At 54.5% G+C, this 233318-nt stretch overlaps 5 protein-coding genes, 3 long non-coding RNA genes and 1 other non-coding gene across 17 annotated transcripts; 4 read left to right on the plus strand and 5 right to left on the minus strand.

Moving 5' to 3' along the window:
* Window positions 1-25876: 25876 nt before the first annotated feature.
* Window positions 25877-103615, minus strand: EIPR1 (EARP complex and GARP complex interacting protein 1). Of its 2 annotated transcripts, XM_032496949.1 has the most exons (9): window positions 103434-103613; window positions 96976-97059; window positions 87110-87242; window positions 55271-55427; window positions 41891-41990; window positions 33040-33176; window positions 30491-30658; window positions 28970-29137; window positions 25877-26875 (listed from the first exon to the last, which is right to left on the minus strand). In XM_032496949.1, the coding sequence occupies exons 1-9, from the start codon at window positions 103473-103475 to the stop codon at window positions 26701-26703; spliced, it is 1164 nt and encodes a 387-aa protein (XP_032352840.1). In that variant the 5' UTR covers window positions 103476-103613; the 3' UTR covers window positions 25877-26700. The 2 variants fall into 2 exon arrangements, with proteins under 2 accessions (XP_032352840.1, XP_032352841.1); XM_032496950.1 differs by lacking the exon at window positions 30491-30658 and having other exon boundaries at window positions 103434-103615.
* Window positions 103616-104452: 837 nt separating this feature from the next.
* TRAPPC12 (trafficking protein particle complex 12) lies at window positions 104453-158931 on the plus strand. Of its 3 annotated transcripts, none has more exons than XR_004326084.1 (12): window positions 104453-104474; window positions 112399-113631; window positions 122774-122890; window positions 128913-129026; window positions 129370-129508; window positions 136944-137056; window positions 146214-146286; window positions 147321-147423; window positions 148383-148456; window positions 151262-151360; window positions 154731-154831; window positions 157804-157891. XR_004326084.1 is itself a non-coding variant. In XM_032496951.1 (12 exons), the coding sequence occupies exons 1-12, from the start codon at window positions 104472-104474 to the stop codon at window positions 158324-158326; spliced, it is 2397 nt and encodes a 798-aa protein (XP_032352842.1). In that variant the 5' UTR covers window positions 104454-104471; the 3' UTR covers window positions 158327-158931. The 3 variants fall into 3 exon arrangements, 2 of the variants coding, with proteins under 2 accessions (XP_032352842.1, XP_032352844.1); XM_032496951.1 differs by lacking the exon at window positions 147321-147423 and adding an exon at window positions 158084-158931 and having other exon boundaries at window positions 104454-104474; XM_032496953.1 differs by lacking the exons at window positions 104453-104474; window positions 147321-147423 and adding exons at window positions 105509-105639; window positions 158084-158326.
* A 1240-nt stretch (window positions 158932-160171) lies between these two features.
* Window positions 160172-182711, plus strand: LOC116668866. Its single transcript, XR_004326085.1, has 3 exons — window positions 160172-160182; window positions 165700-165705; window positions 182415-182711. It is a non-coding gene; the product is annotated as an uncharacterized LOC116668866 (long non-coding RNA).
* Window positions 168281-180556, minus strand: ADI1 (acireductone dioxygenase 1). 4 transcript variants are annotated; one of them, XM_032496954.1, is made up of 4 exons: window positions 180326-180556; window positions 178438-178557; window positions 170813-170992; window positions 168281-169599 (listed from the first exon to the last, which is right to left on the minus strand). In XM_032496954.1, the coding sequence occupies exons 1-4, from the start codon at window positions 180443-180445 to the stop codon at window positions 169480-169482; spliced, it is 540 nt and encodes a 179-aa protein (XP_032352845.1). In that variant the 5' UTR covers window positions 180446-180556; the 3' UTR covers window positions 168281-169479. The 4 variants fall into 4 exon arrangements, with proteins under 4 accessions (XP_032352845.1, XP_032352847.1, XP_032352846.1 ...); XM_032496956.1 differs by lacking the exon at window positions 180326-180556 and adding an exon at window positions 179977-180087; XM_032496955.1 differs by lacking the exon at window positions 180326-180556 and adding an exon at window positions 179956-180087.
* A 3785-nt stretch (window positions 182712-186496) lies between the features above and the next one.
* On the minus strand, window positions 186497-194119 carry LOC116668867. Its single transcript, XR_004326089.1, has 2 exons — window positions 191482-194119; window positions 186497-190110 (listed from the first exon to the last, which is right to left on the minus strand). It is a non-coding gene; the product is annotated as an uncharacterized LOC116668867 (long non-coding RNA).
* A 2069-nt stretch (window positions 194120-196188) lies between these two features.
* RNASEH1 (ribonuclease H1) lies at window positions 196189-208981 on the minus strand. Its single transcript, XM_032496959.1, has 8 exons — window positions 208771-208981; window positions 207769-207884; window positions 205146-205307; window positions 203385-203484; window positions 202544-202598; window positions 202111-202195; window positions 201487-201611; window positions 196189-200569 (listed from the first exon to the last, which is right to left on the minus strand). The coding sequence occupies exons 1-8, from the start codon at window positions 208899-208901 to the stop codon at window positions 200483-200485; spliced, it is 861 nt and encodes a 286-aa protein (XP_032352850.1). The 5' UTR covers window positions 208902-208981; the 3' UTR covers window positions 196189-200482.
* Window positions 208982-209069: 88 nt separating this feature from the next.
* LOC106729950 lies at window positions 209070-212654 on the plus strand. 3 transcript variants are annotated; one of them, XR_004326088.1, is made up of 4 exons: window positions 209070-209208; window positions 209862-210009; window positions 211994-212211; window positions 212374-212654. It is a non-coding gene; the product is annotated as an uncharacterized LOC106729950 (long non-coding RNA). The 3 variants fall into 3 exon arrangements; XR_004326087.1 differs by having other exon boundaries at window positions 211994-212130; XR_004326086.1 differs by having other exon boundaries at window positions 211994-212654.
* A 3637-nt stretch (window positions 212655-216291) lies between these two features.
* Window positions 216292-216398, minus strand: LOC116669081. Its single transcript, XR_004326469.1, has one exon. It is a non-coding gene; the product is annotated as a U6 spliceosomal RNA (small nuclear RNA).
* A 2160-nt stretch (window positions 216399-218558) lies between these two features.
* On the plus strand, window positions 218559-223309 carry RPS7 (ribosomal protein S7). The gene is made up of 7 exons (XM_032496958.1): window positions 218559-218635; window positions 218861-218944; window positions 219108-219179; window positions 219346-219489; window positions 220106-220170; window positions 222476-222626; window positions 223198-223309. Exons 2-7 carry the CDS (start codon window positions 218870-218872, stop codon window positions 223273-223275), a joined length of 585 nt encoding a protein of 194 aa, XP_032352849.1. The 5' UTR covers window positions 218559-218635; window positions 218861-218869; the 3' UTR covers window positions 223276-223309.
* The last annotated feature ends 10009 nt before the right edge of the window (window positions 223310-233318 follow it).

A 233318-nucleotide genomic window follows, 5' to 3' on the forward strand; every position in this document is an offset into this window, starting at 1 on the left:
CCAGGCCCGCGGAGCCGGGGAGAAGGGCCCCGGCTGCGGCTCTGCCTGTCTGGGCCTCCAGGACAACAGGGCCGGCACCTGTGCCTGCTCCCGTCAGACAGCCAACGTGTGGGCCCAGCCGGAGCCGGACACCCCGGGGATTTGTCAAGACGGTGGCGTGGGAAATGGAGAGAAAACAGTCAGATGAAAGCACACACTTGCCTCTTTGAGCCTTGCCCTGTCCGTGCAGTCGGTACAGACTTCACACACACACACACACACACACACACACACACCCCACACACATACACACACAAACGTGTATAGACACACATACACACATGCACACACAAACACATACATACAAACACGCATGCAAACATACACACACCCGTAGACACATACACACACGACACATAAAACACACGTACATATATATACATACACAAGCATGCACACGCGCACACACACACATACACGGCTGTTTGACCCTGGAATGACTCCAGTTCCCTCAGAGGTGCCTGCCCCCCAGCCCCACCGGCCCCACCTCGTCTGGAGAGAACAATAAAACTCGCATCCTCGGTGCACCCGGGCGGCTGGCCCGCCCGCACGGCTACAGGCCCCTTTGCGTGACTAGTGCAAAAGGATTAGGAGTCACCGAAGACTCAGTAGTTAGCACTTTTCAGCAAAAAACTATTTTCAAATTAAGGTCTGCACATTGTTCTTTTGGACATAAACATGGCCACAGCTACAGGGGTGAACCTGAAAACGGTGTGTGACATGAAGCCAGACACAGAAGAAGACACATTGTGGGATTTCATTCATACAAAATGTCAAAAAAAAAAAAAAAGGCAAATATACAGAGAAAAGAGCAGGTTAATAACCGCCCAGGGCTGAGTCGCAGGGGAGCAAGGACAAATGGGCCGATGTTACTTTTCAGGAAGACGGCAAAGCTCCGTGCACCCCCCTCTGACTGCCACGCCCCCCACCCCCGCCATCGGCACCGCAGCACAGAGACAGAACCCACAGCCAGAGACCCGCGCGTTCCGGACGAGCGTGAGGGGCTCTCAGGGAAATGCTGAGGTCCACAGGCCCTCAGCGTCCAACATCTCCCTTCTTCACTGACTGTTTCCTTTCCTTCCTTTTTGGCTGTCATGTGAAATGCATCCTTTGTGAGGGAAAGGACAAAAGTTATAGCCCAAATCACACCTCCGGTCCAGACGAGGGAGGTGGTGAGGTCTGGGTCCTCATGGATCCGCCCATGAAAACGCCAGGGGACGTGGGCTCAGCAGCTTTCTTCCTTCCCCTTCATCTCCTGCAGGACGAATTTCCTCGGACGAGGCCAGCGCTGTGGGATTTAGATCCCGGAGCCCCTCGGCAGCAACGGCAGACCGACCACGTGAGCAAGAGCAACAGGAAAGACAGGTATTCACGGAGGAGTCGCCGCCGTCAGCCGTGGCATCAGGGCTTACCGAGGACTCGAGTCACACCTCGAAGCAGCCGAGGTTGTGGTTATCACCACCCCATTTTACAGATGAGGAAACGGAAGGTTAATTATGCGGCTCAAGGTCATGACGCTGCAGTCAAGGTCAAATGTGAGCGGCTGGGAGCCTGGTCTCCCGGGAGCTCCCCTGGTGCTCAGGAAGAGATGCTGACATGGCATCGAGGAATTTGTGCCTCCCGGTGGGGGGTGGGCAGGTGAATTCCCGGGAGACAGATCACGGAAGGAGTTGGAACCTGCACCAAACAGCCCCCGCCCCAGCGGGCAGATGGCAGAGCACTTTTTAGATGATTGTAAACTAGCTTCTTAAGAGAAAACAACATGAAATGCCCGGAAGCCCTAACCCAGGATTTCTTCACCAGCGTGTTGCTAGTTGGAGAGCCCTGAGGTCCGTGTGCAGTTTCACCTTCAAGGCCTCCCTTCTCAGTGATGGGCAGGGAGAGCCCCGAGCCCACCCAGGCCCACTGGGAGGCTGAGCTGCCCCCAGCCTCGCTCCTGGGGACCTCGGTCTCACAGAGCCTGACCACCGCCAGCCTTGGCGCCGGGCCTGAGCCCTGCATGTGGCCCGGGACACACAATGTCACCAGGGGGCCGACTCGAACAGCACAGAGGCCTGGGTTGACAGCACCTGTGCCCTGGCGGGGAGGGGCAGGCCTGGAGCCAGTGGTGAGTCCGAGGCCCAGCCGGGAGGGCTGGGGGACTGCGCAGGTCGGGGAAGGCCCAGAGGACCCACGGTCAGAGGGACTGAGGGTTCCGCCCTCTGCTCAGGGGCACGGGGACAGTCAGCGTCCGCGGACCGCGAGGTCTGGTGAAGGCCAGAGCCCCCGTGGCCAGCACGGCACCTCTGAGAGGAGCGTGCCCGCCGCGCTGGCCCCGCGTCCGTCTAGCCCCCAACCGCCTCACCTAACCAGAGCACTCTCCCAGACTCCTTCCTGCCTCTTCAATTTTTAAAGACTAAATACATGTTCTTCTATTCCATTAAAACCACAGGCAAGTAACCTTCAAACACAGCCTCTGTGCGCTTTTCTGAGCTCGGGGCCAGGCCACGGGCTGCCGGCTGAAACAGGAGGAGAAAGGCTTTATGAAAATGCGTCCTGTAATGATTTTCCTCTCCGCCCACAGCAGCTCCTTGCATGTCCCTACCCTGAGTTTTCTCAGTTAAAATCACAAACACACACTTACATTTCCAGCCTCCTGAAAACTCCTTTTCTTCCTCAAATCTCGTCTGACTCGGTGCCAACAGCCCCTCCCGTCTCTCCCAGATGGGTCAGCCCGCAGAGGCTGAGGACCACTGCTCAGGGGTCCACAGTCCTTCCAGGCAGCATGTCCCTGGGGACTCCAGCCTGTTCTGCAGGTGACGATCTTGGCTATCACCTCTCCTCTGAAGACTTCTCTGTTGAGTTCAGTCCTGGAGCCCTTCCTCGCTGCCCCGAAGGCCACGTTCTATCCTGAGTGACAGGGACCCGCAGCAAGCAGGCATGTCTAGGCTTAGGGCTCCGTGCCTTGGTGTGGCCTTGGCCTGCTCTGGCAGGCTGCTAGCTTAGCCACACCCCTCCAGGCCCTGTCCAGCCACCAGAGGGCTCCGAGGGGACCCTCCACCGCCACGTCACCCCACGGCGAACGTCAGCTGGCTGGGAAGGACTTGCACGGCCAGGCCAAGGAGCCCGGGGTGGGGAGGGGGGTGCAGAGAGGGACAGCAGGGCAGGGCTGCAGCTCCTGTGTGTGGGCACCGGCCCCAGAGGCTGCGCCCACGGCACATGTGTGCGGAGAGATGCCTGTCTCACAGGAGGCTGGAGTCTCATGCTGTGAGGACTGTCATCGTCCTGCAGAGGACATGATGCCCCACGGCTGGAGAAACCGCTGTGAGAACCGGGTGCTCGAGCCAGCCCTGGGGGAGGTGGGGGGTGGCAGGAGCAGGTGGCCTGGAGGGGATGGGAGAGGAGACCTGGTGCCAACTGGGGAGGCAGATGGCTGGCCCGGGCTGCAGGTGGGCGTGCCTGAGGCCTGGGCTCTTCCCGGGGAGCAGAGGCAGGGTGCACGTGCCATCGCCCCCAGAAAACATCTGCCTTGGCGCATAGGGTCACAGGTGCACAAGGGTATCTATGAGCACAGCAATGCTTATTGAGTAAAAGGTTAGCTGTGAAAGGAACTTCATGGCTCATCCTAAAGATGATGTAATTTTTTCTAAACTGGAATAAGTGCTGACACTCCTGCCTTGAAGGGTTATAAAAGCCGCTCCCAGGATGCACCACACCCTGCGGCTGAAACAGCTCACGTCCATCCACCAGTTCTGGGGCAGGGAGACCGAGACCACGGCCTGACCGACTCAGAGCCTGCTGAGGGCCTGCCTCCTGGGTCGCGGACGGCGTCCCCTCGCTGTGTCCTCACCGGCAGGACGGGGAGGACTGGGCGGGCGCTCTCTGGGCCCCTGACATGAGGACACTGATCCAATCCTGAGGTCTGCTCTCACGGCCCCATCGCTGCCCGAAGCCCCCACTCCAGACAGCACCACGTGGGAGGCAGGCTCCAGCCTGAGGCCTTGTACAGGCGCAGCCCACGGCGCCCGCCCACATTTCCAGTGTCACTCCCACCAGTCTGTCCCCGAGAGGCTGGCTTCCCTCCTCGAGCTGGTGAGTCAGTCAAGGAAAGGGGGGACGGCGGTGCAGAGCCACTGCCGCCCAGAGGCACGTTGGGAGGGGCCGGATGGGGCCCCCTCTGCCTCTGCCAGGAAACAATTTCCCCAGGAGACCCACTGGGGCAGGGGTCAGAGGGAGAGGCGCCCAGTGTTTGGGCTGAGGTGGGCACCCTGGCTCGTGTCTGGTCCTTAGGGCGTCACCCATTGCCAACATGGTCTCCCCAGGGACTTCTGCCGGGGATCCCCGTGCCCACGGAGGCTTCTCTGCAACAGGACCCCAGGGGCGTGCGCAACGGGACCCTCAGTGCCTATAGGTGCAGACGGCCCGAGCAGCTGGCGGAAACCAAGCTGCAGCATGGCTTGGGGACATTGCCTGGCTTCCAAACAGGCCCGGCCACCGACGTCCCAGGGACCGCAGGCATCCCGGACCCCCTCCGAGAGCCGCTTCGCACTCAAATGTCAGGTTGTCCCAGTAGAGTGATTCTGCGTTGTCTTTCTCCAGGGGACCCAGTGAGGCTGTTTCATCTTGGATTTTCTGGACGGGATCTTTAAACATGACTGTTACTGATTCAGCTCTCCTGCTGAGAATCCCTGCTCACCACTTCCCACACCAGGAACGCCCTAGACCAGTCAGGAGGGGACCCGCTGTGACGAGCAGACAAGGAGGGTGTGCGAGGTGCTCAGAGCTGAGAGCTCCCAGGGACTCAAAACAAACAAAACTCTCTTGTTCTCTTGAGTAACCTAATTTCTAAGGTTTACTTAGCAAAACTTTAAATATTTAACATTTTAATTTGTACATGTTTAACATAGAAAATAGTACAGGAAGGCTGCTGAGAGAGGAGGGTGGAGGGAGGGAGGGGGCCGGAGGGCGGGAGCGGGCACCAGGCCCCCAACCCCCTCCCCACCCAGCCTGCTCCCGGGAGGCGCCCGCGGCCCTGGCTCTGGTCCAGTCCTCTGCTCAGCTCCACACCTTCCAATGAGGTTAAAGCCCCGTCTCGATCGCCTTCAGGTGGTGTTGCTGCCCCTCCTGGGATGGACAAGGACAAGGCTCCTGACTGCTGCTGCCCCTCCCAACGCGGCTGCACCTACACTTCCTGCTGCGTTTCCACTGCGCCTCCCGGCGGGGATCTCAGGGCACTCATGGGTCTCCCTAAGACGGGTGTCCCACTGTCACCTCCTCTCCGCTCCCTCACTGCCTCCAGTGTTGACAGCGACGCTTCACCTGCTAAGGCTGGTAACACCCACATTCTATTTTTACTCATAATTAAGTCTCCTGTGCTTTGTCTACAGAGTCTAAAAAGCTGAAAGCCAATGAACCTGAATTCGTTAGCATAGCTAATCACCGTCACAGACGAACCCCAAAATGGGAAGCGGCACAAACACGGCCATTGTCTCCTGCGTCCTGAGAGGACTCCAGCCACGGAGCAGCCACCACCGGGACCCAGGCTGGGCGCAGCCACCCTGGCCGCGTGACTCCCCGTCACCCCACATCAGCCCGCGGCACTGCCCAGAGGACCCCGCGCGGGCACCCCCACGGCCAGGCCAGGCCGGATGCTGCAGGCGTCACTTCTACCCCGTCTCGGGGTCCCTCCCGCCCACACAGATGTGAGGGAGACCCTCTGGCCCCCACTGTGCCGGCTCTGCCCACAGGCCTGCCTCCCTGGACGGCATGAGCTTCGGAGCCGTGGAGCCAGGACTGCCTGCGGGTCAGACGTCCCCCAATCAGAGGCTGCGGCTCCTGGTGCCAGACTCGAGGGGATTTTCCCTTTTCACATGTTGCCAAGGCTTCAGGACCAACCCTGGTTTCTACTGAAATGCATCTGGGGCGTGCACTTATTTCAGAGTTTTTCCCTTAGAAGTTTCAGTTCCTTTTCCTCATTGAGGCAGAAGAAATATCAGCCACCCTCACCACCATCCCAGCTGCATGTGAAATTCCTGTATCTCGGGCAGCGCCGGAACGCCGTCCGTCGGCAGCTGCGCTGACAACCACGACCTCTGGCTCCACTTGGGACCAGCCGTTCCGTATTTGGGCTGTAACTTCTGATTTCTGTCAGAGGAGAGGCAGAAATTTGCTGAACTGTCCCAACTGTACACCGAGCACTGTGCTGGCATTTTCATAAATTCCCTCATCCCAGACTCCTCGGGGAAAAGGAGCATCGTTAAAAACGCACAAAAAGGACACTGACGCACAAAATGCCGAGCCCGGGGTGAGAGGGGCGAGCAGGGCCTGCGCCGTCTGCTCGGCTCCAGAGTCAGGGCCTTCTGAGCACATCGGAGCTGTGTCCAAACACCATGCTGCCACCACGCAGCCGCCAGGCTGCTGTCCCACCACCGTGCTGCTGCGGCACCCGGCGCCCAGCCAGTCACAGAAGACACGGAGCCCCTGCCGTGAAAGCGCTCTGAGCGCGCCTAGGACGCGGAGGTCTGTGCTCGGTCTCTGTCTCTGCAGGGCCCAAGTTCAAGTTGTTCGGCGCAAACCAGCGTAAGGCCCGTGTGACTGAACAAAACTCTCACACGTGCCCCTCTTCCCGGTGTGTGGTAACTGGAGACTGAATCCTAGAGTCCCCAGTACGTCTCCCCAGGACCAGGAGACCACGTCAGCCGGTGGCCCCGCACTTCAGCAAGAGCAGCCGAGGCTCCACGTGGGGATTGGGCACCTGAGGACGCTTTGAAGATTTTTAAAATTCAACAAATCGATGTCAGCCCTGCCTACCCCTGCTTCACCTTGCACAGGACACCCCCATGGTCACACCCTGCTCACCACACGCTTTCACACTGTGTGGCCTGGTTTGATTTCTCCGGGGTCTCGCACACTTTGACAGGCGCTCCCTACGGCTCTGACTCGGCCGGGAGCCACAGTCCTCACCAGCGGGCGCTGAACAGTTCACTCAGCAAAGACTTCGGGAGACTTCACTGCGTCCCTGGTGCTCTGGGTGCTGGGGATGGTGACGGAAACATCCCATGCCTGGGCGGTGGGGGTGGGCGCACATGGCACCAGGTACACGCAAGCTGGGATGCGCACAGATGAAACCAGGGAGATGGGAACAAGACTGCGGGTTCACATCCATGCCGGTACCCCAGGCATGTGGCTGTGCCAAGATGCTGTTACTGGGGGAAACTGGGTAAAGAGTATGTGGGTTCTCTCCACGTCACTTCTTACAATCAATGAATCTACAACTATATCAAAATAAACAGTTAAAAATAATAAAAGGGCGGGGAGGGCACAGCCCAGGGGCAGAGCGCGTGCCTAGCATGCCCAAGGTCCCGGTTCAATCCCCGGCACCTCCACTAAGAAATAAATAAATCAAATAAACGAGCCTAACTACACCACCACCAGCCAAAGAAACAGAGTAACACCTACGAGTTCTCATCGCACACAAAACGTTTTTAAAAAAATAATAATAAAAGAGAGGGAAACCCAGATTTCTTTGTCTTATCCCCAGAGACTCTGACCCAGTGGTAGGCTGGGCCTGGAGACGGACACACGAACTCCCCAGGGACCCGGCGGCCACTGGGAGGAGGGCCACCCCCCAGGGTGAGGGCGAGGGCGGCGGCAGCTTGGCCCCTCTCCTCCCATCACGGGGGCAGAGGCAGCCGGTTCCCAGGAGTGTGCGCCGGGGCTGCTGCTGTAACCACGCAGGTGCGCGCCTCCCTCCACTTCCACCACCTGGTTTCTTAAAGGAGCTTCCAAACATTTTAACCATCCCACAAATCAAATCGTGGGCAGCGCGCACTCCCCCACGGCGCCCTCCTTGCTTAATTAAACCACATCTACCAAGCGGCAGGGACAGGCCGTGTGTGCTGTTTCCTGGAACACTGTGCCAGGAAGTCCTGTCGCCAGAGCGAGCTCCCCCAAGCAGAGTCCCTTCTCAGGCTCCTCGCTGGCCCCCGACGGCTGTCCAGGCACAATGCCCGGGGACCATGCTGTTCAAGGACACCACGGTCATCGGGGGGAGGGGGCTGCCGGTCGGCAGAGCCCTACGCTGTGTCGTTACCTGCAGACCTCACGTCCTGTCAAAGTTAAGGGGTGATTAACCACTTTTCTCTGTGTACTTGGAGTGATGCTCAAAAGTATATAATAATAACACCTTGTCTTTATGGACTCTTCCCTCCAAAAGTTTCAAAATCTTCCAGTGACTGCCTCGATTTCTCTCTCAGCATTGCTGTGAGAGGAAAAAAGTAATCCTATTGGGTCAGATTAAATTATAATCTACCCCACTGGGTAGGGGTTAAACTGAGACCAGAGAGGGAAAGTCACTCATCAGAAGTCCGGCATTTTCCTTGGGGCTCAGTCCAGGGAGAGGCTCCAGTGGCCGTTAAGACTGCACCTGGGGGGGGACAGTGGCTGCTTTGTAACAGACAGGCCAGCGTCTCAGCCCAGTGACACCCGCTGGCCGCTCACGGCGCAGGCGGACGAAGGCCAGGCAGCTGTGGTGGCACGTCCTCTCCACCCAGGGACTCGGGGCTCCCCCAGTGCATCGCCCCACAGCGGCCGCAGAGGCCTCGCTGACCGTCCACGCTCAGCCAGCGGCCAGGGCAGCCCGCCGGCGGGAGGGCCGGCGCGGGGGTCCAGGCCGGGCTGGGAGGCACGCACGCAGGGCCACATGTGCCTCGGGCCCCGGCGACGTGACCACAACCAACCATGAGAGGCGCTGAGGTGCGGGCGTGCGCGAGCGCGAGCGCGAGCCCCAGTGTCCCGAGCCGGGACAGCCCATCCGCCGTCCGGTCTCCGCAGCCATGCTGCCAGCATCATCCGCCTTCTTCGGGAAGAAATCGAAGGAGAAGAAGGAAATGCGGAAAAACCCATGCCGACCAGCCCGGCACTTCAGCGTCCCGAGAAAATCCCGAGAAAAGAAACCGCGGTCCACCTGCTTCTCAGGAGGATCTGCTCGCCCCCAGACGCACCTTCTTCCTTCCCTTTCTCCTTCTTGGAAAAGGCGAGTCGCCTCTGGCGCCGGCCAAGACGGAGCAGGGCCACCGAGGCCGCGCCTCCCTGCCCACAGCCTGGAGTGGCCCCAGCAGGCGGGCTGGGAGGGGTCGGGCTGGCGCGGCCAGCACGGTGCGGGGCCTCTCGCTCGTCTCCTCCCTTGTCTCCGCTTCGTGCTAAGTGCAGCCTGTGTCTCGGGACGCCCAGTGAGCAGGACGGGGGGCTGAGGGAGAGCCGCTTTCGGCCAGAGGACAGGGAAAGGGGCTCTGGGGGGCAGGGAGGGCTGGGGGAGCACCAGGGGTCCCCTCCCTCTTCTTTCTCTCCTGGCCCCACTCCAAGGCCGGCTCCAACCGTGAAGTCCGGCCGCAGCCTTGGTAGATGCTCCTAAAATGCCAGGAAAACCCACCCCTCTGTGGGGAATTGGGAAAATGGGCCCCTGTGTCCCAGAGGATTTGGGGGAGTCCCAATTTTTTCTCTGTTTTTCTCTCTTGCCATGTTGCCCTGGAAACCACCCCAATTCTGTGAAACTGCACTATGGTGCATGGAGTTGGGGGGGGCGGGGGGGTGTGAGTCTAAGACACAGAGGAACTAGAACTTTGTAGCCAAAGGACTCGGACACCGAGACCCCGGGGCACCCTGAGGGGAGAGGGCTCAGACGGCGGCGTGCTGATTCTGTGTGGGCCATGGCACGAGTCCCTGGCACTTCCAGCTGCTCACATGGAGCATGTCCACGGGGACACAGCGGGGCTTTGAGGCCGAGCCCACACTGAGGTCGCTTCCCGCAGATGGTGAGAGAGAACTTGTGGTCTGAACCCAATGTTCTCCACAAGACTTAAGCACGAGTTTCTCAACCTCTGCACTGTTGGTATCTCAGACTGAATAACTCTTTTGGGGGGGGGGGGCTGTTCATGCCTTGGAGGACGTTTAGCAGCCTCCCTGACTTCTCCCCACCCAACACTCCACAGTCAGGACAACCACAGCTGTCTCCAGACATCACCAAACGTCCCCTGGGGGCAGCCCCCCTCCTCGAGGGCCACCGATTTAAACAGAGCTCAGCACTTCACAACACGCCATCCAGCATACCCAGAATATAGCCCAGAATTGCTCACCATACTAATCCAGGAAAACCTGACCGATTCTCAAGGGTGAAGATCTTCAACCCATGTCAACCGTGAGATGGCCCAGATGTTTGAATCCTGAGACTTCAGAGCGGCAGTTATGACCATGCTCTATGGAATCAAGGTGAACGCTCTTAAAACAGAGGGAAAAACAGACGTCTCAGCAGAGAAGGAGAAACTATGGAAAAAAACCCAACGGGCATTTTAGAGCTGCAAAATAAAATGTTAGAAGTAAAATTTAAAAATCGCAAGGATGCTTCAGTAGAAGAATGCAGACAACAAAAAAGAGTCAGAGAACTTGAAGACAGAGGTGAATCAACTACTCTGTCTCAAGAACTGAGAGGAAGAGTGAGGGGGAAAAAGGCCCAGCCTCAGGAAGCCGTGGGACAGGTTCAGCCTCTGACAAGGAGACTCCGAGTCAAGATCCCCTGGAAGATTCCACCGAACATTGAAGGGAGGAGATGGACGCCTTTCACACACCTGCTTCCTGAAAAGAGGAGAGCGAGCATTTCATGAGGCTGGTGCTGCTCCGGGGCCGACACAGGCCAAGACATTGCAGTGAAGCAAACAGCAGACCGACATCCCTCAGGGACATAGATGCAAAATCCGCAACCAAATACTAGCCAACGAAACCAGCCATATTTTTAAAAGATAACAGATCACAACCAAGAAGCTAGAAAGTTAGGCTGGTCAGCCTTTGAAAATCAATCCAAGTGATTCACCGCGTGAACAGACCACGAAGAAAACCTGTAGGAGCACGTCTCTCGGCACAGGAAAAGGACTCAGCAAAGCTCAACATCCACTCGTGACGAAAGACTAACTCAGGAAAAAGAATATGAAAAGGAATGTATGCATGTGCATGTCTGACTGAAACACGGTGCTGTGCACCAGGAATTAACATAACGCTGTAAACTGACTCTACTTCAATTTAAAAATGCAAAACAAAACAAAAAAAAAACCTCTCAGATTCATAGGACTAGAAGGGAGCTTCCTCCATCAGCTACGGGGCTTCTGCAAAGTCCCACTCACCGGTCCAAGGCTGAGGTCAGGAACAGAGCGAGCATGTCCCCTCCGCACAAGACAAGATACAGAAATAAAGGGCGTGCAGAGTGGAAGCGAAGACATCAAACTGTCTGTTTCACACGGAACATGACTGTCCACCTGGAAAATCCCAAGTATTTTTTTAAAAAAAGATCCTAGAGCTAGTAAGTGAGTTTGGCACGTGAGGTGCTAGTAAGGGGCAGACACACAGGCCGGTGGAACAGGACACAGCCCAGCGGCCCCACACAAATATCATGACGTGACTTTCAACCAAGTCGCAAAAGCAACGCAAAGGAGCATCTCTGCAGCGAGAGGTGCTTGGTAACTGTGATGCGGCAGAACGAGGCTCGTCGGCCCTTATCTAGTACGTGGACGTTAACCCAGACGGGGCACAGGCCCGAATGAACACGGAGGCTTGTAAGGATTTTAAATGCAAACGGGGAGAAGACCTTTCAGAGTACGGGTTAGGCAATCAGGTTTTAGACATGACACCAAAAGCATGATCCATAAAAGGAAAATAATGACTAAATTAGATTTTTTTAAACTGTTGCTCTGTGGAAGAAACTGTTAAAAAGAATTTTAAAAGCAAGCAAACAAACGAACAAACAAGCCAGTAGCAGCCCAAATGGCCTCACACTAGAAGGAAAATACTGTCAGTCCTCGTAAATGTGTCTTTCCCTCAGTTCAGCTCTCACAGACTGGGTCTTAGTCTGGAAAGTGTTCATGTTATTTCAAAACAGGCAGCTCCCGTATCCCCACCCCCGTCAGACGGCCAGAGAACAGTGCGGGTCACCGCCACGGGCAAGGCCTGAAGGTCAGACGCGACAAACTTCAAGGAAGCGGGGGACCAGCCCCCGTGCTCAGGACGGGCAGCAGGCGCAGCGGACTGAGCGCTTCGCTGGAGCAGACCCCTCCACCCCGCCCAACACCTGTCCAAATGTCCTTGAACGCACGAGAGCCTGATTTATTGTCGCTGGCGGTTTAAGAGGACCGCCGCTGCATTTTCGGCATGAGGCCGGCCGGCCTCGCCCTCTAATCTCGGGAGTTTGCTCCGAATACAGAGGTTCTGTTCTCCAGCCTGTTCCAAGGCTGCAAGTTGGAATTCTCTTCATTTTATAACAAGAAAAAGAAAGTTTACCCACAGAAGGAGAGAGAGAGAAATTAGATTTCTCTGTCTTCCTTACGGAAGAGATGAGGAGGAGAGACTTACTGATTCATGTATGAGAATTGTTCACATCAGGCAGGGGATTGGCTTTGTGGTTCTAATTTTAAAAGTGAGTTAGTAAACTCTCTGCTGACTGAGGTGGCTTGGTTGACTGCATAATCTCAAAAGAGTTAACGTAGTGGCCTTGGGTGAATCCCCGATTTCAATAAATCAGCAGGTGAACATGGGTAACGCTGACATTTCATTGAAACTAATTTATTTGCTTCTTCCGAGTCTTGGCCACAGTCACCAGCATCAATTATCGACGTTACCCAGATGGAGGGAGCCGGGCTGGGAGGAGATTCTGACTAACGGAGATGGAATTCTGCCGCACCTTTGTAAGCACAAGGGCAGCCGGGGCGAGCATCTTCGTGGGAGAGAAGGTCCCGGGGTTGGTTGGATGCGTCTTTCAGAGTCACCCCGGGACCTCGCGCATCACCCCTCACCTCACCTTCCGCTCCATCCCAGGACGGACGCGTCCCTTCCTCTCTGACTACAAATCTATCTATGTAGACGCAACTTTACCCACCATTATGACAGCAGCCCCTGGCTAGTCCGTCTTCCAGGCAACCCTCGGGGAGGCTTCTCAAATTCACATCCCAGCAGGGCGTGCACACACGCAGCCCCGCCCACTCCCTCGGCCCAGCGGATACACCTCAACCCGCCCGCCCGCCCGCCACCGCCCCCACACCCCGCACCTCGCGGTGCCGCCCAGTGGCCGGGCACAGCCTTAGGTGTTCGTCGCCCCGCACCTGCCCCAGGCCGCCTCACGCGGCGGCATCTGCCTCTTCGCCGATCTTTCACCTCGTTTGAAACCTTCGATGTTTTACCTCTGTTCTAATTCTGCCTGGGATTAGGTGGCACGTTCACCCGTCTGTCAGTCTCATCTGGTGTCAACGAAAAACCAGAGCTGGGCCGTAGTCATAGAGACAAAAACAGACTTTATTCGGGAGAAAATAGGAGAAAAAGGCATATGTGCAGAACCAGGCTCAACCCCAAGTACCGCAGAAGCAAAGGGGAGTTCCCAGCCGAGGAGCAGGTGGGGTCGGCGGACGGAAAGCTACTCGGAGGAAACACTGAGGGGTCGGGGGGAGTTTGGCTGAACTGACCCAGCGGCAGTCTTGCTGAAGGCAGACAGGGGACTGTCACCTGGGGGGGACCTGATTAGAGTGCAGATGGGGAGCTCCAGCTAAACCAGCTTAGCAGGACGCTTGCTAAAACTGGACGATGCGGAGATGGATACAGAAGCCCAGGAGTCGAGCCCCAGTGGAAGAGCTCAGGGGAGCCTGCGCAGTTCGGTCAAGGAGGGAGTCTTGGTCACTAGACTGTGGGCCCTGAGGACGAGGGCTCTGGTACTGCCTCCCGCACCCCCCACCTCCCCAAGCCTAACCCCGTGCCCCCGTGTCTGTGAGGCCTGGGTCCGCGCGGCAGAGACGCTGAGCAGCACCGAGGGTGGCGACAGGCTAGCTGTCTGCCTTTGTCCCTGGCTCCATGGCTCTGGGTTCCGGGTCCCCCCGAGCGGGAACCTGTGCACCCCACTCTCCCCACACAGGGGCCAGGGCTGCTGGGCTGCGGACCATGGGTAAACGCAGGTGGCAGGGAAGGGACTCCCGCACGCACCCACAACCCCCTGGGTGAAGGCCTGAGGCCAAGACAAGGGTGGAAAGTGAACCGGCCGTCAGGAGAAGCAGCAGGTGTCCCTGGGGCAGCTGCAGGGGGGAGGCCGTCCAACAGCGCCTGCAGACCAGCCGGGCAGCTCTCACACGCAGTGTACAGGCCAGTGTGTGTCGCCACAACATACGAACCAAAGCTACCCTCCACAGGGGGGATCAGCGGTGGGGGGTCCCGGTCGTTTCCACCTGGAAAGGAATTCTGCTCCTGTGACAGGGGAGCCGGCACCCCGATCGGGGAGGGTTTTCCAGCATACCACATACAAAGCTCCTGGTGGCTGCTCCCCGCACAGGGCTCCTCCCCGCACTGGTGAACGGAGCAGAGCGTGCGTCCCGGGGACAGTGCTGTCGTGGAGACAGCCTATGAGGCGGCCGCCACTCCTGAGGCTCAGCACCTGGCCGGGCTGCTATCTCCTCATAAACTACAACCGGAGCCAGGGAGCGCTGTCACAGAAGTGGGTACCACTCTCCCACCACGGATGGAGAAACCGAGGTGAGCCGTGCGCCGGCAGGAAGCGGCGGATCCGAGTCCCACAGCTAGTGGGCAGGGCACGTGCTGCCCTCCCGAGGCGGTGACGCAGCCTCTCGGACCGCTGCGTGGTGAGGAAACCGGCCACGACGCCTCTCTCCTGATCCAGCCCCTTCCTCCTCTGGGGCGGGGCCGGGGCCGGGGAGCCGCATCCTTCTGCTCTGGCTGCATCTGATGCGTGAGGAAGAGTGTGAGGATGAAGGCAAGGACCTGGCCGGGTGCGGACGGCTAGGAAATGGAGCATCTGCACTTTAGAGGCCGGTCCGTCGGGCACTCTGGCCACTGGCTGGGACACAGTCTGATGGAGGAAAGGTTCTGGGAGCTGGACAGAAAGGGGGGCCCAGCAGCACCTGGACGAGGCCCTGATGCCTCAGGCGCCAGCCACACCCTCTCACCCGGGCCTCTGGGGCACCGGGAGTGCGCCGCCATCTTCAGGAGGAACCCTCATCGGCCCAGCTCCCGCCCGGGTCCCAACAGAAGGACGGCTTCGTGGCACCCGGGACAGGTCCCCTCCGACGCTGCAACACATCATTGGTCAAGCCACAACATGCCCTTCGTCCTGCAGGGTTTTTAAGCACTTTCAGTCCCCTCCCTCAATAAGACGACCCCAACCCACTGGAACTGCAACAAAGCAGGAACTCACCCTAATCCTTCCTCAGTTTAATGTCACCCCACATACTGAATATTTTAAAAGGCGCGCACGTTAACAGTCTCTAAACAAGGACGCACGAAGGTCACACGGATTCATCCCTCAGCAGGATGGCAGGCTCGGCCCGCGGTGGTGAGAAATCTCTGCGGGGCGGGCACCCGAGAGGCTCCGTCCCCCGGAGGCCACACGATCCCCCTGGTGCGGGGTCTGTGCTGACGTTGGGGGCGTAGATGCCCACCAGCCCCACTGCTCTGGGGCGCTTGCACAGCAGTGAGTCTTAGCTGCCTCACCCGGCACAGGTGCTCTGAGCACCAGCCCGGGAGCCCTCCTGGTGTGGCAGGTAATAGCCCGAGGCAGCTGGCCTCCGCCTCCTCGCACGTCCCCGCGAGGACCGTGGCTGCAGGGATACGGGCCCGCGTGCAGATTCTGTACCCTGGATGTGAACGCCCTGGACTGACGCCCCCCTAACCCCCACTGTGTTGTGTGAACACCCAGTCTGTGAGCTCTTCCGAGGCAGGGCGGTGCCTTACTGTCTTTATGTCCCCAGCCCTCAGCGCAGCGCCTGCAGGCCGGTGTACCACTGCAGGGGGACCGGCCCGAACACTGCTCTGCCCTGAGCTGGGTGACAGATCTCGTGCTCGGCCCCGAACACCTGCTACAGACCACGCTTTGAGAGTAAGCCTGGACTGAACCATGATGCTGTACACCAGAAACTGATGACATTGTAAACAGGCTATTCTTCAATAAAATTTTTTTTAAAGAAAATAAAAATAAAAAAATAAGCCTAGTTGTTGTCATTCCACCATTTAACAGTATTCTCTTAACATTTTTATAGTTTCGTATAAGGTGCAGATCATTTTTGGAACTAAATCTACTCACTCAGTAACAGCATTTATTAGAGGCCTGTGCCCCCAGCCCTGTGCTAGGTACAGACAGTTCAAAGAAAAAGATAAAATAATTACACTGAGAAAAAACAAAGAGCTGACACACACAACCTAACTTTGCTCCTCAAGGAACTAGAAGAACAACCCAAGCTCCAAGTTAGGAGGAGAGGAAATAATAAAGATCAGAGCAGAAATAAATGCAACAGAAACCAGAAAAACTCTAGGAAAGGTCGATAAGACTAAGCTGTTCTTTGAAAAGTTCAACAAAATTGACAAACCTTTAGCCAGACTCCCCAAGAAGAAAAGAGAGACGGCTTTACAATAAACAAAACAAGAAACGAAAAGGAGACGTTACAGCTGATGCCACCAAAATGCAAAGGATCGAAAGAGATCCCTATTGACAGTTAAACACCAGCAAACTGGGTAACCTGGAAGGAATGGGTAAGTTCCTAGAAACATACAACCTACCAAGAAGAAACAGGAAATCTGAGCAGACCAATGATGAATAAGGAAACTGAATCTAATCAAAACCCTCCAGCAAAGAAAGGCAGGATGGCTTCACCGGTGAATCCTACCAAACACTTAAAAAAGAATTAACACCGAGCTTTCTACACGCTTCCAAAAAGTTGAAGAGGAGAGAACACGTCCAAACTCGCCTTACCAGGCCAGCATCCCCCGGACAGCACAGACAGATACGGGCACTGCAAGAACAGGAAACCTTCGACCAATGTCCCTGGTGAATATAGATGCAAAAATTCTCAACAAAACATTAACAAGTCAAATTCCGCAACACATTCAAAGGACGCTGCAGCATAATCTAGTGGCATTTACCCCCGGGGTGCAAGGGTGGTTCGACATACACAAGCCAGCAACTGTGATGCGCGTTAACAGAATGAAAGATAAAAAGCTGTGAGCACCTCCACAGATACAGAAAAAGCACTTGACAAAATTCAACGTCTTTTCATGATAAAACTCAGCAGATTAGGTGCAAAATTCAACGTGATAAAGGCCACACATGACAGGCCCCCAGCAGCACCAGGCTCCCCAGGGAGAGACTGAAAGCCTCCCCCGAGATCAGGAGCAGACGAGGTCGCCGCTCTCACCAATGCTGCTCCGCATGAGGAGCTGGTCGGCTGGCGGGCGGGTCTGCGTCTGCGTCTGCCTGTGGTCGCCGTGCTCGGAGCGGACGCCGCCAAGGAGAAGCTGGAGGCTAACGCCCGGTCGGCAGCCGGAGCCCAGAGAGATGCTGGCCCCAGTTCTTGTGGAAACAGGAAGGGAACTGACAGTTCATGGGACACCTGCTCGTGCCGGGACCTTGTGGTCATCAAACAATTTAACCTGCACCTTCAGGATGAGGGCGTGGTTCTCTTTTTACAGATGAGCAAACTATTGCCCAGAACAAGGGATCGCCCTAGTGCCCCAGTTAGTAATGGGGCTGTGATCCCAACCCAGGCCCCCTGACTGCAGATCCCATGACCCCATCCCTGCCACAGGCTGCTGGGGGCGAGGAGTAAAGGTGACAGAGGCAGCAAGGCCCACGCCCCCGCAGGCATGCGACGTGCTCCGAGGTCATTGCTGGGGCCTGGCCTGGCCTAGGTGAGCTGCATGGGCAGGCGGGTGTGGGCCCGGCCTCTCTGTCCACAAGCAGCGTCAGGGACCCACGGGCATGACTGTCCTCTGCCCTCGGATGTGCCGGGACGGCTCTGCAGCTCTCCATCTGGCTGATTAAAATCAAACAAAATCGGAGAGGGAGGGTGTAGCTCAGTGGTAGACCACGTGCTTAGCATGCATGAGGTTCTGGGTTCAATCCCTGGTACCTCCATCAAAAAACAGATAAATAAACTTAATTACCTTCCCCACCAAAGCAAAACAAACACACACATGCGCGCGCACACACACACACACCAAACAAGATGAGTGTCCCCCCGTGGCCAGCTGCTCCTCCGACATAAACATGCATCTGTCCAAAGGCCTGGCTTCAGGAGGGCCCTGTGGGGCAGCTGTGTGGCCGCCACTGCCCAGGGACGATTCAGAGTCCTCGGTCAGGTCAGCGCCGGAGACTGCCCTGTGGCCTGAGAGCGCGGCCGCGGGGGCAGCTGGCCACGCCGTGACCAGCACCAGCGTTAACTCTGACACTCGGAGGGCAGGGCGGGGAGTGTCCGGCCGTGATCCCGGACCCAGTGTCAGAGCTGGCAGAGCCGTGAGGTCACAGATCGGCTTCCCCGTGTTGTGCCTGGAGGCCGGAGGGAAGGAGGGACCCCACCCATGTCGCCCGGCCAGGAAGTGGCCCGGACGGAGGGCCACTGGCTACCTGGTGACCTCACAATGGCAAAGCCACTGCATGCTGGCCGTGCACTCGTCCACCCCTCTGGGTCTGGGGACGTCGGGGACCACGCGCCCCTGTGCTGGCGGACCCTCGGCTGCCTTGTTCACGCACCACGTGGTGCCCACTCAGTGCCCGCGTGCGCACCAGGCCAGGCACTGTGCCAGGGCCCCCGGGCCCCCACCGGGGAGGGAGGGAGCAGGCCCCGAGGCAAGGGTGCAGGGACTGGTTCCAGGAACGAGGACCACGGGGACCTCGGAGAAGGGGTGCTTCCAGTGCCCCGAGCCCGACCCAGGACCTCGCACAGCACTGGGCTGAGGTGGCAGCAGTCGAGCCAGTGGGCGTGGCCGTGTTCACCCAAGACACGGGGTCGACTCTGACCAAGTCTGACGGGTGCTGAGATTCTGAGAACAGGGAAGGAGGCTGCAGGTCCTCCCAGGACCCCCCCACCGCTGGCGGGAGAAGTTTGTGCCGAGGCGGCTGCTCATCTCTGGCCTCTGGTGCTGGGGCCTGTGACCGGTCCTGGGGGGCGCCCGACGGCTCCGTCCGCCAGGGCCGCTCTCCCCGCCGCCACCATGCAGGCACCGTTTAAACGGCACCAGATGACAAGGGAAAGGCAGTTCTCACATACCCATTTCCCACACACTTACTGAGCAGGAAGACACAGCAGGGCATGAATTATTGTGCAACAGATCCTGCCTGGAAGCAGTTTTAGGCACAAAAGTCGGACGATTCATCATTATCATCTATTCAGTTCTATTTTTCTTTCTCACACTGTAAAAAAATCATGTCTACATCTAAACCCATCACAGCGACATCACAGAGTGGATGGGCCACCAGCCTCGACGGTTTAGAAAAAACCAGTGGCTGAGCGGGAGCAGCTCCAGTGAGCTCCCCACTCCCGTCGGCCTGCCGCCTGTTACTGGGGATGAAGATGAGCACCGGTTTTTACTGGGCCTAAAATACAAGGCCAAAGAAGGAAATCAGCTAAAAGGCCCCTGGGGCCGGGCACACCCAGCAGGGCCTCCTGGGGATGTGGCGGGCCCTGGGCGCACGAGGCCAGACGCTCCCACATCTGATGGTGCAGCGGGCCCTGCGCCCCCACCCCGCCCCTACCCTGGGACCACCCAGTGCCCGCCCCTCCCCGCCCCAACATCCCCCCACCACCACCAGTGCCTGCCTTGGAAAGGGGCTCGATCACCTGCAGAGTTTATGGCGGCGTCACGAGGTCAGACCTGCAGGTCGGCAAGAGCGCTCAGATCAGGACAGAAGAGGGTCAGCGGAGGGTGCGCAGAGGTGACGGAGACGGGGCAGTGCGGGACTGTGCAGTCCCCGGGGCGTGGGGGAAGAGTCTCGGTGACCCGAGTGCCTCCGTGAGCACCTGGGCACGTCTGCTGAGGTTGGAAATGAGAGGGGAGCCCACTAGGGGAGGTGTCAATAATGGGGAGATTTGGGGAGCAGGTATGAGAACTGTCTACTTTCTGTTCAGTTTTTCTGTGAACCCAAAACTGCCTTAAAAGCTTTAAATTTTTAGTTAGTAAACTTTTTTGGAATGTCTATTAACTTTTTAAAAAGCCAGACACGCCCACAAAACCTTGTCCAAGAGTTAAAAGGGTCCAGCCTTGGTTTCCGCCCAGGGAGTGGCGGGGCTCACAGGCCCCTGGCTGCCCTCACTTGCCCTCCCATGTTGGCGGCAAGGCCGCAGCGAGTCTCCCTCCATTAAGGACACAGTTCCTGGGGGGCCCTGCCCACGGCACGGGGTCTGAAGACGCCAGGTTGGAGGGTGAGGCCCATTTGTGGGCCCCATGGATGGGAGGAGTGGGGCGGTCGGTGCCCCCAGACCCCAGGCTCACCCCGCCTGCAGGCCCCCGGGTCCCGATGCCTCTCCTCATGCAGCCACTGCGTTGGCCCGGTGTAGGGCCTTGTGACGTCCCGGCAGGAGTGGGCCCTGTTCCCAGAGCCACGTCTGCTTCCAAAGCAGGGTCCCGGGGAGCTGGGGGCGGGGACTGCCCCTCAGACTCGCCCAGATGCTTCAAGAGGCCTTAAGGAAGACACTGCTGTGGGCACACCCAGCACCCAGGAGGCCCCAGGCTCCCGGGGATGCTTGTCCCAAGCACCAGCTTGCCACCAGGGGTCGAGCCCCCGAAATAGAAAGGATGTGGCCCCTGGGCTTAGGCAGGGCTGACCCCGTGCTGCCCTCCTCATGTGGAAACCTCGTCCACAGTGGGATATGCAGCTAAAAATGGGCCAGCTTCACCAGGAGAGCTGCTGCTGCAAGAGTTAGTCACTGACCACACACGCCATCCCTGGGCAGCACCCAGGGGGTCTGGAGGCCCTGGTCACCGGAGAGCCTCGAAGACGGTCAGGCACCCAGCCCACCCTAAACCGGGTGGGCCTGTTACACCTCCAGCCAAGGCACTGCGACAGACGGGTCCCTGCGACGTCCAGGCTGGGCAACCCCTCCTAAAGCCCCAAGGACCCAGGAGAGAAGCCAGGCACACACGAGGGGCCACATGGGTGCCCAGCAGACAGCGCAGCGGAGCCCAGCCGGGACGGGGCCAGCCGTCCCCTGCCCCAGTCCTGCCCCGAGGTTACCCCAGCAGGGTCAGCTGGCTGCTGCTTCCACCACTAGGGTTGGGGTTGCTTTGTTCTGAGCCTGGGGTGACCGGACATGTCCGTTACCCATTATTATAATTTATAGAGGAAGAAACTGAAGCTCAGAGACTAAGGGTCGTGTCCAAGATGCCACGGCTCCCAGAGCCTCCAGGCTCAATTCACACCAGGTTTTTTAAAAGAGCACGTGCCCTGTTCACAGGCACACAGGTTCACAGCCCGCATGCTGACCTCCAGCATCCCCAGCCCGCCTCTCCCCGATGCCCCGAGTGCCCAGAACTGGGGGGACTCGGCTGCAGGCCCCCACTCACGAGGGGCAGGAGGTGGGGCGACTCTGCCCAAGTCCCCCACTGCCTCCCGCCTTCCCCAGGTAACTGGCTCTGAACACCTTCAGCAACAGCTGGTGGCCACAAGCCTCAAAGTGGCCTGACGTTTCCAAATTAAACATCCATCAGCCGCAAAGCCAGGCCCTCCTTCCCTGGGATTCGCCGGGGGTCCTGACACCCTCTGCTGACATTTACAAATGACTGCACCGTGTCGGGAGGGACAGACCCAGGAGGGCCCAGAACCCACCATTCCAACAGCCTGGGTCACAGACGCCCACCCCAGCCTAGGGGAGTCCGGGCACGTCTCTCACCAGGGTCGGCGAGGAGGAGCTGCCAGCGTGTGAGGGACCAGCAGAGGCCACTTCCTGGTGGGACCTGGTCCTCAGTCACGTGTGCGTGCATGATGTGCAGGGAGGGCCAGCTCAGCCGTGGGGGGGGGCCTGCCTCACCCCACCGTCCTCCCCGCTTCCCTCCGTCTCAGGACCCAGAGGCCCAGTGATGCCTCCACGTGGCCTCGTGTGCTGCCTGGATCCAGAGAGACGTGGACAGATGCCCTGTCCACCTGCACGAGACTTCAGGCCTCTCTCCCAGGAAGAAGCCCTAAGCCCAAGCAGTCCAGCGGGGCGGCCGAGCAGACCTTGTCCCCAGAGGCCTCTCGGGTGACGGCGCCCCACCCAGGCCTGAGTGTCAGGTGGTGTTGGAGAGCCAGTCCCCACCTGCCCGAGGGCCCCACCTAGGAACCTGGGAACTGGGCGCTTGGGGGACAGAGCCTCCCCCTGCACGGGCTGGGAGCCTGCACCCGCTCCAGGTGCTCCCTCTTGTGAGTCCTCCCTGTGAGCTGTGCGGGGCCGAGATGTCACTTCCCAGACAAGGAGACAGGGCTCTCCTAAGACACACCTGGGCTGCTGACGCCGGTTCTGGCCTCCATTCCGGCCTCCATCAAGGAGAATGGGGTACCCTGTCCTGGATGCCGTGGATGAACTGTGTCCCCCAGATTCATGTGTTGAAGCCCGAGCCCCCCAGAAGGGGCCTTTGGGAGGCGGTGGGGTCAGGAGGGCGGAGCCTCGTGGGGATCAGTGCCCTGATCAAAGGGAGCCCAGAGAGCGAGATGCCCCCTCTTTCCCCCCATGAGGACGCAACACGAGGAGGGGCCATCTGTAGGCCTGGAAGCTGGTCCTCATCAGACCCGGACCACACCAGCACCCCAACCTTGATTGTCTGGCCCCCAGGGCTGTGAGACGTGTCTGCGGGGTGTGGTGTCCTGTCACAGCTGCCAACGGGGCTGAGGCACCAGGGAAGGGTGGCCCCCGGCCACCTGGGTGCTGGTGAGAGTGCGGGGTCTCCTGGCCCTCCCTCTGCGCCCGACTCCCAGTCCACTGCCCACTGGCCATCCTTGCCCCCACCCCACAGGCCGCACCCAGCATCTCAAACTCACTGTGCCTGAAACGGGATGACCAATTTCCCCCTCAGGCCACAACAGCCACAAATAAAGATTCTTGTCTCCTCCAGCTCAGCCTGGGGAAGACTCCTCAGGCCCCTGAGTTACAGGAGAAATTGCGCATGAAGCCCGGAGGCACTGTCGCTCCCCCATCACCCCCACCCCTGCCCGTGGGTCATGTTTCCAAGACGACTCCTGCATCCTGCGAGCAGTCCAGGCTTTCTCAGTGCCTCCTGCTGCGTTCTCTCCCATCCGTCCTCGCTGGTTCACAGGGCGGTGAGACAGAGCTTCTGAACCACGAGTGGTCAGGGCACGCATCCCACCTGACACCCACCACGGGCACCCGGCACTCTGATCCTGGGTCTGCTCTGCCCAGGCTGTGCCTTCTCCTGGGGGGCCTTCGCCGTCCGGGCCTGCCCTCAGAGACGATGCCGGGGCCTCAGAGGACAGGACGGTCACCCAGCTCACTGGGGCCTGTCCCTGTGGGGAGAGTGAAGAGCCCAGTAAGCTCCCGCGGTCGCTCTCCGTGGAGCCCGGTGAAGGCCCTCAGTTTACAGCCGCACATGAGCCAGGGGCCGTGAGTCTGCTGACCCCCTCCCGGAAATCCTTCCCTCCTGGTAGCGACGTCCAGATCATGCGAGCTCGGCTTCCCGCTGCCCGCTGCTCCAGCACCAGCTGTCCCCTCGGCCCTTCCTCCTGCTGACCTGGGGCGGGGGGTCACGCTGAGTTCTGGGCACACGGGCTCAGGATGGAGCGTGTCCCAAGTGCAGCGAGAGCCAGGGGAAGTTTTTGGTTTCTTTTGAAACCTGCAAAACGGTCATTCCACCCTCCTCGCCATCTAAGAATTGCAGCTAGAAGGAGCCTCCAACTGTAAAGCTGCCAGCAGGAGAGCCTCACGCCCCTCCTTCCCCCGGGGCAGGTGGCCACCTTGTGGCCCCAACGCAGCCCAAATCAGTCTGTGATGAGACTCCCTCAAGGGCCTCCCACCTGCAGGGCCCTCCCCCCACCCGTCCTCATCCTTCAGGGCGTGCAGTTCCAGGGGAACCGAGACTCTTCCTGCCTCCTCCCTGCTTCTGTTCAGGGCCCCCAGGGTGCCTGGCCCCCACCTCCAGGCATGTGATCACGCTGTGGTCACACGCGTGTTACACGTAGTATCTTCTCTCCTGTCTCCATTCTCAGCCTGGGGAGCCAGAGTGACCTATCCACCCATCCTTCCACCCATCCCTCCATCTCTCCCCATCCCCCACCCCTCCCCATCTCCCATTCCTCCCCCATCCCTCCCCATCCCCCATCCCTCCCCATCACTCCACTCAACCCTCCATCCCCACATCCCCCCATCCCTCTGTCCACCCATCCACCCATCAGCCTTGGAGTACCCGTGCACCAGGCCCTGAACCATGTGCTAAGGGACAGCAGTGAATAGAGAACAGGTTTCGGGCCCCCATGGTGGGGACACACTTCAGTGTGAGAGAGGGGTTGGGAGAGGGAGGGAGAGAGAAAGAGAAAGAGAGAAAGAGAGAGAGAGAGAGAGGGAGAGTGGGAGAGAGGGAGAGAGGGAGAGGGGGAGAGAGGGAGAGAGGGAGAGGGGGAGAGGGGGAGAGGGGGAGAGAGAGAGAGAGAGAGAGAGAGAGAGAGAGAGAGAGCGCGAGCGGGAGCAGGAGAGCACACTGCACCATTAGCATTCACTCCCAAGGGCAGGTGCCGTGGGGAGGGAGTCGTGTGAGAGGAGTCAGGGAGCCACTCTGGGAAGTTCAGCGCAGTTAACTAAGCAAACACAAAGGGCGCCCTCTGCGTGCCTTGGTGATGGTGGCAGGGATTTGGCACGTGGCCCACAGGTATAGGAGGCCAACCTCTGCCCTAGAAAATGAACATTTCTGTTTACACAAATACCGACACACGAAGATTTACAGCAGCTCTGTTCATAATCACCCAAAACTGGAAACAACACACTGGCCTTTTACGGTGGACAGATAAGCAAACCGTGGTCGGTGTGCCCAGAGGACTCCAACAGCGTACAATACAAAGGAACAAAGACCATACACACAGCAGCCTGGAGAGCTGACAGGTGCTGCGCTGAGTGAAAGCCAGTCTCAGAGAATCAGGCACCACCCGAGTCATTTGTAGGACACCCTCAGAAAGACAGACGGACTGAGGGCTCCCGGGGCTGCGGCTGGGGGAGGCGGAGGCCCCCAGGGCAGCAGAGGCAGTTTTGGGTCATGAACAGCTGCTCTGCCTGTAGACTGCGCTGGTGGTTATGTGACTTGGTACATGTGTTAAAATTCACCGACTTCACACAGAAACACACAGAGCAAAAGCAGAGGCACCAGGCATCCACCGTGATTTCCAGCCCCCTGCCCCGGCCCCAGCCCCTGTCCCGGCCCCAGCCCCGCTCAGCGGCTTCATCACAGGAAGGGCAGGTCCTCAGGGCCAAGCCCTGCGGTCCCACCAGCCTGCTGCGTCCTGGCCGGGCCGGGCCACCCCACCTCAGGGCCTGCGCACACCGTCCCCTTGCTGGGCCCTCCCGCGGTGCGCCCACATGGTGAGCCCCACCCCCAAACCTGGGTGTCTGCACCACATCGCTGCCCTGCGAGGCCCCCGCTCCTGCTCCCCACGGCTCCCCGCAGCCCTGTTCTGCACTTGACCGGGCATCCAGCCTGTGTTCAGACAACAGACCACAAGCCCCTGGCCGGCAGGGTGGCCGGCAGGGTGGCAGACCCCACGTAAGCGCAGATCTTTGCCTCATTCCCCGCGGCACCTGCAGCTCTCCCAGCGCCTGCCACACAGGAGGCCTCAACTAACTCCTGTTAACAGTCTTCTCCCAAGTGACACGAACTGGGGTGGGGGGGGCTTCCTCAGAGCGGCTGCCCATTCCTCACGGGCAGGTCGCACCTGGAACAGGACCCCTGTCCGCCCACCCCCACAGCCCCCACCTGCCCTACAAACTCTCACCCAAAAGAGAAGAAACAAAACCCAGACGTGCCCCTCCGGGCTCACAGCAGAGTCAGGAAACACCGCACAGACAGGGTGGGGCCAGCCGGCTTCCGCACTTAGAACGAGTCCATTTTTAGATTGAAGCCTGTCGTGAACAAGGCCCAAGCCTGACAGCCGCCTGGGGACAGTCTTTCCCTCTCAGAACAGGTGGGACGCCCGGGAGGCCGCGGCCAGAACACACCCTGGACTCACAGGAGGAGGAGCCGGCAAGGGTCCTGGGCTCAGAGTTTTGGGGTCACCTGGGGGTGGGGCTGACCCGGCAATTCGGGGTTTCAACAGGTAAGCTGGGGGTGGCCCCGGAGCATGTGCGTGACGTCGGGGTGACAAGGATGCCATCAGTGAGACCCTGTGGGGAACGGCGCAGGGGACCCCTGGTCACAAACAGTGTCAGGACTCCCCCAGGCCACAGTCTGAGCTCAGGCTGGTCAGCGCCGGGACGCAGCGTGGGAGGCCCCTCTGCCTTCTTCTGGGCCTGGACGGAGGGTATGAACAGGCCCCAGGCGATGAGGCCACACCAGGGGCAGAGCTCCAGAGAGGACGAGCCGGGGCCCAGGCAGCACGGCCTGCTCGCTTCATTCATGTTTATTCTTGGGAGACCGGCCAACGGTGCAGAAACAAACTAAAGTGAGGCTCGCAACGTCCTCAGAGAACAGAAAGCGGGCGGCGAGCCAGCGGTGGCCGGGGGGGCACCAGGCCACGCAGCGCGGGGTCGGGTCCCCGCTCGGGTTGGGGCATCTCTGTCCTCAGTGAGGGGAGACTCCGGGTGCCGCTGGCAGCAGGCAGGAGCCCCCTCACTGTTTACAAGCACCCGCACCGTCCAAGGGAGGCGAGGCGGGCTCTCCCGCCGGGGGGGGGGGGGGTGGCGCGTGCGGTCAGAGCAGGATGTGGTATTTCAGGGCCCGGGGCACCCTGTTGATGACCAGCCGCCCGTCGTAGCTCAGGGAGGCGAACAGCCAGGGGTCGGCTGAGGACCAGTCCACGGCGTACACGCTGTCCTCGTGCTCCTCGTATGTGGTGATGACGCTGTCCTGCGGGGGCTCCTGGCTCCTGCAAGGCACCAGAGACACGTGAGCCAGGCGGGCATCCTGCTCTGGGGTGGCCGGGGCCTGGTCTTCGCACCTGCGAGACGGGACGGGTCCCAGGAGCCGCCCCTGCAGGAGCTCGAGCCATCCCGGCCGAGGGCCCTCGGGGACCCTGGAGAGACCTGGGCTGCCTGACACACCTGGCTCCTGGGCTCTGGAGCGGGCCGTCTGGGGGCCAGGACAGTGTCTGGAATGTTCACGGGGTTGAGTGGGGAGCAGCCCGACGCTCCCATGATGTCTGGCAGGTGGACCTGGGGGCTGGCTGGTGCAGCCCCGGGGGACACGAGAAGCCCCGCCCAGGAACGGGTGCAGAGCTGGCCAGGGCAAGGATGCCCCGCGAGCCGGTGGGAAGGGCCAGCAGGTCCCGGCCTGGGCTGTGACTTTCCCCATCACCCCCTTCAAACAGGAGTCTTGGGGCCCCTCCCTAGACACCTGGCCTCACCTGCCTGGGCTGCCCAGAGACCACAGGCTTTCTGTGAGCAGGGCCACTGCTCAGCCCGGCAGGGACCTCCTAGGCACGTTCCTTCCCATTTCACAGACAGCTCTGCTCAGGGTGCTCTCGGCACACTTGGGCTCTTCCAGGAAGGTGATCTTCTCCCTGAGACGTGCCACCCACGGGCCTGGCTGGCCTTCAGCTCTGAGCGCCCACCCACATGCAGCCCATGGCCTGGCCCTCCCGGGAAGACGACCTGCCAATGGCCAGTGGGGCTCTGGTGCCAACACCTCAAGCAAGTCCTCTTGCAGAAGCCCAGTCTCCTGAATTTATGAACAAACCACCGGAGCAGCAGGAAGCTGTGCAGGCACCATGTGCCGGTGCCACCGCCCGGCACGCTGCCAGCCACCCGTTCCTTCCTTCCTAACGAGCTTCTCTGAAGCCCTGCGTGGAGGCAGGATGCCTGAGTCACACGGGGCTGACGAAGGGGCCACCAGCTCTGTCCCCAGTACAGACGGGATGCGGCCCCTGCTTGGCCACGCGCACAGTGCAGCTGGCCACACGCGCCAGGTCGCTGGACTGAAACCACTGCCACTGTGTCTCAATAGCTCGTTTCCAAGTGTCTGAGCAGAAAAAGAACTGTGTCAAGAGAGGGGGGTAGACTGTCACCGTGCGGAAGGCCCCAAACCGGGTCCTCACGCAGGAATTTCAGGCTAAGCTCGGGGAGGCAGAGGAGGACTCAGACAACGGGACCGCGTGAAGAGTCTCGGAACAGACGACAAGCCCCTCCTGCGCCTCCTCCGGGCTCACACTGCTCAGCTCAGCGGGGTCTTACTCCGCAACCTCCTCCCCTGACGGAGCGTCTGAGTCCCGCGCATTCACCATGGAGGACGCAGCCCAACCACGAACATGCGTCAACCCGAGAAACGAGAGGTGCCCCGTCACCCCCGCACTGCCGACAGGGACATGGGCCCCTGCGCTGCCCTGCTCGGCCCCAGCCGGGAGCCCAGCCAGAGCCCCGGGGCCAGGGCGGCCTGCTCTGCACTGGCCAGGAGTGCACCTCGTAAGCCCCGAAGCCCGGGACCCCCGTGTCTCGGGGGCACGAGCCTGAATTTGAAGTGAGAGCCCCTGAGCAGGTGCAATTAGGACTGGAAAACAGCGCGTAGGAAAGTTTTTGGAAAATACAGCAAGAGGGTGCGGCTGTGAGAACAGGCAGTTTTGGTTCCCTGCGCTGTCGGGTGACTGGGGGACAAGACGGGGACAGGAGGGGCATGGACCGGGTTCGGCCTGTGGGGCAGACGGTCCACACCCAGACCCAGGATGCGAGGAGGGCGCCCTCAGCAGCTGCTGCTGCAGGGCATGGGGGTCACGGGGTGGCACCTGTCACATCGAGGGTCAGAGGCCAGGCAGGTCTTCACGGCCCCCGGGTGCCGTTTCAGAAGTGGACAGATGTCGCACGGACACGCACTTCAGAGACCATGCCAGCCGACGCTGCTGGCCCAGCCCCGCTCCAGCCCTGCGTCTCGGGTGCGAGCCCGCTGACCCACGTCCCTCCTGCCGCGCGGACACGGGTGGCCCCTGAGAAGATGAGGCAGCGCCGCCCTGCCCCTGCCCGGGAGCTCTTACTTCTCCTCTGGCCGGCGCTCCTCCTGGTCACTCAGGTCGTCGTCGTCCGCCAGTTGGCCGAAGGGCTCGGAGGAGATGGACACCATGTTGGAGAGGACGACCCTGCTGTCACTGCTGCCCGTGAGGACCAGCTGGTCGTGCGAGTGGTTGTAGCGGACGCTCCACACCCTGGGGCGGGAGAGGGAACTAGCGCCAGCAGCCCTGCTGGACGGCGAGGCCGGGGTCCCGACCGCGCGGTCCAACACCGGCCCGTGTCCAGCGGGGACAGGCTCGTGCATGTCCCTAAAACATTTTAAGTCTCAGCTAACAGAGATGAGGCCAAACGGCAGCAGGTGCCCTGGGGGAGGGAGGCTTACTGCTCAGTATTCCACACTTCTGTACGTGGAAACTGCCCACGAAGCAAATGCGGGTTAGGGAAAACCTGTGACACTAAGCCAAGCCCAGGGCAGCTTCCCACAGCAGCCGCCTCAGGCGCAGGGCTGTTCTCTGGGTCGGGCCACTAGGCCCAGCGTCCTTCTGACCCACAGGCCCGGGCTCGGGGAGCTGGGCCGCCTGCCGGGCCACGTGCTGCGGGCCCGGGGCCGGGGGCGGGAGCTTTTCCTTGGATGGCAGCCGCTACGGGATTTGTCCCAGCTGTCCGCGAACATTCTGGTTTTTAAACACACATGCAAGCACGCACGCACGTGCACACACACACAAGCATGCACACGCCCGCACAAGCACACACATATGCACACAAAAGTACACACACACAAATGCACACATATACAAGCAAACACAAGCACACACACGTACACCAGCATGGACACAAGCACACACATGCAACACATACACACACACAGAAGCACACAGACAAGTGAACATACACAAGCACGCACAAACAAGCATGGGTGCACACAGATGTACACACACCAGCACACACACACACACACACACACACACAAGCGTGCACGCGCTCATGCTTCATCTAAATGAAACCACCCCCACTGCGTACTCTTCTACTGGGTCTCTGTCACCTACGTAGCAAAAATGACCCAGCTGATGGTATAAACAGGAGAAGAATGTTCTGCAGAGAAGGACAGCTCCTGGACACTCTCCGTGTCCGTGAACATAGCAGTCGTCGCTCTGCCAGCAGCACCATCCCCCCACTCCACCCCCGTGCGTGGACGTCGCCGCGCTGACAGCCAATCCCTACTGATGGGCACCTGGGCGGTTTCCAGCCTCCCTGCGCGGCAAACAATACCACGTGAACATCTGGGCATGGTGATTTTTGCATATTTGAACCGGCACTATTTTAAGAGGAAACAAAATCTAATATTTTTCTTCTTTTCCTACATTTCCAAATCACAAACATTCCAGTTTGGAGTTAGTGTTTCTTTAGGAAAAATAAAACTGGGTTGATTAAATGATTCACAGCCGCACAAACTGAGCTGGTTTGGGCCTTTCCCAGCGGTAAGGCAATTACACAAAATAAACTGCATTCTCCCCCCTGCCGCCCGCCAGCCCACGAGGAGCCCGCACCAGTGGGAGTGCTCCTCCAGCATCTTCACGGGCTCGGAGACGTTGCGGGTGTCCCAGAATTTCACCCTGCAGTCGTCCCCGCAGCTGGCCAGGTAGTACTGCTTATTGGGGTTGAAGTCCAGGTCCCGCACCAGCTGGCCATGCGCGTTCTCGATGCAGTAGATCTGGCTGCAGCAGGAGGGGCGCAGGTGAGAAGCAGGCCAGGAACAGCCACCGACTGCCCCGCACCTGTTGCCCGGACCCCGTCCAGCACCAGCCCCCCGCCTGTGCCCGAGTGTAGGCGCCAGGCTGGGGGCTCCAGCTTGACGAGGCTGCAGGTACCAGGGGTCTGGCGCCCCCTCGACACCCCCTCAGAGGGGGGGGCTGCAGAAAGGAGTCTGGATTGCGGCTCCCAAAGGTGTGAGCTGGTGCCTTGAAGGTGAGAGTGAACAGAAGGAAGCAGTGCCACAGAGAGGCAGGCGGACTTTCAGACAGGCCACCTGACCCTGTGTGGGAGGAGCCGTGAGATGAGAGAAGGGAAGAGGAGGGTGTGGAAAGCGGAATACAGTGGTGCTGGTGGTGGGAGACAGACAGAAAAGGAAGGAAAAGCTGGAAAAACTACGGAACACTGAAGGAGACAGCGCTGCTACAGCGAGGCCAGGCCCTCAACACTCACATCACCCTGGGCGCCAAGCCTGGAGGCACCTGCTCCGCGGTCCAGGGCAACACGGGAGGGGCAGGGGGCACACGGCTGTTCAGGGTGTGCTGTGCACACCCATCTGCGTGCATGCGTGCATGCATGTGTACACCCACACAGGTGTGCACTGGGGCGCACGCACACAAGCACAAAGGCACACGGGCACACACGCACGCACAGACCTAGCTGAAGCCCCACACCCACCCCTCCAGGCTGCTCCTCACAGGGCGTGAAGTCAGAACATTCCGCCTGGTACGATGGCCCCTTCTGACGTCACCAACCCAAACCAGAGGAGCAGGGCATCCTGAGGTGGGACAGGGGCTTGGGACAAAAGGCCTGCATCCCAGGCAGGACGGGATGAGGGCCCCCACTGGGTGGGGCCATGGTCCGGCCCCGTGTGACGCCCCGTCTGCTCGGGCCCTCCATGTACCCCCTCGCGTGTGACTTCACCTCTCCCGCCGTCACTGCATCTCCACTCCTCGTGGCCCCGAGGGGACGGTGGACGAAGGCAGCAGCTCACCTCCCACGCCCACCCCGAGGCCCCGCTCCCCACTCTCTCAGCAGATGCCCTCAGTCCTTTTCATCTTTCCTCCCACGCTGGCTTTTCTGACCCAAAACCACTTTGAAATCTTGAACCGGTTTTTATACCCTGCACTTTTCCAATATCCTAATATTTTTTCCTAAAATAATATACCCAAAACTAGAACTCTTCCAAGTGAAACAGAGAAATAAATAAAATCAAGCCTGGCAAGGTCCTGGGGGCTGGGGGCCAGTCGCACGTGCAGGGAGCATGACGGGGGTTGGCCGCGGGCTCTGGGGCAGCAGTCTGAACACACGAGCACGCAGCTCAGGAGCGGCCTGGACAGCATCCAGCCACGTGGAGACCTGAGCGTGCTGAGGAGAGCCAGGCTGCGCCCATCACCCCGGGGAGGTGGGCAAGAGCCCCGTTGGGCCCCTGGGTTTTGGGGTCTGTGCCATCAGTCTTCAAGGTCCTTGGCCAGACATTGAAATCTTCACATCCTTCAAAGGACGATGAAAACAGGACAAGGTGGCCGCAGCCCTGGAGGAATGGACGCAGCCCAGACACTCCTCGGGTCTAAGCCCGGGGCTTTCAGCTTCCGACACGCTGCTGAACAAACCCGCACACGCGCCAGCTACCGATCACCCCTGCGTTCTCAAAGGGCTGCAGGCCGAGATTTAGCGCCATCCCCGCCCTGGAAGGTAACACGAGTTATTTCACGACATCCCTCTTTGCAGCTTAGTGATAAATTACGGTGTGCTGAGGGGATAAGCTGTATCTTAAAAAAGATTGCTGGCCCCTGTTGCCATGACAACACTGTGCACACCGCCACCCCGTTGCTTGTCAACGCCATACCTGGCAGAGAAAACCTGCTCTTACGTGTCCCATTAGGAGTGCTGGCTGTTGTGTATAATGGCTTAAGTGACAGACTATGATTACCCCACGGCGTGTGTCTGGAAGGCAGAGAGGTGGCCAAAGACAGCGCCACATGCTTAACAGGGACGGCAGCCCTCATCTGGCGGTCACTAGCCACAGGGCGCGAGAGACCAAGGTCACATCTCAGTCCTGAGCTGCCAGGCTGGCCTGACCTTGACTCCCACTGCAGAGGGCTGCCGGGGTTGGGGGGGCGGTGCTCCCAGAGGAATGAGACCCCAGGGAGGGGGGACGGACCCATAGCTGGGTCCAGCTGGGGAGCAGAAATAAGACAAAGTGCATGACTTGCCAGAGATAAGACCTGCACAGACGGGCCACGTGGCCCCAGATACGTCAGACTCAGAACCGCGCCCTTGTAGACCAAGGGGAGGCAGGAAGGTGGGAGGCGTCGGGCGTGTCCTGGTTGGGCCTGGCACTGACCTCATGGTCCGCGTGTCCCACCCTCGGACGGCTGTGTCATTCGCCGTGGCCACCTGCGTGCAGTTGTGATGCGGGCTCCACCGTCCCGTCGTGAATTTCAGCTGTCCCTTCCCTTCCAGGGATGCTGAACTGGCCAGCTGCGAATTTGGCAATGGTTTCAAAGGAAGAAGAAAAGAAAAGTAATTTGAATTCTATTCAGGAAATTTCAGAGGATGTCCTCCAGCACAGGGTGTCATTGAAATAATTATTGAAAATAATTAGGAAGCTCTGACTGTTTCCTTCCCTTAAAAGGCAAGAATGTTTGAAACTTATTTGGAAAAACCTATAAAACTGAACGCAGCAAAAAATAGAAAGCATATTAATATTCCCTCTATCAAACGAGACTTTCAAGTGTGTGATTAGCAATAATCTGCTCACATGTGGAAAACCTCGAACCCTGGCTTCCCCCAAAGACACAGGCGGGGCGGGCAGGGCCGCACGGTCACTCCAGCTGGAGGAGGGTACATACACAGCCGCAGCCCAGACAGACAGCCGCTCGGGCATGCCCTCCCCCGTGCCCGAGCACCCTGAGCCCTGAACTCGGGGTTGACCAGACCTCGGCAGGTAGTGATGGAGACCTCGGGCCCCTGGCACAGGGCCCCGGCCTCGTCTCCACACTGCCCTCCCTGCCCTCCCACCTGCCACCTGGGGTCTGCACAAAATCACACTGGCTACGTCATTGCTTCCATTTGGAGGCTGGATATCTATCCACATGGTGACTTTTGAAGGTTGGAGAGCTCCGGGCTGCATCTGTGGCCCAAGGTCACACAGGCCACCATCACTCACTCCACGTCACCCTAAACCCCAGCCTCGCTCTGCAGACCCTCCGAGAGGGGTCTGGGGGCCAGCTCTAGACAGAGGCCCGAGGGAGTCACCAGGGCGGGAGTGTCTGGAGGCCCCACTGCAGTGCTTCTTTGGGGCCCCGCAGAGCGAGGGCAAGGCAGGCGCCCAGACTCCAGACTGATGGGCCAGGTGGTCCCAGGGAACCGGCAGTCAGTGCACAGGGCTTCGATTGGAAACGTGGGGAAAACATGGGCTCCCTCTCCAGGGAGGCTGGCCCAGCTAAGAAGGATGATGGCGGGGACATTTTTAGACACGACTTCCGAGCATGAGCCCCATTTATTCTAGTGACCACTGCAGCAGAGGCCACCCAGCCAGGACACACTGACCAGCCCCACAGAAGCATTTCACCTCTTCTCTGGACAGTTTCGTGTCTCCACTTGGCCCAGAAAATTTTTCTCTCAAAAAAATCCATGTTCCCACCTGAGTGACTCTGCACATCTCGTAGGTGCCAGGCCTCATGTCAGCACCTCACGGCCCGGCCGAGCTCCTGGCTGACTGCATGTGTCCCTCCCAGGAGGACCAAAGGCCTGGAGCCAGTGAGAGGGAGGATGGCAGGGTGTCTGTGCAGGTGAGCGCTGCGCAGAGGACAGCAGCGCCCCGCGCCGCAGAGTCAGGAGAACGTCGCCATCTCTGAGGAGACATGCGGACCAGGCTCCCCGGCGGGATGCCGAGGCTGGTACCATGCGCCTCCCTGGGCGATGGGGAGCCCTCCGGGTGCCCCCGCCCAGCTCCAGTGGGCTAGCCCCTGCCCACGCCGCCCACCCCGCCCTCTCCACCCCACCAGGCGGCAGGAAGACAGAGCACGTCTCCCTGGGAGAGCGGGGCCCCTGCTTTGTAAGACCCCAGTTAGCGCGCCTGCCCTGCCATTACACAGACCAAGTGCCACTGACTAGCCTCTGACCACACAAAGTCAAAGGGTTATTTCTGTCCCTGGTGGGAAGTACATGTTATGTTCCTAGCTGTGGGGGACACTGCCAGGCACGGCGGTGACAGAAGGAGACAGGTGACCACGCGCACACAAAGTGGGAAGAAAGGCAAAGGCCCCGGGCGTGCCTGGGTCAGGGGGCGGGGGCGAGGGCAGAGGTGGAACTGGAACACGGGGAGCACATCTGGAGAAGGAGCCCCCCCCCCAGGAACCGAGCACAGCCGCGGGGGGCAGGGCCTGCACCAGGCAGACACGTCCGCTGGGAGCTCCCGGTGGCCACGGAGAGCCCACGGGGCAGGGGGCCAGCAGCGCCCTGCCCGTGGAGGATGCCGGGAGGGGACATGTGCCGCCTGGAACCCAGGCGAGGCCAGAGCCACGGTGGCAGAAGAGGCAGAGGCCAGATGAAATGTCAGGATGGGCAGCGTGGCCGTGGGACAGAAAGTGGGCTTCCTGGCGGCCAGGCCTGGGCACTCCTGCCAGGACTGGAGGACACTCGGACCCCTGGGTAGAACTGGGCCTGAACCAGCTCAGCAGAGAGGGTGACCCTGGGGGCTCACACACCTTCCCCCGCCTCACTCTGTCCCCACCTCTCCCCACTCTGGACCAGCACCCTCACGGCCACTCACAGAACGCGAGCTTGGCACCCCACCAAAGACCAGGCTGACCCTCAGACTCACCCCCGAGGGGGACAAGCGTAAGGGATGTGAAGCATCCACACAGGCTAGTCCTCCTGCGTGCCCGGGCCTGAGCTGCCGGGACACAGAGGTCTGCTTGCACAGCAGCCGCAACCACCGCCTAAGCCCCGGGTCCCCCTCAGACCCTGCATAGCCCCATGCTCTGCACCAGAAGCCCTTCCCGCCCAAGGGACTGAGAGACCACCCAGAGTGAAGCCTGACAGACGTGATCCCCTCGCCAATGACTGGTTTAGGCCTGGACATATGGTCATGCCTGGAAAGGGGACAGAAGGACTTCTAGGAAAGGCTTTCCTTACAAAGCAAGGGAGACGCAGGGAAGAAATCTGCTCTCTCTGTGCTGATGTGGGAACCTGGATGTGATGGCTGGAACCACTGCAGTCACCTTGCTGTCATGAAGGGAGATAGCAATGACATGTGGACATGGCAGAGCGGAGCATGCAGAGTTGCTGGGTCCTCCATGCTGCAGAGTCACTGAGTTAACCAACCCCCGAATGGCTCTCTTGCCACATTTCTCATTACCTCAGATAATAAAACCTCCTCACTCTGTAAGTCACTTCCTGTGTCCTGCAGCCAAACTGACACGCCCGTGATGTCCCTTTGAGGCTTCCTACAGGTGTGGGAATGCCCCTGGCCTCTCCCAAGCCGGAATCCCAGCCCCACCTTTGAACAGGGGCTGGGGCCCCGCCCTGCTTCCCCACGAGCCACCTGACAGGCCCCTTCCCCTCTTTGCAGTCTGGCTTTCTCTCCTGTGTCTCACTGATAAGATAAAGAAGATCTGCCCCCTAAGGCTATGAGGAGTAAACACTCCTAAAAACCCAAGACAATGCCTGGTGCTCTGCTCCACCTTCAGGGACAAGGGCGGAAGGGACAGGATGTGCTGTCTTCTGGGGCACAGGTGGGTCCGTCAGAACTGACACAGTGGTGGTGGGACTCAGCAGGCCCCCTCAAGGCCCATCACTGCCTTCAGGATGTGGAAGGAAGGGTCTGGTCACCCCCGCCCCATGAAGTCAGGGTCATGGTGGCAGGCGGCCCACAACGACCCACACCGACCCACAGACCCAGCACAGCTGGCAGGCTCCCACATCCCGTCAAGGACTCTGCCCCCGAGAAGTGTTCCAGGATTCACAGAGATGACGCAGGGTGGTTCTGAGAGCTGTCTCCTAGAAACCTGAGTCCGCCTGTGTTTAGAAAATGCCACGAGGCATTAGGTGCCAGCATTGGTGAGGAACTTGAGGTCATCTGCAAATTATTTTTAGTTTATTTCAAACAGGACTCTATTTGTAGGAAGAGCAGAATTAAAAGGGTTTTTCCCCTTGGCTGCACTGAAGCCTAGCCTCTCCCTGTGGAGACCTCCACAGCTGTGGGCTTGACCTTCGCTCCAGACTGGAACAGGAAAGGCGGTGAGGGCAGACGCAAGGCTTCTGACCAAGATGGATGAGAATGCAGCAGTATTTCCGTCACAGCAATGAGACACCAGTAATGCACGGGGGAGAGATCTCATTACAGCTGCTTCGTTGGAGAGGGAGGAAATCTTTTATGAAGAATAATGAAGGCTTGGAGCACCGGAAGCCCTGCAGCAATCAGCTCACTGCGCCCTTCCTGTGTGAGCCGTGATCATCACTTGCCGACTGCAGGGAGAGTAACCTAATTATCAAGCAAACACAGATCGCTCTTCAGTGCCTCAGTTTCTCCCCTTTGTACCTCCTGCCTTTACACTAGGATCCGACCCTCGTTCATAATCCGCTTTTAGAGATCATGTATTCCAGCTGCTCCATCTGTCCACATGTCCATCCTTCTACGCATCTTTCTAACCATCCATCCATCCATCATCCATCCCTTCACCCGTCTATCCATGCATCACCATCCATCAGGCACGTGCCGACCACCTGCCACGCACCAGGCACCACAGGGGAAGCTGTCTTCATGTAATGTCACTGTTAGAGTGTCCTCCTTTACAGATGTGGGCACTGAGGCGTGGACGGGCCAAGCACCTTGCCCAAGGTCACACTGCGGGTGGGACCGGACTCAGCCTTCAGCGTCTCCTCCGTGTGCCCATGACCCTGATCCCCCACGGCCCCTTAGCCTCTGGCCCATGCCTGCCCCAGCCGATTCCAGGGAAACCTAAAAGTGTAAACTAGAGGCACCATCCATACACTGTAACTGACGGAAACTACCAAAGAGCGGAGGCTGCGTCTCTGCTCAGTCACAGGCTGGACAGCCCGGGGCCCCGCAGGGATCCAGACCCGACGCTGATGGCAAGCACGCAGCCCTGCCGGGTTAGCACCTGCTTTCTCTCTCACACACACACAGCTTTTAAATGCACGCTTCCTCTTTCTCGTAGAAAGAAGCCTTTTGAGAGCTCAGGAAATACTCGCTTGCTAAACACCTCCCCTCAGTCCACTTTGCATCTAATAGGTTTTTTCCAAGATCCACCTGGAAAATTTAAAAGTACTAGTTGTCCCCAATATTTAGAAAACCAAAAGGCATGAGCAGTTATTATGCTATGATATCAAGATATGGAACCTAGTAAGTTACTATACTCCATGTTTTCTTAGAGATCACGGCTTCTTTTTTAAAAACAAATACCCTGAAACGTGAATTCAGACGCCTGCTGTCTCTGCGCCGTGGGTTTAGGGGTATTATTGTGGTAACAATGCAGACACTGCTCGAAATATTCCAGAATGCCTCTTTAGGAGTCTCACAAGAAAACCAGTTTTCAGAGTTTTAACATGTTTTCCACTAACCAGCTTTACATTATAAAGCTTGGTTAACTATCTAATTTACTAGATTTTGCTCCAAAGAACTTTGGACTGTTTCCTAAAATCAAATCCACCCTCACAGGACAAAATCTCCCTGGAGATGAGGAGGCCAAGGGAAGGAGGAGTCCCAGCGCAGGGAAGTGGGGAGCTGGGCCGCTGGTCCCCAGGGCTCACCCCTGCCTGCGTGTCCCCACACAGCAGACAGGCCCTGTGCTCCCAGGCACAGTGGGCAACATGCGGCATTTAATGATCTCCAGTCACTGCCAGTTCCATCCGCCAATGTGTCCCCGTTCCTCCGTGGTTCCTTCTAAAGCTGGGATCAGAAACCCTGACCAACACCCACGGCTTCCTCCAAACAAATGCTCCCTGGGTAAACACCCTCAGGCCCTGTGCCCAAGCAGGTGACACCAGCTTCATCTTCCAGGGGCTCCTGCACGGACAGGCAGCAGCGGGGGCAGTCAGTTCCCACGGCCACCTCTCCCATCTTCCGTTGGCTCTGCCGCCCCCGCACCTCGAGGGAAGCTGCTTATTTCTGCAGCCAGCGAAAGCTGCCAGGACCCAGAGATGCGCGAGTGCACACCCAAATGGGGAGGCCCTGCTCTGCCTTCACTGGGGTCCGGGACCCCACGGAGCTCCCCCAACAGGCCTCCCTTGGGCTCTGCTAATGATTATAAATGGCAAAGAGCCTCCAATTTAATTGCAAAAGGTAATGATGCAGTGAGCATAAGATTAGATTCACCACAGAAGGCAATATCCTCAAACAATAAAAAAAAAAAATCGTGGAGCCGGGCGTGAAGACGGCCGAAATCGATAGGAAGGGAGGGTGTGAGACACGGCGGCCAGAACCACAGAGAGGTATCGACAGAACTGCTGACAGCAGATAAAAAGGGGGAGAGAAAACCAAATTGGTCTCTGCAGAAAATAAGTTACAGATTAATCACCCTACCGTAAAATCATTTTGAGATGACTGAGGGTCTGAAGACGCCCTCACAGTCTGATTACAGGACGGGACGGCGGAGTCGGGGCACCAAGCGCCTGCTGAATCCTAATGCAGTCGGAGCCGCCGTTTCCTCCCGGGGTTGCCTGCCGGGTGGGGCAGCAGGTGCTCAGAGGCTCCAAGCACCCTCTGGACCAGGGCCGAGCCGCCCGCCCCACGCCTGCTGCGAGGCCTGGCACTGTACAGGAAAGCGCTGTTCCCTCTGTCTTCAGTGCGCAGTTTCCAGGAACACCTCCTGAGGGAGGGGGCAGGAGAGGGCCCCCTGGACTCCGGCCAGATGCCCCAGCAGGTCCCCTGGGAGGGGGGTGCTGTACAAGTGTCCAGCCCAGACCTGCAGGGGCTGCAGGGACAATCCGAGGCACTCAGTTTCCTTCCAGTTTTCTGCTTCAGCCTGAAAGTTCAGGTGAAATCTGCATTCTACTCCAGGATACAGAGCTGTGTCCTACTTTTTAGGATTTTAATAAAAATAGTGATCTTTTTTCTGAAATATTATTAATGTGCTAGGAAAACAGGCCAACTCAACTCCACACTGAGGCCTGTGAGACACCCTTCTGACCATGCAGCTTTAAGACCCTGACAGGTCACTTCAGACTTTGAAAGCCCGAATTCTCTGCCACATGCTGATAATGATAAACCATTACTCACGCATCTCCTTGACCAGAGGGCGACGAAGGGGTTGTCAGCGCTGCAGGTGCCACGGGGGAGAAGAGCTAAAGGCGCCCCAGGCACACACGGACAGAGGCGAGATTCACATACCCCAACGAAGCCCAAGCCACAGACACCCCCAGCCCCTCCCGACCACGTGCCACAGTCTGGCCCCGAGGGGTGCGTGGCATTACAAGCTTTATCATTTCAAATTTCTTGATTTTCTCTCTAAAGTTGTCGCTCTGACATTCAAATGCAATGAAATTACGAATGCATGTAAACAAACTCATTTTATGAGCAGAAATGTTAAGGAATCAGATATGAAAAAATATATACCAATTGGTAGGATATTTATTCCAGGAAAGACAAAGTATTTAAAGTGATGAATGTCTGAAAGCCAAACTGGTTCCCACGAAAGTTGGTGCCAAGCATTAAACAGGCCTGGAGATGAAAAGGCCCATCAAGAGGGGCGTCACCTTCTGGTCGGGGACCTGCAGACAGAGCTACTCTCCAACCTTGGGGACGGGGCTCCGAAGGTGACTGACAGGGCAGGACAGGAGACAGCCTCCGTGCGGGTCAGTGACCCAGGGACCACATGTACAGAACAGCTGACACGTCTGATGGCTAAACCTCAGGACCTTGCCTGCCAGTGAGTGAAGGAGGGGAGGGGCAAGGGGAAAGGTCCCCACGTCACAGTCAACGTACTTCCACGAGCTAGTCAACACCAGGAAATCTGCATTTGACAACTGCTCCTACCTAAAAGGTGATCTTAACCAAAGAGATATTGAAAATCCATTCATTAAAAAGACATATACTTGACAGAATGGCCATCATTCAAAAATCCACAAATGATAAATGCTGGAGAGGGTGTGGAAAAAAGGGAACCCTCCAACACTGCTGGTGGGAATGCAGTTTGGTGCAGCCACTGTGGAAAATAGTGTGGAGATTCTTCAAAAGACTAGGAATAGACTTACCGTATGACCCAGGAATCCCGCTCCTGGGCATATATCCAGAAGGAACCCTACTTCAGGATGACACCTGCACCCCAATGTTCATAGCAGCATTGTTTACAATAGCCAAGACATGGAGATGGCCTAAATGTCCATCAACAGGTGACTGGATAAAGAAGTTGTGGTATATATACACCGTGGGATACCACTCAGCCATTAAAAATAAAATATTGCCATTTGCGGCAACACAGATGGACCCAGGGATGATCATACTAAGTGAAGTAAGTCAGGCAGAGAAAAACAAATACCAAATGATATCAAACTCACATGTGGAATCTAAAACACAAACAAACAAAAACCCACAAATGAACTCATTTACAAAGCAGAAACAGACTCATAGACATAGAAGACACACCTATGGCTGCCAGGGAGGAGAGGGTGGGAAGGGATAAGCTGGGAGTCTGCGATTTGCAGATACTAACTGCTGTATATAAAACAGATAAACAACAAGTTTATACTGCACAGCACAAGGGACGACATTCAGCACCTTGTAATAGCCTGTAAGGGAAAACAATATGAAAACGAGCATGTGTATTATGTATGACTGAAACACGGTGCTGTACACCAGGGATGGACACAGCATTGTAAACTGACTGTGCTTCAATTTAAAAAAAAAAAGACATAACCCTTGACACAGAAGCATATACTTTTGGCTATCTCACTAACTCTTTTGGATAAATTAATGGCCAAAGGGGGTAGTTTTGTCAACTTCCAGATTCTGTGTCGTATTTGTGCACAGCCTTGAGGCCTAAATCCCAAACAGCTTTTGCCTGAAAGAGACAATCACTCAGTTCTCTGACTGATGATTCAGTGCGTTCATTAATTAGCCCGCAATCAATGCCAAAATCCTAAACCTGCATGAATCAGGCCGTGTACTCGGTGACCAGCCGAAGCCCAAGGGACAGCGCACGAGGCCGAGCTGGCGGCCTGTCACTCACCGCCGCCCGGCTGCCGCTCTCCTGCAGATCCCAGAGCAGGACGTGGTTGTCGGCCAGCGAGATGACTCTCCCCCCGGCCCCTGCCGGCTCCCATACGACGCTGCGGGAGGAGAAAGGAGAGCTCGTTAGGCGGGTGCCCGCACCCCACCCTCCAGGCTGGGGCTTTCACACACACCCTCCCCCGGCCAGCAGGGCCCCTCCGGCCTCGTCACCACCCGGGTGGCAGTGGCGCTCTCCCTGACGCTGCGCGGCGCTAACGCCCTGCTGGGGACAGGCACCCAGCCCTCCTCTCAGTCACCTGGTGTGTGCATGGGGGGTGGGGGGGTCTGGGAAGCGATTATGGCTCCACGAGGGCCGGAGGGCGGGCCGCGTGGTGGGATCAGTGCCCACACACGGCCAGACACCAGACTCTCCGAGCTCTAGGTCCCCAGTCGTGCATATCAGTCTCTGTCTCTCCCTGTGATCTCTGTCTCTCTCCCTGTGATCTCTGTCTCTCTCGCTGTGATCTCTGTCTCTCTACCTGTGATCTGTCTCTATATTTCTATACCCACCTTCCCTGCCATGTGAACGCACAGTGCGAGGTGGCATCTGTAAGTCAGGAAGAGAGCTCTTCCCAGCACCCTGATCTCAGACATCCAGCCTCCAGAGCTGTAAGAAGTCAGCATTTCTGCTGCTTAAGCCCCAGCTGTGGGCTTTCATTATGACACCCGAGCTGACAAGACACTGCAGACAGGGTCTCCCGGCCCCTGGGGAAGGGACAGCTGACTGACTCTGGCCAGAGATGTGAAGGGGCCCGATAGGGGCTGGGTCTGAGGGACATAGACAGACGGCGTGACTGGGGAAAGGAGGCCCGGGTCTCTCGCAGCATCTCCTGGGAGGCAGAGCTGAGAGCGGCGGAGAGGGGGCATCAGCCCTGAGGTGCCCATCAGCTCTGCGTGCCCTGCCTGAGCTGCCAAGCACTGTCCAATGTCTCAGTAGCGCGAGCCAGTTTCCTGTTACCTGCAGCCAAAACCATCCTAACGGTGCAAGCACATTCGAACAACTAACTAAAGACACACAACACACCACCGTGGTAAAGGACAAAGGGGGCAAGACTTTCTCAGTTTGATCACAAGTAGGAATTTCTGCCTTCCCGGCTGCAACTCCCGAGTGCTCATAAACAGGAGAGTCCCACTCCGCGTCCCCTGACACCTGAGGAACTGAAGATGCCAACAAAGACCCTCGCTGTTTCCTTCCCAAACAGAACACAACGCTGACTGACGGAGCGCACCTCCCCGACACCATCTTGCAAGACAGTCAGTGAGCCGTTACTACTTTTATCACAACGTCAGTGTAATTCAGGACCACAATTTCTTTCTCATTCATAGTTTAAGACACACAGAGTTCATAGCTCTGTGACCACAGGTACATGACTCCTCTGTCAGCCCAAGAGCTCTTCTAATAACAGTGAACAATGCACAATATCCAGTAAGCAGAATTGAAACACCACGTGGCCAGAAGAGACGCCAAGAAACCTGCTTCTAAAATCTGTTGTGCCTATTTGGTGAAGACACTGGCAGTTCTGATCTGAAGACACTTTTCTGGAGCAAGATGACTGAAATTCTCTTGGCAGCCTGTTCACACAGGGACACTTATGTAGAGTTCAGACAGCCGAGAATGGATGCCAAGGAAAATGCAAAACAGGGAAGAGGGTGCAGGGCACCGCAGCCCCGTCCTGGCGGAGGGTAGGCACTTGTCTGTGCTGGACACGTCCTGTCTCGGCCCCTCGGGCCGCTGAGACAGAACACCTCAGAATGGGGACTTAACCCCCAGAGGCTGATCTCTCACACTCTGGAGGCTAGAAGTCGGAGACCAGGGTGCCAGCGTGGTGGGACTCTGGTGAGGACCCTCCACACGGCCTGCCCTGCAGACAGTCGCCTTCTCCCTGTCCTCACAGCAGAGAGAGCAGAGGGGAAGCTCCGAGTCTCTCTCCTGAGGGCACTAACCATCTGAGAGAGAGCTCCACCCTCCGGACCGCGTCGCCTCCCAAAGGCCCCACAAAGGCCAACACACTGGAGACGAGGGTTTCAACACATGAACTCGGGAGAACAGCAAATGCAGCTCCTAACACCCTACAACAGGGACAGGAAATTCAGATCCATCTACAGGCTCCTCACCAGCTCTCACTTGTAACTCCTGCCCCCTAGTGCGCACACGCACACACACAGTCACACAGACACACACGCACACACAGTCACACAGACAGACACACACAGTCACACAGACAGACACGCACACAGTCACACAGAGACAGATGCACATACACACACGCGCACACACACAGAAGAGCCAGGACGAGGAGGAACTCCCCAGCACTGTCAGCACAATGACAACCTGAGAGCCGTCACACAGACGAGGGATTTTCAGCGGAAGTCCCAGAAAGCCAGAGATGCCCAGGGCACTGACGTCACAGCGTAAGAATTAGCCGGTGCAATGCCAGATACTGGCCGCCCCCCCCCCACGTGCAGGCCCTCCCTGTCCTCCCCAAAGGCCGTCGTTAGCGACACACCAGCCTTGGACACCACCTCTGGGCCGTGAGCATCTGACTTTGGTTCCGCAGCCAGATGAAAGGCTCCTGGAGAGAAGACCCCGTTTATTAAAAACCTATTCCATTCTCCAGTGACCAGCAATATTCAGGGCCCACGGCACTGAATTCATACTTGCTCATGAATTCCAGGTAAGAGAAAAGAATTCCAGTAAGAGTGGAGACACCACATTCCAAAAAATGAGACCACTTTAAAGTGCATTTAGTTAACCATTAGCACACTAGGGTTTGGGGGACAGCCAGCAACCCTGAAACGAGAGCAAGAAGGAAAAGCATTAGGCTCCACGCCGGCAAGACCCCTCCTACTGCCGCCCGCCCACGGCCCCGACTCACTGCCCAGCCGGCCTCCGGGTCCTCGGGAGAAGGGGACCGTGGCTGTGAGGGCCGGGGCGCTGGTGAGGAGGGGCGGGGTACCAGGGCAAGCCGTCAAGGCGATGACACGACAGCCATCGGGGGGGCGGGGGGAGACCCGGGCCCCCGGGCCCTTGGCGTGGCCGAGCCGGCACAGCGCACCCGCCGGCGCGAGGACGGTCCTGACCGTGGCCAGCGAGCCCCGCGGCGGAGCGGAGTGAGTGCGCCTTAAAAACGGTAAAGGTCAAAATCGGTTTTAGAAAATTTTCCATCTAATACGGGTTCTTTTAAAGCCTTGATGTTTTAACTTTGATGAACCTCAGTGATCAGGAAAACTCAAGTTATTCAAAAGTGCCGCGCTTAAGGTTTCAGGCGGCTAAGTTTTAAATCAGAAATTCAAACAGCAAAACTGAGTTAGCTTCATGAGGAAATACAGTGCCCGTGAACCTGCATTACATCCTCCCACAGATAAAAGCTGATCCTAGCAACCTCCCGTGTGAGACATCGCAGGTGGGGACACCGTGGGTTAAAGGCATTTCATAGTGGACAGTCGGATAGCGTCACAGAAGGGCTCAGAGGCCAAGCCCGCACACGCCCCACCCACCACGCACACCCCCAGGTCCACTGCTGCCAGGACACTCTGCCCAGGGGGCTCCACCCCAGCTGAGAAATGCCTTCCCTGCGCCCCCCCCCACCTCCCTGAACAATGCCAGACACTCAGGGGTCAGGTGCACATGTGTATGGCAGGCCTGGTATGTTCCAGAGCATCTACAGAGGGTCAGATCCATGGACACATGGGGGGCCGGATATCCTGGGGCACCTAGAGTCAGGAGCATGCACACAAGGCGCGTTCGGAGCATCGGTGATGTGGACCAGGGGGCTCCAGCCAACATCAGGCATCCCCGAGAACTGGCTCCGAGTCCTCTCGTTTCCTTCTGCTCAGGGGGCGCACGCGCACACACCTACACAGGCATCAGCCCAAGCTGCAGACCCCAAACTGCTCGCACGCTCATTCTAGAGCCAAATCCAACAGCAGGAGGGCGTCGGGAGGAGGCCGCCTGCTTCAGAGAATATTCTCCCTCCGGACGCAGCCCGGGCAGGGCCCCTTCCCACCCCTGACTTACAGACAGGGGTCCCCCGGTCCAGCTCTGCCCCGGGAGTGGAAGTGAAGGCGTGATGGCTTGCAGTCCCCCTCATCACCCCCAGCACGGTTCCGTTTGCCTCTGTGTGGCCGCGTCTCCCTGGGACAAGGCTTGTGTTTCACAGCCACATTGTCAGAGGAAACAATCAAATGAATTTCAAATGTTTATAGAACTAACTTTTTATATTGGAGAAGGAAAATATATATGTAATTCAAAAAGAAGAAAACAAAGAGATTAAAGAACACAAGAGGCAATGCTGATTTGCTTCAGGAGAAATCCTGGCTTCACGTGCTCACTGGTGACAGTTTTAAGGGATGCTTTATCAGGGGAACAGTCTCCTGCCACCTCTGAAGGTCACAGTGAATGACACACGGTTGCCACTGCAAAGACACAGGAAAACAGAAAACACTGGGGTTGTGAGGAGGCCTTCCTCCGCAATTCTGACAGCCTGCGGCCGGGACCCACACAGGCGCCGGCCCCAGGTGACCAAGCCCGAAAGCCTGGGGCCCGGGCAGCGGGGTGCACGGTGGTGTCGCGGGGAGACCGGTCTATGAGACCAGCTGCCCAACTGCTGAGTTCCCAGAAGAAGTCTCAGTGGCTGTGTGTTCTGAGAGTAGTCACGACCGCGGCCTGCAGCGCCGCGATCCTCAGTGGAGATAAACGTCCGGGAAGGGGAGGGGGGGTCCTGAGAGGAAATGCACGCGGCCCTTGCCTCACCCCGGGCTTCCCGCTCTTCGTGCCCCTCGCCTCGCTCCTGTCACACACCGGCCTCTTGTCCCACAACTTCCGTCCACGGGACGCTTCACAAATCAAGGCCCTCCGACCTTCCCGGCGGGGGGGGGGGGGCAGCCTGGACAGTCCACACCAGCACCGCGGCTTCGCTGACGGCAAGAGCCCCTCAGGCGCCGAACTGCCTGCAGACGAGATGCTGCGCGTCACGCGGCCCGACTGCTGAGGGAGGCTTGTCTGTTGTCCACCCTGGGCGGCACGTCCGAAAACACGTGCAGCTTGTTCACAGGCAGCGACCCCTCCGGTCTCAGTGCTGGGACCGGCAGAGGATGCAGAGTGCGACGAAGGGGGAAGCCCTCTCGCCTCGTGGACCGTCACCACAAGCCCAGGGCCACAAATGTGAGGAAGAACCCAGAGTTCCTGCCGCCCTTGCTGCTCCGAACTAGGAAGTTTACTTCTCTGCGTGTGAACATCGTCCACGGTTCTGCTTCATCACGCTCGACAGTGAGTGTGAGCGGACGTGGAACTGCGCTCACAAGTTGGGACCAAGGCAGCACAGACCTCACGTACACGCACGTTGCCCCCCTCACAGTCACTGAAAGAAAAACACAGAGAAGGCCTGCTTCTGTGAATAAACCCAAGCAGAAAACTTGAACTTCTTTGAGGCAGTTCACAAGGACCACGCCAGCAGGAATCTTCAGGTAAGGGATTCCAGAACAAACGGCTCAGACTCTGGATCTTGGCACCTGCGGTGAGGACGCTCAAGGGACACTGAGAAACTCCTAAAACCACCTCAATATACGACTAACTTAAATTCCCATCATTTGCGTATCCTCCCATTCCCTGCAGTCCCCGCGGGAGGGAGGTGGGGGGCCAGGCAGTCTGCCCTCGGGCCGTGCTAACTCCTAAAGACGGAAACCACCCCTCTCTGCGGAAACCAAGCCTCAGCACACGAGGGGTGCTGGGCTGAGACCACCTGTTGGATGGCATTCCAAAACTCGCCACATTTATTACTTCACTGAAAAAGGGAAAACCTTAAGAAACTTACCTATTAAACCATCAGCGATGAAGTCAGAGATTATCAGTCAAATTTTGAAATTCTTTACAAAAAGAACCTAAGAAATTATTTCCCCAGTTTATACCTCTCTCTCTTAAAACACACAGATTTGGCAATCTGGTTAATTTCTTCCTGCTCAAAAATTCACAGCAGAACTCGAGACGGCTTTCCACAACTGCTACAAGCGTGAAAAAAGCGCGCTCTAAGAGGCGCACCATTAAGTCGAGAAGCACACTGTGATCAGATCCGAGGATGTGAGGTTTCCTGGTGGCCAAGACACACAGAGATACCTGAAGTGACAGGACCTCCCGTAGGCACCACCTGGGACCCCTTTCTGACGGACACGCGTGTAACTCTGGGCGCTGGTAACTTAGTTATTGGAAGTCTGCGTTTACTCCATCTCCACCAGCCACGCACGTGTCTCAACAAGATCGTGCACTCGCACTCACAGCTCAGCGCTGGGAAGTGTGTGGGCTGGAGACCTGCCTCCTCAAAAGCCTCCCTCGGGAGGGGCACGTCCGAGGCCCAGGATCTACCACAACATCGGGTGGACATGGGAGCCGGCGGACACCACCGCACCGTGCTCCCGGGGAGGCTCCTGGCTGGTCCTCCCGCCCCAGAGAGAGCCAGGCCCACGACACTGAGATGATTGACTCCCGCGCCCCGAAGCCCCGAGCTCACAGGCCTGCCTGCTGGGTGCTCACTGCAGACTCCCCAAGACGGTGCAGAGGGGGTGGGTGCCACGCGGTCAGTGGCCAGTCCAAGAAGTTCAAGGCTTCTGCTCCTGTGTCTGACGAGCAAGTTCAGAGCTAGCCTGGAAGCCCAACCCGCTCTGAAAGAAAGAGCACCGTCCGAATTCCGATCAGCAGGCTGGGCTCCCCTCCCCCTCCCCCTCCCACACCCTATTTTTCAAACAGTAGAAGAAAAACCAACGATAGTTGAAAACTCTCACGGCCGAGTCAATGGCCCTTCAGATTTAAATTTTTAATGATTAAAATTATTTAAACCTCAAGTGTAAATAATCACAAACAGAACTTCAAAAAAGGCACCCTTGTGAACTCTCCCCTGGGCACAGTGGTGCGTGTCTGCCCAGCACGTTCTGGGGAAGACCCTCTGGGTTCCTGAGGGGACCAACTGAGACACTTCGAACCCTGCTGTCTAATGGAAACTTAAACTGGAATCTCAGAAAGGATACGAATTTATCCTGCACTGTAAATACTTACACCCTCTGTACCGTGTGTTCAGATTCCGCAGTCTGGCTCCTCCCGGACAAGCTGTACCTACACGCTGCGTCTTGCTATTTCCTCCTCACCACCCCTGTCGTAGTTAGTTACCCTCACGAGGGACAAGGGCGGCTCAGACAGCCACCTCGTTTGACAACAGAGACTTTAACCAAAGTGAATGAGGAAGACATCTTTACGCTGTCCTGTGATACCACAGACTGTCCTTTTCCTACACAAAATTAGGGATTTGGGCATCATTCCGGCTTCTTTTAAAGCTAGCGGGCGTCTTCAGTAATGAACCAGTAACCAGGGAAGCAACTTCCGGGCTCCCGTTTAAAAATCGCACGCCTCAGTGCATCTAGGTCAGGTGAAGCCAGAAAGCACGAACGTGGATCTTGTAAAATCTGACAAACACTCAGTGAGGACACTGTCGCACTCACAGCGGATTTTCCGCCGTCACTGACAGGAGAGTCATACCACAGGATCTTTACAAATTTCAAACTTCTTTTTTGACTTAACCTCTAAGACAACTTCTGTAAGATACTAAGGGTAACTTTGAATTTACTCTTCGTAACATTCACCTGAGCCAGCTCACACGGTTCTGTCACACCGAACTAAAAAGAGGAAACACAAAATCAGAGATGAGGCACATTCTTTCTCTGGCCAAACCACCTCAAGCATCTGGGGGACCCACACAAGTCTCTTTTCTTGTGCTTCTTCTCCAAGCCCAACACCAATGCTTATGCCTTTTTCCTTTTTCTAGCAATACTGGTAATGTGTGCACCCACTTCCGGGATTCCCAGCGACTCTCAGCCTGGCATTTCAGAGCGACATTTACCTCCATCAACACTGAAGAGGTACCTTTCCCCCAAAGTTCACTCAGAAAGCAAAAGTCGGTGGTCACTGCGTCCAAGTGCCAAGGGCATCTGCAGCGACATGAGAGCAACACCCGGGTGCCCGCTGCGCTGACTCCTTGCGCCCCGCCACGCCCCGGGTGGGGAAAGTGTGTGGAGGAGCCTGTGGCTGAGTGTCGGTAATTTCACTTCCATCCCCCATAGCTGCTGGTCTCTGATTTTAGTCACTTCTCCTTTAAGGAGACGTCCCATCCAGGAAACACCGCAGTCTGTGTGACTGCTCCTGAGCCACCACCTGGGAACCGGCGCGCTGTTCCCATGAATTGACTTTGCTTCCACTCTCCAGCAGGGAGCATTAATCTACGGCCACGGTGCGTCACTCCTCCACGCTGGAGAGCCTCTTCACCACCAAAAGGAGGTGGAGAGCTGTGAAATCACGCTGTTGTGGCTGATCAGCCCTCGGCCGATTACGACAGATGCACCGCTGAGACTCGCCCAACCTCTCCGTGAGCCGGCGTGGAGGACAGCTACCTCCCGCCTGCTCTTACCTGCTGCGTTCCCGAAAACCTGCCCCTCACCGGGGCTCCAGAATGCACTGCAGTGAACAGAGATGGGGGTGTGGTGCCAGGAGGCCCTAGAGAATTCGGGGGGTCTGCAGCCCCCACTCCCACGGCGCAGCTCACCATCGGTGCAGACACTGCGTATGCTGGTAAACGCACACCCACCAGTCACTGACCCGAGGAGAGCCTGACTCCAGAGAAGGATGACCCGCAGCACACAGAAGGGAACTGTGGAGAGCCCCTCCTGTCCACCCCCCAAAAGTGAGTGTCCGCTACACATGTGACACTGGGGTGAACTCTGACCTCAGTGTCCTTAACATAATGAGGAAGAATTTTATTAATTCCACTTATCCAGATTACTAATCTTGATTCCATCCTGTTACAAAAGGCTTTAGGCAGCTCACACATCACCTGGAGGATGACAGGATGAGATACACTGAAAACAGCTAAAATACCACAATTTGGTAAAAGTGTCCCCACTGGTTCAACCCAACCCCTGCAGGCAGCCAGCCACCAGCTGAACTGACTTCACCCCAGGAGGACCTCACGTGGATGGCATGGCCATGGCCGTGGCAGAGCAGCGGGCACCCCGACCTCAGTGTGAGAGGTGGACTGGAAGGAGGGTCCTGAGCTACTATTAGAGAAGAAGCATGCGGCACTGAGGACGTGTGACAGCGAGCCCACTGCGCCTGCTGAACTTAGAGCCAGAAGAGCGTCAGAGACACCCTCCACCCCAGTCAACGTGTTTTGCACGAGGGAGCGGGGCCCATGCAGGGATGGCATGAATAGCTACAGATCCTCAGGCAGAGCCCTGGGCCACCGACCCCAGGCCCTCAGTTTCTTACACAACCATCCACAGTGACCACAGGAGCAAACCAAGAGGGCAAGGAGAAAGCACATTAGAAAAGACGGTGACTGTAACACGCAGGAAATGAGGAGCCCCTGCAGCAGGGCCCCTCCCGCCAACCATCCAGGAAGGACTAGCAGGGATATGTGGGAAGATCTGCAAAGCCTACTCCGCTGAAGACGTGCTTCTGTTCCCTGCAGCTAACTCCACTCCGGAATCAGCCTGCAGACCAAACGGCCCCGCCCCTCATTCAGCAGGGACGCGACTCTGGGGTGACGTGTAGGGTCCTGAGGTCAGGCTGCCCGGCTGTAAATCCAGTTGCTCCACTGAGGACTGAGTGACCGTGGATGCTGCCTCCGCCTCTCTCTGGCCCAGTCAGCTGACCTGCAGCGGTCCCAACTGCACAGGGTCACTGTGGGAAATGGACACGGGGCTGCGGCAAACCCTCAGGCCCGGTTCACAGCCACAACTCAACATCAACATCGTTACCATGGCTCCAGCTCCCTCCTTTCCGCAAACGCCGGGTACCAGAGTGCGCCAGGCACTGTCCGTGGTGCTGAGGGTGCCCCTGGACAGCCCCTGCCTGGGGAAGCGCCATCTACAGAGAAACACATGGGAGCACAAACTCAGACGGTGGGTGTCAGGTGGTGGCAACTGCTACCACGAAAGATGAAACTGGGCAAAATGACAGAGAGACGTGAGTGGGGGCGGAGCAGTGGTCGTTTCGGATAGAATGGTTAAGAAAGACCTCTCCCAACACAGGGAATCCAGCCAATATTTTATAACAACTATAAACGGAGCACAGCCTTTAAGAACCGTGAATCACTGTGCTGCACACCTGTAACGTAATTCTGTACAGCAACTATACTTCAATGAAAATTAATTGATTAATTAGATAAAATACTTCTCCTTTGCAATCAAAAAAAGGGCCTCTCTGAAGAGGGACACTGAGCCGAGAGGAGCTGCATGCTGCGGGTCAGAGGCACCCCCCGCCCCCAACCCAGGTCAGATCAGGACCTGCATCCCCACAGTGTAGAACCGGGGAATCAGTCTGGGGGGGGGTCTGAGGGGCATGTTACCCCAACCCCTTCACAGCCTTATTTACAGACCTGGAAGGTACATTTCCACAGGGACCCTGCCACGGAGCCATCAGCACAGCTATGAAACATCACCTCCTTTTCCGGAACGGAGAGCTAATCTAGAGAAACGGTGACTTTCCAGTGCTCGTCTGGCCACCTCAGGGCAGGTGAGCACAGGAGACCCTGGACACTGCCTGACCCTGCTTGCTGAGGTGCAGATGTGGGGCCGTGCACACCACGCCCTGTGCTGCCCCAGAGTGAGGGAGGCCAAGTGGCCCAAGGACAGGAGCCCCACAGCTCACCCCTGCCCATCGGGGCAGCAACAGCTCGTGCGCTGGGCACCATGTGGCACCCTGGATGCCCCCCACCCCCAGCAGCAGCCAGCAGTCAGGACGGCTGGGGGCTCCTCTCATGGAACTGCTCTCTGCCCAAATAATACACCAAAAAGGAAAGCAAGCAAGCAAAGAAAAACCACCGTTGTCTCCCACTTGACCACAAACAGCACCCTTCACATCCACGTGTTCACCGGACTTAAATTTCCCGAACTCGAACTCCCTGTCTACTAATGAGACTTCGACACCACTGACGACGCATAAAAGAACACACACGACAACCCAAATGCCAGTGAGGATGCGGCGACTGGACCCTCGGGCACGGCTGGCAGGGGGGTCATCGGCAGCTGCTCCGGAGCAGAGTGCGGCCACTTCCGCAAAACAAGACGTGCCCCACCCGGCCGGCAGCTCGCGGCCTCGGCCAGGAGAGAGTAGACGCAGAGCCAGGGGCACCGGCGTGCTGAGGCTCAGGGGACCTTCACTCACAGCAGCCCAGTGCCGGGGCCAGGCGTGCGTCCACAGCCAAGCGCCTACACGGACAGCGGCCCAGCGACCAGGAGTCTGATGCAGAACAAGCAGGAAGGAGCGACGCCAGGCCAAGCCTCCAGGGCGGGACGACAAGGGCAATGTGCAGAACACGCTGGAAGTGACCTGTTATGGGGAGAGGGAGGCACAGACCCGACACTGCCAGGACGAAGCACGGGGCGCGGGGAGAGGGCGGTAGACATAAAAAGGCGTCATGACTGAGCACACATGGGACACGTGGGCCGTCCCCTCACCTCGTTCCTGGTGAGGACCCTGACTGGCAGCCAGGCCGGGTACCCGCTGGGGAGCGGGCGGGGGCACAAGGGTCCCCAGTGCTGCTCCTGCACCTGCACTGCAGGGAAAAGGCTGGACACACATAACAAGAAAGAATTCAAGAAATACTCTGAACAATGAGGTAGCTTCGGAATACCAGCATCCCGGTGAACCTGAGGAAGATGTGCTGAAATGTCCACAAGTGTCCCTTTCGCAGGTGTGAGAGCACAAGTGTGCAATGCGGATTCACTCCCCGACGACACTGGTGGACGGGCTTGGCCTGTGGCTCGACAGCACTTGTGATGGGGAGTGTGGACCCAGCTGCGGGGTGGGAGGCAGACAGACAGTCTCTCCCTCAGCTCCTTGTCCACGCCCCACATGGGAAAGTTCCTTCCTCCGAGCACACCCCCTTGCTGCACCCCTCAAAGGCATGGACCTCCCACAGTGACTGCAGGCCTGTGCTGTGTCTCAGCCACTCCCCCGGTGCCGGCGCAGCTCCTGGGACAGACACACATAGACGCACACATGGGCACACACACGTGCACAAGCTCCCACACTCACACAGGCATGCACACACATGCACGCATACATGCACACGCTCTCACTCACACACACACACACGTGCAAATGTTTGCTAGGAAAACAGGGCTGTCATCTGAGACATGGGCTCTGAACAGCTCTGTGCGGTGGCAGCTGAGGCAGCTCCCCAGGGGGGCAGTACACCCCCTGCACCCCTCCTTCTCTGCGGACGGTGAGATGCCTTGGGGAGAAGAGACCCCGCAGACAGACAAAGGCCTCCCAGGGCCCCTGGCCACAGGGCCCGCAGCTCTGCAACCCCCCTGCCTCCAGACGTGGGTGACGCTGGGGACTGGGATTGGTCCCAGCTCCAAGTGTCACCACCAATTCCTCTAGTCAAAATTAATGACTTTCTCCCCGGAGGGCCCATAGCACCCAGCTCATCACGACTCCAGGGCTGACCCTGCCGGCCCGGGGTCTCGCTTTGCTGTTCACACCATGGTCTCCCCGAGAGATGTGAGTCCTTGAGGCCTGTCCCCGACCCATCACCCTGGGTCCCTGGAGCCTGGCAGCATGTGCAGCAGGTGTTTAATAACATCTGGATTAAGTTGGCTTAATTGGCTCTCATGCACACATACGCACGCGGGGGTGCTCCGGAGTTAGTAAAGCACGATGACTGCAGCGCAGACACCGTAGCCGGCCCCTTCTAGGAAGCACGGCTCTGTGAGTGGGCCGAGGCCCAGCGCCCGGAGAGGGGCTGCGAGTGTCCTGCGGAGGGTCCGAGGGCCGCCCTGGGGCACAGCACTCCTGCCACCACAGCGGGGCAGCCGGGGGCACTGAGGGATGGTGGTGGCATCTCTCCGTTCTGAGACGGCAAAGGACAGGACACTTGGGGGAAATGAATGTGGGCCGAAGCTACGGAGAGGGGCATGTGGGGCCTCCACGCTATGTCCACAGAGGAAGAAACCATAAGCCTTGAGCCTGAAGCCACAAATCAGTTACCTTACGCACAGGGTTGCTAAGTAAAAGTGTATTTCTGAGGTAAAGGCACCATAAGGCTGCACAGTACCTGACTGCCAGCCCCCCCCGGGCAGGTGCCAAAAAAACCTGACTTCAGAAGACCGGGGACTGGATGCAGCCTCTCTCAGTACGTGTGCAGTGGGGCTTCCACCCACGTGTCTAATCAGGAGAACAACTGGCACTAAAAAGACAGAAGCAGGCAGTGGGTGTCACCTTCTTCGCAGACCAGAGAGGCCTCTGCGGCGTGGGCCTGACCTCCAGGCCTGCCAGGTGCAGGGCTGAACCTACCAGGCAGTGCTGCCGCGGGCCGCGTGGTCCAGGTGGCAGAGCAGCTCCAGGGCGTGTGCGGGGCTCGCTGCGTCCTCGGGGGACTCGTGGCCGCCGGGCTCCAGCTCTGCAGGCATCCTCCACACCGCAGCGCACGTCAGCACCTTGCTGTCTGCAGCTGAGCAACAAGCGACAGGTCAGCAGGGCGTGGGGACCCCCCTGCCCAGCCATCAGCGCCCCGCCCAGACCCCTGCCCCGCGCTGACCAGGCAGGCAGCGCCCCGCCCCTGCTCCCCTGTTCCAGAACATCATCCTGTTTCACAAGAAAATTTAATTTCCTCAAAATCAATCTCCTGTTCTTCTTCAAAAGTTCTTCAAAACAGGGAGTGTAATGGGGGTGGAGGCCCTACAGATATAATCACTGTGGGGCAGCTGGGTGCTAAGATGGACATGAGACAGCTCTTCCCTCCGACCTCTGTGAGAGAACCTTGCACAGGGACCAGTGCCCTGCGTGTGCTCCCCCAACACGTACGCACTAGACGGTGTCTGTGGTGCTCCCGGCCCCATCTACTGAGCGGGGCCCGGGGCACCGCAGGCTCAGCCCTGGCGGAGAGCAGCCGGGGACCCCACTGTGACATCCTCCGCTGCCCCGCCAGCCACTTGGGCACAGCATCGCCCACAAACGAGGGCGTCCTTGCAGGCTCCGGCCGGTGGCTGCCCAGCACCCCCTCAGGCCTGACACCCCTGATTTAGAAGATGCATCTGTGGAACCCCTTGAAAAGCCGCTTTGTGGATGGAGAGACTAAGCACAGACAAGAGAGACGGGTCACCTCTTCTCAGGGAACGTGCCCAGGTCTTGGGCTCTGCCCTCCAGATAATCTTTCAATAAGACTGAAAACAAGACAAAAAGACAAAGGAAACAAGAAGGAACAGATTTAACATTAGGTGACAAACACTGAATCATACATTCCCCAGTATAAGTCCCTTCAAAATCTGCTTCCCGTTTAGTTCTAAACAGCATACATGCCAAACGCCTTCTCCTTTTAAAGGCGGTCTTTAATAAGCGATGATGAAACAATGGACAGGCTTCAACATTAAATCATCACTTGGTATCAAGAGAAAAACATAGAAGAATTGTAGAAAAAGAACACCCATGAGTAGTGATTCCCACACATGAAATAAGGAAAAAAACAAAAGGCCTTACGGTACTTTCAAAAATGTCCCACTTCTGACTGGGACGGTTTCTGTCTACACGAGAAATTAATTTTCCCTGAGATTTCCAGCCCTGCACTCTCTCTGTAGAGCCCATGAGATTGGCAGTGGACTCCTGAAAACAGGAGGGTAACTCATGAAGGGAGAGTTGGCAACCCTCAGCTGCAAAGTGAACGCCCGAAACATTCACCCAGCGGAGGCACCGGCTATCTGAATCCTCCCAAATGACACAAAAAGACACGTCTAATCTGCAAAGTGAGGGAACTAATAATGTGAGAACTACGCCGTGGCTGCACTGCATCAAGAGCAAGCTACACAGAATGACACAAGGTACTGGACAGCGAAAACAGCTGCGGTACAGAGGCAGGCCTAGCGGCAGGTCCCCCGCTGAACAAGCCCTTCTTTGGAGAATTTTGTTCAAGTGTCAGGAAAGTAACTCTTCCTGTGCTGTCTGCCCACCCAGCAAACATAACAGCTGGGGGTGACATAGTAAATGCTTTCCCCTTGGAAAGAGGAACGAGATGAGAATGCTGTGTGATGCCACCTCTAGTGAACAGTCTAGTCTACTAGGAGTCCTAACTACTTACTACGGCCAGAAAAAAAGTTAAGGTATAAGAATAGGAAAAGGATAAAAATACTATTACTTGCTCACGCTTACCTGTGCAGAAAACTTAAGAGGATCTACAGGTACACATACAGATACCAGAAATAAAACAGGGACTTCAGCAAAATTGCTAAACATAAAGGCGACACATAAAAATCAACTGACATCTATAGATTAGCAACAAAAGTTCAGCAAACAAAAGTTGAAGAAGAATCAATGATCAAATTAAAGAATGAAACATCCAGTAACATCTCAAACTACAGATAGGGAAGTGAAGAACACAGCTGAGAGGCAGCAGAGGCCCAGTGGATGGAGGGGCGAGCCATGCTCATGGATGGAAGCTTCCCGACTGCAGTCCGTGAGCTCCAAAGTTCTAGCGGTTTTTCTGGGGGTTTTTTGTTTGTTTTTTGATAGAAATCAAAAACCTACCTCTGAAGTCCTAAAACTTACATACAAATATGAACTGCCCAGACAGCCAATACAGTGATCCAGAAGAACAAACTGGATGCTTTACAATCTGGTATCAGTTTCCTGTTGATACACAGATAAATAGCCCAGAGAAAGACTATGGATCCAGAAACGGACCTTACAAAGATGGACACCTAGTTTACAACATAATGCCATTTTTGGAGTGGACAAACGATGGTCTTTTCAATAAAAGAAGCTGGATCCATTGTACATCCATATGAAAAAGTGAATTGCATTTCTACCTCACAACACACCCCAAAACTAAGTCCAGATAAGTCAAAATAGGAAAGATGAAATAATAAAAATCTTCTCTAGAATACATAGTAGAATATCCTTACAACCTTGGAATAAGCAGAGGTTTATTAATCAGGGCAGAAAAACCACTAATCAATCACGAAGGAAAAGACTGGCGACAGACCAAATTAAAATTAAGAACTTCCATTCACCAGCAGACGTTGAACATCATCAAACTTTAAGACTTCTGCTCTTAGCGACTGTTTAAAAAATTGGAGAAACCTGGAGAAAATACTCAGAATACATGTCTAGAAAGGGCTTGTATCCAGAATATATAAAGAATTCTTACAACTCAGTAATAGGAAAAATAACCCAATTTTTTTAAATGCGCAAAAGACTGAATCAGACATTTCACAGAAGAAAACATATGAATGGTCAATGAGCACCAGAAAAGACGCTCAACACTGACAGTAATTGAGGAAACACAAAATAAAACCAAAATGAGACACATGACATAGCTGCCAGGACAGATCAAGTTTAACGTGAAGATCAACACCACTAAGTATTGGCAAAGACGGCGGTGGAGACGTGCCCCTACTTTGAGGACCAAGGAAGTGAAGGACTGGGCCCTGTCTAATCCCCTCTCTGGCCTCTGCAGAAAGTCTGGCAGATGACCATGGGCCACCAGGAGCCCAGCAAAGGGGGTGCCCCACTCACGGCTATGCTGTTGGACGTGGGTCTTTTTCAGAGCTGTTTCCTCAACCTCAAGTCCAGGACCTGTGGACGCTGCCCTCCAGACCCAACCTTTCCTACCCCAGGGAAGAGAGGGCCAGGGAATAGTCTGTGTCTCTCTGGAGAGGAAACTATGGATGGTTTTGCCCCATTTGCTATCATGATACAGTCCAAACACACCCTCTCCGTGGGCAGGAGAAGCACACACACTCGAGGCCAGAGGACAATGGCCTGGCTGGCTGGTCAGAAGCACAGGAGTCCCAGAGAAAGACTGAAAGACAATAAGGTATGAAGCTGAGTCAGACACAGATGTTGCCCACAAGGATGCAAAACCTAGTCCAATGGTTAAATAACACAAGGTCAAGAGTGGCGATAGCTTTGAGAGAGATCCAGGGGAAGTGTGAAAGGAAAGAGGCCCTTCGCTCCGGGACAGGGTTACAGGGAAAGAGTGCCGGGAATGCAGCTGTTTAACCTAAGCCCCGAGGAAGGTTTGGGCACACGGAAAGAAATGCAAAGGTGTTCAAAAGTAGGATTAAGGACCCAGGGGACTCGGAAGACGGAGAATGGCCAACGGCTCAATCTGGGCTACAGCAAGGTGACTTAAAGCTGAGAGAAGTGAGGTATGAAGCCCTCTGAGGACCAGACAAGAAGTATGGAGGGTCTGCTCCAGATAATGGGCAGAGGCTGGTGGTTCTGAGTCAGGACACAAGTGCCTGGCAGGAAAAAGAACTCAAATCAACACAAAAGGAGGGCTGAGAGCACCACACTTCAGGATGGATGGCCCAGCATCAGCACGAAAGATGGACAAATCAGAAAACAGGCTGGGACATGAGTCAGGAAGTAATGGTAATGCCCGTGAATCCACGAGGTGCACAGCTGGAGAGGACAGCCTTTATTCCACACTTGAAGCCCATGTGCACACACCTCCATGTGGTCCTGTGACACACGGCTGGCTCCTGTGTACGCCAGGAGGGGGCACGGCCTCCATAACTTTCACAGCCTACCACCAGGGAAACCCAGTGTGTGGACACTGTGGATGTGATAACATGCAAACCTTCCTCCACTGGGCTCATCTTAGATCTGAACAAGGGGGCCAGGGCACGGCTGGGGGCATGCCACAGGGTGAAGAGTCCCACGGGAGTTCCCACGGGAGTTCCCACGGGGCAGGTGGGATCGGGACACGTAATGGATGGGCTCACATAAGACAAAAAGAAAACCACTAGATACTGGGACAGGCTGGACCTGCACCCTCTACCCAAGGGCTTGTACCTGGACAGACATCTCAAGCAACAGAACTCAAGGAAACCATAAGGGGCCAAAAATAACTGCACACATGTGCAGTCAGTCAGGGCAACTATGAACAGTAAGATTCAAAAAGGCCACAAACCAACTGCTACTTCCGAGGGGCCGGGAGCAAAAGCAGGTTCTGTGCACAATCCCGGCACACAGTACCACCAAGGGGGTGAGCAGACCCCGCCCAAGCCTCCCTCCACCCGACCCACCCATGCGCCCCACCCGCACCTCATTTAAGGACCTAAGGGCACCTGCTTCTTGTTCTCCCCCGGCGCTGCAGCATGAGCCCCAGTAAAGCCTGAAACAGCCCAAGACCCAGGTCAGCAACAAGACTTTCGCAAAATGTGCTGAACCAATACATTTTTCTAAAAATTCGTAAGAAGTACAAGGCTTAAGAGAATTTCTAGCATATAGAAAATCTGGATTTTCTGAAAGATTATAAATTTTTCTTTCCAGAACTTACTCTGAAAATTTGATGGGTACAAGGTAAGTGCGAAGTCCCTTACTGAAACATGTAAACACTAGAAATTATCCCAAGGAGGATCAGAAAGTTAGACTTCGGTGCCCATAAGATGCACCTGTCAACATCACCCCCACTCCACCCTCGAAATGTGCAAAGCTGCAAAATTTGCTGAATCACGAGTGTGCTTTAGATCCAAGAAATATGGTACGCATTATCAGAAACTCTCCAAATCCTCAGAAGCAGATGAAATTGAAGGTAAACAGTGCTAGATGAGAAACGCTGGAGGTGTACCCATCGAGACATGCAAATTGGCTCTGGAACTCTGAGGATTTCCATATCTGCAGGAATATCGGTAGAGCATTCAACACACATCCACCAGTTATCAAAGAAACCAAGGTGCTTTTAGGAAGGAAAACCCGATCTTTAGAAGGAAAATGCTGTAATAACCAGTAAGGCATTCTTTTTTATCTCTGCTTTCAAAGCTCGCCTAAAGACGGTCCCGTGCTGAATTAGGACTACAGTGACTGGAGCCCCCAGAGGGCAGGCTGGCGTCTGTACAAGCCAAGCTGCTTCACTCAGCAGATTCAGACCCAAGGTCATCCCAGCTGAGGGAACCCCTGCACCACGCCCCCATTCTACAATTGAGGAAATGAGCCACCCTCCCCTGAATCACGCGGTTCACTAGCCCCACAGTTAGAAACAAAATGAAGTCTCCTGGCTCTGGGAGGGCCCATCGCTCTGAAAGGGAAAATACCGATTTGTGTCTTGAAGGCTTATTTGAAAAGCCAGTCTAGCTTTTCCATGTAACACGTGAGCCAAAGGCACTTAATGAGATAAAAAGATAATCAGGCAAATGAATGGAAAATGCATCCTTGAGGCTGCCAACTGTCCCCACACGGTGTGTGGAGGGCTGCAGGGATTATGAGTCCCAGCTTAGGGGACTCAAAGGAGATTAGGGCCTTTGTAAGCCTGAATAGCCGCTCCGGTCGGCTCAGCTAAAGGGCTAGCGGTGCCCAGCTGGGGACATAATCTGATTCAGCTGGAGGGGAGGAGGTGTCCGCAGGGCACTGCAAGTCGGAATCTGAGGCTATTCTTAGAGATTTCAGCTGTCTCTGAGTCTGACACAGGCTGAGCAGGATGAATGAGGCGGGGTGCGGCTCCACTGAGCACCCACCTGACCAGGTGTAACTCTCGTGTCTGCCCGTGAGCCCAAGGGAGGTGCCCAAAATGCCCTCCCACAGAGTCAGGGCCCTTTCAGTGGTCCACAGAGCGTCCTGCGTGAACCAGGCCTCCTGGGGCCTGTGGGCAGGAAGCAGCCTGCAGGCAGGAACAAAGGAGAAAGAGGCTTCTCACCCCCCAGCACCAGAAGCCGGAGGGTGGGGGCAGGGGAGATGCCATCTGTGGAAATGGCTCCCGACTGCAGTGGCCAGGGTTAGGGGGTGGCTGGCTGTGGCTTGAGACAGGTGGGCACAGAGGGGAAGTGCCCTAGAGCACACCAGGCAGGTGGGGTGGCTGGCGGTGGAGAAGAGAGAGAAGAGATCTGGGCAGGCCCTGGAGCATCCCTGATCCGTGCAACCAGTAGGACCAAGTCTGGGGGAAACCTGCCCTGAGTCCCCACAGGGAAGTCACCCGTTGAGCCCCTCAGCACGCATCCTCCCCCATATGGTTTTGTGCCTTTATCCCCAGGTCTGAGGACAAGGCAACCAGACCTCATGGTCAGACATCCCCACACCCGCCCCGCCGGCTCACCCAGAGCCGGACCCCGGCCTCCCAACTGCAGGTGCCCTTCTCCCTCCTGCGCTGCTCCTCGCGGTTGGGTAGCAGCGGGGGCCGTGGACAGACAGACGGGCATTCAGAGGGCAGAATCTGAGCCCAGGGAGGTAGGGCCGTGGAGGACTCACTGCCCCGCGTGCCTCGTGGGTGGTGAGAACTCAGAGCATGTCTGTTGAATAAATGAGCAAGTATCCCACCTGGTTTTAATACTAGTGAGCAAGCCCTTCTGCAGAAGGAGGGGCGCTCAGGTCTATTCCCACGAAAGCCCCAGCCCCACCAGCGTGGCTCCAGGAATGAGCCTGCGCTCAGCGGGATGCGCAGGCACAGCTCCGTGACCAGGGCCAGTGCGAGGATACGGGCGCCCTGCTCAGCCCGCAGGAACTCGCTCCACGGTCCCGGTCACTGCAGCCCTGGGTCCCTTCTGAGAGCTGCCTGCACGGCGGCCCCGCCCTCTCCTTGGCCCTTCCTCCTGGTTCCGCACCTCCTGTCACTTCTCTCCTGCTCGGGGTGGTGTGCACACCTGTTCACACCTCCTAAGACGGGGCTGGGCCAGGGGCCGGGTGGTGTCCACATGCAGCGCCCCGCACAGCGACCTGGTCTACCAGCTCCTCCCATCTGCGGGCGAGGCTCACTCCTGCACTTCCTCCTGCGGCCGCGCCAGCAGCGGGCTGCGCTCATTAACGCAAAACTCCACTCAACTTAGAAACATGGAAACTCGATCTCTCTATTTGCCCAAAAGTGCCCTGGGTTTGCAGTGGGTTTGCCCCGGCTGCTGGCATCCCTCACCGGACCTGGAGGAGGGAGGAGGGTGGGGAAGGGCAGCTCCACCCCGTCACCAGGAACGTTTATATCTTTCTTGTTAGAAGGAAAAGCAGAACAAAACAAAATGATGAGAAAAGGCAAATGGAAGGGAGCAGTTCCAGTGACAAGATGAAAACACGAGGACAGGGTCAGGATTTACTCAGCTGCTCCAAAGCCACGGTCCTCAGACGCGGCGTGTGAGTGTCTGCTGTGTGCAGAGACCTCGGCCTCCCACCAAGGGTCCCGCAGAAGCTCTCAGATGGCCAATTCAAAATGCACCTTAAGTCACTAAGTTGTAACATTCCCTGTTGAATAGAGCTCATTTCTACCCGTCCAATCACCTCAAACTAAAACCCTGTGCTGAAACCTGATTCTAAAATAAATTATTTGAATTTTCTTCTCTTTTCAAAAGTAATTGTGATTATTTCAAATTCCTAAATTCCCACAGATGAGTCAGAAAAAGAGACAAAATACAAATGACATGTACTTTTCACAGAAATGAGAGACTGAAACCACAGATTCCACGGGACAGTGCAGGCCCCTTTCTCGTACTGGTTAAGTTGAGTGAGGTTCAGACGGAAAGGCCAAATTCAAATACCAGAAGCGCTGGAAAATGGGAATTTTACATTCAACACCACAAAAAAGAGCCAGTGAGAGCTCGTAAGTGCAGCATCTATGAGATCCCAGCTGACTCAACTAAGTGAGGACGAACCCCCACAAACACACAGGTCCGCCGCCCCCCAGCCGGACGGGTGTGAGCAGTGTCCCCACGGCCCGCTGGCCTGTCCTCTGTGCCCGAGCTGGGGAGACCCCCCCCACTCCACATGGCACTTGTAGGGTGGCGGGCCAGGCCTGCCCTGCAACCACCCCGCAGCTCACACAGCCCTGGACGTGGCCAGGCAGAGTGGGGCTGTCAGTCCCTCCACCTTTTGTCTGGAACACTCGAAGCCCTAGCAGCTGACTGGTGGAGCATCGCCTTCTCCCCTCCCTGCGCACAGGCCTGTGCATAGCCAAGCCTCCCCTAAACCGTGGCCCCTGTTCGGGCCTCTCGTGCCTTCCCTCGTGTTTAACCTTGAAAGCCATCTGCCAACAGTCTGCCCTCAGAGCCTACAGACAGTCCTGGTTGAGGCTGCGGCGCTGGCTCCCAGCAGACGTGCGCTCTGACGGCCTGGGGACCAAGCCAGCTGGCGGCGCCACACCACTGACCGGAACGGCCACTGAAGTGTGGGCGGGCCCTCTGCAGTGCCGTGTTCTCTGAGATGTCTTGTGTTTTCCTCTCAGTGCCGTGGGAAGCATTTCCATCAGTGCACAGAGAGCAGTGTGCTCTGGGGATGGGGGGCAGGGGTGCCCTGCATTCCCTTGTGCCCCGCTGGGCACCTCGCAGGGCACAGGCTCTGGTGTCCCCTGGGTATCACCGCATCCATCTGCCCGGGGCCCTCCACCTCACGTGCAGACAGGAAACCACAGCTCAGGGAGAGGCAGCCAACCCAAGGACACGTCCAAGGACAGGTCGGCAGGGAGGAGCAGAGCAGCCTCAGACCCAACTCCAAAACCAAGGTCCTCACACCAGGCTCGACAGCCTTGGCGCTGAGCCGAGGAGAGGAACATGGACCTGATTCCATGAGGGCAGGGGCCAGAAAACACCTGCCTTCCCAACATCCAGAGACTTGCCCAGCATTCAGCACACACATAATGGCGTTTAATGGCGTTTGCTGGGAAGATGGACAGACGGATGGACACGTGCCTGGTACCCATCCAGCGTGAGATCCACCCCCTCACTCACTGGGTGCCCGACATCAGCCAGGTTCTCTGGTTTCCTAAGAGGAAAAGAAACCCAGGGAGGCCCTTCCCGCGGGGACCGGAGCTGGGACGTGGGTCTCTTCCCGGGCTCTGCTCACCCGCCTGTCTCACCCGGCCCTTCCTTGATGCTCCATCCACCACGTTCCCTGCATCCTCACGGCTACTCCTGAGACTTACTCTCCTTTTCCCCAGGAATCATTCCTATGAAACCCCCGGCACGCGGCTGTGAGGCCTAAGAGCAGGACTGCGCTGACTCCCAGACGGCTCGGCCACGTGCTTCCCCGGGCTAACGAGCGGGGGCTCTCCTTGCATCACTTCTGACGGGGCTAGAGGCTCTCGGGAGCCGGTGCCGGGGTGGAAGCAGCTGGCGGGAGGAGCGGGCCACTCCTGACCCCGACTCCTCACTTCCCGTGCAACCACTTCTACTTCTACTGAGGGACGTGGAGGGCCTCTAGCACACAGAGCCCTCTCATCCCCCAACAAGGCGTTCAGGCTGGATGTGCAGCGTTTCAGAGATTTTCATCAGTTATCCAACCCCTTTGAACGTTACCGTGGGGTAGACAAGCACGTGACTGTGAACGCCAAATGCTACAGCTGAAAACAGGTCTTCCGCCGTCGGTCTGCTCGGGAGTTGGAAGGGCAGTATCACGCAAATCAGTCATTAATGACACAGGAACACCAACACAACCACAGAAGGCACTTCCGCTTACAAAGCCCGTCGCCGCGGTCCTCGCCATGGTCATCGCCGTGGTCCGGGGAAGAGCAGATGCTGACTGGGGTCGCTGCCGGGCAGCAGGGCCCACCTCCCCCACCCCCGCCCCTCCCCAGCCCCTCCATCCCTCCCTCGGGCTCCTCGGGTGTCACTCCTGGACCTGCCAGCCAGTGTGGGCGTGGCAGGCACTTGGCTCGAGTCCAGATGTGCAGATCTCAGTGGACGACACCGACCCTTCAGCATCTCAGAGAAAAGCATCCACTGAAAACAGGGTCAAACGCTACAGGAAGGCAGAGGCACACGCCCACCTCGGGAGCTCAGCCTCCAAAACCAGACACATCTCACTCCAAACGCGTAGCGCAGGGCCCTGCACGTGCGGAGAGAAACCAGAAGCGGGGCTTCTCCAACAAGGGTCCGTGTCCTTCAGTTGGCCACCCTCCACAGGACGCGTGGAGGGGCTCTCGCCAAAATTCAGAGCATGGTGTCGGCACAGCCCCACCCTCCTTGCAGCCTGGACATCCCTTCTAGGCCACCACGTCCCTGCGCAGGACGGCAGCCACTCTGCTGTGGCCGCAGGCGCTTTCCCGGGAGCCTCCACACCCACCATCTCCCCTGATTAAAGGCAGTCTTCCAGCCCTATGGTTTTCATGCACTGCTCAGCTTTCTGGAGTTTGAATTGCCCGTTTCGCTTTCCTCCTAAAAGAGAACTGCTCTGTTAGTGTCTCCCCACAGGCTGGGGTGAGGCAGACGGGAAATTCTGCCTTTATCCTGGCCTCACGGTGCCCACAGCTCTGCTCCGTCCCCAGCCACCCCACTGGCACTCCCGTCTTCTCTCTGGGTCATCTCCCTGGACAGAGTTTTAAAACAAAGGATGCCAGCCTGAGAATGTCCTTTCCCTCTGTGCAGAGAGTGGGGGGTGACGTGACCCAGAGACTCAGGAACTGGGGGAGGGGGTGGAGGACCGGGAAGCTGGCGAGTCCCAAAAGCGGCCCCGAGTCCTCGCTTCACTCAGCCTGGCGCCAGCCCTTGGGGGCGGGACACGGGCATCAGCCGTCCTCACTGGTCAGGCTCCCCACACCCTGCAGGTGGGGGCTGCATGCCCAGGGCCAGATCCCTGACCCAAGGCAAGGGCCGCCCGAGCCTCCCTGGCGTCCCAACCCCATGAACAGCACCGAGGTCACTTCTCCAAGGCAAGGGCTCTTGTCACACCAGATGTCACACACATCCAGAACCTCCAGCCGGTACCGCAAGGGCCACTACCAGCTCTCGCAGGACGGCCCCCGAGTTCTCCCTCGGCCTCCGTGCTCTGCCCTCTGCTCTGCCCCCCCACATGCACCGCTGGCTCCCTGGCCCCACAGCACTGATCACTGCTGGCCTGGGCCCCGTCCCCATCCCCGAGGGGACAGGATGCAGGGGTCTGTGCTCCCTTAAGCCCTGGACGCTCAGTGCCTCGCCAAGAAGTAACTAAATAAATAGCCATGAAGCAGATGGATGGTTGAACGGTCTCTCCCCATCCTTGGCCACATTTTCCACCGTCCTTAGAGCCAGGGCTGCGGGCTCTCTGGGACCCAGGCCCCGCCAACCTCCCGCCTCACACACCAGCCCAGCTGCTCTCCAATCACGGGCACCACCAGCCTGGCCTCCCTGCCGTCCACAGCCGACCACGCTAACACCGCCGGGGCCAGGCCCGCAGCAGCCCCTGCTGGAGTGGAATTCTCCCGGACCTCTGCACAGTGCACACGCACTGACCCCCCCGCTCCAGCAGGAGCGCAAACCACCTCCTCATCACACCTTCCCTGCCCTCTCAGTGTTCCTGCCTTCCACTTGCTTCAGTTCCTCCTCATAACACTCTTCTCTGCGAGCAACTACCCTGACCCTCACGTGTGGCGTCTTCTGCACGCGCAGGCCTGGAACAGTGCGGGCGGGTGCAGACACTCCGCGTAAACACCCCAGGGCAGAGCCCAGTGGTACTTGGGACACGTCGTGCAAAACAGTCCAAAGACTGTAAGAGATGCAAAACCCTTTCTAAACACAGAAGGACCCAAAATGATGACCCGTATATTGAAGATGCTGCTTTGCCACTAACGCGTGGTGTGCAATTGGGCAGGAGGGCTGCGATCTGCAGCCAGAAGCTCCCGGGAGCCGAGAACACAGCGAGGGGAACGTCTCCTCCCCTCGGACTCAGCCCCTGCAACCACCTCGGTGACGCCCCTGCAGGAGCGTCTCCTGCAGGTTCCAACTCGGGCTTTACAGCAGCTCTTGCTCCGGACCTGTGCTCTGAATTTAAGGCGCCCCAGGGCTTTCCGAGGAGGAGAGTGATGAGGGCGGGGGTGACACGGGACACAGGGAAGGGGATGGAAAGAGGACAAAACGCAGCAGCAGGACGCGTAGGACACAGAGCAGACGTCCCAGTCAGTGACCGGAGGCAGCCTGGTGGACAAGGGTCAGACCACCCGGGGTCCTTCTGTAACTGACCAGGCTAATGGCCCCTGGGCCACGTGTGTCAGCAGGTTAGACGTGCCCCTGTTCCTGCCTGCACTAACAAGCAAGGCGGACCCAGAGAAAGCCCGTCCATCTGCTGGTGCTCCAGGCCAGGCCAGAGAGCGAGGGAGGGGCCGGGGCTGGTGAAGCTCCCCACAGACCGGAGCCAGCCCTCTGCTCTCTGATCAGGAGGTAAAACAGGCTTGAACTCCGGCTTTGGCTCAAGATCCCGAGATCCCCCTGCTCGGCACCGATGAGGACTCTTGGTGGCCCTAAAACCCGGTCTCCGCACTGAGGGGCACGGCCCCCACCAGCCTGAGCGCCAGCGCCCCGGCAGTGGAGGTGGCTCGGGGAGGGGAGACCGCTCTGAGAGGAACCACAGTCACGCCCAGCACGACTGCACAGACACTTGGAGGTCAAGAATTCAATTTTTTAGTAATTAGGATTCACATCAAGGCAAAATGGGATGCTGGCTTCTGTGAACGGCACACAGTTCATTACATACCTGAATGCCTTCTCTGTATCAGGTTCTGCTCGGCACTGAATATTTATCATTTATAACCTATGTGCTTTCAAAAGGGATCTAGGAAAGAGGGCCACTTGCTAAATGCATTACAATGTAGATCAAAATAATATTACCAAAACAAGACATATTTTAAAAATAGTTTTATGTAAATACATATCTCCGTTAAGACAATAGCTTTAAAAATAACCAGCATGAATGCGTATCCGGTAGACAGCGTACTTCCAATGTGCATGGGGTGACACGTGGGGGGCGTGGGGACTGGGTGGGCAGCAGGCCCCTCAACACAGTGTCATGTGTGATCCATACAACAGATCAGCCGGGGAGTGTCTTTTTGTATTGCGGTATTATTATCATTTCACAAACAGCAAACCCAAGTTCTTCAACAGCAACCACTTCCGCACTTTTGTGGAGACAGTATGATTGGCTGTTACCACGGGGGGTGCTTGGCGCGACCACCCACCCACAGCCAAGGGCGTGCTGCCAGTGAGGGGCACGGTCAGGTTCAGATGGCCCCCGCCAACTCCAGAGCTGTCTGTGCCCTTGTCTGGAGACCTCCCCAGGGGCCCCGCCCGGGCTCCCACGGGACAACGCGGGGTCCTGCTCTCTGAACGAGCTCTCGGGTCGACAGGTTCAGTGCTGGCTACCTGCCAAGCCCCCTCAGGGACGGCTTAAACTCCTGATGCTGGCCTGCGGCAGGACACCCTGGCTCCGGGTGAGGTCGGGGACCGAGACCTGCACAGGGGGCTCAGGTGACCCTGACATGCGCCCGGCTGAGGACCTGTCACCTAAGTGAATGGCTGTCATCTGTGATCTAGCTACTGCTCACGCCCCCGCGCCCGTGATGAAAGGGGCCGGGCTCTTCTCCGCAGCGGGCCTCCTGTGTGAACCCACCGCCAACCCCTCTAGTCACCACGACGATCCTGACAAGTAGCTGCTGCTGTCATGCCTCCTCTACAGACAGTGACTCCCCAGGGTCACAGAGCCTCGTGAAGGGCTGGGGCTCAAACCCGGGTCCGTCTGATCCCACCCTCCACGCTTCCTCCGACACCCTCAGGCTCCTGTGATGAACAGTAACCATCTCCAGAACAGCCCTCAGCCGCGTCATGGCAACTTTTGCCAAGATGATGACAGTAGTAGGGGAGGGGTTAAAATAGTGCCTATTGCTTTATAATGCGTTGCTGTAGACTAAACGTTTGTGTCCCCCCCAAATCCACACGATGAAGTCCTAACCCCCCAAGGGATGGTGTCAGGAGGGGATCAGGGCATGAGCGGAGCCTCGTGATGGGGTGGGTGTCCTTTGGAAAGAGCTCCCTGGCCCCTCACCATCTGAGGAGTCTCTCTGAACGGGGAGGCAGGTGCTCACCGACGCCGAAAGTGCCTTGACCTCGGACATCCAGCCTCCAGGACTGTGGGAAATAAAGGTCTGCTGTTTATAACCCGCTCAGTCTGTAGGACTGAGTTAGAGCAGCCCCAGGGGGTTAAGACAAGGATTCAACTCTTACCAAGTATAATAAAATTTGAGGCAGAGATGGGAGGGGAGATGTTTTGCGAAAAAAACTAGAACTAAATAATAAACCGTAGTGGCTTGATCTAGAAAAAAATAGCCATTAATGGGGGGGGGGAAGCTAGAGCCATTTTCACATTAAACAAGATAAGCCATTCTAAACCAGTTACATAAAAACCTTTCAGCTCAAATGCAGGCTTCCAGGCAAATAAAAAATGTCCTCTTCTCCGACCATGTGAGTTTCCCTGAGTCCCTGCCATCCGGCCTTCTTTTGTTTCCTTTCATTCCAGCACAGAACAATCTTTCACATCAGGAATCTACAGACTGATGGCGTGATCTGCTGAGTGGCTGTAGCCCAGAACATTCTGGTGTACCCAGAGCCTGGCCACCAGCCCCCATCGCCTCAGGAGTTCCCAGGCCACCTGCAGACACCCGGTAAAGGGCATCACGACCTGGGCCAGGGCTTCCTCCCCGGGACAGCCCTAGGACGGCCTTCGAAGGAGCCTGACGGGGATAAAGTCACCCTGCAGCCTATGCAGAGCCCAGGAGGGGGGCTGGCTCGTGACAGACGTCTCCTGCTCGTCACCTCGCGGCAAGGCCAGCGCCGCCTCCCGGGGGCCCTGCCATCCGGACACCCATGTGGGCCCCAAGAAGAGCAGCCTGGCCCACGGGCACCTGCGGGACTGGTTACCACGTGCACCTCAGCCCCACGACTTCTGCGGACCCTCCCACACCCCAGACGCTCGCTGCCTCCCTCCTGGGCTGCCAGGAGCACAGTCCTCGCAGGTGTGAGAGCAGGAGTCTCCCGCCAGCGGGCAGGCCTCCTCAGAGGCTCCAGGGAAGACCCGCCCACGCGATAAGAAGTTAGCTGTTATTTTAAGGGGTGGTCAGGTCACCTTCAACTTTATTACAGGCAAGCGTGGCTTCTCCCAGGACTCATCGTTCTGATGTCTCAGGGCTCCTGTGATGTGGTGTGAAGTTAGCAGAAACCACAGACTGCCCAGTAAGATGCGTCTTCTCTGAATTTAATCAGATGAAACAGTGGCTATTGGAACATCACAGACTCCAAACGCTTGAACAAATACCAGCTTTAACAAGCCTTTGTTGGGACCCCAAACGCAAGCGACATTCACACTTCCACTTAGAACAATCGATAAACAAGTAATTTCGTGCAATAAACATTTAGTAAATATTTTTTAAAGCATGAATAAAAATGAATTCTACTGTGTAATAGTGACTGTTTTCCTGAGTCTAGTGCCAACCACAAGACGGACCATTACAACCATGTGGTTGCTTTCAACCAGCTCAGCTGACCGCGCTGGCCTGGGTTTGGCTGAGACCATGATGTGCTCTGTGACCTTTTCCTCTGCACACCCTGCACCCACCCAGCCCTCACCTCTGCACCCTCATCCCCACCCAGCCCCCTCCTCTGCACCGACCCCCAACCAGCCCCCACCTCTGCACCCTCACCCCCACCCAATAAAACTTTACTGACAACCCAGGCAGCTGACCCTGCTGGTTGTGATTGCTGCTGAGACCATGAAAAAGCTCTGTTTGTTCTGTTTTGAAGAAGACCCAGGGCAAACTTCATCCCCCTGCTCATTTACTGCATTTAACAAACAATTTTCCTACTACGTGCCACCTACTACGTGCCAGGCACAGCTGTGTGCAATGTTGAGTCAGCTGCAGTGACTCGGTTTCCTATTTCCAGGCCCTTCCCCTTGTCCTCGAGCAGATGCCGTCAGCAGGAGAGGCTACGTGGTGAAAGAGGCCACATGGCCCGCCCTTCCAACCAGATCAGGGGCTGGGTCTTAGCCATCCCATACATATTTTCACAAACATGAAAAGTGGGTTTTGGGGTTTCAGGAGAGAAGGCCTGGAAATCACTGGTCAGGACTGGACATCACCGTGGTTCTGATGGCTGGCATGTGGGACAGAGCCCAGGCCTGCTAACGTCAGCTGGCGTCTGCTTCCTTCCCCTGGATCAGCCATCAGGCCTACCCAGGTTCTGGGAGATGACATTAATTCGAAGGGGTGATGGTATCCAAAGATGCCGATACACGTGGGACCTTACTGTCTTGACGGTGTCTGCAGACTGGTTCTGTGATAAGGATGCTCCCAGCTGCTGTTTGCGTTCAGAGCCATGGCACGTATGCTCCGTGTCCCCCATGTGTCTGGGTCCCTCCATCCGCTCTGTGGGGGGCTCACTCAGGTGGGCAGGCCGCTTCTCACATCACTAGCGATGGACACCGGGCTGAAGCCCCAGGATGTGCTGGCCCTGCTGGCAAGGGGAAGAGGACCCCACAAACACCCCCCCCCCCCCGCCAGGGGAGCTAGCACCGGCCCTGAGGCCCTGGGTCATCTCTGACCACCAGGATGCCTCCCGGGGCAACACGGCTGTGGGGATACCAGGTAGAATGTGTCCTCCCCGCCCAACTATGAGCTCCAAGCAGTGTGGGTCTCCTCCAGACACAAGCGCAGTGAGAGGCGCACAGACAGGTGGCAGGCCCATAGGACCAGGCGTGAGCTCTGTGGGGGTAGGGGGAGCCAGGATGGGAACTGGGCTGGGTCCATGTCCTCACCTGTGGACCCGGGGTCGTCTCTGGAGATGAGCCACCTCTGCTCGAGAAAGGGGTCAGCACCACTCAGAGGCACACGGGGTCACCATCACCACGACGTTACGTCAGGACCCCTGGTGCGGGGCCTTCTAGGGCCCAACATGGTGTATAACCCCCAGACTTCAGTGACCACCCACCAAAGCCGACTCCACTGACTAAAAGGAGAGACCATTCTAGGACACACGGGACGAGAGGGCGCATCAGTCGTGACGAGGACCGTGGCCGAGGCTAGGCGTCCAAGGCAGAGGTGGAAACCACACAGAGGCCCCGTTCTGGCAGGAGCCTCCCCAGTCCCCCGGTCAATGCTCCACGCAGAGCTCCACTAACGTTCCTTAACTTGTCCCAAGGCAACTAACTCCTGGTGACATCACATACTCTTTTTGTCATTAAAAATTGGGCTTCCCTTTTGAAATCACCTCAGTTAGAAAGAAGGAGGACCCTCTATGTTTCCTGCATTTGTTTTCAGGATTTGTAAGTTTGGGGGTTGGACTTCCTTATCCCTTGACACCAGAAACAGGAGGCGAGGAACACAATGCCAGGCATCCAAGCCCCAGAGGCCGTCTCCCAGCCCCACTGCGGCCCCGGCCCCAGCCCCCCAGAGCAGGGGGCAGCACCACTCAGAGGCACAAAGGGCTGAAGGCAGGTGACCCCCCCACACACACCCCTGGGCAGCCGCACAGGCCGCCCTGGGCACGGGGTGGGAAGTGCGATCAGCACCTCCACACCAGAACAGCCCCCCCCCCCCCCGTGGCGGTTAGCAGGAGCCCCAGGGACACCAGAGCGTCACTGTGAGGGCCCAACACTAACTGTCACAGAGCCACAGCCCATGGAAGCAGGCCAAGGTCTACTCACTGAGCCCGAGCAGGGGGCGTGTCGCTAAATCGGATCCAGACCTTCCCAGGAACCATGAAATCATCATTTGCAGGGAAACAGACAGTCAGTAGCTGCCGACACCAAGACAGATCGACGCTGGGATCGTCTGTCAGGGTCTAAAGCAGCCGTCACACAAATGCTTCAGGGGGCAACTACAAACACTCCTGAAACTAAAGAAGAAAAAAAGATGTAGAAGATACAAAAAAAAAAAAAAAGATACAAAAAGAAATCAAATGGGAATCACATAACGAAAACTAAAATCACCTGAATTAAAACTCAGGGAATGGGTTCAATAGCAGAATGAGTATTATAGAAGAAAGAACCAATGAATTTGAAAACAGAACAACAGAAAATACCCAACTGGAACACCTGAGAGAAACAAACTAAAAAATAAAATGAAGGGGAGGATATAGCTCAGTGGTAAAGCGCATGCTTGGCATGCACGAGGTCTTGGGTTCAATCCCCAGTACCTCCATTAAAAAAATAATAATAATAAATAAACCTAATTACCCTCCCCACCCCAAAAGATAAAATAACAAAAAAGAAATAAATGTCTTCCTTTCAAAAAGAGTAAGTAAGTAAAAAGAAATAAGAAAATGAACAGAGTCTCGGGAACTCGCAGGACTGCGGCAAATAAGCGAAGTCATGTCAGTGATGTCTCAGGACAAGAGGAGAGTGGGGCTGAAAAACTATTAGACGAAACCGTGGCTGGAAACTTCCCAAATTTGGTGAAAGACACAACCGCAGATTCAAGAAGCCAAGAAAACCCCAAACAGAATGACCCCAAAGAACTCCATTCTGGATGCATCATCAGTAGACTGGGGAAACGAAAGACAACAGTGATGCAGTGGCAGAAACGAGGCGGGACCTACAGGGCCACCAGCTCCAGTGACGGCCCATTTCCTGCCCCAAACCCCGAGGCCAGACAGGCGGGGCTCCATGCTTTTCAAATACTGAAAGAGATGAGCTGCCAATTGTGAATTCTTTATTTAGTGAAAATACCTTTGAGGAACGAAGGGAAAGACATCCTCAGAAGGAAAACTACGAGAATTTGCCACCAGCAGACCTGCCCTTAAAAAATGGGAGAGAACGGGTTCCAAACAGAAAGAAGAGAAGAGAAAGAAGGAGGCCTGGAACTTCAGAAAGGAAAGGAGAACAGGAGATGGGCAGAAATCAGAGTACAGTGGGCTTCCTCCTTACGGTCCTTAAATCACATCTGACGGTTGAGGGGAAAACCGCCACGTTGCAAAGACAGGCCACGTGAGGAGGTAAATTTTTATTTTTTAAGCAAAAATAAGAAAAACAAAAACAAAACAAAAATATATACACATATAGAAAACAACACACCTCATGTCATCGTATGTAGAGAAAAACTTAACTATATTTTAAAAGTGAGGAGGGCGACAGGCTCACACCGCACAGCGCAGGGGCCGTATTCAGCATCTTGTAGTGACTTGTGGTGGAAAAGAACGTGAAAACGAACATACGCGTGTTCATGCATGACTGGAGCACTGTGCTGCGCACCAGAAGCTGACACACCACTATAAACTGACTAGACTTCAATAAAAATACATATACATACAAGAAAAAAGAAGTGGGGAGGGAAAGGACGTACATGGGAGGGTTCTGGCCACCCCTCAGAGCAGGCTCGGTAAGTTACGGACGTGGAGTGTATCTGGAGCAAACACCAGGAAAATGATACAAAGCAGTACGCTCGGAAACACCATAAATAAATCAAGATGGAATTTTACAGAATGTTCAAGTAACCACAGGGAGGCAAGAAAGAGACAGAGCAACAAGAAACAAAGAGAAGAAACAAAAAGCAGGTAATAAAACAGCCTGCTTCAGCTCCAACACACTAATCATTTCAGTGTAAATGGTCTACACTGTGTAGCACAGGGAACTATATTCAGTTTCTTATAATAATACATAACGCAAAATAATTTGGAATTAAAATATATATGTATGCATGTAGAATTGAATCACTTTGCTGTACACCTGAAACTAGCGTTGTAAATCAACCACACTTCGATAAAAATTTTTAAAAACTGTAAATGGCCTAAACACATCAATTAAAAGACAGACATCAGTAGAATGAATCAAAAAAACAGGCACACACATACAACCCAACTCCACACTGCCTTCAAACAGCCCTACCTCCAGAAGTGCGAGGTATCCCAAGGGAGACAGGCAGGAGGGGGCTTCCCCACGGCCAGCGCCTCCCGGGCCCGGACGGACCCCTCCCGGCGGGGAGAGGCGTAGGCGTGCTGGTTCACACCTTTCTCTGCTAGTGACACCCACACCACTGTGTCACAGGAGGGGAGCGGGGCGGAGATGGTGGAAGCAAACCGGGAGAAGAGCAGGAAAGACACCACCACGTGGGTAAGAGCACCCGCCCACACACATGCCTTTGGCAGTTTGCTCCCTTGACCCGGACTTAAGACGTGTGGCCGCACTGGGCAGTCGGGAGCTCCAGCACACTCTGTCTCAGCACAGCTCCCAGCCCCCACCCTGCGTGCACGAGTAACTGTGTCCACAGAGGGCAGGTGGCCACCAGCGGGCCACCACATTCTGGCAGGGAGCAGAGGCGACGAGCCGCTTAGGTCTTAGGAGTCCGCTGCCAGTTCAGAGCTAAGGTCACAGCCGTGGCTCAGGGGTCGCTGGAGAGTCACCCCATGGAGCAAACAGGCGTCTGCTGCGTCCTCTCCCCAGAGCCTGAAGGCCGCACACAGCTGCCAAACAGGGTGTTGAGGGCACTGTAGAAACCTCCCCCTTTGGACGCTTTTGTGAGAAAGAAGAGAAACACCAGCAAGCCCTCAAAGGGGTTTAAGGGCCTTGGTAATTTAAAAATAAAAAAATTAATCTGAACTTTGGGTAAGTTTGCACAATATTACACAGAACACAAAAAAATTGTAGGGTACACTTGCACTTGGCTATAACTCTCGTAAGTATATAAATAATTAGAATTTATTTTCATCTATTAAACTTTGGGACACTACTAAATTTTTTTATGATTCTTTCCCCACAAAGCATCATTTGTTTTTTGCCTGCGATGAAAGGCATCAGATTTTTTTTTCAAATAAACAAAGCAGCCTAGTTTTCCACACATTAGGGGAAATAATCACTGGAGGCAAAGGGGAAACAGATTTCTCTTAGAAAGTTGTCCCTGTTACGTTATCTACAAGACCCTGAGCAAATGAGTTCCTCTGAACCTCTGCTATCCAGTTTGTGACACAGGGTCTATGAAGACGCCCACACTCAGGAGACTGCCAGAAGCATCAGCGGAAATAGCCCAAGGAGCGCTTTCGGATCCGCGCGGCCCCGGGCAGACGCGCGGTGGCCGCCTGTGCCCGGGGGAGGCCGTCTGTCTTCTGTGCTTTAATCGCTGACGGACCAGGAGAAACAAAGGGTTTTATTCTCCTTGGTCTTGTGTTACGTACTCACAGACTGATCTGATTTTCAAAAACCAATACACAACTTCCCAAAACACACCAATTACTAATTCTGTATCTTTTAGTAACTTCCTAACACACAGTTCACTGATTCTTTGGACAAATAATCTGGGATCTTTAATTTATATAGATTTTTACAGAAAATTTATAAAGAGTTTGGAAACCTGTAAAGATCTTATCCTGGGCCATTCCATCCAGGGTCAGGTCCTGTGTAACAGTCAAGGAGTCTGTTATAAATAAGATGATAAACCCAGATTCTTTATTGATTCTCCTTTCAAAACCAAATGGAAAATTCATGCACAGACCCTAAATCTTCAGTGCCACAAATTTCGTATGGAAGCGACTTGGCAATCCTGACACAGGTCAGTCACCAGGGCCGTGAGTCACTGAATGTGGCCAACTCAGCACACTTTCAACAGTTTGGGGATCTGGAAACGAACTGTCTTGGCATTTAAAAAAAGATTTTTAGAAATTAATGACACACACCACTTTGTTTTGCTGGGGAGGTGGTGACGATAAACAACAACCCCAGGAGGCTGAGGCCTTGGTCTTGTTCACACAGGGGGCAGTCAAGTAACTGAAACCTGGAAACCTGACGCTCCCTAAGTGTCCCCTCTTTCTTTCTTTCACTCACTCAACTCAGAGACACCAAGACTCAGGACAGGGCAGACACGCGTCCCAAAGCCCTCACCTCCGTCACATCTGGAGGCTGGCATCACATGGAACTTGCAGAAACGCAGGGCTGGACAGGAACTGAGGGTCCACGAGGTCCGGTCGCCCTGCAGCATGGGTGTGAGTCCTTATGAGTGTCCACGGGACACCTCCAGGGACAGACACGCGGCTTCCTCAGGGTGGTCCACGTGGTCTCAGGTCCAGCTGTGACTCCTCGCCCCACAGCTTCCACCGGCTGACCCGAGAGGGCCTCAAGACACACCCACTCCCTCTTCTGAACCTGAAGACAAGTTCCAGGTCCCTCCTGGGTTCTCTCAGAGCTGATCGACCACCCCTCCGAGAAACGAGCTGGGCCACCTCAGTGTCCTCCCGTCTGCCCTGCGGCCCAGGTGTGCTCTGACCCACAGCCAGGTGAGCAGGTCCCCCCCGCCAGGCCCTCCAGGCAACCACGTACCGTGTGACAGAGGCTAAGGTGGTACCAACATTTAAGTTGTTGTGGTGCAAAGCTGGTCTGAGGAAGAGGAGCCGCTAGTCAGGCCATGTCCCCGCAGAGGGTGGCGGCTCATGTCCAGGGTGCAGTTCATCTGCAGGGCCGGGTTACAGGCCCTTGAAGGACCCCCGACGTGCTGTCAAATCCCACCTCCAGCTTCCCACGAGCCTCCCCAACGCAGACTTCTGCCACCCGGTGCGTGCTCACCTTCTTCAGTGCCTATTTTTAACACACTTTAAATCTGCAGCTTTCTCCCCAGTTTACAGGGGAAGCCCCGGGTGAGGGTGTGGGACCCCAGGATCTAGTGCTGACACCACAGGGGGGAGCCGGACCCGGCGGGCACAGCCGCACAGCGGCCTCACGTTGGGGGCAGGAAGCGCCGCTCAGAGAACTGGGGATCCCCAAGGCACAAGACCTGCAGTGGGCCAGACACCCGAGGTAACAGATGAGGTAGGGGCAGAGCATCCCTCGGTCCGCCCAGCCCGCCACGCAGGGTCCCCCGGGAGGTCCAGCCTCCAGGACCCTGACTCCGCCACAGGCCCTGACATGAGGGAGAAGGACCCGCGGGTCACCCCCAGGGGAGCCCCCACCCATCAAACTCTCGTCCACCACCTTCTCCCCACATTCCGGCCGGTGGGCCGAGTCCTCTCCTTCACTGACTAATCCCCTCAAAGGCCAGATCTACGCCAGTCCCCCTTCACGTCCTTAATGGCCAGAAGTGGGTTTAAAACTGGGGGCCTAGGAAACACGTGTGGAAGGAGCAGAGGGATGAGGGCCTGGACAGGCTGAGGGCCAGGCAGGACCCACGGAGCCCAGCGGGGACCTTCCTGGCGGCCCCTCTCCCCACCTTCTCCCCCCCACCTCCCGAAAGGACCCGCTGGGGATGAACTGACAGCCGACCCTCCAGGGCGCCCCCGACAGCAGCTCCAGGCTGGCCCGATTAGGGACTTGCATCCATTCCCAGGATGACTCCTTACCAGGACACTTGCCTCAACACTCCAAGGAAAGCTTCCTAATGATGGTGACAGGTTGAGTTTTCAGGACAGACGGTGGAAGAGCCCTGAGGGCCATGGGATGCCCCCGCACCTCGAGTCTCCCACCTCCAGCCTCCCCTGCCCAACCCCCTGCCCTGTCTCACCACAGCCCGGGGGCTATCGGGAAGATGCGGAGTCTTGTGGGGTCTGTTTCTGCTACATACTGACACCCAGCGCGCACCCCCCTCCTTAAATCGCCAGTAGAATAAGGGTGGTTTCACTCTGGAACCAAGGACGTTTCGTTCACTTGCATAACCATTTTCAGAAGGAATAAAAAAGCATGCTTATTTTAAAATAACGTGCACACCCTCATGCCCTGTTCCGGGCCCTCTCCTCAGCACTGCCACACCCCCAGCCTTGCTACCTTTCCGATAAATTCTCATCTGTCACTGTGATTTACTGAAATCCCTGGGGTGAGAGTGGCTGCCCCTGATGCGGGAGCCAAGGGCTCAGGGGTTAGGGCTGGAGGGAGACAGTTCTCACTACAACCTTGTATGCAGCTAGAATTCTTAAACAGGCACATGATCACTTTCACAGCAGCATGTTTTTAGGTAAAACAAAAATGAAATAAAACCTAGACATCACAGTCCCCGAAGAGCCCTGCCAAAGTGGGTGCCCGGGGAGCCCCGTCCAAAAGGGCTCCGCAGTCTCCAGCCGAGACAGGGGCCGTCCGCCAGCCTGCCCTGTGTGCGGGGAGGCAGGGTCCCCCTGCCCCGGGACTGGGGGACAGGCTGGCTGACCACCCACGGCAGAGTGACAGGCGGTAAGAGGCTCGCACTAAGTGTGGACTGAGGCGCAGCTTTCCAGGGCGGGGGTGGGGGGTGCCCAGCCCTCCTGTGCTGGGACCTGTGTGGGCAGAACTGCCCTGGCTATTTCAGCTAAATCTCCGCTGCCCCTGGGCTTCAGGAAGCCCTGGGCGGTTGGGCTGCTGTGCCTGCCCGACAGTCCAGCAGGCAGGCACTGTGGGCGGATCAGTGTCTGGGGCAGGCCAGCCCTCGCACCTGGGCCTCCGGACTGGAAAGCAGAAGTGTTCTGCACAGGATGCTCGAACCCTAAGAACTGCCCCTTGTGCATCTCAAGTTCCAGTTCGACAGGGTGTCCTGTGTTTTCTCCGGCAACCCCACCTCTGATGTACATGCTGATCTTAGCTTCACCACAAACGGGTAAGAAGGTGGACGTGTTACCTCCTTGCCCGTGGGGACCCTGGGGGACGGCGTCTCATTCACAGAGTCACCGGGGCCAAAGCCCGCGTGAGGGCCCCACCCACGGGGGCCCCACCGCGGCCCATGCCCACACAGAGTCTGGTACAGGGCGGGGAGGGGGGAGGAGAGGAGCTGCGGAGGACGAGCTGGCCTGAGGTGACACAGATTGTGACAGGCAGAGATTTGGAGGAAGAATGCTTGAGGCAGAGAGATTATTAGCATGAAAATCAGCCAGAGAATCAGGAAAGCACAAGGGAAGGGGTGTGAGAGGAGCCCCCCCACCGCCCCGGGAAGGCGGGTGAGGTGCAGCGGGAGGCCGGGGAAGGAGGGCAGGCAGGGGGCAGCTCCCAGAAGACCTGGGACTCGGGGCCCTTCACCCGGCCCCCAGACCCCACAGGCACGCCCAGCTTCACAGACACCAGGGAGGCTCACAGAGGGCCCCAGCTGCTCCAGGTCGAGGGGAGAGAGGTGGGCTGGGCACTCGGCTCCCAGGGAAGCGCTGCCAGCCTCTGAGAAGCAGAGGTGAGGTCCTGCATCCGTGTTCTAGAAAAATTCCTTGTAGGAGTCAAACTGTCAGGGTCAAGGTGAGAACTGAAGGCCCAAGCTGGGCTCCTGGGGGGAGCGGAGGGAGGGGCAAGGTCCTCGCGTGCACCTGACCTTCACCCTCACCCAGCGCCATGGGACCCCTCAGGCTGCCTCCCACACCGACCACCAATTACCCCCACCCCACCCCCACACACACGCGGTCAGAGCAACAGCCTGGCCCGGCCCAAGCTGCAGGCCTGGTCGATGGCCGAAGGTCGATGGGCCCTGGCCCGCCCGCGGCTCTCTCAGCGGAGCGCAGGGAACACGCCCCATATTTCTCCACGCTGCCCTGTCAGCCCTTCTGCAGCGCTCTGATTCCCCGAGGCCCCCGCGCCGGCGTGATCTACAGTCTTCCTGACACTTCACCTTCCTCTGCTGAAAAATTCATCCCAGTCCTAATGGGGGATGCTCTCCCGAGTGCGGGGGCGCGAGATTGACTCCGCCGCGTGACACGGCTGCCATTCACCCACCCTCCCCAGCGCGGGCCGAGGGGCGCCAGCCGCCAATCACCAGAAGGCTGCTGGAAGCCTCGCCAACCCTGGCGGCCTCCTGCCTGTACTCTCCATCCGGGCTTCACCTTTACTGCTTCTCTTTGTTTTTAAAGGGCCTCTTTTGGTCTTCCTGAAATTTCACCAGCATAATGAGAAGGTTTTTCTCATTTTCAGAGTACTTACACCTTTTTTTAAAGACTATTTTCACAGTTTTATGTCTGGCGAGTCACAGGACCACCGTGACTGACTGACCCTGACAGAGGAGGAGGAGCAGGGCCGCCGGGGCCCTCAGTGTCATGGCCCCCTCCTCCCAGGGTCTTGTGAAAATGCAGATCTGGACCCAACACTCCCCCAGCCCTTCAGTGGCTGCTCCCCATGCCCAGCCTCAGCCTTAAATGCCCTCCATCCGGGAAGTCCTGCTTGTCCTGGGACCTGGTGCAAAGGCGGGTAGTCACCGCCCCGGCCCAGCTGTCCACAGACGCCCGCACCACGCCCAGCCCCGCGCTGCACTGGCCCCCACTGCCCCCTCCTGCGTTATGTGTTCATCCTGGAGCCCTCCACCTGCCAGCTCCTCCAGCAGAGCAGGCCAGAGAGCAGGGAACCCTCACATGCAGAGGTTAGGCCGCCTCCATCCGCAGCCACGCGCCTATCAGTCCCTCAAGGCCACACCTCCCTGGCCACACCCCCGTCAGTCCCTCAAGGCCACACCCTCCCTGGCCACGACCCCTCCCAACCATGTCCCAAATAGCCTCAACCGTGAGCAACCCGGAGAAGATGCCTTATTAATAGATCGCAGAATGTCAAGGTCTCACCTCTAGTCAAAAACACAAAGGCAAGTCATGCGCCGGCAGAGGGCCTGCTGTGCGGCACACAGAGTGAGGGAGGCCAGAAACCTAAACAAGACAGAACCCCCAGCCCTCCTGCACTGCTGGTGGGAATGTAGTTTGGTGTAGCCGTTATGGAAAACAGTATGGAAATTTCTTAAAAAAACTGAAAATAGACATCATATAATCCAGCCATCCCACTCACTCCTGGGCATATATCCAGAAAAAGAGAAAACTCTAATTTGAAAAGGTACATGCACCCCAGTGTTCATAGCAGCACTGTTTACATTAGCCAAGACACAGAAGCAACCTAAATGTTCATCAACAGAGGACTGGATAAAGAAGTTGTGATACACACACACACACACACACACACACACACATACACACAATGGAACACTATTCAGCCATAAAAAAGAATAAAATAATGCCGTTTGCAGCAACATGGATGGACCTACAGATTATCATATTAAGTGTAGTAAATCAGAAGAAGAAAAGTATCATATGGTATCACTTACATGTGGAATCTAAAAAAAAAAAAAAGACACAAACGAACTTATTTATAAAACAGAAACAGACCCACAGACCTAGAAAACAAACTATGGTTACCAGGGGAAGGGGTGGGAAGGGATAAATTGGGAGTTCGGGATTAGCAGATACTAACTACTGTGTATAAAACCAAAAAACAACAAGGTCCTACTGTACAGCACAGGGAACTATATTCAAAACCTTATAATAACCTATAATGAAAAACATGTGAAAAGGAATATATATGCATATAAACGAGCCTCTATGCTGTACACCAGAAACTAACAACATTGTAAGTTGACTGTACTTCAATGAAAAAAGGAACCCCCACCCCAAACCTCTCACATAAACAAAGGCTCAAAGAATCCACAGCTCTGTCCCCCAGAGTCACACGCTTAAGCCCTAACCCAGCACCTCAGAGTGGGACCGTGCCGGCAGACAGTGCCTCTACAGAGGTGATTAAGGCAGCCGAGGCCATCAGGGTGGGGCCCTGATTCAGGAGGACCAGTGTCCTCAGGACACACCGGCACACAGGGACGACCACATGAGGACCTGGGAGAAGCCACGGAGAGAGGCCTGGAAGGAACTGGCCCTGTGACTCCTGGCTCTGGCTGGAGCCCCGGAGCTATGAGGGACACACTTCTACTGTTCACGCTGCCATCCACGGTGTTTGTCACGGGGACCAGAACAGCCTAAGATGGCGCCAGGTGCCTCGCACGGCACGGGTCCAGGCCCCTCCCTGCGTCTCCAAGGAGGGCTGGGCTTGGGAGACGCCAAGGGCCAAGGGCACAGAGGCACCAGGCCGCGGAAGATCACAGCAGACGGCACATCTGGGGCTGAGGGAGGGTCTGCACAGTGTTTTTTAGTCTGACTGGGAAAATTAATTCAAATTGGGCTGTGTCAAGCACCCCCCGGTGGCCTGAAACCTGGAGAAAGGACCATAAACAAAGTGCACTGATAAATGACAGGGTATTAAGCTGTGAGGAGGTGTCCAGCGGGGAGCCCAGGGGACCAGGTCTTATTTAACATCTTCATTAGTGATCTGGAAGGAGCAGTAAACAGCACATTAATTAAATTTCCAGATGATACTAAATTTGGAGGTGCTACAGAAAGTCAGATGAGGACAGAGAAATGCTACAGATGGGACCCAGAAAGGTTGGTCGGGAGCGTAAGAAACAATCCAGGATTCAGCTTCCAAAAAAAAGAAGCTAATTAAAATTAAAACCTCGCCCTGCATTCTGGAACTCCACAGAAGCCCTGAACGTGCATTAACAGCAGGATTAAACTGCAACACCCCCGCCTCACAGCAGCACGACTCCCAACGGCCAAGGCGTGGAAGCAGCCCCGGTGCCGCCAATGGTGAGTGGGTGAGAAGGGCTGGTGTACACGTGTACACACATGGCGGTTGTTGCCCAGCCAGAGAGGGAGGGCATCCTGCCACGAGCGACAAGGATGGACCTTGAGCGAGCTGTGCGAAGTGAAATGAGTCAGACGGAGAAAGACAGGTCCCGTGTGGCCTCACTTACAGGGGGTCTGAAGAGGACGAGCCCCCAGACACAGAGAACAGGACGGTGGTGGCCAGAGGCACGGGTCGGGGGAGGACTGGGTGAAGGGGGTCAAGAGATCCAAACCTCCAGCTATAAGGTAAGTGGGTCCCGGGATGCGGTGCACAGCACAGCGACTGTCGTTAACAATACCTCTCGTGTATTTGAAAGTCGCTGAGAGAGTTTCCATCACAAGAAAAATGTTTAACTGCAGGAGGAGATGGATGTTAACTGACTGTGGTGACCGCTTCATGAAATACACATCTGAAACCAACACAGTGTTACACATCAATTACATCTCAGTAAGCTGAAAACGATCTTAATGAACGAAAAACTGGACACTCACCTAAAGCACTGGGCACATGAGCATCAAACGGTGGATGGCACTGTCGCCAGCATCACCACATTTCTTGTATGTAGACAGGGTGACGGTGACGGCGCTGGGAGCCGTCAACACGCGACTGGTCCGAGGATCCGCCACGAGCCCTGGGGTGGGGGCCTTGACCCAAGTCCTCTGCGGGGGACCTCCTGGCCCACATCCCTGTCCACGCTGCCGCGCCGGCCTCCACCCAGGCCTCGTCGCCCAGGCCAGGACCTCCAATGGACCACACCACACCCCCGCACCCCTCGGGCCAGGCCATCCAGAAACTCTGCTTCCTCTTGGGCAGGACGGCAAGGGACAAGCACGCTGGGGTGGGCGTTGGGGGGGTGTTTCTTCTTCCTAGGCCGCCTTACACTGATCAGAGGGGACTGTTCACCGGAGCAGGTGGCAACAAAATGCACACTTTCTGGCCAATGAAGTTAATCATATCCACACCCTAAAGGCATCAGTATTGAAACAAAAACAATAACTTGATCCCCAAAATCACAACCAACAGACCTCTCTGATCAGTATTTTATGTGACTGGTTTCCTATCTCCCACCAGGCAAAGTGCCCCCAGTGAAGTACTTCCACTGAACCCAAACCAAAGAGGACTTGACAAATACGCACCTCAGGCTCACGCGGCTCACGTGGCTCACACGACTCACGGAGCACACGCGGCTCACAGAGCACACGCGGCACATGCGGCACATGCAGCACACGCGGCACACACGGCACACGCAGCTCATGGAGCACACGCACCTCGTGGAGCACACGCGGCACACGCAGCTCAAGCGCCACCGCAGGCCCACCTGGCCCCGCCCTGGGGACACCACCCTTGGCCGACACCGTGGCTAGTACACAGCTATTCCAGTGAAGAGAGGTCCGTCCACTCTACTTTTGAAAGCCACAAACGTGAGACTCTAAGTGTTAAAATAAAAGACGAAACACTGTCGTCTCCACCCCATCTCGCTCTGTTCGGTGCGAAGAGGAAAGGCCAGCCTGTGCCAGGCCTAACGCCCCCTCCGGGGCAGGAGCCCGCACAGCGTGGGAGGGAGCTGCCCACCTGTACGTACACACATGAGCGGGGAGCCACTCCAGTTCCCCGGTTATTTACAAGGCTGGGTGGGTGGGTGTGCGGCCCCTGCGCTTATCATGGTGCAGACGTCTACTAGTTTGCATGTTGCCATAACGGATGTAAGTTAAACCCTGTTATTTATAACACGTATCAATTCCAAGATTACTCCAGAGCAGGCTGTTTCTAGACACCGTGTAGAAGCCACATTGCTGTGGTTCCTGTCTCCTTCCTCCCAGTAAGGCCCACAGAGAAGAGTCCAGGATTACACGTGAAGGGGGACACAGCCACAGCTTTAGGAGAGGACCGTTCCCACCTATGTGGGAAATCAACATGTATTCTTAGTTGTTGGAAAAAAATAGCTGTTTATACAAAAATACAAAAGTAGGTTACCCTCCCAAACATGCTCCAGGAAGACTGACGGTGGGACCACCAGCCACCGTAGCCTCTGGGTGGTAGCCGAGTTCACCGGAGACAAGGCAACAAAGGAGAAACAAACAGCTCCGACCCCGACGCGGGAGAGAAGGGGGGGGCCCACGGGGGCTGCTCTCCGCAAGGGCAATGGCGTGCTCAGAGGCTGAGAGGTGAAGAACACAGAGAGGAAAAGACCTTTCAGGAGACAATTATTTTTCTCCAAAGAAAAGGTGTGTTAAAGGTGGGTGGGGGTGAAGTTAAAGTGGAAAGAAAATGCAGAATTCTATGAAAGCAGAGTCTGAGCACAGGGTCCCAGACACGGGCTTCCTGGTAACCACGCTGCTACCCTGTGAGACGGCCCTGAAGCTCGAGGGCGAAAGGGAGGAGGACACAGAACCTGTCACAACGAAGTGTCTAGAAACTACGGGCACTACCCCGCGGGGGGTCAGCGAGGGAAGCATTTCAGAAACTACACAGCAAAACACACACAGAGATCTTATTCTGGCTTATTTAACAGAAAAAGACTGAGTTTTTCCCCTAAAGCCAGGATGTGAACACTGACAACGACAGAGGAAGGAGAATCAGAGCGGGGGTGTGGCCAGTTCAGGGCCACAGGCTCTGGATGGACACCACGTTCAGAGGTCCCAGGACCGGAGTGCAGGCAGCAGGAGGCAGGGGGAGGCTGTCAGGACACACAGCACGCGTGTGCCAGGAAGCCCGACAGTCACAGGCCGTTACCTCCACGCTGCTACCACGCGCACCGACAGGCAAGGCAGCCACCCCCCGAGGGCGCAGCTAGTCACCACAGGGCCGCCACGTCCCCCGGGAGGCCTCAGGCCATCAATGGTGGCCTCCGGCATCACCCCCTGCCCCAGGTTCGGTGCTCCCGGAGCAGCTGTGATTCCAGCTCCGGTGCCGGGGCTGCGGCTTCACCGCGTATTGTCACTCTGTGTACCATGGTGGCCCGCTTCCCGGTGAACGCAGCGCGCACCCCAACAGCACACTCAGCGCTCCCGTGCCGCTGCCGGCCGGCAGTGCCAGACCAGCCCGGGCTGGCCCCCCACCCCCGGCGGCGCCCGGGCCCCGGGTACTCACTCCTGTTGTAGCAGGTGGCCAGCACGCCTCTGTCGGCCGGGCTGGCGCTGATGTGCCAGATTTCGCCCACCTGGTGGAGGAGCACGTTTTTGCTGATAATGTTATTCTCGTCGTCAAAGTCTATGATGTGGATCTGCAAACACAAGGAAGGGGCAGGTCAGAGTCGCACCCTCTCCCCGGGCCTCCGTGGATCACGGGACGACCCAGAAGCCTCGGATGCACTTTTCAGCTCTCCAGTCAACTTCTGTTCTTCCTACACAGACAGGATACCTTCTTTAAGCTCATCTGACTCTACTCCTCTCAAAAGACGGGTACGAAACCCTATATAGCATTAAGCTTGTAAGGTGTGGGGGGTGTGGCTCACAGGCAGAGCACGTGCCTAGCAGGCACGAGGTCCGGGTTCAGTCCCCAGCACCTCTGTTAAAACATAAGTAAATAAACCTCATTACCTGCCCCAACCCCCAAAAAAAGACTTGAAAAAAGATTGCAAACTACAGAACACCACCCCCAGCCACATCCACTGCTGAAGAAATGACACACCAAAAACTCTGTCCCCGACTGGCTTGGCTGGGCCATGGCTGGGGCAGGGCCAGAGTTGGCCAGGACCATGCAAAGCAGCCAAGGACGCCCAGACCGGCTGTCGGGGGAGAACCGGGCTGCCTGATGAGGCCAGGCCTGGCCCCACCCCGCCCACCCTGTCCCCAGTGGACAGAACTCAAATCACATCGGGAGCAACCAAGGTGGGGAAGAGGTGAAGGGGCTGCACGTCAGCACATCTCAAACCTCGTCTCCAAAACGAGGCCAGCAACCATCAGCACTTACACAGCATCAATCATGGCGGCGAGACATTCGGCCTCCACGCGAAGAGTCACGGCGAGCTGCCACCGCACTTTTCTGGGTAACTTCCAGAGGGACGAAAATGATGTTCACAACTTCTCATACATACCCAAGTCACCGGGAAACACACAGATTAAACGTTCAAAACCTAAATGTGTACTAAGAAAACCATCGTGGATGTGCACAAAGATTTGTATCCAAGAATGTTGACTGTGGCGCTGATTATCGTAATGCAAGTTAGAAGCCACCTGAGCGTCCGGCAACAGGAGACTGTTCAAACAGACCGTGGCGTCTGACTGTAACGTGGAACCGTGAAGCCATTCAGTGTCTCGCAAACACGGCCCGGTGCGCGGGAAGGGCCACCGCAGACGCTTCCAGGGCACCGACCAGCAGGTGAGCTGCACGCCCTCGCGGGTTACAGGCAGGCCGGCCTGCCCGGGAGAGCCAGGGAGTGAGCTGGGCGGGGGCGGTTACAGCTGCTTTTTCTTTACTTCTCGGTGGCTTCTCTTTATGTTTGACATGGTTTCATGATTAATATGCACAACTTTGCAATCAGAACAAACATTAATGCTACTTTGAGGCCGTTTCCATGACACTCCATTCTGTGGGTGCGAAGGTGGCTGTCGCGTCCTCCTGTGCGGGTCCTCATGTGAAAATAGCCCAGCCCCTGAGGGGTCGCTTTGGACTCAGCGTAGAATTCAAATCCCGCCACTGCCGCCTACATCCTGAGCCTCAGTGTCCCGAGAGCTCCTGGGATCCCTGGGGGCCGTGCGCATCCCACGTGGTGCAGCCCCACCGCCAGCCCCCTCCCTTCTCTTGGGCAGAGTGGGGAGATTAAAACCCTTACTAATGTTTTTATCCATAAAACTGTTTTCAGTCAGCTTCTCCCCACACTCATGGCCCAATGCAATTTTCACAGTGGGTTTGGAAATGTTCCTGGTGGACAACTTCTAAATTATAAAAGTCACATGTGAACACAGACTAAAAAGCAATATACAAATCAGGAAAAACTTTTATGTTGTTGAGGGAACAGGAAATTATTTTCTTAAGCATCTGGTATTTCCTACTTACCAGAAAATTCAGTGACACTTACAAAAGGATGCACTTAAATGTACCATTTGTCCTTTCCCCAAATCCCTCCCTCTGCGACGCCCAGCAGCACCAGGACCACCACACGGGGGAGCACTCGAGCTCCGGCTCAGAAGTCCTCGTGGGCGGGCTCTGAGGACCAGGTGAGCCACATCAGGGGGTGCCAGGTGAGGGCGCCATCCTCCCCAGTCCTCCCTGCACACGGGCTCTGACTCCTGGCTGGAGGGCCAGCCTTTGGGCCTGACATCTGACCTCCTCTCTGCCGCCCAGCACTCCTCCAGAGCCCTGCTCCCGCCCGGGGACGGGTTCCCACAGCCTCATCAGAAAGCCCTTCTTTGTCATGAAGACACGAAGCACTGCTGTCCAACCAGGCTCTGGTACCTGAACCAAACAGGCCTTCCCTTGTGTTCACTTCTTACACTCTCAGGCACACTGACATCGGCCCCTACCCAGACGGCCAGGGGCGGGGTTTGGGGGCTGGGGGTCAAGATCCTGCCAAGACCATCTCTCCTAATCTGACACTGATAACAGTCCTCAACCTTCTTCATTAAGCTTGAGAGCCCTGAGACTTTTCCACAGTCCTCATTTACACAGGCTCACAGACAGGTCCAAGGAATACACCGTGGTGAGATGATTCAAGCTAGGCACGTTCAGAAAGCATGGCGAGACGTCACCACTGCAAACAAACAGAGATCAAAGGAATGACGGCTAATACGCAAAATGCAACAGGCACCGGGCAACTCCACGCACACGGCTTCCTCTCATCCTTAAAAGAGCCCCGTGTAACACTTCATTATCAGCCACGATCACGGCGAAGAGACCGAGTTACAGAGTTGGAGGTCTGTTCCGTTGGAAACAGGATTCCAGAGCACATGCTATGAATCCCACACCATCGGGGTGCACAGGGGGCCCCACGCCAGCCTGGGGGGCCCACTCCCTGCAAGGCCAGGCTCTGCACTGCAGCCGGTCAGCGGAAGATGGGACAGTTCCTGATTCCGAAAGAAGAGACTGTACTTAACTGTCTCCTCACAGGGCCCACGCTGCCCCTGGCTCACACACAGCACAAAGAAACGTCCTTGCTGCATAAATGTATGCGGTTCCAGGCCAGCTCCTGAAACGAGCGACATAATGGAGAAAACACTGCGATCACGGTGAGGGCAGGAGAGAGTGGGGCGCGACAGGCAGCGCAGCCCGCGTCCACTTGGGGGGCGGGAAGACGCGCGCTCACCTGGGCGCGTGCAAAGGCTGCTTTCAACTCTTCACACCGTTGCGAGTTCTGAAAATGCTTCTAACGGCTCATGATGAGGCTCAAACTCATGTATTTTGACATTATCAAAATTTTAAAGTTGGATTTGCCAGTGCAGGGCTGAGGGCATAGATGACACGCTATAAAAATTTAGGAGCTGCAGTTATAAAACTTACTAGGAAGCCTGTGAAGATGAGCTTGACCAAGTCTCCCCCATCCTGGAGAATCAGGGCTCAGAGAAAGCTGCCCAGGTGTGCCTGGACGGCAGGTGGGGACGCCTGGCCGCAAGCCCCGCCTTCGGTCTCACATCCCCAGTTTGCTCTGCTCCCGGTTCACGGCAGCAGTCCTGTGAAGCCCGTTTCCTCTGCCGTGCGTCTGCCTCGGCAGGATGTGCTGAGTGATGAGCGGAATCCGAGAGCTGGGTTCCAGGGAGGACTGGCCACTTCCCGGCTGTGTTGCCCCGGGCGGTCACTGACTCCTTCTGGGCTCTTGCTTCAGTGTTACCTCTGAAGGTGAACTGAGGGAACTGCGTTTCTAAGATCTCTTTGATCTAATGGAAACACACACTGATCCTCCAGCTAAAGCCAAAGTAACGAGAGTTATCAAATATGCTACACATTTCCCAATGCTTACGATGCCCACAGCGTGACTGCCATTTACCCATCCCTATTAACACTCTTTCCTGGAGCAAATAAGCCCCAGTGTGCTAACAGTCCCATCTGTGACGCCCAAAGTAGGCTTGGAGTCCAGGAGAAAACGACCCCACGCTCCACGACCTCCCGGGGCCCAGCAAGGGCATGTCTCCGTCTGTAAGCAGGAAATCCAAGACCAGGGTGCCCACGTGGCCGGATTTTGGTAAGGACCCTCTTCCTGGACCACGGACGTGCATCTTCCCACTGTGGCCCCACATGGGGAGGGTAACGGGCTCTGTGGGTCCCTTATATGAGGCACTAACCCCACATGAGGTTCCACCCTCAGGGCCCCAGCACCTCCCAAAGGCCCCACCTTCTAACACCATCACCTGGGGTTAGGTCCCAACACGCAAGTTTGGGGGGAACACAAGCGTTCACCCCACAGCGAGTGACAAGATGGTCAGGGGCTGGAGGAAGTTGGGACCTGAATGGGTCACTGGGGCGTAATCAGCAGGGGAGGCCAGAGCCTCAGACAACATGGGGTGAGCAGTCCCTGAAGTGAGAGGGGAGGGAAGACGGGCGGAAGGGGCCCTGGACGCCCCAGGCCCTCAGGCACACACACCAGGGCTCCAGGCACAGCCAGGAAAGGCCCATAGACACCCCCATTCACCGGCCCAGCGTGTTCAGTCAGAAGCAAAGACGGACCCTCCGCAACTCCCACGGCACAGTGCAAACCCATCTGGGCCGCCGGGGCTCCAGGGCAGCTTCGGGGACCTACCCCTCACAACCCCCACGGGCCACGCCACCAGGGGTCTGAGCCGATTCTCCCCGACACCTAGACCAATGACTCGGATGGAATTTACTGGATGCCCAGGCCAAGGGTTCTTGGATAACATAACTTCTTGGGTTTTCTCTTTTAATTCTTTTTTTTTTTCTTTCATGGAGGTGCTGGGGATTGAACCCAGGACCCCGTGCATGCTTAGCACACGCTCTACCCGAGCTACGCCATCCTGCAATGTAACTTCTCCAGACGGAGGAAAAACTACACCAGAAAGAAACCTGGTTCATTTGTCTGAGGATGTATAACAGGACACCAAAAACACCACGGGGCATCAGAGGACTTCCATGTGAAAACTGTGTGCATTTGCCAAACAGGCCTAATTACTGCAATTTTCGTGACTTTCCTTAAAATGCATCCATCCGATGACAACCGGCTCCGAGCCAGGCAGCAAGAGGGCCCTGGGCCCGCGGCTCTGTCCTCAGAACACCCACAAGACACACCAGGACTGGACAGGAGGGGCAGCAACTCGGAGAAACACAGCTACAGGGCGAAAACAAGCAGACACGGCACCAGAGGCCGGTGACGTTAGAGGGGCGCCTGGACAGAACCACCCTCGGCCGAAGCGCACACACAGAACAATGGCACTAACACACTTACGGACAAGTAAGCAAACCACAAAGGCACACAGCCGCCTGAGAAAGCGCCAGCGTGCGGCCCCCGCCTCCAGGGGCACCGCCTCCTCACTGGCTGTGCAGAGAGGGCGGGCCTCTCTGTCCCCCTGGCACCCACCCCGTCTACCCAAGACGCGGGGGAAGCAGAGAAAATCCTCGGGGAAGGCACAGCACAGGAGCAAGCAGAGCCCTGCAGCCCGGGCCCGGGTCCCAGGGGCTCCTGGCTTCTCTCCCTGAGCTTCCCCACGATGGGAGGAACACCCGCCCTCCTCCCGGAGGAGGGCCCGGAGACAGGAAAGACTCGTCCTGCTCCCAGCACAGCGGGCCCGGGGCAGAATTCAAGGCACAGAAAAGAAAGCAGTCTGCCAGACAAAGAAAGGCTAGCCACCACGACAGCCCCTAAACTCAGAAAAATAGCAGAGCTGAATTAAGTAGTCGTGATTCAGGTGCCGGGCACTTTCTGGGGAACGAATAGTTGCCTGGAAGGAGCTGACGGCCTGAGGCCAAGCCAGGGGCCAGACGTCCGAGCAGCCAGCCCCTAGGCCCCAGGAAGGGCCGAGCTCCTGCTCTCAGACAGAGGCGGTGGGGGGAGGCCAGGCTGGCGGTCACGCGATGCCACTGTCACAGCTCCCATGGTGTGGCAGGTGCTGCGGGCAGGGGCGTTGGCCTGTGGGAGTCCCACATGCACAGCAAGTCCCTAGGACACACACATGCACACACACAAGCAGAGCACATGCTTTATAATTAAAGGACATGTTTATGCCAGGGGAGGAGGTGGAGAGCAGAGTAGATGTTTCTTCCACAGGGTCGCCTTGGAAACCAGGTGACTGCTGAAGGCGACTCCCTCTGTTTGGGAATGGGGCCAACAGCACCTGCTCTTTCCAGGACACAGGTGTGGGAACCCCAACCCCAAGAAGGGCCTCACCTGCCTGGGTACCTTTTGGGCCCTCAGTCCTCTGGGGGCTCCCGGACCAGGACCCACTGTCACTGTGGTTCTCTTTATCTCTTGTGGCATTGCAGATGGGGACACGACACTGCAGATGGGGACACACACATGACACTGCAGACGGGGACACACAGACGACACTGCAGACAGAACACACACACGACACTGCAGACGGGGACACACAGACGACACTGCAGACAGGGACACACAACAAACACTGTGGACGGGGACAGGACACAGGGGGAATTGACAAAGAAGCCCAGGGCTCTGAGTGGGGATGGGATGGGGCAAGGAGGCGGGACGTTAGTGAGATGGTCTTCGTCACCTTAAGGCACACTTGGCAGTCATCTTTTAAGAACACTGTTGGAAAGCAGAGGGACACTACACCTGTCCTCTTGGAGACGCAGGACCCACCAGTGCTGTGCTCAGCCCTTCCCCAGGGCCCCTCTCTTGGGCGCAGGCATCACCTGAGATGTTCCTGTCGCATGTGGGAGGAAGCACGTGCGTCACGTGTGGAAGCGTGTCACGCACATATGCAGGGACCCAGGCGCATCGCATGTGAGAGGCCACGTGTCGTGTATGAGGGGAAACGCGCGTGTCCCGCGTGCAAAGGGACAGGTGTGCCACGTGTGTCTCCAGCAAACGTGTCCCCACACGGTCCGGCCCGCCTGCTCCTCTCAGCCTCCCCTCACCCCAGCTTCCTCCCAGGGAAGGCGCCAAAGTTCCCTGAAAGCACAGGGCCCCCACTCCCTGCAAGTGACGAGCTCACCAGAGCCCGCGGCCTTGCTCAGGCGGCCGTGCCTCTCCATGATGCGGGCTCCGGAGCCCGCGGCAGGAGATGGGCGCCCCCTCCCGCCCCTCTCCTAAGTGTCGCTGCAGTTACCGCCCCCTGGATCCCCGTGTCATCGGAAGCTCAGCTCGAGCGCGAATGTGCCTCTGTGTGCCCCGCACAGGACAGTGGCAGGACTCGGAGCCCGGTCACTGCACTAAGCAAGTCCTGCTGAGGGAATGAAAGAATGGATGAATGGAAGGACGTGGGTCCTGGCCACACTCGCATCTTCCCCGGAAACCAGCACGATGCCAGCATCTCCTGTCCCCCGCACCGGCACTCACAGACAAAAGACACTGCAGCTCAAGTGTGGAGACGGGAAGTTAGAAGCCTCGTCTTCCCCCCTTTAATTCAGCTGTGGCCAGCAGACGTCCCCAGAGCCGGAGGCTGCAGGCCTGAGTGCGCAGTGGGAGAGCAGCGGGGCGACAGGGCACGCAGCAGGCCCGCGCGGAGCACTCGGGGCCGCTGCACTGCGGAGGACACAGGAAGGGCTTCCAAACAGCTGCGAATCTGTCCCTGTTAAAGTCAACTACTCTGCTCTCCCAGACCTTACCACTGGGCAGTCGCGTTGCTAAGACCGGGAATGAAGGAGGCCCAAAGCCTCTCACTTACAATGGAAACGTCCCTCTCCCCAGGTCCGAGGTCTGAGGTCCGAGGACCGTGTCCTAGAAGCCAGGACCGTTCGCAGAAACGACGCCCGCTCCACGGCACGCGGAGCCGTGAACGACGCCTGTCGGAGGAGGCCGATCTCACCCCCCGGACGATCACGGCTCCCATGGCAGGGCCACAACCCAGGGGCCCCTGCAGCCTGGGCCCAGCCTGGGCTGATCTCACGCCACAAAGGATTTCAGGAAGAGCAGAGCACTTCCCGCCACGTGGGGCTGATCCTCTCTCAGTGTCAGAGCCATGCAGGAGAGTTTTGGCTGAGAAAACCAGGTACAGAGTCCCTTATTAATTAATGCCTTACATCGCCTCATCTTGGTTTTAACCCATGAGTTTCTCTTAGCTTTTAATATTTTCTAGGAAAATCTTATAAGCGTCCCTTATTAAGTAATAACAATAATTTCTTCCTTATTCTCAAGAATGTTCTACCAAAAAAGGGCAATGGTGCAGCCTCGGAATTGAGAGGAACTGAAAAGGAAGTGGCCGAGAAAGAGGCAGTTAGGGCCTGCGGGCAGGGCCAGGTGGAGGAGTAGCACCTGCCCCTCACAAGGTCTGCCTGGCCCAGCCCTGGACAAAAGCTCTGGGCTGACTGACACCCGCCCACCCGCTCAGCGGGCAGGGGGCTGCGCCAGAGGAAGGAGCTGGGCCTCCAGCACCAGCTCCCTGTCCGTCATTTGGCGAGTCTTCCTCCCCCTCCCCTCAGGCAGCGTCCCCCGGACTCATGGAGCCTCCCTGGGTCTCCTCTTTCCCTGTGAGACAGCCGCTCACTCCCATCTGATGTTTTCCAGGAGAAAAGTGACAGCACATCCATCCACGTTCAGAAAACTGGGAATCACAAAGAAAGGACTTCTGTCACAAACACCCGCATCCCCTGAAGACGACCACAGCTCGAACTTGGAGCCCTTTGGACCTGTTTCTTCCCAGTCTTTATTCTACGCAGAGATTCATTCTGTCCTTTATCTACTGCTTTAGTGGAGGTATGATTGACACAATGCGGTGTTAGTTTCAGGAGCACAATGCAATGAGTCGCTGTTTGTACACACTGCAGTATAATCCACTCTCTTCTCAGCGATGACACAGCACATGCGGTCTTCACATCTCACTGAGTCAACTAAGAATTTTCAGGCTGGGACGCTTGTGAGTGACCAGGTTCAACCAGGCTGGACCATATGAGTCTGCCATTATAAATGGGAATTTCATATCATCCAAATGTTTGCACAATGTGATTGCTTCTAATTTTTTCGCCATCACACGTACCATTACAATAATATGCCTTGTATAGAAAGCTTTTTCTATGTTTTGGGTGTAAGAACTGCAGGTTAAATAATTTGAGCACTTACTTGTGAAGCTTTAGGTATACACATCATCAAATTAGTTGTCAAAAAGACAACGCTAATACACACCCCCTCATCAACTCGGGAGAGTGAGGACGTCACCACGCCCTCCCCGGCACCGAGTATTCTCAGGCAGCGAGTTTAACGCCATTTCCCCGCAAGCGGCCGTGGTAACTGGCCGGGGGCCTACATCACGCGACACGACCTCCTGTGCATTTCCCAGGATCAAAGGCAGGTGCACCTTCACAGCGCCCCCAGCACCGGTACATGGCTCCACCTATCTGTCAGCCAGGAGGAAAATGAAGGCCAGCGAGGTTAATCCATTCGCACAAGGGCGCACGTCTGTGTCCAGCCGTGGCCTGAACCTCAATCGTGTGGGTACCTAACATCCGTTCCACCATGGTGGCCGGATCAGCACATGGGCCACACTGGTACTCTCTGTGGATGACCAGCAGTGACAGCTTGCAGTGCTACGCTGAGGTGGGCCATGGCCTCACACAGGCCCAGCTAGATAGAGTGCTGTGAGCAATCAAAGCGGCCACCCCTGGCCGGGGTCGAAGGGGCGATGCTGACCACATAGCCCAATTGCTCTCCAGTCACTTGCACAGTAAATCCTATGTAACCACAAACCCGCAGCAGTAATGTTACACAGAATAAGATTAAACTATTTAATTTAATCATTACGTACAGTTGGATATGTAAATCCCAGTGAAAGTTTTATTTCGCGTGTGTGGCATTAATTTTCTCAAACGTTGCTTGAAAAATCAAGAACAAAATGGTTATAAAACTAAGAACAGGCTTAGTGCTGAACATGTATACATTTGTCAGAAATAGTTACCTGATTATCATATTTTAGAGACTGCGTCCCAACCAAAAACCGGATGGCATCTGTCTCTGCAGTTTGAGGTGTCAGAGCACGTGCCTGCGGGGGGAAGGAAAAGGCACACACATGTATGAAGTCAGATTTAACAGACAGACTGAAAAGGCACTCCCCTCCTCTGCTGCCGCCGGAGGAGCAGCTGGCGCCAGGCATCCGCAAGGCGCTCGGAACGTGCACGAGCGGCCCTCAGCTCCCGTCCACTCAATGACCCGACAATCCCACTTCAGAGCTGTGTCTGGAAATGGCAGTAAGAGGGCACAAGAACTAAGCAATGACGATGTACACTGTGCTTTTAACAAAACCAGTATTTACTTTCCAAAGGTCCCAGATTGGTTGAACAAATGAGTCCTCAACAACAGGAGCAGAAAGTGGCTCCCGGTGATGACAGAGCGGGTGGTGTACGCCAAGTCCCCGCAGAGCCAAGAACCCTGAGTCTGTTTCAGGGCTACAGGGAGCTGCCACAGTTGGGAAAAGCAAGATCCCGGGAAGGCAGGGAAGCACAGAGAGAGAGGCCTGACCGACGGGCCATTTTCACCCAGAGGCGCGTGTCAGTCTGGAAAGCGTGGCCAAGCGGTGACGCCGAGCAGGCCTTCTGACAGGCTTGGGGGCTCAGTGCACAACGTGCGGGACCCACCCCGGAGGAGGGGCCAGCCAAGACCAGGCCGTGGTCACAGGCCAGGCCTGAGGGTGTACAGAGTCAGACACAGCTGCACTGGGACCAGCTCCTCGGGCTCACGCGCTCAGAGCCGGCTCCCTCAGAGCCGCCACGGCTGTGACCATGCAGGTCCCCGCAGCCCACGCTCTGACGCCTGCGGGAAGCAGAAGCCCCCCCCGCCATGTGCACATCCTTGCCCCAAGCCCCATGCATGTGCTAATGTACACGGCAAAGGGGCTGTGATTAGGGTGTGATTGGGTTAGGATCTTGAGAAGAGATTATACGGAATTATCTAGTCACGTGGGTCCTTAAAATCAGAAAACCTTTCCTGGCCATAGTCACTCACAGATAATTGTGGTAGTTAACACCAGGCCTCTGCGGTCCCAGAGGCTGGACATCCATGATCACCTATGATTTCCCCTCCCCTTCGCCGCCAGACTTCACACTGGCTCAGGCACAGAAAGCGGTTCTCCCACGGCACTGGCTTCCCCACAGCCCCAGGGTCACGGCGTCACACCCACAGCCGGCCCACAGCCCGTGCTCGAGCTCCCAGACCCCCGATAAGGAGCCCTTTGTGTCCCATCACCCCCGCCCCTGCCGTCCTCCCTGACCCCCTTCTCCTTCCTGACTCTCCCCTCTTCCCCATGGGTATCACTGTGGTCACTCAGTGGTGGGTGGCTTCCAAATGTCAATCCATGCCCCGCTCGCCAGCTCCATGACAGGGCCCCCGGGCATCTCTGTCCCTCAGCCACACTGAGCCCAGTGCCCCCAGACCTGCTCCCCAAGTTCACTCAGTGCCCTGGCCCCCCTCTCCTGACCGATCACACTCAGTGCCCACGTGGCCCGGCCCTTCCCCCTCCTCTCCATCCCCACCGTCACCCACACCATTTCTCGCTGAAATCCTATTTTTATGACCTACTGTGATAGGAAAGAACAAACCTGACCCCATATGGATCTGTTTCTTTAACTTTTGTATTCTATTGCTTTGACTACAAGTTAGTCAGTAAAGGGATGTTGCCTATAAGCTTACATTATACATAATGGCCCAACTCTGGGAACCCTGCCTCCCAGGTGATGAGCGTTAAGCTAAAATACCTGTGTTTAGCTCACAGGAAACTTCCTGACCAGACCCACCTGGGAATGACCACAGGAAGGACGAAATTAACGCCTCCCTCTGGAGGCTGAGCGCAAGCAGGAAACGTTCGCCTTTACTCCCTCTCCCTTTAGTATAAAAGCAGCATGAATTCTAACTCAGGCAAGATGGTTCTTTGGGACATTAGCCCACCATCTTTTTGGTCTGCTGGCTTTCCAAACAGAGTCGCTATTCCTTGCCCCGACAACTCATCCTTCAATTAGCTGGCCTGTGGCGCCACAAACAGTCCAAGCTTGGACTCGGTAACACTCTCAACCAGCTTTCCTGACACAAGTCCCTATATTCCAGCTCCTCCTCCACTCGCCACCTCACAGAGCCAAATCGGGACCCCAGGTTTTCAGACGGTGGGCTAAAGGATTCACGTCTCTTCTCAAACTCAAGGAAATCATACAAAAGCAGGAAGGAGAATGAAAAGCAGAAACACAAACTCCATATTCACTGAAACTTGGGAACATCTCTAACCCAGAAGCACCCTGAGAAGAAAGCCTCCAAGCGGAGAGGGTAGGACCCAGAGAAGATGCTGAGCGGGTGGGGAGAGCAGGCAGCAGGAACGAGTGCTCCCACACACGCTTCAACAAGAATGCGAGCAAGGTTGGGGCACCAGTGGGCATCTCCCCAGGAAGCAGCCTGGGGCTCCGGGGAGGCTGCACTGTGGCCAGCTGGGCTCTGCCAAACTCCTCCGTCTTGGGGTAAGTCACAGCTCAAGAATTTACTCAACAAAACTCTGTGCCGCAGGAGCTCCTGGCAGCCTGGCGTGGGCCTGGGCACCCCCACCCAGGTACACGCACACAGATCGGGCTGCAAGCGGCTCAGGAAGGCACGTCACGGGACTGTGACCTAGGGAGGCAGCCGGAGCCCAGCAACAGCACCACCGGGAGGGACAGGAGGCCAGAACAGCAGGAAAAGACCTCAGAAGATGAAAACATAGGGCAGACGCCACCACAGGAGGGCCAGAACCTGTGACTGCACAGGGGATGCACACGAGACTCAGTGGAGCAACGAGCCCTTCCAAGACCGGAGGAGATAAAGTAAGGCAACCCGGACGACTGACCTGGAGCTGACCCAGTGGCGGAGACGGAAAACAGAGCCGCTGCTGGAGGGACACAAAGACAGACACCCTAACGGACAGCGTGTGCAGTACGTGAAGGCGCAGCGAATCTGTAAAGGAGGCTGCAGTGTGGCTTTGTGCTCAAGCCTGTCAGCTCAGGTGCAGGCTCTTCGTGCACTGGTTTGGAAGCAGCGTTTCCTATTTGATCCCTGGGACTGTAAGTCCTGTAACATAATTGCCCTTCCTGTAAGAGAAAGGGTCCTGGGACTTGCCCAGGATTGACAGTATTACTCGTCTAACTAGTGGGGATTTTCAGACATCGCCTTGCGAAGTAAGTGTGACAGGAACAGCACACCCTCGCCCGCCCAGGCTGCGGTAATAGAAACACAAGAACTTAGGCACCCGGCTCGAAAGGATACAAGACAAGGAAGTGGAAACTCCAGGAAGAGAAACCAGCGCTGGCGGGCACACAGCATTAACCAGGCAATACAGGCCATGCGCACAGAAATAAGGTGAGACACTGAACTTTACATTCAGATTGTTTCTGAGCAAACATCCTGAAAAGCTGGCTGCACTAGTCACAGAACACTACTCGAATCAGCAGTCGACAATAGTACGTAACTAGAAAAACCAGAACCCTGGATATGGATTTGGCAACAGATTGCACTTAACTACACTGGGAGTCTGAGGGAAGGCAAGAGAGCGTAGAAAAAGCCAAAACCCTCACGCGACATGGGCCCCGTCACCAGATCATATCCAAGATATAAAAGCAGCCAAGTAAAGACTAGAAGAAATCGCTGTAAAACATTGAAAGTGGTTGTCCCAGGGTATCAGATAAGATGCAAAGGGAGTGTTTAGGGCCTGCTGATTTTAATCAGATTTTCAGCAATTAACTTCTTTTTTTAGTTTCAGACTTTTTATTTGTAAAAGGGAGATAACAAAACCTACCTCAGAGGGCACCGTGGAAGTAAAATGAAACGAAATATGTAAAAACATGGAGCACGCAACCTGGCAAACATTGACTTGATGTTATTAGGAAAGGCGGTTATTTATTTTTTACTATTATTGAGAGAAATACTGCTTGCATTCACAGCAACTAACTTCTTAAACGACTCATAAGAATTACTTGATTTAAAATTTTTAAATATACAAAAGGGAGAAGAACTAAAATTGTGAACACAATTCAAAATGTTGCAAAAACAGGAATGTGCTCAGGAAACAGGAATGTGTCTCTTGTTTGCACAACGTACCTCATCTCAGCCTCCGAGCCTCACCACCTTCAATAATTAGATCCTTATCTTCTACGTAAACTGTTCTCCAAAGTGATTTTAACATCACTGACAACCAAACCTCCACTATAACTTCTAGCTCTTTTGTGTTTACTGCAGTAATGGTGCTTCAGATTCAAGAAAGTCACGGCCCACAGAGCTGTCCAAAGTAAATAAGTGCAAAAATCAGTTACTTCTTTTAAGACAAAGAAGAAATTCAGATAAAATATTTGATGTCGAAGGTAAGGATCCACTCCACTGATCTGTCAGAATGCCAGGGAACGACATTTTGTTTCCTTAAAGATCCGACACTGAAGATCAAAACCTCCAGGTTATTTAGGAGATTTCTTAAGGAGATCAAAAAGTTATGAAGTAGCAACAGAGGAAGATGCACAAGGTCAGGGAAGCTTCTATCTCCCCCACGCGCCCTGTGTGCACACCCCCACGTGCACCTTGTTAAGGAGACAGCAGTGTAACTTTGTGGTTAAGAGGCTTAAAACAAACAAACCAAAAAAAAAAAAAAAAAAAAACAGAAGACAAATGAACTTAAATATAAAACAGAAACAGACTCAGAGACATAGAATACAAACTTGTGGTTGCCGGGGGGAGGGGGATAGGGAGGGACAGACTAGGAGTTCAAGCTTTATAGATACTGACAAGTATATATAGAATAGATAAACAAGTTTATACTGTACAGCACAGGGAAATATAGTCAAGATCTTGTAGTAGCTTATGGTGAAAAAGAATATGAAAATGAATATATATGTATATTCATGTATGACTGAAAAACTGCTGTACACCAGAAGTTGACACAATATTGCAAACTGACTATAACTCAATTAAAAAAAAAAAAGAAAAGAGGCTTTGAAGTCGGTTTGGGTTTAAAGCCTGCCTAGGTTAGAATCTCTATCATTTGCCAGTGAGGCAGCCTCTTACCATAGGAAAAATAACACCTCCCTATATGACTGCTGTGAGAATTAAACAAAATATCTGTGCACTGTTAGGCAGAGTGCCTGAAACACAGGTATGTTCTCAACAACTGGAAGTTAAGGCACCAGTCCTATGGGACAGAGCCAGCGGTCAAACCCCACAGTAGTTCATGGCTCCTAGGACACTTAGATACCGCCTTGTATGGAGTTTATGTGTAAGAACTTTGCCTCACAATAACCAGAACAACATTTATTGAATGCTTCTTAGGTGCTAGGGTCTGTTCTAGGTGCCTGAATTAAATGTATTAACTCATTTAATTTCACAACAGCCACAGTGGGTAGCGGCTCATTTTCCCATTTTATTCACAAGGAAATTGAGACCCAAGGTCACAGAGTAAGTGCTGGAGCTGGGATTGAAACCTCGGGAGCTGCAGTGGCATACAGGCTTTCAGTAACTAACACTGCTGCTTCTCCCACTGTAAGCTTCTTGAAAGCAGAAATCATGCATATTGTTAAGACACATCTGCCGCACACAATTATGTAACAGGCACTTCATGTGGCGATGAACTGTTTTTATTTCTCTGTAACTGTCCCTCAGTGCCTCAAGCATATATAACAGGTCCTCTGAAGCCACTTGGAAAGACGGAAGCCAGTATAGGGCTGTAACAGGTCCCACTCAATGCGACCTACCTGCCCTTGGAGCTCATCCCTTACCCCACTCTCCCTCTCCTTCAGCCACACAGGCTCTCTTGCTTTCCCTGCATCCTTACTCCACTGCTTACACTACAGGGTCCACTCATGTCACCGTCACTCGCTGTGCACCTTCCCTGCCATGGTCACGGTTAAAAGCACTGGAGAACACAGGACGAGAAGGAAACAGGACGGACAGTGGTGGGAAAACAGGTGAAATCCGAAGAGTCTGGTTCGGTTAACCAGACTGTACCAATGCTAACTCCAAAGTTTTGGTCAGTGTGCACTGGCCCTGGAAGATGACAACACTCAGGGAAACTGGGTGAAGGGTACACAACTTTCCGTGTATCTTTGCAACTCTTAATGTAGATTTAATGTTGTGTCAAAATTAAAACAAAAAACAGGCAGCGCCTGGCTCCAGGAAGCCCGACGGCGGAGGAAAGGTGCACAAGTAAACAGGCCGGCTGCGTAGTGAGAGTCAGGCCACAGGGAGCGGCCGGGCTGCGGGAGGCGGCGCGGGGCTCCAGGCCCGGGGGCGGCGGGCAGAACCGCGGCGCCCCCACCCCGCCCCGCGTCACGCAGGCCCCTGGCCCGTCCGGCAGGACCACGGCCTACTGCCCCAGGCCACACAGGGGCGCCGCTCCGGCCGCCGCGGAGCCCTCCTGAGACCCACCTGGAACTCCAGGCCGTAGATCACCGGCGCGTCGTCCTCCATGCTGCGGCGGCCCGCAGACCTGAGGAAGGTCTCCAGAACCGGCTCGCCCCCAGCTCAGCGCCCATTCATTCCCTCCCGCCCAGGCGGCGCCGAACCAGAACTCGTTGTGACCAGCCCGGCTCCCGTAGGGTCACTTCCTGTGTTTTCCTGATACGTCATCAACGCGCTCCCAGCCGGCGACCAATCGCGGCAGCGCCGGGCTCGTGCGCATGCCCACTTGGCTCCCATCCGGGCTCTCAGGTGCGCAGGTCCCGGGGAGTAGGCCCGGGAGAGGAGGACCTGGCCAGGACCCGCCGGGACGGGGCGGGAAGCCCGTGGCTGGGAGGCCTCCCTGCTCCATCGCCCCCGGAAGCCTCGCTCGCCTGCGGCTGTGACACCGTGGTTGGATAGCATTAGCACTCTCCCGGCGCCACTGCAAACTTAAGTGACAGTTGCGGGCACGAAAGTAGTAAATTGGGAGCTAGGGTATGTTCCTGGTCTGTCAGTCGCAGGTTGGCCCGGCCCAGACCCCTAAGGTCAAGGGCCAGGCTGCTGCGTGTCCGCAGGCGCCCAGCGCAGTGTGTGCAATGACAAAAGGATCCCCTGCCGATGCCAGGGTGATGCGTGATGCCTGGCGCCGAACCACTGGCGCTGTTTGGCAGCGTTTGCCTCCAAAGGGAGGCTGGTGGGAAGACCCTGGGGTCCCTGGGCCTCGAAGGACTGTCATGCTGAGAGTTTCCCCTCACAGGCAATACTGCCAAAGTGCCTGCCTTGACGTTAGGCAGTGCCCTTGGCAGACAGGAATGACATCACGTGGAATCCCAAAATGCCACGACTGACCCTCCCTCACTGACTCGGGTTCCGTAGGTTTCCAGGACCCTGCACCTCTCCATCATCTGTGTGACCATTAACTTTTTTCTCTTCCCTTAATCTTTGTGACAAATAACTAGGCCTGGAACAGGTATGTGAAAAGATGCTGGATACCACTGGTCATCAGGGAAATGCAACTCAACCACAATGGTATGTTATTCAGCCCTTAAGTCCTGTCACTTGTGACAACGTGGATGAACCTAGAGGACACTGCTAAGTGAAATAAGAAAGGGAGATACAGCATGATTCCACCTACATATGGAATGTAAAAAAGAAAGTTGAACTCTTTGTAACAGAGAGTAGAATGATGCTTATCAGGGCCTGGGGAGATGTTTGTCAAATAGTACAAACTCAAGATAAACAGGTTCTGGAGACATAATTAATAATGTATCCTATACTTCAAGTTTGCCACAAGGAGATTGCAAATGTTCTTACCACAAACGCAGAAAATGGGAAATACATGAGGTGATTGTTAAGTTCATTAGTCCCATTATGCCATCATTTCACAATGTATACATATATCAAAACGTCACATTGTACACGTAAATACATACTTTTATTTGTCAGAAATAAAGTATCTTAAATCATTTTTTTAAAAAAAGGAGAGAAATGTTAGGTCTTGTTTGGCTCATTGGTACCCCAGCGCCTAGCGCTGTGCTTGGCACTTAGGCTGGATGAGCATCCGTCGGACAAACAGGAGATCTGTGTGGTTACGGTAGAAATCAAGGAAGCAAAAGCACAGACACGGGCATCCTACTAGCCGGCTCCGTTTGCCTAAGATGAAGTAGCAGCGCTAAGAGAACGCAGGACCTTGATACTGCTGGATTAAATCCACCTACTATCGGTATCATTACCATTTTTACCGTTGTTATTACGCAAGTACTACAGATGCATGGCAGGAAAAGGTGAAAATACAGAAAGGCGCAAAGACAAATCCCTGAAAATAAGTATTTCCAGGGTGCTTTGGCCAGGAGTAAAAAGAGAGTAACCATCTCCCTTCCAGCTGCCCCTCTGCCACAGGTTTGTCTATCCCTGTGTGTCAGAACAATTTCCCTCCGCATTCCCAGGAATGGGGTAGGCTAGCTCCTCCCATGCCCCGCCTCCGGACCCAGGCCCCGCCCGCTGCGGCGCGAACCGGAAACGCGCTGGGAGGCCGGCTCCTGCATTGGGCATGCGCGGGAGCAGGCGCGCGCAAGCGCAGAAGCCGCCGGAAGCGCGGATTCGAGTCTTTCCTTCCCGGCTTTCTCCATCTTCTCCCCGGACCCTGGTCACAGCCGCAAGTGACCCTTTCCCCACCCCAGGGGGGCGGTGGCAGGTGAGGACAGGGCCCGGGCTGTAGGGAGGGGGTCGTGCCGTCCCTAACTGCAGCCTTGCCGGCCCTCAGGCCCAGTCGCTTAGGGGTCTCCTCCCCAGGTCTTCCGCCCGAAGTCCTCCTCCCCGGATCCTCCTCCCAGGGGTCTCCTCCTGGGGGCGGTCTCCTCCCCAGATCCTCCTCCCAGGGTTCTTCTCCTAGGGGGGGTCTGCTCCTGGGGGTCTCCTGCCCGGATCCTCCTCACGGGGTCTTCTCCTGGGAGTCTCCTCCCAGGGGTCTCCTCCCCGGGGTCTCCTCTCTCCCTCCTGCCGCACCGCCTCCTGGCAGGCCTGGCCAAGCCCCGCGCCCGTGTCCTGCCGGGTCTGCAGCAAGGCCTTCCGTGTGTGCCCTTCTCGGGGGCGGCCCCCGGTGCTGGGCACGGACAGCTCAGGAGGGGTCTGCGGCCCAGGTCCCAGCTGTGGCGCTCAGTGACTTATTTCTCTTAGTTTACTCCTCTGTAGCTAGAAGTTCACCGTAACCCACCGGACCAGACTCAGTATTGTTAGGGCAAAATGCGATGGTTTGTGTAAAAGCATGTCAGTGTTGGCTAATCCGTTCCAGAGTAACATCCAGGACGGAAGTGATTGATAGAGCATAGACACTGTGAAGACTGGAAACATTTCTTACTTAAAAATAAGCATCAGGCTCAAAGATGTGCTCTGTGCCTGTTTTTCTCACCCTCTACCACAAGAGTTTAACCCCAGTGACACACTTCCTTGGACCTGCAGTTCATAGCTTTTTATGGCTACTGGAAGACACCGTATCTTTTGGATGTAAATGCTTTACTCCTTGTTTCTTTTTACAAGTTTAGAAGAGTGCAGTGGGTGGCAGGCAGTGCGTTAGGCCCTCTGTGTGATGGGTGGGTTGGGAGAAGGGATAGAGGACTGCAGGTAGGATGATACAGCCCTCACACTACTCATCCAACCCTGACATCCTGTGACTTCTAACAGGATGGTCCCTGGTCGGAGGCAGTGTTACCACTCTGCGTCATCATGAAGGCTGTAATGGCTGTGTTTGTGTATGTGCAGCTCATCACAGTTTAAAACCTCCTTGTGCATCAGCTGCTGTTTAATCCTCATTATCCCAGTTTACAGATGGGGAAGCCAGGACTAAGCCGAGACTAATCATTTTTAAAGGTCACTTTACTGAGTAGTGAAGCCAGGACTCCGACAGTTATTCAGAGCTGTGTTCACTGCTCTTTCTGCCTCATCCGCAGCTCTGAATCAGAATGAATCCCGGCAACCTTACAAGGAGAGCCGAAGCAGGAACACCTGTCACATAAGTACTGGTGCTGTGACTTTGGGCAAGTCACTTGGTTTTCTCTGCTGTGTGATCAAGCTGATACTTAATAAGTTGATCCTGAGGATTAAGTGAGAAAACATGTAAAATGCTTGATCTGTTCTGGGTGTTCTTTACATGAGGGCTTTTCTAAATATATGCTTAAATCCCTACTACATGCATAGTTCTTTCATGGAAACAGGTCGAAGATTTGTAATTCCGGAGTCTTATGTCCAGAAAGGGAGCTGGAACAGCAACAGTTTTCATTGTTCTTAGTGAATTTAAGCCACTTAAAGTTAGTACTTAAAAGATGTTTTAAGGCTAGTTAAGCTCATTGTGCAAAGCACTCAACTGGACAAAGAGAAAGTCGGATTTCTTTGCAAGCATTTTGATGCTGACATAATAAGCTTAAAATCATGTCCATTATATCATGTCTATTAATAATTTTTATTAAGCCAATAGTAGAAGAAGCAAAGATTTTATATCACACAGAAATCAAGGACGGATACACATGCTTTTCCATTTTGAGATTATGAAATATAAAGCTTGGATGTAATACACATGGAAGACATGATGGTCAAGTGTGACCCCGACCCAGTGTTCTACCGTCAGCATTGCCAATGGCTTGGACGCCCCATGTCCCTCCCCAGTCAGACCTTCCCTTGCCATCACCTCCACCCCCTCCCCAACTGAACTGGGTAGTATCATCACCGTGGTTTTGTTTTTGTATTCCTAAAATAGTATATAGTTTAATTGACATGTTTTGAAATTTGTGTAGAAAATCAGACTGTTTATATTTCTCCCCATTCCTTCTGCCAAATTAGGTTTGTGGGATTTAGACATTGATGCCTTCAATATGGGATGGCTTGTTCGTTTTCACTGCTGTATAATATTCCATTTTAATATACTACCATTTCTTCATTTATTATGCTGTGTTTGGGCAGTGGTTGTTCCAGATTTTTATTTTGGGGACTTTGGAAAGGGGGCAGTATTTTGTTTGGATTTGCTGTTTGTAACATTCACAGTCAGTGCTTATGGTGCCCATGTGTAGAACTTCCTCTATGACACATAGATAAGGGGACCCCTTTTGTCTCAACCAGGACTCGTGAGAGTGAAAAGAGGTGCTTAATTTTACAGAAACCATGGGTATAAAGTGGAATCATCCTAGAAAAATCAATTTGTATGGCTGAGGAAGTCACTGGACATGTGTTTGTGAAATGTGGGTCTCTTTCACTCTGGATCTTTGTTTCAAATATTTTTCTGTTGGATCATTTACTGTCCTATTGATCTGAAAGAATTTTAATATATTCTTGATATTAAGTCTAAAAATATCAGGAGAAGGGTAGAGTTCAGTGGTAGAGTGCATGCTTAGCACACACAAGGTCCTGGCTTCAGTCCTTAGTCCTTCCATAAAAAAAAAAAATCTAAGTCTAACAATGTCAAGTGTAGTGAATATGTTGAACAAGAATATTTACGTACCACTACTAAGTGTGTGGATTGGTACAAGCAGTTAGGGAAGAGTTTGGTGTTATCTGATAAAGGGATGGATTCTCTGTGATCCATTGCACAGACATACAGAGGGAGGCGTGTACAAGAGTATTCATAGCAGCACTAGATTCAAAAACCTGACACCTCAAACATCCGTCAACAGAAGAGTGAGGTTGTGACACCGTCACACAGCAGAGCATCAGCAGCACAGACGAGTGAGTCACAGCCCCACGCCACTTCCCAGGATGAACCTCAAGGCTCAAAGTGGGGAGGGCAAATTAAGTCAAAAACTGAAAAAAGTCAGTAACACATTGTTTGAGGAAATAAATGCGGAAAATTAAAGAAAAATGTGTACGACAAATCTCAGAATATTAGCTCTGGAAGGAGAGGGAAGTGGGTATTAGGGTGTATTGTCTTAGCTACAGGTTTCAAACATTGTTTTGTAGCCACTCAATAATTAGTAAGAATTGTTTGTAGAAAATGTACCTTTAGAAGAGTCAGGGAGGCCAGCAAGAACCTTCTGAGGTTTCTAATGAAAGAAGCAAGAAACCCAAGATGCGTTTCCACCTCTGTCCCTTCCCATCTGACGCCTCCCGGGGCGTGGAGGCCACAGTTGCTCAGTTTCCTCTCGGTCATCTCCGGGCTTGGCCCCTTGAGAGCAGGGCTGTGCTGCCTTACATCTGAGTCTCTGTGGCCCTCCTACTTTGCCAGTGGTTTTTAAGAAATGTGTAGTTTCTATTGAGAAACTAAGGTAAACAGTTTAATTTTTACTCTGGGTTGGGCAACATCTGTGTTAACAGTGTCCCTAGGAAACGGAAGCTGATTTTCTAAATGAGACTGGATTAGTAACAAGGTTACTGAAGAGAATGAAAACATAGTTACAAACTTAAGCATTGACTTGAAAGACTTCCTTTTTGGTCGGCTTTCTTCCTTTCAGAAGTGATTTCTTTAAAAACATATTTTGGGTGAGTTGGTAAAGACAGAATTGCTTGTCCGAGTGTTTTATTCTTTGCCTACCTGTTCTTCAGAAAGGGTCGTTCCCCTTGCCAGCAAGTAACGTTTCCCTAACATTCCCCAGCAACTGTCCCTTCTGAAAATCTTTGTCCATTTCACAGGTCAGATTGTTTAGAATCATAGATTTATTCTGGGTTTCTTTACTTACTGCTGAAGCAGTTCCTGTGGTCGTGGTCCAGTCCCCGTAGTGAGTGGGTCTTGACAGTGACAAGCCTTCTCTTACTGCATCGTCTGGTGGAAAGCAGTTCAGGGTCACCTGTGGGCAGTCTTTCCCAAGTACCCCTGTTTTACTCTGTCTCTCTGTGTCTTGTAATACACCCAAGTTAACCTTGACTGGCGGCGATTTCTGCTCACGAGTAGAATTGTCTCAAGTTTCCCTACATGGAAAGAAAAGCTTCTGTGTGATTTTGTGAGTTCTGATGTTCTTTACCTTTTCCTGTAATTGTACGCATTGTACCTTTTCTTACATCCTGCGTTATTCCACAAGTGTCCACTAATGTAGTCACGGAGGAGCTGGCATTACGATCTGAGCTGTTTTCATTCTGAGATGGGCTCAGTCCAGCAGCCTGGGTGCCGAGCACTGGGAATACCTCCGTCCTCAGGGGCTCATGTGGAGGGGCCAGGCTCGTTCCTGGCTGTGTCGCCTTCTAACAGTGAGTGCAGACGAGTCCCGTCTCTCCCCTGGTTCTCGGTGTCCCTGTCTGTGTGTTAGGGCGGCTGATACCTGTCTCTCGTCCGGTGGTTGTGGAGGTTAAACCAAGGTGTTGCGTTTCCACGGTCTTCGTGCTCAGCCTCCGTGTCCTGCTTGGGGAGGACCAGGGAATAGCCTTCCTCGTGGGGGCGCATGCACTCATGTCCCTGAGCAGCCACCAGTCCGCGCTCCCTGGGAAACGTTACAGGGTCAGGGGCTTTTGCTCCTTTTCTTGGTCATTTTGACTTGTTTATAGCTAATAGTTACTAAGTGAACATGTAATAAATGGGGAGATTAGTAACTGACTATGCTGGATGAGAAACTTCTCCAGAATATGTAACTTTGACTCTAAAATAATCTTGCTTTTGGATCTCAGAGTGGTCCAGCTGTAAAAGGGAAGGACAGCGAATTTGGAAGACTGATGAAAGTGTTGACAGAGAGAAGAAAAGGAATCCTACCCAGAGATCAGCTGAAAGTCACTAGTGTTTTTTTCTGGAAAAACACACATCTTGCATCATAGTCCTTGTCTCCTTACTTGAGTTTGTTCACTACGAGGAGAACTATGCACGCAACTTTTGCTCCTGGAAGCTCCTCACGGAAAGGAACAAATACTGCTTTAGGGTTCAAAGTCCTTGTTTCACTCTGTGGCCTCCACCCGCCAGCGTCGACCCAGCATTTCAGCTTCGACTGGTCCTGGTTTCTCAGCTCACCTGCGGTGTGGTCGGGGGCAGGCGTCACTCCTGTCTGAGCCGCAGGCTCCTCGCTGCACCGTGAAGCACGTGGCAGCAGCCGTTCCACGGGGCTGTCGGAGGGTCGGGTAGGAAGAGCAGTTAGCCCAGCGTCAGGACGTAGCAAGCGCTGCAAACGCCCTCCCATTTTGGTGCCTCAGCTTCAGCCGCAGGGAGCTTGGCTTGTCCTTGCTGTTTCTCTTGCTCATGCCGTCTCATTGTCTCAAATTCCCGGAGCTAAGCAAACAGCGTTACGAGCTCAGGAGGATGGAAGGGCAATTGTAGGCTGCAGTGTCTCGGGAAGGCTTCAGGCGGAGTGCGGACTGCAGCTGTGTCTTTAGGAGTAAGTAGGGTTTGAAAGGCTGAGACCTCACACCCATCGGGATGGCTACTATCAAAAAGACAGAAAATTAGTGGTGCTGGAAAGGATGTGGAGAAATTGGAACCCCTGTACCCTCTTGGAATGGGAAATGGTACAACCAATGGAAAATAGTTTGGGTGGTTCTTCACAAAATTGAAAACAGAACTGCCATATGAATGATCCAGCAATCCCACTCCTGGGTGTCTGCCCAAAAGAGCTGAGAGCAGGGTCTCGAAGAGATACTTGTACACCCATGTTCTTATCAGCCATATTCATAGCGGCCAAAAGATGGAAGTAACCTGTGACCATCAACAGATAAACTGATAAACAAATGTGTACGTACACACAATGGGGTATTTCTCAGCCTTATGAACGAGGAGATTCTGACATGCTGTGACGTGGGTGAGCCTCGAGGGCATGCTAAGCGAAATAACCCGAGCCCCAAAGAACAAGCACCCTGTGATTCCACGTACATGAGGTCCCTGGAGTAGCCAGATTCAGAGAGGTGGACACAGAACGGTGGTTGCCAGGTGCTGGGAAGGGGAGGAAATTGGGAGTTAGTGTTTGCTGGGTGCAGAGTTCCAGTTTTGCAGGTTGAGAAGAGTTCTGGAGATGGATGGAGATGATGGTTTCACAACAAAGTGAACGTAATTAATGCCGCTGAACTGTACATTTGAAAATGACGAAGATGATAGATGTGCGATGTGTCTTTTACCAAAAAACAAATAAACGGCTGGAGAAATGGAGGCTATCGAATTTTCAACCATTGAATATATAGCCGGTACACTGATAAACATTTTTTATAGACTTTTATTTTTTAGAGCAGTTTCAGATTCACTGCAAAATGGAGCAGAGGGTACAGAGGTTTCCCGTGACGCCCTTGCCCTCACATGGTGCAGTCTCCCCCGCTGGCCACTTCCCCCCCGTGTTGCAGCTGGTGAGCCTGCATTGGCACGTCATCACCCAGAGTCCATAGCTTACACCAGGGTGCAGTCTTGGTGTCGTGCAGTCTGTGGATTTGAACAAATAATGACACGTTGCACCGTTATAATGACATGATTTCATTTTTATAAATAAAAAACAATGTTAATAAGATAAAACCAGCTTAACAGTAGCTGAGATGGAAAGCTGAGGAGACTGACGGCTGCTTGTCTTTGTTTCAGGAGACCATGGAGAACGCTGAGGGTGCCGACCCGAGCACCCCGGAGCGGAGCAGTCCAGCCCAGGGGCCAGCCGAGAGCGCCCCTCCGCAGGTGCCTGGGGCGGGGCAGGGGCAGCTCCTGTACCACGAGGAGACCATTGACCTCGGTGGAGATGAGTTTGGGTCTGAAGAGAACGAGCCCGTGTCAGAAGACTCTAGCCACTTCGGGGACAAGCTGAATGAGCACTTGATGGAGAGCGTCCTCATCTCCGACTCTCCCAGCAACAGTGAGGACGATGCGGGGGACCCGGGCTGTTTGCAGGACGTCATGGAGCCCGCCGGAGGGACCGCAGGCCCCACGCTGGAGGACGTCATAGACAAGGGAGCACTGGACACTCCAAGTGATGACGTTGGAAGCGATGGAGAGGACACGCCCAGAGACGTCTCGGACGTGACCCCCGATAGCAGAGCGTCGCTGAAGGAAGACCCAGAGCAAGAAGAAGCGGAAGACCTGCCCACTTTGGAGAACGGAGGTGTGGGGGCCTCGGGCCCGGGGGCAGGAGAGGCGCCCCCGGGGGGTGCGGCGTCGGGTGTGTGCCCCCGGCAGCCCCCCCCCAGGGACGAGCCCGTGCCCGTGTGCACCATCTTCAGCCAGCCGCAGCCCGCCGGCTCCCAGCCCCCGTCCCTGCGCGATGGCTTCGAGTCCCAGATGGTGAAATCTCCTAGTTTCAGCGGCGCGAGCGAGGCAGCGCCCAGGACCCCTCCACAGGTGGTCCAGCCAAGCCCCAGCCTGAGTAAGTTTTTTGGAGATACGGCCGGCGCTAACTCCTTGGCCTCTGACTTCTTTGACTCCTTCACAACGTCCACGTTCATCTCCGTCAGTAATCCCAACGCCGGCTCTTCGGTTCCGGAAAACTTGTCTTCACTCGCTGCCACTCCGGGGGCAGAAAACTCCCCGGGCTCTGCTTCCTACTCCCCAGGGATGGAAAGATCAGAGTCTGGCATTTCCTCGGCTTCTCTAGAAATTCCCCAGTCTCCAAAACCGTTTTCGCAGATCCAGGCTGTGTTTGCAGGGAGCGAGGACCCCTTTGCCACCGCCCTGAGCATGAGCGAGATGGACCGCAGAAACGACGCCTGGCTTCCCGGGGAGGCGACCAGGAAGGTCCTGATTTCGGTGGCAACCCAGCAGTACAGCACGGTGTTCGTGGACAAGGAGGACCTCACCATGCCAGGCCTCAAGTTTGACAACATCCAGGTGATTGCGGAGGGACTCAGAGCAGGTGTGGGCTGGTGGGACCCTTCCCGGTGAGTGGGTGAGCCCGTGTCCGCAGCCCGCTCCTTTCCATCTGTATCTGTGCTGTATGTGTATATGTGTAAAACCTTTCAAGGATCGAAAACCCCTTATTTTTCAGCAATTCCTAAGATTCTGACGTGAGAATGTATGTAATGGTGTCACCAGGTAATTCGGAGCTCTGTGGTTTCTCTGAGGCAACCCATGCAAGGTACTAGAGCTTAGGAATACGTACCAGCAAGGCAGTCACCTCACAGCTCTCTGAGGGAGCTCTGAACTTCGTGTGGCCGGTTTATTTGCACCATTTGAGCTCCAGTGAATGATAAATCTCTCATCCCTTTTTTTGTAGATATGGAAAAATATATTTCCATTACATGTAATATGCTTGATGTAGAAAAGTTCTTACAGATTCAGTTAAAAAAAATGAATGGCCCTTCAAAATAATTGCTAAAATATATAAATGTTATATATAGTAAATATCAACATTAAAAAGTTCAATCTTACCAGTGATCAAAAATGTAAAATTAATTTCACTTTCTATTGTCTAATTCGTTTGTGCTTATTTTATGTTTGTTAGGGTGTGGGAAACTAGCCTGTCTCAGGCAGCCCTGGTGGGACCATAATTTGGTACAAACTTTCTTAAGTGAAGTTGTAAAATGCACATCCAAAGGTGCGTGCCCTTTGACCCAGAAAGCCCGCCCTTAGGAATTATTTGTAAGGAAATAATCTCACTGATGCACAAATAGCAGCGTTGGGGACGCCCGTCAGAGTGAGGCTCATAGTTGCAGAGAGTCTGAAACCGTCTGAAAGTCCACCGTCAGGAGGCTGGTTGCGTACGTTTGGCAGCTCACCTTTGCAGGGGGATGGTTACATGGGGAGTAAAAGTGACGTTATAGGAAAGTATTTAATGAGGTTCGTTTTTATTATTACATTTACTGTTCGTTTTATTGTTTCACTGTTAAAAACCGGATATAAGCCAGCACGTAGCATGCACAGTGTGACACGGATTTCTCTAGGTACCCGTATGCATCCATGGGAGGCCGGCTCATCTGCACATCAGACGTGGCTCATCCCACCCAGATTACGGTTGGGATCAGCAGTTTCTGGGACGCCATGTGCTGGCCTCGTGTCCTGCGTTTGTCTCTCCTCCAGAAACTGAGGGAGGCCCTGCCGTCCCCTCCGGGGAAGGAGTTCCCATCCCCGCACACAGGGCCAGGTCCGAAAGCCCAGCACAGGGAAGGGCTGGTCCGGGGGCTGAAATCTGTGGACAGGAGGGTGGCTGCTGGGCAGAGGGGCCAGGTCACCGTTCCCGGTAACTCAGGTGTGAGCCTGTAGGTTCTGGGTGTTTCACATGCCGGTCCCTTTGGCCGTGTCCCCTCTAACCGTCTTCCCTGCAGGCTTGCTGTTCACCAGGCACTGCCCTCGGCACCCTCGCTACCTTTTACCCAGAGTACACCGAGCGTCAGTTTTACTTTTGCAGGGTCTTTCAGTGAACCCCAGTTATGGGCTCTGATTGCAGGGGATATTTGATGGCTAGGATTTTCACTGAGTCCTCACCCGTGCCCCCACCCCAGCCCTGTCCCCACCCCTGCTCCCCGAGGAGGTGGCCTTAGTGCTCTGCTTCCGTTTCTTCCCTTCCTCCCTCGTGGGGTCTGAACTCTGCTCTTAAGCTCCTTTAACGTCAGTGCGTCTGGCCCAGCAGCTCCTGACGGAGTGTTGGGGCCCCGGGGTCCTACGGTGCCTTTGGAAATGTGTAGAGGTGTTTCACTTTAGTTCCCGAAAGGCTGGGCTGAGCACAGGACACCAGTGGACGGGGCAGGAGTGCTGTGTGTCCCGCAGTGGCTGGGCGGTGTCGCACAGTGAAACCCGGGAGGCGGTGGTTCACGCATTGAGAGACACAGGTGCCAGCCGGCCTTGCTAGTTTAAAACTTCCTGTGAAAAGCGTGGGCTCTGGGCTAGCCCTTCTGCGGCATTAAAGCATCCTTTCTCACCTCCCCAGTTCCAGGTGAAAGTAAGGAGGGATCCCGGAGTCAGCCGGGGCCCGTTGAGTGTGAGCACAACCAGGAGACGGTGCCTTTCCTTTTCGCTTCCTCTGGGTCCTAAGGCAGTGCCTTCCGTTCCTCATGCAGCTGACAGCGGCTGTTCTGGAAACCCAGTAAACTGGAATATGGGTTAAGAGTAGCCTCCCAAATACCTTGACTTTCTCGTACAGCAAGCGAGCTGGATGTTTCTTCACTTGTGTCTCTTCAGTTGTGTATTATCCTTCAAGGGACCTTTCGTTCCCAGGATAGAAAAGAAAACCTGTGTGGTAGACCTTGGAAGTGCTGTGTTTATCCGCAGAGGACTTAAGTTTGGTGGAACACATCTCTTGACTCTCCATGTGCACCAGGCTTTTAGGATATCAGACAGCCATTTGCTGGATTTACCTGTTAACAGGTTTCTCACTGTGCCACCGTTACTGTCACAATGTTGTTCAAAGTCAGCTTTCTGAAACACTTTCATTGAAATGTTCCCACGTTGCTCCTTTGTGGGTACCTAGTTAAAAATGCCTTCCTATGGGATAAAATTTGAAAAGTAAAAAGCATGAAGTTGTTTCTCTGTGACGTTTCTCTTACACAGTCTCTGGGTTAAGTTAGGGACGGTGACGATGAGCGTGTAACGCTGCGGCCACCCGGTGGCATCAGCAGGGGAACGTTGGCATTTTTAACTAATTAGAGTTTTAGATGGTCTGTGTTCTTAAAGAAGTAAATGGAAAAGTTTGTGGGGAAACGATAGTTCAGAAATTTTCAGAACCAGTAAAGAATGGAAGTTGGAGAATATATGTATGAAGCTTGTTCACTGAAAAGAGAAAGAGGGAAGGAAGGATGGTGGGCGAGGGGAGAGAAGGAAACAGAGGCAGCAGCATCTCGCTGGTCCAGGTGATGAGGGGACTGGGGCCTCAGCGCGCCCTGTCCGGTACCGGTGGATCTAGAAACCCCACCTGTAGACTTTGAGGCTGGGCCATTCCACCACCCCGTCTGACCCCGTTCCCCAATTCTCTCCTCCCCTCACCTTTCCTGCAGTTTGGATTTGGCAGGAATCCCGTCAGGGAAGGCCACACGGTCTGTGAAAGCCCCCATCCTGGGCTGATCTAAGTCCTCGTGCTGGAAACCCACAGATGGCCGAAGACGTACCAGTCACCGCGGGTCTGCTAGCTACAGGTTCTCTCAGCTTTGAGTCTGAGAAAGTTACTTCCTCTTCCTTGTTAGAGGTTCCTTCTGCTGGAAATGCGGTCTGTTCACCACACGTGGGCTCCCCGGCTGGCGCAGCTTTGTCCTGCCAGCACCTTGAAGACGCCCTTGCATCCTCCCCTGCTCGGTGTCGTCGCTCAGGTGATGTCTGTGGCAGTCCTAGCTTTGCGCCTCTGTGCCTGGCCTACGTTCCCCTCTGCCTGCTTTTAGGGTCTCATCCCTGGTTTTCTGCAGTTTGACTCTAACGTGCCTTCTTGTGGTTTTCTTCTGTGTTTGTCTCTTTTAGGATTCGTTGACCCTGCTGGCTCTGTGAATTTATCATTTTCATCAGTTTTGAAACATTTTTGATCATTAGTTGCTCGCTTAGCCTTTCTGGTTTTCACTTTCTCTCCTCTCCTTTCACGTACTAGTCGATGTGCCAAAGGGGTCTCGTTTCTAGTGTGTTTGTTTTTTAATCTTTTTTCTGTTTGTACTTAAGTTGAGAAATCTGTTGTGTCCTTAAGTTCACTTATCTTTCCTTCTGCACTTTGTAGTTTGCAGTTGGTACTAGTCAGTAAATTTTTCATGTTTTTTTGTCTCTAGAATTTCCATTTGGTTCTTCTTTATATATTTTTCTCTCTCCATTGTGTTCAAGTTTTACTGTAGATCTTTGAGCACACTTATAATAGCTGTCTTACGGTTTTCTTCTGAAAATTCCATCTGCAGTTTCAGGGTCTGTTTGTATTTGGATCTGTCTCTTGGTTACAGGTCACGTGTGGCTGCTTTTTCACGTCTAGTTATTTTTGATTAGAGGCTGGATATTGTGGATTTCTTATTGTTGCATGTCTATATTTTGTCACCTTCTGTCAAAAAGACTTATACTTTGTTCTGGCAGGCATGTTGTAGGCAGATTTATCTGATCCTTTTCAGGTTTGTTGTTCAGCTTTTCAGGGTGAGCTAAGAGTAGCTTTTACTCTTGGGTGACCCTTCTGCCGGCTGTACTGAGAGCCTCGGTGTCCGAGAGCGCTCCTAGTGCTTGTCCTAGGCTCGACATCTCCCAGCCCCTGTGAGCTCACCGCCCCACCCGTCATTCCTCCCATCTCCCCCCAGAGCTTCCACCCTGAGCACACACCGCTCACTACTCAACAGGAGACTCAAGGACTCCCACGCAGGTGTCCAGGCCCATCCTTTGCATGGCTCCCTCCTGTCTAGTGCTCTGACCTACAAATTCTAGGCACCTCACCTTCTCCAGCTCCCAGCCAGTTCCCACTCAGCAAGTTCACACACTCCTGCACTGTGGTCCAAAAAGTGCCCTTTTTAAAAAAAATTTTTAATTGAAGTATGGTCAGTTACAATGTGTCAATTTCTGGTGACACATACATACATATATTCGTTTTCATATTCTTTTTCATTATAGGTTACTGTAAGATATTGAATATATCTTATAGTTCCCTGTGCTATACTGAAGAAATTTGGTTTTTTTATCTGTTTCATATATAGTAGTTAATATTTGCAAATCTCGAGCTCCTAGTTTATCCCTTCCCACCCCTTTCCTCCCCATAGCTATAAGTTCATTTTCTATGTCTGTGAGTCTGTTTCTGCTTTGTAGATAAATTCATTAGTGTCTTTTTTTTTTCAGGTTCCACATATGAATGATCTCATATGGTATTTTTCTTTCTCTTTCTGGCTTACTTCACTTAGAGTGAGGATCTCCAGGTCCATCCATGTTGTAGCAAATGGCATTGTTTTATCCTTTTTATGGCTGAGTAGTATTCCACTGTATAAATATATCACAACTTCTTCATCCAGTCATCTGTTGATGGACATTTAGGTTGCTTCCATGTCTTGGCTATTGTAAATAGTGCTGCTATGAACATTGGGGTGCAGGTGTCTTTTCAATTTTCAAATTAGAGTTTCCTCCAGATATATGACCAGGACTGGGATTCCTGGGTCATATGGTAAGTCTATTCCTAGTCTTTTGAGGAATCTCCATACTGTTTTCCACAGTGGCTGCACCAAACTGCATTCCCACCAGCAGTGTAGGAGGGTTCCCCTTTCTCCACAGCCTCTCCAGCATTTGTCGTTTGTGGACTTTTGAATGATGGCCGTTCTGACTGGTGTGAGGTGATACCTCATTGTAGTTTTGATTTGCATTTCTCTGATAACTATCGATATTGAGCATTTTTTCATGCAGCTATCAGCCATCTGTATGTTTCATTGGAGAACTGCTTGTTTAGGCCTTCTGCCCGCTTTTGGGTTGGGTTGTTAGTCTTTTCTTTGTTACTAAGTCGCATGAGCTCAAAAAGGGCCTTTGGGTGCAAGAGCCCAACTCATCCTCCCTCCTCTCAGGTCACCGTCCTTTTCTGCGTCTGAAAAACTGTCTCACCTTTTTTCCCCAGTGTTCTAGGTGTTTGCGTTGGTGAGTAAGCACAGTCAGCTGCTCTGTGGTGGGCAGAAGCAGAGGTACTGCTCACGCGTGGGCCTCCCTGCCCTTTCCTGGGTCCCTGACGCGAGGAATGCATGACCGAGTTGAGACGTGTGAGTGAGACCGGGAGGGGCTGCAGAGGCCCGGCCAGGCCGTGTTGCCGCAGTCCCGGGGGCGGCTTAACCTGTTGCACGTTCCCGTCGGCCCTGGTTTCCTGAGGGCTTCATGTGAAGAGGGGTTTAGATTTGTTTTGTTTTTTGCAGCTTAATTAAGATATAGTTCACATGCCATACAATTCACACATTTAATTTACAGTTCAGTGGTATTTAGCATTTTTGACAGAGTTGCACAATCATCACAATTTTTAGAACATTTTCATCACCCAAAAGGAACCCAAACCTTTTTGCATTCAGTATCCATCCCCGCACTGCACCCCAGCTCCAGGCAACCACGAATCTGCTTGTCTCTGGGGATCCTCCTTCTCTGGGCGTTTCACGCGAGTGAGTCCCACAGTCGTGGTCTCTCAGGACTGGCTTCCTTCTCTGGGCATCACACGTTCAAGAGCCCTCCGAGTTGCGGCGTGCGTTGGCGCGCCATTCCTTTCTACTGTCAGATGCACTTGACCTTGAACAACGCGGGCTTGGACTGTGCAGGTCTGCTGATTGCTGGATTGTGTGGTAAGTCTGTGTTTAACGTCTTGAGGAGCATCCAAGCTGTCTTCCGAAAGGGCTGCGCCGTTTTACGTTCCATCTGACGTATGCAGGCTCCAGTTTCCCCGCGACCTCGAGCTTGGGGTTTGTTTTGTTTTGTTTGCTCGGATGCTGTCGGCTCAGGTGGTTTCACCCCCCAGGAGGAAGCAGACCGAGCGCCCCAGGACGCACAGCCGCATGTCCCCGAGGGAACCGAGGCGCCGCTCGGCGAGGCCCGGGGCAGGTGCCCGCTGCTGTCTCGGCACCGTGCCCGTGACACGCCTGTTGCTGGGCCTCCCTGACCCAATGGAAAGCCCGTGCTCTGAGTCAGCTGCTCTGGGCTCTGCTTTGTCTTCGGCCATTAAACGCTTGCAGGCTCTGCTAGAGCCGCCCCCGCGCTGCAGGAGGGGGCAGCCCCCCGGCCTCTGCCGGCTGAGATCCAGCTGCTCTCTCTTCCATAAGCACCTGACGGGGAGCGGGCGTCCTCCCCGCGCCAGCCTCTGGGCCCTGATCGGTCACGTGCTGTCTCCCACGTTCCCCTGGAGCAAACCCTGAGGTCCGCCAGTTTGAAGGGATCCTGGGTTCCAGGTGGTTCCCTTGCCAGGGGCCACAGCACAGCTCTCAGAACATCCTGGGAGGAGGCTTCCCCCCACCCCCGTTCCAGGAGCCGCGGGGGACCTGCATCAGAGACGCGTGGCCCCGCGTCAGAACCGCCTCCCGCAGAGAGACTCGGCGAGAGCCGGGCCTTGCTAGGACGCCTCGTGCCGTCCCTGGGCTTCAGGGGCGAGGCGCTTGTCAGACCTGCGCGTGCTCCTGTCTCAGGAGCCCCTGTGCCGACTCCAGTGCTAGCTAACAGGGACTTTAAGGGGCAGGGGATCTTTGCGGTGCAGTCTCATTAACTGAGAGCGTCGCAGGGACCGAGGGCTTAGACGGGGCACGCCCCGCAGCACTGAGATGTGCTCTGCCCTTTCCTGGTCGCGGCGCCTCTGGCCCCAGTGAGGCTCTTTGTCTGGTAGGAGCTGCACTCGTGCCGAGCTTCGTGGGGCCGCGTGGCCGAGCCCGCTTCCTCCTGCCCGAGCCCGCTTCCTCCTGCCCTTTCATTCTCCCTCCTCGCTCAGTGAGCCCTGCTGGGGTCCTGGCACTTGCAGTAGTTCACCTTACTCTCTGAAAGCAAAAGATAATCGAACTGCAGCTCCTAGATCTTTGCCCTCGTGTAGGAGGTGTGGCTTGGCCTCTGAGCACCAGGCTTGGCGCCCAGGGCCAGACCAGTGCGAGAGCGTGACCGCAGGCTATCGCCTTCCCTCCCCTGCCGTGGCGGCCGTGCGCCTCCCGCTCGCATGTCCCCGTGGTGGTGGTGTTTACGTGTCACCCCGCAGATGGCGAGGAGGAGTCAGGTGGCCCTGCCTATGGGCAGACTGCTGCTCCTTCGTTCTTCCCGAGGAGGGACCAGCAGGAAGGCCCTGGCTGGTCACAGCGTCTGCAGGGGACGTCCTCTGTCACCATGCGCACCTGCGTTCCCCGCAGAATCAGTGTCCGCTGCGCTGCCCGTGCTGAAAAGAGGCCTTCGCTCAGGGATAGGAGATCCGGGCCTCCTTGCCCACCTCCCCAGGTTGGCCTAGTTCTGTTTCTCGGGCGGCTAAGCAGGGAGATCCGGGGCCTCTGTCAGCAGCTGGATGCAGTGGCTGGGCCTGCCACCCGCAGGACCTCGAGGGCAGGTCAGGGAAGGCCAGGCCAGCTCACACTCCAGTGACTACTCGGCGGCTTTCCCGGCTGTGCATCCTAAAGGGAGAGGGTGCTTCAGACCTCCTCCCATCATGGCTGTCTGTCCTGGGCCTGGACCACTCAGCTTTGGGGCCCCGTGCCCCACGACCCCTCTCAGTGGGTGGGCCTGACAGTGGTGGGCTTGGGCCGTGGGGCCTGTTCCCCGTGCTGAGCTCAGCCCAGGGCTCAGCCCCCAAGCAGCACCGTGGCCCACGGGTCTCCACGGTTTTCTTAGCTTTCTCTGCTTGCTTCCATCTGGGGACCCTGCGCTGGGCCAGGGGACTGGCTGGCTCCCAGCTCTGGGGGGCAGGCTCCACCTTCCGTCTTAAGCCACAAGGACCCTTGCTGAGCTCCTGGGCGTCTGTCCGAGGCTCCTGCCCGGGTTCCTCCTGGTCCCTTGATGGTCCCTCTGGCCCAGCCTTACCCTTCTGCCCCTCTCCACACACTCACTCAGCCCTGTCTCACTCAGCGGGTCTAACATGGTCCCAATCCTTTGGGCGGAGGGCCTGGCCGCAGGGATGTGCAGCACCTGCTCAGGAGTGAGTACAGCGCTGGGAGGCAGGCGACCTCGCCTCCAGTAACTGCTTTACCCCCGGGGCTCCCGGAGGCCCAAGCCAGCTGGCGGGCTGACGGGAGGTAGGCAGAGGGCCCTGGGCCGGCCATGCATGCTGCTTCTTCCGGGGACCGCCACCCCCTTGTCCCCGGTGTCACCTCATGCTCGGGGTGGGGCCCCTCCGGGCTTGCTGTGCCTCTTTGGAAGCCTGGTGCAGGCGGCGGCGATTTGCTGCCTCCTCCCTGAAGGAAAGAGCCATTCTAACACACGCACTTCATTAAAGGTCATGACACTAACGTCTGGTTAATTCTCAAACGTCTGGTTAAGTGAAGTTTTCTGCACTATAACCACGTTTGCACGTCCACACACCAATGGAGAAGAAAGGAACTTTGGTCAGTGATGGGTTCTGGTTAGCTGAGTTTAATTCGCATTTTATTGTCTTGACGTATTTTTCTTATATTCTTTCAAGGGAGATGCAGTTAAAGACTTAATGCTTCGCTTCCTGGGTGAAAAAGCTGCAGCAAAGAGACAGGTCCTCAGTGCCAACTCGGTAGAACAGTCCCTGGTCGGGCTGAAGCAGCTCATTGTAAGTAACAACGTATTTGATTTTCATGTTGTCTTCTGAGAAGTCCTGCCTCCCTTCATAATATTTTCCCTGGAGTTCATTACTTTGAGTATCTCGTCCTAAGTCCTTGAACATAAATAGACTCTTGGATTGGGCACCAGTGCTGTGCAGCAAAGGGCATCGTGTTAATATGCTGTGTATTTTTAAGTCTGGGTTAAAAAGCATTATTTCAGACAATCACCTTACTTGAAGCAGTGTGTACTTTCACTAATGTGCTTCATCAAAATAACTAGAGTTGCATAATTTTATGTATGTTTTAAAATACTCTTTTCCACTTGGTGTAGAAGGTTTGTTGCTGAATGAGTGGATTCACCTGCAGTACACACAGAGCCCTGCCCTACTCATTTACAGGAGTGAGTGCGAACTCCCAGGCGGAGGCGCTGTCCTGAAGCAGGAGTAGGGAACTGAGCTGCGGGCCTGTTGCCGCGGGATGGCCGGGTGCTCCTGGGGGCCTGCGCACTCCTGGAGCTCGTGTGCCCCACAGCTGCCTTTTTTATTGGCGTCTTTTATTATGTTACAGAAGCACATGTCCTCAAAAAGGTCAATAAGAAACACTTGTTTAGGTGGGTAGCTGACGTTTTACACGTTGAAGCCAGTTAAAGTTTAGTTTTTCGTGAATGTGCAGCGGTGCCCCTTTGAGGCTCTTGCCCTAAAGGGGCCCTGGAGTCGCCTCTGCAGGGGGAAGTCTCTGCGAAGGAAGGGGGTGGGCGAGTGTGTTTATAAAAGGGAGAGAGAACAGCTAACCCTAGAGCATCCGTGTGCAGCATCGCTCGTCAGTGAAGTCACAGGTCTCGGGGGGTAGCCGTGTCCACGGCCGAGCGACACGGGGAGGTGCACCTGTGGCCGTCGTGGGAGTGCCGCTGTCGCTGCCGTCACTTGGCTCGAGAAGCTGCCGTTCTCAGTACAGCATCACGAGTGGCAGGCGGCTTTCGAAGTGTGACTCTGTGGTGATGAGTTTAAAGAAACCACGAGGAGCCACACGCGCTCAGTGTAACTAGTCTCTTCTCAGGTGACCTCTGCACCTCCTTTGATTGTTATTAATTTGATTATTATTGTTAGTAAGTACATACAGTGGTTTGATTTTTTCATACATTGGGAATACTTGAGGCCAGTAGAGATTGTGTTACCAGCCCTGGCAGGGGGACCTAGTTAAGGTGGGAAGTGTGTTTATACAAAGACCATTGCCTTGCCCTGGTATTTTAATTATGCCCTAAAATACTTGCTCTCATCTTTAAGACTGGGAAAGAGTTTCTCAGTGTATTTCCTAAGTACTGCCAGAGTGCTTGAAGACCGTAATTTCCAGGGAAATGAATGTCACAGCCTGTGGAGAAGGACATTTTAATCGCTCCAGTGGTGTCATATGTAGTGTTAACGATTTCCTTTGAGTCATAGGTGAGGAAAAGTTACACACATACTGTTAGCTACTTGAGTGATTTTTATTGGTCTATTTTTCTCGTCTTCCAGAAGCTGTGGAATGCCTATGTTTAGTTCTTCAAATAGAGCGTGTATCTTATTTCCTAGTTTAAAAAAAAGTCATATTTATTTGAAGTCAGGTCTTTTCTCCGGTCAGAAAAACTTCATTCTCGGGCTCTACAGGTCATACACAGTAATTGAGATTTTCATAGGACTTTCTGCACAGAACTTAAAGATTAACCTGGTATATTTAATTTTAATTTTAAAAATAATTCTTTCAACAAACCTTTCTGATATTTAACATGGAAAATAGAGGAGGACCCCCAGGAAGGGGAACTAGAGGTGGAAAGCAGTGAGACCAGAGTGGCGTGGAACTCCGGGAAAACCCGTATTACAGTCAAGCAGCGGCAGCGCGGCGTCCCGGCCCGGCTCTCGCAGGTGGAGGGCGGAGGGCACTGTCTTGAAGGGCGGGGAGTGCCGGGCATTAGCGCTCCCGCACCCCCCCGCCCCCCGCAGACCTGCCGCCTGGCTCACCGCTGGGGCCGCCCAGAGCTGCGGGGACACGGGAGCGGGGCGCAGGCAGCCCAGTCCCCCCTCTGAGTTTTCCCGTCAACAGGGGCCCTGGCCCTGCCGGCTCTGCGCCACCTCTCGGGCAAGTCTGAAGAGCAGGAGACCAGGCTGTCTGGAGTCAGCAGAAGTGATCCCCGGCACCCCGCACCCGGCACACGCGTGTGTGCACACGCACACACATGCACGCTTGATGCGTGTGACAAAGGGGTGTCCACTGTGCTTTCTCATTGGAAGCTCACACAGGGACAAAAGCTGGAAAGGCGTGAAGCTGAAGCAGGAACCCCTTCCCTCCACAGCAGCAGGGCGGAGGCGAGGGCGGGCCCAGCCTCTCCGGGCCCAGCCGGGGTCGAGCCGCAGGGGAGCTGGTGGGACAGAGCCGAGCCTGGATGCACACGTGTCGGGGGAGCAGTGCTGCGATTGTTGGGGAGAGAGCGGAATGAATGGAGGGACGAGGGGCGCGGAACTCCCTGCACGTTCAAGTGGGAAAAATAAAGAAGACTGCTACCTGTAAACACAGAAGTACATTCCAAGTGAGTTAAAGCGAAGTTTGTTGTTTAAGTTCAGAAAATAGAAGAGACTCTCAGTGACTCAGGCTAGAGAAGTGAGAAGCATTTTCTTAAACAAGATACAAAAACTAAGCCTTCAGGAAAATTCAATAAACTTGACTACTTTGAAATTTTAAACTTGTATGTAACAAAAACACCACAAAGAGCATTAAAAACATGAGGTTTTGAAATTAAGATCTTCCTCTAGTTAACAAGAAACAGAAGTATCCCAGCAGGAAAACAGGCGGAAATGATGAGGAGGCAGTTCCCGGGGGCCGGGGAGCCAGTAAGCGCGGGATGAGCACCCAGCCTCCCTGGGATCGCAGGAGTCCAGCGAGACAAGACCGCCCTGCGTCCCCCGTCACCTCGGCAACAGCAGTGCCAGCAAGGGCCGCGCGGGTCCCAGCCCGTGCCGTGGGGGTGCCTGACCCCCCGCGGCTGCCTCGCAGAGCCGCTTAGCAACAGCCAGTAAAATAAACACTGGTGCTGCCTTCCACCTGACAATTCTACCTTTTAAAAAAATTTTATTTATTTATATGTTTATTCATTGGAAGGGAGGTACTTAGGTTCATTTATTTATTATTGTTACTTTTAATGGAGGTGCTGGGGATTGAACCCAGGACCTCGTGCATGCTAAGCACATGCTCTACCGCTGAGCTATGCCCTCCCCACCACAATTCCACTTTTAATCACGTGCTCAATAAAACTCTTGTACGTGTGCATAAAGATGTGTTTAAGAATGTTTGTGCTGCCTTATTTGTATTAGCCACAAATTTTATTAAAAACCCTAACATCCGAAGCAGTTTAAACACGTGCCCAAGAGCCGCGTCCATCAGTGTGGGTGAACGTCCAGAACAGCGCTGAGCAGGGTGGCGAGGCGCAGAGGCTGCCTCTATTGGCCCACTTGATCCTCACCTGAGAGGGGCGGGCAGCCCCTCGGCCACACCTCTGCAGTCAGGAGGGCCCTGGACACCTGGAACTATTTGGGGCAGCAAAATCCACCTTGAGCAGGCTCACCAGGTGCCAGCCCTGGACATTCTGCCCATTGGTCCCTGCACCCTCCCTGCCCAGCCCCCGACTCTCCCACTTCCCGTGTGGAGGGGAGGCAGAGAAATTCCTCTTCTCCCTGTTTCTTCTCTCAGACCAGAAGGTGATCCAGATCTAACTTAGAGGTTGGAGGCGCTGTGCCAGCCCCCGCTGGTCCTGAGCTGCAGTGGCCAGCGGGGAACAGAGTGAGTCCTCAGATAGCCCACGAGGGTGGGCGGGGGGCCTAGACTCCCTACACGTGCTGTTTGTTGGTAACTGTCCTGAGGAAGTAGGTCCGTCTGACTCCTGGGAGCTTGCTGCCAGGGTAGTGTCAGTGTGTTTAGAAATGACTGCACGGCATTCGATATTAATCGGAAAATGGCACCGCCTAATAATGGCACGTGTGGTCCAGAGAGGCAGTTATCCAAGTAAACCTGCTGTAGCAGTCAACCCCAGTGTCTGTCAGGGCTGGTTCCAGGACCCCCGCGGATTCAAAATCCGAGATACTCAGGGCTTCTGGGTGGAACGGCGTAGTGTTGCATGTAGCCCCCACATCCTCCCGTGCACCTTAAAGCATCTCTAGATCACGCACAGTACCCAGTACAATCTAAGTGCTAAGGACATCTTTGCGAGTGTGCAGCAAATTCAAGTTACGCTTTTTGGCAGCTTCTGGAATTTTTTCCCTGGGTATTGTCCATCTGGGGTTGGTTGAACCCTCAGCTGTGAGCCCCGTGGATACAGAGGGCCCGCCACCCTCAGTCGCCGGGGGATTCTGCTGCAAGAAAACATCATGGGAGCAGAAACGGTCCTGCTCTCTACTTCCAGTTAGGGGAGGAGTCACTTGTTTAAAGACTACGTTTACTTAAAAAAATGAAAAAGATGGTAGGTTTTTGCTTCATTTTTAATAGTGATCTAGTTTGAAATACAGAAAACACAATTTAGTATAAAAATCATAGCAAGAGCTGGTCTTTTTATATGATACCTTTACTATTTTTAATCATTTATGGGGCACTTCATATTTGCATAGTACTGGCAAATAATTTTATTACACATTTAAATGTTTTATTGGTGGTAGGTATCTGTATACAGTGGATACAAAATAAGACAGGAGTCTTTACTGTGTAATAAACATTTCTTACTTGTTTCAAAAACATGTAACTATTCATGCTCACATTTTCTCATTAATATATTTTTGCTCGCACGCATCCTTTCCACCTTTGAGGTCTGTCAGGGAGCTCACAGGTGGGGCTCACAAGGGAGGTACAGTGTTGGGGGCCCCCACCTCCCCAGGAGAAACCCTCTTTCTCGTTGATTTGTGCCATACTTGGTACTTGGGACACATCTGTACTTGGTACAAAAACGATGTACTGGTTCAACAGACGCTAATTTGGTCCGTGCGTATCAGGCGACAGTCAGGGTCCTCGCGTCGGGCAGAGGTGGGTGAGCACACCATCCACGTCCAGACCAGACGTGAAGGTCCCGCCTGCAGGGTGCTGTTCCGCTAGGTGTGCGGCCTGCCCTTTGATCACAGACTCTGTCTCCTCATTTTGTAGACAGTGTTCTTACTTCAGAAACACTGAAGAGAAATGGTTTGCGTGACCACTGTCTGTTAACATTTGAGTGTGTGTGTGGAATGTGTCTCTGATGTGGATACGTACACGCATTTGTGTGCAAATACCCACAGAATCTCCCATTGTAGTTGAGCTGTAAGCAGACGGGCTTGGACGACGGGGTCCAGTGCGCGAGGGTGGATACAGCCCTCTGGGACCCGCTGCTGGTTGAACTTGCAGACGCAGAACCACAGATTGCAGAGCTGACTGTGGGCTTGCGGTTCTGCAAGTCCTGGACCAGCCCCCTTGGGCTGTTTTTTTCTGAGAAACCCTCGGAGGAGGGCACTGGGTCAGGGTGGGGGCAGTTCTGAGCCTGGCGCAGCGCGCTCAGTTACTTCCCAGAGAGGGCGTAGCAGCCCGCCTGCCAGCACCGTGCCAGTGACTTGCTTTCATGGCCCTTGTCTGCTGTCACCTGTTTCTTTTTTAAAAATTGTTTTTCCTCATTTTTTAGGCTAACAGTGGCATTTGCTCTTTTTTTTTTCTTTTTTTGGCTATCGGAGATCAACCTACAAAACCACTCATTTTATAGCCACATGCAGATCTGACAGACGCAGACACCCACATCCCGCACGTAGCAGAAGGCCAGGCACTTGGCTGTGAAGTGATACAGCTCACAAGGCCGGGCCACTTGCTGAGAAGGAAAGCAGTCGTGGATGGGGGCGCAGCGGAGGGAGCTTTCCGACAGGAGCCCTCCCTGGTTCCGTCAGCCGTGTCACGGGAGCCGGGTCTCTGCCCGGCGCCCTCTCTGCCTCGCCTTGTGCAGCCACACCATCACCCACGGCAGGCGGTCACTTGTCCCCGTGTCCCCGTGTCTTGTAGAGCTGCCGGAACTGGAGAGCAGCGGTGGACCTGTGCGGGCGTCTCCTCACCGCCCACGGCCAGGGCTACGGCAAGAGCGGGCTGCCCACCAGCCACACGGCCGACTCGCTGCAGGTACCGCCCGAACTCTCCTCTGCTTGACCATCACCTGGGGACGCGGGTGGGCCATCATTCCTAGAAACTGCCGGGTGCAGAGCGGGGGCTGCGAAGGGCAGGGCACCTCCAGTGAGAAGGAGCTGCTGCAGAGTCCTTAAACCCCCTTCCCCGCGGGGTGCTCCGACTCTGCTTCCCACTGTGTGGGGACCCCCGCAGGGCCATGCAGGCCGCCAGATTCTCCAGAACCTGAGGGGACTCCCACGTTAGGGCCAAGCTCTGACACCACGGGGACAGAGGGCAGCCGGCTCTGACTGGACATGCACAGATGACCTGCTGTTTCAGTTCTGTTTTGTGCTTTCAGCTCTGGTTTGTGAGGCTGGCGCTGCTGGTGAAGCTGGGCCTTTTCCAGAATGCTGAAATGGAGTTTGAGCCCTTTGGGAACCTCGACCAGCCAGATCTCTACTATGAGTACTACCCTCACGTGTACCCTGGGCGAAGGGGTAAGGTGGGGCCCCTCCTGTGCTTTGCTTTGCTTTGCTTTGCTGGCTCTCATTCACGCAGTCCTGGTCGTCGAGGACGCAGCCCTGACGTCCTCGTCCTGCGTCCACGCAGAGTGACCTCCCTCTGTCTGCTGAGCACACTGGTCTGTCCGTTTTCAGCCACTTCTCATGCACGTGCTGTGTCAGCGCTAAGTGTGGTGTAAGGACCAGGCGTAGACGTTCAGACTTCGTGACTGTGCTCCAGAGTCAAAGGTAATGTTGTACAGAACACACGTGGAAATGAGACAGAAGCGTTCACGCAGCAGGACTTACTCGGTGCCGTTTCCTCCCAGGCTCTGTTCTGAGCTGTGTGACTTACTTGAAAATCTGGTTGCAGAAGGGTCGTAGCCGTCATTCAGAACCGCTGGGCTGCAGCGTGGGGTGGCTGTCGGAGAGCAGCAGGAAGTAAGAGCTGGGGAGGGAGGGGGCGACAGCCTCCTGGAGCAGCCCTGAGGCAGAATGAGCGTGTCTTGGTAGAGACCCTTATAAATACGTCCGACACCCGTCGAAAGTCTGCACTAACGCGAAGTAGTTCTGGAAGCACTTCTGCTGAGAGCAGCACAAACCTGGTCCCTGGAGGCCGGGCTCTGTCACCAGACGCCCTGTTAAATCCGGCTCCTCCAGTGGCTGCTGCGTGCCCTTGGGCTAGTGACTCAGCGTCCCTGCCCCAGTGTCTCCATCAGTGCAGAAGGGCCGGTGGCCGGGCTTCTTCCCGGGGTGCCGTGAGGATTGCCATGGTCCTGTGCGCCAGCTGCTCAGCACAGTGGCTGGCGCAGTAGTTACCACGGTGGCCGTTTTCTTGTCCTGCTCTTAACTCACGAGTGACGCCCTGTAGGTTCCTGCCGTCTTTTGTAAGATTGCCGGTCAGCGTCTGTCAGACGGGGCAGGGGAGTGACAAAGAATGGTCCTGGCTGCCAGGAAGTGCAGAGCCTGATGGAGGGAGAAAATACAGTAACAGCACAAGAAAGCGCGAGGTCCTGATTAATGGTACTGGTAACGGGGGAGGGTGCAGCTCAGTGGTAGAGCGCATGCTCAGCACACACGAGGTCCGGGGTTCAGTCCCCAGCGCCTCCATCAAATAAATAAGCCTAACCACCTCCCCCACCAAAAGTAAAGAAATTTTTAAATATAATAGTAAAGACAGTAATTGCTGTAGAAGTTTCAAAAAGTCAAATCAGTAGGCTTGTGTGGCCTGGGTGGCTTGACTGCGTGGAGCGAAGCAGCCGTGCTGTGTAGACAGAGTCAGGGAGGGGCTGCAGGGTCCCGGGGAGAACTGGCCAAAGCCGGGAGCCCCTGGGGAGCCAGTGGTGCTGCCCGGCCGGGCGCAAGAAGGGTGGGAGGGCTCCCGGAGTCTGCGGTGTCCCTGCGGGTCAGGCAGTCACCTTTCCTTCCTCTCCCGGATGTTGTCCGCCCCCACCCGGTGCCAGGAGGCCCCCTTCTCCACGAGAAAGTCCCACGTCCTCCCGGGCGCATGTGGAGGGGACAGTGTCTGCAGGCTGTTCGGGGCACGCTCCTCCCGCTGGTGGCTCAGCGGAGTGCCTCTGCAGCTGCACCTCTGGCCATGTGAGGGCCACCCCTCCATGGGTGGCCGTGAGCAGACGACCTCCACCCAAGCGAGGAGGAGCCTTGCTGCCCCTTCTCGGTGGTTCTGCCGGGAAGGCGTTCAGTGCAGAGGTTAGAGCATGTTGACTGCGGAGGTTTGGGAGGTTTGTGTTTAATCATTGAGGCCCAACAGCTGCGGGAATCAAGAGGTGACTGTTCTCACACTTGTTGAAGGGGCGGCTGTGTTTCCCCTCAGCAGAGGAAAACGTATTTCTCCCACCCTGCTTGACCGTGGCCACCGGCTCCCCCACCAGCCTGCCCCATACCTGGTCGTGCTCACGGGCGCAGGGCCAGACCCGCTGCTGGTCTGGGGACTGGCAGCGGGGGTCGGTGGGTGTTTCGTCTGCTGCTGTCAAGAGCTCTGAACTTGGAGCACACAGGCCCATCACTCAGTGGCCCTGAACTACAGCGCCCTAAAGCACACAGCCACATGAGAACGCGCGCATTTCTTTTCCTTTTGAGGGCCACGTGAACTGTGTATTCAAAATGACTGTTCACACATCAGTGGCTTCTGAATTTGCCGCACTTTGTCTAAGAATGATTACGAGACCTAAAAGCAGTGTTTCCGTGGCGGCCAGTGAAAGCTCCAGCTGCTCTCTGACCTCCAGCCCCTGTGCTCAGAGCATCACCGGGTCCAGGGCAGGGCGGCGGATGGAGTCCGGGGGACGTGCAGCCCTGCTCACGCCTCACAGGCAGGGGTTTGGTGGAGATGAAGCCGAGCCTCCTGTGAGATGAGGAGCGCGGTCCTGGGGTCCAGGTGTGGAGCTGTCCTCCTCCTCCAGCCGTCAGGGCTGCTTCCTGGGGATGTGCAGGCTGGAACGCTCACTTCTGGTTCCGCCTGAAGCTAGACTGCGTTGGGATGGGGTAAAGAGAAGACAGGACCTGCGCATCATTAAGCAGCTAATTTAAATTACGAAACAGACGTAAAGCATGTATTTTAGCTAAAGTGTGTTAACACTCATCCATGATATTGTGCTGAATGTTTACTAACTTTTCTTCTCGTTTTGTGGTGTAACAAGCACAAATGAACGGTCTGATTCCTTCACTTCAGCTTGCAGTACGTAAGCAGAGCAAGTCGTTAAAATGTGCTTTAAAGGGGAAGCTATAATGATACAGACAAACAAATAACTTTTATGAATGAGCTTTAATACACTTTATTTGAATACTGGACATAACTTTTACCCATTCAGAGTATTCATAAGAAGTAATGAATCATGAGTAAAAATCATGAAAAAATTTAATTTTCATCCAAGACAGGAAGAGTGCTGTGGTCTTACGTGTTTCCCCGACATTTCTAGCAATTTCATGGAGCCAGTCTCAGCCTCTGCAAAGGATGGAGAGTGTGTTTCCACACACTCAGACTATCTTTCAGTCGGTTGTTTGGAATTCTCACTTCTTTCCCGAGAAAGATTGACAGCAGTGGTCACTGAACAGACCCAGGCCCAGAGGCCCCGCGCTGAGTCCTGCGTGGTTTGCGCTGGTTTCCTTTAACTCCTTCCTTGCTCGTCGCCTGGCTCTGTCCCCCATCCTGCACGCCGTCCACCGCGTCTTCCCTTCTTTGCTGCACTCGCGTCCCGCAGCTCAGGGCCCCGGAGGGCGGGTGAGGAGCCGCTGGAACCAGGCATCCGCTCAGGCCGCCTGCAGTGGGAGAAGAGCTCGTCCCCAGCGCCGCTGCGGTGCTCAGCGGCCATGGTTGGGGCTGTGAGCAGGCAGCTCACATCTCCTCCTTGCCGTGAGGTCCCCTGCGCCCCGACGGGACACAGCGGGTGTGACAGGTTAGAGTGACACTCGGCCACCGAGCCCCTGTGGTCGTCACAGCACAGGCGCCGGTAGGGGACGTCCAAGCAGCGAATGGCCGCGGAGCCGCGGTGGCAGCCTGACATCACGTACCCTCCCTGCCTGGCAGAGGGGCTGAGCGCGGCCTGAGGGCGCCCCTCCTGCCTGAAGCCGCTGCTGCAGGAACAGAAGCCCCGCCTGGAAGTCCGACAGGTCCCAGCGGGCCGTCCACGCCGCGTGGCCTCCGGAGCCAGGCGTGCGCGCAGGCTGCTCGGGGCCGTGCGGCTGCACACGCGGACCTCGCGTCACTCTCACCCCGTCCACTGCTGCCCCTTTGAGAAATCCTACTTTGCGATGCCTCCGGGTTGAATCTGCTTCTTACTCAACAAAAATTAAAAATTTTTAAATGCCAAAAAAGAGTTAAGTGCTCAGATAATTAACAAATACTAGCATTTTTTCATATTTACTTCAGACCTTTCTGTGACATGCCCAAGCATCACCAATTCAGCCTTCCAGGCGCCCCACTTCCACCCCTCCCGGAGCAGCTGCACGTGACTTGCGTTTCCAGACCCGCTTGTCCCGTTTCCGCCTGGCGCACGCAGCACACACCACACACGCCGCGGGGAGAACCGTAAGCGCTTGCCTGTCTCATTTCACCTCTCTTCCCACGTGTCCCTGCACTTCCCTGAGGTGTCACTAAGAGAGGCGTCACCGGCGTGTGTGGCCTTTGTATTTTCAGTCTCGCGAGAAATGGTCAGATGACTTTCCAGAGCAGTTGTACTTACACCCCGAGCACCAGTGGATTGAAGGGCTTGTCTCCCTGCTTGTGGATCCGTAGGTGTTGTCGGCCTTCTTCCCGGTGGGGCTGAAATTCTACCTCGTTACAGCTTCTTGAGCTAAATGTCCCGTGTGTTCCCTTTGAGGAACTCACTCCTTCATAACCTTTGCCCATGTTCCTATTGGGTTATTTTTTGTTACTGATTTGCTGTTGTTCTTTACATGTTTAAGTTTTAGCCCTTCATTTATGGACCTTGCACACATCTTCTCCCATTCTGGGAAGCATTGTTTCTGCCCCTAAGAAGTAACCAACATGACCTTTTTGTTGGCATACGATCCCATTTTAGGAATGTCTTCTTCTCGCGTCCACATCCTGGTGTCTCAGAAATAATGGTGCGGACTCACCCCACCTCGGTCCTTGGGCTGTGCCGGGCGGGCTGGAACAGTGCAGACGCCTGCCGGCCAGCTTCCAGACGCTCGCTGCTGCTGAGCACCAGCCCTGGGCGTGGCCGTCGCTCCGGGAGGCGTGTCCTTCAAGGAGACTCTGTGAAGCAGCCGACAGACCCTGCGCCGAGCTCAGGCCACCTGGGCCTCCCGTCCACGGTGCCGTCACAGGCCACTTCCCTGGGCCCACGCAGCTCCTCCCCTACCTACTGCTGTACCTTGTGACGGGGACAGGACAGGGACGCAGTCGGTTCACGAGCGTCTCCCCACGGTCCCCGCCCAAGTCATCTTTGTCCCTGAAGATGTACCCCTGTACCTCCCCACACAGCCAGGGGAGCGTCCAGCCCTCTCTGGACACCTGTCGCCACGCCACCTCCCTGCGGGGAAAGCAAGAGGGTCACGGACGCCAACTTTTTCCCAAAATGAAGTGTTTTTGTTCTAGTTTGTCTGTAATGTTGACAACTTCAGAATTACTGTTCCTGTCTAGGCTTCAAAATCCCTTTTCAAAACCCTTCCCATGGTTCCTCTTTTGAGAGCTGTTCCTCATTTGCCGTCATAACCTCTTTAGTTTGCTTTTAATCAAATTGGTTTTTTTAATTTTTTATTTGTGGGGAGGCAGTAATTAGGTTTACTTACGTATTTATCTTTTAATGGAGGTACTGGGGATCGAACCCAGGGCCTTGTGCGTGCTAAGCAGGCGCTCTGACAGCAAGCTGTCCCCTCCCCTGATTAATCAGATTGTTCCTGATATTGCAGTTGTCACACCAGTCAGGCGGCGTCTCCTCCTGGCCGGCGTGTGTTCAGAGGGTGTTGCAGGGCTTACGTTGTGGGTGATACTACAGGACCACCCCCTGTGCTTTTTACGGACGACGTGCTCTCTTGTGCGTTCGTTACACTTGATATCAGTGTTAATACCTTATTTTTAACAAATGTTCATAGTGCGCAGTTGGGTTCACTGTTTAAGTTGTACGTGTTCATTGATTTTTATCTTCAAAAAAGACGAAACGTCCCCTTCGGACAGAGCTACCGTGTGTCCTCCCGATGGGGTTCCTTCCAGCCCTGACAGCGGTGAGGGCACCAGAACCCCAGCGCCGTCTCTGTAGTCTGGACCTTGGCGTTCTCTCTCTCGTTGGAAAGGAGTGGTGCTGGGAATGGCATGTTAGGCACAGAGCTTGGAGTCGAGGTGCCCTCTCCAGCAGGCAGCCACGGCCCTCTGCGCGGCTGGGCCGGCTGGGGCGCGGGACACATCTTGGTCACCTTCAGTGTGTTGTTTAACAGATGCACAGATGGACGCGGCTCCTCTGGTGCTAAATTCAGGTCTGCGTGTTAGCTTAAGTGATTTGAACTGTAATGATTTCATATGAATCTTACGTCACAACTTGACCCCTGCGGGTTCCCGTGTCAGATCACGTTGACGAGATGGACGCCCTAGTCAGCGCTGTCCCCTCCGCTCCCGCCCGCCTGTGTCGGTGACGGGATGTGTCTCTGGGTCTTCGGTGCTTTCTGCCCTCCGCTCCCAGTCGTCAAACTCACATTTCCAGTTCTCAAACTAAATTCAAAACTTCCTGTCAACACGCAGCCACGCATGGTGGCTCAGAATTAATTGTTCAGCATGTCTCAACTGTCTTGTTTCCATGAGAAAGTAGATTCTCCTCTCAGAGTTAACCTCTTCCACTGTGGATGGATTTCCAGTTTACTCTCCTCTGTCCTGAACTCTTAGCATCTCTCCTTTCAGCATGTTTTCCTCAATCTGAGAAGACTGCTTAGTTCATCCTACTGCTTCTCACGTTGCTCACCCTTCAGTAAACGTCGGCCTTCCCAGTTCCTCCTTAGAACAGGCTGGTGAAGGAGGGGAGGTGTCCAGTTTTGAGTTCCGGTCCTATCGTCAGAGCCCGAGTGGAGGCCCCCTCTCTCCCATCTCACAGGCGGGATGCAGGGATGCGCTTCCCCAGCGTGGACACATCTTGGTCACCTTCAGTGTATTGTTTAACAGATGCACAGATGGACGCGGCTCCTCTGGTGCTAAATTCAGGTCTGCATGTTAGCTTAACTGATTTGAGCTGTAATGATTTCATATGAATCTTACTTGCACAACATGATCCCTGCGGGTTCCCGTGTGCGCGGGCGCGTGCCCAGCCGCCATGAGCCCCCTCCTGCCACGGGGCCCCAGGAGCAGCGCTGAATTACCCTGTAAATAACCAGTCTTCTAGGGCCTGCTCGGGCTGGGTTTTGACATAAAGGCAGCACTGAGGGCGGAGGTAGTTTGGTTGATGGATGTTTGACAGCCCGGGAGTGGGCACCGTGCTCCTGCGGGGGCGCAGACATCACCCAGCTGTGTCCCAACGATGGGGCAGTGGAAGCGAGAAAGACCGGCTCACGGGGGAAGGAGGGGTCAAGGGAAGCAGGTACAGAGAGGGTCCCGGCTCCAGGTCCCACCTACCTGGAAAGTGAGACAGAAATGCGAGGCAAACTTCCTACGACCGCGCCTCGTGGGAGAGTTGAGACCATGGCCCGTGGGCAGAGGATCCAGGGCGCCTGTGCTCTCTGCGTGTCCACCTCATCTGTTCACACACCCGGCCTCCCAGCAGCCTGGCCGCATCCCAGTCCCCTGTCCTGCTGGGCAGATGACCAGAAAGGTTGAGAGGATGCCACCCGCCCAGCACACAGGACAAGCAGGTGGCGGGAGGTCAGACTGTCCCCACACCACAGAAAGGTCCTGGGCCTGCGGAAGAAATCCGAGTCTGAGAGCGTGCTTGGTCACAGCAAACAGCCTAACTCTGTCTGACTTTACCTCCAGGCTCCATGGTCCCCTTCTCGATGCGGATCCTGCACGCGGAGCTTCAGCAGTACCTGGGGAACCCTCAGGAGTCGCTGGACAGACTGCACAGGGTGAAGGCCGTCTGCAGCAAGGTAACCTCTGCTCCGTCCCTCCCCGCTTGGTGGGGGACACCCCGTTTCTCTCCCATCCGCACAGGAAGCACATGGTGCTGCTGTGTGCCCATCCCACCCCCGCGACCAGCATCACCGCCCCCTACTCCAGGAGGGCAGGGTGACCCGGTTTACTGTGGCCGTGCTGTTCACTGTTCTTGCTGACATTATTCCGGGGGGCAGTGGGTGGATTTGGCAGAGCTTGAGGCCTGAATCCTCCTTTGCTGTATCAGTAGTAAATGAGAAGCAGGAACACTTCTCCTGTGTAGAAATCACACACATTTGCACACCCACGCCGCCGCTGGGAGTCCTTAAATGCGCCAGACCCCCCTGCAAAGTCTTGAGCACCTGCTTCGTGTCTGACAGAGGCACTGGAGCAGCATTTAAAGAGATGATGGTCTAAGATGTTCCAGAATCAAAGCAAATTACACTGTATCATGACAGCTGTCGTTAGTGATTCTGACTCCGGGGCAGGTAAGGTTCACAAGTGCTTCCTGGATCCTCCTTGGCTGTGGAGTAACAGTCATGTAGAAGCGTCGAGCCGCAGCAGCAGCAGGTCAGGTTCTTCCGTTAAGTGATGGAGCGAGGAAGGTGGGGCTTGGAGTCTCCTCCTCCGGGCGGCGGGCAGCCCGCCTTCTGAGGCCCTGGCCTTCCGGCGGAGGTGAGACCGCCTCTCCCGCCCCAGCGCAGCCGCTTCAGGGAGGCGCCATCTGTCATTTGCTCGGAAGAAGCCGGGCTTTTCCTTTTGGGGAAGGTTCGCCAACAGGCGGTTAGTCTGCGTTCAGCCAGCTGAGGGCATTGTCGTGGATTTTCACGTGGGGACATCACTCGTGACCTTCACGAAGTGGCCCTGGGCGCCGGCCTTCTCTGCTGTCTTCGAAGGAGGGGGTGACAAGTAAGAACCACGCAGTGAAAGTGTGAATGTTTGGTTCAACTCTGTTGTATCCGTGAAGAGTAAAATGTACCTCGATGTAAAGTACGTTTGCCGCGCTGCCGTGCCTTAGGAAACGATGGCTGTCACATCGAGGTGGCAGTGCCTCTGCCTCTGTCCCTGGCCACCCTCTTCTCCGCGGGCTCGTCCACCTCTGGGTCCCAGGGGAGCTTTGCAGACCGGTCGGGAAAGAGCCAGGTGAACACGTTTGTAAAAACCCATTTGCATAAATAGTGAAGCTGCGTCAGCCTGAGGTTGGGTCGTCACGGATGGGGAGGTGCCCCGTGTGGCTCTAAGTTCAGTGCTGTCCTGCCCTAAATTTGATTTCTGCAGCCTCCACCCCCCACCAGCTTAGCCCAGCCAAGAGTACCAGGTAAAGAAGTGCCTTTTCAGGGACCCTTGTGCCAAAGGAGCCAGAGGGGCAGACACATCCACGTGCACTCTGGACGGGACGCTGGTTTGCGCTGGTCTCGGTGGGAGGCCGCTAACCAGGCAGCGGCGGCTGGTGCGCTTCTAGGAAGGCTGAGGACCTTTTCTAAAAAGGATGTCCAGCAAGTGGACGTGCTCAGTTACGCTGTTTCACTGGTAAACGAAGTTAAAAATGGCAGAGAGAACAGGCATTGTCGGCCCTCTCCCTGCCAGCGGGCTGGGCTGGCCATCCACGTGCTGACCACATCCGCCTCCCCTGACCCACACGTTCCCTTGCCCTGCTTCCCGGCTGCTCCGGCAGAGCACAGGCTGATTGTGGCTTCATCAGACAAGACGGGAGTGATTGGCAAGCGGAGAGGAAATGGAGAGGCTGAGCATGGCTCCCGCTGCCCCGTGTCCTTGACGCACTCCTGGTCACGAGCAGAGATTTCCAGAGCGCCCCTGTGGTCAGGTTTGCGAGATCTGTATCTTGACTCAGCTCAGGTGGAAATTCGCACCTCTGGGGACTCCAGCTTGTATCAGTGTGAGTCCCAGAACAAGGACTTGGGCACATCAACCACAGCCCTCAGCAGCCCCAACCCTGCGTGAAATCTGATGCTCCAAAGTGACCCACAGGCCTCACAGGTTGGCAGACGTCCCACCCGACACCCACGTGGTAGCCCAGCAGCGAGCGGGCCCTGGGGAGTGAGGTCTGGACGCTGCACTCGGCATTGTGTGTTCTCCCTCCGTGACCTGCCTGGAAGGAAGAACGCATTGCTTCAAGGTGTGAAGCCCTGCCAGGCACAGCCACAGGCTGTGGCTGGAGGGGCTCTGGAGTCAGGCAGATGGAGGGACGGCTGTTTCCAGGTGCGACCCTGACTCCTCCAGCAGAGTCACCGGCCCGCGGAGGCCTCGAGCGCCCTTCCGCCCCCGTGGAGGAGGAGCATCTCCGCCGCCCCTGGGCTGCCTGGCGGGTTAGATCAGCCACCTGGCGCAGTGCCTGGTCCCTGAGTGTTTACTGTTCCTTCAGTGGCTCGGAGCAGCTCCGAGAAGCGTCTTCACCTTGGAAAGCCTGTTTTCTCCCCCAGGAGACTGTGGTAGGGATGGGAAAGTCCCAGGACGGTCCAGAGAAAGCTCAGCCCTCTACACATCCCGCATCAGTCTGGACTGTGTGGATCCCTGAGTTAGGGCCAGCCTCCAGGGGTCCGGTCCGTACACAGGATGTTTCATGCACCACCCACGACCCGAGACAGGTTGACAGAGGGACTGGTACAAGCCTCCTTCCTCTGGAACTTCCCTGCAAACCAAGGTCCCCAGACCACCCATGCTGGTGTGGCCTGGAGCTCATCCGAAGTGCAGGTTTGGGGCTGCACCCCGCATACGAATCAGAACCCAGAGTTTAAAGTAGGTCATGCATGTGCACCAGGGTCCTCAAACTTCTGGGACTCCTGGAGCAGGTGTCTGTGGGATGTTCTTGTGGGCTGCGGAAGTTTGCTGGGAACCCAGAGGTGTTTGTACGTGACCTACCAAAGTGTCAGGTTACCCAGTTAGAACGCTTGCCCTGCCCCCTCCCCGGGTAACTGCAGAGAACTCGAAACTTGGGTTTGGTCTTTTTAAACATGGATGAGTTACAAGTTGCCTTTCTGAGATGAGGTGGTGTTGGTGTATACGGAGTCAGGCTGATGGGCTATTTGAGGATGCGGGTTTTTCCTTGGGTAAAACACAACCACGAGTCATTTGCCCGCCCTCCCTGCTGTCCGGGTGCTGACGGCCGTCTGCGTGGCTGCAGGGAGACTGCCCCTCCCGGAACCCGCACACACGAGCCCAGTACCCGCGGGCGGGGGCAGGGAGGGGTGCTGAGATGCAGCCTCTCAGCTCTGGTCACACCTGTCTGCTGACAGAACATTCCGGAACCATCTCCCAGGCCACTTTCCCCCGGCTCCTCCTCGTTCACCACCAAGCAGCATCTGGGCACTTTCAGAACCACTGCTGCCTCAGTCTTAGAGCTTCAGAGAGCAGCTCGTTCTAGGACACCACTGAGGAGCCCGTTTTGGAGTTTCCACATTAAACCCAAACCCCCAGCATGTCTCAGTACGCCGCCCCGCTGCACTGTCCCTCGCGGGAGGCCTCCCACGGGAGTGCCCGGTGACTGTTCGTCCCTGTGTGCTGGTGACCAGTTGCTGTGTAACTTACTAGCCCAGAACTCTGTGGCTCAAAGTGACAGTGACCTGTCGTCTCAGCGCGTCTGTGGGCTGGAGTTGGGGCACAGCTCGGGGGGTTCAGGCTCAGGGCCTCTCGGGAGGAGAGCCCGAGATGTGGGGAATGGGGTGGGACTGCGTCGGCGAAGGTGCTCCTGGGGCTGGAGACACGGCCCCTCAGCCCGCCCCCTCCCTCCCCGAGCTTGCTCCTTGCCCCCCACTGCCCTCTCTGAGGCTCTGCTGGCTGCCGAGCCAGGACGGCTGTCTGCGGCCTGGGCAGCGCTGATCTGTTCGCAGGATTTGGTCTCAAAAGCACATACTTGTGCTTCTGGCCCCACCTTCACCCCGGCTCCGGAGATGAGCTTACAGCCCAGCTTCTCTGAAGCCTGTCCAGTCGGCACAGTAACCAGCAGCAGGGCCACGACCCTGGTTCCTGGGACGTCGCGGGCTGGAGTACGCAGACTTGCACTGTGAGAGCAAGATGGACCCGGTGGGGGCCCCCAACGGTGACAGAAGCCAGCGTCTGCGTGGAAGCCCCCAGCCGCCTGCTTCAGTGCCGAGCCCACAGGCTCACCCTGCGCGCCGTCACTCAGGCGCTCGGGTCTGCGGGGAGACGAGGGGGGACCCGCCAGCACCGGCTGCAGCTCTGACTGGAGAGTCTGAAGCCTGGACACTTGGCGCAGGTCCTGGGAAGGTGACACTCTCATCATGGCCTCTGTGACAGAGGCCTTGGTCTGCAGGGGACAAGCCCGCCTGTGTGGGTTTCCTGACCTGTGCCGTGTACTTGAGCCCAGTGCCCGGGTGCTCCTCACCCACGGTCAGGGCCTGGAGAAGATCCCTGCCTGCACAAAGTCCAGCTGCTTCCGTCCGGGCCCCATTTTCCTGAGGACTCCCCCGAGAGGCCCGGAGATGGGTGCGGGAGCAGTGCCGTCCCGCTGCTCCAGGGCCCCGAGGACAGCTGCGCCTCCCTCACCAGCATGTGCTGTCCTGTCCCTCTCCCTCTGGGCTTGCGGGGCGTCTCATGGGCCCTTGTCTCCCTCCCACCCCGTTTCGTCCTTCCCGCCCCACACAATCCTCCTGCGCTAAAGCCGACCAGCCTGTCCTTCCTTCGTGCTGGCGTCTGCTCCGAGGAGCCCGGCCAGACCCGTGGCCCAGAGGGCTCCTGCCCCGCATTCAGCACTGCCCTGCAGACCAGCGTTGCCGTGGTGTGGTCTCTGCCTGATCCCCAGTAAAGCCTTCATCACAAAAAAAAACCCACCTGACACCATTTTTGGCATTTTGCTCAGTGACAGCACACATCCAGAAGTTATGTGTTTCTTCCCCTGGAGTTCGTGACTGCCTGCTGCCCCCGGGTGGCCGCCCAGCATTCCACTGAGCAGGACAGCCTGATGGCCGGGGTAGGAGCCTGGCTCCCTCCGCCCAGTGCCCAGCAGGCAACCTGGTATTGTTCCTGTGCCCCAGGCCCTGGCCTCCCGCAGTCAGCGGGCGGCTCCAGGCATGAGAACCCCAAGCGCCAAACATGTACCCGTCGTGGGGAACATGCCAGGGAAAGGGCAGCCTGCTTGGCCGCGAGGCCTTCATGTGAACTTGGTGGAGCTGAGACGCAGGTTCGGGGGCGGCCGCGGCGTCTGCTGTCCCAGAGCCCAGGTGGTGTCGCTCTGCCACCGGGGCCTCACTATCTTCCACAATGAGCAGGGTGGGTGCAACGCCTTCATCCTTCTGGGAAGCAGACCCAGGACTGCTCCCAGCACCTGACCTGCACTGGGACGGGAGGGACGGGAGGGGTGGAGGGACAGGAGGGACGGGAGGGAGATGCGGCCATGGCAGTCTGAGTGGCTCAGGCTTTGGGTTGGGAGTGTTTCTGCACTTTGCTTTATGGAAGCAACCTTGTCGATCACGCACTGTGACTGTGACTGCAAAGTCCGCATCTTGATACCAGAAAGGTGGGAACACTTTCTCTTTCTTTCCTGAACTCATCTCTTCTGTTGCCTCTCAGAGGAGCCCCTCCTCCATCACTCTCCCCCCTCGTCCTCCACCACTTCTCCCCCCTCGTCCTCCACCACTTCTCCCCCCTCCTCCACCACTTCTCCCCCCTCCTCCATCACTTCTCCCCCCTCCTCCATCACTTCTCCCTCCTCCTCCATCACTACTCCCTCCTCCTCCATCACTTCTCCCCCCTCCTCCACCACTTCTGCCCCCCTCCTCCACCACTTCTGCCCCCCTCCTCCATCACTTCTGCCCCCCTCCTCCACCACTTCTCCCTCATCCTCCACCACTTCTCCCCCCTCCTCCATCACTTCTCCCCCCTCGTCCTCCACCACTTCTCCCCCCTCCTCCATCACTTCTCCCCCCTCCTCCTCCATCACTTCTCCCCCCCTCCTCCATCACTTCTCCCCCCTCCTCCACCACTTCTCCCCCCCTCCTCCACCACTTCTCCCCCCCCTCCATCACTTCTCCCCCCTCGTCCCCACCACTTCTCTCTCCCCCTCTCTCCTCCACCACTTCTCCCCCCTCCTCCACCACTTTCTCCCCCCCCCTCCATCACTTCTCCCCCCTCCTCCATCACTTCTCCCCCCTCGTCCTCCACCACTTCTCCCTCCTCCTCCATCACTTCTCCCCCTCCTCATCACTCCTCTCCCTCCTCCTCCATCACTTCTCCCTCCTCCTCTCACTTCTCCCCCCTCCTCCATCACTTCTCCCTCCTCCTCCTCCATCTTCTCCCCCCTCCTCCATCACTTCTCCCTCCTCCTCCATCACTACTCCCTCCTCCTCCATCACTTCTCCCCCCTCCTCCATCACTTCTCCCCTCCCCCTCCTCCATCACTTCTCCCCCCTCCTCCATCTCCTCTCCTCCTCCATCACTACTCCTCCTCCTCCATCACTACTCTCCTCCTCCTCCATCACTTCTCCCCCCTCCTCCATCACTTCTCCCCCTCCCCCTCCGTCCTCCACCACTTCCTCTCTCCCTCTTCCCCCCTCCTCCATCACTCTCTCCCCCCTCCTCCACCACTTCTCTCCTCTCTCCCTCATCCTCCACCACTTCTCTCTCCCCCCTCCTCCACCACTTCTCCCTCCTCCCTCCATCACTCCTCTCTCCCCCCTCCTCCATCACTTCTCCCTCCTCCTCCTCATTCACTTCTCCCCCCCCCTCCACCACTTCTCCCTCCTCCTCCACCACTTCCCTCCCCCCTCCTCCACTTCTCCCCCTCCTCCACCTCCCTCTCCTCCATCACTTCTCCCCCCCTCCTCCACCACTTCTTCCCCCCTCCTCCACCACTTCTCCCCCCTCCTCCACCACCTTCTCCCTCCTCCTCCACCACTTCTCCCCCCCTCCTCCACCACTTCTCCCTCATCCTCCACCACTTCTCTTCTCCCCCCTCCTCCACCACTTCTCCCCTCATCCTCCACCACTTCTCCCCCCTCCTCCATCACTTCTCCCTCCTCCCCATCAGTTCTCCCCCCCTCCTCCACCACTTCTCCCTCACCTCCACCACTTCTTCTCTTCTCCCCCTCCTCCACCCGCTCCCTCCCCTCCCCATCACTTCTCTTCTCCCCCCTCCTCCATCACTTCTCCCCCCATCCTCCCCCATCACTTCTCCCCCCTCCTCCACCACTTCTCCTCCTCCTCCATCACTTCTCCCCCCCTCCTCCACCACTTCTCCTCATCCTCCCCCACTTCTCCTCCCCCCTCCTCCACCCACTTCTCCCTCCTCCTCCATCACTTCTCCCCCCTCCTCCATCACTTCTCTCCCCCCCCTCCTCCACCACTTCTCCTCCTCTCCATCACTTCTCCCCCCTCCTCCATCACTTCTCCCCCCCCTCCCTCCACCACTTCTCCCTCATCCTCCACCACTTTCTCTCCCGCCTCCTCCACCACTTCTCTCCGTCCCCCCCTTCTCCCCCTCCTCCTCCATCCCTTCTCTCACCACCTCCTCCCTCCATTCTCTTCTCCCTCTTCTCCCTCCCCTTTCTCCCCCCCATCCTCCACCACTTCTTCCCCCCTCCTCCACCACTTCTCCCCCCTCCTCCAATCACTTTCTCCCCCCTCCTCCACCATTCTCCCCCCCTCGTCCTCCATCACTTCTCCCCCCTCCTCCAACACTTCTCCCCCCCTCCTCCACCACTTCTCCCTCCCTCCCCATCCACTTCTCCCCCCTCCTCCATCACTTCTCCCTCCTCCTCCATCACTTTTCCTCCCTCCTCCTCCTTCATCACTTCTCCCTCCTTCTCCTCCATCACTTCTCTTTCCTCCTTCGTCCGTTCTCTTCAACCCGTCCCGTGATTCAGCCCAGGCTGGAGAGACCGCGGCCCCTAAGGGGGCCTCCTCAGGGTGCATGGGGTCAGTCTGCAGGTGAGGCACAAAGACCAGGCCCCAACCCGCCCTCACAGGTTGTGTAGTCTGCCTCTGCACATGGTTCTCGTTCTCTGGGGCTCTTTTGTGGTCGCTTTGCCATCAGAGAACTGTGTCTTCCCCGTGCCCCCATCCATGGACAGTGACTCGAAGCCAGTGAGCTGGCCGTCTGCAATGTGTGCGGCCCCCGGGGCTGGGAGGAACCAGGCCGCTTGCCTTTCTTATTCAGCACCTCTCGTGCCTGCTCTCTGCGCCTGTCCCCTCAGCGGCACCATGAAGACTCTCCTTCCTGGTCAGTTTCTGTTCTTACGATTACTTATCAGAAGACAGGTTAGCTGAAAAGTGTCATTTGGCCTGGTTTAGACCAACTAGCTAGTCTCGTGGTTACAGTTTTGAACCCAGTGTGTCCTAAGTGGTCCCAGAGGATGGGCCTTCGTGTCCACAGCCGACTGTCCACCTCGTGCGAAGCACTGGCCCTGGCGGCCGAGGAGGCCCAAGTAGCCCCCCGCCTTGCGGACGGGGCGAGGCGGGCGAGAGCCCAGAGCAGCTCCTTCGTCGGCCGCGCGTGGGGCGGTGCTCGCCGGCGGGGCGGCCTGCTCAGCAAAGGGCCGGTTTCCCAGAAGTATGCGGCCTGCAGTCGCTTGTCACAGGGCGCCGCACACCCTTGTTTCAGTCCACGGGTCTTCATTGTTCTCCCCAGCGGGCAGTCTTCACTCGCAGCGCTTTTTCTCCTCACCCTGCCCTCCAGAAAATACGCCTTCTGCCCAGATGACAGTGGAGCAAATTCTTTCCTTCTAGGGAAACCAGATCACAAAGGAAGCAACCCAAAGTTATTAGCCAAACAGTAAAAACCATGTAAAGTGACAGGTGCTCCGGATTTATTCGCGACATTAAAAAAAGGCCCCACGCCTCGTGGTGCCCTGGAGGAGGGAGACGTGTTTTCTCAGAAGTTATGACCGTCCTCCCAGGTGACACACCTGACGCCTTTCTCTCAGAGAGGACACCTCCGCCCACGGCCATGTCTCTGGATGCTTTACGGGCATCGTGAACCCAACGTGCCACCTGCCAGAGAGCCACTCCCCCGCTTACTGTCACCTCTGTGTGTCGTGAGCCGCGATGCTTACGATGCCCCTGGGAAGCATTCCTTGGCAAATTGGTTCCCACACAGAGCAATCTGCTTCTCCTGTAATCTATGATGGAAAAGCCTAGAAGTAAATTCATTCTTGTTGCTCTCACTCAAAATTCCCACAGATCCTCGCGAACTTGCAGCAGGGCCTAGCCGAGGACGGGAGCGCCAGCAGCCTCTCTCAGGAGAACAGACAAGGTCAGTGGGCCAGCCCCCCTTCCTTAACAGGTCACCAGAGTCTTCAGGAGACTCGGCCCCAAGGGGATTTCTCTCTCTCACTTTTCTGTCTCACTAAGTAACACACTCCTCACCCTTCATGCGCTTGCCTCCTCGGTCCCTTTGGGGAAGCAAGCACCGTGCTTGGCGCTGTTAACACGTGAAGGCCAAGTTAGACCTGAGCCCCGCTCCCGGGGGCCCCGTCGGGTGGAGAAGACCCGCCCGCACCGCATAATCCCAGAAAAGGATGTGGTGCCATCGGGGAGAGAAGCCCGGCCCGGCCCGCCCACGGGAGCCGGGAGGCCCTCGGGCTGGGGTCCTCCCCGGGAGGGGGGCTGCCCCGCCAGAGCCACAGGCTGTGGCAGGAGGGAGCAGGGGCGGGGAGCCAGCAGGGAGCCCGCGAGGAGCTGGAGGGAGAGCCCTGTGGGCCCTGCGTGCGGAGCCCGGGGGCCTTGGTGCCAAGGGTGTCCTCAAGAGCACTGGGCGGACGGGCCGGCTGTTGGGAGACAAGCTTCCTGGCTGAGGCTTCTCAGCCGAGAGAAGGACTTCCAACCACGCTTTGAGCCCCAGCTCAGCTGCTGCCTCCCTGAGGCGCCCCTCACCTGCCACTGGATTCTCAGGCCAGCACCTCTGCACGGCAGCCTTTGGGGCCTGGTCATCAACTGTCCCCACGGTGTCACCTCCCTGGGCCAGGGGCTCGGTGGTCTCCACCTCTGTGCGCTGTGAGGAGGCTGATTGGGAGGGGGTCCGAGAGGCAGCCCCCTGGGCAGAGGGAGGGGCCAGAGCCCCAGGTGTGGCAGGGCGCCTGGCGAGGGAGACTGGGTGCAGCGGGGACCCAGGTGCGGTGCCCAGACGTGCCCCTGACTCAGGGAAGAGGGGGAAGCCTCCTGGGGGGGGTGTCACCCTCAGAGACCAACAGCTCTGGCTGCGTTTGTGCTTTGAATACAAAGCCCTTTCTTTGAGAAACCCCAGGTGACCACGTCCTTCTCAGTAATTTGAGGGCAGGTAACTTGCAGGGTCTGACGGGGGAGTCTCGGAGCCCTCAGACGCCCGCCCGCCACGTGTTCACGTCCTGGTCATCACATCCACTCGGGCCCCGGCCTTACTGCGGAGGAGCAGGTAGCTGTGGGACCTCAGAAAGCAGTGCCTGCAAATCCGATAGCTCACGGCGGATAAACAAAGGCAAAGAGGGAAGAATTAATACTCGGAAGTCTGCAAAGATAATCTAAGCAAAGTGCAGCTCACTGAGAGTCCACATTGTACCTTCATTAAGAGAAGATATCGTTCAGAATTTTTTCCACAAAAATGATGTTGTAAGAGGAATATAAGCCGCTAATGTATTTTTAATTGCTGAAAGGCAAAGTGAGTTACGTTCTTAATTCTGGCAGTTAAGGTTTGCGTGTTTTTCTTAAGCGCTCCAGGAATGAGCGTCGTTTGCAGGAGATTGTGATCCCAAATGGCCCGTGGGTGCTGGCAGCAGCAGGAGGGTCAGTCTCAGTAAGCAGGCAGGTCAGCGAGGGGCAGGCTCGCCCAGTCCCACGTGCAGACACGCCTGGGATGTGCTCGTCCCTGGTCCTGAGCCGGACTGCGGGCTGACCGCCCGACCGCGCACTGGCCCTCGCCCCGCCCTGCTCCCCACGTCCCCCCACTCTCCGCCCTCGAAGCCTGGGGAAGCAGATAGGGTAGGAATTGTTTCCACTCAACAGTGTCTGCCACCGGGGCACGGCTGCTGACATCTGGCGGGTGACCATCCACCAGCCCTGCGGCCGGGGCGGGGGTTCTGGGTGGACCTCCTGCTGATCCACTTTCACACCACCTTCCACCTGCTGCAGGTGCCCTCATCTTCCCAGGATTTGCTCCTCGTCTCGGGGTGCTACCCTGGGGACATGGCCCTGGCTGGACCCTGTGCTCGGTCGCCCTCCTGTTTCCCTTGCTCTGCCCAGACCCAGGAGCACAGCTCAGGGGTGTGGGCTGAGCAGCAGTGAGCCCCTGGCCGAGGCCGGGTGCAGGGACGGAGGGGCTGAGTCGGGGCTGAGGCAGGGCGCTCCCGCGCGCACACACCGCGTCCTCTCTTACAGCCTCCATCCAGCTGTGGCGGTCCCGCCTGGGCCGCGTGATGTGCTCCATGGCCAACTGTCTGCTGCTCATGAAGGTAGGACCTCCGGGACCCCATGGCGGGAACACACCCCGAGGAAGCGCACCCAAGGGGTTGCTGAGCAGAATTCCACCCCAGGAAAGAAGTCTCTGTTCTCCCCGGTTAGAGGAGGTGGTTTCCCTGTCCTGACCTGACGCTCGATGGTCCTGGCATCTGGGGACAGGCTTCTCCACAAGACCTGCTCCTTGGGGCTCACTCAGTGCTGCCAGACGGCTAGGGACCAGGAGGCTGAGCGAGGCTGTGTCGGGGGCCATCGGTCCTCTGCTCTGTCGCCTACGCTCCTCCCCAGGCAGGGTCTCCTCCCAACTCACACGGCAGGATCTTGAGTCAGCAGGCCTCCAGCTGAGGCCTCACTTATCAGACACCCAGAGTCGCGCCGTTAACACCTTCCTGCTGCAGAGAGCAGGTCGTGACGCCTCCCACGGGCCGGCCAAGGTCACCCTTGAGCTGGGTTTCAGCAGAACAGGCAGTTTGCGAGGGGAGAAATGTGCCCTGGGGGCTGGTGGGGCAGCCCTGCGAGGACCGTGTCCAGGGCAGCTGTACGTCCCGAGGCCCCTTCCATGCGCCCCGTGCAGCTGTGACACTGAGGTGCAGACTGGCCTCGCACCCCCTTCCCGTCTCTGAGCTCCGGGCGCCTCCCCTGAAACGAGGCGCAGTTCAGCTGCCTTTGCAGCCACCCCCCGCCAGCAGAGTGGGGGTCAGGAGCCCTGGTCCTCTTCCCTCGAAGTCACTGGCATACAGAGGAACCAGGGGCAGAGTGTGAATTCGCAGGCTGCTGTCTCGTTAATCATGGGGAGAACTCGGGAGGGAAGTTTCCGGCTCCACCGGCGGGCTTCCACGTGCGTTTTTAGGACACGTTCACAGACAGGGATGGGGTGAGAGCGCCTCCCCTGTTACGCGGCAGGAGCTCCGCCTCCACCAGGCCGCAGCCCCGCCCCCTCCCGCGTGGTCGGGACGCGGCGCTCAGTGCTGCTGTGCTTCAGAGACGCGTTTCCACAGATGCAGTTTACCGTGAAGTTTTAGGTTAATCTTGCATTCTCATGAGCTAAACAAGGAGTGAAAGGGTCGCAGTGAGGCCTCAGCGAGCAGCTGCCCCTGCTGCCATCTGGTGGGCGGGCCCCGCATCACAGCCGCGTGCGGCCTCCGTTCGCGGGTCTCCCGTTAATTAAATTATGTGTCTGGGCTAACAATGAGTTATTTAATCATCCGGCTAATTATTTTGAATAACATTTCTATTACAGTGAGATAAATATTAATGTAACTTTTTATCGATGAGCAATCTATTCACACGCTTCAGCCGAGCATCTGCAGCAGACGCCGTCACACAGAGGTGCACGTCCTGAGAGCCTGGGGTCCCCAGCCTCACCTGTGACACGTTGCTTCCTCTCCTGAGACTCGGCTGCCTCAGGGCGCCTCGTGGGCAGCCACCCAGGTGCCTGGGCCTCCCACCTTGGGCGCCTGCCCCACCCTGCCCGTGCTCACATCCTCAGAGGACCTGGCGGCCCTGTAAACCGGCTCCCTTCTGGTCACAGGCCTAGAGTCACCGCCACCAAACAGGTGCCGCTGCTGAAAGAAAAATGCCGAAGGTTGGGCTAAATAGGTCTGTCCCTGAGAGCAGCCGTTCACTCCCGTCCTCAGAGCCACCCCCGTGGCCGCAACGTGGGTGACACTCTCCCAAGAGCTCGTTTTAGCCATTTTCCCTTAAACGGGCCATATTTCCTCACCGCCAGTAAATCAGCAGTTTCGCTGAGTGCTCATCAGCTGGCAGAAGCCCTCCCCGTGGCTGCAGCGCCCAGGCGGCTCCTGTCCAGGCCTGGTGGGCCGCACCTGCAGCCCCCAGGACCCTCCTGCCTGCCGGGAGCTTTCCCACAAGGCCCCCAAGCCCACGGTCCTGCCCAGAGCACTCTCCCAGGAGAGCCCTGTTTTAACAGAACAGCAGCTAAATAACTTTCCATCAGGGATCCTTGCTTGGTTTTTTTAAAACCTGTTCTTCCCACATCAAATTGTCTTCAGAAACCTTGGCTCCCGGCCCAGAGCACTGAAACGTGAGGCTGTGAGGCAGCGACACTGGCCGGAGAGCATCCTAGAGGGGCAGTGCGGTGGCCTTGCGTGCCCTCCGCATCCTGCCCCGGCTCTCTGGGGACCGGCTCAGCCCCAGACATCATTGGAGCGCGTGAGACGCAGGCCAGGATTCGGGGCGCGTGCACTGCGAGGGCCCCGTGACATTTGGGTGCTAACTGACAGCCGGGCAAGGTTGCCCTTCATTCACTCTAACCCGAAAGTAAGGGTTGGTGTTAAACACCGCGGGTGATTCTCAGGTGCTCTGCGGTGTCCCTGCTGCCCCTGAAGTCTAGGGCTCTGCCTGACCCAGACCAGGCCGCGAGGCCACCACCTGCCCCTGGCTGGGCCTCCGCTCCCCGCGGGCCGCGCCAGCCACGCAGTTAATAAATTGGGCCTGAGTATTTGGCAGACAGAGACAAGACAGGATTCACCAGTTCACTTGGTCATTTTGTCAGGAAAGGAGTTAGTCTGGGTGCGATGCTGATCGCTGCTTAGAAGGTGGAGGAAGAGAGCCCCTCAGGCTTCGGTGCAGAGCTGGGAGCCCCGGGGAGGGAAGGCAGCCTCCGGACTCAGCCTCCTGGTCTGCATGCCTCCTGCCTGCGCCTCACATGGGGCCCAGCTTCGCGCCTGCTCGCATGGGAGCCCCGCTTCCCGAGCAGGGCTGCAGGCCCTAGTCCATGTGCAGAACTGAGGGTGGTCTCCCTGACTCCAAAATGCTCTCGGGGCCCCTCTCCCCTGCAGGACTACGTGCTGGCGGTGGACGCCTACCGCTCGGTCATCCAGCACCACCCGGAGCAGGAGCCCCAGCTGCTGAGCTGTATTGGCCGGATCTTCCTTCAGGTGCGGACTGCGGGGCTGGGGGTGGGGGGGTTCCCTGCTCGTGCCTCAGAGCTTACTCTGGATTTAAGAGAGAACGCAGGAAACAAGACATCAAGTCAGGTTTCTGTGGCCGTACTAAGCTTTAAGCCCTCCTGGCTTTGACACGATCAGGAAGCCAATTGTGAAACATGAATTTACGTAGATTCCCATCTGGGAGGCGCTGATGTGTTACTTGGGAGACTGTCCGGTTCCAGTTAGAAAAGTTGATAAAACCATAAGGAATCTTATTTTTGCTTGATTGATAATATAGTAACTTGATGATATTTTGCTGGAAAGAGCACTTGACTGCGCGTGAACCGGACAAAGGGCATCCAGCGGTCCCAGCAGCGCAGGAAGCTGGAAGGTCCCCACTTTGCCAAGAACGGCGCCGGTGCCGGGGTGCAGGTCGCTGTGGTACTTGGTGACAGGGAGTGATGGGCTCCCGTCCTCGCTTCTGTCTGTCCCAGGACGCAACCCTGCATGTGCAGGCTCTGCCCTCACCCCCGTGTCTCGGGCTTCTACCATAACTCTGGGAGCTGGGGACGGGGAGCATGACAAGGGGCCACTGATGGCTGGAGAAGGGGCAGACATCCATCGAGCAGGCGCTGAGTGAGCTGTCACCTCACCATGTGGCCCTGGGGGCGTCAACACCTCCTGCTCCCTGTCACAGAGAGACTGCCCTCCCCACACTCCTCACCAGTAGCTCAAACCGTAGAACAGGGACCGTGCCGTCTAGAGCTCGTTTCAGACGGTCGTCCACCGTCACAGTGGCTTCCGGGCGGCTGACGTGGTGGAGAACCCGGGACAGAGGAGCAGTTGATGGGGCTGAGTCTTTCCTCGTTGGCCAGGAGCATGATGCGTCCACACAGGGGCCCCGGGCCAGGCAGCCGTGCCCTGCAGGTCACCGCGGGAGGGACAGAGAGCTCGCCTGCTCCCCGGCCAGGTCTGGCCGGCCCCTCCGCTCCCTCCCTGAGGGGGAGGGGGAGCGGGTGCAGGAGCGGTTCCAGTCTCTGCGCCAGAAACACTCAGGGCCGGGCACCTGCAGTAGGTCCTGCTCCAGGGGCCTGTGTCCCCAGATCTTTGCAGCTGTGGTTCTGAGTGGAATTGGCCTGGGTTTGTGTGTGTGTGAGCTCTTTGCAAAAGCACTTGCTATCTGTTCTGTCTTCATAAAAAGAGGTCAGATTTCTTTCCTTCTCTGTTCTCTGGGGTATTTGGGATACTTTGGAATTATCTGTTCCTTGAAGGTTTGAATAATTCACCTCAGAAAGGTCTAAGGCACACCCCGGGGATTCGTCGGACGGTTGTGACTAATGGCGCCCGCATTCCGTGCGTGGGAGCCTTCTCCCTGTTCCTGGGACCGATGGCGGTGATTTAGAGGCCTGGAAAACCGCCTGTTTGGTCCATGTGTTTACATATATTTGCATAGAGTTCTGTAAAATTGTCTTCTTTCATAATTATTCCAGTTTCCTTCCTACCTGTAGTTGCTTCTCCTTTTACATTTATAATTCTGTGTATTTATGCTTTTTCTTGATTAGTCCATCCACTTACTATCTGCTGTTTTCTTTAAATAACTACTTTGGGCTTATTTGCTTCCTAGATATTTTGTTTCACTTCTAATTGCCTTTTCGTATTGTTTAATTTTTTAAGCTGTCTCTAACTCTTAGAAAATCAGGATTTTAAACCCTAATTATATTTTAATAAATATGGAAATGTAAGCTCACTTTCCAATGACCAGGAAAATCAGTACGTGGCAAAGGAAATTCTAAGATTTCTCCATTATCTCCCACTGGAAAATGGTTTCAGTGCAAGTCCTGTACCAGCCCCGTGAGGCCACGGGGTGCAGAGGGCCCGCCCGTGGTCCGGGAGGTGGACGGACCTGGCTCTGAACCCCTGCTGCTACAGGTCAGCTGTGTGCCCTGAGAAACTGCCCACCTTTGTGAGCCTCATCTTTTAATTGGAGCGTGAAGGGGGGCTAGCAGAACATCACAGGTTGCTGTGCGCTGACAGCCTCGCGCAGCACCCAGCTCCGCACCCAGCAGACACGGGGGGCTTGAGACGTGTTTACCGGCAGCAGGTGACCCTCAGCACGCTCGCCAGCGTTTAACGGGCCTGGCCGGGGGTCCGGGGTAAAGTGCGCCCGCCGCTGGGAGCTCAGATGTCGGGGCTGCGGCGGGCGCGGAGCCGGCCCCGTGGGTGGGCGGCCGCGCGGGAGAACGCTGTTCTGTCTCCTCCCCGCGCGGGTCCGCTTCCTCCCCCGACGCGGGGTCTGCGGGGTGGCGCCACGACCCTGCCCTCCTGTAAGCCGTGGGCAGCCTGGCGCTGGCGCCCGGGCTCCCGGGGCGGGGCCGAGGACGGGGACGTTCCTCCCCCGCCACAGCCGGGCAGCCAGGGCCACGTGTGTCACCGGCCCCGGTTCCCTCGGGGCCCTGGGAGAGGAGCCCGGACCCCCGCCTGCCCTCGGCTCCAGGGCGCGGGGCTTCAGTCTCCGGGCCGGCGGGCGTTCCTGGAAGGAAGGGACGGAGAGTCCGCGGGCCGGGGCTGGAGGGCGCTGGGGGCACGGCCCTGCGTGGTGACCGTGTGCTGAGGTCCGGGGCCCGCTGCTCAGGGCTGTTCCCTAGGCCGGCCAGGGACACAGGGCCTGTCTCTTCCCTTACCCTCGCTGGAAGCTGTTTGTTTAAACAGGATTTAAATTTTTCCTACATTTCTCATTATAAGCCTCAAATCATTGATTTCCTGCCTCACGCGTTTGAGGGCAGAGACCTGATTCCCCCTTACCTCCCCCCCCCCCGCTGTGGTTCTGCAGTGATGGCCACGCAGTGGGGTGCGGCCATCCGGACCCCAGTGACTCTGGCTTCATCTTACAAGGGGCGCTCAGGGGGCTTCCTTACGTTGGGATAAGAGTGGGGTCATCTGTTCGCTTGTCCAATGGGATTGTGTGTTACTGCGTCAGAATATGACTGGAATTTGCAGGTTTGATGGTAACCCCCAAAATTGACTAGGGGACTGCCGTATTATACCAAAGATCAAACAAATGTATTATTTTAGTCATTCATTTTATTTTTATTTTACGTGTCACTAAGCCAGGATTCCTTTCAAAGGGTACAAATCAAAAACTGAGGCTTGTTAACACGGCAGGTGGTGACAGCTCACCCTCTGACATGTGGGTGTCGACACCCCGTGGTACCCCCGTGGCTTTTTTTTTTAAGTAACAATTAGTAAATGGTTACCAAAGTTCTACCCTGCCTGATTCATAACTGTGTTCCAGCATCTTAGCATGATATTAGGGAATTACATACATGGATGAGATTTAACAGTTGTCACCTGAACTAAGGACATGATTTCGTCACAGCAGATTGGAGACATAAAAACGGCTGAAAAGTACTTTCAAGACGTAGAGAAAGTGACACAGAAATTGGATGGACTACAGGGTAAAGTGATGGTTTTAATGAACAGGTATGTCTTTTTCCTCCTTCGTTTTGTCTTTCCTTCCCGTTCCGTTGCGCTGTAACTGACTCAGAGCGCTAAGTAAGCGCAAGGTGTACCGCGTGATGCTTTGATTCACATGCGTCACGTCAGGTTTAGTGAGCGTCCATCTCTTAGACACCAAATCAAGCAGCACTCACTCCCAGCCGGTTCCACGTGTGGTTTCAAGCACTGTGCTGCCTGTATCTGTCGTGTTCGGCACTGCATCCCTCCTACTTACTTGTGACTGGAAGTCTGTACCTTCTGACCGCCTTCACCCAGTCCCCCCTCACCCGCCCCTCCATGGTAACCTCAGATCTGGTCTCTTGTTCTGTGAGTTTGTGTTTTGAAGTGTAACCGACCTGCAGTCCTGTGTTAGTTCCTGTTACACAACCTAGTGATTCTGGTGTTTCGATAGCTTTGAAACTGACCACCACCACGAGTCTAGTCATGACCTGCTCTGTCAGCGTGCGGACACCACCTGGTCACTGACTGCGTCCCGTCCCGGTGGCCCATGTTCTCTGTAACGGGAAGTGTGTACCTTCATCCCCCTCGCCGGTTGCTCGCCCCCCCCGCCCCTCCCCTCTGGAAACCGCCCATTTGTTGTCTGTGTCCGTTCCTGTTGCTGTTTCGCACCTTCCTCATCCAGTCCTGTTGACGGCCACTCAGGCTGCTTCCGTGTCTTGGCCGCTGTAAGTAGTGCTGCAGTGAGCCTGGAGGTTCACGTGTGTCTTTTCTCATTAGTGTTTTTGTTCTCTTTGGATAAACACCCAGGGGTGGGGATTGCTGAATCTTACGGTAGTTCTGCTTTTAGTTTTTTGAGGAATCTTCATACTGTTTTCCATAGTGGCTGCACCAGATTACATGCCCACCAGCAGTGTGGGAGGGCTCCCTTTTCTCCACACCCTCGACAACACTTGTCACTTGTAGACTTTCTGATGGCAGCCCTTCTGACAGGTGTGAGGTGGTATCTCATTGTGGTTTTGATCTGCATTCTGATGATCAGTGATGTTGAGCATCTTTTCCTGTGCCTGTGGGACATCTGTGTGTCTTCCTTGTAAAAATGTCTATTCAGGTCCTCTGCCCATTTTTAATCAGGTTGTTTGGTTTTTTTGATGTTGAGTTGTAGTAGTTTTTTGTGTACTTTGAATATTAATCCTTTATCACATAGATTGTTTGCAAATGTCTTCTCCCATCCAGCAGGCCGCCTTTTGTTTTGTTGGTGGTTTCCTTCCCCATGCAAAAGCCTTTTAGTTTGCTGTAGTCCCAGCTGTTTATTTTTGCTTTTGTTTCCTTTGCCTGAGGAGACAGATCCAAAAAAATATTACTAAGACTGATGTCAAAGAGCACTGCCTGTGTTTTCTTCCAGAAGTTTTATGGTTTCAGGTCTTATATTTAAGCCTTGAACTTATTTCTGTGCATGGTGTGAGAGAATAGTCCAGTTTAATTCTTTTGCATGTAGCTGTCCAGTTTTCCTGACACCAGTTATTGAAGAGTCTGTCTTTTCTCCATTGTATTCTTGCCTCCTTTGTCATAGATAAGTTGACCATAATAAATGTGGGTTAATTTCTGGGCTGTCTGCTCTGTTCCATTGATCCACGTGTCTGTGTTTGTGCCAGTGCCATGCTGTTTTGATGACTGTAGCTTTGTAGTAGTCTGAAGTCAGGAAATGTGAGGCCTCCAGCTGTGTTCTTTTTTTCTGAAAATAGTTTTGGCTATTCAGGGTCTTTTGTGTTTCCATACAAATGTAAAACTTTTGCTCTAGCTCGGTGAAAAGTGTCATTGGTGTTTCGACAGGGACTGCACTGAGTCTGTGTATTGTCTTGGGCGGTACAGGCATTTTAACAATGTCGGTTCTTCCAGTCCGTGACGTGGCGCGTCTTCCCGTCTGTTTGTATGAAGTCTCAGTTTCCTCAACATGATGCAGTTTCCGGGTCTCTTTCCTTCTTGGGTGGGTTACCCCTAGGTGTTGTTTTCCTTTGATGTGATGGTAAATGGGACTGCTCATTACGCCTTCTGGTAGTTAACTGTTAGTGTACAGAAAGGCAGCAGGTTTCCGTATTTGTATTTGTATTTTGTATTTTGTATTTGAAACTGGATGGACTACAAGGTAAAATAATGGTTTTAATGAACAAGTATGACTTTTTACTTGAATATTTTCTCAAGTTTCCCATAATTTTTAAACTCTGTGCGGCACAGCCTGCTGGGGAGAGGGTCCCTTCTGCGTGCAGTGCTGGGTCTCCCCGGGCCAAGGCTGAGCAAGTCAGGGGACCCAGAAGTGTGCTTCCCAGACTTGCAGTGGGATTCTTTTAGTCATAAAAGCTGGTTTTAGGAATTTTTCCCCTGATTTTTCATAGTACTTCTTTATATTGCCCCCATTTCAACCTGAATTTGTGTTAAGTTCTTCTCTCTAGTGCAACTGCCATTGTAACTCCCATGTCTTGTGTCCGTGATTGGCTTTATGAGTAAAATAAGCCGTATAAAGCAAGGCCTGTGCGGGTTCGCGTTCATCAGCCCAGCGCTCCCTGCAGGGATGACGCTCTCTCCAGCACAGTAAGGAGAGAAGGTGGGGAGGGGTAGCTCAGTGGTGGAGTGCCTGCCTAGCGTGCACGAGGTCCCGGGTTCAATGCCCAGTACCTCCATTAAAAAAAAATAAACCTAATTACCTCCAACCACAAAACAAAAATAAAATAAAAATTGGGTTGTCTTTAAAAAAAAGAGGGGGGAGAAAAGAGCAGAAAGTGATTTAGGTGATGTCACCGTGTCTAGATTAATGAAAGTTAGGCCCGCGGTACCTTGCAGCCCACATCACACGATGTGCCCCGCTGTGGCTGGACAGCGCCGCCCGGCCGGGCGCACGCCCGCCCCTCTGCGGGTGGTTCCGGGGGCTGCCCCGCCAGTGTTGCTGGCGCACCCGCGTCCTGACTTTCCCGGTTAATCCTTTACCTGTCACTCATTTCCAGAGCTTTCCTTCACCTCGGTCAGAATAACTTTGCAGAAGCTCACAGATTCTTCACAGAAATTCTAAGGATCGAACCAACAAATGCAGTGGTAAGACGGAGCGATGTGGGCTCACCTGCAGCCCTCCCCAGGTCTGCCGGCACTGGCACCTTCACGGGGCGTCGGGGAGGTGTCCGGGACCCGCACCACCCCCAGTGCCTTGCCCCGCATCGTGGTACCTGGGGCCCGGGCCCACAGTCGTAGTACGTGCCACCCGCCCAACGCTGTGTGTCCCTTCTCCAGGCCAACAACAACGCCGCCGTGTGCCTGCTGTACCTGGGCAGACTCAAGGCCTCGCTGCGGCAGCTGGAGGCCATGGTGCAGCAGGACCCCCGGCACTACCTGCATGAGAGCGTGCTCTTCAACCTGACCACCATGTACGAGCTGGAGTCGTCCCGCAGCCTGCAGAAGAAGCAGGCCCTGCTCGAGGCAGTGGCCAGCAAGGAGGGGGACTGCTTCAACACGCAGTGCCTCAAGCTGGCCTAGGTCTCCAGCCTGTGCGCGTGGACACCGGCGCTAACGTGTGACCCAATAAAAGCTCCCCCACCCGTGTCTGCAAGCGCGTCTTGAGCAGGCCGCGGCTGTCGGGCAGTTTGCCCATGGGGTGAACACAGCACGGGGGAGGGCATCTCCTACGGAGAAGTCTGGGACGCTTCGGGCCCTCCTATTTACGCCAGGAAGCCGGCCTGCTTCGTGGACTAATTCTGAATGTCCTCGGAGAAGCACTGAGCAAGGACACAAACAGCACTCTCGCTCGGTGCCTGGACGTTCTGTAGGAGAAATACCTTAGGCCCCACCCACCCTCCTCCCGCACCACACAGCTGACTGCATCCCTTCTGCTGCCCCGGTCCTTCTCCAGCCTGTGCCAACACCATGGACCAGCCTGGTGGGGGGTGGGGGGGATTGCACATCACAGGGAGCCGGGCTGGGTTAGGGTGGGGGGGTGCATCTGAGGCAGTCAGGAGTACAAAGGGTCTCCTTGTGCATAAAACAGGGTGAGCACTGAAAGTGGGTTCAAGCAGTGTTTCTGAAACATGGCCTCCACACCCTGCTTACTGAATTGAGACTTGAGGACAGTTTTGGATGAAGTAGAAAGGCAGCGTCATTTCTTTGCCAGGCAGAGGAGGTCACAGTGGGCTGAGACTGAGCCTGGTGGGGAGGGAAGGCAGGGGGTTTATAGTAAAAGTTTAAGGGTTCAAGGGGCAGAGCTGGTTTCCATAGAGATCACATACAGGGTAACAAGTTGTTGCAAAGTTGTTCTTGTTTTTGCAGATGCAGGGGTCCCCTTCCTCCTGCAGGGTGTGAAGTTCACCTCCTGCTTTAGGACTCAGTATTCTTCTGCCTGGAACAAAGGATGCACAGGAAGAGACTCTGTGGAAAATAGCTCTAGAGAAAAACTTGTGCATCTAAAATCAGGTTGATAAATGCTTTTAGCCTTTTAGGCAGCTGAGGCCTGCAGCCAGAACAACAGGACACAAGGAAACCATAAGGGGTCAGGAGCAAGGACACTGAGCATGACCCTGCACACAGCACCATGAGGGGGTTGGGTGGACCACCCAGTCCTCCATCCTCTCCAGCCCAGCCCTGGTCGGCAAGAGCCTGAGAACAACCCTGTAAACCATGACACAGCCAAGCGGGTGAAGACACCGCTGCAGATGTCAGGTCACCAGTGACAGTAGGGCCCTGCTCAGTTTCAGCAGGGCCAGGAGGTGGTCCCAACGGGGTGGGGGCATTGTTCTCTCATATCTGAATGTCAGGTCATCTGCTTTCATATTTACATGGTCACTCACTCCTGCTTTTAAAACATCTAATGTACCTGACAATTTCTTCACTCTATTAAAGGACGTCTGGCAAGGGCCCTTTAAATATCCAGCTCACCTCACCACGCATCCTCCACAGCCTGGAAGCGGTCCCCCGACCCCCAGCCCACTGGGCGCCGGGTCCCCACTCTGGGGCCTTCAGTAAATGACCAAGGACACACGTGGTGGCGCCTGCTGGGCCCCTCTCCGGGCGGGCGGAGGGCTAAACCACACTCGTGCCCCTGGGAACACACACGGGGACTGTCAACATGCCAGAAGCCGGAGCAGCGCCTCCCCAACGCGCGGAGCCGAGAGCGGACAGGCTGTTTCTGAAGGCGTGCTCGGCAGCACCCGTAGAGGTTTTCTTACCGGTGTTACACACACTGAGGCCGAAACTGTCGCCTGTTCAGAAGCCGACCTGCTTTCTCATGTTTCTCCTGTTCAGGGAAAACCACCGAGGCTCAGCTTTCTCAAACCTGGGCACCTGCTGTATAAATGCTATTTCAGCTTGTTCTCCGCGTTTCGTTAGGGGACACGAGCTCTGTTCAGGTAGAACTGTGGGGGCTGGACAAGAGGTGCCAGCACCCCCCAGCAAGAGGCTGGAGCCCGCCCTGCCCGGAAAGGGCAGAACTCAGCTGGGACCATGCAGCCCTCCTCCTGCTCAGGTGAGTCCCCCCAGGTCTCTCGGGCCACCTCCGTGAAGTCCGCGAGTGGAGGAATGAGCACGGCCCCCACACCCCCATCGGGCTGAGCCAGACACCAGGCGGGAGGCCGGGTTGTGCCCATCCAGCTCCACCCCAGGGCCTCTCGGGTCCCTGAGATGGGTGAGCCTCGTCAGAACACACGCTCAGAGCTGGCTTGTAGGCAAGGAAAGAGATGCGGCATTTCTGGAAAAGAAATTGGCAATTGAGTCAAAAATTTTATTTATAATAGTAAAATACTGAAAAATTGGAGAGTGGTTTCATTCATTAATTGCCACATATTCCTAAAAGGAGTTTATGCAATATTAAGATCATATTATTTAAAATACTAAAATCGTATTGTTTAAAAAGTTAATGACATGGAAAAATACTCAAAAGAAATGTGTATTTACATAAGTAATTGCAAAAATAAACTTTACTAGAAAGGGCTGAAAAGTAATATTAAGTGTTAACTAGTCACAGGACAGATGGGCATAAAAGGGCATTTTAATTTTCCCTTCTATGACTGAACTTCAGATTTTTCCACATAATGAGTATGTGTGTATTTTGTGTGTATTTTGTTTTTATAACCAAAGGAAATCATCAAAATTGGTAAGTATTTTGCCTTTAAAAGAAAGTGAGTTAAAAATCGTAGTGAAAGTGTGACGTGCTCTGTAATTTAATGATATATAAATACAGCGATTAAGGCGAATGAGCTGCACATAGTGATGCAGGGATACGTAAACGCTTCTGGAATAGTTAAGGTTAGAATTATATATACAATGAAGTGCCATTTATATTAAAGGTACAGGAAAATATACATTTGTAGGTGCATGTTTGCAGAACTGGGTGAAGACAGGTGCGGGACCGCGGGCGCATCAGAGTGACGTCCCCACGGAGTGAGGAAGGGGGTCCTGGGAGACTCACCGTGTCCGCAGGGCTAGTCTTCTTTTCAGAGTGGTGTTTTTATGTTATCCTTAAGTTTTACCTCAATTTCTGGAAGTACAAAGTGACTGAGGACGAGTTTAGGACGGTTCCCACCACCGGGCTGGCTAGAACACTGGCTCTGCTGGCCTCCCGGCCAAGTTTCTGTGCCACAGAAGTGAGACGGTCCCTCCCAGTCCTGCATCAGGACACAGGGACTCTCGGGGGAGCTTGCCCCCTGGGGCCTCACCAGCTGTGGGGAGCAGCGCTGACACCGTGGGCGAGGCCTGGCTGGCCGGCCGGCCGAGGACAGTGCAGGGCGCACAGACCACCCTGTCTCTCATGGGCTTCGGTCACCACACCCGGTCCACACAGCCGACCCTCCAGGCGGAGGCCGTCATCACTCTCAGGCGGTGCGTAAGGACCACGGACAGCGCCAAGGGCCAGGACAGCCCCAGGCTGTGCACTGAGGCCCAGCGCCCACAGCCACCCACCCGGGGCACGAGAGCGTGGCGGGTCCCGCGTCAGGGTGCCCCAGAGGCCGCACAAAACATGTGAAAGAACCTCTCACTAGTACTGAGAGAATCTTACATTATTACCTGCTAAAGCGACCCGTATGTTAGATTAAATCTATCGTTCAAAGTAAGATCTTTTTTAAAACTTTATCGTGGCTCCTAGAAAATTCTAAATTGCATGTGTGTCTCCCATTAAATTTTTGCTGGGCAGCACTGAACACATGTAACAAACGTGCACAGAAATGAACATAATGTGAAGATTCAATCATGGAAACAGCGAGGGTCTGACAGACTGGAGAGGCCGGGTGGAGTGGTGAAGGGGCCACCCGCCACCCTGTGGGATGATTACCCACGGAGATGAACCTTCCGGAGGGGAGGCAGGGGCAGAGGCCCACGGGTCCTGAGCCTTGTCCCACCTGCAGGAGAAAGAAGCAGAGAGCAAGGAAGAGGACGCGGGGGGACACTGCTCACAGGCAGGCCCCTGTGAGAGTGGGGCAGTCCCTCCTTCCCGCCCTCACCTGCAGAGGGGGGCCGGCCCCTCCCTTCCCCGAGCTCCCACTGGGCCAGGAAGGGGGCCCCCTCCCTCTGGGAGGTGGGGGTGGGCACGGAGGGCCCGCACTTCCTCCTTCACCAGCGCAGGGTCGAGTGGTACCCGCTCCCGTCCCCCCCTCCTTCCTGCCAGCTGTTCCCAGGTGAGGCTCTGAGGCCAGACAAGAGGTAAACCCAGCCTGTGGCCACATGCTGTCTGGCCCTGCTTGCCAGTGACCAAGTGACCTCCTGGGCTTTAGGCCAGCTTCTCGTGTGTAAAATGTGGATACCACACCTGTCTGAGATCACACAGGCTCACGCGTGTGCTATTCACGTGCTGGGCATTTATGAGCAAATCAGGTATAAACACACACACCAGTTCCCCCACACCCACGACCCCTCCCAGAAGACGGAGTCAACCTTTTCAGTTACTGCCGATCAGGGAGCGCCTCGGACTGTTAGGGACCCTCACGCAGGGCCGTGCTGGGGTGTGGGCACCGTCCCCACAGTGAGCTCCCCTAGTTACTCCAGAAGAGCACGGAGTTTGGCGGGTTCTGGGCGGGGCGGGAGAGGGAGCAGGGGAGACTCGCTTCAGCCGGGAAGACGCCAGGACTGCCCACGAAGGACACCCTGGGGAGACCACGCGGATACGGGCCAGAAGACAACACTCGGGCACCCAGAGGGTGACTGCGATCCCAGGGTGGCCATGTGTGGCCGGACAGCAGAGTGGACACCGGCCACCAGTCAGGAAGCCTCAACTAAGGGTTCTTTAGTTAGGACGTGACCCAGGTGTCCCTGTGCTGCAGGGCCTGGGGGCAGTGACGGGCGCAGAGACAGAGACGTCCCTGGAGCAGAACCACAAGGCCAGGCGGCCACGGGGAAAGGGCTGAGAGGCGGGCCAGCCACCAGATGCCAGCCCAGGGCCCCTGGGAGCGCCCAGGCCCACCTCCTGCCCCCGTAGGTGTGCCGGCTCCCCCGTAAGCCGCACCCCCACCACAAGGTCAACACCCAGCCCAGGGCCCAACCTTACCCAACCAGCCTGGGGCCCTGGGTGGGCACTGAGCCCTCGGAGCCGCGGGGCTCTCATTTGAAGAATGGGGAACAAGACTGTTAGTTTTCTGTAGCCGCTGTAGCAGCTGCAAACCACCGAGGTCTCCTGTCTCACGCTCAGGCCAGACGTCCGAACCCCAGTGCAACCCCCGCCTGGGTCCTCGCAGAGGTGTCTCTCCCTCTGAGAAGGACGCCGGACCTCAGGCTCAGGGCCCGCCCTCACCCAGGATGGTCTCGGTGAGAGCCTCATCCAGTCACGTCAGCAGAGAGCCCGCTCCCAGATAAGGGCGCGTTCCGAGGTTCCAGCGGACGCGCAGTTTCGGTGATTAGTATTCAACCCACGACACCTGCTGGTAGCATCCATGTGTGGGTCAGAGCGGACTGTTTAAATCGCAGGAAACAACCAGCCTCTCGTGCTTTCGGGTCCTAGCAGACGCCGCCCCACCCCACCCCCACCGACTACCTCTACAGATGGGGGGTGGGGGGTGCGGCGCAGGACAGACCTCCAGGGAGCGCCTCCGCCCGTCTCTGCTGGGCGTCCGAGTCCTGTGTCCCTCCGTGTCCTTCCACAGCGACACCAATGACGTCCTGCCCCACCAGACGGCCATTGGGATTCACTAACGATGGTGCAGACCAAAGAAAAACACATGTGAAAGCAAATCGTATTGATCTGATTGAATGTCCTTTTCTAGGCTCCTGTATCAACCAGATGAGATTCTATTTGGGTTTCAGGGCAGGTGATTTTGGGGGGAAATAAAGGTATTAAAATACAGTAACAAAGGAAGGCAAAGGCGAGGGGTCCGGGTGGAGGGCACCTTTCCTTAGACGAGCAGGCTCCATTCCGGACCTGGTCGCTGTGCACGCAGGCGCTGCGCTGCAGCACAAGCCCACCCCGACCCCCAGCCTGGGCGTCCCCCCACCCCCAGCCTGGGCGTCCCCCGCCCAGCGGCTTCCAGTGCCACCACCGCATTTCAGAGGACGGACGCTCTGAAAGAGAAAGACTTCCAGAGGCCGAAAACCGAGAACACTGGAAACTCAGAGAAGACACATCACCTGCTCCCAGGGAGCTGCCGAAGGTCCTCCCAACCAAGCAGGGCCAGCTGCAGCCCCCACCCAGCTCCTCCCGCCTCAGGGCCCCCCAGGCAGGCGGGCAGGGTGGACGCTGGGAGTCCCCAGCACCCCGGTCCGGGGCACCCTTGCACGCACACCCACCCGCGTACACTCAGACATCTTCCCAATCAGCTCTCCCCCCCCCATCTCGGGCACAGGACCAGGGCTCTGACCAAGCGCTGGTGGGACGGCTGCTGGTCAGTTTCTAGTTGGGGGTGGGAAGCACCCTCCCGCAGCGGCCGGGGGAAGGCCCCTGGTTCCACCACGGGCTGCTCACCGCTCGGGGAGGCACAGGCTGCTGTCCCCACCACAGACAGGTCCTGAACTTGTTTTCCACAGGGAAGCTCCTCAGTGCTCACTGTGGGTGAGCTGTGGGCTGTGTCCCGCCAGACCATGGGATGAAGCCCTGGTCCCCAGTGCGATGGCCTTAAGAGGTGGGGCCTCTGGGAGGGGTCCCAGGACAGGATGGTGCCCCCATAAAGCAGGCTCCAGGGCTGGCTCTCCCTCTGACCCACGAGGACACAGCCAAGAAGAGGTCCTCCCCAGAACCCGGCCATGCCGCACCCTGACCTCGGACTTCCAGCCCCCAGAGCTCTGGGAAATCCGGGTCTGCTGTGTTCCACACGGGGAGCCCGAGCCAACGGAGACACAGGGCTCGGCCCCGTGTCAGGATGGCTCCAGAGGGGAGAGGGCGGGGGGTACCCGGCTCTGGTCCCCACGCTTCGGGTAGGGGCAGTTCTGTGACTACATGGAGGTCGGGGGCAGCAGGTGCCCCTGCGATAAACACCCCAGGTGCAAAGCCATGCTGACATCCATTTTCATCCGGAGCTGCAGCCCCCAAATTAGGCATGAGATCCTGATCCACTCCCACCCCAAGGTGTCTCTGTCCTCTTCTAAACTGCACTGTCTCCCCTGCTGCCCAGGCTGCCCGGGGCTGGGGAGGACGCATCTCAGAACCGAGGGGGACGGGCTCCTCTGACAAAGCGATAAAGGCTGCGGTTTCTCTCCCTGCAAGGATGCAGGAGACCCCTCTGTCCCACCAGTCCAGACACAACACTGGGGCTGAATCCTCAAGCTGGTCCCCCTTCAGCATGTGGGGACGCTACCTGGGACAGTGTCCCGTGGCTGCCCCTGCACTAAGGCGCCGTGTGACCCTGTCGCCTCATCAGAGCTCCCCACCCAGGTGGAGTCACAGACACCCCCAACACATGGAAGCGTGGGGACAGAGCTGGGCAGAGTCCCTGCTCTGGTAGTGCGATGTGGGAGGTGAGTCCCCAACACCGTCTACACCAAGCTCCCCACTTATCTGCAGTGGAGAATACAGCCGACCTGCAGGCAGAGGGTGGCATTCCCACCCACCACCCAGATGCACGCCCACGGGTCCTGCATGGCCTGAGTCCCCGGGGGGAGAAGCCCCTTCACGTCGCGTTTCTGACATGCAACAAAGAGCTGCAGGAAAGAGCCCCAACAGGACAACAGAAGGGATCACACGGTGAACGCTGTATAGACTCGCGGTCCTGGGTAGCATGAGGTCAGTGTCTGAGCTGAGATGGGGGTCCGCCCTCCTGCCACCCACCCCCCACCGTGGCCCAGCAGCCTCCACGTGCTCAGCGGGAGGCCCTCCGGCCTCAAGGGCTCCTGCACATGAGCCAGGAGCCGCAGGGCCCCGCAGACGCCACAGCCAGAGGGACCAGCACTCTCACCGCCCGGGGACCACCCTCCAGGCCTCGCTTGCTGTGTCTGGCGTCTGGCTGTGGACGAGCAGTCGGTTCCTGTCTCGTTCTCCTCCACTCAGATTCTGTTTGTTTCTCTTTCTCAGAATTTTGGACCCACTGACAGCACCTCCCAGGTGAAGGCGGAGCGGGCTTAATCCATTATCAATCCTGCATAACAGAATTGCTGCAAAAGCTGGCGACTTAAAACAATGTTGTAAGGCAATAACGAAGCAATAAACTTATCACTGCCTACAATTTCTGAGTCAGGAATCCGGAGGTGCTGAGCCAGGGGTGCCGGGTCCCCGTGAAGTGCCGCCCAGGTGTCGCGGGGGCTCCGTCAGCGGAAGGCTCGACTGGGGCGGGAGGAGCTGCTCCCACCCAGCGAGGCGGTGGTGCTGGGCGCCCTCTACGTGGCAGCTGCCTCCCCAGGAGGGATAGAGGACAAGCAGGAAACCATGCATTCCCTCCGCCACATCTTCCCCACGAGAGCCAAGTCACCGCAAGGGACCACCATGCACAAGGGAGAATCGGGTCCACCTTTTGAGGTAAGGATTTGTCAGAGAATCTGTAGGTATATTTTCAAAACCACTACACTTAATTTTTAAAAAGTCCTTCCTATCATTTCGCTGGCTTCAGGGCCGCGCGGAGACAGACCCAAGTCCTCTACCATGTGCGCCGACCCTGATGTTTAGTCTTCAGGAGGCAGAGACCCCCAGGTCATGAGGAACGCCCACCCGAGGCCGTCAGCTGCTGCTGACAAAAGGCAGCAAGGAAACACCGCCCCCCCGGGGAGGGCGCCGAGCCCGGGCGTCGGAGCGCAGGCTCCACTCACAGGCAGCACACAGGGGAAGGCCCCTCCGGCTCAGTGAGGCGAAGCCAAGCCCGGCCCGGGGACCCCGGCACCAAGCCCCGGCGTGACTCGCGCAGTGCTTCCCAGCTGAGGACACCTGGGTGTAAGGACGCACTTCACAGAAGTCAGCTGGGAGCCCACCATCCAAAATGCCCCAGAAGCACATGAACGCATGCCTGTCACCAGCCCCAAGGTCGCACCGGGCAGTGGGAGGGCCGGGATCCTGAGGGTCACTCCAGGAGCCCCAGACAGAGCCCGGGAACCTCTCCTCCCCCCGAGTTCTTTCCTCCCAGCAGACGGGGGGCTCGGGACTTCAGGACTGTACCCTCCCCGACGTCTGGCCCTGAGGCTCTTTTCTTCCCCCCTTTTGTTGAGTGACTGAGCCAGGCCTGGGGACGGCAAGGTCCTGTTGGCTGATGTCAGCATCCCTGTCCCCAGGCCACAAGCCGGCAATCCAGGCCGTGGGAACGCTGCTCCCAGCTGTGCTCCTGGGGCCGGAGACCCCCGACAAGCTTCTTGTCACATCGATGCCCGGTCTTGGGGGCTGCACAGGCTTTCCTGCTTCTCCGCCAAGCCCCCAGTGAGCCCTCCCACCCCAGGCTGTGTCTGTGACCTGCACACGCAGCCCTGCAGTTCACACACACACACACACACATAGTAAAAGCAACAGGCAAAGCGACTTCACAGAGGTGAAGGTGGGTCCCTCCGCTCTGCGCCAGCACCCAGCCCCGCGGGCGCACACGGCTGGCCGCTGTTTCAAAGCTGTGGGTGACTGTGGAATGGGGTCGTCTTTCATTTATCCGCGAGGAGGAAGGGAAGCCCCGGGAGGTCCACAAACAGGGAGAGTCAGTCTCAGGGGATGTCCCAGCAGGTGTAATGGTATATCACGGGAAAGAATCCGAGAAGAAAATACATGTGCACGTGTGTGTATGACTGAATCACTTTGCTGTGCACTTGAAACTGACATTGTAAATCAACTACACTTTAATAAAAAATTAAAGAAAAAAACCATGAGATTACCATGGGGTTTTCTATGACTATAACAAATTAGGCACAACTGTATCTCAGAATTATTAACTAAAAAAAAAAGCTTTCTTGTTAAAACTCAAAGGCCTGATTGTGACGATCATGGGGACTTTAAACTAGGAGTCTCTCGTGGAGCAAGTGAACGAGATGTATATTAATTACATGCATCACACAAAGGTCTAAATGGAGAGCCTTCAATGAGCCACAGGTACCAGAATACAAGGTAACTGCACGTCACAAGCGTAAAATTAAGGCAGCGACTTTATTTTGAACAAGAAAGAGGCACAAGCACAGCAGCCCCACAGCGGACGATGGCCCCGCGCGGGCTCCGCCCACTCTGCCCTCGGCCCCAGCAGCAGGCCGGCCCGCCCTGGCCCCCCCCCCATTAGGCATCCAGAGACTTTTACCCCTGACAGGCGGGGTCCACGCCCCTGCTCAGCCCAGAAGCAGTTTCAGAAGACCGACCGTCACCCCTCTGCACCCCAACAGATTATGGGAGTAAAACCTCTGAGGGGGATGGGGCAGGAGGGAAGGGACAGGCACAGCCACTCAGGAAGTGACAGTGACTTAACACCAGGATGGCGGGAGATGCTGCCAGCCCCCAGCTGGCCTTGGGGCTCAAGACGGCGGGAGATCCGACTTCCAGCAGACCTTGGGCTTCATTACGCGCCCACTGTGACACATCACCACAGTAAGTAACACGCCCACAGGCGCCACTACGGCTCTGAGGCTGCCCACAAAAGGTCGGAGTGGGCGTGGCCCAACTCCTGGGACTCCAGCCCCCGCCCCAGGGCGGCTGGAATGGTCCTCCCACGTGTTAGCACATGAAGCTCCGCAGCCCATAAAAGCTACCACCACCATGTCTCGTGGCGCCTCTCTTGCTCCCGCCTCTGCCGGTGACGGCCCACACTGTCTAGGAGTGTGGACCTCCTTTTACTCCAACCTGAGCACCCAGCCCCCGCACTGCATGGCCTTTCTCTCCCCTTCTGAAACAGCCTGCGCTCTATGCACCCCGGCTCGCCCCCAGGGCTCCCAGTCTGCTGCCCCGGGGTCTGGGAGAAAGGCGTCTCTCTGGCCACCCCATCACCACTGTCACACCCCCTCACAAGGCGGGCACAGCCTCGCCTGGCATCTACTTCCAGTCCAAGAACCAGGTCCAGACGGGGCAGCCAGGTGGCCGCGTGCGGGGAGCTGAGACTGGGGTAGAGTGAAGGCGTGTGCTGACCGGGGGCTGCTGGACCTCTCATCCTGAACCAGAGAAAGTGAATGGATTTGCCCAGATTCCCACAGTTTCCAAGCACAAATCAGCGCTACAGCTCCTTCCAGGAAAACACACCTGATCAAATAACAGCTCACCCGCCCAAATCTACAATGTAAAAGCGAGGAGGACGTGAGAGATCTGCCGCTGCTGTCGCACCCGGGGCCTTCGCAAGGGGGCCCCGCTACGCTGTCTGCGCCAGGAACTGCACGTACTGGCCCCGGGCCTCCAAGTGGTCAGCGGGCCGGTTGTACGGCGTCCACACCGGGTCTCCCACGAACAGCCGCATGGCCTTCACGTAGTTCTGGAAAACACACAAGCACAGCCAGCGGTGGTGACACCAGCTATCAAGGTGACATCCCCGTGCTCCATCACACTTGGTCCTGAGAGTTCGTGTTGCCATGTGCTCAGGGTGCCAAGCGTCTGCGGCTCCAGCTCAGGGAGGACCCCACTCCCTCTGTGAAGCTCGGGTGCAGCCCCCCTTCCCAGCCAGCAGGCCCTCGAGCTGCTGCCGACGAGGGAGGACAGCGGCATCACAACTAGAAATGCGCGCACCTGTGCGCCCCCAGGACCAGCCCTGCAGGTGACGCACGCGGTGCGCTGTGGCAGGCCCGGGAGGCTCCTGATCGCAGCATGTTTACGACAACAAAGAACCAGAACCAGCAGAGGTGCCTGTTGTCAGGGACCCACCCGGTGGCTGAATCAAGAAACGTCCGGCAGCTGGGGTCACGGCTGGGACAGGAGCCAGCGCTTCCCCCGACCCCACCGGCTGGCCCGACCCCACAGCACAGGGAGCAGGAGGGGACGCAGCCCCAGGGACGAAGGCCGCCAGCGCCGTGTCAGAGGGGAGAGGACGGGCTCCCACTCACCTGGCCGCGTGCGGCACCGCTCTCAGAGTTGTTCCTTTCGGGGAGAGACGCTAGGGGGCAGGGAACGGGGCTGAGAGGGCCACTCTTCCTTGCACATGCTCTCATAATTCTGAGTTTATTTACTTTTTTTCCCTCATTTAATGGAGGACTGGGGATTGAACCCAGGGCCTTGTGCATGCTCAGCACACGCTCTACCCCTGAGCTATACCCTCCCCCAAGTGCATTTATTTTCTACTCAAAAATTATACTTGAGTCTCACATTTGTCTAAATCATGTGCAGAGAACCTGGGAACTCCCTTCCTTCTGTCCTGCCACCGGTCCCTACGACCACAGGGCTCGACTGCTGAGGCCCAAACTGAAACGCCCTAAAATGACAATGGAGCAGTAACCAGGGACCCTCGCAAAGCTGGACCCCTGCACAAACCGCCAGGTAGACACATGCACTCCACGAGGCCTGCACGCCTCCCGTGGGCCTGTCTGCACGTGCCCAGGTGTGTGTGCGAACGTGGGTGCCCCCTGCTCCCCCCGACCCCGGGCCCCTGCCCAGCTGCCGGCCCCCCACCCACAAAGGGGTCGTCCTCAAGCAGCAGAACCGGGCGTTTGGCCTCTGTGCACAGACCAGACCTAAAATGGAGGGCAGGGCCCCACCTTCTCGTCCAGCGTGAAGCGGTGGTAAATCCCAGCGGGCAGGGTGATCATGTCGCCCTTCTCCATGGAAATCCGCACCCATTTGTCCTCTTTATCTCGCACGTCGAAGTAGCCGCTGCCGTCCAGGATGTAGCGGATCTCGTCATCCAGGTGCAAATGCTCCTCGTAGAACATCTTAATCTAGAGCGGGGGGGGGAGGGGGCGTGAGTCTGCGGGGCCCCCGGGCCCCGAGCCCAGAGCAGCGCGGGCAGACAGGCGCTCCGGGAAGACGAGGGGCCTGACTCTAGGTGTGGGGGGCAGGGGCCAGAATGTGCTGGGAAGCCTGTCCTGAGCGAGCAGCACTCAGCCCGGGCCGGCCACACAGCCAGCGTTTCATCCGTAATCACCCACTCAGGGGCTGTCTCCCCCATCTGACAGACGAGGGAATGTGACTCAGAGAGGCTAAGTCACCAGCCCAAAGTCACACAGCTTGGATGTGTAGGGCCAAGTTCCCACACAGATATGCTGGCGCCTGCTCTTAACTCACCACACACGGCAGTCACGCTGATCACACACAGTTTGTCACGTGATCACAGGTACACACCATCACAGGATCACACACCATCATCAGATCACAGACCATCACAGGATCACATGCACACACACCATCACGGGATCACACACCATCATCGGATCACACACCATCACGGGATCACACACACACGGCAGTCACACTGACTGCACAGGCGGATCAGAAGCCACATGTGCACCTGAGGACGGCCATCACCATCTCCATACACACTTTCTATTTGCTCAAATCTCCTTTTGCGTCTTTCAGGTCTTTATCCCCCTGACTTTTTATAATAAAAGTATTGAAACATGCAGAAAAGTTGGAAGAATTTTACAGTGAACACCCACATAACCCTCACCATGGAACTTTTACTCCACCTGCCTTGTTATAGTCCCCCACTTCTCGGCCTCCTTCCTGCACAGGAGTGTTTGAAAGCTTTCCTTGTATGATATTTACAAATTTCTGGAAAATCCGTAAGTGTTTGGAAAACCACCACTTACAACAAGAGTAAAGATACTCGCTGAGATCAGGAAAGCAGACAAGCCTGGAACACGCTGATCCGGGAGGTCAGAGGTGACCACTAAAGAGATAGGGACGTGTCCGGGGGGCCGGAGCCACGGAGAGGCCCACGTGTGCCACACCTGGGACCATCTGAATGTCAAAATGGATCACGGCAGCACAGACCACAGACCTAAGGAAGAGAGGGCTCACATCCCACAATGATGCAAATCGACAGGAGAGAACAGCGCTCCTGTGACAGAAAGCCGACGCCACCCCGGAGGGTGACAGCGGGAAGGTCACCGTGGTCACAGCCCTGACAGGGAGAACTGACACAGGCAAGCATCATCAAGATTCACTGAAAACACTGAGTCAAAGGTTGATAGGAAACAGATATTCAGCGTTGAAAAGTAACTGTCCACAACCTCTTACTAGTCACAGAGGGAAGACGGTCAACAGAGAACCTGCTGGACTGCGGCGTAACAAGCTCACCGTCAGCGGCGTCGGCCTCGGACAGCCGGTGCCTCCCGGCGGCGTGCGCCGGGCAGACAGGACACCATCTGTGCAGGATTCCTGCCAAAAATGCCCAACCCGAGCCTGACCGCCAGGAAACCCAGGACAAACACGAGAGGAGCAGAAAATGAGGAAGTCTGCTTCAGAAAAACAAGGGCGATGAGCCTCCACCAGGAACAGGGTTTTACTCCGGGAGAGACACTGTTCCAGGCGGTGATGATGGTAAAAGCCATCTGACGAACCCCTAACGTCAGCAGTGCGTGAGCCCCTCCATGCAGGCGAAGCGCTGCTGGGAAGACAGGAAATCTACATTCCAAGTGAAAACACACCCCTTTTTTTTCTTTTCGTTCTTTTTGTGGGGGAGGTGATGAGATTTGTTTGTTTTTATCTAGTGGAGGTACTGGGATCAAACCCAGGACCTTATGCGCGCTGAGCGCGCGCTCTACCACTGAGCTACACCCTCCCCCCTGAGAACCACCATTTAAATCCAAGAGAATCTCGTGACTCGTTAGAACCCTCAGTGGCAAACGCCGTCATTTTGTAAGGTATTATAATGCGTGCGCTCTGATCGGCAAGGAAAGTTCCACACAGTTAAGGAGATGAGACCCAGACAGCACCTCTACCTTTAGACGACGTCGGTGTTACCGCACGACTTCCACTCTCAGCTCAACGTGGCCGTGCTGTCTGACTGACTTAGACGTTCTTTTCAGAACACACCCAGAAGACGCCAAGCTAGTGGAGGAACCGTCTGGGTCAAGGGAGCCTTCACGGTGGGTTCAGCAGGAAGAGCCTGGGGCCAGGAGGACCTGGGTCTGGGCTGGCTTTACCAGCATGACCACAGGAAGCGATCACTCAAGAGGCTAAAACCGAGTGACCTGAGGCCGCAGCCTCACAGCTCTGAGCTCAGCAGGACGAGAAAGGAAGGGTCAGGACAACGCAGCTGCCAAGTTTCGTCAAGAAAGCAAAATTCTGAGACAGCGTCCATCTCACTGTCCTTTCACGACGGAGTCACCTGCTGCTGAAAAGGCAAAGACAACCATCTCAAAAGCAAAGGCCTGTTACCTGAATACATTCAGCCTTACTAAAACCTTTCTGCGTCTGTTTCTCACCTTGCCACAGGTCAGTGAGCGTCTTTATTAATCAGCACTTGGGAATCACCACAAAACTAAGAACTTCAAAAAGTCCTGACTTCCACGTCCACAGAAGGTGGGTTAGCAGAAACTCGACGTCCCCTCCCACCTCCAACTATCACAACAAACAGAAGACACGACATCATGATCCGCAAGACACCAGACGTCAGGAGAGGGAAGAACGTGAGCCATGACACAGCCAGCAGGTGACTACACCCTGCACCTGCTCTAGTCTGCCCCTGAGAGAGCTCCCGGGCCGTGCTGCAGGGAGGGGAAGCCCAGGCAAGCGCCCCGAGCTGAACAGCAGAGCGGAGAACCTGAGGAGACCAAGGGAGCTAGTGTGCAAGACAGAGAGCTTCACAGAGAAAATCCCAAACACCTGCAGAGGCCCTCCCACTCCATGTTCACTTGATCGCCCTGCTCAGTACAGGCCTGTGTGCAGGAAAATCACCTGAGGCTGGAGAAAGGACCATTCAGATTCTTCAGGATTAGAGGTAACAGTGCCCAGCACTCACACAGGTCCAGGAATAGTGCCCGTCCCCCCAGCCAGGCTGGAAAACCTCACTATTCATGAGGTTTTGTGTGGTGTCCACAGAGGAATCATTCCTCAGTCCTGGGGCACAGTTAGCTGTAGGCTGAGCGCCAGTGTGGTCTACATAACACATCTAAAAGAAAGACCCAAAAGGACCCAGTTGTTTCCAATAATTGTTTCTTATGTGCCTCCCAGAACAAAACTCAAGACTATTTATACCAATAAAAAAATATTCAGCACCCAAGAGAACAAAAACACAACGTCTGGCATCCAATCAAAGATCACCAGACATTCAAGGAAGCACAAAAACATGACCTTTAATGAGAAGATAAGTCAATCAACCAAGACCACTCAGACTTGACACAGAAAAGGACCCTTAAGACAATTATTATAATTATATTAAATATTCTCAAAAAGTAAAATAAAGACACTGAAGATTAAAAAACAAAAAGATCCCAAACTGAGCTTCTGGAGATGAAAACTACAATGTTTAAGATGAAGAAAGCACTGGATGGGATGAATTGCAGATTAGACGTTGCAGAAGAAAAGATTAGTTTAAAAAAAAGAAGAAGAAAAGGGTAGTGAACTTAAAAACCTAGCAAGATACTATACAACACAAAGCACACAGAGAAAAGAGAATGGAAACAATGAACAGAGTATCAGGACGTTATGAGACAATTTCAAATGGCCTAATGAACATTTAAACTATTTTTGCTTAATTATACACAAAAGGGAGGGGGCAGAAAAAATACTTAAGGAGATAATGGCTGAAAATTTTCCTCATCAATTGAAAACGATACACCCACACCCAGGTCATTCAACAACACAGAACTGTGAAGAAAACTACACCAAGTACATCTTAATGAAATTGCTCAAAACCAGGGATAAAGAGAAACTCTCAAAAGCAGCAAGAGAAAAGAGGACACAGTATGTAAGAGGAGCAAAACTAATAATGACAGCACGTTTCTCATCAGAAACAACACGCACGAGGAGACGTGGAGCAGCACTGTTAAAGCACTAAAAGCAAAACTGCCAACCTAGAATTCTGAACCCAGAAAAAGTATTTCACAAATGAAGGTGCTCAAAGCCTCTGGCACCTACAGCAACAGCAAACACTGAGCACAGCATGACTCACACCCAGGTAACGCAGACCACTGCACTGAAGTCTGTTTACCTCAGTTCTTAAAAGACAGCACTCGAGCTTTGACCAAAAATGATAAGGCAGCTAAAAGTTAAGGAAAAATACAGTCTGAAGAGACAAAGCAATCATGAGAACCAGACTGGAATATGACAAACATTTTGGAATTACCAGAAAAGGAATTTAAAACAACTGTGATTAAAATGCTAAGGGCTCTAATGGGAAAAGCGGATAACATGCAAGGACATTTGGGTAATGTATGCAGAAAGACAGAAACTCTGATAAAGAATCAAAATAAAACAAAACAAAAATGCTAGAGATTAAAAACACTGTTACAGAAATGAAGAATGCTTCTGATGGGCTCATTAGTAGACTGGACACAGTGGAGGAAAGAATCAGTGAACTTGAAGATACGTCAGAAGAAAATTCCCAAACTAAAGTGCAAAGAGAAAAAAAACAAGAAAACATCCAAAAACGAAAACGGCCAAGAACCATGGAATAATTACAAAAGGTGTAACACACACATATATATGTATATATATATGTGTATATATATATATATATACACATATATATATATACACACACACATACAGACATATACACACACACAGACACACACACACATACATATACATATAATTGGAATACCAAAAATAGAAGATGAGAAAAGGAACAGAAAAAACATTTGAAATAATAATGGCCAAGGACATTCCAAAATTAATGACAGACATCAAACCACAGGTCCACGAAACTCAGAAAACACTAAGTATACTAAATACAAAAAAATCTACTCCTAGGCTTGTCATATTAAAATTGCAGAAAACAAAAGAAAAAACAAAAATCATGAAAGAAGCCAGAAAGAAAAAAGCACCTAACCTATAGAGGAACAAAACTAAGAATTACCTCAGATGTCTCCAAAACCATGCAAGCAGGCAAGAAAAACCCACCTAGAACTGTATACCTGGTAAAATTATCCTTTAAAAGTGAAGGAGAAATAAAGCCTTTCTCAGACAGACAAAAACAGGGACTTTACCACCAGTACACCTCCCTAGTAAGAAATGTTGAAAGAATTTCTCAAATGGAAAGGAAAATGATATAGATCTAAAACTCAAATCTACATAAAGGAAGGAAATTAAAGAAATAAGAGTTTTTAAATTTTTTCATTTTGTAATTCTTAACTGATCTATTAGATAACTGTTCAAAATAATAATAGTAATAGTGTATTGGGTGATTATGACATATCAGTAAGTGAAATGAATGACAGCAATGTTATAAAGGATAGAGCGATTGTGAACACTTAGTTATATGGTAAATGTATCCTGCAAACTCTAAAGCAACAACTAAAAACATTTTTTAATGGTAAGCTAAGAGAACAAAAAAATAAAATCATATAAAATGCTCAATTAAAACCAGACAAGGCAGAAAAAGAGGGGAGGATTTTTTAAACAATAAAGGAAAATGTAACAAATTAAAAGTTACAAATATGGTCGATAACAATCCAGCCATATCAATAATCAATTTAATGTGAATGGTCTAAATCCATCAACTAAAAGACAGAGACCATCAGAACAGATAGAAAACAAACAAACAAAAAACATCTCAACTATATGCCATCTACAGGAAACCCACTTTAAATATAAATACATAAATAGGTTAAAAGTGAAGATCTGGAGAAAGATGCACCATGTTAACACGAATCAAAAGGAAGATTAAGGAGCTATATTACTTTCAGACAAAGCCAACTTCAGTACAAGGGAAAGCATAATGGATGAAGGTGTATATTATATGACGACAAAGGAATCAACTCTCCAAGAGTATATGACAATCTTGAACATGTATGCATCTAACAACAGGGCCTCAAAATACATAAAGCAAAACCTAACAGAACTTTGAAAAGAAATAGACAAATCCACTGTTATAGTTGGAGTTTCAACACCACCCATCAGTAAATGACAAGTTCGGCAGGCAGAAAATCAGTAAGGATACAGCTGAACTGAATAGCAGATATAATCGACATTCAAGAATACTTCAACCGACAACAGCCCGAAAACACATTCTTCTCAAGCGTACATGGAGCATTCCCCAAGATGGACTACATTCTGGCCTATAAAACAAGTCTCAACATATTTACAAATACATTCTCTCACTGCAGTGGAACTAAATTAGAAAGCAATAAAAGACAAATCTCTGGAAAAGTCCCCAAATAACTGGAAACTAACACATATCAAGAAAACCATATAGTTCAAAGAAATCAAAAAGGAAATTAACTTGAAGGTGTTCTAAACTGAATGAAGGGTAAGAGGGTATAGCTCAGCGGTAGGGTTCATGCTTAGCATGCATGAGGTCCTGGGTTCAATCCTCAGTATCTTCATGGGGGGGGAGGGGGGAGAGGAGGGGGAGGAGGAGGAGGAGCAGCAGCAGAAGAAGAAAACAAAACTAAATAAATAAATAAAACTGAATGAAAATGAAAATACCAAACAAAATCTGTGTGATGCCACTAAAGTAGCACTCAGGGGAACATTTACAGCACTGAACACCTACATTAAAAAGGAAGGAAGGTTTCACATTAATGACCTCAGCACCCACGTTAGGAAATTAGAAAAAGAAGAGTAAATTAAAACCAAAGTGAGTAGAAAAAGGCAAATAAAGACAAGGAAAATAAAGACAAGGAAGCAGAGAACAGAAAAACAGAAAACCAACAAAACCAAAAGTCCTTTGGGAAGATCAATAAAACTGATAAACCTCTAGCCAGACTCAGGAAGAGGAGAGAGGGGACACAAATTACCAACATCAGGAATGAAGGGGGCAGCACTACAGATTCTACAGACACTTTAAGGATAATAAGGGAATATTCTGAGTAACTTTATGCCAATAAATCTGACAACTCAGGTGAAATGTACAAATGCCCTGAAAGACACAAACTACTTAGCTCATTCAAGACCACACAGCTAATCTGGATAGTCCCATAGCTAGTAAGGAAACTGAATTCAGAGCTAAAAACCTTCCAGGAGCAAACAGAGCTCCAGGCCGACACGGCTCCAAGGGCTGATCTGCCAAACGCTTAAGGGAAAAATAAAACCATCCTACACAAACTCTGCCAAACAAACTGAAACGGAGGGACTATTTCTCAGTTTATTCTCCGAGGCCAGCATTACTCTGATACAAAACCCACATGAAGACATTAATAAAGAAATAAAAGCTTGTGTTTATTGGTAACACATATAACGACTCCCCTTTCCAAGTAACCCAGAGCTCCCTTACCTTCTCTTCATAATTTGGCAGCTTGTCTTTGCATATGGTTATTATGTCCATCCAGGAATAGTTTCTCTCTTTTCGGATCTTTTCTAGTTCTGGGTCATTCTCATATTTGTCAGCATCCAGCTAAAAGAGTTTAAACAGCAACAGAAAGGAGGTCACGTGAATACAGACACACAGAAACATTCTCTCTCTGCATCTCCAGTATGATCACATTCCAGATTTACTACCCAGTCCTTTGTCAGTCCTAAACCAACCTTTCTGCCCCTCCTTCCCCTATTTCTTTTTAATGGTTTTCTCATTCTCCATAACAGCTTTAAAAACGCAGTTCTGTTTAATTCCCACCTCCCTTCCCTCCAACAGTCCTTCCTGGGGGATTCTGTTTTCTAATTCTGGTTCCACTGCCGGGGCCCAGGAGAAGCTCTCACCACCTCAAGCCTGTCCAAGGGCACCGCCGCCGCAGCCACCACCACCACCACCACCACGTCCTGATCCTCCACCGCCAATCCACCCTGGAAGTATAACTGATCTCTACAGCATTTCCCTGGGACAAAACGTCTGAAGCCCTCAGAGCCTACCAATAAAACCCACATTCATCAGGCGGAGACAAGAGGCCTTCTATCACTAGCCCCAGCTTCTTTTCTCTGTCCCTATTTTCTGTTTTTTAAAAAATCTCTATTCTAAACCAAACAGGATTATGTGCTGCTCTTCAGAAATACTGGATGCTTCATGGTCCCCCACCCTTGCAAAGAATTTGGCTTATTTTGCCTTATTTTGCAATGAAATGCATATTCTACAACTACTGAGCAGCAAACTCCAGAGCACCTCAAAATACTTGTCAACAATACATTAACTCCTACAAAGACGACTCCCAAAATTAGCCCATCTCCACGTGACACACACTGCACTAAAACAATCCACCTCACACTGCGGGTGTGTCACAGCTCCCTACGCCCCAGCGTGTCCCTGACAGCAGAGCCACAAAGACGCTCGTCTGTCGCCACTGGTCAACCACGGCTGCTACTCAGTAAAAACGCACAGAGGAAACAAAGCCGCCCTTTGACGGCCCTCTGCCTCATGCTCAGGGCAGAGCTCGCAGGGAGGAGAACCGAGTTTGCGCTCATGGAACAACGCAAAAGACGCCTTTTGAAACATCTTGTCTCATCCTCGGATACGTTCTGGCTCTTGAGCTCAGACGGACGAGACCCCGAAGTGCAGTAATGTGAGCCTCCTGATTGCTGGACTGAAGATAAACCAGAGTTTACTGTAGAGCACACTTAACTTTACTCTCAGATGGACATGACGCTGCTCTGGGGGCCGCGCGGCCCCCTGGGCTCCGCGGGGCCTCGCGAGGGGCGCCCACCGCAGCCGGGGGGACCCGGACCCTCTTCCCGCCCCGCCCCGCCCCGCCCCAGGCGCCAACTCAGCCCGGCCGCGCACGACGCCCACCCCACCGTCCCGACAGGGCCCCGCCTGTCCCGGACCCTCCACGTGCTGACCCCTCACACCCTCCCAAGCCCTCACGCGAAGTCGGCCAACCGCTACCGAGCATGCGCAGCGCGCCCCGAGGACAACCACCCGGCCCCGCCACTGAGCATGCGCAGCGAGCCCCGCGGCCAACCCGGCCCCGCCACTGAGCATGCGCAGCGCGCCCCGAGGCCAACAACCTGGCCCCGCCACTGAGCATGCGCAGCGAGCCCCGCGGCCAACCCGGCCCCGCCACTGAGCATGCGCAGCGCGCCTCGAGGCCAACAACCCGGCCCCGCCACTGAGCATGCGCAGCACGCCGCGGCCTGTCCCACGAGGTGTGCGCGGGAGCTCAGAGGACCTGAGAGGAGGCGTCTCCCGCCCGCCCGGGGCACCTCCCCTCACGCGACCGCCGGGCCCCGCGTACCTTCCAGTAAAGGACGCCGAGCCGGCGCAGCTGCTCCAGACCCACCGGGCGGTTTGGCTCCGCGCGGTGGGGCAGCCTCGGGTCGTCGGCCGACTCGTCCATGTACCAGGCCTGCACCATGGCCGGGCCGGGGACGCTGCGCGCGACCTGCTCCCGGACCTGCGCTGGGACCTGCACTGGCGGGATTCTGACCCCCGGGCCTGAAACCCGGGACCTGCCCCCAGGGCCGCCCCGCCCCCTCCCCACCCCCGGCCCCTCCCCTCCCCACCCCCAGCCCCTCCCCTCCCCTCCCTTCCCCGCCGACCCGGGGCGGTGCCGGGGCCTGGGAGACGCCCCCCGCCGTGGTGGGGGCTTAACCCGCGCGCCCGCGGGGAGGGCCGGGAAAGCCGGCGGGTCGGCGCTCGGAGGCCCCGGGACGCTGCGGGCTTCCCTGCCCGCGGGCGGGCTCCGGGGCACGGCGCGTGTCCCCGAGGGCTGCCCGCGGACTCGGCTCAGGCCTGGTGACAACACGGAGCTGAGCCAAAGTGGGGCAAACAGTCCACCCGTTGCTGTCAATAGAGGGGGAATTTGGAGTCTGTGTCTGTCAAGGCCCTCTGTGAACAGGCCGTCCCCAGCCTGCGTCATCCGGGGGAGGGGCCGTTTTGCAGTACACAAGGTGGGGGATGCTTGGCCGGCACTGTTTCCCAGGTGCCTGGGCTTGGGAAAATTCACCATAGTCAATCGCCGCAGATGTCTCCGGCGGTTGACTCTACAGCCCCCTGAACATCCAGAAACAATCTTGGGACACAATTTATGTTGAGATTAAACAATTTATGTTTTACAGTAAAGAAAGCAAATGCCCCCCCCCAAAATGATTTTTGTTAAGCGCATGCCACCGCTATAGGACACAGCTGTGGCTTGAAGCCCTATCAAGTCACGACAGAGGACCCCAGGCGTCACTCAGGGTGGGATACTGTGCTCCTCACCATCCTCCGGGATTTACAGTATCAACAGTCTGTGATACTACCCTTTGGTTTTGTTTTTTTATTTTACTAAATTTTGGGTGGGGGTCATTCGGTTTTTTTAATTTATTTTTATTTTAATAGAGGTACTGAGGATTGAAGCCAGGACGTCGTGCATGCAAAGCATGTGCTCTACCACTGAGCTATACCCCTGCCCCCTACCCTTTAACTTTAAATTGCCTCCTTTTCCCTCTTTTCATCCTGTCTCCCTTCCTCATATAATATTATGTCCTAGAATAAAAACAAGCTTCCCCTTCCCAGTCCTTGAATTTCTAATCAGTTTAGTTGAAAAGGGGGAAAAATATCCAGCTGGTCAATAAGTCTGGGTTTTTATCTCTGCAAAGCAATCATCAGAAAAGATCAGGTTATGTCAGCCATTCACCCCAGTCTCTAATAGAATCAAGAAACTAGAAAACCTCTGGGACTGAAGGCAGACTGCTGTAGGTCAGCACATACCCAAAGCACAGATGGACTGGAACCTCGAGGAGTCCTGTGTGGAAAGCGCCCATGTACTGCAGCTCTGTTCTCTCGCTCCAGGGACTGCAGATACCGCTCCTGCATCCTCGTTAGCCCGCCTCTCCAGCCCTTCACTTGACGGTAACCGCTAATCCCTCAGGATCCCACCTTGGACATCGCTCCGGTTTTCCTTCTGCACTCTGCACCTCCTGCTCTCCTTACCCCGCACCAGTAAAGCTGCAGTTCTCACCACTCCCCGTGTGGCCAGATCCAAGCCCGCACTTCTGTCCTTACCAGCAACTTCATCACAGCCACCCCCTCCCTGGTCCCTCACTCCCTCCCAGTTCTTCTTCCTGCTCTGCCCAATGTGACCACAACACTATGATGTCCCAGGGCTCTCCTTGTCCTGTTCCATCCACACACACAAGGTGTCCTTCTGTGGTCCATGGTATGCTGATGCCTCCCACATCCACACCCCAGCCTGCACCTCTCAAGAACCCGGCTTGAGTGTCTAACTTGGCATTGCCACGTACACAGCTAATAAGTACGTCCAAACTAACGCGGCCAGAACATACACACGTGTTTGTCCCCAGCTTTTGCCGACTCCATGAACAGCGGCAGCAACCACCAAGCGCCCTAATCTGGAAGTCTAGGCTTTCCCTGTTTCCTCTCCTTCAGCCTCAACATCGAGTCCAAGCTACCAGCAAACCCTGTGGATTTGACCTTCAGAACACATCACAAGTCCGCTCACTTCTCTCTGTCCCCACTCCTCCTCTTCTTGCCTGGTGGCGCTGACTACTGAGACTGACAGCCTGCTTCCACCTTTGCTCACTGCGATCCATTCTATGCAGAGCATGCATTTAAAAACAGAAGCCATGCAAATCAAAACTACAATGAGGTATCATCTCACACCAGTCAGAATGGCCATCATTAAAAAGTCCACAAACGATAAATGCTGGAGAGGGTGTGGAGAAAAAGGAACCCTCCTACATTGTTGGTGGGAATGTAAATTGCTGAAGCCACTATGGAGGACAGTATGGAGGCTCCTTAAAACACTAAAAATAAACTTACCATATGATCCAGCAATCTCCCTCCTCGGCATATATGTGGGAAAAAAATTCGAAAAGATACACGCACCCCAATGTTCACAGCAGCGCTATTTACAATAGCCAATACATGAAAACAACCTAAATGTCCATTGACAGATGACTGGATAAAGAAGATGTGGTATATTTAAACAATGGAATACTATTCAGCCATAAAAAATAAAAGAATGTTATCTGCAGCAATGTGAATGGACCTGGAGATCATCATAGTAAGTGAAGTAAGTCAGACAGAGAAAGAAAAATACCATATGATATGACTCATATGTGGAATCTAAAAAAAAAAAGACAAAAATGAACTTATTTACAAAACAGAAACAGACTCACAGACAGAGAGAACAGATTTACAGTTACCAGGGGGTAAAGGAGGTGGGAAGGGATAAATTGGGAGTTGGAAATCTGCACCCCTTGGGGAGGGATGGACATGTGAGCTGTCTTGATTGTGGCGGTAGTTTCAGGAGTGTATACATCTATCAAAATCTGTCAGGTTGTACATCTGACAGACGTGTAGTTTACTGTACGGAAATTATACCACAACAAAGTTATTTTTAAAAAATAAAGAGGAATGAAATTGGAAAAATGAAAATTAAAAAATAATAAATAAATAAAAACAGAAACTGGGTCATGTCACTTCTCTGGTTTAACCCCCCTTCCTAACTCTGTCCTGGCTCGGGACGGGCCCCCGCCCCCGGCTTGCTCTCTGCTCTGCGAACACCCTGGTCTCCTTCCCTCCAGGCCTTTGACAAGCAGTTTTCCCACCTTCCTTCCTAATCTCATCCTTCCTCCAAGCGCTGCCGTCCTGCGTCCCTCCATCCTCAGCTTAAATACCCCTCCCTTAGAGGGGTCCTTTCCGACCCTCCCTGAGCGGCCGAGGAGGCCTCCCCGTTAAGCCCAGCTCCTGGCGCTTGTTTGTGCTGATTTATCCCCAGGACCGCCAGCCCCATTTGTGGTGCCTGCAGCATGAATGCACTTGTATTGCTGATGCCTATTTGTATCTTGGGGCCAGAGAGTGTCTTACTAGTCTAACAATGTCCAGTACCTGGTACATTAAATTTAAAAAAAAGTTTGCTGAATGAAAACAGAAGGTATGTGACGAGAACGCTCCGAGTAGTCTTCACGGCGTGACAGCGGCCGCCCTCCTCCCCCAAGTCTAATGCCTCTTGTCTTTCCCTAGAAAACAGTGCCAGGTGCCAGCTCTACATGCTGCATCATGCTGTGAAGGCGGGACACAAGCTGCCTCATCCACCCCTCACGCCCCCTGTAAGGGAGGCACTCCTGATCATCCATCCAGAGGAGACAACTGAGGCACCGGAGGCTCAGCTCACTCGCTCAAGGTTACGTCAGCCCAGAAGCACACGGACATCTCCGCGAAATACAGCGCAGGAAGCAACGGTGCTGGTCTCCCTCAGTCGGGGAATCACTGCATCTTGGAGTTGGAAGGGCACCTCCGGTTGCCCCCAGGCTGCTGCTGCACAGCACAGTCCTGTATCACTGTTTCTCCGCCTGGATCTTAAGCAGATGTCTTTTTTTTTTTTTTCCTATTCAGGAGTAGGGAGAAAAAGCGATTTTATGTCATAAAAAGCATACTTGGGAAAAACAAGGTGATTGGGATGCCCTGAAGAATGGTCAGGGAACCCGGCGCTGGCCGCCAGCCTCGGTCCAAGCAGGCAGAGTCTGATGGGAACCGCCCTCGTGACTTCCACGTGCTCAGCGCTGCCCCACGGGATCCCTCCTTTGAACGGGGGTCTTTTGAACTTGAGCTGCTTCCTCCCGAATAGCTGGCAGCAGCCCAAGAATATGTTTTGTGACCAGAATTTATCACCCTAATGTCAACGGAAAGAAAAACACACAGCATGAGAGCTGCGACTCTCAGCTCTGTCTGGGGACCTCACTGAGGACAACAGCCTGGCGTGTACATGATTGTTGGCTAGAGAATCCGGGCAGCCAAGCATACATCTTGGTAAAAAGATTTCTGCTAATTCAGAAAGCAGATAACTCAAGTTAGTGATTTCGTGCTTTTCTACACAGGGGAAGATGCTAGCACACGGGGTCATTAAAATCCTTCCTGAGACGGACATCTAGCCATTGTCTCAGGGGCTGGTTTGTCCAAAGCACAGGGAGCCTCGTCCTCCTTTCATGCGACCGCAGTGGCCGACGACCTAGAGCAGGTGCTGAGAGCCCTCTCTGTTCTCTGTTTCTCTCGGGCTGCTCCTCGTACCTGCACTTGGTGGGGAGTCTGACCGCCTCTGCCCAGGGTCTCCCAAGGCTGCAGTCGCGGTGTCGCTGGAGCTGCATGCTCTCTGTGCAGGGGGCCTCTTCCAGGCTCACGTGGCTGTTGGCAGAAGTTGCGCTGTGAGTCTGAGACCCATTTACCAACTGCCGTTGACCAGGAGCCACTCAGTGTCCAGAAGCTGCCAAATGACCCACAACATAGACGTAGATTCCTTTTCCTTCTTTAAACCAGTAGCTTCCCCGCCCCCCTTTAACAGAGACACTGGGGATTGAACCCAGGACCTCGTGCACACTAAGCATCTGCTCTACCCCTGAGCTACATACAACCCCAGCCCTCAAACCAGCAGCTTCTTTATCTCTTTGAATTCCTTCTTCTGGGAAGATCTCACCTGATGAGGTCAGGCTCACCAAAGATAAGCTCTTGATTAACTCAACGTTGAGGGGTTTGGAGCCTTAGTTACATCTGCAAAACCTTTTCACTTTCGTCATGTAATTTAAGTACTGGTCACACTCAGAGACCCCCATTCAAGGGTCTTACGTAGGGCTTGTGCCCCAGAGGGTGCCCGCATTAATACATCTCCTTACTGTCCTTACTCAATGCTGCAGGGCCCAGCCAGAGGCTGGAAATGGTTTAAAGGCATGGGGGGAAGAGCATAGCTCAGTGGTAGAGCATGTGCTTAGCATACACAAGGTCCTGGGTTCAATCCCCAGCACCTCCATTAAATGTAGATAAATAAAAATAAATAAACCTAATTACCTCCTCCCCCCACACAAAAAAAATAAAGGATAAAAAAGTCCCGAGGGAGAGTTCAGCCCCGAGAACAGTAACTATTAGTATGTCCCAATAATAGTGAATGGCATTTCTTGAGTGCTTGTTATGAGCTGAGCTCTTCCATTCATGATCTCTCTTAATAAGAATGAAAGAAAAATTCCACTTGGGTCACATAAGGATATTTCCCGGATTCCAGGAACCAGAGGCTGTCCAGAACGGGAGAATTAGGTCCCAAAGTTCATAGTTAGTTGTTTTGAAGACCAGAGATCAAAGAATAGGCTGACACTCACTGAGCCTGACCCGAGACAGGTACTTGCCAACACGGACCCTCCCGGGTGTCTGGAGCAGGACAAGAGGGACGAGCTAATGAAACGGAGGTGGACGGTCGTGGACCTCCAGCTCCTCCTCCCCGAGGACTAACACGGCTCTGCTTGAACGTAACCCCCTCTCGCTGCTTTTAGCCCCTGCTTCACCTGCAAGTGTGCGGGACCCCCTGGGGCTCTTGCTTACGTGAGTTCTGCCTACTAACATTCATGTTAGCAACTGAAAATGAGAAAAAAAGTTAAGCATTTATGTACTAGTTCATGTAAACATAACAATGGTAGCATTACATGTTAATAACATTTTTATGAAAAATACTCATATTTTACAAATGAAAAAATGAGAAGAGCGGCATTTTTCACATTTTTACAAATCTCTTCATTGTCTGGCTAAATAGAGGGAGGGGACCCTCCTATCTGCTTCTGCATCCAGTCTCTCAATATACATTATTTCGGTTGAATCACATGAAGGCTCTCCAGCCACACACAGATACGTCGCTGAAAAAGGGAGGAGCATTTTAATGGCTTTCTGGATAGTTGGAGGTACTCACCCTTGACACTACACCCAAATGGGACAAGTGGTAGTTCCTTAAAGTTGCAGCGTGGGATCCGACAACCGTATCAGTGATTCCATACTTCTCGCACTTTGAATAGATTGTCTGCACATGGTTCTGTAACAGCAGTTACCAGTCGTTTTGAAAATACTAACTTCTTGAGCTGTGCATCTCTTCTAAATGCTAACACGTTCCAGTGCACGACACCATCGGCCTCATCAGGGAAGTCTAGGATGGGAAAGCTGTCGCACCCACGGGGCAGATACAAGTTTTACAAGGTTTGAATCTTCTTTTGAAAGCTTGAGTCGTATCATTGGCAATAAATACTGTCAGTTCTTTTCTTGAGAGAGGGAGAATGTCTGCCCAACAGCCTGCTTGAAATAACCAGTGTTTATTTGGTGGCAAGTTTGGCTTGCAGTTCAATCAGGCAAGAGCTTTCCCTCAGAACGACCAGTCCACTTGGACGAACAGCAGAGATGCTGTCTGCATACCTCGTGCTCCGTCTCAGAGGTTATTGAAAAGGCATCTACTCAGGGGTCAAGATTTAATAAAATTAACAATTTTTACTGCTTCTTCAGGACATTCTTACGAGGAACTGGGCTTTGTTTTGTGAAGGACACGCTCACTGCTGGGAGTCGCGCGCTGTGGTAGGACTCACACTCAGGCACGGACAGCTCAGCCCACCCTGGCCTCACGCTGCCCGTGCAGCGCTCAGCACGGGAGACGGCAGGGACCGTCCTGGCACGTGCCCCAAGCCGTCTCACTTAGCGGCCCTGTGAGGACGCAGCCCTCTGTAACGGACACGAACTGCTCTCCATAAAATAGGTGAGCAACAAGGACGCACTGCCCAGCACAGGGTCACACCCTCTATGTTGTCATAACCTACAATGGCGCGTGATCAGCAAAACCACTGAACCACTGTGCTCTGCACCAAAACTACACAACACTGTGTGTCAACTGTGCTTCAGACGTAGAGAACATAGCTCTCAGCTCTGCTCTGTAGGTTTCAGGTGACGGAAATGCAACAAGCTGCTTAAGCAGATAAAGCAAAACAGAAAAGTACCAGCTCATGCCACTGGCGAGGGTTAGCACCCACCTCACCCCAGCACGTCCAGACCGGGGCTCGGAGGAGCTAAAAGCTCTGTCTCTCTCTGTCTCTCTCTCCGGCCCAACTCGCTTCTCTCTGTGCTTTGGCTTAGTTCTCATCCACTGGAATGAGCTTTGTGCACAAGTCAGAAAATACAGCCACCAGGAGCTCTGAAACTCTGCTTGTTATTCAGGGGAAAGGAGCTCTTGATTTAGTGTCTGGACATCCGGTCTTGTAATAGAGGAGAAAAACCTGACTCTGAATTAGATCTGTTCCTTAGACTCGAACCCTGTGCTCTGTTTCCCGCGCTGAGACAGGCTGGTTCTGCACCTTTTGTAAAAGAATGTTGCCTTTAGCCTGAAATCTACAGGACCGACCGTTCTCAGGAACTTCCATTCATATTAAGTTGCAGAACAGAGAAGGGTATTTGTCTTGCTGGAGGTTTACAGGGCCCCCACGACCTGACCCTCCTGGACGGCTGCAAGAACAAAGGTTTCCGACACTAATAAGTTTGCAACAACCAACCACACCCCTCCCGTTTTTAGTATAAGAAGAGCCTGAATTATGACTTGGGGAAGATGGTTCTTCAGGACATTAGTCCCCCATGTTCTTGGTCTGCCGGCTTTCCAAATAGTCATTATTCCTTCCCCAACACTTCGCCTCCTGATTTATTGGCCTCTCATGCGGTGAGCAGAACGAGTCTGGACTCAGAAAGTCTCACGAAGGCTTCCAGGTGGCTCAGAGAGCCATGGAGCCATGCCACGGGGCTCTGTGGGAGCCCAGGGCCCAGTTGTGGCCCCTGGGGTGGTAGCCCTGAGCCCCACAGCCCTGTCAGAACCTCGTAGTCAGCTGGGAGAGAGTGTGGCTCCAGGAGAGGGGAAAGCTGGGCAGACAGCACAGCAGACGCTGACGACAAACACGAAACCGCCACGCTCTCCTACTTTGAGTTTCTAATCAAGAGAGAATAATGGAAAGAATATGTGTGTATACGTATGACTGAAACATGACACTGAACACCAGGAATTGACCCAACGTGGCAGACTGACTGCGCTGCAATAAAATAATAAAAGAGTAAGAAAGACGGGCAAAACGGCTGTCAGCTCAGCGCCCTCCGGCGTCCTCACCTCCTCCGGCTCCCAGGCCCTCCCGGCCAACCCTGTCCACGTGAGGCCACAGCAAACCCAATTCCACGGGGCACCAGGGTCTAAACTCCTTCCCCGTTAGGGCCAAAACTGAGTGAATGTCTTTTAAATAGAAGAACCTGGAGGGCTTTCTGGAAAATGCAGAAGATGTTCAGGGAGATGGGGCGCAATGAGCAAAGGAGGAGGTGACGGCAGCTGGAAGCCACACAGGCACAGCTGGGTGGAGAGCACTGTTTCAGGAGCATCTTAAAAGTAAGAGCTAAAAATAAGTTTGCTGTGAAACATGAGGGTCCATCCACCAATAAATGTAGAGTTAACAGTGAGACCCGCCGAACAAGTCAGGGGGACCGCCCCCCACCCCACGAGGCAAGCAGACCTGGCAGGTTTGCTAACGTCGCACGGAAAAGGAGAGCTGTCAGAGAAAGAAGCAGGGGACAGAGAGCTGGACGTTCCCGAAACGATTCTGTTTTTTGTGTACATGTGAAAAGTTCCAATGGTCATTTTTACAAGTTATGGCATTTTGAATGGAGAAGGAAGCCAGTGTGTGTGTAAATTTTTTTAACTGAAAAAGTGAGCATGCTTCTGGGTTTCTTAACAAAGAAGCAATATTCAGAAACAGCTGCCTAGAGGCCACGGTCAGCAAAATTTTGTTCAAACTAATTAAAAGGAAAATGTTTCTCTTGGTCTTAATACATCTTTGAAGTGAGGTGGGAGACAGCGACACGACCGTAGGCTCTTTTTCTCCTGACGGGGAGATACAGGTTTATTTGCAGCATTTCAGTGAATTACCCCAAACTTTGTGCCTCCAGACTGGAAAGAAACCCAGTGTTTATTCCAGGGGGAGGTCACCTACCCCATTCTTCACGTATCACCTTTGGGATCATACTGTTCCCAAAACGTGTTCCAATAAAGCACTTCCCGAATCGTGTTCCGAGTCGCAGGAGTTGAGGGAGATGATTAGGGAAGAGTTTTGAGGTCAACACTTTGAGGAAACGCTGCCTGTAGTAACTCCCTTCTGAAAAGTGAGGAGGCTTGTCAAGAGAAGTTGAAGCTTTTTCCCATTCGGGGAGGCACGCACTAATTCCATATGTGTTCTGCAGAACATTCTTTGGAAAACACTGTCAAAGTTCAGAAATAACAAGTAAAATCAATGATTCACCAAAATGGCAATTAGTAAAAGTGTATTGTGCACACACCAAAAAGCCAGCTTGTGCACTGGGGCCACTCAGACCGAACCGCGGATGCAGACTCGGGTGTACTGCTCCCAAGTGGGTGATGCAGGTCAGCGGCAGTGACGGTTGCGTCTTCACAGAGAGCGGTCATGTTAGACTTTTCTCAAAGGACAGGGAATTGGTGAGTGGTTACCTTGTATCAATTTGGGGGAAACCATTTGAGTTTTACTCGTGATTTGCAACAGCATAAGCAAGAAATGACCCAGGTCAAACTGGTCTTGCAAAATAAGCTAAGTTCAGCTTTGTTTTTATAAGCAAAGTGGTTTTATCCACTCAGGGAAGTTTCAAGGCTGATCTGTTTGTTTTTGATTTGAACCCCTGTATCCGTGGGGCAGGAAGCAGAAACATGAGACAGCCAAACCAGTTACGTCAGCCCTGGAGTGGAATCTTCTTAGTAATAAAAAACCACAAGAATGTATAAATAATAGATAAAGCAAATCTCACTCTGATGAAAAGTAAACTTTTGCCCAGGTGCCAGATTCCCACTGGTCAAGTATGCAGTGACTCAGCACATCTGGGCCCTTAAACAGTCAATACCCACCAGCTGGATCCAACTGTCCAAGGTCATCCCTGAAGGAGTCAGGGGAGAACTAGTCCTCTTAGAGCCGGCCCAGCCCCCCGCCCCCACTCAGTCCCCGTCCTCGCATCTCCCACTTGTGGCTGAGAGCCTCCACCGGGTTTTCTGCTCTGCTCAGACCCTTCAGGTTCATTGAACAACTATTTACCGGGCCTCTGCTCTACGCCAGGTGCTGTTCCAGACCCTGGGTATCCAACAGAGAGCAAACAGGGGAGGAAAAATAATCCCTGCCTTCACAGTTTAAATTCTAACAGGGGAAACAGAGAAGAACAGCCAGGGGGTCAGGCGGTGGCAAGGGCTAGTGGGAACATGGCACGGGCACAGGGGGAGACCAGTGAGCGTCTGGTGCATGTGTGTGTGCACGCGTGTGTGTGAGACAGTGACAGAGAGGGAGACAGAGAGCGGGCAAGGGGGCAGGACTGACCTTTACGAGGCGTGGCCAGGAAGGCCCGATGTAAAATGACCTTCGAGCAGATGTGGGAAAGAGGCGGGGAGGGAGAGCGTGCTGGGCAGAGGGAAGGGCACGGCGCTGGCCCGAGACAAGGGTCTGGGGCCCCAAGGGTGGGAGTGGCTGAGCAGGGGGCGCAGGAGGAGAGAGCGAGGCAGGACGGAGGCAAGAGCGCACGTCGGAGGCTACTGTGCCCTTCCAGGTCACAGAGGTTGGGGGCTGGGGCGGAGACCTGCTGTGGGGAGGTGAGGAAGACCAGATTCTGCATCTGTCTCACAGGAAGGCCAACAGGACCTGACGGGAGATGGATCAGGCTTGGGGCTCAGGGCTGTCCAAGGGTTCTGGCCTGAGCTGAGCTCCTGGGAGGGTGGGGTCTCGATGCCCTGAGGGGGGAAGACACGGGTGGAACGACTGGGTGGGAGCAGAGCCCGCGCGCCCTTCTCTGTCTCACCTATTCCATTTAGCGTGATGCTCTCCAAGTCCATCCATGCTGCTGCAAATGCCGAAACTGCATTTTTCTCACGGCCAAGTGGTACTCCGCTGTGTATATACAGCACAACTTCTTCATGGACACGCAGGCGGCTTCCGTATCCTGGCTATTGCAAATAATGCTGCTATGGACATTGGGGCACATGTATCTTTTCAGATCACTGTTTTTGGTTTTTTTTTGGATATATACTCAGGGGTGGAACTGCTGGGACATATGGCAGTTCTAATTTTAATTCTTTGAGAAACCTCCAAACTATTTTCCATGGTGGCTGCATCAATTTACATTCCTACCAACAGCGTATGAGGTTCCCTTTTGTCCACACCCTCTCCAGCATTTGTTGTGTTCTTTTTGATGATAGCCATTCTGACAGGTGATTTTTCCTCAATGTTTAGTTTGTACACGTTTATATTAAACACATAATACAAGTTAGTTGAGAAAAATTAGAAACAGTAACTCAGTCAACAACTTTGAAAGACTCATCTGGAGTTACCCCTAATCACATCACCTGTGGTCACCATTTCCATCTCGGAACGAAACCTTCCAAACGTTCGTCTGTGTGCCTGCACTAGCGGCTCCGGCTGCCACAGCGGAACAAGGAGCCTTCTCCCCTCAGCCCTGGAGCCAGTGCTCCCAGAGCAGGGCGTGGCAGGGCTGGTTTCCTGAGGCCGCGCTCCCTGCCCTGCAGATACAACCGGGAAGAGCAAATCCGACCCCACACTGGGTCTGTCTCTTTTACTTTAACCTTTGTGTCTGTTGCTTTTGCCACAAGCTGAGAACATTGCCTGTAACCTGCAGGATACAGGATGGCGCATTCTCAAGGACATTTAAGGGGACAACAATTCTCCATTCATATAGATTGAAAAGCTGCAGCACAGAGATTAACACTTGTCCTGTTGGAACATCATGACCTGGCCTAGATAGAGCCGCAAGAACACAGGGCCCAGGCGGGCCCAGCGGGAGAGGGCCCCCAGAACTTACCAACACTGATGTCGCTAAAGCCGGTAAACAACCTCCAACTGCTACATTTGCCTGTCATTAAAAAAAGAGAAGAGAACAAAGGACTCCAACACCAAGAAGCTCGCAGCAACCAGCCACACTCTCTTCCCTTTTAGTCTAAAAGAAGCCTGAATTCTAACTCGGGGAAGACAGTTCTTTGGGACACTAGTCCACCAGCTCCTCGGTCTGCTGGCTTTCTGAGTAAAGTCGTTATTCCTTGCCCCGACAACGCGTCTGTTGCCTCACTGGCCTGTGGCGGCGAGTAGTGGGGGCTGGGACTTGGTAACACAGACAGCCTTGTCGCTGTGTCCTCTAGTGGCCTTCCCTCTGCAGGTGCGTCTGGTGTCCTGGGTGGACGAGGGCCACCCAAACAGCCTCACTTAACACAACCCCCTCATTAAAGCCTGTCTGCAGGTAAGTCCATTCTGTGCTGGGGGCCGGTGCTTCAACACACAAACTGGGGGCACGGTTCGCCCACAGCAGCATCCCGACACACGAGCTCTGCACCCGGGCTGATTCCCTGACCAATGTATCTAAGAAGTGCTGTTTGCCACTGACCGAGTCACCGCGGCCGAGGTCTCCCACCTCCTCCCCGTGTTCCGAGGGCCCGGCCCCCGGTGCCCCCACAGACACCTGGCCTCTGCCTGGGCTCCGTCAGCCCCCTCAGCACCACGATCCCTGCCAGGGGATGTGAAGCAGTGATACCTGTTTTCCACTTGAAGCTTCTCCAAACTCGGGTCAAGGTGGGCTGTGCGGGACTTCAACGCCCCAAACCTAAGACACTGCTGTGGATTGAGGTGCGCATTTCAACACATCTGAGCTCCCCCAGCCGTAAATGTGCAGGTGCCCCTCGTGCCCTGAGGGGCCCCACTCCTTAGCTGAAGATACATCCAGACTGTGAGACATTCAGACTTCAGAGACGTTGAAACCTGAAGACAAGCATCTTCAAGCCAGCGAGCTGCGGTGCTGGGACGGCCCCACCCAGGGCCCTCGGCCTCCTCACCCGCCTCCAGGCAGATGCTGGCAGGGCCTGCGGGGCACCGGGATGTGACAGGACCCGTCCAAATCCCCGAGAAGTACAGGTGCACCTTGTTACACACACACAGATGCAACCTCTCCCCCAGACAGGGAGACAGATTGTCTGTATGCGTAGGAAAGCCACTGTCTTTGGTGAGCGCGGTAACTCCAGCTTGCTGTTTTCACTCTATTTTTAAACCCGGAGAGACAAACAAGCAGGAAACGGTTTATCTGGATGAGTAAGAAAACCACCAGGAGAGCCTGGAGCTTCTGGAACTTTCTCCATTCACTGCACCCTTAGTCTCTCAGTAAATGCTTTCCTCCCCCTGCCCCCCCCCCCCCGGCAAGAACAAACGCCTGACGCTTCCAGTGTGAGGTGCTTAGGTCTGAACTTCAGGAGTACGTATGCCCTCGCAGCTCGGCCACCTGAAGAGAACACACATGAATGCGGAGAAACTTTCGCCTCGCTCCTTAGTCAGCACACCCAGGGGCTGCTGGGCCGTGTGCCCGCTGGACCCTGCACAGAGCGGTCCTGACAGCGCACACTTCTCCCCACAGCAGGACCCACAGCCCCTTCCAAAGAGGATGGGCCATCAGGGGGTGAGGTCTGAGGGCCAGTGTGAGCTGCCCGAGGCAGGAGTCCGGCTGTGCTCCCCTCCGCACCGCGAGCTGCCCTGGGCACCGCTGTGAGTTCCTGCAGCATGCTGGGGTGCCTCGGCACACAGACTGGGAAGGGGGGCAGCCATCTAGCTGCAGGGCCCAGGTTACGGGGAAGGGGCCTCCTGGACGAGGAGGAGTGAGAATGGACTGTGGGAGCAGCAGCAGCATTTGAAAAGACAAGGAGCAGGGGGGCTGACCCGTGGGGGGACCGCGGGAGGCCAGAGACCAAGGGGTGAGAAAGGTGGAGGTGAGGGAGGGGCCAGAGGCCAGGAGTCGTGACCATATGTGCATCCTATCTAATCAGCTATAGAAATAAACTCAGCCGCGTCTCTGGATGGTGGGATAAGCAAAGACAAGGGTGGGACAGCATGGCACACTTTACCAGGTGAGAGGCGGCGATTGAAAATGCTCTGCTCCGAGGCAGCCCCTCCCTGCTGCTTCCCACCTGAACGGGAAACTGGAAGTGCCAGGCGAGGCGAGCAGACACGAGACTGTGACGAGTGACGTAAGCGCAGGAAAGAAGAAACAAAATGATCACTGTGAGCAGATGCCTGGACAACGCAAGGAAGTGAATGGGAGCCTTTCAAAACCAGCAAGAGTGAAGCCAGGCAGTGGGCGCCATCGGAGCCACAAAGGGCAGTGGCTTTTCTACACATAAACATAATCAGTCTTAATAATCGCATCAAAGGATTAACCTGGAATAAACGTGTGGCCATCTTGAAGACGCCATGGGAATGCTGCTGCTTTCCCCCTTTCCCCATTCACCTACTGCACTGCTTGCCTTTGTTGCAGCCCCCTCCCCTGACAGCTTTACCGAGGTATAACTGAAAAGTAAAATTGTATGTATTTAAAGTGCACAATTTTTTAAAAGACTTTTATTAGAGCAGTTTTGGTTCCCAGCAAAGAAAGTACAGAGATTTCTCATAACCCTCCGTCACACACACACACTGCCACCTGCCCCCACGCCTCCCCCAGCATCTACACCCCCCCCCCAGAGTGGGGCGCGTGTTACGATCGACGCCCCCGCACTGACCCAGCACGAACGGCCGAAGTCCGCAGTGCACCTGAGGGTGCGCTCCGGTGCCGTGTCGCACGTGGGCTTGGACAGATGGGTGCCGTGCGTTCATCATTAACACATCACAGAGTATCTCCACAGCTGTAGAAGTCCTCTGGGCTCTGCCTGTTCCACTCCCAAAACCAACGATCCTTTGCCGTCTCTGTCATTTCGCTTTTGCAGAATGTCACAGAGTGGGAGTCACACAGCACGGAGCCCTTCCAGACTGGCTCCTTTCACTCAGTCCTATGCATGTTGGGCTCCACTGTCTTCATGACTTGACAGGTCATTTCTTTATTTAGTGTCAAGTAATATTTATATTGTATGATGTACCAGTTCGTCTATTCATTCACCTACTGAAGGACACCTTGGTCCTCCCAAGGGTTACCAATTATAAATAAAGCGACCATAAATGTCCATGTGCAGCTTTCTGTGTGGACACAGGCTCCCACCTCCCTTGGGTCAACACCAGGGAACACAACTGCCGGACCGTGTGGTAAGAATGCGCCTACTTCTGTGAGAACCTGCATTTCCCTGACGACACACGACACGGCGCACCTTCTCACGTGCTTACCTGCCACCCGCGCATCCTCTCTGGAGGGGTGTTTGTGAATGCCTGGCCAATTTTTAATCGTGTTGTGTGTTTTCTAATCGTGGAGTCTTACGAGTTCTTTCTCTGTTTTGGTTAATAGTCCTTTATCATGTGGTTTTTTTTTTTTTTTTTTGCATGTATTTTCTCCTGGTCTGTGGCTTATCTTCTCATTCTGTCTTTTGTAGTTTTAATCAAATCTTAATGAAGCCTGTTTATCAGTTAACTCTTTCATAGGTCGTGCCTCCGGTATTCTGTCTAAAAAGCCATCACCACCCCTGAGGTCATCTCGGTTTTCTCCTGTTATCTTCTGGGAGTTTTATAGTTTTGCATCTTACGTTTATGTCCGCAATCGGTTTTGAGTTCACGTTTGTGCAGGGTGTAGGTCTGGGTCCAGGTGTTCAGCACCATCTGTTGAAGACACTCTGCTCTCACTGTGTTGTCTTTGCTCCTTTGTCAAAGATCGCTTGACTATACGCATGGGTTTCTACTTTGGGGCCACTGCGATTTGATGTATGTATATGTTGTAAAATGACTACCACAGTTAACTAACACATCCTTCATCTCAATTACGTTTTTTAGTGTGTGTGTGGGAGGGACGGCATGCCTGAGACCTGCCATCTTAGCACACTCAGGTCAGAACACAGCACTGTCAGCCAGCACCCCGCTGCGGCGCGTCTGCTCCTTTCTGAAACATCCTGACGAAGCCTGAATGATCAGTGTGATGCCACCTTCTCTGAAAATGGCCGACAGTAAACAGGGTTTCCAGCCCCACCAGAAGCCTCTCCTGTAGTGCGTGAGAGCGGGGAGTCCGGCAGGGCGGGAGAGTAGCACTTCCAGGGGAGGGGAGGGGACATTTAACAAACACGAGAGAGGATGCTCCCTGCAAACACTGTTCTGGAGGAACGTAAACTCGCGTAACTTCCCTGAAAAGCAACACAGACACACGGACACACGTCGTACACCTGGCCCAGCGATGCCCCTCTGGGGATCCCTGTGGTCTCAAGGACACCCCGGCAGGTCTCGGGGCTGATTACATTGCAGCTGCTGGGCCCGTCTCTGCAGAAACCCCTAGTCCGCGTGGGTTCGGGAACAGATGCCAAGGTGGGGCTGGTGAAGAAGGAAGAGGACACTATCGCGCTCCCAGCCTCCAGCTAATTCGTGACCTCATTCACGACGTGATCTCATCGTCCCAGGGGAGGCCCAGCAAAGTCACCACTGCTGGCGAGCCCTGAGCACAGGCCCTTCCGAGGGCAAAGCCTCATGAAGACACGTCACACTGAGCCACGATCACGGGGTGGCCAAGGGGCTGTGACCGAAAGAGCCAAGATTTCCAGAGTCTTTTAAAAACATCATACAGAAGGCTGCTTCTCCAGGGTGTGACGCAGAGGAACCAGACCACCGTTCTGTTCTTTGTTTTGAATCCAATTTCTCTTTTTCCATTTCATCCTTTTGCTACTCAACAATCTCAACACAGGACTTGCCCATCAGACTTTAATAAACACACAAGAACAAAACAAAAAACCAGTACTCTTAGCAGGAGAAACACTCCCATCTCCAAACACAGCCACCCTGGGGCTTAGGGCTTCAGCACAGGAATTCGGGGACATTAACATCGTCAGCTGTAACAGCTACAACCCAGGTACATAGGCCTCTGGGTTTTAAAGTGTTAGGACAAAGCGTGTCACATACCTGCAAGGGGCACTCTGCTTGTCACACGAATCCTGGGGACAGAGGACCTCGTGCTGCTGGAGAAGCCCGTGTCTGACCACAGCGGATGTGCACTCAGAGCACAGAGGGTGCGATTCAATACCCTCAGCTGAGCAAGCACCCCGGGGCTCCCACCGGGGGGGTGGGGCAGGTCGGCACACCCGTTCCCCTTACCTGCTCTCTGTGGAAACGGGCCTCCGAACTCCTGTGTGCCCCAGTGTTCACAGCAGCACTGCTCACAAGAGCGAAGACATGGAAGGAACCTAAATGTCCATCACCCCATCAACAGGGGACTGGATGAGGAAAATGCGGTGTGCACAGATACACACATGCACACAATGGAGTATCACTCAGCCATAAAAAAGAATGAAACTGCCACCTGCAGCAGCATGGATGGACTTGGAGGGTGTTAATGCTAAGTGAGGTAAGTCAGACCGAGAAAGACAAATGCTGTATGATGTCACTTCTACACGGAGTCTAAAAACTACAACAAACCAGTGAATGTAAGAAAAAAGCAGCAGACTCACAGACACAGAGAACAAACTGGTGGCACCAGTGGGGAGGGAAGGGCGGAGGGGTAGGATGGGGGGTTAAAACGTATGAACCACTGTGTGTAAAATGAGTGAGCCGCAAGGACACGCTGCACAGCACAGGGAGCATGGCCAGTGTTTGTAGTAACTGCAAATGGAGCACGACCTTCTAAACCTGTGAGTCACCGTGTCGTGCACCTGCAACTTATACAATGTTGTGACTCAACTATGCCTCAAAAAACTGTTCACTTAAGAAAAAAAACCTTGAAATTATTTTACCTAAGATTTTTGAACATGGCATTACGAGTATTGCAACATGGCTCAAGTCAAGGTGACACACAGAGATCCACCCCCAACCCCGACCATCTCACCCCGTCCTGGCCTGGATCCCCACCCCCCGCGACCATCTCACTGGGTCCTGGCGATACGCCGGGCCTGCCATGCTTCCTGTCCGCATCCTCCCCTGACAGACGCAGCCCACGGCAGCCCTGACCACGCTGTCCTCTCCCCACCCCTACGCCAGGGCTGGGGGGCTCTGCCCCCATCTCAAGGCTGCAGCTGACGCTACCATGGCTCTCCCATGGCCACCTAGCCTGTCCCCAGTGTCATTTCCAGTTCTCTGACACCACAAACTGTCTTTTATCTGTCCGTGTGCAGATATATCTTCAGGACAGATTCCAAAAAGGGGCAGCTGGTGGACCAACAGTAGACGCATTTACAGTTTGACAGACAGGCCACAACTGCTCCGAGTGGCACCATTCTATGCTCAACACAAACAGCACAGAAGTCTGTTGTTTGCCACACCCTCTGGGACTGATGGATCTCTGCTAATAAACCTAATGTCACCATATTAATAAGAAAAAATGTCTCAGTGTAGCTTCAACCTGCATCTCTCCCAAGCGAACGTTCTCGTTGCCCGAGGGCCACGAGCTCCGTGAGTGATCTATGGCTGACCCAGTCTTCTGCTAGTCGTCTCCTCAGCTTCCGGGAGTTCTGCGTGTGCCACAGAAACTAGCCCTTGGGATACGAGTTCCAGATTCTTTTCCTTGTTTGTCTATGCTCGTGGCTTTTTAAAGTCTTTTTTTTAATTCATAACTTTAATTAAAGCTGCCTTAACTAAATTAGTCTTTGTCTTTTATGGTTAATGGATTTGAGTCTCAGGTGAAAAGGCCTCTGTCCCATCGGTGGCTCAGTGGCCTTAACACACACTGAGTTCTTGTGCACCTCTGGGTTTAAAGATCAGAGCTTTGTAAAACGGGGGGAAGTGACTCACTAGCCCTTTTTCCTGCTCCCTCGATCATATTTGTATCTGTCCAAGGCCCTTCCTTCCACTGGTGGCTCCCCAAAATCACCAAAGAATCCTAAATTTGAGGCATATTTTAATGAAAGCTCTTCTTTGCACATGATTACTCACGTCAACGTAAGGCCTGCCGCACGACCCAGCCAGTCCACTCCCCGGCGTTCACCCAAGGGAAATAAAAGCCAACGTCCACAGAGACCAGGACACAAACGCTCACAGCAGCTTGCGTACGGCAGCCAGAACTGCAAACCATCTAAACGTCCACGAGCAGGGAACGGCCACACAAGCCGGCCTGCCTACACGACGGAACGCCGCTCGGCGAGCGACAGGAGTGACTACCGCGCACACAGCACGGGCCAGAGCCAGCACGGCGTCCCGAGTGACTGAGGCGGACCCGGGGTCCGTGCTGCGGGACTGTTTAAATCCTAGAAAATGCAAGTTAGTCTAGTGACAGAAAGCAGACCAGAGGCCGTCTGGGGACGGGGGTCGGGGGGATTTCAAAGCAGCATGAAAAAGCTTTGGGAGTGATGGGCGCACCCTGGAGGTTCCGCGCTGCGCACACAGCCCACCTTGAGGGCCGGCAGCTACCGGGGCTGGCGTGCGCGCGGCCGCGAGGGACGAGGCCTCGCGGAGCTGGCACCTGTGGGGAAGAGCCCCGCGGAGCCCGCGGAGCCCGTGGCCACGTGCGGGCCATCTGAGGGCGGCGGCTGAGCGGACGGACCCACGGAGACCAGGAGTCCCCGCTCCAGTGGGGCAGCTCAGGGAGTGGCCACCAGACTTCAGACTTGATCGCAACAGTCCATCCTGCAGTTTTATTTTTCACGCCAGTAAGTGAAGGAGACAAGACAGTGCTGGCTCGAGTTTTCCCGAAAATGAAACGACCTTGTTCAGTCTCCAGGCTGCTTAGCACCTTCTCTCGCCAACCTGTCGGCCTCTTCATTGCCTATAAACCCCGAATGGCCAGGAACGTGCATCTGTTAGACAAAACATTTCCTCTTATTTTTGCTAATTTTGTTCACAAGCAGCACGTGACTACTTCCTCACTGTAAAAACCCGCCACCACTCGGAGGCGGCAGCGTGGAAGCCCCTCACGGGCCCACTTCCTCGGCACAGTCCTCAACAGCACGAGCCACGGCCCCAGTGCACTCACACAACGGACATGCGGACAAAGTCCATCTCCACAAACTGGATTTTACTGTTTAAACTGCTTTTCCCCACTGAGGGGTGGGGCCCGGCAAGCTCTCCGGGCAGAGCAGATGTTCGTGCTGTTACGGAGAAGGGATGTACTTATGTGATATAACACCGTTTACACTCGTGCTGCTGGAAGACAAGGGTAAATGCCAGGTCACCCACCCATTACAGAGGTCCTGGGCTGGGAGGGAGGGATGGCTGAGAAATGGTTGCGGTGTAACTTGCTCTGTATTCCCCGGTAATGTTAATAAAAGTCATCTACTAAAAGTTACCTATTATACAAAAAATACCTCCATTTTGGGGGAAAAAAGTTATGTTACTAAGGTCTAATAACATGACTATATTTCTAACATACTTGATAAATGAGTTTAAACTGACATTCTGGCTTCTTCCAAAGAAACCCAGAGACTGACTGTCACAGGTCACTACTGCGAGGGCTGAGGTGCGGCTGGCGAGGACGCGAACAGCACAGACTGCCCCTCGGCCTCGGGCCCAGAGCAGAGCGCTCAGCACACCCCACCACTACCTGACAAAGCGGCGGCGTCACGGGGTGCTCCAACACACGCCCCGACAGCCACTCCACACAAACCGCTCTTTTAACTGCAGCCATCCCACCACTTCCAGGAACCACGGAGCTCTAGTTACTTCATCTTCTAGGTCGTGACGGCCACAAGGCGTGACCACTTCGGGAAACACTCACCCAGCGAATGTCCATGTCCTGGGCCAGTCTGTCCAGCTCCACGAAGTCCTCCTTGTTGATCACCTCCTTCCCGGTGCTCGTCCTCCACCCGTTCCTCTTCCAGCCTGGAACCCAGCTGGTGATTCCTGGGAGAAGCGCACGTGCACGGTCACTGACCTGGAGCGCTCTGGCCGCCTCTCCCCCCAAGACTCCGCCTGGCCACTGGCCCACTCGCGTCCCAAACAGCTTTCTGGGCTTTGCACTCCCTTTACTCTCACCTGGGCTCAACCTGCTGTTCTCCGCGAAGACACCGCCTCTGCCGCCCCAGCTCCCCACCCGCGCCCCCTGGTCCCACACGCAGCACTTCCCAGAGGGGCCTGCAGCTTAAGTTACACATGTTTACATTTGAAGGGCAACAAGAGCAGGGCCATGTCGACCTTACCGCCATGTATTCGGCACCCAGCAAAGACATGCCCCCTGGCCGGTACTGCAGGGGAACTGGGAGCCGAGTCCTCACACTTTCTTTACACCAGACGAGCCAGCATCACCCCCGTCACCATCTGGGCCCTGCTCTCGGGTAGGAAAACACCTGTTCCCTCGTATCTACTGGAAAAACACTAGAAGCGGCAAAACGCGGGCGCTCACCATTGATGGTGAACATGCTGTCCGTGTAGAGGACCAGCTTGCTGATGCTCTGAGCCTTTGCCTGCTGGATGGCTTTGCAGGCTGCCTGGAAGAAACAGATCGACGGTCACGCTATAGAAACCTTTACACCTGACTGACGTTCAAAATTACTCCAGACTTTAAAATTTAAATTCCTTTTTCTGTGCTAACCGTAATGATAATATTGAAGTAAGACTCCACGTACAAGTCTCCCGTTCAGCTGTCTATGTGAAACAGGTTTTACAATTTTTCTAGAATATTCCTATTTTCACAATGGTTACTGGCCCCAAACGAAGTTTCTTCTGGACTTGAGGACCTTACACATAGAGAACAGGAAGTCCATCGATGCGTTCTAGTCAACGGTAAAGAATGAAAACCTGACGCCTTAAGTGGAAAAACACATCTGATGACTTACATGAATTTCGGCTCTTTGATTTGTTTGTCGCCCAGGAAGTCTAATTCCTACATTTCTGGTTTCAAAACAGTAGAAAAGAAAAGAAAATTATAAAGCTGATTCTCAAAATAATTCCTTAAGCTTCTTAAAGGATAATAGGCTTGTATATATTTTTACTTGAATTACGAGAACATCATACAAAAACACAGCCTTTAAAAATCAAACCAGCAAAACTAACATTTTGTTGACGAGTGCTGTAGTGTGGTCTCACAGAAGAACTCTGGACCAGAAGGCAAAAGCTAAGTTTAATTTCTGGACCTGAAACGCACTAAACCTGTGGACACTCACGCCACACACGCTCATCACCCTTCACAGCTTCGAAGCTAAATGAGACACCCAAGGAAGGCGGAAGGACTTCACAGACACAGAGGCTCAAGAGAAACACACAGCAGTGTCAGTGCTGAGTGCTGGCGTCACGCGGGGGCTGCCTGGGCGCCTCCCCCTGGGGGTCAGATCCCGCTCCCACACGGAACTGGGGGCTGTCAGTTACTGCCGGAGCTCTTCCACACCCAGGACCAGGTGTATCCATAGCCTCACTTTGCATAACCTTTTGCCTCTGTAAGTTTTCAAAGACCAGGGTCACCTCTAAGCTCACTCATCTTCAAGAGGTGTGGGCGTGCGAGGGGCTCCGGGTCTGGGGACCTGCCCCTTGTGCGTCCTTGCCAGGACCACTCTCCTGCCACCTGTCACTGCTACCAAGTAATCAAACGATAAGCGGATCCCGCCTAACCCTCTGCAAGTTCTGCAACATGATACCTTTCCATTTGAAGTTTAAAAAACGCAGCCTTTTTGGTTTACTTACAAAGGATGGCCTGGCCCCCAGTAAACACCGATCCCTGCTCGAGCCCTCCTCCGCCCATTGCTAGAGCAGCAACCGTCAGTGTAGACGACAACGTAGTCCCCTGTGAGCGGGAAACAGAGGGGGCGGGTCAGCGTCACTGAGGGCTGCAATTCACCTACACCATCTACGAAGGTTGAACTGGCATCTTAAACTCAGAGGGCGTTCCCAGCACTGTGGCAGTTCTCTGTGTAGGGAAACGTTACCAGTTCCTCACATGGGAACAGACACTTCTTGCTTGGAATCCACTGCCATTTCAGGTCTGTGTTAAGTCACAGGTGAAGGCAATCACTCTGTAAGCCTGGAACCCACTGCTGTTTACATCCCCTGCTCCAGAGGTCAGCGAACACCACCGCTGTCCCCTCTCCTCACGGGGAGGGCAGGCCACGGTCACTCCGGAGCTGTCCCTACAGACAAACAGTGCCTTGATGAGGACCAGCCTGCTAGAAGGTCACGTCCTCTGGCAGACGTCAGCCTAACTTTTTCTCTTGGTCCTTCTGCCACTCGTGAACTGTGGTCCCGTCTGCTCCCCCCCAAACACAGAGCCTCACTGGCGCACCAGCGCTGCAGAGAGCGAGGTGGGGGAGGGGGGACACCAGGCCACCGGACCCCGCTGACCAGCAAAGCGCTCTCCACAGGGGGGTGTGGGTGGGCGTGGGTCGCCAGGTGTCCAAGGGCAGAGGGGTGGCGCACACAGAGGCCGTGCTCCGTGAGGTGTGTGTCAGAGGAGGGCAGACTGAACAGGCAGAGGCACGGGAGAGGCGGCGAGGTGTCAGAGGATGGAGGAGCGGTTCCTGCCCAGAGCAGGGCTGGCGGCCATGAGAACAGGGTGCCGGCCAGGAAACCTCCCTCAACTGAATGCCATGCTGTCAACACGACGGCCTTCCCCGTCCCCGACTCCGTCCCAGCAGCAGCACATGCTCGGCCCTGTGTTAGGCGCCACTGTGCTTCTGACACTCCAGGTCCCCTGGAGAGGGCTCCTCTCCCAGGCACCCACAAGTGTTTGCCTTAATTACTATTGGTAAATAATCAGACCAAGGGCACTCGGTTTTGCTTTTCACATAACTGCAAAATCGAATTAAAGTTCTGATACAGCTGTCTGGTTATTTGCCCTATAAAATGGCTTCTTTCGGGGAAAACTTGGACCCTCGTAACGTAGCAGCTTATATAAAAAATGCCACCTACTCCTACTTTCTATGCACACACGTAAAAAACAAAACGAAGACATCTGTACTTAAGTCACTAAATATAAACGACTAACTCCGGGAGTTAGAGGCAGAGACTTCACGCCCATCGTGCTTTGGGGACAAGGCAGCGCAGCTTCTGCTCTGCAAAGGCTGCACGTCACAGGCTAAGGCCTGCTGCTGACCAGTGAGACAAAGGAGCTCTGTCCAGGGCCTTTCTTATTTGAAGAGCCGACGTTTTTGCATTTTCTCAGTAACCTGAAATCCTCTGTGCACAGGAAATAATGCTATTTACAAAGATTACAGTGGTTTTCATTTGTAGCCTATATGACAGTTCTATGAATGTCCAAGACGTTAATTCTGTACCATTTGATTAATCATAAGACAGTGACCTCACAGATTTTTAAATAACCCTTCAAGGTAAGAATGTTAAACTTCACCGCAAGTTCCCCTCCTTAAAAATGTGAGAAAAGCTTTTACACGTAAAAATATATTTGTAAGATCATATTAAAAATTTTAAAAATCCAAGGAAACAACATACCCATATAAGAAAACGTGTCTCTGTGACCTGAAGGCAGCGGCTCCACATCCTGTTTCACGTGCTTTGCACATGGCTCTGTGTTTTCACCTTCACCTTCATCCCAGGGCTCACGGAGTCGCTTGTCTGCTTTCACTTGAGATTCCTGAACGTGTTTATTCTGCCCTGAAAGAGAGTGAAAGAGAGGGTCTACTCAAAAGCCAGAAACCATGAACGCAACAGAGTAACTGAGAAGCCAGCAATTCGCTAAGTCAGGCCTAAACATCCTCTACAGGAGGCTCTCCAAAGAGGGAAGGACTCAGACAGTCCCCACCGTCGCAGACACCGACGTCTGGGAAAAGATGGATGAGGACCGTGTGAAGACCAGAGCAAAGCTTATGCTGGAAAAGAACTCTGGTTTCAATGGAGACAGTAGAGACACCATGGGTGCTGAACTCTTCAAGGATCACAGACAGTTTGAAAATCTGAGGGGCTCTTTCCCCAGAAAAAACAAGGACCAAAATTTTGCATCTAAGTTGAGAACAGATAACGGGACACACTGAGAAAGGGAAATGGAAACCAAAAGGCATCAGGGCCGGGCCCTGCAGGAAGAGCTGGGTTGGAAGCTTTTCTCCAGCAGCCCAGCCAGGGTGCATTTGCGGTTAACCCCCACGGGGGCTGATCCCCCGCAGGTTACCTGGGGCAGCAGACTCTCATTCCCTCGTTCCTATTATTACTGCAGCTGACACAGACCGGTCAGGCCGGGAGTCAAAGCAGAGCCTCTGTCTGAGCTCTGCCTTTTACCTGCTGTGAGTTCAGCCAACTGACTCAGCCCCTGCCAGCCGCTGTGAAAGGCGGCCCTGCACCGGGTGATCCAAGACAGCCTCTCCTGTGCTGTCACTTTATGGGGCAGACACGTGGACACACGGACACAGGAGGAGCAGCAACCGTGCCCCAAGACGACAGCCTCAGCGCAACACTGCAGAATCGCTTTTGCTCTAAAGCCCCAAACTGAGGACGGAGACGGGGCTCTGGCGTTTACTGAGCACCTGCTAGACTGGCACAAGCTGCAACCCCCGCCTGGCATGGCTCCTCACCCCACACTCCTGGGAATGTCAGGTCACCCAGCAAGGCTGGAGTGAGGGCACCACCCACAGAGCAACGGCTGGTACTTCCGCTTGGCCGTAGCTGTGTTTCCTCACACTGACCTTGGGAACACTCCACCGGGTATGCTGCAGAAGCGAACCCAAATGCACAGGCGCATGTCAAAGGATGATTTTGTAGAACTTTAATATTAACATAAATGTTTTATTTGCTATAAGAGTGTTAAATTGAACTGGACATTGTTGAAGAACAGGTAAGACTTTGAAGAAAAAGGAGACTACGGTTTTCACAATTTTTCCTTCACAAAACTTTGGTTTTTCTTTGAGTAAATTAACCCTAAACCAGCTTATATAAACCACAATAACTAGCAAATAGCTCAGTAATCCCCCAATAAGGATAAATGTAAGATTAAGAGAAAAACTGGGAAAGGGGCTAACACAGCCGCTTTGGGATGGTTCTCAAACAGGAGCAATGTTAAGTCTCAGCCTATATACATCATGTAAGTCACCGGTGGGAAGGTCTCTGTCAGCTCTGAAGAAAGATGGATTCACAGATATAAAGAACTCCCCTGCCTTAGGATTGAGAGTAGTTAATAAGCAAATACCCTGGAAGAACTGAGGTATGAATAAATTACTAACTGGTTAAAAGGAAAACCTGTGAAAAGGAAGTACTGAGAACCTAACTAAGGAAGAGCCATACGTCCAAACTTGCTTTCTAACCCAAGCTGGTTTCTCGTCCAAGCAGAAAATTTACCTGTGACATCACAGCCCCCTTTAAGAAGACGGAGGATGAAGCACTGCACAGTGAGTGAGGGTCTCCCTGCTTCAGAAACGTGTTTTTCAGGATGGATTCCTAGTGTGATCTGCCCTCCCCGCCACCTCCGAAGTCTACTTCGTCCAGAATTGTTATGACACCCCAGAGGAGCAGTGCTCAATGCCCGAGCATCTTGGCGGGCTCGAGAGACTGTTTTAAAAAAGCTGATTTAAAATGCCCTCTGGTCAGTCTTAACCCACTGTAGTAAAAGTTTGTGAGTGAATGTAATGAAGGCAGGCTCTAATATATTTGTAGACTTTCATGCTCTAAGCAGTCGCCCTCAGTTCTGCTTACCTAATGTCCGTCATGTCAGGCTTTAAACTTCGGTGAACTACACTTACTCTGTAACGTGTGAAAATAGAGGAAATTCCAATTGTGTGACTCTGTCCCAAGTAAAAAGGAAACACCACACAGGAGCACGGTGTGAAAAGAACCACATTCATCATTTTAGAACTAGAGCCCATTTAATCCAGTAACAAGAATAAGTGTTTTTAACAGATGGAATTAAGTGCAGTGTGAACACTGAAAGGAAGACGAGACCTGAGTCCCGGCCCGTCTCTGACACTGTTACTAGCAGGAAACACTAGGCTTTCAGCCTGTTCCCTAGTATGTAAAGTGGGAACAGTCAGAATACCTTCTCCGTCTGCACAGAGGGTAGCTACAGAGACCACGTGATACCTGGGGTATGAAAGGCTCTGAACAGGTTAAAATGTCACAATGACGTGACTACCTTCTGAGCCATCCGGGCTCGCAGAGTCTCTGACAAAGGCCCAGGCTTCCTCTTCTGTGGCGAATTTCTTAAATCTGGCCGCAGGAAACCTGTCCACCTGTGCTCTGCATTCGTTCCTGGAACAAAGCGAAATGTTACTCCCTTCCTCCCTCTGTTACTTATCCTGTTTCTTAAGGGGTTTTCTTAGGTTGGGCATATAGTGAAGAAAGCTGGGGCTCTCGGCTCCTTGTGGGCAACACGTCATGCCTTACTCTGCAGTTTTATCTTGCCTGTCCAACCCTTCACTCTTGTCTCGCTATGTGCCAGCCAGACGGTACACCAGCACCGTAAGGCTTTCCTCAAACTAAAAAGCACACTACAATTTCGGGGTTTAATCATTTCATTGCAAGAGAAAGGTCCACTTCTGAGCTGCCTCTTCCTCAGCAACACAGCCGCAGGAGAAACAAGTGCATTCACATACACGCACATGTGCTGACGATAAACCTTGATACTGTAAGGCGGGAAGAGTCCTGTTCGTGAATGAAAACACCTGGGTTCGAATCTTACACCTGTCACTTATTAGCCCTGTGACCTTCCTGCTCCCGGTAATTACACCCGAAAATGAGAATAACCCCACCTACCTCGAAGGGTTGTTACAGGGACACAAATATTAGCTCACAACAATTTCGCTTTTTAAACACGGAGGGAAGATCAGATCAGGCATTGAGTTCCACTACGTGTAACCGTTTGGAAGTTCTTCCATTACAACAGAGGGGAAGAAGGGTTAAGTAGAGGCCTCCGGCCACCCCCCGACAACAAGGGGCGTTTCTGATACTCCCAACAAAAACAAAAACGGGGCGGAGTGAAGGCCTCCGGCCGGCACCTGAGGGCAGACGCCGGGGGCTCCCGCGCGCCCTGCCCCAGGCCGAGGGCCGCGCGCTGCGGGTGTGACAGCCGCCTCCTCGCAGCGAAAGCCGCCCACGGCCGCCCCCAACCCCCTTCGGGGAGGCGCGGCTCACTCACCAGCTCAGGAAGACCCCGGCCTTGCGGCCTCTCCTCACGGCATAGAACATGGCGAGCCCGTGGCAGCCGCGGCCGCTGCAGCGCACGGCGGCCAAAACGACTCTGTGCGCCACCTCCAGTAGCCTGGTCATCGCTCACCCCCGGCCGCAGGCGAGCATCTCGGGTACCGGCCGCGCGCCGCCATCACACAAGCCAAACTTCCGGCGGCGGCGCAGGAAGATGACGCATGGGGCGGGGCCTGGGGCGGGGCCTAGAGCCGCGAGACTTTCTCGGTCATTAACTTCCGGTCCCTCAATGAGAAGGTGGGCACTGGGCTGGCGGGACTGGAGCGGGCGGGACCCAAGGAAGCCAGAGGCGGGACCCAAGGAAGCCAGAGGCGGGACCCAAGGAGGCCAGAGGCGGGGCCCAAGGAGGCCGGAGGCGGGCGAGGGGCGCGAGGTGGGGTCTGGGCAGTACCCAGTGATGGCCGGGGCGGGGCGGGCTGGGTGGGCCTGGGGCCCCGCCCTGTCCCCGCCCCGCCCCCAAAAGCCGCTCGGGGGATCGGCCCTCGCTCGGTTGAGCGTCTGAGGTCTCTGCGGGCTGGTGGGGGTATCCCCGGCCCAGAAGCCGGCCGCCGCGGTTCTGGGGCGCCGCCGCGGTTCTGGGGCGCCCCCGCGGTGCGGGTGCACTCAGGACTGCCAGCCACGCAGCTGGGGAGGCTTACTCACTGCTTTGGTGGCGGGAAGGACGCTGGGGTCACCAGCGAAAGAGAGGGAGGAAGGGCCACCTGGCCACCTGGCCACCTGTGCTCTGCTCCCGCCGGAGGGAAGGGGAGGGGTGCGACCGCTGCGTCGCCGCTGCCTCGGTGCTCCGCTCAGCCGGGGGGCCCTTTTCTCCACTCCGCCCGCGTGGGTGTGTAGCCTGCGGGCTGTCCGGTACTTAACGCACTGGGACACAAGGAGAAAATTTAATTGGAGAGGTAATTCCTTAGAATTCTGCCCAATATTTGACTTTTGCTTTGTTAGCAAATCAGCTGCTTTTAAGAGTCCTCTCCAATGACAAGCCTTGCTTTTCAAATTAATTTTAAACTATCTTTCTTAATTTCCTTTAAGTCTTCAGTTCAACAAACGTCATCAAACACCTACTGTGTGCTACTCAGGCTCTGGGGATGCAAAATTGAGTGAGACAGTCTGAAAACCAAGGGATCCTTGAAATGGACATGTGAACCAATGGAGGACAACGAAAAACAAGCTGCTTGAGGTGTGTGTGCGAGGCAGTGGATAGGGAGACTGGAGCCTGGAGGGCCAGGGAACACACTAGTGCCTGGGGAAGGTTTTGAAGGTTAAAAGGAGAGTTCATGCAGGTGAGTTAGGCAGAGAGAAGGAAGTGGGATGTTCCAGCAAGAAGGGACAGCAAAGGTGTGGTCAGGGTGCCCTGCCTGTGGACTCGAACATCAATTTTTAAAATCTCAACTTTCCTAATTTAAATTGGCTGCTGTCCATTCCTCATTCCTGATTGCACTTCAAGGTAGCTTTGTAAGAAAAAAAGTAGTCTTTATAAATCAATTAATAATTGATGGTTGCCTCTCTTCTCCTGTAGGTGTATAGTGAAAGCTAGAGATGTGCTGGTGACCACTCTAAGGGTGACTGCAGCCCCTCTTTTTACGGTCATTCACTCCCCCGTCACATGGCCTTCGGAGGTCCTGTGGCCTCCAGGTGGTGCCGGCCAGGCCTTGGAAATTCTCTTTCTACACTTGCTTTCCTTAGCAGCATCACTAGCCCACGTCCTCCCGGTGGTACTGGTTGAGTTATGAACACAGGTGGTTCCTGGAAGAACTGATTTCAAATTAGGGAGCTGAAGTGGGAGTTGATCAGGGTAGTGGGCCAAAAGCAGAAGTCTTCACTTCAAAGCTCTGGAAGAACTGGGACACCAGCCAGGTGGGAGATCCAGCCAGGTGTGAACCGAAGACAGTGGTACAGGGTAGGCGCAGCTGCCGACCGCAGTGTTCCCTTGGGCAGGAGAGAGGCTGGGCCCGTGGGAAAGTGCTGCCTCACGGCTGCCTCTTCCCGCTAGCCTGATCCTGAGCTCAGACCTACTTAGGACTTGCTTTTCCATGTAAATTGCCTGGCTGTGGTCCTTTAGCACAGAGAACTCACAGTCCCTACCAACTTACAGGTTGGAATCCTCTGAGCATGTTCAGAAAATCATCCATGTGGCTTTCTACAGTTACAAAACTGTTTCTTCTGGCATTTCATTGATTACATATTTGAAAATCTCTTCTATCTTAATCTCAGGCTTAAAGTGTGTGACTTTACCTTCCCTGGGCAAAAACTGGCCCATTCTCAATAAGGTACTGAGCACTGGGCCAGAGTCAGAAGATACCTACCAGAGGGGATGTGTGCCCTCAGATAGATCCTTAGCTGTTTGGATTACATCAGCTGAAAAATAGGAATGAAAATTCCTGCCACAGAAAGTCTTTTCTTAGATTGAGATATTAGATGAAATAATAAATTAAGCACAGTGGGTGGCTTACTGCCTGGTGTATAACATCCTCAAGTAGAAATAGCTGTGCCCTTGTCTATTGTGATCTGTCCATTAGGGACAACAGAACCATCTGCTGTTTCTCGGGGTCCACTCAAAAATTCCATAGATTACTGAGAGCCAGCAATACATCAGATGCTCAGCTAGACCTGGCCACGTGTGGCTACAGAGCATGTGAAACACGACTAATCCAATTACACTGGATTTTGAAGATTTGATGTGAAAATGCTACTCATCACTTTTTTGGGGGGAGAATAGTTATTTTTAATAAAAATATATTACTTACATATCTTGAAACGGGTTTATCATTTTAATGAATTACTAGGTATATTTTTTTAATTTTCTGCTTTATTTTTTATATGGTAAACAGCAAGAGACATAACTCAAATACATAAAAATTATTCAAGATCTTCAATCATTTTTAAAAGTGCAGAGTCCCGAGGCCAAAAAGCCTAAGAACCGCTGACCTAGCAAAAAATTATAAATCAATATAGGAACACGTGTAAAATAATACATTCAAATAGTACCTGTGCTTGTAACTCCAACTTAAGTTTTCCTACAAATTATATTTTTTGAAAAAAGTTCCTGCCAGTCTATATCATATTTCTGTCAAACATGCTAGGATTTCCCAAAATGTGCTGTTTTGGATGGATACTGCTCTGAAGTCGTCTCTTGCTTCAGAAATGACGTATTTGTTTCCTAGCACCCAGCGGTGTCCAGATGCCACAGAATCACTTTTTGCACCATCAGAACTGACATCCAGGAAGCCTGTGCTGAGTACGGTACACACACAGCTGGAACCGATCCCATGATGTGCCACTAGCACCATCCCGTCTGCAGGTGAGACACGTCTGCGTGGTGGGAGCCTCACGCTGCTGCAGTCCGCACCTGGGCACCTGTCCTGTAGAGGATTTAGAAATGGTAATAAAACCCAACCAAAAATTGCTAGACACTGTCAGTGATAAATACTCTTTCCAGGAAAAAAAAACCTCTTGTTCATCTAAAAATGCTGTAGTTTCCTATTTTCACTACTAATCTTTTGTGAACATTAATAAACAGAAACCTCACTTAAAACAATTGCAGACCCAACAGGAAGAGACTTGTCCTGCGTCTCCAGGAGGAAGCAGGTTACTGATTGCTCCTTGCCGGGCTGCAGCCCAGCCAGTGAAGTCAGTGCACTTCAACCCCCTCCATCTCCTCCAGTGGGCTCCTAGTGTAGAGCAGTCCCTCCCAGTTCCCACTCTCCTCTATAAAAGAAGGTTCCTCTCTTTCATTCCCTGGACTTGCCTGTAGTTCCCCATCAATTGCATGTCCTGAGTCACAGTTCTTTACTATTCCCAAATAAACCCATTTTGCTGGTAAAATAACTGGCTGCGTTATTGTTTTAGGAACACTTTAAAACAAACATTGTATTTCACATGGATGTTAATTCCAAGACCTCCCGGTTTTACAGTTGGTTCCAGCACATGTGCACTCAGCTGTATGTTCATTTGGATCAGAAGCAGAGATCTTGCTTCAGGCGTGGTGTGGTCCAGCTCCTGGGGCGCTGGGTCCTCCTGCATCCAGTCCTGCCCTGCTCTCCTACCCCTAACCTGGGAAGCTCACATCTGTTCACTTCATGTTCCAGAGCCACCGTTTCTAGCTGTAGACACCTGGTGAGTGGCTTCAAGTCTGTTGTGAGCTTTGAAAAATGGAGGAATTGATGCTGTGCACGGTGGCCGTGAATGTCAGCTGAGGCTGTGTGTGCTTCCCTAGCGCGGTCTGACCCAGTGTGTCCTCAGTGCCACCCCAGGTCTCCTCGTCCTGTGCGTGCAGATTAACTGGGAGGGATGGTGTCACTTTCGACGGAATATATTGACGAGCAAATTATCAGTTTATAGTAAAAATCAACAGTGTAAATATCTCTATAACTTTAAATGTTAATATCTAAGCAGTTACCTTCCATCTACCTGACAGGTCATTGATGTCCAAAGGCCGTATTGTCATGTAGGAAGAGTGAAATTGAAACCGTCCAGAAGTAGCCAGTGACCTTGCTTGAACTAAATGATGAGATTTTCACATTCATTACAGGCTTGCGCATTTATTTCACCCCCACGCTTCTGACGCCGGCTGATAGATAATAATGATAGAAACCCTGCCGGCTGTAAGTGGAGGGGAGAGAAAAAAACCTTCTGTTAAAGTCAGCCCATTCGTTCTTGACCGCATGGACAGGTCCGTAAATTCATTTTACACCCAAGGACTCGTCGGTAAGTCTCCTTCCGTCACTTTACTAGTCACACTAGGCGCTGTGATTTGGAGGGATAAGAGTGACTTTGACGTCCAAGCCCTCTCACCCACTGGCCTGGCTGGACTTTGAGCCACAGTCAAAGATTTTCCCAAAGTAACTGAAGACCTTCACAGATTTGCTGAGGAGTTTCATGCAGTCATTCAAATTTATCAACATGGTTTCTCTGACTCACATCAGCTAGTTCATATGCTCGTCGGCGAAGGCCAGGCCCAGCACTGGATGAAACACGAAATGGGAAATCCCAGAAGGTCTCTAGAATTAGACCAACCCACTAACCTGTTATAAGATCAGGCTCGGGTTCCTGGGGCTTTTCCAAAGTCTGTTGATTGGAACAAGAATCAGACTTGCACACAAAAATCTGATCAATTTGTTCATGACTATTAGGATCAACTTCAGATTGTTTCTTCAAAAAATTCTGGTCTTCAGATATCGATTCCCACTCAGATAGCTTTTATCTGTGTTTATCAGTGGGCTGCGGTGGCACCTTTCTCTCCTAGTAAAAAGCACCAGGATGGAAAGGGGAACTATGTCCACTCAGATTTAGCTAATGCAGCACACCAGCTCTCTGGCACCTTGGAGATGAGTCACCTCCAGGGAAGCCCGCCAGTGTCCTTAACCTTCAACCTCAGCAAGTGGAGGCTCCTAAACAAAATGAGTCCTCCTCGTTCCTGCTGTTATTGCAAAGATCCAGATCATTCGGAAGGAAACGGTTACACATTCAAGCACTTCACCTGCCCCCAGTCGTTCTGACATCCTCCCAGTTCTCATTGGTGGAGCTTCAAGGAACCGTGGGGCTCTTCCCAGTCCTCCCTCTTGAGCAGCTTGGAGAAACCCTGCTCCAGATGGAGGATGAGTCTCTTCCAGTCGCCAGGGACACCAGACCCACACTCTCAGGGCTCAGCCTCACTACTATAAACAGCCCCTTCCTAGGAGTGCTGAAGCAGTTCGGGTAGTTGTGTGGGGGTGGGGTGGGGGGGTCTCTAATGAACCTCAAGAGGTTCCTGTCTCTGGACCTATCCCCTTTTGTTTAGACCCTTTGAGAGACACACATCCTGTCAACTTCGTTCCTCCAACTCCACCCATTTATTGGGAGAGACTTCTGAGAGAAGTATCATGCCAGAACTTACATCTCCCAAAGATGGAAATAATTCTAGGATTTGACATTAAGTTATCAAAGTAACCAGCCAGGTGAATTAACTGACCCCTCAACATCTTTTACTTGTTTCATCTCTGATGATTCTAGAGCTGTTTCTAGAAAATCTAGGATCATGTGTCCCTGTTGAACTAGTTACCACCCTTCTTACGGGCAAAATCTCCAACTGATGCTGGCAAAATTCACAGCACACCTGCCATCAAAATTCAAATAGATGCCTCAAAAACCTCTTCCCAGAATCAATCAATACCCTCTAAGTAAGAAGTCCTTCAAGGCATAAAGCCCAAAGTAGATTACAAAGCTCAAGACCCCACTCTCTTGTACTAGCCTCTGTAACACCCACTAGGGACCAAGGGTGGAGGTTTGTCCAGGGCCTCAGGGGAAGAGGCAAAAGGGAAAAAAAGAACTAGGAATAACTACAAAAGCAAGAAAACAACAAAGTGGCATAAGTGCATATCTATCAACAGCACTTTAAAAGAGGTGAGACAGCGCACCCAGGAAAGGACCTTCCTGACACTGAAGGACAGGAAGCTGCTGAAACGAGAAAACCTGAGCCTTGGCCAGTGATGCTTCCAAAGGAAGTTCACGGTCAAAAGGGAGACATGTAAACAATTAATGAACAGAAACGTCAGTTAAACAGAGCAGGGGGACCAGAAGGGGGGATCTCACAGCCTGGGACAAGAGCAGAGTGCAGCAGGGAGAAGAAGGCCTCCTCCTGGTTCCTGGGAGAGACTCAACCAGTGCAAAGCCATGAGCTCTGTTTACTCGAACCCTTCCTCCTTCCTCTCCCCTCTATGAAAGCATTCTCCCTCTCTTGTCGTGTGGGGACTCACATGTGGCTCGCCAGGGTTGCAGACCTCAAACTGCGATTCTTTGTTGATCCCAAATAAACCCATCTTTGCTGGAGAAATATCTGGCAGTCCATTTGTTTCAGGTCAGGTAATTGGAAACTTCATCACTTTATCATAAATTTAAAGAATGTAATTTTGTGTTTTAGTGATTGATTGAAAAAAAAATGCCCAACCTAAAAGTTGAGACTTATGTTTTATTTGGTGGACATACTGAGGACTTAACCCTGAAAGACAGGCTCCCAGATCGCTCTGAGAGACTGTTCTGAAGAGGTAAGGAAGGAGCCAGGACATACAGGAGTTCTTGCCAAAAAAAATCAGGTAGTCAGAACATCAGAAGATTACTGTTAAAGAAAACCAGATATCTCAAATTAATGAATTTAGTGCTTTTCTATTAATGGGAATCAAGAACCTGGGCTTAATGAAATCTTTCCTGTGATGGGCATCTTAACTATCTAGGGCCAGTATCCTGTTTTCTCCATCCTGCGTCCTCTCAGGGACACCACTGTGGGTGGCTGCAGAGGCAGATGGCTTGACAGCCTTGACATCCTCTGTTCTGATAGGGTAGGCGAATTTCTTGTCCATATGACAAATGAAGAATGAGTAGATGGGAATTTGGTACATGACATGTTTGACTTCAGGGAAGCCTTTTGATTTCTTCGTTAAACAGTTGAAGATTTGTATAATTGTGATGTGAAACATGGGATTTAAGAAATAATATGGAACACCTCACGAATTTGCATGTCACCCTTGGGCAGAGGCCACGCTAATCTTCTCTGTATCACTCCAGTTTTAGTATATGTGCTGCTGAAGCGAGCACAAAACATGGGATTGAAATTCCAATGTACTGCAATTACATTGTGTTATAACTTACGTATAAATATTGTTGTCTTTCATGAAATGGTTCTAGCAGGATTCAGACAGCCAAAAATAATATAAACCTGTGGAAAATTCTCCATTAGAAATTCTGGAGATGGTTTAACAGTATAATATCTGACACATTTCCCAATCATTTAAAAAAATAATTCTATTTATTTTTAAATACTCTGATTATATTTTATAACGTTCCTAAGTGACTTTAGGCAGTTTCAATTTGATTAGCATTAAAGGAATGTATGTTTATCCAAAGTCTTAGAATTTGGAGTTCTACCTTTATGTCTTCTGTAACAAAAATAAGGATACAACATAGAAATATATATGTAAAACCTGAGTTTGTCCCATAAGTTAGAGAGGATTTTTGGGCAAAACTATTGTCCTTTGCCAATCAATGAATGCAGACCACTATATTGGCATGCCAAGAAAAACTCACAGGATTATAGTAACAGATGCAAAAACTGCACTTGACATAATCCCATTTATGGTAAAAACTCTCAGGAAAACAGGGATAGAGGGAAACTTCCTCAACTTGATAAAGAACATCTACAAAACCCTGATGCTACCATCACACTTACTGATGAAAGACAATGCTCTGCCCCTGAGATGGGGAACAAGGTGAGGAAGTCCCTTCTCCCCAGACCTTTCCACAAAGCTCGGGAAGCCACAAAGAACTTCACTGAGTGGACTTCTGGAGTTCCGCCTCTTCAGCGGACTGGCGGACACGGATGCCACGCTGAAAAGGCAGGTGGAGTAAGGAAATGGAACTGGTCCATCCGGGCTTCAGAGCGACTGCCCCGAGATGCTTATACACGCAGCTACGTTTTCTTTCTTGAGTAAGTTCCAAGTTGACTCAATTTTCCAAGGAGTCAGTTGCCTTAAAAAAAAATCATTAGAAAAGGAAATACAGCTTTAAATATCTAAGATGAACACAATCTTAACTTAGTAAAGGTGGTTGGAAATCTTGGCGATCACCTAGGTAACGATTTAAGCATTTTTCAAGGTGCCTGGCTCATGTCCATAACCACTGTTAAATCTGACACAGGAGGAACTTGAAGCCTCAGCACGAGTTGCTTCCTGTGCCTGAGAAGCCCTTCTCCCTGGTGATCAGTGCCTATGACTCTTCCACATCTCAGGTTAATCACATCTCTTCCAAGGAATCCCCTGACTTCTCAGAGCATGAATCCTCCTTGCCCCTTACTCATTTTGCTGCTATGTGTTACTACAATTCGCCGTTAAACATTTAGTCATATTGTTCGTCACGGAGGGCAAGGACCCAGAGGGCTTCACTTGTAACTCGCACCCGGTGCAGCGCTGGCACACAACGCGAGTTGTCTGAGCCATACTCCCGGCTCCTCTCCAGGCCAGGAGTCCTGTTACACGCGTTCCAAGTGTCAGCCGACTGGCGCGCACTTTCCCAGGAGCTGCTTCTTGGTTGAATTCTTGGTCCCCCCACCCCAACTTTTCACCACACCTCCACCAAGCCCAGCGTCCAGCTCGGTTCCCGCCTCTCCGGGCCTCCCGAGGGGTCGCGAGCCCTGCGAGGGCGCCGGGGTCCCCACCACTTGGGCGGCTCCTCTGGGGGCCGCGCCTGAGCCCCACGACAGGCGTCGGCGGACGTCACAGAGTCGTGGGCCGCACCGAGCGATGGATAAGGGAGCTACGGGGCCTGAAAGCCACACTGCTCGTCAAGCACTCGGTTTCCGACGAGCGTTCACGACCATCTGTCTCAGCTGGGTCTCCACAGGCTGAACTGGAATCCGAGTCCCTGATCCCTTTTCTCGGCTTCAGCGGGGGCGTGAGCTTGCTCGTGTTAAGTCAGACTTTCTTAAACGTCCTATCTTCCGGGGGCCTCATACTGCTTTTCTTGGGCCCAGGTCTCCCGCCCACAACCCGGCCCGGCCACCAGGCTCCTGCGGGAGCTCCAGGAGCCCTGACAGGAACTCCTGCCAACGGCACAGAAGACGAAGCTCCCAGGACGGGACAGCGTTACCGACGGACCGGCCCCCCGGAGCCTCTTCCTGGGACTCTCTAGGCTTCCACCGTTTCTCAGAGGTTCTTCCGGTTTCTCTTGCGCTATTCCCGCCTCTTCCCCTCTGCCGCCGGGATTTAACGAGCTCTCGCGAGACCTCGGCCTTTTCACAAGTGTCGGCCGAGGCAGCCAGTGCTGCCTGCCCCGCAAAGGTTTGTTTCCCGCCGTTACCGTGTCCGTCTGCCGGCTGTGAGGGCCGCCCGTCTGGGGTCCGCGATGGGGGATGCGCCCGATTACCTGGCCAGCGGCCCCCGATGGCTTGTGCGGGGAGGGCTGGGCCGGGGCCGGGCCGGGCTGCGCTGGCGGGAGGGCGGGTGGGTGGGCGGGGGCCGCGGGCCCGGGTCGCGCCGCTCAGCCTGCGGCGTCTGTGCTTCCAGGTCGAGGCCATGTTCAGCTCCAGCGCGAAGATCGTGAAGCCCAATGGCGAGAAGCCAGACGAATTCGAGTCCGGCATCTCCCAGGTGAGGAGAGCAGGCCGGCCGGGTGGCGTGTCCCTCCGCGTGTCCTGGGGTGGGGGTGGGGGTGCCCGGGGTCCAGATCCTGGTCCGGTTCCGGGTCCGCGTCCGGGTCGGGTTCGGGAGCCGGGCCCGGCCGGCGCTGACCCGCCGCCGCCTCCTCCCGCAGGCCCTCCTGGAGCTGGAGATGAACTCGGACCTCAAGGCGCAGCTGCGGGAGCTGAACATCACGGCGGCCAAGGTGAGCCGGCCCCCGTGGAGGGGGGGCCTGTCTCCGCGCGCTCCCCGGCGCCCCCGGCCCCCGCGTGTGTCCGCGCGGAGCGGCGGCTCACTGCCGCTCACTGCCGCACGTGCCGGGAGGAGGAGCGCTGTGGACCAGGATGAGCGTGGGTCTCGCTTTTCCGCAGGAAATTGAAGTTGGCGGTGGTCGGAAAGCTATCATAATCTTCGTCCCGGTCCCTCAACTGAAATCCTTCCAGAAAATCCAGGTCCGGCTGGTGCGCGAGTTGGAGAAGAAGTTCAGCGGGAAGCACGTCGTGTTCATCGCTCAGGTATCTCTGCCTTGTGGGCTCCGTTGAAAGCGCGTGAGTTGGGACTGAGCGGTGAGAACGACCCTTCCCCGCGCGCGGGGAGACCGCTCTGGGTGGCAGGGGGCTCTCGGCGGGTGGAGGAGGGGGCGCACTGCCCCGCTGGGTCAGGTGCCGGTTTCAGGAGGAGGAGACGCTAAGGAATAGTTTGTAGGAAAAGGGGGAAATGGTCAGGTTTCGTAAAGTTCCGTGGCCGTCGTGCAAGCAGACGTGTGGGAATTAAGTGTCCGGCTGATGAGGAGTCGAAGGGATGGTGTTCCGCGGTAGTACCTGCAGTGGGTGCGGCCAGATGGAACGTGTGTGATACCTGGGAGGTCAGTCAGTCGTGAAAGAGCGGGTTTTTTCCAGTTCGTTGTAATGCAAGCCGTGGATTCTGAGTGAATTACTGAGGAACCAAGACGTACTTCCGAGGATTTCTCAGTAACTTGTTTGGTCTGGGTGGTTTGGCTTTAATGAACTTTGAATTTACCCAGCTGCTAAGTCTTTCAGCTTTTAAAGGAGTTTGACAGTTCCTAGTCTGCCAACTTAAGGTCTTCCTCTTTTTTTTAATTGGGTTGCATGGTAATTTTTTATCTTACAGAGGAGAATCCTGCCTAAGCCAACTCGAAAAAGCCGAACCAAAAATAAGCAAAAGCGTCCCAGGAGGTGAGTTTTATCGGCATCGAGAACGTGTGTACCGTTAGCATCTGTTGATTTGCATGGGTTTATAGTAAGAGTTGCAGTAGGTGTCTGAAGTTAAATACTGATATTTTGGGAAAGCAATTCACATGGGAATTTTTAGCGAGTAACTTTTGGTTTCTTCTGTGATAACGTGAGATGTTTTAAAGTTAACTCTGGAGGTAAGAAGCACGCGCACCCACACAGGTGGTGGTAGGTTACTGCTGTCAGAAAAGATGAGACTTTCCTCCAGTTGTTTGGGGAAAGGGCAGGAACAGTGACTCCAGATGTGGAGGTGGCCTGGCGTGTGTTGTCTGCACTTTTTAGTTTTGCTGTGAATTAAGGCTGAAAAGTGTAGATTTCCCTGTTGCTGTCTCAGGGTGACAGTGCCACTGCAGGGGCGGATGGTGGCGGAAGGTGTCTTGTGACTTGCGGGTTACCTTGCATGAACTCAGCTTTTGGAAGTTAGCTCTTTTATCTGGGCTTTCTGGTGTTTCTTTGAAGTCTGGTTTCACAACTCAATCTTGTTTCCAAAATTTCTGGAAAACAGGAAGTAATGAGTGTTGTGGGAAGATGTTGCTGAACCACATCGTGGGGGGGGGGGGGACAGGGAGGCAGGTGCCAGGTTTACTGGAGGTTGGATGATGCGGTCAGACTCTGAGCTTGTTCTAAGGGCAGCTGGAATAGCATAAGAATTTAGGATTTTTTTTTTTCGGCCATTTTGGATAATTGGCAAGAAACTAAATATAGGGGATATTCAAGAGTGTTTTGTTAATCATGACACTTAAAAAGTGGTTTTGTGACCTCAGTGCTGACAACCTGTGTTAGTACAAAGCAGACCCTTGGCTTTGCACCAAACGAAGGCACTCCCAGATCTACACCGTGAATTCTCCTCTATCCCGAACCTGTGCCTGCGCGCTTCTCGGGGGTGGCCTCTCCGGTTCCTGGCGACCTGGTCTGGGCACTGGAGGCCTCGTTCCCCTGCACTGGGATCTGGTTGGGAGGCAAGAGTGATCCCCCCTTTCCAGTCTGATTTCCTGCCTTCTGATTCATTGTCCTTCAGTAGTTCTCTTCTGCACAGATTACATGCTGAGACTCATTTTCCTTGACTTCTGCTCTGTAACAGTGTTTCAGTTTTTCGCTGTGGTGTGTGATTATTAAGGTTGCACTGCCACTGCTCCCCCTTAAGATTTTAGACAGGGTTGGAGTCTGACTCCCAAGACTAGCTTGGGTTCCATTCTGGTTTACGTTTTGAAGGAAGAAGCGAACAAGTTCCCACGTGTGTGCCTTCCCAGTACTGCAGGAGGTCGGGCTTGGTCAGTGGTCAGCAGTGATTGACCCGTGGGCCGTCTGCCTCATTTGCTTTCTGAGGTGGTGAAGGCTTTGGGAAGTGGGTGTCCCTGGAGCTGCTGTCCCCGTGGAGCAGTGAGACCTTTGCGGTCATTTGAGAGCCCCTGTTGTGTGTGTGGGAGCTGCCGACAGGAAGTAGGAATGAGTGGGACCTAGTGTCTGATCTACTGAGGGGTGAAGACCTGGACAGATTCCCTGATAGGAAGTAGCTGTGTAAATGTTGATGGTGAGAACGCTCTCCTTTCGCTCATTCCTGACGTCCCGTAGTACAGAGCCAGGGCCCTAAAACTCGGGAATCGCTGAGCTGTTGTCAGGCAGCCAGAGGGGTTGTGAGCATGAAGCGCTGCTCAGAGGAGCACGGCCCCGTCGTGGTGTGTGTGACGGGGGCCGCTGTCCCTGCGCTGGAGTCTGTGGGATGGAACATCACTTTGTTTGATCGTGAGGAAACGAGGAGGAGTTCCTGCGCACCTTCGAGGCCAGGGAGAGCCCTCACAGGGTCCCGGTAGGTCGGGTGTGCTGTGACGTCAGTAGTTACCTGACAGCATTGGAGGGAGGTGCTTGGCAGGTGAGCAAGAGGAGCAGAGCGGTCACTGCAGTGATTCAGGGGAGGGCTCTTACAAGTGAAGGTAAACCTACAGACATGATACGCGCTCCCTGGGGATGATCACTCATAACAGCTGGTGTGTGTGCAGTTGACGAAGCATCACCTGTAAAGCGCACTGGGCTCCTGAAACAAAGTAACAGGGTGTTTGTCAGCCTGGCTGGTTTGGCCGTGGCCCGGGTGTGATACATCAAATTCAAGTAGTTTATTTGAAAACTGGTGTGAGTTTGGTCTCAGGAACCTGGGATTGGCCATTTACCTTTGGCTCCATGAGGTGCCCTGGGGGCTCACAAGAGGTCAGACCCTGCTAGGTTTCTGACCTGTGTCACCGTGTTCCCTTAGCCGCACGCTGACGGCCGTGCACGACGCCATCCTGGAGGACCTGGTCTTCCCGAGTGAAATAGTGGGCAAGAGGATCCGCGTGAAGCTGGACGGCAGCCGGCTCATAAAGGTGCACTTGGACAAAGCACAGCAGAACAACGTGGAGCACAAGGTACCCGGCCCGCCCTGCCGCGGAGGGGTCCAGGCCCGGGCTCGGGGGAGCGGAGGGGGCAGCCGAACCCGTGTCCGGGTGGTGCCAGAACCGGTCTTGGTGAACGCGTGGCCGGCTTCTTTCATCTGTACCCACTTCCCTTTGGATTATGTGTCAGGTTTTAAATTGGGAGATGTTTTAAAAATTGGAATTCACTACCTTTTAGGTTATTAGGAGAAATGGAAGTCATGTCATTCCATGGAGTGACTGGGTAGTGGGGCAGTGTCTGCGTGTGGTGGGGCTGGTGTTAGAGTCAGGAGGGAAGTGTCGCTTTGCTGCACTCCTGCTAAAGCAGAGCCAATGTGGGCAGCCCTGGGGGCCCGGAGGAGTGCGGCCCTCAGGTGCAGAGCCGTGTCCCACGACAGGAGGTGAGCCTGTATCCACTTGGGAGTGCAGGGGGCATGTCCACGAAGCTCTCCTCAGTGCCTATTGCTGAGGAGAAAAACCACAGGGCGCAGCTTCACGGAATCCTTAGGCTTTAAGACAAATGTGTATTTAAAAGTTTTGTGATGAATTCTTTCTTTTCTCGTAGGTTGAAACATTTTCTGGTGTCTATAAGAAGCTCACGGGCAAGGATGTTAATTTTGAATTTCCAGAGTTTCAGTTGTAAACAAAAATGACTGAATAAAATAGTATTCACAATGCTCTGTTTTAGGTATGTTTTTCAAAATGTCAGTCGTAGGTACACAGTCGTCTGTGTTACTGGCGGCTTCCTGCGCAGGCTGGGGGACAGGACGCGGGTGCCTGCAGTCTGTGAGGTTCTCGTCTGTAAAGTGAACTTCGTTGCTTTGAATTTCATCTCTTAAACAACAGATACTCATTTTTAAAGAAGTGGCCAGAAATTTTCATTCAGTCTGGGTGTTTGGTTTTTTTTCCATCTTACAAAATACTGCAGTTACAAGTTCTCAGTTCTGAGTTGTATTAAATGGTGGAGTCCTTGGATGAGGTAGGGAGTGACGCTGAAACTTGCTCTGTTCCCAGCTGACTGGTTGGTCTGGGAAACGCACGCACAGGCACTCGAGAACGCTGGGCATTTTTCTTGCAGATAATACTCTGAATTTGTTGAGTTTTCTGTGATGCCAGGTAACCATCAGGAGTGTGCCTAGTAGATAGACATTAAAACAAAAATTTTGTTTCCAAGAAAAGAAATTTTAACTGAGAAAACCATTGGTTTTGAAGACTAGTTTGTTTCTCCAAGAGCATGTTCTAAGATGGCCATTGGGAAGCATTTTCCTTTTAGGTCCAAGTGGTGTGTCAGGAGACGCCTGCGCACTGCGAACCTTGGGAAGAGCATGGTCTCACCCGTTTCAAACTTAGTCTCAGTCGACTTTGAATTCATCTGGTAGAAATTTAAATATGCAATAGCTTTCAAATCTCTTCGCAGGAACAAAGATTGCCAGAAAACCAGGGAAGGTGGGAAAATTTTGGTTGAGCTTCAACGAAAGTGCACAGTTGCTGAATAGGAAGTGTAGCCAGGGACATGCTTCCGTTTCTGTCCTAGAGCCTGAGACGCTTCCCGGTGGCCTTGTCCCTGAGCGCAGAGGCGCCACGGGGGTGCGGCGAGGCGGCTCTGTGGACAATAATCTTGTCTCGTGTGTTCCCACCTTCTTTACTGCAGGTTTTTGGGGGCGGCTTCTAGACATCATACTAGAATCTTCTGACTGATAAATTACTAAAATCAGTGTCTAAATAAACAGCTTGTAAGTTGCTGTATCAAAATACTAAACCAAGGTTTTAAAATCGAGTCAATCACATTACTTTCCCTAACAGTTGTGTTTGGTGAACAAAAATGTTCATGTACCACAGCTGTTCTTACTTGAATTTTCTGTTTTGTGTGGTGCTGGGTTCTGTGCGTTCTTTGGTCGCCACACACGGTGGGGATGGCACGCCCACAGTGGGGCCGGTGTGCTCAGCACATCACAGTTTCCCTCGGTAGCTTTGGTGTAAACAGAGAAACTTGAAGATCGTCAGAACATGTTTTAAAGGTTAGATCTCACACCTGCAGGGATGAATGTGTATACGTTTGTCATGGAGAGAGTCCGTCCTTCCCCTTCTAGTGACACTAGTCCGGCCTTTGATTCCTGCTTGGCGCAATGTCACGGTGAAACAAACTGAAGTTGCAAATTTCCCGAGTAGGAGAACTGAGTTCTTTGAGGCACTGAGATGTATGTCCGATCTCCAAAATAGGCATTAGACTTGCTGTTTATGAAAATTTGTAACTGCAGAACCACCCCAGTCTGTGAAAATAGAGACGTCTCGGGTACTAGAGACGGCCCCGGTTACTTGGAGTCCTGCCCGTGCTGGAGGAGCTGTCTGACAGGGTGCAGCGCACCCCATGAAGAGCTGTCCTGCTCTTTTTTAGTCCTGACTGGCAGCGTTTTGCACGCCCGGAGTACCCCAGGCAATCCAGTCACAGCCTTGAAGCAGTGCCGACCACCAGTCACGCTTCAGCCTGCGCTGAGGGTCCGAACCTAGGACTCGGGAAGGTGGGCGTGTGGTCGGACTCACCCTGCCCTGGGGCTGTGCCCTGGGAGGGGTCACCCATTGCTCTGGACCTGTTTGCTCATTTGTGAAATATGTAGCCTCGTGGTCCTCCTGCTGCAGGTCACAGTGAATCAGTCCTCCCCAGCCCCCGTCAGGAGGGAGGGGTGTGCCTCGCAGGGTGCCTGGCACTATTGAAACTTGCTGCTGAATGAATGATCTTGTCCTTGGAAAGCGAACTGGTTACAGAATGGTCGTTAATGTCTTGAGAACGATCTCAAAGATAACAGGAAAGCTAGAAGATAAAAGCCAAGTCCAAAGCTCTTAAGTGGGTGAGGGTAATAGGAAGTTCTGAATCTCACTGCTGTTTGCAATTGGTTGCTCTTCTCATTTCATGCTGTGTGGCTTTCCTGGAGCCTTAACTCCCCTGGGCCTCAGTGCCTTTGATAACAGCAGGCGGCTGAATGAAATAGCTCTTCAAATCCATGATGGCTTCAGAGTTAGATGGTCCCATGAGGTGGCCAGGCCGATGGTCTCAGATCGAGGACCGTAGGGGAAGGGAGAGGTTTGATTGCTGTGTTTATGATGGATTTCAGAAAGGATGTGACCCGTGACAGCCGTAGCTGAAACGCCTTCCTCAGTTCCCGGTTTTTACTGGGTGTACTTGGGGCTCGTGTTGATGGCGTCGGTGTGGGTGGACCGCTGACGTCACAGCTGGCCCGCGGGTCTCCAGCTGCGGTCCTCGCTGTCAGGTTCAGCCCGGATCTGATGCGGAGGCAGCACCCGATGAAGATGAGGGCGCGACTCAGCTACTGGGGCTTGTGAAGGGGTGTCTGAGGCTCCGGGCCAGCTCCTGTGGGAGTTGCACCCTCTGCCCAGGGTCCTGGATGTCCAGTAGCTGAGGCAGACACAAAAATGACAACCTTACAAAACAATGCCACATCGACTTCTAAATACTGAAGGGTGTGTGGAAGGCCCATTTCCACGCATCCCTTTGCCTGTTTACCCCACACGTGGTGCAGGCTTGTCTTGAGGGGTGGCTTGGGAGGGGCCGTGTAACGGCCGGGGGCCGCTCCTCCCCGGGGTCCCGGGTGATTTACTGCTTTCACAGCTGCCCTTGCTGCTCCTCCCATCCTCACGGGGCCCCTCGCCCTGGACCCGGGGACCCCTGTGACCCCTGCCACACCCCGCAGGCCTTTTCCCTCGTTGACTTTGAGCCTCAGGTTCTGTGCTGGAGCAGGACGTGCGGTCTGGTGGGTGCGAGCTGGGGGCCGGGCGGCGCCTCCCCGAGTGGTCCTGCCCCAGAGGCGGCAAGCCCAGGAGCTGGACGGTGAGAACGCCGGGTCCTCCAGCCTCCAGATCAGAGCTCCTGGGGCCGGCGGGCTGCCGCGGGTGTCAGCCTCCAGCCGATGCTGAAAGCCCCGTGTTAGCTGCCCCTGACCTCTGGTGACAGAGCGTCGCCAGGTACTGCGACATCATGGTGTCTCTAAGGGTGAACCCATCTCGTCACCACGGGCGCCGTGTGCTCCAGATCTGAGAGCCTCTGGGCCACGTGAGTTCTGTGTCCTGAGCAGGCTGAGAGGACAGGATGCGAGGGTCCCGCCCTGCTGGGGAGGGAGGCTGGAGTCGCTCTGCGCGCTCAGGGGCTCTGGAGGAATGCGGCTGAGGTTAGCGTCCCCGTGGACAGCTGTCCCAGGGATACAGCTACGGGCAGTGTGACCTCGGTGAAAATTTCCGTCCAGAGACACATAGGCTTGACGTGGCTCTTGTGTCCAGATTTCTCAGTGAGGTCTGAGAAATGTAAATAATAACTGGGAGGCTGGCCAGACTCTTGTCCTGACCCACCGGAAGCCACCAGGTCATTTGAAGTTTAGAGTTTGTGAAGGAAAAGCCTGTTCTCAGGGCCGTGACTTCTGTGCTTTCAAGAAAAAGCCAAGGGGAAGGGGAGAAAGGAAGACAGGGAAGGCCTGGAGGGAGGTCCCTAGGGATTCTGATGGCTTTTTGGTACCTGTTTGTAAGACAGGTGTAAACGTGATTTATAATCTAAAAATGTTCTAATTTATAATCTACTTGAAATAGGCAAGTTAGTATAATATTATCACTTATGTTTGTACCTGAGAGTAATTCTTAGATTACTGGCACTTTATTTCTGTTCTTTGGCGTTTTTGTTTTTGTTTTTTGGGTTTTTTTTTTGGTCTCGTTTTGTTTTTGGTTTTGAGGGGCAGTGGTTGGAGGGGAGGCAATTGGGTTTATTTAAACAGAGGGACTGGGGATTGAACCCAGGACCTCATGCATGCTAAGCTGACACTCTACCACCAAGCTATCCCCTCTCCCCAGGTCATTGGCACTTTTTATAAAAGGTGCTTAACATTTCAGGACTCAAAAACAAAGGTTGGGTACACCCCCCCCCCCGCCCATTTTCCATCTGCTGCTCCACGTGGTCTGGACGGCACAGCTGGGGTGTGGCGGGGGCTCCTGCCGGGCACATCCCCCATGACTGTGATCTTGGGCAGGTGACCTGATTCTCTGCCCTGTCTCCCAAGCTCTGAAACGGAGATGACGCCTTGCCTGAGGGGTGGTTGTGAGGACTAAGTTAGGGGTGACGGTGGTCCTAGCCAGCGCCGGGAGTGGGGCGCTGAGCCTTCACCCCGGTTTCAGTTACGTGCGGCTGAGCAAAGGGTGTGCAGTCATGACTGCCATCCAGTCCTCCTGCTGGGGGTGCCCCAGTGGCTGTGGGCGTCTCTGGGATCTGGCCGTGGATTCCCACCTCGGCACTCTTGGCATTTGGAGCTTGGTTAGTCTTCGTGGTGGAGACTGTCCTGTGCATTGCAGGGTGGTCAGCAGCACGCGGTGCCTCTCCCCCTCCACAGGGTGCACGCTAAGAATGTCCCCAGAACATCACCAAACGCCCCCTGGTGGGGAGTGGAGGCAAGGCTGAAGTTGAGCTGGGATTGCATTATTTTGGACTTGTTGGTTTCAGAGGTTCGCTGTGATTTCCATGTACTGAGAGCTCATCAGTTACAGACTTGACAGTGGGGCGGTCAATTCAGAAAGCCAAATTCAGAAAGTCTGCACAAAACGAGCAAACTTGAAACGCCTGAACGTGAACACCTTATAGGAAAAATCTGATGGTGCTTCCTCCAAGCCCTGAAGATGTGCATGACAGCCACGTGGGGTTAGGAAGCTGAAATTAACATCTTAAAAGCTGCCAAAGATCAAAAATTCCAATAACCATGCCAGGGAAAATACTGAGCTGTCTTCCAGTCTTTCTACAGAAGAGCATTTTCAAGGGAGGAAGCAGTAACAGTAGATGCAGCCAAATAATATAGAACAAAAGAAAGAAGGCAGCTTTTTGTAAGTGAAGCCTTTCACGCTTAGGTAATTGTAGGCTCACGTGCGGCTGTGAGCGCTAAACCAGAGGACCCGGTGCCCCCGGTTCCCTGGTGGAAAAGGTCTTGTGAGAAGAGCCCGCGTCACCAGCAGGGCACGGACTTCATGTCCCTCTTCCACAGCCACGCCCACCTCCGCAACCCTGGCGACCACTGGTCTGTGCATTTGGTAGTCTGGTCATTTCGGTTCCATCCTATAACTGGAATCAGACAGCAAGGAGCTTTGTGGGATTGGCTCTTCCACGCAGAACTCCCTGGGGACCCCCCGTTGGTGCCGTGTCGGTCGCTGGTTCTCCTACTGCCGAGCACCCTCCCTGGGCTTTAGGAGCAGAGCTTTTTTCACCAGCTGCCCACTGAAGGACGTCTGGGTTGTTAGGAGATACAGCTGCTATAAACCTCCGTGGATGTTACGGTTTCTGTGTGAACGTGAGTCTCGTTCTGGGATGAATGCCCACGAGTGAAACTCCCGGGTTGTACACTAGTTTCGTGTTTTAAGAAAATGCCCAGCTTTTCCCAGAGCGGCTGCACCATTTCAGTCCCACCAGCGGTGTGGAGGGGTCCAGCCCCTTGTCACCCTTGCCAGCACTTGGCCTTGTCACTATTTTTAGTCGTAGCCGTTCTGAGAGGTGTGCGGTGATACCCACCTCCCTGTGGGTTTAACCGGCCTTTCCCAGAAGGGCGGTGACACTGAGCATCTTTCCACGTCTTCATGCTCATTCTCTGTCCCCGCGTCCTCCTCGTGGTTGAAACATCTCTTCATGTTCTCCCCGTCTTCGAGCAGGATTGTTTGTTACTTTACTGTTGGGGTTTGAGTGTTCTTTATATATTCTGAATAAAAGACCTTTGGCAGATCTATAGTTTGTGAATAATTCCCTCTTGTTTTTGCGTGTTAGTAGGGTTTCACAGAGCAGAGGGTTTAATTCTGATGAGGTCCAGTTTATCAGTTTTGCTTCGTCTTTGGATTGTACTCCTGGTGCTATATCTAAGAACCATTTGCCTATCCCTGGATCCTGAAGATTTTGTCCTATGTTCTTTTCTAAAAGTCTTACAATTTTGCATTTTACATTTAAGCCTGTGATCTGTTTTCAGTTAATATTTGTATAAGGTTCACCTGTTGCCTCTGGGGGTTGAGTGGCTCTAGCACCATTTATTGAAAAGACCATCCTCCTTGCGCTGAATAGCTTTTGCTCCTTTGCCAAAAATCAGTTGGGTACAGGCCAGTTAGCAGATGAAAAGATGTACTGGTCACCAGGGAAACGCAGATCAAAACTACAAAGAGATGCCACTGCACACCCACCCTTTAGAATGGCTACTATCAAAAAACCCAGAAAATGTTAAGTGTTGGTGTTAACCAAACTCAGGTCCAGCTGCTCGCTGCTCAGAAGACAATACTTGAGAGACAAGTGTTGGCAGAACAGAACGGTTGCTTTATTCAGGAGGCTGGCAACTGGGGAGAAGGGGGACTCATGTCTAAAAGCCAGCACACCCTCCCAATCACAAGGCAAGAGCTTTTACAGGGGAGTCCCAGGGGTGCGCAGGCCGAGGGAGGGGGCTACGTGCAGAACAGCACCGTCAGCTCTGACTGCCATCCTGCAGTTGGTCACGGCGGGGTCCGATCGGCATCGCCTTGGCTGTGTTAAATGCAGTTAGCCTTCAAGCCCACAGTGAGTTTGTTCTCATTTCCTTGAGGCTGTTCTCGGAATTGTACAAGATGGAGAAATTGTGTCGCGGCTACAGTCCAGTCCGTGTTTAGTTACCTTCCTCCACCTGCTGGGGGCTTCGGTATCTGCAAAACAGCTCAAAAGATATGACTCAGAGTATCGTCTCCAGCCCTTGAGGAGGAACTGAAGGTCCTTGACTTTGTTTAATGGCTAAACTGTTATTATTCTGTCTTGCTTGGGTATTTTCCTTTGCTTCTGAGTATTTTCTCACTTCTCTGATTAAATTTATTCTTTGGCTAAAGTTTTTCTACAAAGAAGAGGCAGGCAGAGGGCATGGAGGGGTCTGTCACAGCAAGGCCCGTAGGGTCCTGCTCGGTGACATTGGTGAGGATGTGAGGAAATTGGAACCCTTGTCAGTTGTTGGTGGGAATGTAAAAAGGTGCAGCCACTTTGGAAAACTGTCTGACAGTTCCTCAAAAATTTAAAAATAGAATTACCATCTGATCCAGCATTTCTGCTTCTGGGTTTATATCCAAGAGTTAAAAAGCAAAGTCTGAAATGAGGTATTTGTACCCCCATGTTTGCAGCAGCATTATCCACAGTAGTTAAAATGTGGACGTGACCCAAGTGTCCATCAACAGGTAAATGGATGAGCAGAACATCGCACAGACATGCCATGAGGCACTACTCAGCCTTAAAGAGAAAGAGAATTCTGACGTGTGCTGTAACGTGGAGGAGCCTTGAGGACGTTAGGCTGAGGGTGATCAGCCAGTCACAAAAAGGCAAGTCCTCTGTGATTCCACTCGCACGAGATGCTTAGAATCCTCAGACTCGTGGAGAGAGACGGGTGGTGGCTGCCGGGGTGAGGCTGGGGCAGTGAGGAGTTGTGGCTAACGGGACGGGGGTTCAGCTTCACCAGGCGGGAGGAACCATGAGGACGGATGGTGGTGATGGTTGCACGATATTATGAATGTTTTCAGTGCCACCGAACTGCACACACTCAGGTGATGAAGAGGGTAGAGGTTACGTGCATTTGACCACAATAAAAAGAAACCTTAAAAAGTCAGCTGGGTGTATTTGTGTGGGTTCTCTGTCCTGCCCCACACTGCATAATAAGTCTTGAAATAGGGCAGACTGATTCCTCCTACTTCATTCTTCTTCAAAGCTATTTTAGCTGTATTCTGTTCCCTTTGTCTTTCATACAAACTGCAGAATAGCAGGGTCTGCATCCACAGAAATTCTTGCTGGGACTTTCCTAGGAATTGTGTGAAGCTGGTCGATCTATTTGGGAGAAGTGACAGCCTCTGTGCCGAACGTTCCCGTCTGTGAACACGGCACGTCTCTCCGTTTGTGCAACATGTAGGTCCTGCACATGTTTTGTTAGATTTACACCTAAGAATTTCACTTTTCTGAACAATTGCAAATTATATGCTTTTAATTTCAATGCCCATGTGTTCATTGCTAACTTACAGAAATGAAACTGATTTTTGTGTGTTTATCTTGTATCCTGAGACCTTGCTGATGGTTCTAGGAGATTTGGCAGACTCCTTGGGGTTTTCTTAGCAGACCATCATGTCGTCTGCACAAGGGGCTGTTGAACTTCCCCCTTTCTGACCCGTGTGGGTTTTGTTCCGTGCCTTCCGCACTGGCTGGGGCTCCCCGCGTGACGCTGAGTAAGAGTCAGGAGCGCTTCCTGGCCCTCCTGACTGGGAGACACCGGCCCGCACTGGGGACGGTGCTGGTGTCGGCGTTTAAGGGTAGGTGCTCTCTGAGGGACTAGAAAGACATTTTCCCGAAGGACATCCAAATGCAGCAAACACATGGGGGGGGGTGCTCCGTGTCATCACTCGTCAGGGACATGCAGATCAGAGCCACGGCGAGGTGTCACCTCACACGTGCCGGGATGCCAGTCACCAAGCAGACGAGAGGTAACAAGGAGAAAACACTGCCGGTGGGGATGTAAACTGGGGCAGCCACCACGGAGAACAGTGTGGAGGTCCCTCAAAGAACTAAAAATGGAGCCACTGCAGGGTCCCACAATTCCGCTTCCGGGTCCGCTGCGAAGGTGAGGAACCGCATTGGCACAGGGACCCCCGCCGCCTAGGTTTCCTGCAGCTTCGTTCACGGTAGCCGAGCGCAGACACCAAGTGCTGTCACAGAATGAGCGGATCAAAGCCGTGCGCACACAGTCGGGGGCTGTTCGGCCACGAGGAGGACCGCCCCTCCGTCTGTGACAACGCTGCTGGACCGCGAGGTCGTTACGCTGAGTGAGATGAGTCGGAGACGGGCAAGTGCTGTCTGATGTAACTCACGTGTGGCTCTAGGAACCTGGACCCCTGGAGACGGCAGCGTGGTGGCTGTCGGGGCGGAGCTGGGGACTAGGAGAGATGATCAAGAGAACAAACTCGCAAGATAAACAAGTCCTGGAGATCTGATGCACAGTCCAGTGAATACAGACAACACTATTTTATTAAAGTCATCAAAACTCCTGAGACTAGATCCCAATTATTCCCACCTCAAGAAAAGAAATGACTGCGTGATGTAGCGGAGCGCTGACTAACGCTGCGGCGGCCCGCGTCACCACCTGCAGCCGTGGCAGGTCCACCCGCGTGTGCCTTGCTCGTTGTATGTCAGATTTATTCCAGTAAAAATACACTTTTTTTATATCAAAAATGGGTGCTCGTTGTCGAGCTGGGGCAGCCCCCCTGTTCCTGTCACGAGGGGTCAAGTTTTGTCAGGTGCTTTCCTGCCTCAGTGGGTGTGATCGTGCGGTGTCTCCTTGTCGCCTGTTGGTGTGGTGGGTCCCCTCGGTTGACTGTTGAGTGCTGACCCAGCTTTGCAGCCCCCAAACTCCCAGCTTGGCCATAGCTTGCACATCTTCTCATATAGCGCCCAGGTCCCCTGGCTAGTGTTCTGTTAAAGGGTTTTCCATCTACATCCTTGTGGGTTTTCCTTTTTTGGGGCTGTTCTCGTCTGGTCTGGGTATCAGGGTAACACCAGCTTCGTGAAGCGCATTGGTAAGTGCTCCGTCCTCTTATTTTCTGGAAGACGTGTGTGGAATTGGTGTTAATTTTTCTTTAAACTTTTGGTAGAATTCTCCTGTGAAACCATCTGGCCTAGAT

This window comes from Camelus ferus, chromosome 15, assembly GCF_009834535.1.
Source record: "Camelus ferus isolate YT-003-E chromosome 15, BCGSAC_Cfer_1.0, whole genome shotgun sequence".
Classification (NCBI taxonomy): Eukaryota; Metazoa; Chordata; class Mammalia; order Artiodactyla; family Camelidae; genus Camelus; species Camelus ferus.

Coding starts and splice junctions, on each gene's coding strand:
- EIPR1 (XM_032496949.1), bottom strand. CDS start 103,475: ATGGAGGACGACGCGCCGGTGATCTACGGCCTGGAGTTCCAG. Junction 87,243..96,975: donor CTCTAAAATATGATAATCAG/GTAACTATTTCT, acceptor TTGTGTTTGCAG/ATCCACATCATAGACTTTGA. Junction 33,177..41,890: donor AGAGCGGCAGCCGGGCGGCG/GTGAGTGACAGG, acceptor CCAAATTCGCAG/CTGGCCAGTTCAGCATCCCT.
- TRAPPC12 (XM_032496951.1), top strand. Junction 113,632..122,773: donor TCAAGTTTGACAACATCCAG/GTGATTGCGGAG, acceptor TATTCTTTCAAG/GGAGATGCAGTTAAAGACTT. Junction 137,057..146,213: donor TGAAGGCCGTCTGCAGCAAG/GTAACCTCTGCT, acceptor AAATTCCCACAG/ATCCTCGCGAACTTGCAGCA.
- ADI1 (XM_032496957.1), bottom strand. CDS start 179,024: ATGTGGGTTTTATTGGTAGGCTCTGAGGGCTTCAGACGTTTTGTCCCA. Junction 178,558..178,859: donor CCTTGGACAGGCTTGAGGTG/GTGAGAGCTTCT, acceptor AAACTCTTTTAG/CTGGATGCTGACAAATATGA. Junction 170,993..178,437: donor TGCCAAATTATGAAGAGAAG/GTAAGGGAGCTC, acceptor CCCCCGCTCTAG/ATTAAGATGTTCTACGAGGA.
- RNASEH1 (XM_032496959.1), bottom strand. CDS start 208,901: ATGACCAGGCTACTGGAGGTGGCGCACAGAGTCGTTTTGGCCGCCGTG. Junction 207,885..208,770: donor GCCGGGGTCTTCCTGAGCTG/GTGAGTGAGCCG, acceptor GCTTTGTTCCAG/GAACGAATGCAGAGCACAGG. Junction 205,308..207,768: donor GAGCCCGGATGGCTCAGAAG/GTAGTCACGTCA, acceptor ACTCTCTTTCAG/GGCAGAATAAACACGTTCAG.
- RPS7 (XM_032496958.1), top strand. CDS start 218,870: ATGTTCAGCTCCAGCGCGAAGATCGTGAAGCCCAATGGCGAGAAGCCA. Junction 219,180..219,345: donor TGAACATCACGGCGGCCAAG/GTGAGCCGGCCC, acceptor GCTTTTCCGCAG/GAAATTGAAGTTGGCGGTGG. Junction 222,627..223,197: donor AGAACAACGTGGAGCACAAG/GTACCCGGCCCG, acceptor CTTTTCTCGTAG/GTTGAAACATTTTCTGGTGT.